At 44.1% G+C, this 213,157-nt stretch overlaps 3 protein-coding genes and 2 non-coding genes across 7 annotated transcripts; 2 read left to right on the top strand and 3 right to left on the bottom strand.

Annotated features, from left to right (window-relative positions):
- Positions 1-24,606: 24,606 nt before the first annotated feature.
- Psma3 (proteasome 20S subunit alpha 3) lies at positions 24,607-45,385 on the bottom strand. Of its 2 annotated transcripts, XM_036205366.1 has the most exons (11): positions 45,259-45,385; positions 42,108-42,190; positions 36,998-37,121; positions 35,291-35,392; positions 35,137-35,210; positions 32,669-32,741; positions 31,533-31,598; positions 29,236-29,282; positions 25,756-25,823; positions 25,384-25,448; positions 24,607-24,771 (listed from the first exon to the last, which is right to left on the bottom strand). In XM_036205366.1, exons 1-11 carry the CDS (start codon positions 45,277-45,279, stop codon positions 24,727-24,729), a joined length of 768 nt encoding a protein of 255 aa, XP_036061259.1. In that variant the 5' UTR covers positions 45,280-45,385; the 3' UTR covers positions 24,607-24,726. The 2 variants fall into 2 exon arrangements, with proteins under 2 accessions (XP_036061259.1, XP_036061260.1); XM_036205367.1 differs by lacking the exon at positions 45,259-45,385 and having other exon boundaries at positions 36,998-37,116; positions 42,108-42,171.
- Positions 45,386-47,636: 2,251 nt separating this feature from the next.
- On the top strand, positions 47,637-47,709 carry Trnaa-agc. Its single transcript has one exon. It is a non-coding gene; the product is annotated as a tRNA-Ala (tRNA).
- Positions 47,710-49,354: 1,645 nt separating this feature from the next.
- On the top strand, positions 49,355-49,427 carry Trnak-cuu. The gene has a single exon. It is a non-coding gene; the product is annotated as a tRNA-Lys (tRNA).
- A 6,354-nt stretch (positions 49,428-55,781) lies between these two features.
- On the bottom strand, positions 55,782-86,759 carry Actr10 (actin related protein 10). Its single transcript, XM_036206495.1, has 13 exons — positions 86,528-86,759; positions 83,051-83,123; positions 81,569-81,651; positions 80,300-80,408; positions 76,313-76,420; positions 74,632-74,699; positions 69,625-69,704; positions 64,949-64,984; positions 62,901-62,980; positions 62,746-62,819; positions 60,459-60,540; positions 57,795-57,996; positions 55,782-56,203 (listed from the first exon to the last, which is right to left on the bottom strand). Exons 1-13 carry the CDS (start codon positions 86,602-86,604, stop codon positions 56,022-56,024), a joined length of 1,254 nt encoding a protein of 417 aa, XP_036062388.1. The 5' UTR covers positions 86,605-86,759; the 3' UTR covers positions 55,782-56,021.
- A 21,379-nt stretch (positions 86,760-108,138) lies between these two features.
- Frmd6 (FERM domain containing 6) lies at positions 108,139-180,629 on the bottom strand. Of its 2 annotated transcripts, none has more exons than XM_036206382.1 (14): positions 180,523-180,629; positions 147,057-147,319; positions 140,239-140,329; positions 135,008-135,111; positions 134,017-134,093; positions 131,183-131,369; positions 127,852-128,007; positions 124,102-124,167; positions 123,303-123,371; positions 120,857-121,031; positions 117,259-117,600; positions 116,373-116,504; positions 113,405-113,496; positions 108,139-111,008 (listed from the first exon to the last, which is right to left on the bottom strand). In XM_036206382.1, exons 2-14 carry the CDS (start codon positions 147,153-147,155, stop codon positions 110,724-110,726), a joined length of 1,875 nt encoding a protein of 624 aa, XP_036062275.1. In that variant the 5' UTR covers positions 147,156-147,319; positions 180,523-180,629; the 3' UTR covers positions 108,139-110,723. The 2 variants fall into 2 exon arrangements, with proteins under 2 accessions (XP_036062275.1, XP_036062277.1); XM_036206384.1 differs by having other exon boundaries at positions 135,032-135,111.
- Between the last annotated feature and the right edge of the window lie 32,528 nt (positions 180,630-213,157).

Here is a 213,157-nt window from a genome sequence, read left to right as displayed (position 1 = left end):
CCTAACCGGTTTCCCGGCGCCATTTTGTCCCGGCAGCAGCGGCCACGGCTCTAGCCCATTTTCTGTGTCTGGGGGCGCGGACGCCGACTCTCTCCGGTAGGTGTATTTCTGTGCGCCACCGGCTTACCATCCGCTCCCAGACAACGCCTGGCAAAGGGTGGAGGAGCCGCGGAGTCGTCGGAAAGGTCTGTGGGAGGCTGCAGGTGTCCGGTGGCCTCGGGGCGGGGGGGGGGGGGGGGCGCAGCTCCGGGAGCACCGGAAGCCAGGGCGGTCACGGGAGCAGCTGTCCGGCGGCGGAGCGGGGATGGGGGGGTGGAAGAAGGGGGCGAGGCCGGGGGGTAGGGACGACGACACACGTGTAGCTTTCTCAGGCGATCCTTTGCGCCCCTTTCCTCCGGGTGGCGACGTTGACTGACATCGCCCCGCGGAACTGCCTCTCCTCCCTCTGAAATGCGTTTCGGAAACTGAGATGCGGACTTTAGACACCGGGGGCCAAGGGCAAGCCGCCTGGGTTCAGACCGGGGAGGTGTGGTTTCTCGAGAGGTAGTGCGGGGGTTGGGGGGAAGGTGTTTCCTCCCACTCTGAAGCTATGAGGAAACGGGCAAGCTCTGGCTTTCGGGATGCTGGGCAATGTTCCTGCCGGGGCAGACGCTGCAGCTACTATGACCTTAGACAAGCGCCTCTTGTCACTGCATGAGGCGTACGCCACAGTCTCTTTTCAAAGAAGGTAGTAGGGATTCTGGAAGGGCCGAAGTTTTCTTAGATGAAAGGATGCTCCCGACCGGACAGACGTGGATTTATCCGTCAGCACCTTGTCTTGTTAAATGAGACAAAGGCTTAACCGTTGGATCACTACTGATAGTTTATACACTAAATTAAGGTGGGAAATACTAACCACAGTAAATTTGCCCAATGGAGGACATCTTAACGAAAGCCAAATCAACTTTTTTTGTTTTTGTTTTTTTGTTTTGTTTTGTTTTTATTTATTTATTATATATACAGCATGTATGACTGCAGGCCAGAAGAGGGCATCAGATCTTATCACAGATGGTTGTGAGCCACCATGTGGTTGCTGGGAATTGAACTCGGGACCTCTGGAAGAGCAGTCAGTGCTCTTAACCTCTGAGCCATCTCTCCAGCCCTCAACTTTTTATTTGTATTGTATTTTTCTCAAAGTTATTAAGATTGTAAAGTGTATTTTGGTAATTTTACTAAGTGCCCTAGTGGTAACTATGTTTCATATCTTACTGCTGCTTTTTTTGGTGATGTTCAAAAACTAGAACGTAGTTGAGGGAGTAACTAATTCATTGAGGTTTTTTGTTTTTCTAGAATGGTGCTGAAGAAAAGACACCTCTGTGACAACTCAGTCACAGGTGAGTGTTAGTGTATATTAAAATCTTGTGGGTTGGGGAAGGGTGTGTGTGTGCTGAGGTTTTCTGTAGACTCCCAACTAAATTCTAGAATGTGAGTGGTTATTGAAAGGTTTTGTTCAAGCTTTCAAATGAGTCGGTTTAATTAGCTTCCTGATGTTAAACCAGAATGAAATCCACAACTAAAGCCACCTGGGGCATTTGAGTTCACTTATTCCTCCTGTTCTCCTTTCTGGAGTTTGGATTTTTGAGACAAAATTTCAGTAGTCCAAGCTGGTCTGGACCTTGCAGTGACCTTGAAATGAAAGAAAAAAAAAATTGAGTTACATTTTACAATTGCTAATTGCTGATTTTGCTTCTGTAAACTTGCTTGCGTTGAGCACTGACCCTTCCCCTCCCGGGAAATAAGTAAAAAGTTTCAGAGACCAGATGCCGGCCCTGGGACAAGGTCTGTAGTTGTAGATAAAGAACGAACGAGTATAAGTTCTGTTTGGAAATTCCCCAAATGGGACCCAAAATAAGGACCATCTGGCGAGTCCAGCAAACTAGATCAAACGTCAACCAATCACAAGCCTGTCACAATGTGAACTCCCCTCCAGGGTAACCGCTCCCCCTAGATTTTCCCAGCCAACCAGTTTACGACGAGTGCTACAAAATTTCCCGCATAGCAAAATGATTGCTGGAGTATATGGTGATTTTTAAATTGGGCCAGTCCTGGAGCACCTGGTGTCTTATGCTAATTCTGTGGGTTTTGCCTTTAAAAATGCTTGTAACCGCTGCTCGGGGTTCTCTGACTGTCGGGGCAGAGTCCGTTTGCACAAACGCTGAATAAATTCCTCTTGCTTGTTGCATCTGCTGGTTTGGAGTCTTGGTTTCTGGGGCGCCCTCCCGCAGACGAAAGTATCCAAGGAGTCTGGGGTCTTTCAGTTGGGGGCTCGTCTGGGATCACGGCACCCCCCCACCCCCCCCCACCCCCGACCCAAATTCTAAGGCCAGTTGGAGGTAAGACAGAGCTCTAACATTTCATGTCTTTAATGTTTGTCTTTTTGTTTTGTTTTGTTTTACGTTTTGGGATCCAAAAGTGCCTGTACAGGACTTGTATCTGAATTTGTATTTGGGCCAGTGGGGAAGGCAGACGTGCCCAGACCCCTGGTCCTGCCCTGGAGTTTGGAGGGAGGAAGAGATCCGAGAACCTCTTTGTTCTAGGGAGTTAAGGCACGGCCGGCCCCTCCCATTTGAAGTTTCCTTCCTCATTTGTACTCACTGGAGCATCGCGCGGCGTTTGTCTAGTCTCGTCTGTTTCTGTTTAGCGTTGAGTGTCTTTGTTGTCTGTCTTGTGGGAGACACAGGAAGAAAAGGAAGAAAGATTGCGTAGGGAGCAGGAGGACAGAGAGGACAAGCGAGACAAGAGGCGTACTAAAGAGCTAAGTAAAATCTTGGCCACCGTAGTGCGACAGCCAGAAGAGAGAGGGGCTAGGTTAGGTAGGGGCCTGGGAGACAAAAAGAGACTTCAACTGAGCCGTGACCAGTGCACGTATTGTAAAGAAAAAGGACACTGGGCCATGGACTGCCCTAAAAATAAGAGGCAGGCAAGAGGACCCCGAAGACTGGCACAAGTATTGTCCCTGCAGGATGATGAAGACTAGGACAGTCAGGGCCAGGACCCCCCCCCCAGCCATGGGTAACACTTCGAGTGGGGGGCCAGCCTGTAACCTTCCTGGTTGACACCGGTGCCCAACATTCAGTCCTAACCCAATCAAGAGGTCCCTTGAGTTCAAAGACATCCTGGGTACAGGGGGCCACGGGAGGAAAACTGTACTGATAGACGACTGAGCAGAAAGTACACCTCGGGACGGGGTTAGTCACTCACTTGTTCCCCCTAATTCCAGACTGCCCCTATTCTTTGTTGGGGAGGGACCTCCTCTCAAAAGTAGGAGCCCAGATTTACTTCTAAGAAAAAGGGGCCTCCGTTAGGGGACCCAAGGACAGTCCCTCCAAGTCCTAACTCTGCGCCTGGAGGATGAATATCGATTACATGTCCTAACTCTGCGCCTGGAGGATGAACATCGATTACATAAAAGCCCTCAGTCAGCCCCGATCTACCCCCAATGGCTATCAGATTTTCCCCAGGATTGGGCGGAGACTGCGGGAATAGGACTGGCTTCGAACCAGCCTCCCATGATCATTGGACTTAAGCCTTCGGCTACCCTGGTGATGATACGTCAGTATCCACTAAGCAGGGAAGCCAAAAATGCAATTAGGCCACATATACAAAGACTGCTACAATTGGGCATCCTAAAACCATGCCAATCCCCATGGAACATCCCCTTATTGCCCTTCAAAAAGCCCGGGATGGCGGGCTACTGTCCAGTGCAGGACTTAAGAGAAGTAAACCGGAGGGCAGAGGATATACATCCTACGGTGCCTAATCCCTACAACTTACTAAGTACGCTGCCCCAGAGCCACACATGGTATACAGTGCTAGATTTAAAAGATGCTTTCTTCTGCATGAGACTAAGTCCTCAGAGTCAGCCAATCTTTGCTTTTCAGTGGAGAGATCCAGAATCAGGTTTTTCAGGACAGCTCACATGGACAAGATTACCACAAGGATTCAAAAACTCCCCGACCCTGTTTGACGAGGCTCTACATCAGGACCTGGCCGATTTCAGAGTCAGCCATCCTCAGTTCGCTCTTCTGCAGTATGTAGACGACATGCTCCTAGCAGCCGAGACTCGAGATGACTGTCTAAAAGGTACCGGGGCCCTTTTAAAAAGGCTAGGGGAATTAGGGTATAGGGCCTCAGCTAAAAAGGCCCAAATTTGTGTCAGACAAGTGACCTACCTGGGCTATAAGCTGGAAGGAGGACAGAGGTGGCTAACAGAGGGTCATAAACAAGTGCACAGGCCCTGAGGGAGTTCTTGGGAAGCGCTGGATTTTGTCGCTTATGGATACCAGGATTTGCTGAGCTGACAGCCCCTCTGTATCCCCTTACCAAGGCCAATGCCCCATTCCAGTGGGAAAAAGAACAACAGGCTTTCAATCAAATTAAAAAGGCCTTATTATCAGCTCTGGCTTTGGGCCTCCCAGATGTGACCAGGCCATTCACTTTATATGTGGATGAACGACAGAGAATTGCAAAAGGAGTTTTGACCCAAAAATTAGGGCCCTGAAAAAGACCGGTGGCCTACTTTTCAAAGAAACTGGACAATGTGGCGGCCGGATGGCCCCCATGTCTCCGTATCATTGCAGCTGTGGCCGTGTTGGTAAAAAGACTCTGATAAGCTAACCTTGGGACAGCCCTTGACGGTGATGGCCCCCCATGCTGTAGAGACAGTTATTCACCAGCCCCCTGACGGATGGCTTTCAAATGCCTGAATCACCCATTACCAGACAATGCTATTAAATCCTGACCAGATTCGGTTCGGGGCCGCGGTCTCTCTCAACCCAGCAACTCTGGACTTGGACTCTCACCTCTCCATCGAACATGATTGTCATCAGATCCTGGCGGAAGTGCACGGGACCCATGAAGACTTAACTGACCAACCTCTGCCAGATGCTGAACACACCTGGTACACGGATGGGAGCAGTTTCCTGCATAACGGTGAGCGAAAGGCGGGGGCAGCAGTAGTAGATGGGACCACAGTCATCTGGGCGTCGGCCTTGGAGCCCGGAACCTCAGCACAGAGGGCCGAACTCATCGCCCTGACTCAGGCATTGACAAAGGCCCAGGGGAAAAAGTCAACATTTACACAGACAGCCAGTATGCTTTTGCTACCGCTCATGTCCATGGAGAGATTTATCAAAGGCGAGGCCTGTTGACCTCCTCGGGAAAAGACATTAAGAACAAAAAGGAAATCCTAGACCTCCTGCAGGCCCTCTTCCTACCTAAGAAGGTGAACATCATCCGTTGTCCGGGTCACCAGGTGGGGAGGGACCCTGTAGCGGTAGGAAACAGGATAGTGGATGAAACTGCTAGGACGATAGCCTTACAAAGCCAAACCCTTGCCTTAACCACATCCCAAGAACAGCAGCCCAGCAAACAGCCTCTTCCAGTATTCAGATCAGGACATAGAGACAGCCAAAAAGTTAAAGGCAACCTTTAATAACTCACCAGAACTTGGGAAAATAAAAATAAAACTATATTGCCCCAAAAAGATTCAAGGAGACTGGTCACTTACCTGCACAGGTGGACTCACTTGGGTTATAAAAAGCTAGAGACTCTTTTACAGAGAGAGGAACAGTTTCATTACATTCCAGATTTATCGGGCATAATTAAACAAGTTGTAGACTCTTATATTCCCTGTGCCAAGGTCAATGCAGGCCGGTTCCAGGCACCCGCTGGAGTCAGGATGAGAGGAGAGAGACCCGGCACCAACTGGGAGATCGATTTCACCGAGATCAGGCCTGGCAAATACGGAGCTAAATATCTCCTAGTCTTTGTAGATACCTTCTCCAGCTGGACAGAAGCCTTCCCCACCAAACAAGAGACAGCACAAGTGGTAGTCAAGAAGGTTTTGGAAGAGATCTTTCCTCGATTTGGGTTCCCTAAGGTAATAGGGTCAGATAATGGCCCTGCTTTCGTCTCCCAGATAAGTCAGATGGTGGCCCAGGTTTTGGGGATAGATTGGAAATTACATTGTGCATATAGACCCCAAAGTTCAGGACAGGTAGAGCGAATGAACAGGACGATTAAAGAGACCCTAACTAAATTAGCCCTAGAAACTGGCACTAAAGACTGGTTCCAACTCCTTCCTATGGCCCTGTTTAGAGCTCGGAACACTGCAGCAAGCCATGGACTGACTCCCTACAAAATCCTATATGGGGGACCCCCTCCTATAGCAGATTTTCTTGACCCTGCCATTGATTCCTTTGCCAATACCCAAAGTTTGCAGGTGCGGCTGTGAGCCCTACAACTCATCCAGAGACTGGTATGGAAGCCCTTGGCCGCCGTCTATACAGCTGGGAGCTCCACAGTCCCACACCCCTTCCAGATCGGCCACAAAGTGTACGTGAGAAGACACCAATCCAGGACCCTCAAGCCTCGTTGGAAGGGCCCATACACTGCTGCTGACCACCCCCACGGCAGTAAAGGTCGATGGCATCGCTGCCTGGATCCATGCCTCCCATCTTAAGCCAGCACCCCAGCCGGGACCCGACTGGAAATTGGAAAAGACTGATAATCCCCTTAAACTTCGCGTCTGCCGCACTGGTATTGTTTCTCGTACTGGTACTTTTACCCTGTAACCTAGGAACTAGCTCAGCAGCTAATCCACACTCCCCCCATCACCTGGTTTGGGAAGTCAGCAGTGCTACTGGGCAGGTTGTCTGGTTAACTGGAAGCGACCACACCCCCCAGAACCTGGTGGCCCACCCTGACACCTGACCTGTGCCAACTATTCATGGGGCTGGACACCTGGGATATCCCAGAACAGGAAAACTCTAACAACTTGCAGTGGAGAGTAAAAGTAGTCCCTCCCCCTTGATATGGGTGCTCAAACCCACAGGCCCGTGCCGAACTCCACGGTCTGGAGTTCTACGTCTGTCCTAGAGATAGGAGAAATAGAAAACAAGTTTTAAAATGTGGAGGGCCTGAGTCCCTATACTGTGCCAAGTGGGGATGTGAGACTACTGGGGTTGTCTACTGTGGACCATCTTCGAGTCATGATTAGATTCAGGTCAAAAAGGGCTCTGCGGCGGTGTAGTTAGAGTTTTCCTGCCTGGCCCAGAGCCAGGACAAATCTCTCTTACCCGCCAGTCCCACAGTCGCTCAGACCCAACCAAGAAAGCACACAGAAACTAACATTGTTTAGAAACTGTATGGCCATGGCAGGCTACTTGTTATCTACTTCTTCTATCTTAAATTAACCCATTTCTATTAATCTATACTTTGCCACATGGCTTGTGGCTTACCGGTGTCTTTACATGTTGCTTTTCATGGCGGCGGCTGGTGATGTCTCTCCCCAGCCTTCTACTTCCCAGAATCCTCTTCTCTCTTGTCCCGCCTATACTTCCTGCCTAGCCACTGGCCAAACAGCATTTTATTTGTACAGAGCAATATCCACAGCACGGCGGACTGCTCAAAGCAGGTTCTCTGCAACCCCTTGTCCATCACCTTTACAGAACCAGGGAAACGGGTTGAAAATCTAGCCCAATGGCAAAAAGGTCGGACTTGGGGGTTACGCCTCTATAAGGAGGGAAATGACGATGGCCTCTGGTTTAAGATCACCCTCCGTCAAAAGCCCCTGTCTCATCCAGTGGTGGTAGTACCGAACCCTGTCCTTCGTCCCTGCTCTCGGGTACCCCAAGCCCCGCTACCCAAGAATATAACCACAACTCACGCCTCCATTCAGAAAAGCACCCCCGCAACTTCAGGGGATCACCCTCCCCCTCCATCAACAACCATGGGGACGCCCCATATGCCCCCCCCCTTATACAACCTGATTAAAGGAGCCTACTCTGCCCTTAACTCCACCAAAAGCGACCTCACTCGGTCCTGTTGGCTCTGCCTTTCTGAGGGGCCCCCTTATTATGAGGGAGCAGCCTACAATGGTACCTACAACAACACTGACTCATGCTCCTGGGGAAGGCAGGGTGCCAGCAAACTAACTTTATCTGAGGTATCAGGACAGGGACTATGTCTTGGTACACCACCCCCTAAAAAGAGTCAGCTCTGTGCCCGCACAGAAAAGGTTACAGCTATTACAGGCAAATCCTTAGCACCCTCAGATGGGGGATTGCTGGAGTATATGGTGATTTTTAAATTGGGCCAGTCCTGGAGCACCTGGTGTCTTATGCTAATTCTGTGGGTTTTGCCTTTTAAAATGCTTGTAACCTCTGCTTGGGGTTCTCTGACTGTCGGGGCAGAGTCCGTTTGCGCAAACGCTGAATAAATTCCTCTTGCTTGTTGCATCTGCTGGTTTGGAGTCTTGGTTTCTGGGGCACCCTCCTGCAGACGAAAGTATCCCAGGAGTCTGGGGTCTTTCAGAAGTAGCCAGGTAGCCAAGGATGACCTTCACCTGATCTCACTGCCTCTGCCTCGATCTGCCACTGTGCTTGGTTTTTATTTCTGGACTTTTAAACACTCGGTGTTTTAAGTCAGAATCTGAATATTTTCATGATTTTGACCTCCCACTCTGATTTCAAAGTCTCTTTAAAATGTCCATGAGTGAGAGTTTAGGAGTGGACGTTTGTTGTTCTCTGCTGTAGTCAGTTTGTTTTTCACAAAAGTGTGCTTCTGATCGTCCCTGGTGGTAATGATCCACACATAATTTCACTATCCAGTTTTAGATACACATAATTCACACCAGTGTGCCTTTGAACATTAGTGAAAAATAAAATAAAAATCTCTCCCTGCTGCGCCGGGCAGAACTGGCATCATCTTCAAGCTACACAGACAGGAAATTGGAAATTTTTTCTTGGACCTTAAGAATAATTCTCAAAAGTTTTTATTTTTTTATTTGAGAGTACATGAGGTATTACTACATTGAAACATTCTGCCACAGAAAATGGCATCTTGGTTATACTAAGAACAGGTTATTTCCTTAGAGTCTTCTTCCTAAAGTTCCCTCGGGGTTTTAGTAGTCTTACAGGACCCTAGCATACTTCTCACCCCATTTTCTTGACAGTCAGTTGGCTGTTTACTAAAGGCAAAGCTATTTTGAATCACTCTTGATCATTTTACACCTAGTACATATGTATATAAACATGAATTGTGTGTATATTTGTATAGAAAATATGTAGAACAGTAAGATAATACACTACAGCTAACAATAATTCTTTTCTAAAAATGTTTTAACATCCTGTCTTGATCTTCAAATTTTTAGTATTACAATTTAACTGATTTGGATTGTTAATAATGATAGGATCGAGGGCTGGGAAAATGGCTTAGTGGGGATCGTAGTTCAGATCCCCAGCATGCACACACAGAGCTGTGTGTTGGGTGTGCCTGTAACTCCATTGCTCAGTGAATAGAGGCAGGAAGATAGATCCCTGAGGCCTGGATGGCCAGCCAGTGGAGCCAGTGGTGAGCTTATAGTTTTAGTAAGGAAACCTGTCCTAGAAAATAGTAGAAAGCGTTACAGGAAGACATCTGAAATCATCAGCCTTTTGGCCTCGGTGCCTCAGGAACTGGGATTCCTCCACTGCACACACAATATGAAGATTGAAAAAACCCATTAAGAATATATCAGCTGGGCCTGGTAATGAAAGCCTGTAGTTCCAGCACTCTGGAGAGTGGGGCCATGAGGCCATTCAGGGCTACCTAATGAGATCTTGTCTCAGAAACAAAAACCAAAAAGAATGTATCAACATACTTACCCCTAGACCTTCTACTGGACCTTTGTGTCAGGGGTAAATGAAAGAAAGAGCGAGCTTTTACAGATTCCAGTGAGAATGTAATTAGGTGTCATGTGTGGTATTTCTTACTGAAATATTACGTCAGGACATTTTAATACTCCCCCCCACACTTTTTATACATTTATTTCAGGGTATGGTGTGCACATGGCACATCTGGGTGGAGGTCAGAGGACAGCTTTGGGAGACTTGGTTCTCTTCATCCCCCCGTGGAGGTTCCAACACTCAGTCTCAAGTGATCGGACTTAGCAGCACTCTCCCTACAGAATCATCTCCTTGGCCCTGGGTATTTATTCATTCATTTGTCCACTTGTGTGTTCCAATTTCTGGACTTTTTTTTAAATTGAGATAGGATTTCACTTTTACCTGAAGCCAGACTCAAATTTCTGGGGCTCAGAGGACTTTCTGCTTCAGCGTCCAGAGTAGTGGGAACTACTTTGTGTGCATACCCCGTGGTTCCTTGCTTCCATTTTTTATGTATTAGTATTTAATATTTTTATCACAGAACACAGAACATTGTGTGTGTGCTTGGCTTGATTCTTTTACTATTCATAAAAGCCTGATGTAGAAAGTTTGTATTGGTAAAGACAGTTCAAAGGCAAAATAATTTTTAAAATAACTGTGTGTTCTGGTTTAAGGTGAAACCTGCTCAAAATGCAATCTTTGTCTTTCAGAATAACACTGGCTCTTTGGGGAGAACCAAGGTGCTCTGGCTCTGGAAGACCTAGGATTTACTACTTGTTTTAAAAGTCCTGGTTCTGGTTTGTAATTTTACTTCATCCTTAAGTGACTTATTGGCCATGTTATATGTGTATGCATGTGTGTACTTGTGTAACGCTTTGGAAAACAGTTTATTTGTAGAAGCATTGGGATATGCTGACAAATAGAATTGATTCAGCGTTGGATATAGCTGCTTCCCCAAAAGATTGAGTTTTAGGGGGACTACATAATTCTAATCAGACTTTTTATTTTGGGCACCAGGGATGTTGGTCTTGCTTGCAAGAGTGTGTTACCTGGCATACACAGGGCTCTAAGCTCAAAAGCCAGAACGGGTGCTATTGTAACTACTTTTTATTTTTTCCTTTTTTGAGCTGAGGATAGAACCCAGGGCCTTGCGGTTGCTAGGCAAGCGCTCTACCACTGAGCTAAATCCCCAACCCTGTTGTTACTATTTTTAAGGCATACTTACGTACATGGATGATCCTCTGCCCTGTTGGACTTGGTTCTTGGTTTTATGACCACATGAACGATGGTTTTCATTCACAAGTAATTAAGCTAGAATGACCGCACATTTCAGCCGAGGGATTCAAGCAGACCTGGGCTACTTAATGACATTCCTCCAAAGACCTTTGCCTAGGGAGTGTAGTGTGAATAAAATAAATAACATGATTAAACGTGCAAAGTTAATCTAAATACTTCAAAAGACTTAAACAATTTGGGCTTTTTGTTTTGTTCTTGTTTTTCAAGACATTGTTTGTCTGTTTAGCGCTAGCTGTCCTGGAACTCCCTCTGTAGACCAGGTTAGCCTCAAACTAAGAGATCTTCCTGCTGCTGCCGCCGCCTTCCGAGCATTGGGATGAAAGGTGGTGCAGCATCATGCCTAGCTGGTTATTTTTAAAGATTTAAATAGTGGTTCCTGGTGAAAGATCAGTGAAGGTTCCATATTGTAGAAACATTCCTTTAAGCAAGCAGAACCCAGGGCTAGTAAATGGAAAGTTGTGAGCAAGAGTTCTTGAGCAAAACTGTTTCAGATAGCAAAACAGTTGGGAAAGGATGCCTGGCAAAGGGCGAGGTCAGGAAAGTTAGGTCTGTGTTGTCAGAGTTGCTAGAATCAGCTACACACCGGAATCCTTGGAGCATTTGCCCTCTACAGATTGTCAGAGCGCTTTGAGATGGGGGTGAACATCAGTTAAAGATGATTTTTATTTTTTGTTTGTTGCCTCTTGAGATAGGGTCAAATCTTGGATGGCCTGAAACTCACTATTGTAGACTAAGCTGGCCTCAAATTCACAGAAATACTCTGGCCTCTGCCTCCTAAATGTTGGGATTAAAGGCATTGGCCATCACACCCACCTTAAGATTTGTTTTTTTCAAGATAGGGTTTCTCTGTGTAGCCTTAGCTTCCCTGGAACTCACTCTGTAGACCAGGCTGGCCTCGAACTCAAGAGATTGCCTACCTCTGCCTCCCGAGTGCTGGGATCAAAGGCGTGTGTGACCACTGCCCAACAAGATATTTTTATTTGTGGTTTGTTTCTTAGTTTTCTAAGCCATACACTTCCTTTCTTTGAACCTTAACTAGTCTGCTTTTGTCTGTTTGGTTTTTTGTTCGTGTGTTTTTGAGACAGGCTCCCATCATATAGCTGTGAACGGCACGTTGCCTTAGTCTTCCTAGGGCCCTAGTGCTGGAGTTACAAGTGTGCGCCACTGTGCCTGGCGTCTTCATTGCTTCTTGTTAATGTTTGTCCTCTTTACCCCCGCTGATCCTCACTTGCACTTTGACGTTCTATTGTCTGTCCCATGTGAAGGTTTTTTCCTCTCCCATACGTTAAGTCTCCTTGGCTTTGCTTACAAGTGTATGGGCACCCTACCCGTGACTGTACACCCCTGAAGAAAACATTTCTCCCTCTATCAAGCAAACTAACTACTTGGGGAGGAGTGAGGCCCCACAAGACCCTCTCCCTTCCTAACGAGATGTTAGCAGGCCCAGTCCTGTTCGGATCTGAGTGGAGGTATTCAGAGCTACCATGAGTTCAAGGGTGCAACAGTCAGGTCAGGGTTGCATATCTGTTGGCTTCCTCTGGCTCGTACATTCTTTCTGCCTCTTCTGTGATGTCCCCTGAGCCTTGAAGTGGGTTATATAAATGTCCTGTTTAGAGCTGAGCACTCAGCAGTCACTTACTCTCAGCACTTGGTAGCAGATCTTCCCGTAGACCTTGGAGGAAGAACAAGGAGACCACCATGTGCTCCAGGCTCTGCCAGAATGCATATGTGTGACCTTGTACATTACCCACGCAGCCTTGCTTCCTCTGTACTCTAGCACTTCCAGAATCCCTCCACCCTGTGGTTTTAAAATAGCCAGTGAACATTCTGTGTTGCCATGTGTGGGAGGCAAAGAAACAAAAATTGTATCAAAGGCTGTAAACAGTTCAGTCTCGTCTGTGCTACCACAAATAAAAACTGTTTTCCTCAAGAAGCCTTGGTGTCCCGTCTCTTTGTTCAGAATCCCCCATTTCTTGATGGTTCTGTCTTGGATTTGGCCTCACTTTTCACCAGGGTGTGAGTCATGGTGCCCATCCTGCTGTGCCAGGGCAGAGACCCCTGAAGCATATCAGAACCTGCTAAGTCCTGGGAGCCAGAAGAGGGGCCTGACTTCTCCTGGAACCCCAGGACTTGCCCAGGTAGTTGATATAGGTTGGACTTGTACAGCGGCTCAAGGGAGCATGGTGAGCTGGACATGTATGAGGAGTCCACACAGGCCAAAGCAGTAGTTGAGTCGGCCCTGGTTCCTGGTGATCCTCAACCCAAGTGGCTTTACTGGGGTCCCGATGCTGAGATTTCTAGCTCTTTCCCACTAAGACTAAAGAACATGAAATATCCCCAAGGAGGTGTGGCTAGTAATAGAGCAGAAGTTCATCCTCTTTCCCTCCCTGCCCTTGTGTGTTGAGAGTTGTTACAGGGATTCAGTACCCATCCCCTGTCTGCTAGATGTATGTAGTTCTTTCCTGCACACAGTGGCTGCAAGCCTGATTAGAGGAAAATTGTAAAAAGCATGCTAGCCGAGATTTTTACAACAGCTCAAAATGTGGACCAGAACCTGAGAAGCCCGTTGGGGAGGATTGTGCCCCTTGTCAGTGCACCGCCAGCATCTGTGCCATCCACTGCAGCTCCATCTCCATCTGAGGCTGTATAGCCCCCTGAGGCCACCAGAGTCTAACTGGAAACCACCCCGGAGCTGCCTCTCTTAACTCTATATACTCAGGTTTGAAAGCACCTGGAGTCCAACCAATACTACTCTGCAAAGACCTTCCAGGTACTTAGCCTGTTGGGGAAAATCTCAGCCAGGAGCCTTTAAAGAGATCTAACAGGCCCTTACTAAATAGAGTGCCCAGCTTGGACTCCCAGACAGTGTAGCCTTTCATTCTGTATGTGCACGAACACACCAGTGCCACAGTAGCCTTCGTGACTTAGATGTTGGGGTCCTGCCAGCTAGACTTGTTCTTCAGGGCTGCCTACCATACCTTCAAGCAGTCACAGCAATTATACTGCTAGTGGCAGAGGCTGACAACCTGACCGTGCCCCAGGATTTAACCTGGGTGCTCAGGAAGGAATGACTTCAGTGGATATAAGGATCGGTATTGGCTCACCAATGCCAGGATGATCATCAGATACCGGGGAAGGCTTTCACTTGGAGGTGTTAGAAAACTTAAACCCCTCAAGTTTGCTGCCTGTTGGGCCAGGTCAACCAGATCATAACTGTTGAGGTCATGGGTGAGGTGTTTGCCAGCTAGCCAGTCTTAATAGACCAGCCTTGTTTTGTTTTGTTAAAGATTGACTTATTTGTTTTACATATATAAGTGCTCTATCTGCATGCATGTCTTTAAGCCAGAAGAGGGCATCAGATCCTACTAGAGATGGTTGTCAACCACCTGTGTGGGTGCTGGGAATTGAACTCAGGACCTCTGGAAGAACTTAAGTGCTCTTAACTACTGAGCCATCTCTCCAGCCCAGACAGCCTTTTTTAAAAGAGACCAATGTAGACATTCATTGATGGCAGAAACTTTGTCAAGGAAGGTGAACCCTTTGCTGGGTCTTCTATAGTGACACTTAATTCTACCACTGTGGCTAAACCTGCCCAAGGTGACTTGAGCATAGAGGGCAGTCCTTAGCCCTCTCGCTGGCTACTGGGATAGGCATCAACATACATACAGGCTCTATGCCTTCTTCTAACTCTGTACACAGGGCCCTATATAATGAAAGGGGCCTGGTAGTTGTGGAGGAAAAAAAAAATGTGCCAGGGAAATCATAGAACTTTCAGAGGCTGTACCAGTCCTGGAAAGATTGGCCATTCTGCACTATTAGGAATACCCAAAGGTACTGCAGTTTCCCAGGAAATTATAAAGTGGTCCAGGAGGCAAAGTTGGTAGCTTCCCAAGGAATAAAAGTCACTAGCTCTAACTGCTGTACATAAGTCTCATCTTGGGCAGGCGTAGGACTGTATAGCTAACAATGAAATGGCAAGCTCCCGTGGACTAGCTCGGACACCTGAGAGTACAGCTTATGGAGTGCTTCACCCAAACTGGTTGGGGTTTTGTGTGCTGGGTTCCTTTCAACCAGGTCATTCTGCTGCCCCTTGCTAGAGAGGTGAACAGTAAGGAATACAGGCACACGAGGACTGGAACAACAAGCTTTACAGATTAGGACTTGAAAGGATAATTAGTGGGCCCCAGAACATGTCATTCAGTATTACGGCCCGGCCTCAAGGATGGACGGAAGGGATTTTGAGACTATCATACTCCCATTACATGTGAAATAACATCAGATTATCAGGAAGTTTTTGAGATTATAACCAATGAAATTGCAAGGGTTCTTGTTCTAGCCAGACAGCAAACAAAAATGCAGTGCCATTTACCAAAATTTTAATTGGCTTTAGACTATTTACTTGCCTCTGAAGAAGTTGTTCATGGAAAATTCAACCTAAGATGCTATTGCTTAGAAATAGAGGATGAAGGACAAGTCATTGAAGAGATGGTAGATGGAATGAGGAAAGTTGCTTGTATCCCACACAGATTTGCATGTACTTGAAATCCTTCACTGGAGAAATGGGAAGAGGTGCTGAGGTTCAGTAGCCAGCCATTCTAGCAGAATTGGTGAGCTCCAGGCCAATCAATGCAAAGCCTTGTCTGAAAGGAAGTGGCTGATGTTCCTAAGGGTAACACTTGAGTTTCAAACCTCTGACCTCCACGTGCACTCCCACGTGATGCTACACACCCCACCTATGCATTTAAAACAAAAACTACATTGGTAAACCACCTAAAAATGAAACTGCTTGAAGGATGAAGTCATACTCAAGAACATTCAGGGATAGAACACTCAAGACTGTCCACATGAGTTTTAGACTTTCTTGGTTTTTGGAAGTAACTGTACTATGTTGAGCTCTCAAAGGGATTTTTTGATGATAGCTGATATTTTGCATACCTTTATTAGTGCTAGTAGTAAATTTTGAGAAAAATTCGGTGAAGACTTAAGGGTTTTTTGTGAGTACTTTATGTGTCTGGATAAATTACTGAGCTCAGAGTTTCTCTGTGTATGTGTACTGGTTTTTATTGTCAGCTGGACACAACCTAGAGTCACCTACAACCTAGAATAAAACTAGAGTCACCTCGGAAGAATGCAACAACTCCAGAAGAATTGCCTCCGTCAGGATGGCCTGTGGGCACGCCTGTGAGACATTGATTGCTAATTGCTGTAGATGGGCCCAGTCCACTGGAGCATTACCATCTCTGGGCAGTATTTTTTAAAGCCATCTAATTATAAACCAGAGAGCAAGCCAGCATTCCTCCCTGGGTTCTGCTTCATTTCCTGTTTGAATCCCGCCTCACTTTCCTTAGTGATGGGCCGTGTCTTGGAAGTAGAAACTGAAATAACTGCTTTTGCATGGTGTTCATCACAGAAACAGAAAGTAAACTAGGACACCACCTAAGTTGTTTTGTTTGTTTTATCTTAGTGCCACAATGCTTCTATGCGTGAAACTAGGAACTGATGGGACTTTGTATGACGAGGCTGTTTGCTTGTCCCTGGGTGCTGTGAAACTGGCCAGCGTTTGGAAAACAGACTGCCAGGAATGGAGCAGTAAGTGAAAATGTCAGGTTTATAGTTGGAATTCATAGATCAAAGAGGCAAGTTATAATCTTAGCTGAGAAACCCCCAGAATTGGGGCCAGTGAGATGGCTCAGCAGGTTGACATTTGATCTTAGTCTGGCCCACATGGTGGGAAGAGGGAACAGACTTCTGTTGGTTACCCTCTCACCTGACATGTGCACACACGATACACACACAAATAATTAAATATGTTAATATTGAATTCCCAGAATTTTCACAATGATTTCCACAAGACAGTGTCTTGAATATGTATCCTAATACAGAAAGCTTGGACTTGAAAAACACGTTACATGTTTTAGATATAAGCTTGTACTCATTGGCTGTGACCTCAGATACATCACAGAATTAAATTTTACTTCGAGAGAGTTTCATAGGCTTAGTATTTACAGCTATTTTAGGGTTCTAGTCCAGCACTGTATTTTTCAGATAGGAATTTATAAGTATGCTTATGTCCATCCATCCCTAAAAAATTTAAGAACCCTTGAGAATCAGAATTCTAGACTCTGACAGAGTAATTTTAGCAGTTGTGAAGTTGCTGGTGGTGTTTATTTACTACAGAGGAACATTCTCAGGTGTTTTATGTCACACCTACCTTGGTTTTATCAAGGGAGTGAGGGGGATTGGCACTGTCGGGGGTTGACCCTTTACCACTTATGCATAGGAAAGTGTCTGATTCAGATGTTCTGATTGTTCTTATTAGGTAGCTTTAGAGACGTCCAAGCGAGAGTAAAACAAGAGTGTATTGGAAGGCAGAAGTGGGCAGATCTCTGTGAGTTTGAGGCCAGCCAGCCTGGTCTACAGAGTGAGTTCCAGGTAGTCCAGGGCTCTGTAGAGAGATGCTGCCTCAAAAGACAAACCCAAGAAATTACTTCCTCCATACATTCCAGTCGGCTTCTTTATTTGTGTTTATTTTTATTGAATGCTCACCAGGGATCGTATTGCTATGCCAATAAGTGTTTTGTTTTGTTAGTGTTTTGGTTTTGGTTTTTCAAGATAGGTTTCTCTGTGTTGTCCTGGCTGTCCTGGAGCTTCCTCTGTAGAGCAGGCTGACCTCTGCCTCCCAAGTGCTGGGATTAAAGGTGTACACTACCATCATGCAGTTATGCTGTTTCAAGTTTATAGCTTAGAAATTGAAATACTAATCAATTGCACCTAGAAAGGCCTTTGTTTATACAGCAGTAGGAAAAGAAGTCAGGAGAGTTAGTCTCTTTGTTTGTAGTATGTTTGACGATATGTTACTGAATCAGCAGTGCTAACAGATACTTAGGATTTATAGTTATCTCCATAATCACCAAGAAAAAAAAAATCTCCAAATTCCCTCAAACCAAATATAGTTAACTGTTTTTTTAAAAAACTTTACCTTTATGACATTATAAGGTACTTCCAGTGTCTGTATACTTTTGATAGCTCTGAGATTGGATTGGTCAGAGGGTGGAGGGAGAGGATTTTATGTAATGAAGCCATCTTCCTGTTTTTTACTTCTTCATGTGTCATGATACTGAAACCAACTTTGCTGGTTTTCTCCCAAGTTTGAAGTTCTGCATTTTATCACAGTCAGAAAGAACTAGGCTTTTGCCAGTGAATACTTCAGCCACAAATTTTGCTTCTCTTTGCCACTGTGTACTTCCTGTTTGGTCAATTTCCATTTAGGGAAAAGAATGGATTTCAGGGTAAGCTAGCTTGAGCTTCACATTTAAAACTTGTCAAGTTCCCTTGGAAGCCATCCAGATATCTGGGGGATGGAGGAGAACAGCACTTTATTTCTACAACATCAAGTTGTTTCAGAAGTTCATTTAGCTTTGTCAGGAGACCACCAGTAGGGAATATAAACTTTTGTTGTCTTTGTCCTCAGTTTCCAGTGTGCAGCTCGCCAGCCCTTCAGGCTTTCCATGTTAAACATATTTGAGTTTGTGAATGAATTACTGTTTCTTGTGAAGGATCTATGTTGTTTCTAGACTTCCATAAACTTGTAAGAACTGCATTCAGCTGCGTTTGCTCCACTCACAGCAGGCAAATGGCTACATTTTCAGTCTGGGATACCTTTTGGATGTGAGTCACCGGCAAGCAGCCATTGTGAGTTCATTTGCAACTGACATGACATAGTGAGTTGCAAACGAGTTATATAAACCAGTCACTCTGTAACCCTAAGGTCGCCTAGCAAGCTATTTGTTAATAGACTGTAGCAGAGCCTATTTTTGCTGCGAACCAAACCCTACTTACCTTGCTGTTCGAGACTTGGAAGGCCATTCTTCTACAGTGGTGGACCCAAGCTCCTTAAAAAATTTTCTTAGATCAAATTAAACTGGTCTGCCTTGAGTCAAAACTTTTCCTCCTTGGCCTATCAATAAAAAAAGCACTTTAATCCCTACCCATTAATGAACAGTAATGTAATTGCCTCCTTATTGTTCTCTGGCCTCCTGCACACCTTCATGTTGAAATTTTTCCTAGCACCCTTGGAGGCCTAGGTTGAATCAAAGTAGTTGAACTATTTTGCTATTAATTTACTAGATCCTTCTCCCTTTCTTCTATTTATTTATATACTCTTGTGAAATATATTTCTCATAAAATTACATAAGTGGTTTTCCTGCATATCCACCATCCCCTTCTGTTTTAGCATGTTTTGCTTTTTCTGGTAACTTTCCTGTGGCCCTTTTCTGATGAGGTTCTGGGCTCCTCTGTAATGTAGTCATCCCACTACTAAGAGGCGGAAGCAGGAGTATCCCTACTTCCGGAATACTGCTTCCGAACAGCAGCAATGAAAGGGCCAATTACACATGCTGATGACTTAATGAGGCTCTGGAGGTTGTTATCTGAGTTCTTTTCTCTCATCCTAGTACTCAAGCCTGTACTAAAATAGTTAATTTCTATTAAACCCAAACCCATCAGAGAGACAGAGAGATCAGTGATTCTCAAATATTAGTGTTTGTGTTCAAAAGAATTGTATCAAGTATTTATTCAAAATAAAGATTACCAAGGCCTCTAACTGGTGAATTCAGGTCTATAGCAAATTCTGAAGTTGGTGGACTCAGAACCAGTTTGGATTGGAAAGCATACATTCCTATCATCTGTTTTGTGTTTGTGTGTGTGTGTGTGTGTGTGTGTGTGTGTGTGTGTGTGTGTGTGTGCGCGCGCGCGCGCTAACACCTTAGGAGCCTGTCAACATTGGGAGAGTGCCTCCTCCCATTTAGCCTCCTTTGTTTCAGTATCATCTCAGAAGGTTTTTGCCAGTCATTATTCGAATGCTCTGTGCTTACTCTGAATTCATTCACTGGAACCTCATCCAACAAGTGTCCAGGAAACTCCTAGATTCTTTTGAGTTTGTTAGAATTTATGTCCTCCAGTTCTCAAAGTACACATTTGTCACTGACTATATACAGTTTAAGTATACATAGTAATACACATCTTTGTGATAGTCCTCAGTAGTGGTTATCTATGTTACCTGCTGTTTTCACTGAGCAAAGACAGTGAAAATTTTAAAATTTAGTTGACAGTGATGTATACACTGTAGGACATCCAAATATTCTCTTAAAATTTTTACTGCTTTTAAAAAGTATTTTACTATTGATGGTCAAAAATGTGATGCCTACTAAGGATATAACATTATTATCCTAAACATTTAGTGATTTGTTATTCTATGAGAGTGTTTTGCCTGCATGTGTGCCTCTGCATGCCTGGTACCCAAGAAAGCCAGAAGAGGGCATTGGCTCCTTCGGAGCTGGGTTGTACAGGTGTTTGTGAACTAACCGAGGTAGGTGGTTGGGAACTGAACTCTATCTAGACCTCTGCAGAAGTAGCGCACTCTGAACTGCTAAGCCTCCTCTAGTTCCCATATCTACTCTTCAAGGGAGCAAGATAGCAACTAGTGCTTTCATCAGTACAAGGCTTCTCAGAATATTTTATAAAGGGTAAAAATTAAGTTTATTTTTCTGTCTTTTAAGCTTTTCACTTCTTAGTCAAGTGAAGCTGAATTAGAGGCAGATTTTTTTTTTTTTTTTTTAAATCTAGCCACATGTGGTGGTATACCACATGTCTTTTTTTTGAGACAGGGTTTCTCTGTGTAACTGCTGTGGCTATCCTCGAACTCACTTTGTAGACCAGGCTGGCCTCAAACTCAGAGGTCCACCTACCTCTGCCTCCCGAGTACTGGGATTAAAGGCCTGTGCCACCACTGACCAGCTACAGCACACTTTTAATCCTGGCACTCTACTCCAAAGGCAAAGGCAAGCATCTCTCTGGTAAGTTCAAGGCTAGCAGGGAAGCATAGTGAGAACTTCTCTCAAAAAAAGAAAGCAATATCCTGTCTACCTTTGCATAAAGTATAAACAAGGTTTATAATTTAAAGAACAGATTATCCACTGTACCTAGGATTACAATAAAATGGATCCCAGGTGAAACACAGGCTAGTGCTGCTCAGGTACCTAGTTGATTTGAAAGAATACCTTTCATTTTCTTAATTCCTAGCTTATTGTAGTGTGGTAAAATACAGCAAAACCTTGATGAACTCCCCAGACTCATCCTTTGACTAAAGAATGAAGATACAGGGTATTTCCAACACTGTAAAAGTGACTTTGCTTGCTTTTGTCATTCCATCCCTAGCATCACTGATTTGTAATTCTAGTTTTGCTTTCTGTGAAATCATGAGATCACATTGCAGTGGTGTATATGAATCATGCCGCTTGAGAGCCTGCACATGCATGAACCTGGAGGTCAGAGGACAGCTGGCAGGAATCTGCTGTCCCTTCCACCAAGGGTTTCAGGGATCAAAATCAGACTGTCAGGTTTGCACAGCAAACCTTTACCATCTTGCTGGCCCTACATTCAATTTGTAGGAGCACTGAGTTATGTGCTCAGTTACACTGTAAGAAAACTGCCAAAGTATCCCTTTAATGTTCCTGTTAACCTGGCATCGTCGCCAATACTTGCTATGCTCAGTTATATTGAATTTCTTTTTCTGAAGTGGTATCATCAGAACACGTGCTCCACCTGACTAGTTACAAAAGGTAAAGACATTTAATTCATGTTAAAGGTGTAAAGAAAGACACACTTGAAGGGCGTTTAGTGGAGAGAAATTTTGGTGTTCTTGAGATCTGAGATCTTCCTCTTCAGGAAATGGCCTGAGTATAGGGAACACAATATGGATACAGTGGGGTTTTACCAGAATGGAAAATGCAGGTCAGCTCTGGATTGCATTTCAAAAGATAAGTACAAACATATTACACATTAGGGCATTTCTTCTGATATCTTACCAGAATTGTGGTATGTGTTTTATTTTATACAATGTTTTTTTTTTTTTAAATTAATTTTGCCACTTATCTTACAAAGAAAACTGATTCAGAGATGTTGATAGCCTAAACTTCATTTTGTTTTTTAGGTCCTTTTAAGAACAACAGAAACAGGGCCAGGCATGGTGGAGACGGAAGCAGGTGGATCTCTGAGAGTTTGAGGTCAAGCCTGGTCTACACTGTTCATGTAGAATAGTGAGTTCAAGGATGACCAGAGATTGAATCTGTCTACAAAAAAAAAAAAAAAAAAAAACCAACAACAAAAAACAAAACAAGCAACAGTTGCTTCTGCTGCCTGTGGATCAAGATGTAGAATCTCAATTCCTTCTCCAGCACCACGTCTGCCTGCATGCTGCCATGTCCCGCCATGATGATGATGGACTAAACTGTAAGCCATCCCCAATTAAACGTTCCCCTTCTAAGGGAAAAAAAACAACAACCAAGAAGCAAACCAAATGAAATCTTTAACAGATAGGTAGTATAAATATATTTTATTATATGTTAATATTTAAGCCCAAATTAGCTACTTTTTTGTTATTTCAGGTGCCAATATTAAGATGGTTTCTGGCTTATTTATCTGAAAATAAATGCTGTTTGTATTCACGTGAAATTAGAATGTGCCACCTTTCCCACAAAAGGCTGGTTAATCCTCAGTAGCAGTTACAGAATGTCCCTACATTAAATCTAGACTTTCTGTATTATACTGGGAAAGTTATAATTTGCTTTCATAACAGCTATAGTAGATACATCTGCTGATCTTAAAATTGATCTGATATGGTATTTATAGTAGCTTATAATTAGCTAAGATAAAGGTTTGTTTAGAACCATTTAAAATGGTTATTAGTTGTACTTAGTGAATTTAAGAAGTTACAGCAACAACACAGCAAAACTCATGTGCCATTAGTGTGGTGTCGTACACCTTTAACCCCAGCACTCAGGAGGCAGAGGCAGGCGGATCTCTGTGAGTTCAAGGCCAGCCTGGTCTGCAGAGTGAGTTCCAGGACAGCCAGGGCTACACAGAGAAACCCTGTCTCAAAAAAAAACAAAAAAGAACATATAATCAGTTTCTCTATCTGAAAAAAGATCCAAAGCCAACCAACACTTCTTTCAATTTGGGCTAAATTCATTGATTATAAACTGTAGCACATATTAGTCAAGATGAGCCGGGCAGTGGTGGCGCACGCCTTTAATCCCAGCACTCGGGAGGCAGAGGCAGGTGGATCTCTGTGAGTTCGAGGCCAGCCTGGGCTACAGAGCGAGATCCAGGAAAGGCTCCAAGGCTGCACAGAGAAGAAAGCCTGTCTCGAAAGGAAAAAAAAAGGTTATGATAATGAAATGCTTTTAAAACTGTTTTGAGTTGATTGCATAGTAGTTAAGATAGTCAGGTAAAATGATGTGATATTTAACCCACGTATGTGTTCTAAGTCCAGCAATACCACATATTTCAACTCATTGAACAGATTAGTTTCTTTGAAAAGCCCAGGAGTTGATCTGGGCACTATTAGCATAAATTGGTATCCTTGGCCTGAATTCACATTCTTTCTAGTTAATGACACTTGCTTTCTTCATCACAGTATTATACAGTGCACTGCTAGGTAGGAATCAGCCCCACTGCTACGTGCATGCTAGAGCTAAGTAGGTCTTACTAACAGTATGGAGGGATTGGGTTTGGGCTCAAGCAACTATTGGGATGATTGACTAGAAACTGTTAATCCATAAAGTCCACTCTGTCACTATGAAGGAAAAAGCAGAAATGTTACTGTAATTGTAAACATAGCTTTCATCTACTAAACTGGATTTTTTTTTTCCTTTTGGTTTTTCAAGACAGGGTTTCTCTGTGTAGCTTTGGTGCCTTTTCCTGGATCTCACTCTGTAGCCCAGGTTGACCTCGAACTCACAGAGATCCACCTGCCCCTGCTTCCTGAGTGCTGGGATTAAAGGCGGTGGCCACCACCACCACCACCTGGCTAAACTGGATTTTTTAAATACAAAAACCACAGTAGAATATGACCATTCTAGTTAAAGAGGGCTAAAGAGATAGCTCAGTGGTTAAGAGAACAGATGACTAGATTTAGTTCCTAGCACCTATGATAAAGTGGTTCACAGCCATCCATTACTCCAGTTCAGGAAATTTAGAGCCCTATTCTGACCTCCATTGGCACCAGGCACAGACATAGTACATGTACATACACATATACAAAAACAATTCAAAATCAATCTAAAACTAAATTCTAGATAAAACAGAATGTATCTTTTTAATTGTTTTGAGACATGGTTTCTCAATATAGCCACGGCTATCTTACGACTTGATTTGTAGACCCATCTGCCCCCATGCACTTACACACACACACACACACACACACACACACACACACACACACACACTTGATTTGTAGACCCATCTGCCCCCATGCACTTACACACACACACACACACACACACACACACACACACACACACACACACAAATGTATATTTTTATGTCTATTGGTGCTTTGCCTGTGTGTGTATGTATGTCTGTGTGATGTGTCAGAAACCCTGGAACTGGAGTTACAGACAGTTGTGAGCTGTCATGTGTGTGTGCTGGGAATTGAACCCGGGTTCTCTAGAAGAGCAGCCAGTTCTCTAACCTCTGAGCCATCTCTCAAGCCCCACCACTAACAATTTTAAATCAAATATGAATCTATATTTTAATAGAAAGCAGATATCCTCAATTACCCAACAATGTTTATAAGACAAAAATTTAATGAAAATTGGTCAGTGGGTATATATGATCCATGGTGCTTGCTAGTCATATGAAACTGTCACAGAAATGTCAAACAGAAGAGATAGTGAAGAAAATGTTACATATTGTCATCATCTGATTCATCTTCTTCCTTCAAAGATTCCTGTTAAAAGAAAAAAATTATTTTAAGTTTTTCATCTTGTTAGATCCTATGGATCCCACATTTTAAACTTTTGTAACTACAAACTGTTACTTATACTTTAAAAATACTACCTTAAGGAGCTGGAGAGATGGCTCGGTGGTTAAGAGCACTGGCTGCTCTTCCAGAGGACCTGGGTTCAATTCCCAGCAACCACATGGCAGCTCACAACTGTTAGTAACTCCAATTCCAGGGAATCTGACACCCTCACACAAACATACTGCATGCAGACCAAATACCACATGCATATAAAATAAAATTAAAAAAAAAAAAAACCTTAAAGATAACCCAGTGATAAGTCTATTGTACTGTGATAATTCAATATAAAAGCATTAAACATTTGGGGGTGGGGGGGAAGCTTAGAATTTTGTTTTGTTTTGTTTTTGTTTTTAGAGACAGGGTTTCTCTACGTAGCCCTGCCTGACCTGGAACTTGATTTGATTTTTTAAATTAGGACAACTCTATCCCCGCTAAAGGTAACCTAAAAAACTGTTACCCTTAGTTCACACGTCAACCAAGTTACCTTATGACTCAGTCCATGGGACTGTTTACAACAGTGTTTTTGCTGTTGCTTACCTTGGCATATTTCTCTGCTTCCTCTCTTATATCTTTTGGAACAATTTCATGTCTTCCTTTAGTTACTGTAAAGTCAAGCAATATATTAAAAATGAGGATTGTGATTTGCAATACTATTCATTCTGCCTAATCTACAAGGAGGTAGAGTTCCTTTTTTGTTGTTTTCTCCCCCAAGACTCAATGTTCCCAAGTTGAGCTTACTTGAAAATAACAATAAGTTTGACTTATAAATCTTGACAAGGACATAAAACGTCACATAGATGTTTCAATGAGAACTATTCACAACATCAGTTATTGCATAGAACTGTTTCATTAACTTGTCTTATAGTACAAATGAATTCTAGAATACATAAATGTCCAGATGTAACTTACATTCACCAACCCAGCTGAGCTCTAGTTCAAAAGCTTTATCCTTAACTTCATCATGTACTATATAAATTCTACAAGAGAAAAGAAATAACCATCAACACAAGTTCTGAGAACAGAGCGCAATCTAGACATTTCATGCCTGGTGTTATTTATAAAATGATATACTCTCCAGTCTAGTTTGAAAATGAGAAAAGACAAATTAGGGGCTGGCAAGACAGCTCAGTGCTAAGAGCACTTGGGTTTGGCTGTCAGCACCCACATGATGTAGATAGACTTACAACTATCTATAACTCTTTCCAGGGTATCCAACACTCTCTGGCCTCTTGGGTACTACATACATATACAAATGGTACATGCAAGCAAAATACACATAGAAAATAAAAATATTCTTTTCTTAAAATGGCAAATCTCTACAGATATTGACATACTTCTATTACTCAAATTCAGTTTATTTTGATAGTGTTTTAAAGTTTCAAAAAAAAAAAAAAGACATCTCAGAAAGAAAACAGGCTCAAGTTGGAAAGACCATCATGAACTGTGTGCTTTTTTCAAGATACCCATTTTTTTTCTATTAAATACTTCAAAAACTAACCAATAATTTAAGCTCCCTCCCCAAATCGCGTGTCACTAAAACTTGTTCGTACGTTGTAAACACATTACAAACTTACAGTAAGGCACACAACCAGTTGTGACAGTAGTATAAACAAGTGAGTATCAACTGACAGCAATGGCTCATGACTATAGTCCCAGGAGGCTAAGGCAGGAGGATCCTGAATGATGCTGACTTCAAATTAATAACCCTTGCCCCAACACACAGAAACACAAAAAGTATGCAAAACAAAGCTTTCCTTTTCCTTAAACTTACTTTTGGAGGCTCTGGAAAGCCTCGCTATATAATAGGAGAGGACCTTAGTTACACTATGAAAGGATGACTTCCTGAGAGGGAACAATTACTACCTACCAATTACACAAAAATATGGAAGGTACCAAAGGGCTGACTTCCAACAGGAACTTCAAAGACTGCTGCAGTTAAAGGAACTGGATTGTGTCCTATTCACACTATGGTGAGAGATGACTTCCACTTTCTGACGTACGACAGTTCTTAACTGATGGAAGAGAAGGCCTTGCAGATAACCATGTATGGACTAGAGGGCACACTGGGTCAGTCACCGTGACACTGCACTCTCAGAACAATTTCCCCCCTTTTAAGTTGTACTTTGTGGGGGAGGTCGCAAGGACAGGATGGATATGAAGGGACGGGGAGATGAATGGGATCGGGATTCATGATGTGAATTCCACAAAGAATCGATAAAAAGTTTAAAAAAAAAAAAGATGCCTGCCTGCTTCACAGTACAAAGTGAATGGGGGGGGGGGGTCTTGGCAAGAACAGGAATAGCAGCAAACAAAATCCCTTTTTAAGAGATTATAAGCACCATCTTTTTTTTAATGCTAGAACCCAGTTTTCCTTCTATTATAAAATACAAAAACTGAAAAATTATTGCACAAAGAACCAACTCAGTACATTTGTTCATACAGCTTGCCTGAAAAGTTATCTACAAGATGTTTTAATAGAAAAGCCCGCGTTCTTTAATCTAAATTTTTTTGAAAGAGAAGGCTTTTTGAGACAAGGTTTTTCTGTGTAGCCTGGCTATCTTAGAACGCTCACTATAGACAGGCTGGCCTCACTCAGAGTTCCACCTGCCCCACCCCCCAGTGAGTAGGTACCACCACGCCCTGCAAATCAATTCATCTTTTTGAATTACTTACCCACTTTATTGCTTAGTATTTCACAACTTGTTAAACTGAACTCGCTCTATACCTGTAATGTAAATCCTGTTTTCTTACAAAAGTTTGTTTTATAGAACTTATATGATAAATATAATAAACCTGGAAAGAATCAAACAGCAGCTGGTATTAACAAGCCAGCTTCTTAAATCACTTGCAGAGGTAGCTACGAACCTACAAAAGAACGTGAGTGAAGCCAAGGGTGTGGCTCAATGTCAGAACAAAAGTTCAGAATGTGAGACCCATGTTCTAGTCTAGCAACACAGAAACCAGCGTTTACGCACTGTTTTATTAAAAAATGTAGACTTCTTTACTTTATGTGTATGAATGGCGTGCGCAGGCTTTGTTAACTGTGGAGGTCAGAAGTGGGCCAATCCCAGGCAGGCCTCTTCTAACTGGGGTTATATATGGTCACCATGTGCAGGGACTCAAACCCAAGTCCCTGCAAGAACAAGTGTTCTTAACTGCCAAGCCATTTCTCCAGCCCTGTAAGCATTCAAAAGTAGAATTTCTAAATGTCTACTATGTCCTCTTCCTATCTTTGAATCCTACTGCATATATAAAGGTTTACTTTGTCACCAACTATATCTCTCAATCCCACTTATTACTTTTTAAAATATACCAAAACATTTAATTAAAATGCCTTTAAAAAATATGATCTCCAAGGGCTAGAGAGATGACTCAGCAGCACTGGCTGCTCTTCTAGAGGACCATCTCACACTTTTGAACTTTGAATTTCAAAGTTCAAACTTCAAAGCTCCACCCCTGACGCTTACTCACACCATGATCCCAGAAACACAGCTGCCGAAATAAATCAAGGCCTTGAGACTCTGTCCCCAACTCAACTTTCAGAGCCAGCAAGCAGAGTGTACAGGCTACCACTCTGCCTCCACTCCTCAGGAGGAGTGCCCAGGATGGCAGGGTCTCCTGCGCCCCTTAAATTAGCCAAGTTCTCCCTCCCAGAACACATTGGCTGGGGATGTATTAAAGATGCACGGAACTAGAATGGGGTCTGTGGACTGCACAGTCATCTTCAACTCCTATACACCCCAAGAGCCTGGAGGAGGTGGCTGGTTGAAAGAAGTAACTCAACAACAAAACAAGAGCTCTGACAGGGCAAGGGGGCCTCCAGGGTTGTTACACCCTAAGAGGCCCTGGCACACCTAAGTTGGGCAGCAGTGGCCCAGCTGTTGGCACTGTCTGTGCAGACATGCCTAGACAGACACTGTGAGACTAGAGGGTTGGAGGTGGGCATCATAAGGGTGGTCCACCTCAGACACATTTGGTCAGGAAGGCTGCCTCCCAGATGGAACAGCAGGGTCTCTGGTTTGTCACAAACTTTATTTCTCGACCCGATTCATTACTTAAAGATGTGACTTTCCAGGCATAGTGACACATGCTTTTAATCCCAGGAGAGGTCGAAGCAGGTAGATTCTCTTGATTTCTAGGGCACCCAGGGCTATGTTGTGAAACTTTTGTTTCTAAAGAAAACTAAAGATGTAACTTGAATATATTCAGGCTAGGGGTTTATCTCAGTAGTACAGCACATTCTTAGCATATATAGAGGCCTGAGTTCAGTTCCCAGTACATTTTCAAACATAATAGCTACTTAAGAATTAATGTATACAGAGATGAGGTCAAGTAAGGTTTGTTTTGTTTTTGTTTGGTGGGTGGCAGATGAAGTTTCAAACAACTTACATTTTTGCAACTTCTTTAACTACATCGCGGCAAGTCATTTCTTTCATCTACAAGAAAAGCATACTAATTAATTTTGTGTTATGTATAAAGGCAGGAATGGTGATGCACACCTTTATTTGCAGAACTTGGGAGACAGAGACAGACAGATCTCTGAGAATTCGAGGCCAGCCTGATCATATAGCAAGCTCCAGGACAGCCAGGGGTACATATAGACCCTGTCTCCAAAAACCAAGAGAGACAGGAAATGTGTAAACTATTTGCTTAATGATTTTCATGACACAGTATTAATTACCAGTGCTCTTTCTTTGGAGTTGGACAGTAGCTTAGTTCAATTGATTATATAGGTTATGCACTGACAGGTGGCTGTTGAGAACTGGTCCTCTGCAAGAGCAGTAAGTGCCCTTGACCACTGAGCCTTCTCTCCAGCTCCAGGGACAAGTCCTAGGATACCATAATTGAGCAGGTGGTGGTGGTGGTGCACACCTTTAACCTCAGCACTCAAGAGACAGAGGTAGGAAGATCTCTGAGTTCAAGCCAACCTGGTCTACAAAGTGAGCTCCATGACAGCCAGGGCTGTAACACAGAGAAACCCTGGCCTGAAAAACAAAACAAGATTTAATTAAGCAGGTTATTAAAGGAATTTTATTTTATGTATAACATAAATATACTAAAAGGACTTTATTTCCTTTGATTTCAGGAAGACAAAAGTCAAGGAAAAGCAGGAAGAAGGGAAAAGGTAAAGTGAGATCTCAGCCAAAGGCGGGTGAGATGGCCCAATGGTAATGGCGTATACCACCAACCCCGGTGCTTGCAGCACCACACCATGGGACCTGTGCTCCAAGTTAAACAATGTAGCTAACAAATGAAGACGTGAGAACAAAAGCTGCTGTGCCACCCAGGGCTACATGGTGAGAATTAACTCAAGAAGACAAAGTTGCTTACAGTGGAAATCACTCATTGTTCTTCAGTGAACAACTGGAAATCCAGAGAAAAAGCTGGGTATCCAGCTGAGGAGTCCAATACTGTAGGCATTAGAACTGGCTATGGCTAGTGTGATGGCATCCACCTGTGACCGCAGCACTAGGGAGGCTGAGGTACAAGGGTAGAGAGTTGGTCTGTAATAACGGGTTTACGAAAGTGCCTGAGCAACCCAGTTTTCATTTTTCGGATACTAAGGTGATGAAAGATTCTAATATAGTGGTTGGAGCTGTGATACAAGATTTAACTATGTTATCTTTCAACACCCGTATCAGGCAGCTAACCACCACCACCTGCAATTCCAGCTCCAGGGAGGCAATACTTCCTTCTGCCTCAGTAGGCAACTGTATTCACAAGTGTCCATTCCCATACATATAGTTAAAAGTAAAATTTTTGAAGCTTCACATAACAAAAGCAGACAACAGCCAGAGTATTTGGGAAAAATCAGGTTAAAAGAAACACTCTATACTAACAGCTGAACATAGTTCACAGTTAGCAACAAGTGGGTAGTTTTCATCTGAGACAAGATCTCACTGTAGGCCCAGCCTGGGCTCTGAATATGCAGCACTCTGCAAGCGTCTTGAACCCCAGGATTTCAGGGGTGTGCCACTAAGCCACATTTTAAGGGGTAGTTCTAAACTTCATTCTTTCATTAGGTGCAAAGTAGAAAAAAGCACTTGAGCAGACACTAATATATTTTAAGATAAAAGCTGTGTCCAAAGACAAGATGTAGGAGGAAAACACAAAACAAAAAATTTTTTTCTTATTGCAATTGACCTAAGAATGGATTTTAATGATTTTTATAGCAATATATATAAAGTAGTTTTGGGGGCTGGAAAGATGATTCAAAGGTTAAGAGCACTTGATGCTCTTACAGAGGGACCCAGGTTCAGTTCCAAACATCTACATGGTGGCTTACAACCATCACTAACCCAAGTTCCGGGGAGCCTGATGCCTTCCTCAGGCCTCCTTGGGTATAGACACACACGCACTACACAGACATGCACACAGGCAAAACCCTCATACACAAGAAATAAATCTTGAAAAAGTTGTAATTTTTTCCTTCTTGAGTCTTTATAGAAGCAGTCAAAATCATGCAGGGATACACGATACAAGTCATAGATAATGTGTTTCCAGGTTTTCTATTTAACCAGTTAACTTCAGAGTCTCTAAAATCAAGTGGCGTGACATTGTTGGACTGAGGTTTGTAGGGGTTGGGGATTTAGCTCAGTGGTAGAGCGCTTGCCTAGCAAGCTCAAAAAAACAAAGAGGTCTGTAAATCCCACTTCTAGTAAAGCCCAGCATTCCATATACTTTACCTGAAGCTTTTCTATTTCTGTCTTTGCAGCTTGCCTGGCTTTGCCAATGGCACAGCCCCAATAACCCTACGTAAAAGGAGGGAAAGAAGAAAAAAAGTCAATTAGGATGCATTATTTGGTATCATGAATAGTTACTACTTAGTGGTGGTGCACACCTTTAATTCCAGCACTTGGGTCAGAGTAAGGTAGATTTTTTTTTTGATTTGGAGACCAGCCAAGACTACATGGTGAGACCCTTGTCTCCAAAGAACAGAACAAGTAAAAGAAATATCCAAATACATCACATGAATGTCAAGGAGCTTGAACTATCAAACCTAATTCTAGAAGAATCTAGGTTGGGGCTGGAGAGATGCTCAGTGTTTTAGAGGACTTGCTGCTCTTGCAGAGGACCACGTTCAATCTCAGCACCCATGATTGTTTACAAACATCCTTAACATCATCAGTCCCAGAGGGATTCACTGACCTTTGCAGGTACCAAGCACACACAAGATACATATACATGCCAGCAAAGCAGGCAAAAAATAAAATGAATAAATCTAATTTAAAAATTTGGGTTGGTACCCGCCCAGTGCCAGATTTCCCACCCAAAGCCTTGAAAATGCAGGTAACTATTCTACCCCGAGCAGTTATCCTGCCCTACAGTCAGTTTTAAGACATAATACAATGATGAGACAAGCACATACAAATTCAAAATACTATTTTTCACTAGGTAGTTCTCATAAAGAGCATCTTGAAAGCCAATTGTAAACTCTACTTCATAGCCATATGTTCATTAATATAAAAAAAGCACTTTCCTTAAATGAGTTTTGGGTATTTATTCTTAAAATGCTGTGGACTGAAGCCAAGACCTTACATGTGGTAGACAAGCATTCAACTATTACACTATACCCAGGTGTTTCTTTACTCTGACACTTTGAATCTTTGGTAAGCTGTCAAGATCCTTTTGAGAAGGCCCACGCTGGCCTTGAATTTGGAATTCTCCTTCTTCACCTCCATGTATCTGGGACACTGGTCTCCACCACTATGCCCAGCGCTAACTGAGTTTGAACAATATTTTATAAAATGCACATGAGATAAATGATAATGCAATGCCATTTAACTACAAGAGATTTTGAAATCACTTAGAGTGTACTCACATATGAAACACCAGATGGATCAATCATATAGAGCTGTGCACCATCATTCACACTGTAAGACCCTAACATGAAACTGCATAAGAACAAATAGTTTACAACATGCTTCTTAATACCATTATAATGATGAAACTGTAAATAGATTTTCTTTGATAAAGTGCTAAAAAACAGGTAACTTATAGGTAAATTCTTTGGTAAGACAGCTTCAATAAAAACTAGTATTAAACTACAGTTTTTAAAACCCATGTGATTTGTTTAGTCAACCTTTTTTATGGAGCTTTTTATTCTGCAATATCAGACTGTAGTAAAAGGAGTCAGGACAGGTACAGGCAAAACAACTCCAGGGCCAGAGCAAAGCTCCTGCACCTTCTCAGGCTAAGGGGACAGTGTGTGGGGAAAAGCACCCTTCATTTTTTCCCAGCAGTCCGCTAGTCATTTCTCTGCAATGGTCAGAAATGGCTCAATATTTTTATATGCTCAACAAATTAAAATTAGGTTGTTAAGTGATCATGAATTACCAATTTTCTGAAACTATTTCCTTTAGAGAAATCAGCCTTATGTTGGCCTATCTATCACATCATGTGTTAACATCCTAAGACCCAACCATCCCTATCTGTGCCCAGCTTTTCCCCATCCAAAGTGATGCAATTCCTCTTTCAGAATAGAAATCTCATCATCAAAAGCTCTTCAACACGTCCTCTCCTGAAACCCTTTATTTTGGAGCTGTTATACACTGGCCTCACTGCACATCCGTAGTATCATTTCTACATACCTTTTCACTACCTCCGCACTCCCCAAAATGCCCATGTTTCACATCAGCACATCAGACAGTCTTCACCCATTCTCCCCAAATATTTCATGTATGTTTCCTTGTTGCCTCTCTGGAACAGACTACTCCTTAACTGCTGCTCCACTGTATTCAGTACCAATGCCGAGATCCTGTCATTTCATCTCTAAGGGCTGTTTCATCAATGTGACATTTGTGTCCCCACATTAATGACTAATTCATGGTATATGCTCAAGAAACCACTATTCCTAGAAAGGAGCTGACGAACATGGAACTCAGTTACAATGGAAGGCATTCTATAGTCAAAAGAGAGGTTTCATAAGTAATTTGAATGAAACCCATAACAAATGCTCTCCTGGGGGCTAACATAGCTAATGAATAAACTCAGGTTTTCAATAGCTCTCTCATTTCTGAATTGAAATATGGCAGACAGGCAACTTAAAGGCAAGATTAACATAATAAGATACTGGCTTGTGATAAAGCATAGACAGCTAGGTTCTCTTCTCTAAGACAGTCTCTTGTGTCCCAGGCTGGTCTTAACTATGTAGCTAACAATACATTCTGACCTTCCCCCCTTAGCTGCGAAGCACGAGAAGACAGACTACACTACCATGACTAGCTTGTGAGGTGTCGGAAATCAGACATAAGGCTTTGCAGGTAATACACAAGCACTCTGAGTTACACCTCCAACCAATAAATCAAATGTCTTCATTTCAAATACGGTTATAACAGTTCTCCCAATACCCCTATTACAAATGTTAACACCTAATCCATTTCTTGCTACAACTATTGAATCCTCTCTTTCTCCAGCAAACACTTCATCTTAATAACAGAAACTATGGCTATTCTAAATTATGAAATGTAATTTTGTATGGAATCACTGCTGACTGCTGTGAAAAACAACAAAAACCACACAGCCGGGTGGTGGCACATGCCTTTTAATCCCATTACTGGGGGGCGGAGGGGGGGAATCTCTGTGAGTTGGAGGCCAGGCTAGTCTACAGGGGGGAGTTCCAAGACAGCCAGGGCTGTTATACAGAGAAACCCTGTCTTGACAAACCAAAAAATTAAAAAAACAAAAAAACGCCATTTAGAACCATTATATTTATTTAAGTATTTAAACTGCTGTACCCCACGTCAAGATAGAATATACTGAGTATCAGGGACTTCATGGCAGAGAATTTACTATGGTTAGATTAAAGTCATAATGACAAGTTTTCTTATCACCTCAGGCCTGACTCCTTTCACTATTCCAACCATTTTTAGGATTTTTTAGAGACAGGCTCTCTAGATAGCAAGCTTTGAACTCACTATGTAGCCTAAGCTAATCCTGAACTTGAAAGTCTTGCCTCAGACTCTGAGGACTGGGATCACAAACATGAACAGTCACATCCAGCTTATAAGTATACTTTTAACGGTTGCCTACTACTTTATGGTGAGAATTTGTACTTCAGAGTGTCTACGGGGCTAGTCTGGGGGACTAGGAAGGTGTCTCAGTGAGCAGAGTACTTGCTGCACAAGCATGATGATGACCTAAGTTTGATCCCCAGCATCCACAGAGAAGTGTGGTGGTGCATGTCTATAACCCCAGCACACTGGTGGAACAGATATCAATAAAAGGCTAATTTGTGGAGAAAAATAACTACTGTATAAATACGACTTAAGGTCTCACAAAATTCCATACCTGCAGCCAAAAGGTCTAACAGCACTGTAGAGTGTATAAGCGTGTACGTACATGGCCACTCTGTCTGCAAGATGCTGTAATTATGGGGGGAAAAGACCTTATTAATAAATTTCCATTACTGTTCAAAAGGTTCCTTGACATATCATCAACTTACTTTGAGAGGAATGTTGTAGCCAAAGTTAGATCTAAAGTTGGACGCTTCTTCTCTTGCAATGTCTGCTAAGGAACGCGCATCAGCCAGCAGACCTGCAACTGCCTGGAGGAAAAATACCAATTTAATAGACATTCTTGGAGCAAACCAAAAGCCAAATCACCTACTATTGGCTTATCTAGTAGTTTTTTTTTTTAATGAGCATCATTTAAATACTATCTTTGATTAAATGTCTTCAAAGGACATTCTGATGTTTTAATGTAAGAGCATAGCTAATTTACAACTCAAATGTCCAATGTTCAGAAGAAACATTTCTATCAGAGTTCACTTTCCCAAATCACCACTTCATTATAAAGAATAAAAAACAAAAACATTGATCTTGGTCAAGGTTGATTTTTATTTTATTTGTATTTTTTTTTCCCCTCTTTCTTTTTCCAGAGCTGAGGACTGAACCCAGGGCCTTACACTTGCGCAGCGCTCTACCACTGAGCTAAATCTCCAACCCGGTTTTTATTTATTTATTCATGTTTTTTTTTTAAGATTTATTAATTTATTATGTATACAGAAGTGGGGACCAGATCTCATTACAGATGGTTGTGAGCCACCATGTGGTTGTAGGAATTGAACTCAGGACCTCTGGAAGAGCAGCCAGTGCTCTTAACCTCTGAGCCATCTCTCCAGCCTGCTGGTTTTTATTTTAAAGCTGTACATTCAAAGTTATTAAAGCTTTTGTCTAAAAGCCCCAAAGGCTAATAACCAAAATTTTGCAGCCAACTGGCTAGCAAACTGCAAGGAGAAACTAAACTACAACATACCATTATCTTACAAGGTCGATGGCTTAAAACTACAGGCACAGAAGAATCTCTAAGTTTGAGGCCAGCCTGATCTATAGATGGAGTTCCAAGCTGGCCAAGGCTACAGAGAGAAACCCTGACTTGAAAAACCAAATAAATAAATAAGTACAAATAAACAATCCAAAAAAAACGATAGTTCCTGCCAATTCGTTATGACATGTTGAGGCATTGAAGTCAATACCTAAGTAGCAGTGCAAAAAATTTAAAATTTGAAGAGAGACATAGTTAAATGTCACAGTAGAGTATCTTATTCAAATAAGCCTGCTCAAACAAAACACAAGCCTTCTCTGCTTTCGTGGAAGTTTTTTGTGCCGTCTAATAATTGTCAAGTCACTATGAAGATGGCAATTGCAGAGAGGAAATTCAGCCTTAACTTTCTCTACCTCTTTCAGTACCTAGCAGTTTGCAGGTTTCTGTGTAGCTTAGGCAGGCTTTGAACTTGGGATGCTCATGCCTCAACCTCTTCAGTAACTGGAATTACAGGCCTGACCTACCAGGCCCAACCAAATTTCTAAGTCTGAAGAATGCCAACAGCTTGGTGACTTCATGTTTGCAGCACTAAAGGGCCTATTGAAATGAGAATTACTTAAGCACCTTCCACTAGCTTTCTTTTAAACCCGACAGCTTTCCCCAGAACAAGTTTTCTTGTCACCAGTAAGGTTATGAAATTGTTTCCTTTGTTTGAGATATTGAATGACCAAACCTAATAATAAATTCATTATTGTTGTGGCTGTTCAATCATATACAACTGCCTTAATATTAAATGAGTAAGTTCTTAAAAACAGAATTTAATGTACTTTGATTACATAAAAGAAATTAGAGAAAACAGGATGAACATTTTAAAGTGTGATCTTACCATTCCAACATGTCGATCAACATTAAAAAGTCGTTTATTGGAGCCTTCTTCATAAAGTTTAGAAAGGACTAATTTTTCTACCCCAAACACAACACCGTCTTTACATCTGATCCCAATAGCTGTACTGAAACAAAAAGAATTTTTTCTTAGCTGAAATAGAAGAAATTGATATATAAAAAATAAATAAAAAGAAAATCAGCCAGGCGGTGGTGGTGCACATCTTTAATCCCACCACTCGGGAGGCAGAAGCAGACGGATCTTCATGAGTTTGAGGCCAGCCTGGCCTACAGAGCAAGTTCCAGGACAGCCTGGACTATTACACAGAAAAATCTATCTCGAAAAAGGGAAAAAAAAAAAAAAAACACCACCAAAACAAACAACTCCCCGCCTTGCCCCCCAAAAAGCTAGAGGTCAGGTGTAGTAGCACCCTCTCTCAAACAACAACAAAAAGACAGTCCTACTGTGTAGCTCTTGGCTGGTCTGGAACTCACCATAACCTGCCTCTGCCTCTCAAGTGCTGGGATTAAAGATATGTGCCATGCCACACCAGGCCCAGTTAGCCCTGTCTTAAAAAAAAAAAAAAAAAAAAAAAAAAAAAAAAAAAAAGGTGCATAACATACACAAAAAGACACACTACATACAAACTAAAAGCAACAACTAAACTTTTTTTCCTTTCTTCCAATTATTCTGCAATAAGTATGTACTGCTTCTAGTAAATATGTAAGTCAATAAAATATATGTTCTGTTACAACTCATATCCTCTTTTTGGTTTTTTTGAAACAGGGTTCTTTGTGTAGCCCTGGCTGTCCTTGAATTCAGAGATCCTTCTGCCTCTGCCTCCAAGTGCTAGGACTAAAGGCGTGCACCACCACCTCCTGGCACAACTCAGATCTTAACCTCAAATAAAATATGGATAAACTGTATGATATTCTTTCTAGATTAAAATATGTTACTTACTTTATTTCCCTCTTTTTTTTTTTTTTTTTTTGAGCTGAGGATCGAACCCAGGGCCTTGTGCTTGCTAGGCAAGCGCTCTACCACTGAGCTAAATCCCCACCCCCATCTTTCTGTTTTTCATTAACATTGTTATTAATGCTAGTATGTATTACAACTCATTCTTGGAGTGCTAGGCACCACACTCTCCTCACACACACTAAGCATGCAGCACCAAGGCAAATCTCCAGCCCTGTAGGGATCTGTTCTGCTTGTCTTTGTTTAGTGTGTGGTGCCAGGGGTCAAACCCAGGGCCTAGTGCACGCTAGGCAAGCACATTACCAGTACGCTACACTCTGGTCCCTTTCTAAGTTTGGGGGTATTAGGGATTAGGGTGGGGTAGGGGGATGTGTTTTCTTTTTATCTGTTTTATGAGAATGTGTTCTCTGTGTACCCCTGGCTGTTTTGTGACTCCCTCTGTAGCCCAGGCTGGCTCAAACTCAGAGATCCACCTGCCTCTGCTTCCTGAGTGCTGGGATTAAGAGTGTGCACCACCACCGCCCAGCTCTCTTGAGTACTTTTTAAATTTAGCTGGTTGAACCTGAATGTACAGAACTTATATGTAAAGTGAGCTAACCATATTTACAACTATAAGCCATTTTAGGAAATATTAAATATTATTATTAATAGTAAATAGGTCAGCAGTTTATCATTAGGAATTTGTTGTTACATCCAATAAATTCTCCTGTCAATTTGTGCTTTTTTCTTTGTGTGGTGCTGAGGGTGGAACCCAAGAACCATACATGGCAGGGAGTACTCTACCACTGAACTGCATTACCAACCAGTAGGCCCCATATACTGGCTAATTTATTCAAGAACTTTGAAAAACAGTATTATCATCCCTATTTTACAAATGAAGAAGCTGAGGCAAAAAGACAGTATGCCCATCATTAGCAAGTAATGCACCAATGGTCAAACTCAGGTCTTAAGACCTCTCTTCTGTGGGTCACTGCCCTTGGGTTTCTGCCAGCTCCTGTATGCCTAAGTGTCTGGTTAGGAACACTCCCTCAAAGACCTACAGGGACCCAGGGCTAGGAACAGGCAGAAAACTATTACCTTAACAGAAGCATGTAGACATCTCTATTATTTAAGTAAACTAATATTTAAATATTCAGTTTTCTTCTATTATGTGAAGTACTGTTATAATCTACAGCCCGCACAAATAAATGCTTTTTGAGATTCCCCCAATAATTGTTTTCAATATAAAGTATACAAAAGCGTGGCACGTCTATAATCCCAGCATTCAGAAGACTGGGGCCAGAAAGCACACACAGAAGAGCACGAGTTTTAAGGGCTGGACAACACAGCAAGTCCTCTCTCAGTTTTGGCTATATACTGAATATGTAAAATAAAAGGGGCTGGAAAGGTGGCTCAGAGGTTAAGAACACCGACTGCTCTTCCAGAGGTCCTGAGTTCAACTCCCAGAACCCACATGGTGGCTCACAACCGTCTGTAATGAGATCTGGCGCCCTCTTCTGTGTACATAATAAATAAATAAATCTTTAAAATAAAATAAAATAAAGGTATAAAAACTCGTGGGGCTATTAAGATTGCTGAGTGGATAAGCATGATGACCCAATAGATAACACTTTTTCAGCTGGGTAGTGGTGGCACATGCCTTTAACCCCAGCATTCAGAAGGCAGAGACATGCACATCTCTTGAGTTTGAGGCCAGTCTGGTCTACAGAGCACATGCCAGGACAGCCAGGGCTACATAAAAACAAAACCAAAACAAAAAAACCCTGTCTCAAATCCAAAAGCAAAAACTGCAAACTTTTTCAGTTGGGTGTGGTGATGTACTCCTTTAAAAGTACTCAGGAGGGGGTTGGGGATTTAGCTGGGTTGGGGATTTAGCTCAGTGGTAGAGCGCTTGCCTAGCAAGCGCAAGGCCCTGGGTTCGATCCTCAGCTCAAAAATAAATAAATAAATAAATAAATAAAAGTACTCAGGAGGTAGAGGCAGGTCAATCTTTCTGAGTCTGAGGCCTAACAAGCAAGTCCTTATAAGGACTTGCACATCAAGGCTCTTCAATGAGACTAAAAAGAGATGAAAACATCATCTTTGTTTTTTCATATAATCACCTAAGAACATACTATCTATTATTTTTTTAAAATTATGCCTATGCACTTGTGAGTGTATGTGCAAGCACATGCAGGAACCTGTGAGACCAGAGGTCTCAGATCCCCGAGTTGTGTCACAGGTGGTTGTGAGCTGCCATGTAAGTGCTGGGAACTTGTCCCCTGCAGGAACAGTACAGTCTTAACTGCTAAGCCTTCTCTCCAGCCCCTGAGAGAACACTTTCATGAAACAGTTACAATCACAGCATCTATATTTCTGGAATAGTGGCTTTAGGCACGTAATTGCATGCCTCTAATTAGTTATTTTGGTATCTCCTGAACAGGCACTCGCAGTGGCAGAGCACTTTCCTATCACACACCCCAACACAAGACAAAAACCAATCACTCTGTTACAGAACACAAACTAGTTTAAATGTTATCTACCAGCTTAAACACCCCACTCAGTTCATGGGGTGCTGGGGTTCAAAGCTGGGGTTTAATGCTTACTACACAATCTACACCTGAACTACAGTCTCAGCTTTTTTTCTTTTTCCTAAATATTTCTTTCTTTTTTTTTTTTTTTTGGTTTTTCAAGACAGGGTTTCCTCTGTGTACTTTTGGTGCCTGTCCTGGATCTCGCTCTATAGACCAGGCTGGCCTCGAACTCACAGAGATCCACCTTGGCTCTCCCTCCTAAGTGCTAGGACTAAAGGCGTGCGCCGCCGCCGCCGCCACCACCACCTGGCTCCTAAACATTTCTTTAAAAGATTTTTATATGTGTGCACATCTGTTAGTGTTTGTGCATATGTGTGTTTAGGGTAAATGTACAGAAGGCAAGAGGGGGCACTGGAAGCCTCAGATCTGAATTACAGGCTCATCAGTAGCACTGGGATCTACACCAGTCCTCATGATTGTGCAGAGCCATCTCTACAGTCCCAGTTATTTCTTTATATAGGAAAAACAAAACAACAAAAGAAAACAAAACTTTGTCAGGCATGATGGTGTACTCATTTTCTTTCTTTCTTTTTCTTTTATTCTTTTATTGCAGGCAGCAAAGAGGTCACCAGCAGCAAGGTGTACACCTTTAAACCCAGCAGTTGGGAGGCAGATGCAGATTAATAAATCTCCTTAGGTCACCCTGGCCAGGGTTCCAGACCAGCCAGCACTATATGGTGAGACTGTTTTTTAAAAAATAAAGGGGCTGGAGAGCTGGCTCAGTGGTTACAAACACTGGCTTCTCTTTCAGAGAACCCAGGTTCAATTCCCAGCACCCACATGGCAGCTCACCACTGTCTTTAACTCCAGTTCCGGGGGATCCAAAATCCAAAATCCAAAATCCTCAACACAGACACACACACAGGCAAAACACCAATGCACATGCAATAAAATGAAAGCAAAAATAAATAAATAAATAAATAAAAATCCCAAAAAGATAAAAAAGCAGGTGGGAGGAGGGAGGACAGGGGACTCCGTGGTTGATATGTAAAACGAATAGAAAAATCTTTTTTTTTTTCCTTTTTTTTGAGCTGAGGATCGAACCCAGGGCCTTGCGCTTGCTAGGCAAGCTCTCTACCACTGAGCTAAATCCCCAACCAGAAATCTCTTAATAAAAAGATAAAAAAGCTAACAAGATGGCTCAGTGGATAAGTGTGCCATGCAAGCCTGACTGCCCGTTTGAACCCTGGAACCTAAGAAAAGGAAGAAGATCTGTACAAGAAAGAACTCTGGAGAGGACTAAGAAGTTAAGATTACGCTGAGTGTGGTGCCCATGCCTTTAATCTCAGCACTCAGGAGGCAGAGACAGGCAAGGCGGATCTCTGTGCATGAGGCCAGTGTGGTCTGCAAATTGAGTTCTAGGACAGCTAGAGCTATTACAAAGAGAAACCCTGTCTCAAAAAACAAAAATAAATTAATCAAAATAAAATAAAGAAGTTGAGATTACTTCAAGGTATGATATTTGTTTGTGCTAAAGCAATATACAAAGCCTCATTATCAAAACAAACAAGATAAAGGATAATTCCTGGTTAAAACATGGACTTCAGTAGAAGAGTGCTTCTTACCTGCTGTTTTCCACCGCCTTCATAGCGTACTCAACTTGAAAGACTCTTCCATCGGGAGAGAACGTGGAGGCTGACAGGTCATACTAACAACAAAGGAAGAGCAACAGTAAGTTCACAGCGCACGTCTCTGCCAGCAACAGTCCGACAACTGTTCTTTCTCCACACAGCCATGTGTCCTATCCTAACGGGAATGCTTTGAAAAGAAAGACGCGTTCCGCTGTTGCTCAGGGAAAACTAAACACCTTAGACTGATTTCCACTGAAAAGTCATGGGTCCAAGGAACAAGAGAGATGGCTCAGTTGCTAAGGGCACCTGTTGCTGTTGCAGAGGACACGGGTTGGGTTCCCAGAACTCACATGATGTTTGAGAACCATCTGTAACTCCAGTTCCAGGGGATCCAAAGCCCTCCTCTGACCTCCACTGGGCATGTGCAGGGCGCCCATATATACATGCAGACAAAACACTCACACACACAAAAATACTCAGTGACAAGGCAAAAGTCATCTATGATATGAGGGAGAATTTCCCTGGCACGTGACTTCAAGCCTTAAAGTAGGGAAAAGCCTAGCCTAAGTCAAGGAACGTGTCCTGTAAGGGGGAGGAAGGAGCAGCAATGAGAAATCCAGAACCTGCAGGAGAGCCAAACTAAGTTGGGGAAGTAGTTTCCACTTTATCCTTGATGAATGAGGTGTTGACGTGAGGAGGTGGGATGACCTAATCCACACTGTTGGTTTGTTTTACATTTATCTGCAGTGCACATGCCGTGGGGACAACTTTCCAGGGTCAGTTTTCTATTCCTACCATCTGGGATCTGGGAATAGAGCTCAGCATTTCAGGGACTGAACTCAGGTGTTTAGTCTTGGTAGCAAGCACCTTTACCCAGTGAGGCATTTCAAAGGCCCAAATTCAAGCATTTAAGCTGGAGACACCCAGCAGTTAAGAACACTTGCTGCTCTCCCAAAGGGCTTGGGTTCAATTCTCAGCACACACACAATGGCTCACAACCATCTGCAGCTTCAGTTCCAGAAGACCTGACACCCTCGCTGCCTTCGGACAGACAACAGGCACACATGTGGTGCAACATACATACACATAAAACTAAAACTACAACACTCTGGCTTTGGGCTGAAACAAATTTAGAGCCAAGAAGCATTGAGTGTGGAGCTCAGACATCCCAAACAATAGTGGCTTTGACTGTACAAAAAAGAAGGAAATCTTTTGAGGACACAATTAAACATAAACAAACAATAAACAAGCACTTGGTAGAGCTAAGAATGGAGCTCACCTAGCATGCACAAAGTCTGGGTTTAGTTCCTTGGCACATATGGGAACACGAGAGAACACACACACACACACACACACACACACACACACACGGTGGGGAGGCACATCTTAACAGATAGTTCTCAGTGTAAAATAAAAAAGCAATCAATCAAATTTGATGAGAATTGGACCATTCACTGCACTGACAGCTACAGCTGACTGTCCAACTCAAGAATTCACAATTCTACCTTAATAATCATTTCTTGCTTCGGGTCTAAATAATAAGGATGGATCACCAGCACTCAAGGCTGACAGAGGAAGCTGCAGAGTTCTAGGTTAGCAGAGGCTTCATAGTATGGCCCTGCCTCAAATGGCTTAAAACAACAACAACAACAACAACAACAAAAACCGGGTACGGTTAGGATTTGGAAGTCAGTGGCTTGCCTCTTGAGGCCTTGGGTTGGCCTTTCCATCTACCCAGCGATTCAAGTTTAAAAAAAAAAAAAAAAAAAAAAAAATGGGGGCTGGAGAGATGGCTCAGAGGTTAAAAGCACCAACTGCTCTTCTAGAGGTCCTGAGTTCAATTCCCAGCAACCACATGGTGGCTCACAACCATCTGTAATGAGATCTGGTGCTCTCTTCTATATAACAAATAAATAAATAAATAAATAAAATAAATCTTAAAAAAAAAAAAAAAAGGATAGAAATGACCAACAAATACTGGTATTTACAACTCTTGGGAGAAGTACGGCCAGGAAACAACAAGTCCTCAACAGTGAAACTTCCTAAGGCTCAGGGTTATTATTAGTTTCATACTAAAATATTCCACATGGTTCTATCAGTTGACTACTGATGGGAAATAACACAACTGCACAGCAAATTTGCTGTGAGATATATTACTGAGCACTAATTCCAAAAAAAAAAAAAAAAAAAGTATTACATTAGTGCCTCGTAGCCAATTAAATAATTCCAAACATCAGCAAGTGGATTTAATTCTGAGCACCACAACCTTTGTTTTGTTTTGTTTTTGTTTTTGAGACAGGATCTCTTTATGTTGTCCTGGAACTCATTATGTAGACCAGGTTGGCCTCGAACTCACAGAGATCCTCCTGTCTGTGCCTCCCAAGCGCTGGGATTATAAAGGTGTGCATCACCCCACCAGGCGAGCATCAAAATCTTGGAGGAAACCAAGGACAACCAAGAAACATACTATCCATTACCTTTCCTGCATCCAATCAATAGATATTGGTTAAGTGGTTTATATATGGAGACAAAGGAAAGGTGGAGTAAATCTCTGCACACGGGGTGTATCTGGCCGCCAACAAATTAAGTCCAACTTGCAAATCCTCAAGACTCTTTACAAAAATCGGAGGCACTGAGGTTTGTTGGGGGAAAAAGCAGAACAGAGGAGAAAGGCAAAGAACTCATGAGCTCGAGCCTTCTTCGGGGCTCCGTCACGCCAGGTGTCCAGGGACTGTCCAGGGGCGGGGCGGTGACGGGGAGCCAGAGGAGGCCTGTGAGTCAGCAGCAGCACCGCAGCACCTGCCCCGGCGGCCCACGAGGCTCAACCCGGGGCACCGCAAGCAGCGAGGGCCCGCAGGGGCCTCACGAGGGTCCCACCCGGGCCCGAATGGCCACACGCGGGCAGGCCACACGAGATTTCACTTTCGGTTTCCTCAAGCAGCGGAACAAAGTGACTCAGCAAGCCGGGTTGTGGCTGCGCCGAGGCGGCCGCAGCGGACCCGGACACGCCGCCGGAGCCGGGCTCACGCAGACCAGGGCCTGGGCCGCGGGTGCCCAGGACTCAGGCAGCGCCCGGGGTCCAGCGGCCCGGCGCCCCGCACTCCCGTCGGCGCCGACCTGGAGAGGACGGCGCGGAGAGACTCACCCCGGTTCCGATGGAGCTCATGGTGCCGACCCCGGAGGCCGCCGAGCGCTTCCAGGCCCCAAGTGCCGCTCCTACGCCGCTCGCTGGGCTGCCGAGTAACAGGCTCGCCCATTGGCCGCGCGCTCCACCAATAGCCTGTCCTCTTGCGGGCGTTCCCGGGGCGGCGGAGGGGAGTGTAGGAAAAGGGGCGGGGGAAAGCAGGAGGCGCGCGTGCGCAGAAAGCCATGGAGGCGGTTCTTTGGGGAAGCTGGAGGAACTGTTTACTTTTTGTTACCAGACGCGCTAAGGTCAGAGCCTGGTCCCTAGTAGTCCGGACCAGCTCGGCTTGGGTTCCCCTCTCAGGAGTTCAGAGACAGAGCACTCAAAAGCCGGGAAGGAGATGTATTCAAATGTGGCCGCTTGAGAAACAAAAAGCCCCCAGTGACCCCACCACTACCACCACCGTCCGGAGTGTTTCTTTAGAATGTCTTCATTCCTGCCAGGAGGATTACAAAACTACATTCGAAAAGGCTAAAGAGCCGCGCGGTGGTGGCGCACGCTTTTAATCCCAGCACTGGGAGGCAGAGCCAGGCGGATCTCTCTGAGTTCGAGGCCAGCCTGGTCTACAGAGCGAGATCCAGGAAAGGCGCAAAGCTGCACAGAGAAACCCTGTCTCGGGAAAAGAAAAAGGGCTAGAGAGCCTTGGGAACTCCAACTGCCAGGCTCCTTCTAGGAACTGTCAGCTCTATCTTCAGAATTAAGGGGTGGAGGGGCAGCAGATAAACCAGAGCTGCGGGCGCGGGGCCTGACCTTGTAGTGGTTGGATTTTTAAATCCGTTTGTAAATAAAATGGCAGAAACATGTTTTAAAGTCCTGGAGACTTTTATTTTATATAGCCAGAAAACATTTTCCAGCATGGTGATTGATGCAGGTCTATAATTCTGATACACAGGCTGCTACAAGAGGATCTGCAGTCCATGGCCAGCTTGGAATGCAAGTGCCCCTGTCTAACGAAAAATCACCACCACTACTACCACCACCAACAACAACATCAACAACAACAAAAACGCATTTTTTAAAAAGAAAAGAATGCACCACCAGTCCGCTTTTGTTGTTGTTTTGTTGAAGTAGTCTCCGGTAGCTGAGGCTGGCTGAAGATGACCTTGAACTCCTGATCCGTTCTGCCACTACCCAAAGCTGGAATCCCAGCCCTGTCCATCACTCTAAGCCTCCTCGGTAGGTAGTGCTTTTCATAGGGAAAAGAAGACAGCCCAACAGTACACACTGCCTTCAGCCGGGCTTCAGCCTCCTGAAGTGTGGACAGTGTTGCTGAGTTATTAAGTTTCCGTGGCATTAATGTCTTTTTGTTTTGGTTTGGTTGGTTGGTTTGTTTTTCGAGAGAGGGTTTCTCTGTGTAGCTACCACTGCCTGAGTTTTTTTGTTTGTTTGTTTGTTTTGTTTTCCGAGACAGGGTTTCTCTGCGTAGCCCTGGCTGTCCTGGAACTCACTCTGTAGACCAGGCTGGCCTCGAACTCACAGATATCCACCTGCCTCTGCCTCCCAAGTGCTGGGATTAAAAGTGTGCACCTCCACCGCCCAGCTTTTTGGGGATTTATTTATTTATTTATCTATCTATTTTATTTTCGTGTGTGTGTGTGTGTGTGTGTGTGTGTGTGTGTGTGTGTGTTGTTTTGCATTAACGTCTGTTTTTAAAGTATTTGTTTTTATTATTTATTTTTTAATTTTTGGAGCTGAGGATCGAACCCAGGGCCTTGTGCTTGCTAGACAAGCGCTCTACCACTGAGCTAAATCCCCAACCCCTGTTTTATTAATTTTAATTACATGTATGGGGGGTTGGGGGGTGTGCACAGGAGTGCAGGTGCTTGTGGAGAGCGGAAAAGGGCTTTGGAGTTACAGGTGATTGTGAGCCACTCGACTTGGGTGCTGGGAACAAAACTCGGATCCTTTGGTTTAACTTTTTAACTTATCTCCTTTCTGTGTGAGAGATACATGGAAGGCTAAAGGCAGGCACAACTGGAAAGCTATTGTAGCTTCCTGGACAATTAGCACTGAAGAATCATTTGCACTAGAGCAGTAGCAAGAGCCCAGAAATACGTGGAAAGACTTGAGGTATGTATGTAGGGTGTGCTGCGTGACGACGCAGAAAGCAAAGGGTGCCGAGGAAATTCGGTTGTTCTTCTGGCTAACAAAACGTACGTAGTTAATAGCGGCTCCGCTTTGTTCTAATTCTGATTAACGCGTTCTAATTGCAGTTTGGTGTGGTGGCATGGGTCTATAATCTCAGAATTTGGGAGGCTGAGGCACGAAGCTCTCTTGAGTTTCAGGCCAGTCTAGACTATATAACAAAATTTTGTCAAAAAAAAAAAGCATTCTAGGGGTTGGGGATTTAGCTCAGTGGTAGAGCGCTTGCCTAGCAAGCACGAGGCCCTGGGTTCAATCCTCAGCTCCAAAAAAAAAAAAAAAAGCATTTTAGTTCCAATTCTTTCATGAAGGATCCTAATTTAGAACACATTGGGTCAATAAGGTGTTTAAGAAAAGCGAAACGGGCCAACCTAGTCTATGTAGCCAGAACTCAGGCCTTGGTAGAGCACACACCCTTAAACCCTTAATCCCAGCACTGGGGAGGCAGAGGCAGGCGGATCTGTGAGTTGGAGGCCAGCCTGGTCTATAGAGCGAGATCCAGGACAGCCAGGCTGTTACACAGAGAAAGTCTGAAAAAGGCTCTGTTTCACAGGAGGGTTCCCCTTGAAGATAAACTGTAAGTAAGTATTACAGATTTCAAATATGGGGCTAGACTTTCCCATTACTTACTACCTGTGTGCAATACATGGTATTTGAGTGCCTAATGCATTGGTGACTGAGAATTTGGGGCCTCTTCTGCTGACTAACCCGCCTGGAAGCCTGATTGTTGATTAACCTTGTATCTTAGAGAAGGCAGTGACCTGAAAGCTTAGTGTTTGCCTGATTCCTCACAAGAATTAAATGGGTTTGTTATTAAAAGTTATTTGAAATTACTTCCAGAAGTACTACATATGGAATTGGGAAGCATTTATACTTTTTTGTTATAGGGTGATGAACTTTCGAGGCTGAGTACCTGACAGTACTTTGTAAATAGTAGATATTTAATATGACTTTAACAAATCACAATAATGTTGGTTTTTATAATAATCACTAACATTTATCAAAATAGTTAATGTTATATGTCATATAAACTTATCATTAAAGTAGTAATTTTTCTTTCAAAACAGGGTCTCAATGTGCAACCCTGGCTGGCCTGAAATTTACATTTAGACCAAGCTGGTTTTTAACCATCAGTAAACTGAAGATTTATGCGTTCTGGAGCCCTCTCCTGGTGCGCAGATGTAAATGCAGACAAAATACATATATATATATATATATATATATATATATATATATATATATATATATATATATATATATATATATAAAATACATCTTTGGGAAAACTCTAAATCTTTTAAGGCACATCTTATTTTTTAAATGAACTCAGGAACCTTGTCCTATATGTTATTTATGTGTTTTATGGATAGAGTAATAGGGATTGTTGTTCCATGTTTATGATATCTTTTATAAAAAGACAATTGGGCACTCCTTAATTTAAGTTTACACACTTTTATTTTTGTTACTCAATTAGTCTTTAACTAGCAATTCCAAGAAATATGATTAGCCACCAGCCCCATACAGACGCAGTCATCACAGAAATGTGCACATTCCTTCCGTAGAGAAATTCACCCGTAGCTCAGAATGTGTATGCGTTCATAGACTAGTTCATCATCTTGGCTTGTCATAATGAGATTAGGAACGTCTTCTCATTTACTCAGAATTTACCAGCTTCTCTTCTCCTCTCTTCTATTCCGGTTTTTCTTTGTTTGTTTTGCTGTTTGGGTTTTTTTTTTTAATTTTATCCTTTTTCTCCTCTGCGAGAATTTGTACTCTTACTTTTAAGAGTATGATCCTTTCATATTAATTTATCATCAATCTATTGTTATATTTTATTTTTAGAAACAAAATAGTGAAAAAGCAAATGTAGCTGAACACTTCTCAAAGGGCAGAAAAACAAGGCCAATTTCCATGTGCCCGGCTAGCTCAGTCGGTAGAGCATGGGACTCTTAATCCCAGGGTCGTGGGTTCGAGCCCCACGTTGGGCGAAAGTCTCTTTTTCTCTGAGCGAGTGTTACTCTCAAATACTGACGAGTCATTAGAGAACACTTTTAACTAGGTGGGATTCCTAAACAGGGCTAATTAAAATGCTCTCAATAGTCATGGTCTCTGCGGCAATACGGTCCTCAAACGGCGCTTGCGCACTCCAAAGCCCAGGTTCACGCCCACGGCTCGGGTTTAAGCCAGAAGCAGAAACTTAAGACATTTGTAAGACTTCTTTTTCCGTGTTAGCTTTCATAGCTGCTGGCAGCAGGAAATCTTTTTAACTGTTAAAACTGAGCCCCGATTTTGTCTGTTTTTTTCCGAAACACAAGAGATCTGGTGTCGAAACAGACGTAAGTGCCGCCCGCAGGGCACGGAAAGAACTAACTTCCTGATTTGCAGCGGGTCCCCAGTCACTCGGGCTTTCCTCCCGTCCGTGCAGGGCTTCTTCGGGGGGTGCGGGAGGGAGATCCCCCTTCCCCCCAGCGCTGTCTTCCCCGCGGTCCGAGGTGCACCGGCAGCGCGCAGCAGTCCTGCGGAGGCGTGGAACCCTCGGCGCTGCCCTAAGCCGCTCGGATTTCTTCTCGGCCCTTCCCTTCAGCGCGCCAAGACTCTGCTCTTTATCTCCCAGCAGACCGACCACAGCCCTCGCCTCCCCACCGTCCCTCCGAGACCGGGCTCGGTGCGGCTCCGGAGCTCCACGTAGACCCGGCGGCCTCGCACTTACAGAAGCGCCCCCGTGTCCGCACGCGTCGCCACGCCCGGCTCTCGGGTCCCTAAAGCCGTCCACCCCGGCGCCGGGAGTGGTGGCACAACCCTGCAATCCTAGCACAAGAGAGGCTGGGAGAGGCGGAATCGCTCCCAGCTGGAAGTCAGCCTGGGACTCCAAAAAAAGACAGTGGGTGGGGTAATTTGTGACGCTGACCTTATTTCAACGACGGGCGGCTGAAAGGCGGGACAAAACTACAAGTGAAGATAAACAGGCAATTTGGCAAGAAAGGAGTATTTGGTGTTTGGGGTTGGACAGTGACCAGCTTGCTCTGTGAGAAAGGGGCAAAAGCAATTCAGACCGTTAATGCTCTGGGGCCTGGGGCCGGGTCTATGGTTTCCTCTTCCTAGCCAACTCTAGCTAGCCAGGCTTTCACGTCCTTCTCATCAAACTGCTCGTTAAAATGCCATCATCTGCACTTTACCAAACCTAATAGTTAATTGCCATGCCTAATCCATTGGCCTATCAGAAACATGACAAACTCGATCACTTCATCCTGGCTCTACCTCCCGCCAACTTCCAGCACTCCGGACTCCTCCTTAGTCCTTCTTTTCTATCCCATCTCCTAACTTGGGATTGCCCCGGGGATGAGTCAGTTTCTTGCTAAATTTGCACAGCCCCACCTCTGTAAATTCTAATACTTCCCGGGCCCCTCCCAGCATGCAGGTGGGGTCTGCGGAAGAGACTCTTCTTAGAGCCTTGTTGGGCTGCTGTGTACAGTCTTAGTTATAAACTGGACACTATTTCTCACCAGTTTTTAACCAAACAGCAAATGCCCAGCCAACCGGCCTTCTCCCCAAACTCCCTTGGTGGGCTCAAGCTTATCGCTTTTTTTCCCTGGAACTTGCTTTGGAGCTGGGGCTGGACTTGAACTCACAGAGATCCACCTGCCTCTGCTTCCTGAGTGCTGGGATTAAAGGCCTGAGACACCACCGCCCGCCTTTGCTTATAGCTTTTTGCTTAAATTCCTCACTTGATATTGATAGGCCAGTTCTCCTTCTTAAATATGGGGGGGGGGGGAATCAGACAGGGTCTCACGGTGTCACCCTGGAATTCGGTGTGTAGATCAGTCCCTGAACTCACAGAGACCCTCCCGTCTCTGCCTCCTGAGCTGCTGGGATAGAGGTGTGCTAAGCCACGCCTGGCAGGAAATTATTTTTGAGTTAGGGTTGCTCTGGATAGCTCAGGCTTGGCTTGTGGCAATCCTCATGCCTCAGTCTCCCAGCTGCCTGAATTACAAGTCCGAATGTGAAACCTGAATAGCCATTTTGGGTATCTGGTTAGCCTCAGACTCACTATGTAGCCCAGGCTGGCCTCAAACTCATGGTCCTCCTGCCACAGCTTCCCTATTGCTGGAGTTATACACGTACTATTTTGTCCAGCTTAAACTTGTCTTAAGACTTGTTTCTCTGGCACTTTTCCCATTCTTTGTGGTAATTCTATTCTTCTAGTTATGTGGGCCCACAACCTTGGCGCCATCATTGATCAGCTTTTCTCTCCAACTCCATAGTGAAAGAGCCCTTCAGTGAATCAGGCAGGCCCTTCTACACTACCTCCCCAAACCCCATCCCTGATTGAGGCCATGGCCACGTGGAAGGGGAGATCCCGCAGAGCATTCATTGCAGCTGCCTTGATTCTGGAGTGTCAGCACCTGTGCCTTTGATGGTCCCTTTGTGAAGTGTTACTTTTTGTGTTCCCTACCTTCTGTTTAAAGCATGTACATCTTATCTGAATGCTTCCTTGAAGGTTCAAAGCCTATGCAAAACTTGGTTGTAATCCCAGCACTCGGGAGGCAGAGCCAGGAGGATCTCTTTGAGTTCGAGGCCAACCTGGTCTACAGAGTGAGTTCCAGGGCAAGGACCAAAGCTACACAGAAAAACCCTGTCTCGGGGGAAGAAAAAACAAAACAAATCCTGGGTTGTGGGAGGACTCAGAAAACTGTCCTGTGGCTGGGAATTGCTTTGGCATTTGTCTCTTTGGGGAGCTTCAGGTAAGAGGTTTTGTTATGTGGAAATTGACTTGCTAAGTTGTAAATTGTATAACAATAAAAAGCCCTTTGCAAAGTTATAGTCAGTTCATCAGAAGCTGACTCCTCTGTGGTACAAAGGCTAAAAATTATTCAAGAGTGACCCTGTCCCTTCCACGGACCTGTGTGAAACTGAGCACTACAGCCATGTGACTATCTTGGCTAATAACACATTGGAAAGCATGATACATTACCAGTGAGTACTTACACTGTGGAGCCTGGGAAGACACAAAGTAAGTAAGTAGTCTGAGTTCTCTAAGCCTACCACACACCCCCTGGGGAAGCTATGTGAGTCAGACCATGTGGAAGAGAAAGAAGTCATGAAGGCCAGTGGGCATCCACATTTCCACTTCCAGAACATCAATTAAACACTTAGTGACTATTTCCAGCTAGATATAGGTAAATAGAACTTCTAAGTTTGTCTGAATTTCTAACTCACAGAACCACAAGCAAATAAAATTCTCACTTTAGGGGCTGGAGAGATGGCTCAGAGGTTAAGAGCACTGGACCTGAGTTCAATTCCCAGCAACCACATGGTGGCTCACAACCATCTGTAATGAGATCTGGTGCCCTCTTCTGGCCTGCAGGCATATATACTGTATACATAATAAATAAATAAATGAATGAATAAATAAATAAATCTTAAAAAAAAATTCTCATTTTAAACCATGAGGTTTGGACCAAGAGATGGTAGAGCACACCTTTAATCCCAGCACTCAGGAGGCACTAAATGTTAAGACTTCAACTTGTCTTTTGGGGGACACAATTCAGTCTAAGAGTAGTCAATTCTTAACCTGTCACTCGGAATTTGCTACTTTATTGTAGTTATATAAAGCTCTAGCACAATTAAATTTTGTTGTAGTGGATAGCCGTTCCAGCTTTGATCTGGAAGTACCACCTCCAATGAAGCTTTGGTAACTGTCACGCCTACAAGACAGAGCTGAGAGAGGACCCCCCTCCCCCAAGACCAGAGATCTGGATGGGCTGGCACTCTTGGTTCCTGGACCCTGGACCCTGGAGGTAGACCGAGCAGAGTTCTCCAGAGAACACCGCTGGACTGTGCTACACCTTTCCCAGACCCTGGTACTTGTCCCTTCACTTGTAAGTTACCCCACAAAACAAACCTCTCTTTTAACTACATGGAGTTGCCTTAATATTTTAACCAATATTTTGTTTTATATATTAAATGATGGAAATTTTGATTCTTTTAAAAATTAATAATCCAGCTGGACTGCAGTGAAGCATGCCTTTAATCCCAGCACTGGCCAGCCTGGTCTACAAAGCGAGATCCAGGACAGGCATCAAAACCACGCAGAGAAACCCTGTCTCAAAAAACAACAACAACAACAACAACAAAAATCCAAATCCAACAAGGCAAAGTCAGTACCAAAGCAGAATGAAGGGGTTTTGGGTATGGAGGCAGTGCTAGAACCTCACTATACAACCCAAGTTGGTCTTGACCTCCTCGGCTCAGGTGATACTGCCAGCATGTACAACTGAGGTTTTAAAAAATATTTCCTGCAAAAAGTGATGTTAGTGAAATAGTGAATTCATGTAATTGGGTATTAATAGTATATCCACTTCTGACAATCCTTAGAATGCTTGAAGCTAAAGACATGGGAGCCTTGTCCTTATGGCACTTACATTCCAGATGACAGATGACAAGGTCACAGTGCCTGTTATAGATAATGTGCTCAGGGACAGACATTACCTTTAGGACAAAGCAGATTAGGAAACTGTGGTCAAGCTGAGGCTCCAGTTTCATTACAAGCTGAACATGAAATACAGATTAACTACTCCTTAAATTGTAATTATGGAGGTCTTATCTTAATGTCACCCTGGGCTTCAGCCTTGTGTGTTTAGTACAGAAGCCAAGCTCACATGGCTTTTTATTTTTAATTTATAAATGCTCGGCCAGTAGCTCAGGCTTATTAACTAGCTCTCACACTTAAATAAACCCAATAATTTTTATCTATGCTTTGTCACGTAGTGTGTGGCTTGTTACCTCATTTTCTTCATGTTTTGCTTCCTCAGTGGCTGGCTGGCATCTGACATGGCCTGTTCTTTAGGCCTACATGGTTTTCCTCTAGGATCAAAAATTAATTCCAGCACTTGGAAAGCAGAGGCAGGTAGAACTGAATTTGAGGCCAGCCTGGTCTACACAGCAAGTTCCAGGATAGGCAGGGCTGTTACACAGAGAAATCCTGTTTTGAAAAAAAACAACAACAACAACAACAAAAAGTTAAAATAATGAATGAATCTATTAGTTGGAAAAAAAAAAAAGAAAACCAACAACCCTGTGCTAAAATATAAAGCACAAAAGCAAAGATAAATATCATTATGGCTATGTGAAGCATTCACCTATATTGTTCTATTATTAATAAAAACTCGGGAGTCAGATATTGGGGTAAAAACCGGATAGATCTGTGGGGCATTTACCCACCAACCCCACAGTTCCCCAGAGTTTTCTTGAGTGTGAGCAGCAGGAAATATTAGATAGAAGGATTTAGACTGTGGAGATAAACAGAAAATAAAGGATAACCTGAGAGGGCCTGGAACCTATTCCAACAGGCCGATTGTCTTGGCCCCAGGGTATTTATAGACACCAAGGGGTGGAGCAAAAGACCTCCCCCCAGCACAGCCAAGTGCAGACCATCTCAGACACCTGCACTCAGGCCTGTGGTCCTAATCATCCTCTCTATGTGGATTTGCTGGGTAAAGCCACGAGGAACCTGAAAACGGGCTCCCACATAGACCCAAAGAGGAAGAGGAATGATCAGCTGACCCTAACTCTCCATGCTTCCCAGATCAAAAAAGGCCTCAAAGCTCTCTAAGCTCCTCCCTCTATCTTCCTGGGGCCCCCTATCTGGGTCCTCCAAAATCTCTATGGCTAATTCCAGTCAGCCAATCACTGACTCCACCCTCATTCAAGGTAAACTTTATTAGCAGTTTCAGAGTGTCAGTTCGAATAAATATTCTGCAACAAATGTTTATTAAGCAATTATGAAGTGCAAACTACATTTCTTAGAAATGTAGCGATTACATGTTCTTGAACTTGGGAAGTGCACATTTCCATACCCTGCTTCATGAAAGTGTGGCCCTGTTCTCAAAACGGTCTGAAGGGTCAGACAGCACAGGAACGCCCACCTCTCTCAGGGCATACCGTGAAACAAAGGGTTTTAGGCGACAGACCATGCTGGTACCTGAAACTGTGGCTGGAGAGATGGCTCGGTGGCTCAGAGCACATGCTCTTCCAGAGGACCTGAGTTCGGTTCCCAGCACTTCTATCAAGACTTAATGTGACCCCAGCTGCAGGGGACTTGATGCCTCTGGTCTCCACAGGCACTTGCATTCATATGCACAAACAAACCTACACATAATTAAAAAAAAAAAAAAAAAAGAAAGAAAGCAAAGTTAAAAAGGAATCTGAAATGACTGGCAGTGGCTAATATTCATGGGCTGGATCAATCACTAAAAATGGTAAAATTAGAAATATTTCTAACACTCAAGACAGATTATGTGAGCTGTGGAGGAAACTGAACTACACAATAAACTTCCAGAACGAACAGCTTAACTATATTTTATTGATATAAATACAACATATCTCACAGGCATCCACTATTTTACTATACTACACAAGAGACAAAGTGAGAGCAAGTAAATATTAATGCAAAAAGAAAACATAGAAATGCTTTGTTACATAAAAGTCACCTATACATAGTAAAGCACTCTACATACTTTGTATAATTTATTTCTAGTTGATTAAGTATTTGAAATAAAGCAAGGCTCAATTTATTCAAACTTTTATTTCTCGGTGGAAAATGCTCTTTTCATTAGTGGTGGCTGCGTCTTCCCAACATCAAACATCATTTCCAAAGGTGGGTTGTTGAGAGAACACCAGTCAGGTATACGGCCGGTCTGATTATAATATTCCTTTGAAATGGAGCGGCTCCCAAGTATATCTTGTAATGCTCCAAAAACTGCACCTGTGTGGCGAGAATACTTTTATAGCTAAGATGATATATCAGAAAACTGTAAGCTGCATACATCCATTCTATGAAAAGAGAGACCGGTAAATCCAGCAGTGCAGACCACATTCTCCATTTCAGTTCCCTGGGATTTTGAATACCAGGATCAACCATAACACCTATGTTGAAGGTAACTAAGTGACCTTTTCAGATTACAGTGAATACGGAATTACAAAATCTATAAGGAAGTGAAACAGAATGAGATGGAAGGATTTTCAACTTTAGGAAAGACCCAAGTTTTCTTTGTCACAACTCGGCTACACATGATTTACTTAAGTAAAATAAAACTGCAAAAACCCAATAGGTATCATTTAAAAGTCTTAAAGATTTTTTTCATATTTTTATATAATTTATTTAACTTTTTATTTTATGTGCAATGGTGTGAAGGTATCAGATCCACTAGAACTGGAGTTACAGATAGTTGTTAGCTGCCATGTGGGTGCTGAGAATTGAACCTGGGTCCTCTGGAAGGGCAGCCAGTGCTTTCAACCACTGAGCCATCTCTCCAGCCCCAAAAGTCTTAAGATTTTATACTGAAAAATCTTAAAAGATGCACAAAGCAATCTTTACAAACAAAAATTCAGCTTCTAAATGTAGTCCTAGATGAAAAATCAAGATTAACCAAATTCTATGCAAGAAATTGTATTGCATTCATTTAAAAATCCTAACATTTGCTTTTTCTCTCTAAATGTATGATCTTGACACTGACTGTATCCTAAAATACACAGTGTACAATGTACACATGCGACTGTTTTTCTCTAGGTAATTATTAGACTACCTGCTTTTTCAGCGGTAATACCATCTAGAGCATTCCATGAGGTCCATCACAGAGCAAGGATGAAGCAAAGAACCCATTTCTCCCATTAAAACAAAAGTTCTAAGTAACAGCAAGCATCACTCTAGAATACGGTTACCACTTTCACTATTCTGAGGGATGACTTCAGATGGATGAAGTTTACTTTACTTAGTATTTGAGACAGGGTTTCCCTGGCTGGCCTGGAGCTCACTATGTAGACCATGTTGTCCTCAAACTCACAAGAGATCCGCCTGCTTCTACCTCCAGAGTGTTGGTATTAAAAGCGTGCACCACCACATCACGACCCATCCCTAAGGATGAAATTTACTTAAAAATTTACTTCACAGTGCAAAGGCCAACAGAAACAAGCATATAATTCTAAAAATTCAAATAATTTAGAGAAAAGTCACATTTTATGAAAATTATTTGTTCATTTGAAGGTCTAACTTTGTAGCTTAGACTGGCTTGGAATTCATTATGTAGCCCAGGCTTGCCTCAAACTCTTGATCCTCCTGCCTCAACCTCCTAATTAATTGAACTGTGGGGTTTATTTCTCAGTGGAAAATATATCTTCAATATCATCTGTGGCTAAGTGTTCCCAACATCAAACATTATTTCTAAAGGTGGACTGTGAGGGGACACTAGTCAGGTACATGACCCAGCTAACAGTTCTACCTACAAGGTGGGTAGTTTTCAATAGTGAATCATTTACTTTGATGCATTTATTAACAATACCCAGGACTAAGTTCTTACCTCCTAGCCAGGCCACACAATTAGCCTTTGCAGGTGGAGTATGAATTCGGAAGGTCTTGGTGCCAAGAGTCTTTTTGTATTTTGGTTTTTCTACCAAATACCGTATTTCTGCAAGCAATCTGTGGAGAAATCCTGGCAACATAGATGTGCCACCTATAACTACCAAATTCTCTGCCAGTTGCTTCCTGGTGTCTATTGGGCACTGGTATTGAAAAAGAAAAGAATTATTATTATTTTTTATAAACAAGTCCTTTTTAAAAAAAAAGTTTATTATGTATACAGTGTTCTGCCTGCATGTATGACTGCAGGCCACAAGAGGGCATCAGATCTCATTACTGATGGTTGTGAGCCACCATGTGGTTGCTGGGAATCGAACTCAGGACCTCTGGAAGAGCAGCCGGTGCTCTTAACCTCTGAGCCATCTCTCCAGCCTGAAAAGAATTATTTTTAATTGGATAAATCCTGTTTAACTAGACTTACTACACAGAAATGGACACTGTATACAGCAGCAGCAGCAGCTGTAATACAAGAGACTGTAATGTTTCTTTGTTCAAGTGCTGGGATTAAAGGTATGCCCTACCATACTCAGCCTCTGTATTATCCTCTACAGCAGTCTCTAAATTCTCCGTGTGTGTGAGCATGCACACCCGTGCATACCTACAAGCATACAGGTGCCAGTGCATGTGCAGAGATTCGAGGACAATTGCAGGAGTGGGCTGGCTCTATTCTACTATGTAGGTCCTATGTAGGTCTAGGGATTGACCTCAGGTTGTCATGCTTGGTAGCAAGTGCCTTTACTCACTAAGACATCTAGTGACCCATAGTTTTAGACTTGAAAATAGTGTAAATTCCAAGTCACAGAGGCAGTAGTATGAGTGTACTCATTTCAAGACAGAATAACTAAGTTAGGCAAAGGGTATGAAACAACAACTATCTTTTTTCATATAAGTAAGGAAAGCATGTAACATTTGACCACCAATCCCCTACCTGTTAATTTGTTTGTTTTTTGAGACAGATAGCCAAATACAGCCAGGAACTCACCATATATCCCGGGTTGGCCTTGAATTTGCAATCCTCCTTTCTCTACCTTTAGAGTGCTAGGATAACAGGTGTGTGCCACTGTACCTGGCTTAAAACTTCAATTTTCAAGGTGTTATGTTCATACTACCATACCTAAGGCCAGTTGCTGGGTGAGAAGCTCATACCCTCGGAGCTTGTTTGGAGGTTCTCACGGGAGAGCACAGCTGTTCATGCACCCTTGACTGGAGGACCCTCTCCTCTACTGAAAAGGCCGTACTCTCGGCACAGCTTCCAGAGGCTGTGTTTCAAGAGGAGAAAAGAAGTGAACTCTACTGGCCAATCAGACCATCCTGTCCACCCACGGGGTGCCAGGTCATCCTCACTGAGAACCTCTGAAAACTGTGCTTCCTCATCAGTTCCGAGACTTAGCAATGATCCAGTTCTCCAAGAAGTGGTACCTGAGAGGCAGACAGTACCTTTCCACAGTGATGGTGCTTCAGATGGAGTTCCACAGTGGCAGTCACTCAGCAAAGACACATATGCCTCAAGCACTTGAAAATGCACTCCCATACAGCACAGGATCTGGAGGAGCTAAAAGCTACCCAAGGTCCCAGTCTGGTGTCTGCTCTGAAAAAACTGCTCTGTTCAAACTCACTACCTGGTTTGGGATACCATATCTCACTCAGTGCCGAAGTCAAGCTCATTAACTAGAAATGTGCTTTTCACATTCATGTATTTTATGTGTGTGTGTGTGTGTGTGTGTGTGTGTGTGTGTGTGTGTGTGTGTTGGTGTGGGCATGCTACAGCACGCATGTGGAAATCAGAGGACAACCTGCAGGTGGGTTCTACCATGTGTGTCTTGGGGTTGAACGTAAGCCATCAGATTTGGTGGCAAGTGCCCTTATTGGCTGAGCCATCTTGCTGACCCTATGAATATTTTTAAAATACTAAGGAAAAGATTTTTGATACAGGCTCTTGCTATGAGATCCATGCTAGCATGAATTCCCAATCTAAACCAGGCTGGCCTGGAGTTCTTCACCCAGCTGCCTTGGCCACTCAACGGCACTATGCCTAGCAGCACTGACGATGGAGTTCCACAGAAAAGTTAAAGCAGGAAGATGTAAGCCAGGTGTGGAGGAGCATGCCTGTAAACCGAGCACTTGAGACAGAGGCAGAAGAATCTGAAGAATTGCCCAAATCCAGCGACATATTAAGTTATAGGTCAAAACCAAATCAAACCAAAACAAAAAAATGCAAGTAGGGCTGGAGAGATGGCTCAGAGGTTAAGAGCACTGGCTGCTCTTCCAGAGGTCCTGAGTTCAATTCCCAGCAACCACATGGTGGCTCACAGCCATCTGTAATGAGATCTGGCGCCCTCTTCCCGCCTGCAGACATACACACAGGCAGAACACTGTATACATAATAAATAAATAAATCTTTTTTTTTTACATAATAAATAAATCAATCTTTTTTAAAAAGCAAGTAAAATATTTTAAAAAGACAACAGTATTCTATAAAAATTATAATAAAGAGACTAGAAAGTTACTTTATTTCTATAAATAACATATGATAAGGAAAACTGCAGAAGACATCACTTAATTTTTTCTTGGAAGGCCCATTACAACAGAGGGAAACTATCAATACCTGCAGAAGGGAATCCAGTATTAAAGTGGCCACAGATTTCTCCTCATTGTCTTGTTCAAAGAGAATCTCCACAACTGAATCTCTAACGAGTGAAAAGAGAGCACTTTACTGGCATCATACAACACGACACAAATACAGCATTCGTTATACTGACATAGTGTTTTTAGGTGGCAGTATCACCTTCATGAATTAATCAAATGCAAAGCTTTTCTCATTGTAAATGGGGAAAGTAGTAGTGTCCACCTCCAGGGGTTAAGAGCAGGATGCAACACTTGTCAAACAAGGTTTGGCACACAGGAAGCGTTCCTCAGTGTTAGCTACTGGGGAAGTAAGATTTGCATGTTTTGGATTTCATTACCCCTCCTCAAACATAACAACAGAAAAGAGGTTGCACTCTGTAAAAGCTAACACAATTTTTGTTTTTTAAGGTTTTCTGAAGCACGTTTCCACATAGCTGAAGCTGACTTCAAACTCCTTATCTTCTTGTCTCTACCTCTCACGTGCTGGAATTCAGGTGTGGGCCACTACACAGGGCAGCCCACACTTTTTTTTTAATCTTAAAAATCTACAATAAAAGCTGGGTTCGGTGACCCACACCTGTAACCCCAGCACACAAGAAAGGTAAGCAGAAGGACTGCTAGACTGAGCCAGCCTGGGCTACACAGCAACGCCTGTTTTAAAAAGCAGGAAGCAGCAAGGACATGACAGAGACTTAAGAGAAGTCTACTTCGGCAAACACGAGGAAGGTCTTTGGGATGAAGAGTGTTTTCATTGTACATATCTAGACACACAGCATAATGTTTTCACATACGCACACACAGTGAAATGGTGACCTATCACCTTCCGCAGGGAGCTTCCTGGTGGTAAGAGGGGCTACAGTTATTCTCCCAGACTTCTCAGTAGACAACACACACTGTCAGTCACAGTGCTCATTTTGTATGGTGCAAGTTTATGCCCTCTGATCCACTTCTCTTCACCCCTAGTAGCCACTGTTGTAATCTGTTCCTAGTAAAAGATTAAGCAGTATTTTCTTCTTCTATGTGGCACAGTTCGTTTTTAATCAAGCTTGTAAGATTTCATGTTTATTTGTAGTTTTCAAACATATGCACATTAAAAGATAGGAGATTTTCTCATCATGATCTTGATCCCCTCTTTCTCTCTTTTTCTTTTTAATTATTGAAGGAAGGAGGAGGTCTTCAATACAGGCTTACAGCACAATGGGAGAACCCCGGAGGGCAGAAGTTCGCTTCTGATTTTTTTTTTTTTTTTTGAGCTGAGGATCAAAACCCACAGAGACAGCTGACCGGTCCTAGTTGGAGCTCACTGACTCTGGACTGACAGCTCGGGAACCTGCATGGGACTGAACTAGGCCCGCTGAATGTGGGTGACAGTTGTGTGGCTTGATCTGTTAGTGGGGTCCCTGGCAGCAGGACCAGGACTTATCCCAGGTGCATGAACTGGCTTTTTGGAGCCCATTCCCTGTGGTGGGATACCTTGCTCAGCCTTGATACAATGGGGAGGTGCTAGGCTCTCCTTCAACTTGGTGTGCCAGACTTTGTTGACTACCATGGGAGGCCTCACCCACTCTGAGGAGTGGATGGGGGCAGAGTGTTGGGGCTGGAAATTGAACTCAGGACTTTTGGAAGAGCTCTTAACTGCTGATGTTCTTAACTGCTGATCGATGCCTGTCTCTGGGTTCCAAAACAAAGGTCGAGAACACAAATGAGCAAATGACTAATTATAAATAAAATCTCACCACTCCCTCATGAAGTTTCTTTGGAACACGGGCATATTATACGGTTAGTTTTGCACTCCATCTGTACAGCTGAGTAGGTGAAAAGACTGTATTATATGGACATCAAAGTCTAAGACAGTTACTACTTGGTTCTTAAAAGAGATTCTGACCCTTTTTAAAATGTATTTCCTGTTGCTTTTCAAAACACTGTTAGTTTCATTAAAATAATTCTGAATTATTCTGATGAACAGGAAAGAATATTTTTTAAGTATTTTTAAAATTTTAAAAAAGCTGAATAGGGGTTAGGGATTTAGCTCAGTGGTAGAGCGCTTGCTTAGCAAGCGCAAGGCCCTGGGTTCGATCCTCAGCTCCAAAAATAAAAACAAAAAAACCCAACCAAACAAACAAAAAGCTGAATAAAGTCACAAAAAATGAAGCATCATGAGAAACATTTTACTGTGAACCTGGAAACACTCACCTAAAGGCTTATATAAATATTTTTCAGAGCCAAAATTTAACACATTGTTTTGCTTGTAATAATTATTGTCTAACCTGATTGATCCAAGCACATGTAAAATCTTCTCTCCATCCAATGGATAGTCAACATTTGGGGGTGGGGAGGGACGCTGAAACATCAGAAAAAGAAAGTATAATCATAAGCAAACACATTAAGTATCTTTCAAAACAGATATAACGTCCAAGCCTACCTCATTGTTGCCATCAATATTAAATTTTGCTGCTTGGATTTGTAGTCCACGCTTCAGATCACATACAAAGCACGTACGCACTTAAGAAAGGAGGAAACGGAGCCTTTGTTACTGCTTGTTGTTAAAGGAATGGGGAGCTTATACCTTAGAATCATTCTGTTCACGTGAACATACAATTTCAATATTCGTCTTCTGTAAAGTCATAATTTATTTCACTGCTTTTTTATGAAGCACAGTTGAGGTTTGTTTTTTTTAAGATTTATTTATGTATTTTATGTATATGAGTGCTCTGTCGGTATGTATGCCTACGTGTCAGAAGAGGGCACTGGACCCTATTGTAGATGGTTGTGAGCCACAATGTGGTTGCTGGGAACAGAATTCAGGACCTCTGGAAGAGCAGCTGTGAAGCTTGAGAGAAGAACAAGAGGGGCCAGGGAGACAAAGGGAGAGGATGGGGAGGCAGAGAGGTTAGAGAGGGACCAGGGAGACAAAGGGAGAGGATGGGGAGGCAGAGAGGTTAGAGAGGAGCCCAGGGGAATAAAGGGAGAGGATGGGGAGGCAGAGAGGTTAGAGAGGAGCCCAGGGGAATAAAGGGAGAGGATGGGGAGGCAGAGAGGTTAGAGAGGGACCAGGGAGACAAAGGGAGAGGATGGGGAGGCAGAGAGGTTAGAGAGGAGCCCAGGAAGAAAGGCGCGTCAAGAACAGGGTGCAGGGTTTTCTCCAAGGGAGTGTTGCCTACAAAACCACATCCTAAAAATACCCTTGCAGAAACTACTCTGCCATTGGATGGCCTTTGTAGACGTGTGACAATACAAATAAACTGCAGCACCATGAAGACAGCTCTTCCAATTAAATTGCAAGTGTTTTCAGGTTTTCTGTGATCACTTTTCTCTTCTTTTGTTCCCTTAACTAAAGATCTTAGTGAAGACACAAACTCCACTTGGTCCTTAGCTTGAGTTTCTGCAGTGGTCGCTTCCTGCTTGGACACCCAGCAATACCTCCTGCCCGCTACTCTAGCCTTTTAATGTTTGTTTTTTTTTTCCTTCAAGACAGGGTTTCTCTGTGTAGCTTTGGAGCCTGTCCTGGATCTCGCTCTGTAGCCCAGGCTGGCCTCGAACTCACAGAGATCCGCCTGGCTCTGCTTCCCAAGTGCTGGATTAAAGGCGTGCACCACCACCACCTGGCTAGCCTTTTAATTTTTGCATTTAACATTTAAGACTTTTTTTCTGCAAATACCCTTAATAAAGCCTTTAGACAAAGGAGCAAGTAAAAATTTAAAATCTGAGGAAAAGTGGTGCTGAATGCAAGAACTCTAATGACTTTAGCCAGATTATTTGTAAATTACAGACACACTTACAACTATGTAATGTGTTTATTATTCAGTTGAGGACAAATTCTGCTGGGGGCTGGAGAGATGACTAACAGTTAATAACACTGTTCTTTGAAGACCAGGATCAGTTCCGAGCACTTATAGGGTGGTTCACTACTATCCTAACTCCACTTTCAGGGAGTCTGATGCCTTCTGACCTCCACAGGCACCAAGCACTCATGTGGTACACATGCATACATGTAGGTAAAACATTCATACAAATAAAATAAATAATCTTTAAAAAAAATTTCTGTTGTTGAACATAGTATTCAGCAACCTGGATGCTTTGTTTGCTTTGTTTTCTTCCCAGACATTGGATGGCTCTAGCTGGCCTGGAACTTGCTATATATGTTTGTATGTATGTACATATGTATGTGTGTGTTTATGTAATATATATGAATGAAGTGTGTGTGTATGTATGTATGCATGTATTTGCCCCAAGCGCTGAGATTATAGGCACATGCCATCACACCTGGTTCCGTTTTGTATATATTTTTTATCTGTACTTTTAGAAACTCATGCTCTTCAGACTAGCACTAAAGCACTAAAGAATGAAAAGGACAAAGAGAACTTTAGGGCCAGAGAGATGGATGGCTCAGAAGTTAGGGCACCTGCTGTCAATCCTACAACCTGAGCTCGTCCCAAGGATCCACACAGTGACAGAGAAAACTTGGCTTACCTTTAATATCCTCTAAGATACCTTCTGGAACTGAACCTGAAAAGGAATTTTATTAAGAATTAAGGAACTTTAATAATAATTTTTAAAAATCCTATTAAATTCTATCCATTTCCCCATTTTTTTCATTTAAGCACAATTAAAAAATATTTAAGTACTACAATCATTTTAAAGGCCTAACAAAAAGCAACTTAGCTTTTAGGGAAGAAATCTCATTAATCCAAGTGAAGAGCGAGCAGAGGGCCTGACCCCAGGAGGCGTGAGCTTGACGGTTACAACGGAGGCCAGCACGGGCTCAGCAGCACAGTGCACGCACAGGATGGGTCATAAGTTCTGGTTTTGCATCTTTCATATGACAACAGCCGCCAGTAATATCAGAAACCAGCACACATTCGGGGAAGACGGCATGTGCCATGGCACACACGAGGCAGTCAGAGGACAACTTGTAAGAGCCATTTTTTCCCTTTACCATGTGGGTTCTCAAAAGTAAATCCAGGGCAGCAAGTGCTTTTATCCTGAGCCATCTTGCTGTTAACTGACCCCAGCAGATACTTTTAAAAAGAAGTGCGTACAATCTTTTACTCTTTCACTTCAAAGTCAAGGGTACATTTCATTTTTCTCAGCACACACGAGCTGTACAAAGCAATGGGATCATAATGAACTCCATCTCTATGTATGTTACATGAATGTAACAGTTTAATCACACTGCTCCTCAGCACCTTTGTTGTCCCCTCTGCTAGTTCCCAACCCTATCTAAAGATGGCATTTAAAAGGAACAGTAAAAGGCTAGGCAAGGTGGCTTGGACAGCTAAGGCAGGAGGACTGTCCCAAGTTCAAAGCCAGCCTGAGCTACATATTAAGACTATATAACAAGACTTAGTCTCAAAAACAAGCAAGTAAAACACACACACACACACACACACACACACACACACACACACACACACGAGTAAAAAGTGACCTTTTGGATATGCTACCGATTATTTGTCAATTTTCTGGGGTAGAAACAGAAACACAACTTTCTTTTCTTTTTTTTTGGTTTTTCGAGACAGGGTTTCTCTCTGTAGCTTTGGAGTCTGTCCTGGACTCACTCTATAGCCCAGGCTGGCCTGAACTCACAGAGATCCACCTGCCTCTGCCTCCCGAGTGCAGGGATTACAGGCATGCGCCACCACTGCCTGGCGGAATATGGTTTTTTGTTTTTTTTTTTTTGAGCTGAGGATTGAACCCAGGGCCTTGCACTTGCTAGGCAAGCGCTCTACCACTGAGCTAAATTCCCCAACCTCAACTTTCTAACCTTAATATAAAGTCTTCTAAACTAGCCACACCTTTAATCCTAGCACTTAGGAGACATGGGCAGTTAGATCAATTTTAAGTGGGAGGGCAGCCTGGTCTACATGTTGAGTTCCAGGCTAGTCAAGACCCTATCTCAAAACAACATATAAAAAATAGCATCTAAACCAATTTTCAAAAAACCATTTTGATTGGTATATAGAAACAAAGAAGCTTTTGGTAAAGAAATGGGTCATGATCAATGGGCAAGCAGCACTAAAATTCCCACCTGCATCTTTACATCTTCTCTGGAAGTAAACTATGTATAATCAACTTACTCTAAAACCACAACCTCAAAGTATCAACCTGTAATTTGAAAAGTGGCATATTTAATCACATTGTGCTTGAAAAGGGTAAAACACGTGGGCTGGTGTGAGAGGGCTCAGCTGCTAAAGGCTACAGCCCACAACTAAAACTTCAAGTATGGCTAAGGAGGCCAAAGTATAACTTGGTGACAGAGCCCATGCTTAGCACAGACAAAGCTTTGGGTTGAACTCCCTGCACCCCACACCAACCCACCAAAAAGCAGCGTTCGGTTTAGAATTACTTCTATTACTTTTGTTCTTTTCAATTTCTTACTTTATGGTTCATAACATGGCAATTATAGTACACACGTTTATAAACATATATTAAGGTACATGGTTCAAAGTGCTTCTGTTGTGTGAACAAAACAGTTGACAAGTCCTATTCTTAGACTTTAAATTTATCCAGGTGTGGCGGCACATCTGTACCCCAGCACTCAGGCATTAGTGGCTGGAGGAGGGGAGTCAAGAACAACTTCAGCCATATTGTGTGTTTAGAACTTGGACTACATGAGGCCTCACCTCAAAGAAAAGGACAGGCCAAAAACCTGTTCAAATTTACTTCTCAGGATGGTTAAGAGATTCCAAGATTTATCCTGGCTACAAACAAGTGAGAGAGATGAAACTGTACTGAACGATCAACAACCCAAGCCGGGTGGTGGTGGTACACGAGGTGGTGGCACCCTTAATCCCAGCATTCGGGAGGCAGAAGCAGGTGGATCTCTGTGAGTTCCAGGCCAGCCTGGTCTACAGAGTGAGTTCCAGGACAGACACCAAAACTACACAGAGAAACCCTGTCTCGAAAAACCAAAAAAAAAAAAAAAAAGAATGGACATGACAGCCATTCACTGGCTTCGTAAAATTCCACTTAATTTCAGTCATTTTAGTGGAACAAAAAGCATCATGTTTGATATATAATTTATATTATACACTTTCCAAATCAGGCTACTTAGATTCTCATTTCTGGAGACAGGTCTTGCTTGCTATGTGACCCAGGCTAGGCCTGAACTCATAATCTATCTGGGGTTCCAGAATGTTGGGATTATTCATTCTTTTTTAAAAAGTAGTTTCTAAATGAAATGAAAGAGGCTAATTCAAAATCCATTTGAGGCTTTCCAGCATACAAAGATTTCATCTAGGATGGGGATTTAACTCAGTGGTAGAGAGAGCGCTTGCCTAGCAAGTACAAGGCCCTGGGTTCGGTCCTCAGCTCTGGCAAATAAATAAATAAATAAAGATTTCATCTAAGTTTTGCTATGGACTTCAGGGAGAACACTTTAAATTCGTTTACTTCGCTGGTCGTCCTGAGGGTGATTCAGGAAACAACGGTAGTTCTGACTTCTCAACGTCAGAAGTGTAATAATGGTTAGGATTCTGAGGGTACGGTCAGGAAAGGTTAGAATAAGTCAAAGAAGGTTCACTAGGGGGAGTGATCCCAGAGTGTTGAGTTCCTAACATTGTAGTTAGAGCCTCCACCCACAGCCCAGTTAGGGCCTCCACATGTTGCCTGGGCTAGCTCTAACGCAAGTGGATGCTACCATGCATGGCTTACGGTCGGTTTAAAGTAATAGCTTTAAAAAACATTCTGCAATAATAACTTACTATCTTTGGAGATTTTTCATAATGTAACTGTCATCAATTATATACTAAGATAGTAACAAAATTTATTTGCTAAAGAAAAAGTAATTAGAGTTCTATAATCAAATGAAAATTACTATCATTTTAACTATCAAGAAAGAATTGTAAGAAAAGATGAAAAGCAAGGCTAACTGCCCCTAAAAACGCATATTTTTCTTTCCAACATACTTTTGGTACTAGATGCTCTCAAAGTCTATGTTGGAAACAGTTAAGCAAATAGGAACATGTCCTATGAGGTTTACGGGAGGAACAACCTACTCTGCTTAGGGGAAACAAGAAAAACCTACAGGAGTCGACACTCCAGCTAGGTCATATACTGGGAATAAAATCCTAAATAGTGTGTGTAGGGGCTGGGGGACAGCTCTTAGGTCAAAAACTAAGATAAAGACAGGGTTGTGCAAATAAGTCCTCCGGGGGATCGGACATTTCTAGCTGCAATGAGGAGTAAAGAGGTGGAGCTAAGGCTAAGAGGGAGACTAGAATGAGATTATGGAAAATGTGAGGCAGATATGGAAAGGGGGTTAATCTATAGGACCCAAAACCTTCTTACCGGTTCAGGGAAGAGTTCTCCCTCAACGGGAGGAAATACACCAAATCTGTAAAGCACAGGCCCACAAGAAAACCAGCGAGAGACAGCGGAGGCTGAGTGACAGTGGCTCTGCCCCCCAAGAGCAGAGCGAGGAAGGCGGACAGACAACAGCAGGTGAGATTAGGAAGACTTTCTGAGGAAGAACTGGAAAGATCTGCTAACTCCCTGTTATCTAAAAGGAGAAACAGATGATGTTATTACCTTTTTTGATTGTGTCTGAGTAAGGGTTCCTCTGTGTACCCTTGGCTGTTCTTGAAGATGTTATTGCATTTTTTAAAAATTAAAATATAATTATATCATTTTCTCTCTTCTCTTCCCTAAGATGTTATTACCTATCTAATAATGATTGAAAAATTATAAGAGAAGAGAAGCTGTGTTCACTTCTGGGAGTACTGGTTTTGAGGCTTTAAGATGTGCATAGTTTATAACTAACAATCCTTTGGAAACATACATGAGTGTCAAGTTCAGAAAGATGAGACCCAGGCTCCATCTGAGACTCAACGGCATGCAGAGGTGACTGCAGTCAGAGGAAGAAATGACGTCCACTTAAAAGTCAGTAGAAAACAAACCACACAAAAACCAAATCTCCCATGGAACCACTAGTAGAGAAAGTAAGAGGAGAAGAAAGCAAGGAAAAACACCCAGAAATAAAGGGAGGAGAGCTCAGGGGGTAAAGATGATACCAGGAGTTCTAGAACAGACAGCTACACAGTGGGATTAACAACAACGATGACTTGTAATGGGAGCCGGTCTGGAGCGACTCGGGGAGATGGGCAGAGATGAGAACACAGGTTAAAGGTGTACTAAAGGCGCATTACCCATCACCGAGGGAAGGCTCTGTCCTTTAGCAGCACCAGTGTCAACAGTACATTGTTCCAACAGCTGAGTTTCCAACTCCCTGAAATTTGAAAAAGTTATTGAAATTAAAACACCACAACTGATAATCTTTTCTTATTTAATAACTTCACCTAATAAATCATTATGTCTCATATAAAAGTGTTTGTTTTGAGGCAGTCTCTTGTAGCCCAGGCTGATCTTGAACTTCCCATGCTGCTGAGGGTGACCTTGAACTTCTGGTTCTCTTGCCTCTGCCTCTGAGGTGCTGGTGCTGAGATTACAGGTGTTCATCACCATGCCTGGTGTCATGTGGTACTGGGAATTGAACCCAGGGCTTTGTGCATGCTAGGCAAGCACTCTGCCAATGAAGCTACATCTCCAGACCCATAAAAATGGCTTTTTCTAAGAGAGGAATACATTCAATCACCCCACTCCATACCCAGACTTCCCACGTCCTCCTCCAGGGTCTAGCCTGGCCTCTTCCTTGCTGCCTCCACCATCCCACTCCACAACCAGACTTCCCAAGTCTTTCTTGAGGGCTCAGCCTGAACTGGTGCTGGGAATCCACATTCCCAGACTCCATTCAAAGTATACCAACAATGTGAAAGATCAGGCTAGTAACCCACTTCAAACCCACCAGCTTTGTAGAATGCTTGCCACTGACAATTACCTAGATGAACTCCGGACCCAGAACTCAAAAGATCAATTACAAACTTCATCAAAGAATTCAAGGAGTTTAAAGAAGACACAAAGAAGCAGCCCAATGAAATTGGGAGAATAAACACCTGAGTGATGCCCAAGAAAAACAGGCATAAATAAGGCTGAGGGAAATGGGGAAGACCATCCCAGATTGAGAACAGAATTCTGTCCTGTCAGGAGACAGAAACACTGAAGAGGACTCAAGCTGAAATGAAGACAGAATTGGAAAACAGCCCAACTACAAAACTCAAAGGAAGGCCTTACAAGTGGAATGAATCGAGCAGAAGACAGAATATCTGGACTTGAAGGTAAGTCTGAAGATCTTCACCTGAGAAGCAAGGAACATGGAAAATTAAAAGAAAAAGAGAACACACACATAGAGGAAAAGAATGCACAGGAAATGTGGGCACCATGTCCAGGACCAGATGGATTCCCAGAAGAATTCTACAAGACAGTCAGACAGTCTACAGTGAGTCCTTCCTAAAACTAAGAGAGGGAAGGAGAGAGGGAGGGAGGAAGGGAGGGAAGAGGGAGAGAGGGAAGAGGGAAGGAGGGGGAGGGAGGGAGGAAGAGAGGGAGGGGGGAGGGACTATGAAGCTGGCATCATTCTAACACCCAAACCAGAAAGATATAAAAAGACATAAAACCAGTAACAACAACAAAAAGAAACCTACAGGCCAATATCCCTAATGAACGTAGACTAAAAAATACTCAAAAAAATATTTGCAAACAGAATACTGACATACACTGAAAAGATTATACATCATGACCAAGTTGGCTTATACCTGAAATGTGGGGTGGTTCAACACATGCTAGTTAATAAATGTAATAAACCACATAAATGGACTTAAAGACAAAGATCACATGATCATATCAACAGGTGCAGAAAAAGCCTGTGACAAAACCCAGCATACCTCCATGATAAAAGTCCTAGAGAATGTAGGGATAGAGGAGACATACCTTAACATAACAGAGGCATATACGAGAAACCTACAACCAACATCATCCTAAATAAAGCAAAGCTTGGAGCAACCCAGTTGAAGTCAGGAAGGAGACAGTGCTGTCCACTGTCTCGACTCCTTTTCAACACTGGTCCTGAAGTACTAGTTGGAGTAAGAAAGCAAGAGAAATGAAAGGGATACAAATAAGGAAGAAGCCAAACTATTCCTATCTGCAGATGATATGATACTACACATTAGAGATCCCAAAAATGCTACCAGAAAACTTCTAGAAATGGTAAGCGTAACTTATTTTTCTATACAACAAACATACAGACAGGAGATCACAGACACACTCCCATTCATAACAGCCTCAAAGAAAATAAAATATCAAGGAATAAACCCAACCAAAGTGAAGGACCTCTAGAACAAAAACTTTAAACTTCTGAAGAGAGAGACAAGAAAATACACTAGAAAATGGGAACAAAAATCCATGCTCGTGGACTGGCAGTGTCCACACCGTGTGAGAGTGACTGTCCTGACAAGAGTTTTTACTGATTCAATGCAATCCCAATAGAAATCTCTACCTCACTCTTCACAGACATAGGAAAAAAACTATCCTAAAATTCATATGGAACCACAGTAGAGCGAGGATAGCTAAAACAATCCTGAGCAAAAAGAACAATGCTGGAGGGTAGGGATACAATTCCAGATCTTTTGCGTATGTGTGTGGTTTTTGAAACAGGGTCTCACTATGTAGCTCTAGCTGTCCTGGAACTCACTCTGTAGACCAGGCTGGCCTCGAACTCAGAGATCCACCTGCCTCTGTCTTCCAAGCGCTGGGATTAAAGGCCTGTACCACCACGCCAGGCTACAATTCCATATCTTAAGACAGATCACAGAGCCACTGTATTAAAAACAACAGGGCATTGACACAAAAACAGACATCTAGACCAATGGAGCTAAACTGAAGTCCAACATGAGCACACATAACTTCAGCCACTTCACACTTAACAAAGATGCCAAGAACATACACTGGAGGGGAAAAGCATCTTCAACAAACGGTGCTGGGAAAACTGGATGTCCACATGCAGAAGAATGAAATTAGAGTCACTGCTATCACCTGGCAAAAAACAAACTGCCTCCAGATGGATCAAAGACCTAACTGTGAAACCTCAAACCCTAACTGCTGTAAGAAAATGCAGGCAGTGCCCTAGAGGATAGAGGTGTAGGAGAGGTGTCCTGAATAGGGCTCTGTTTGCCTAAGAATCAAGGCCAACAGATGATAAGTAGGACTGTATTTAAAAAGAAATCTTCTGCATAGCCAAAAAGTCAACCAGGTGAAGAGGTAGCACAGAGAATCTTTGCCACCTATACATACATCTTACAGGGGAGCAACATCCAGAACACACAAAAAACTATTGAGGCATTTGAATGGCTCATTCAAATAATGGGCCTGGGACCTGACCAGTGAGTTCTCAAAAGAAGGAAAATAATCACTGAGAAGTATCTCAAAAACAGTTCCTCACCCCTAGCAATCAGGAAATGCAAACCAAACAACTCTGAGATTGTGTGACTCCAGACACAAGGGCAAACGTCAATCAAAGAACTACCATGGAATGTGGGTAGGGATGCAGAGAAGGGAGCCCTCTTTCACTGTTGCTGAGACTGCAAAGTGGAGAATCAGTGTGCAGAACTCTCAAAAAGCTAAAAATAAATCTACCATATGACCCAGCTATACCACTTCCTGGCCCGCAGATACTTGCTCAGCCATGTTCACTGTGGCTCTATTCACAACAGCCAGGAAATGGAAATAAACCAGGCGTGGTGGCACACTTAGGAGGCAGAAGCAGGTGGATCTCTGTGAGTTTGAGGCCAGCCTGATCTACTGAGTGAGTTCCAGGACAGACAGGACTGTTACACAGAGAAACCCTGTCTCAGGGTGGGGGTGGGAATGGAGAGAATGGAAAAAAGGGAAATATACTTTAACCAACAAATGGATAATGAAAATGTGGTAATGTATACTAGATAAAGTGTAAACGTAAAGAAAAAGAAAATACACTGATGCTGTGGGATGGTCTATATGTTAAATGTGTTGCTCTGATTGGTTAAAATAAATAAAGTGCTGATTGGCCAGTAGCCAGGCAGGAAGGATAGGGTAGGCGGGACAAGGAGGAGGAGAACTGGAGAAAGGGAAGGCTGGAGAGAGCCGCTGTCAGCCACCGCCATGACAAGATGTAAGGTAATGGTAAGCCACGAGCCACATGGCAAAGTATAGATTAACAGAAATGGGTTAATTTAAGACAGAAGTAAATAACAAGAAGCCTGCCCTGGCCATACAGTTTGTAAACAATGTAAGTTTCTGTGTGTTTACTTGGTTGGGTCTGAGCGTCTATGGGCCTGGTGGGTGAGAGAGATTTGACCTGACTGTGGGCCAGGCAGGAAAACTCTAACTCCACACTGAATTCAGCTGTAATGAAAAATGAAAACATAAACTTTGCAGGTAAATGGATGGAACTAGAAAAGATCATATTGAGTGAGGTAACCCAGAACCAGAAAAACAATGTAACATTCTCTCTCATAGGAGGCTCCTTACTCCAAATCTTCAGATAGAATTGTAGTCCTCACCCCTCATCAAGGAAACTTCTCTTTGCAAGAGACAGAGACCACTACAGAAAACTACAACCAATCAGAATATAGAGTTGTGGCGTCTAGTCCCAGTGGACACACCTACAAAACACTCTTGTGCCTGAGGCTCAGGGAACAGTGCAGAAGAGGGACAGGGAGATTGTAAAGACAAAGAGGATCAGGGAGTTGCTGGGAGATTGTGTCTCAGTAGTATCAGAAGCCACACCCCTAGTCTGAACAAAAGGACTGCCCAAATGTGAGCTGAATAAAGAGTATCACTGGGCATGCCAAAGTGGACAAGGTCGCAACCCTACACAAAGAACTACAGGCAACTGAGGAAAGCTGGGAGCTGGAGAGGTGGTCTTCCCCAGAGAAGAGCATACCAGTTGTTGTCCAGTGCCAAATGGTCAGCCCTAAAAACATATATACAGGTAACAGTATAAGGACTCAACAGGTTATATTTAGGAATATATATGTGTACACACACACACACACACACACACACACACACACACGCGTGCGTAATAACAATAGTGAAAAAATAGGCCATGAATCTGAAGGAGGGGAAAGTAGATGGGAGGGGTTGGAGGGAGAAAAGGGAAGGGTGAAATGTTATAATTACTGATGATGCATTCAAATCTAAAAGAGAACAGAATACATTAAAAATCAGATTCTAAACACTGGCTTTTGGGGCACTGGTGAGAAAGCATCCAAGAAACTTACTTGTGAAGAGCTCTTCCTCCTAAGGGGAGTGCTCCCCAGCAGTTCAGGACTGGGATGCCTTCATAGATCTAGCGCACAGTCAAGGCCATCACCATCTTAGGAGACACAATGTTTCCTTGGTATTTACACCACCTCCTACCATACTGTTCTAACAAACCTTGGTGGTAAGTTATTACTTCTTATTTTCAAAGTTACAGAAAAGTTAGGAGCAAGTCTTTTACATAGTGTTCACCAAAGAAAACAGACTTCAGTGTGCACACACAAGCACATATCACAATTCACTAATTAGGGCAGAGGCATCCAACAAGGAAGCCACTAGAAATATAGGCCTATTGAGTGCTTAAAATTCAGCTGCTCAGAACTTTGACATCTTTGAGAGTCCAAGTTACAAGACAAATTTACAAAAGTTTAATAAAGGAAAAAAAAATATTTGGATTATATATTAATTTTTATATTGATTACACAGAGAAGTAATATGATTTAATATACTGGGCTAAATTCCTTAGATATTTTTAAATTCCACATATGGCCCACCCTGGCCCACACTTCTACTGGCTGAGCTAAAAGGAGAGCGCACAAGACCATACTAGGCATCTGTTGCCTCACTGAATACACTGCTTTGGTTAGCACTCGGGAAGTACAATACTTAGAAAGGGAAAAAGAATACTGGTCAGAGTGTCAGTTCTGGACACAAACATAGGTGTATAGCCTAGCCGAACGCTTATAGAAACTCACCCTAACTTTCAATTTTCTTACGTATATGAAAAGAACAGTACTTATGTGGCACGATTGTTTTGAGAAATAAACACAAAGTACTTCATATTTGAAAAGCTACTGCCTAACTTAGTTCTTATTTCCCTCCTGTAAATAAACATTTCTTCTCATATAAAGCTAGGTCTCCAAACTGCTAGCCTTATGTTCTTGTACTTTAACTACATTTTCAACAATACGACATTCACTGTGACAATACTATAAAGTGTCTATCTATATTTTAAGTGTTTATATTGAAAGGAATATACCTACTTATAAAATCAGTAGTAATACTTTTGTGACAGCCCGAATTATTAGCTGTCTCTTATTGGATTACATAAACTACATGTCAGGTCCTACATTAAAAGACACACAGCATTTCCACGAGATGGGATATCATCACTATTTTATAGATATGGAAACTGAGGCCAAGAGTGTAAGCTACTTGAGTGGTGCCCTGTAAGGAAGAAGCATAGCCTAGATTTGTCCTTTCCTGCCCTAGATCATTAACCCAATGTCCACAGATAGGGGGAAAAAATGCATTTTTTCTATAATGAAGGTCAATTTCATTCTACCATTTAAAAATTTTTTTCTTAGTTTAACTTTCTCATTTTAGTTTGGCCAATTATTCTTTGTATGACTTCCTTTCTTAGAATTTAATTATCCTCATTAGCTGATAATGCATCTTAAAAACTGAACATAATATTGACTAGTTCTGCTCCTGGAGCATAAACTAAGACTGAATCATAATGATAACTTCCACAAAAAGTTGAAGTTTTACAAGTCTATGAACTTTATCACATGATAACTTGTATTGCACATAGTAATCCAAAATATTTCAATAACAAAAATCATTCTTACAGCCCAATTACTTCAGTTAGACTGAGTGGAAGAAACAAGCCCACAGCACGGGCCGACTGACAAAAGATACAGGCAGCACCAGGCTTTCTCTATATCCACAGTCCAGGACCATGGCGGAGTTAATCCCCAGCGTCAGGAGAGCCATTAGATGACCTGGAGCAAGTAAGACAGATGGAACCTGGAAAACAAAGCAGCAGAGACCAGGGCTGAGTTCAGTGTTTAAAGACATCTGATTTGTTGAAATATACTGGAAAAATCCATAGGTACAATGCATTGATTTAGATGAATTTACTCAATAATCAAAGTATATCGCAATCAACAGAAGTAATTTAACTAGGCTGTTTCATTTCAAATGACAATTCTGAAGCATTTTTATCAACACTACCTTTTTTGAAGTTGAATATTGAAAGAGATAAAAGCCCAGAAAAATGTAGTCAGAGGAAGATGATACTAAAAGAATTGGTGCCTCTGCCATCCAGATGAAAATACTGGAAAAAATTCCCCACCTCTCTCTACCTCCCCCGCTCCCTTCTTCCTTCCCTTTGGGGAGCAGGGGAGACAGCCAGGCTGAGGGTGAACTGCAGTGACTTCCTGCTCACTCCCAAGGGCTGGGGTCACAGGCATACACTCTTATGCCCAACTTTAGGAAACAATTCTAATTTATTTAAGACAAGAGTCTCATGTAGCTCAGGCTGTCTTTTTTCCCCCCCTTTTAAAATTGAGAGAGAGGCGAGCATGCGCACACGCATGCGTGTAGCAAACATGTGGAGGTCAGAGGATAACTTGTGGAAATTAGTTCTCTCCGTCTACCACATAGGTCCTGGGGACTGCATAAACTCCTCAGGTTGTCAGGCTGAAGGGCAAGCACCTTTACCCACTGCAATGCATCAACAGTCCTCACAGGGTCTTGAACCTGCTATGTGGTTGAGGATAATCTTAACTGCTGATCCTATATCAACCTCCCATGTGTTGAGATTATAGGATTATTCTACCATGCCTGCTAGGCAAATAATGATTATCATTATTTGCCAGGTTTGCACTATGAACTGTTTTCTTTCCTTTTTTTTTTTTTCCAAGACAGGGTTTTTCTGTAGCTTTGGAGGCCGTTCCTGGAACTCGCTCTGTAGCCCAGGTTGGCCTCGAACTCACAGAGATCCGCCTGCCTCTGCCTCCCGAGTGCTGGGATTACAGGTGTGCGCCACCACCGCCCGGCCCAATGAACTGTATTTTTAAAACACCAGGGGCTGGCAAGATGGTTCAGCAGGTACAATCACTTGGAGCACAAGGCCAGAGACCTGGGCTTGACCCTGGGAACCCACAAAAAAGTAGAACTGACTGCAAAATTGTCCTCTACACTGAAACTGTGGCACAGCCATTCATCATCACGTGCACACACACAAAATAACAATAAAAACTTAGAAGAAATTTAAAACCAGCCCAGTTGTGGTGTCATATGCCTTGAATTCCAGCACTTGAGAGGCAGAGGCAGGCAGATCTCAGTGAGTTTGAGGCCAGCCTGGTCTACAGGGCAAGTTCCAGGACAGCCAAGGCCACAGAGAAACCCTGTCTCAAAAAAACTTAAAATCCCATCATCCCATCATAACATAGCAGTATAAATTAAAAAGCAAAACTATAAACTACAATCCTTAACACTTTTTTTTCAGTGAGAATTTTCTAAATTTGGTGATAGCACAGATATTTGATCAAAATATGAAAATCTTTTATAGTCAAATGACAGATAAAAAAGTTGTTAAAAAAACAAAAAAACATAGTTGTATTATTTTTTTCATTTAAAAAAATTATGTGCATTGGTGTTTTACCTGCATGTATGTCTGTGTGAGGGTGCCAGATCTTTGAACTGGAGTTATACACAATTTGAGCTGCCATGTGGGTGCTAGGAATTGAACCTGGGTCCTTTGGAAGAGCAGTCAGTGCTCTTAACCATTGAGCCATCTCTCCAATCCCCAGATTATCACTACTTATATAGAGAAGGCATTCTAGTCATATAAGATAAGGATACCAAAGTAAAGCACTGAAATCCTTCAGTACACACGCAGCCGTTTTCCCTCAGCTAAGGGCTGGCCTGCCTTCCTACTCTGCCATCTTCCACTGCAGAGAATTCAAGTCGTGGCATTGGGAAGCCAGTGCTATAGGACTTGTTTCTTCAGACTTGTCTTACAAAATGACTGACAACCAATCACCCTTGCCAGGGTGTTTTTAGTATTAAGTATATTTTGACTTTGGTAAAACATTTGGTAAAGATGTTTACATGTAATTACTTTTTTTTTTTCTCAGACAGGGTCTCAAGTAGCCTAGGCTGGCCTCCAATTCACTATGTACAGAGATGCCCTTTACTCTTCCGCCTCCACCTCCCAAATCCTGGGATTTCAGGCAAGCATCACTGGTTCCTGTTCTTATAAAATGAAGATTACAAGTAATGTTACTAAAAGTAAGAGGTAATCCCCATTCCTGGGACCTCCCATTTTATGAGATAAAATTTGGACTTGGTTTAAACATTTCCTTAAAATGTAATATGTAAGATTTATTTTATGAACAGTGTACATGCCAGGCAAATGCCCTAACACTGAGCTATCCTTCAGCCTTCTTTCTACTTAAAAACAATTTATAAATTTCATTTAAAAATAGGTATCTCAGCCAGGCAGTGGTGGTGCATGCCTTTAATCCCAGCACTCGGGAGGCAGAGACAGGTGGATCTCCGTGAGTTCGAGGCCAGGCTGGTCTACAGAGTGAGATCTTGGACAGGCACCAAAACTACAAAGAGAAAAACCCTGTCTCAAAAAAACCCAATAAGGGGCTGGAGAGATGGCTCAGAGGTTAAGAGCACTGACTGCTCTTCCAAAGGTCCTGAGTTCAATTCCCAGCACCCATATGGTGGCTCACAACCATCTGTAAAGAGATCTGAAGCCCTCTTCTGTATACATAATAAATCAATCAACCTTAAAAAAAACAAAACAAACAAACAAAAAAAACCCCAATAAATAAATAAATAACTCAAGGAGTTGGGAGGTGTCTCCTCAGGAAAGTGCTTGAACTCAGATCACCCCAGGAGCCATATAAATAAGGCTGGGTGCAGTGGCACACTCCTGTAATGCCAGTTAGAGGAGACAGCAGGGACCTCATGGCCAGTCAGGCTAACTGAATCCACAAGAGATCTTGTTTTGAAAACTAAGGATAGAGAGGCTAGGGATGTGACTCAGCTGGCAGGAGTATTTAGTTAGTGTGCATGAAGCCATGGGTTCAATCTCCAGCACCGCACAAAAACAGATGTCAGGTCCATGTGTAATCCTAGCACTTGGCGGTGAAGGCATGTGCTGGCTAATTTCATGTCAAGTTGACACAGGCTAGAGTTATCTGGGAAAGGGAACCCCACTGGGAAAATGCCTCTATAAGATTAGGCTGTAGGCAAGCTTGTAGAACATTTTTTAACTTAATGATTGATGGGGGGGGGGGGGGGGGGGGGTGTACGGTGGTGCAAACATGGATAGATTCAGCCCACTGTGGACTATAAGTCCTGGGTTCTATAAGTAGGCTGAGTAAGTCATGAGAGCAAGCTGGTAAGCAGCATCCTTCCATGGCTTCTGAATAAGCTCCCGCCTCCAGGTTCCTGCTCTGACTTCCCTCAGTGAGGAACTGTAACCTAGAAGTGTAAACAAAAACCACACTAAGACAGAATCTGGCAGCAGACTTGTAGGGTATTGCTATGAAGAACTGGAAGGACTTTGGAACTTGGAGCTAGAAAAACCACCGAGTGTTGAGAACTCAAATGGGTTGTTCTGTAGGCTCTTAGAAGATGTTGAAAGCAATGCAGATGATGGAGGCGTGGTCAAGGCAGGAGGACCACAAGTTCAAGGTCATCCTCAGCTATACAGCAAGTCTGAGGTCAATTTGGCCTTCATACGACCTTAAAACTATCAAAACTAAATGAAAAAATAAGATGGATAAATGATTAAGGAAAACACTGGACCTCTGGCCTCTACAGATACACACATACACAGACATGTACACATACATACACATCAAAAATAAAAGTAGGTACCTCAAAGTATTTGAAAAGAACACGGGTAAGTGTCTCTCTGAAGTGGGAAGGACATAATACCGACTCAATAACCACAACCCGGCGGTCTCTGGGGTTCACCAACAGATGCCTGAAAAAATGATACTTTTGTTTGTAAAAGGAAATAGAGATCTGCACTTTTTTTGATAAGTAATGCAATTTAAGAATAAACTGTACTACCGTATCTTAAGATGCTTTATGACAAAAAGACATCTTCATTTTATTACTCCAAGAAGATGATGTTCTGAGTTCTTAGAGTAGGCCAAGCAGTGTAGCAGAAACTGCAGCCATTATCATTACCACCATTAGCCAATAGACAGGTATTTTCTTGTTAGATTTGCAAAAGTGTATAGGTCCACAAAACTCCAGTTGCTATAGACATTAACTTGAAAACCGCAAGAGTCTTAATAAATTTATCGTCCAGAAAGCACAAGAAATGATTTGTACTATTTTCTCATTCTTATAGAGGAGTATGAACATTTAAGCAGAAATACACAATCCATAGCTGTTCTTTGAAGTGGTTTTTTTCACTTCTCAATATACCTTACTTTCCTGAATCACTCCATGCAGATACAGAACACTCCCCACCCCACCCCCACTGGTGCTCAGGACAGAATGTATAACTTTGAGCATGCTAATAAGGAAGTGCTCTACCACTGAGCAAAGAGTCTCAGCCCTAATAATGACTGCATGTTTCACCATATGGACATCCAGTATTTACCTAATAATTCCTTTTATTATTAATGGACACTTGATTTGCCTTCAATGTTTTCTTACGGTTTTTAATTTTCTTTTTTTTTTTTTTTTGAGCTGATGATCGAATCCAGGGCCTTGCAAGCACTCTACCGCTGAGCTAAATCCCCAACCCGGTTTTTAATTTTCTAATCATCAAGTATGTTTTTCCAAAAGCTGAAGAAAGGGATGGCAAGATGGCACAGTGGGAGAAGGCACTTGTTGACAAGCCCGGGTTTGACCCACGGGACCCACGTGGAAGGAGAAAACTGACTCCATACATATGCCTTGACAATCAAGTGCCTAGAGACATGCACATGTACACACATAAACTTTTAAAAACAATTTAAAAATTTTCAAAAGGTTGAGATAAACAAAATTGGCAATGGAATGCAACTTTCTTTTTCGCATCAGATGTACTATAACCAAACATCCCTTCAACTGGCATTAGAGGAAAAAAACAATCTACCTAACTGCTGAAGTTAGGAAAAACAACCCTGAAATAAAGTTTCAACTTACCTGAAATATAGTATGTGGATGAATTCCTTTAAGTAGGAATATAATTCTTCTGTATTGATATTATACTGGACAACTTTGATTGGCTGTAAAAAAATTAAAATGATTTTTATTAATTTTATTAATAAACAATCTATTAGTGCTTTTTAAAACTAATATATTTCCTCATAACAAATGGATTTATATTAATGATATAGATATCAAGAACAATTAACCTTGGGCTACACTTGTAGCTCAGTTAGCAGACCTACATAGCATATATAGAGCCCAAACATGGTATAAATACATAAAACTTGCTGTGGTGGCACATGCCTATAAACCAGCACAAGGATCCCAATTTAAGGTCATCAGAGTTTAAAGCCAACCTAAGATACATAAAACTTTATCTCAAAAACAAAAAACCCAAAACAAAACAAATCTCCCCCAAAAAAGTGTTAGGAATTCCAGATAACTGGCAATGGCTAAAAAAATGGCAATTTGAATCGTAAGAAATAGAAACATCCATCTATAAGTAAATACACAGTGCTGTGTTGATAAGCTTTGTTTAAAAAAACATCTGGGCATGACTGATGATAAAAACTCAGAACTGCTTAAGAAGCATGAAAAGACTGGAGAGAGGCCTGAGCAGTTAGGAGTGCTGGCTGCTCCTGCAGGACTCGGGTTTGGTTCCTACCTAGCAAGTACATAAGTAGCTCACAACTGTAATGGCAGTTCCAGGGGATCTGACGCCCTCTCTGCTCTAGGAGCACTGTATGTATGAAGTGGACTTGAATGCGTGCAGGCAAAACACACATACACATAAATAAAAATAATAAATCTTAAAAACAAAAAAAAAAATCTTTAAAAACAAAAGGCAGCAAAGGCCTCCTCAAATATTCTAGACCTGGTTCATTCCCTGGATTATATGGCTGCTGCACATCATGATTAAATTCATGTCATATAAAATTAGATAGACCTCAATAAAGTTGATTTAAAAAACCAAAAACAAAACACTTAATCACTAGTGATGGTGATGATTTTTTAATCCCAGGACTCAGGAGGCAGAGGCAGGTGGATCTCTGAGTTCGAGGCCAGCCTGGTCTACAGAGTTAGTTCCAGGACAGCCAGGGCTACACAGAGAAACCCTGTCTCAAAAAACAAAAAGACAAACCAAACAAACAAACAAAAACATACACACAAAAAACTCACAAAAAATTCTCTTAAGGTTATATTTATTTTACTTAATTTTACTAATTCGCACATCTTACAATATTCACGTTGGGGTGGGTTGCGCATGCGTGCAGGGCATGCATGCGTGATGTATGAGTATGAGTGTCACAGCACTTGTGTGGAGGTCAAATGACAACTTTGTAGAACTGGTTCTCTTTCCACCTTTACATGGGTTCTGGGGTTGACCTCAACTGCCAGGCTTGCTCTACAAGCCCCTTTATCCACTGAGCCATCTTGCCACCCCATAGTTTTCTAATTTGTTTAAGAAAAAAATACCTTAGACATGCCAGCTCTTTTTATCACACTAGGAATTATACATCGTGGACCAGTTTCTCCCGCAAATCCACACCTGCAAAGAAATGGAAAATTAAACACTCGACTTAGATATCTGCCAGAGAAATAATGGCCACAAAACATCTGGAGATACTTCTGCTGCACTTAAAAAAAAAAAAAAAATCACAGGAAAAAAATCTAAAAAGATATTAACATCTATTGATAATGTTGTAACACGTTAAAGGAAGAAGCAAAGTATATCAAATTTGTTACACCAAAATAAACCAGTGTCTCATTTATTTTTACAATCCTGCATATACACTATGTGACTTCCTTCAAATGTGATAGGATATGAGAAGTGCATTGGTAGGTGATTTTGTTACTCTGTAGCATTATAAGAGTGTACTTACATAAACCTAAAAGCACAGCTGTGTGTGACTGTTGTTAGACTACACACTTTTATAACATGTTATTATACTAAATACTGCAGGCAACTCTAACTCAGTGGTGTTTTTTCTATATAAAAACACAGAAAAGAGTAAGTATTCGTACAGTTAAATGCATAGAAACATGGAATAACAGGAACTACAATCACTCAGAATGAAGAAACTCTGGTCAATGACAACCCACATGTTAATGAAAAACCATGACATCATATATGTGGTCTTTCACTGACTGAAATGTCATTCACTATATGACACATGACTGATTCACATACATACTATCAATAATTTTATAATTCTACTGTTATTACCTTTAACATTGATAAGTAATAAAGTACTATTGCTAAAAAAGTAACTACTAGCATGCTACTTCTCAAGACTGTTCTTTTTTAAAAAAATATATATATATATATATATAAAATATTTATTTTATTTTATGTGTATGAGTATTTTGCCTGTGTGTATGTGTGTGCACTATATGCATACCTGGTGCCCACAGAGGTCAGAAAGGTCATTAGCTTTCCTGGAACTAGAGTTAAGGATGGTTGTGAGCCACACTGTGGGTGCTGGGACCTGAACCCAGGTCTTCTGTAGGAGTAGCAAATGCTCTCACCACTGAGCTAGTCCTCCAGCTCCAAGGCTATTTTCTTAAACTATGTGAGTCTGACAGTTACAATAAATTCATATACTGTGAAATCAAACATGCTTACATTCACAATAGTATTGCTGTTATTTATTTATCTATTTATTTATTTGTTTATTTATTTATTTGTTTATTTATTTATTTATTATTTATTTATTTATGGTTTTTTCAAGACAGGGTTTCTCTGTGTAGCTTTGTACCTTTCCTGGAACTCACTTGGTAGTCCAGGCCGAACTCACAAAGATCTGCCTGGCTCTGCCTCCTGAGTGCTGGGATTAAAGGTGTGCGCCACCACCACCCAGTGAGCATTGCTGCTATGTTTATTGTTTATTTATTGTGTGTATGTGTGTGGCCGTGATACAGTGGACATAGGGGGTGAGAAGACAGCTTGTGGGAGTTGATTCTCTCCGTCCACTCTGGGTCCTGAGACTGAACTCAGGTTTTCAGATTGGCAGCAAGAACCTTTACTGGGTGAGTCATCTCATTGGCCCAGGTATTGTTATTTATTTTTATTTTATATTCATTGGTGTTTTGCCTGCATGTATGTCTGTGTGAGGTGTCAGGTCCTTAGAACTAGAGCTACAGACAACTGTAAGCTGCCATGTGATTGCTGGGAATTGAACCCAGGTCCTCTAGGAGAGCATCCAGTGCTCTTAACTGCTGAGCTATCTCTCCAGCCCTGGCCCAGGTGTTATATTTTAAAACTATATATCCTATCCTTTTAAAAATTAGTATTTCAGCCAAGTATACTGGGCATACTTGGAATAACAGCACTCAGGAGGGCAGAGAAAGTAGGATCATGAGTTTGGGGCCAACCTGGGCTATATCAGACATGTTTCCAAAAAAGAAAAAGAAAAATCAGTAGCCAGTGCCAGATCTCTTTTGTGTTAGTAAAACAAATTTTGTTTAAAAAATTGTAAAAATGATTATAATGCAAATTTACCCCTAAATCACACCTTTTGTTCTCCAGGGTACTTTTTTATACCGTTCTCCTGTGCCCAGGTATCTCTCTGTATGTCTGTCTCTCTCTCCATTCCTTTTTTTTTTTTTTTTCTTAAACCCCTGGCTGTCCTGGAACTCACTCTGTAGCCCAGGCTAGCCTCGAACTCGGAGATCCTCCTGCCTCTAAAGGCATGCACCACAACCGCCCAGCTTCTCTTTCCATTCTTATCTCCACGTTATTTACACTCAGTGCTCCTCAAAGTCCTCAAGACACATGTACTGGGGTAGTTTAAGCTCTCCTTGACATCATTCCTAAATGATGTGTTTAATTATATTCCTACCCAATAATTTTTTCAATGTACAGCCAAAATAAGTATTTTCAGGTAGTAATCTCTAAGTACTTACCACATTGTTTTTAAAAAATAAAATCTGAATATGAGACGGCCTAGTAGAGAATGAGAGAATAATCAAGAACGATGTATAATCCGGTTCTGTAACTCCTAAGGGACAATTTTTGAGTATGTTCCTGTGGCTATTTACTCAGTAGTTACTTAATATTTACTGCAGGCAAGACAGTGCTTACAGATGTGTAAAGAAACACTTCAAGCATCTCTTTCATGAATAACTTCACCTCATATGTACATAAATGTGTGTGCACAGGATGTAATTATGTCAGTTTTCTCTTGAGCCGAATATGTATGTCAAATATAACATCACCTTGTATATGCATACATGTGATATAATTCTGTTTTCTCTTGAGTCCAATACAAGGCCTCCTAAATGGACGGTCCAAAGACCTGAAAAGTTTCCATCAATCCCGACACTGTCCAAAAGTTCTAAGGTTTGTGTATCTGTGTCTTTCATCTCTGCCCTTGAAAGAGATCTCCGCATCTCTGAGGACCACGACTCCAGTGTGTACAAAATGTTTTTTTTGTTTTTGTTTTTTTCTAAAGTGCAAACTGTGGTCTAAGAGTTCAGGATAACCAACACGATTTCCAGTCTTATCCACACGGTTTCACGTCTTCATGTGCCTGGTCTTCCTCGCTGGGTTTCCTACACTCTTGGGGAACAACCCATTTCCAGAACCAACAGGGCTCCACTGCATACATGTTTTATGATGGAAAGAGTCAGCAAGCGTTACAACTCGACCGCTGCTTTCCTAGCTGACCCAGCCAGAGGTAAGCACACTCGGGGCCATCGCTGTCAAAGCCTGCAGTGATGGCCCCTGACCATCGTAGGCGGGGGGCGAGGGCAGTTCCCACCGGATCCGCCCGAGAGTCCTCCTAGACAACAACCCGTCACTGAGGACCGAGCTTTGCCCCAGGCAAGGAGGGCGGCGGTCTGCGGGAACGCCGGGGGAAGGCGCCGGCTGCTCAGCGGGCCTACCGACAGCTGCCGGGCCGCGACCCCCCGCCCTTCCCTGGGGCCCGCTGCCACCCCACGGCCACTCACTTGGTGAAGGCTTCTCCCAGGTCGATCACGACCGCCGTCTTTTCGCCGCCGCTCCCGAGGCCCTCGTAGAGCGGCATCGCGGAGACCGCGGAGACGTCAGGCAGTCAGCTGGGCGAGAGTGAGCCTCGGCGCGGGGGCGGGGCGGGGTCCTCGCATGGCTGAGGACCCGAGCTGGCCAAGGAGAAGCCTGACGCCGTAGCCTTCCTCGCAGACGCTCTCATTTGGGGAGTCCGGGGAGGGCGCAGAGGCCCAGGCGGTCAGGCGCGCCGGACACCTCAGGGGGCGGAGCCTTTCGGGTCCTTCCGCCCAGCGGCCTGGGGCGCCTGCGCAGCCGGCTCTTTCCCACCCTGCGGGTGGAGGCGGGAACTCAGAAACCCTGGCTCATTCCTCAGTTCTGTGTTAGACGTCCGTCCTGACATTTAATCGCCGCAATAGACACGCAAGATAGAGTCTGCACAGGAGAGACTGACTTTCACTGTCCCCGCAGCGGTCCTAGAAACGGATCCTAAGATCTGAATTCAAAACCTGCCTTGGGGAGGTGGAGACAGGCGGATCCCCAAAGGTCACTGGCAGGCTAGCCTTGGTGCATGGGGAGCTCCAGGCTGAGTGACAGATCCTATCTCAAAAATAAGCCATTGAAAACGACGCTTAGGTCCAACTCTGGCCTCCACACTCACAGACACGGGTGTGCACTCGCGCCCGGACAGAAATCTTCTATAAGTACAAGCGATGTTTTGTTTGGTACTGAGTCGTCTAAAAATTTTAGTTCCAGATAAAGCACAGTTAAAGTAGCATCTGAATCAATGGAGCCTCCGTCTGGATTAGTGGAAACAGTGCTGAACCAGAGGGTACTTTTTTCTCCAAAATTTTGTGTAAGCTGAGGAGAGATGCAAAAATCTTTTTGTGGTAAATACAATTGGCACTCTGACAGAGGACTGTTTACATGCTTCACAGCTTACTATGAAAATATTTTCTTTAGAATTATAGCTTAACTTGATGTAGTAGTGAAGAGATCAGGGCCTTGGCCGAAGTAATGAAGTTCAAATGAAATTATGGTTAAGATGAAGCCTAGTCTACCAACTACTAACTAATGTTGGTATGCTAAATTGGGTGTTATCTCTATGACTGTAGGGAAAGGAATGTCCTGATAATCCCCAGAACATCTTTCATAACCTGCTGTACATACCTATGTCTCTCAACTGAGCAGGGACAAGGTCTTTTCTGTTCAATCTGCACAATGCTCAACTTTGGAAATTGTACTGCTAGTAAAGTTTTGGAAGTAATTGCATGAAATAGGAATTTGTGATGGGGAAGGGAATTTCAGGATGAGTGGAAAAGCCTGGTGTGGTGGCGCATGCCTTTAATCCCAGCACTCGGGAGGCAGAGGCAGGCACACCCTTGACTCTTTGGAAAGCCTTTTCCTACTTTGAGCAAACTACATGCTCCAGGTGCTTTCGTGATGCCCCGGGGTGTGTTAGGATTTCTGCAGAATGGAGAGAACTAAGAGTTGCTGGAGCTGCTCTCATGAGCTGGGCACATATTCAGTCTTCCTTGTTCTTCCTCTGCTGGTCTGGCCTTCTTTCCTCCCAGGTCTGCAACTGTTCCAACTATATAATTAAGTCATTTCTAAGAGAGTTGGGACAACTAGGCCAGCACATACATTCTGGTGATCATAGGCTACCGGGATGACATGGACATTAATTTTTGGAGTGGTTCCCAGCATGAGACTGTCCATCTTCACTACAGCCAGCAACTGGGGCCACAAGCTATTCCAAGTCCTCCACTATCAAGTGGAGACGGGCCAGAGCCAGAGGAAGTCTGGTCCTCACACTATGTCAGGGAGTGCAATCACTTGATGAAGCTGAAACCAAACACTGAAAATGTGACTGTTCACCCTACCTGCCTAAACTGGTTGGCAAGAACCATCCCACCACCCCTCTGTGCGGCTTCCTGCCACTAGGTCTTAATTCCTTCCAGGACATTACATGAAGATTCCCTGTGATACAAAAGGCCACTTTCTGGAGTGTGTAAATTGAAATCTGTTGTTTACATTAACTTATCAAGTTAATTCTGCTGGTAAAATAAATTTTAATTAAAGGGCTGTTTGGAAATAAAGGAGAGTGATTGCACCAGCTACATTCACTATCCTGAATGATCTCATATCTATTTTTTTTTAATTGTGTGGAAGGCATTCAATTAACTCCCCCAACAGGTTCATTTCCCAGAAAACTAATAAAGTCAAGCTAAGTGTATGTAGCTGTAAGCATTGCTGCTTAGAGCCACTCAGTGTCTCTAGCTCTGTCTGGAGTCCCCTATCTCTTGGGATTTATCAGGAGCAGACATTCTTTTGATCCCAAAAGGTTGTAGCCTTGTCTTAGAAAACGACTCAGTTCAGAGTTATAACATGCCATCCATCTCCCTCAGATGAGTACATTTGCCAGGAGAACAGGGTTTCTTTTCCTCATTTTTTTTTAACAACAACAAAATAACAAAAGTGATAGACTTGATCTGTGAGAGTCAAATTGAGAATTTTCCTGTTGGTCTGCCTAACCTAGTCTTATCACGCTTGGGGATGGGAAATTCACCTCTGTTGAAGGCAGTGATGGTGATATTTTTTAAAGATTTCCTTTTAATGATTTTATTTTATGTACATTGGGTTTTTTTTGCCTGCATGTGTGTCTGTGTGAGAGTGTTAGGCCCCCCTGGAACCAGAGCTGCAGATAGGTGTAAGCTGCCATGTGGGTACTGGGAATTGAACCCAGGTCCATCTGGAAGAACAGCCAGTACTCTTAACCACTAAGCCATCTCTCCAGCCCCAGTGGTAATAATTTTAAAACTGAGGTTGGACCATGTTGCACTCACATCAGACTTCTAATGGGAAGAAGCTGAGGTTTGGGGCTCTGAGGCCTTACATACTAGTAGGCCATTTAGTCAAATCAGGGCACCAGGAACTAGATTTAAAATTTCCTGCCTTGGGGCTGGAGAGATGGCTCAGTGCTTAAGAATGCTTGCTGAACAAACACAGGGACCTGAGTTGGGATCCCTGCACCCACTCTTTTAAAAAAGTTGGTTTGGCTGTACATCCACCTGTAATCAGCACTGGGGCTATGGGTGTGTGTGGGATGCAGAGACTTGAGGCTTGGTGTGGTTTGCTGACCACCAGCCTAGCTCCAGGTTCAGTGAGGAAACCTGTCTCAAAGAAATAAGGTAAATAAGACAGAGCAGGGCATTGTTAACCTGATAACCTGTTCTGGCGCTTGTGCACGCCCCCCCCCCCAACGGTGTGTGTGTGTGTGTGTGTGTGTGTGTGTGTGTGTGTGTGTGTGTGAGAGAGAGAGAGAGAGAGAGAGAGAGAGAGAGAGAGAACAGTCAACTAAGGAAACGCTCTTGAGTCTTAAAATGAGAGTAACATTTGAGTAGGCATCATTAAAGAAAATCTGAGTAGACACCATTAAAGAAATTGCATGGAGCTGGGTGGTGGTGGTGCACCCCTTTAATCCCAGCACTGGGGAGGCAGACGCAGGCGGATCTCTGTGAGTTCGAGGCCAGCCTGGTCTACAGAGCAAGTTCCAGGAAATATGCAAAGCTACACAGAGAAACCCTGTCTTGATAAACCAAAAAAAAAAAAAAAAAAGAAAAAAAAAGAAAAGAAAAGAAAAAGAAAAAGAAAAAAAAATTACACGGAGGCTGGAGAGATGGCTCAGTGGCTAAGAGTCCTGGCTGCTCTTCCTCAGCACCTACACAGAGGATCACAGCCTCTGTAACTCAAGTCCCAGGAGATCTGACATCCTCTTCTGTCCTCTAGGGGTACTGAACACACAAGATGCACAGATACACATGTGGACAAAACACCTATACACACAAAATAATTATATATATAAATATATTTTTTAGATTTTTTAATTTATTTTATGTATGAGTGCTCTATCTACATGTATGCCTTTATGCTAGAAGAGGGCATCAGATCCCACATGGCTGTGAGCCACCATGTGGGTGCTGGGAATTGAACTCAGGACCTCTGGAAGAACAGCCAGCGCTGCCATCTCTCCAGTCCCCAGTAATTTTTTTAAAAGACATATAATCAGCCAGTGGTGGCACACACCTTTAATCCCAGCACTCAGGAGGCGGAGGCAGGTGGATCTCTTGAGTTCGAAGCCTGCTTGGTCTACAGAGTGAGTTCCAGGACAGCCAGGGATACACAGAGAAACCCTGTATAAAAAAAATACAAAAACAAACAAGCAAACAAACAAAACACCAAAAGAGGGGCTGGAAAGATGGCTCAGCGGTTAAGGGCACTGACTGCTTTCTGAAATGACCCCAGTTCAAATCCCAGCACCCACATGGCAGCTAACAACTGTCTGTAACTCCAAGATCTGACACTCTCACACAGATTTACGTGCAGACAAAACAATGCACGTAAAATAAAAGTAAATACATTTTGAAAAACAAAAAGAAAAAAAGAGCAAGCTTTTACCACAAAGAAGCAACGCTTAGATCCATCACAGAGACTTTTACATCAATGTTCTTAGAAGTGTCATTCATAAGAGCTCCCAAATAAAAATACAGCTCTCCTTTGGCATCCTCAAGGGATTGGCTCCAGGGCTCCAAGATCTCCTGCAGACACCAAAATCTGTGGATGCTCAAGTCCCCTGTTCAAAGCAGCCCAGAACTATCATAGAGTCAATGTGCATCCAGCTGTGTGGTTTAAAGCATCACTCAACCTAACACAATGGGAATGCTGGGTAGATAGCTGTTAAGCTGTGTTGCCAATGGAGAAGCACAGGGAAATACCTGCACATGGTTAGTGTATACACAGCCACCAAAAGGATGACTGTATTTCCTCTCTATTGAATTTGAGATCACAGGGGGTGGAGGGCTCACTGAAACCCAAATGTCCATCGTCAAGAAATAGTTGCTGTATGCATAGAAAGAAATGTTCCTTGATAATGAAGAGGATGGTATTCACACACACACTGTAATGTCAATATTAAAATAATTAGAACGAACGAAGCCAGTCAGAACTGAGAATCTGCTGCATGCTCCTATACACATATCTGTGTATAAAATGAAAACAGTGCTGAAAACAGATCAGTGGGTGGCCGGGAAGAGCAGTATGGAGATCTCAAAGGAGCATTGGGAAATGGACAGGAGGATGGATGTGTTCATCATCTTGATTGTGGTGATGGTTTCGGACGGAGGTTTATACAATCAAAACTCATTCAGCTTTATACTTGAAATATGTGCAGTCTGTTGCATGTCAAGGACGCTTCCATGGCATTGCTTAAGTGAAAGGCTTGTGTTAGAGGTGTATCTATGTGACCAGCAGCAACATTCTTGAGCTCTTTATGTGGGCGCTCCCTTGGGGGTTAAAAGAGGGCAAGAAAACATGCACCTCACAAGGTGCTTTAAGCCCTGAGCACAGCGCTGTCTGCATCCATGGTGAACACAGCGTCTTGTCTCTTCTGTAACAGATTTAGTTTTCCTCTTATTTCCTCAGCAAAATGCTTGTGTTCTCTCTGTGTGTGTGTTCAACCTTTATCTTTAGAAATCAAAGGGTATATATATTTTTGAAAAACTTACATGGAAACAAGGGAGAACTCACAGAATGAGCAGGCAGCCAGGTGAGTACCTGCTCTTTGCTGAACACTCCTGGGGTCTGGGCTCGCCTACCACCAAGGGATGCAAACATTTAAGCCATGCGGCTCATGTGTGGATCCCCACCCGCCCCCTATTCACCATGATAAAAAATTATAAAAATAAATAAGTTTTGAAAAATAAAGACCACATACTTTAGAGTCAGGCCAAGGGTCAGGTCCTGGCTCATCACTTGCTACCGGGGGCAGCCTCCTTTAATTTTGCCACGTGTGATGGCTAATCTTGGTTGTCGATTCGACTACACCTGTGATCAACTAAAGCTGAAGGGTGCTGGGTACTCTTGTGAGGGATGCCCTTAATCTGATTATCTGACGCAGGAAGATCTATCTACCTTAAGTCTAGGCCCCACCTTCTGGTGGCATTCTAGATAGAAAGACAAAGAAGGAGGAGGCTTTGTTTTCCACCTGCTGGCCTCCGTTCTTGCTGGCAAGTGTCCATCCTGCTTCTGTGGCTGGTATTGAATCCAGCTTCATTCACCAGGATTCCACTGTTGACTGAAGAACCGCAACTCTTCAGGAATCTTCCAGACTCCAGCCTCAGATAAGGACTGCTGAGACACGGGATTCTTGGCTTTTCTGACGTGAGACATCCATTGTTGGACTACCTGGACCACATCCTGTAAGCCAGTCTAGTAGATCCCATTTTAATATTTACATTACATAATATGCAGGGAAGATACTGGAAAAATACTTAGCAAAGTATTTCTTTCTTTTCTTTTTTCTTTTTTTTCGAGACAGGGTTTCTCTGTGTAGCTTTGCGCCTTTCCTGGATCTCACTCTGTAGGCCAGGCTGGCCTCGAACTCATAGAGATCCACCTGGCTCTACCTCCCAAGTGCTGGGATTAAAGGTGTGCACCACCACCGCCCGGCAGCAAAGGGTTTCTTAGCCTATGGTCATACTTGCACTTACCCCTGGACCCAGATGGAGACTCCTGTCTGTCACCTTCTGATGTTAGCCCACCTATGTTCCACATGGCAGAGGGGCAGTTAAATACCAGGTGTCTTGGTTTCCAGTCTGGTGTTCCTGCCACGGGGCAAGGACGTTATTTTTATTAGACTACTTCAAATTGGAATCCATATCTACTGATGAAACCACACCAGTTAAGTGACCAAAAAAAAAAAAAAAAAAAAACTCCTTTGGACCACCTCAATGCTGTTAACATTAATGACCGTTTTAGCCCCCAGTGAGACTCTGGTGCACTTTCTACTGGACCAGATTTCTTCCAGATTTCTGTGCTGGGTAGCCCTGGGGCTGGTGGAGGTTGTTAATAGCCATTGAAGTGGAGGCTATCAACCACAAGATGGCGCTCGGTTCTCGTCTTTCAGAAGTGCAAAGTTGGTCAAACTGGAAGCTAAAACAGCATTTTTCAACTCAGATGATAAAGTACTTATTTCTCAAAAATTGCCTCCCTCACTCCTGAAATTGTAAGGATATGCCAGAGAACACCAAGAAAGCTCTGCTTAGGATGATACCTGAAGGGTAGAGGAAGATGGAGTGCTCAGGCCTTGTAGAGTGTCTTCAAAGAGGCACAGCCTGCCTGCTTGGTGTCTACCTTGAGGTCTTCGTTCCCACACAGGCAAATCTCCTAACTCCAACAGGGGCCATAGGAAGGCTCTCTTCTCTTGATCAGGGAACATCCGAGCCCTGAGGAGGCTTTAAAATTCCAAAATTCCTTGCCAGATGTGATGGCTCACATCTGTAATTCCAGCACACAGAGGATCACTGTGGTTTTGAGGTCACTACACAGTAAGACTCCATCTCAACAAAACAAAACAAAAACAAAACCAAGCAAAACAAAACAAAGCAAACCCCTTCCTTGTCTATCATAAAGATTAGAATATATTCCTTATTCCTTCCCCTGCATCAAAAGCATATGTTTACATTTCTCTCCGTGTTCTTTGCTTTAACATGTCCACACACATACACCACCTATCACCTGTGGCCTTTCCAGTCTTGGGGATAGGAATGGACTTTAATCTACATTTTTTTCTCAGACACATCTAGGCCAAGGCAGAAGTGACTCTGCCAGGCCTCAGAGCCAAGGCTCCCTGTTGCCTTCTGCTGATGGGGTGTTCATTTTTTTTTCCAAGTCCTCCTTTCTCACTTCGGAAGGTGGATTAGGAAACTCAGAGCATCCACAGTGGGTGGCTGATAATCTCATTCTGCAAGCAAGAGAGTATTTGGGCGGCGTGAGGTAATCAGAAACCTAGAGCTTAAGTTAGGTGACATCATCTTTCCTGAGAAACTGCAAAATGTGGTACAGATACATGCATACGTGGCTGGAGAGAATACACCCGGAAATGGGTGGTTAGAAATGATTCCTCACAAAGGAATGGGTTGAGGAGTGGGGCTAGGGTGAGAAAAAAATATTTGTAGAGGGACACACTGACTGGAAGCAGGAAACTGCAAGGCACCTGCAAGGACCACAGCAGCGTCTGGGCTGTGGGAGAGGACCACAGAGTGTGACGGAGAGACACTCATTCCAGAAATAGTTGCAAGATCACACAGTACCTTGTATGCCCCACCAAAGCGCTGGAGCCCCTGGAGATTTCAGGGAAAGCAGTTAAAATGTTCATAGAACCCTCTAGGGTGGGGAGACAGACTTAGAAGGGTATTTCTGGACTCAGGATGACACGACAGTAATTTAGGAACAAGACAATGGTTCTTGTTCCAGAACCAGGATGATGGTAAAATATGTACCTAGGAGCATCTGGGAGACCCACAGAAGAAGGTCTACTAAATGGCAACTGTCAAGTACCAAGTATGATGTCTGGGCAAGGGACAAAGCTCAGAGGGAGAGCAGTAGTGGCCCCGCACGACGGCATGTGACTCTGTCCTCAATCCCTAACATTGAGAAAAAAAAAGTGTTATTTCCTAGTTTCTGACATACAGAGAAAAAGGAACAGTGGCCTCCCCAGCTGATAGGGAGCCCCCCAGGAGGATGGGTTAGAAGTGAATGTTGTGATGCTGCTCTGGAGTGCCCTGAATACATCAGGTGGAGGTGACTAGCGGGGCAAGGCTGGGGGCTGGGGGCGGTGACTAGGTTCCATTTGTTTTGTGGGACAGAACCAGGTAGGTGCAGTTCAAACCAGCAATGTGGGTGAGATGGGCCTGGGTGGATGAAGCAGAGTTGAGACAGTCGGGTGGATACCCTCTGGGTCTATATGATAAGGGAAGACGGGCAGAGGGATGGGACGGGACAGAGGGCAGAAGAGCCTTTTATATTTTTGTGTTTCACGTGTGTGCTGGTTTAGAAAAGGAAAGCTTTTGTCATATTCCTGCACTGAGAGGAGGGAGCAGAGGGGTGAGTCGAAAGGATATGGTCCTAACCGGGAGGTGGTGGTGAAGGCATTTAATCCCAGTGCCCCGGAGGCAGAGGCAGGCAGATCTCTGAGTTTGAGGCCAGTCTGGTCTACAGAGTGAGTTCCAGGACAGCCAGGGGTACATAGAGAAAAAAGAAAGAAAGAAAGAAAGAAAGAAAGAAAGAAAGAAAGAAAGAAAGAGAAAGAAGGAGGGAGGGAGGGAGGCAGGGAGGGAGGGAGGGAGGAAAGAAGGAAGGAAAAGAAAAGAAAAGAAAAGAAAAGGGATATGGTCCTAAGAGGTAGGAGAGAAGGGTAGCAATGAGTGAATTTTGATTGGCAGGTGTGTATGCAATATGGCCTGAGAGCAGAGGCAAGAGTGTCAGGCTGAGTGGCTAGAGGTAACTTTTTTTTTTTTGTATGTGGAGCTGAGGATCGAACCCAGGGCCTTGCGCTTGCTAGGCAAGCGCTCTACCACTGAGCTAAATCCCCAACCCTGTAGAGGTAACTTCTAAGGTGAGGGAGTGAGGGCCGGAGAGATGATTGTGTGGTGAAGAGCACTGGCTGCTCTTGCACAGGACCCTGGTTCGTTTCCCAGGTGGTGGTTCACAGCGATCTCTAACTTCAGCTCCAGCGGATGTGACACACTCTTTGGCTTCCATGGGCACTGCACAAATGCGGTAGATCTGCATAGATCCTAGTAAACCCCATGCATAAAGTAAGAACAAGTAAGTCTTAGTGAGAGCGTGGAAAGTTGACTCAAAGCAACAAAGTCGTGGGAAAAAGATTGGAGACGAAGTGCCCAGACTGTCACCTGGCGGACAACAATCTGAGCAGTGAAGAAAGGCTGACCTGGACTCTGGTGCCGGGGGACCTATTTGGCAAACATCTGATCTTCCTTGAGACTCAGTTTCTCTTTTGTAAAATGAGGATAATGAAAGACCTCCAACCCCTGGCTGGGCAGTGGTGGCACACGCCTTCAATCCCAGCACTCAGGAGGCAGAGGCAGGTGGATCTCTGTGAGTTCTAGGCCAGCCTGGTCTACAGAGTGAGTTCTAGGACATTACACAGAGAAACCCTGTCTTGAAAAAAAAAAAAAATCCCCTCATAGAAGTGTTTCAAGGGTCAAGTCATTTCTACTCTATGAATGAGACTGGTTGGGGCGGGGGATCCATCAGGAGATCAAAGCCTTAAACCTTCTAGAGAAGGCCATGGGTGGCAGCTCTTGGGTTCAGTCTTCCCTCTGTTTCTCACAGGACCAGAGATGACTAGAGTAGCGGTCATCCACATACCATAGTTTGCTTTGTACTAGCATCCAGCCTGTGTGCCAGGTGACCAGCTAAATGAGTTGCACACGACCACCATCTAGCCCTCCAGACTCACGGCTCACAACTGCTCACCACAAGGGTACCGCTCTTACCTTCTCTGACTTCACAGCCCAGTAGTCACCGGATAGAACAATGGTCACTTCTCGAGATGGATTCTCGAGATGGAATATAAAGGCTCTGTGTGCTTCAGCACGAGGTACAACTGATCCAGGTGTGTCACTTAGGAAACCCTGAAGAGCCTTCTCATCCCGTGAGTGACCACAAGTTAGGAAGTTGAGCATGGTCTGGATGGTGAGTGAGCCGTATGGGGACCCAGTGGAACGGAGAAGGGGCCAGCCCTATAGCGGGGCCAATTCTGTTGTTCCTCAGAAGTGGCTTTGGGTGTTCCAGCTAGGTAAGTACCTGTGGTGGGAAACTGAAAAGAAAAGAAGCCACTGGGTGGTGGTGGTGTATGCCTTTAATCCCAGCACTTGGGAGGCAGAGCCAGGCGGATCTCTGTGAGTTCAAGGCCAGCCTGAGCTACCAAGTGAGTTCCAGGAAAGGCAGAAAGCTACACAGAGAAACCCTGTCTCGAAAGAAGAAGAAGAAGAAGAAGAAGAAGAAGAAGAAGAAGAAGAAGAAGAAGAAGAAGAAGAAGAAGAAGCAGAAGAAGAAGCAGCAGCCGTGGTATGAATAAAGCTACCAACGCACACCTTCCACACCAGCTGGAGGCGAACAGGGAACCAAGGAATCCATAAACTGACACAGCCTCCTCAGCTCATACCAGGGTTGGCAAGAGCCTCTATGAAGTTCAGGTGGAGTTTCCAAGCCTATCACTTATTTTCCCCGGGAGTTGCTCTTGTGAACCACTCTCTTTGACCACCAAAGGTCAGGGTGCAGTCAGGAACAGGCAAGATCCAGGAAAGCCCAGCTCCAACTGAAGCTGCTCCCCTGACCCCCACCCGCTGTTCATCTAGATTCACCCAGGTTTGCTGAACACCCAGTAGTGACGGCAGGATTCCTTTCCTGTTTGGAGCTGACATGAGCAGACACAACAGAAGCTGCCTGCCATCAGATAAAGGCTCCCGAAAACCTTTCCCACATGCTATGCTTGGGAGCCACTCCTCTGCCAATCAAGGAGGTGAGGGAGGTGTTCTATAAGCCAATCCCTTGCCTTGCTCACTGTTCTGAAACAGGCTGGAACCAGAAATCTATGCTGTGCCATCTCTGCCTGTGGTTTTGTCCATCATTCCTGAACAGCTAGTTCTGTGGGCTCACCCACCCAGGGCTGTCTCCAAGCTGAGCCTTTGACCAGGGCCATGCCAAAGAAGGAATCACTGTCCCCTCAGGCCTGCAAGCCACAGAATGTGAGGTTACTGGAACATCTGAAGATGCACAATTGCATTTGGTCACAATAATGCCCTGGCTGGGGTGAAGAGAAGTTTCACTGTCCTGTGCAGAGTGAAGATGTGGGAGCTGGTCCTCCCTCCCTGGGTGCATGTAATGTTTTGCTCCTTCTGGTCTCTTCTGAGAGCTGGTTTCTTTATTTCATCCTGTTTGATGTGCTTTCATCTTCTCCAGTGCTGAGCAAAAGCATCTTGCATTGTGATGCCGCTAAGCTGTCTGTTGAGGATAATCTTGCTTGTTGTCCTTAGGCGATAAAATGTAATCCACAACACCCTGGTACACCAGCAGCTTCCGAGGATGGAGCTGGAGGAACATTAACATCAAGTAGACAAAATCCATCCTAAGATTAGTCCCACTCTGTAAAAAAAGCAAAATGTAACTTAGGATGAAAACAAGGTTTCTTCTATAATTGAATGGTACTATATTCACCTACCCAAATCCATCACATGCCTGCTGTTCTACATACCTGATCCAGAAGCTGGATGGGGTATGTGTGCACTTGGTACAGCCGGTTTCCAAGAGGGGTCAGAAGGATGGATGGGTGTGTCACCGCTCTGGGCTGCACCTTTGGGAGTTAGGATTAGTACTTCCATTAGCAAGCCTTCTCAGGGCCTTCGCTGTGACATACAAAGAGGAGACCATCAAAGAATAACAAATAAATGGGTTAGTGAGCCGGGATTGGAGTTTAGGCCAGGTCCTATTGGAAAGCCTCTACGAGGTAGGGACACAATAGACACTAAGGTTAGAACTGGTGGGCAGAAGAGAATGGTCAGAGCAGAGTCACGAGCTAAGACCAGGAGAGATGGATCAGAGGAAGTGTCCCAAGGGCTGACATCTTTATCATCTACTCTACTCACCTGGCTCCCTGACACGTGGCTCTGGAACTTCCACTTGTTGCTAAACTCAGTATTAATTGGGTCCCTTCCTATGCCAGGCCCACTACTAACTAGGTCTTTAGGGTGTCACCACAAATGGGGTGGTGGTGGTGGTGGTGGTGGTGTGTGTGTGTGGGGGGTTGTTCCTGTGTCTATGTGTACAACTTAACTGCAATTTTTAGATAAAGAAAGCTCTGTTCATCTCCACCATCTAATCAACTCACCACTTCACCTTCTCTGGTGATTTCCATCCCTCCCTTTTCACACCACTGCTCTCTGGAGGTGACTGGGATGAAAGATAGCAACTACCTACAGGAGAAGCCCGCCCCTGGGCATCTGTGCCTCGCGCCACACCAATTGATCCCAGGCGGAGGCTGTTGGGCGGGATTTTACCATTCATCCCAGACCCTGTGCGCAGAAAGTTCCCTTTGTGTCTGATCTTAGGGACAGAGGGAGAAAAGAGAGAACTCAGGTAGAGAGGATTGTCTGGAGCCGTAGCCAGCTTGTGTGCATCTGGCAGGCTTCCGAGAGGGGTCAAAGGATGGATGGGCGTATCACGGTCCTTGGCAGCACCTCCTGGAGGTTCTGATTGGCATTTACAAAAGCTGGTGTAGCTTCAGAGCCTCTTTGGTTTATGAGCCTTTGACGTGAGATGGACTGGCTGACCAACTTGCGGCCAGCATCCCTTCCCTCAACTCCAGGCACCCCCACCCTCTGTGTCTCCAGCTCCTCCCTCCGAACACAGGGTCTCAGGTTCCACTTTTTGTCCTTAGCCCCCCAGAGACTTGAGGCTGAAACTGGAGGCAAAGCCAGCCCCAGTGCCAGGTGGGACAGTCAACTTGGGTCCTTCCAACAGGGGCGTCGGGTTACCAGACACCCATCTGCTGGAAGAAACCGGAGCCAGATGGTTCTCAGGGGCATCAGCGCCACGCTTTCTTGCCTGCCCAGAAAAGGGGAGCCGCCTCACCTTCTGGCACCTTCCTACCAACAACTCCCATGTGGCCCCCAAAGGCCTTTTCATTAATATCCCAACACCTCGCAGAAGAGCCAGGAAGAGTCGACCTCCAGAGGAGCGGCAGCCTGCTGGGCTGAGCACCCACTTATCTTTTCTACATAAACACAGCAACACTTCCCAGACAGAACCATGTCACCACCTCATAGCTGCCTGCCATCGCCTCTTTGTGGCCTTCGCTAAGAGCAGTTCAGTGGTTAGTGACGGAAAGAATTGTGCTCTCTCTCTCTCTAAAAAGAAACAATTAGCCGGGCAGTGGTGGCACACGCCTTTTATCTCAGCACTTGGGAAGCAGAGGCGGTGGATCTCTGAATTTAAGGCCAGCCTGGTCTACGGAGTGAGTTCCAGGACAGCCAGGGCTACTCAAAGAAACCCTGTTTCAATGAACAAACAAGGAAAAATAAAATATTGTATCCAAATGGTACATTAGTATAATTTAAAAGTCAAAGACTCTACTAGGCAGCATCTTCACACACCAATGCTTTCAACTCACAAGGCGGTTTTAGAAGAAAAGGATTTAATCCATATTTTTAAAATAACATGTTTATAATATCTGCCTTCTCCTTTTTCATGCTTTTTGATTCCCGTTGGGCTATTAGCAGCTTTCTAACAGGAGAGGTGAGACTCTCCCATACCCTGTGCACAGGGTCTCCCTCAGGCACAACCCCCTCCTCCAGGACGAACACTGCTTCTGTTAGTAGTGTTGGCTTTGGGAGCAGGCAGTATTTTCTGTGAGCCTTGCAGTCCCGGATGGACGATGTCCTCAGTTACGGCTCCTTTGTTTACCCGTCTGAATTAGTATCACCCACAGAACTACAGACCTCCCATATCATTCTTTAAGAACCAAACACACTATGAGACTTGCCAGGGATTTTGGAAATTGCCTGGTGAACTGGTCTTCATTACTTGTTATCTGGGTGTTCCTTCCTGGTTTTTGTTTATTTGTTTATTTGTTTGTTTGTTTTGTTTTGTTTTTCTAGTTTGTACAAGCCTATCTTCATTCGGAGTCATTTCTTGTATGCCTTCTCTCTCCTCCATATTGCTGCTGTGCACCAGCTGGGTCCTGGATGTCTGCAGGTCCTGGATGTCTGTTGGAACCCTTATTTTTTTTTTTTCCCTCTTGCCCTCTTGACTTTCTGCTACTGCTTTGTGGGGGACTCTCTTTCTCTCCCAACTCTTCACTCCAAACATCCATTTAGCTCTGTTCTGTGGAACTCTCTCACTTCACTGTGTGGCAACTCTCTCTACTATTCTGAATGCAATACACTTTGCCTCCAACAATATTCTCTAAAATGTATTTACTCCCTGATTAATCTACTTTTAATTTTTAAAACTTACATTTATTTAATGAAGGTGTGTGTGTGTGTGTGTGTGTGTGTGTGTGTGTGTGTGTGTGTGTGTTGTGTACATGTGAAGGGCAGAGGACCGCATGTGGGAGTCAGTTTCTCCTACCATGCAGGTTCTGGGGTTCAAACCGGGGTCACCAGGCTTAGCAGTAAGCAACATTGCCTGTTGAATTACCCCTCTAGCCTAGGCTCTGTTGTTCTAAAATACTAATTTCCTGAGAAGAACATGTAGTTTAGAAGAACCCAGCAGAGGTCTTCTTTTCAGGTCTTTAGCTTGCCTCTTCAGAGTTACTCATATCTTTGTGTGTCCTTCATAATCATTTGTCATGCATTAACATGCAAACACACACATAACCACGTGCCTTTCCCCATACCATGCTAGTATATAGAGTTTGTTTTCAGTCACTCAGAGGTGTTGAGGAGGCAGGAAAGCTGCTCACATTACAGCAGCCAGGATGCACATGAAGAAGGCATGTCTTCACTTGCGCCTTCAGCCCATGGGATGGTGCACCCCACATCCAATCCAATTCTTTGCCCACTAGTTGATCTTCTCCGAAATGTCCTCACAGATACACCTCACAGTTACCTGGGCATTTTTTCAATTCATTCAGGCTGACAATCAAGATTGTCCATCATAGACAGCCTGGGAGCCAAAACCAACCTGCTACCTGTAGTTTTGTTTTGTTTTGTTTTGTTTTGTTTTGTTTTGGGGTGTGTGTGTGTGTGTGTGTGTGTGTGTGTGTGTGTGTGTGTAACTATCTCTTTATTTGAACAGACCCCATGATCTTGGGCTGTGCTGACACTGGAATTGCAGAGGTATGAAGTTCTAACATACTTCACATGATTGACAAAACCTAAAATGTTCATTTCTTGGCCTTTTATGGAAAACAATTTCTAGTTCTTTTGATAGCATGTTTTCCTGGTCTTTGTGCTATTATGGCCAGACACCTTCTTTCCATACATGCTTATAAACTTCGTAATATTGCTTTTGTTTTTGCTTCAAATAGCCAATTTTTTGGTAAAGGGTTTCAAACAGATTATTCAATGTTGAAACTGTTTAAAAACAACATTATTTATCAGTCTTCATTCTTTGTATGGATCCAGTTTTTCACAAATAAAACTTGATCATATGTGCCTATAACCTTATTACATTTTTTTTCCTAGAGCTTTTCACAAACACTGCTGACACAGGTCTGTTGGTGTTGAATTCTTTTAGCATTTAACGCCATGAAAATATTTTCCGTTCATCTTTGCTGGGTATAAAATTCTAAGTTGCCACGCCCCTCTCTCCATACTTAGCAAGGCTTGATTTAGAATGGTTAGGCAAGACCACCCAGCAGCCTTCAGTCTTGAGTTCCCTCTCAGTGTTATTACTCATCTCTCTGGGCTTTTTCATCCCAGCTGGCAGGGATGCCGACTGCTCCTGGCCCTGTCTAAGCAAGATTTTTGTTCATTCTTCTTTTTGTGGATTCTTTTGTAGTCCTAAGTGTGTTCCTCGTCAGTGTGTACTGCGTTTTCAGTTCTGTCTTCCCCCTCAGGACTCAGCCCTGTCAGCTCTGGCCACTGCAGTCTACCCATCTCCTCACCTTTCCTTTCTCCTTCAAGAGGACACTGGGCCCCACTGGGTACCCTTCAACCTTGTTGTGGCACGGAAGCTCTCCAGGCAGTGTGATCTGGGTAATGAAAATGATGCCCATTTCCCGTCTCTGTGACTGTTTACTGCCAGTTGTCAAAAATCCAAAACATAGTTCACACACACACACACACACACACACACACACACACACACACACACACACACGCACATACACACATATACACACACACATTTTATTTAAGGTTAGATGGGAAAGCCAGTCTGCATTACTCCATCTTACTCCATCATGGCTGAACTGATTCATTTTGGTTGGAGCTGATGGAAATAACACACGTTATTGCAGCTTTCCGTTTTAGGAACACAGTGCATCAACGCCTTTCGGCCCTCTAGTATATCCTCCCTGTGAACTTATCTTACCTATTGTGTTCATGTCTTTCCTTACTGCTCTGATGAAATGTGACACGGACAGCTTAGGAGAGGTTTATTTGGGCTCACAACTCTGGGGGATACAATCCATCCTGATCCAAATGACAGTGGGACCAGGTGCTGCTTGCAGCAGCTGAGGACAGCTTGTTTACTTTTGGCAGATGAAGAAGTCTTAAGATATGTATTTGGAGTCAATGGATGAGTGTGAGTGCTGAAAAGTTCCCTGGGTCTGCAGAATGGTGTCACCTGCATTCAAGGTATGTCTTTCCCTTCAGCTAACCGTCTCTGGAAAAGTCTTCAGGGGCACATCAAAAGGTGTGGCTCACTAATGCCTGGGGTTTTTTAATTCATCCAATTAAGTTGAAAAATTAATCACTACACCCATTCATATTGATGTTACATTTGAAAGCTTTCACATAAGTTTAATTTTTCTGGAGCGCTTCCCCCACCCTGAGACAATTCAGGGATAGAATCTTAAGGCCCTGGGCAGCTCCTAACCCTTCCTTTCACCTCTGTGGGTCAAATGATTTTCTAGGCCATTCTTCCACAATGCCAGAAGATCTTCAAGTGCTGCCCTGGACTTGGGGCGGGTGCTGGAAACAGTGAGTATTCTTCAACTCCAAGATGGACAGGGTTTGAAGAGCTTCGTCCGGCCTGGCTTACCTGATGCCATGTGTTATAGTTGAGTGTGGAGGAACTGTGAGAAGTGAAACTTGTGATTTCACTCTTGCCCTGCAGGGTCTGCTGGCATCCTGGCATCTGCTCGTGGGGTTGCTCCACCTGCCCTCTTTGACAGATGGTTACTAATGCAAAGGAAAATCTCTAGTAACATCCCTGGACGAAACAGGCAGTTGCAGGCTAGAAAGGGAAGTGGGGAATGTGTGTTCTAAATGTCAATCAATTTAGAAGCAAACTTGGAACACAGTTCCTTTCCCAGTTGAGAGCTGTCTGTTCCAACAAAATCAACCTCTTGCAGTAATGACAGCAGTGCATGGAGGAGACCTGGGCTGATTACAGTTGACATCAGATGGGGTAACACCCACCCTATGTAATGAGTTGATTAATTATAGCTCTGCCGTGTGTGTATAGCATTCGATTAATCTCATGAGAGTATTTTAACTTTGTCACCTACAATGGCTCAAGGCATCTGAGCAGGACTTTTCAGAAGTCACGCTCCTCTGTTGACTCTACATGCTTGTCTTAAGTATCAAAGGACTAGGTGGAGCAGCTCACTTCCATTATCCACTGCTTGGGGATCAACCTACATAAAGCATCTGAGCAATGATGAAGCAAATAAAACAGCAGCAGGGCATCTAAGAACATCTGACAGCACTCCCTGGTCCCCACCCTTACACTCAGTTAACAGCATGTGACACTCTCCCCCAGTGAGGGTGGATGTAGTCAGATGTCCTGACACAGTGAGCCCATTGCCTCATCTGAACTTTGGTCCCTCTGGCAGTTGTATTGACAAAGGAATGTCATGCTCACAAAATGCAATCTACTTGGACGCCCTGGAGACAGCCCATCCCAAGCAAGACTCGTGGTAGTTTAGGGACAGTAGCCTGGCTGGTCCATTTTGCTCAGGTTCAGCTATCTGACAACAAGCTCAACTCCTATTTATTATTAGTTTTACCTGCAGAATCACCCTTTATGGACTGGCCAGATGCCCCAAGCCAGCCCTGGGTCATGGCTGGTTTATGCTCTACAGGTCTTTGTAACAAGCAGCTGAAGTTGGAGAGAGTCTATTTTTAACAAGCAAAGTATTCACGCAGCATACATGTCACTAACAATACAGAGTAGTAGATAGCATGTCATCTTCCCAGGGCCTTTGCCAAGTGCACAATTGCCTGCTGTCTCATATTTAGTGGGAGACGAGAGTCTTAACAGCTCTTTGATTCTGCTACCTCATTGCCACATCCTGTTCAGATTCTCACCATCCTGTGTAGTCTTGCTAGTGATGGGAACCTTAACCATTTGCAAGCACCACCTTGCTGTTTACCTCAAACCAATACACATTTTCTTCCTTCTGTACTACCCTTCAGTGATTCCTTCCATCGAGAAAACAAAACAAAAAACCCAGCGTCTTCTCTCTGCACTCAAGACCTTCCATGGCTAGGTAGAAGAGTAATTTCTCAAGCCAACAGGTCCCTGGAGGGTGGTCCTCACAGGGACCCAGAGGACCACCGCGGTGTGACTTTTAAGCCTTTATTTGGCTAGCCCCACCCTCCCAGCAAGCCCCTATTCAAGCATAGTCCTTCCCCAAAAAGCCTCTGCTCCCCCACTCCTCATGCCCAAGCCTTCACTGCCTTTGTGCCAAGACAATACCCGTATAAGCCTGGTTGGTATAAACCTGGCATACTGGGTACTAAAAACCAATCGATTGGCAAATATCACTTTCACTTCCAGAATGTTTCTTCTTTATTAGTGTCTGTTTTCTCCAAGGCCATTAGTTAGTTTGGCGTGTACAATAGGAAAGGTTTTGATTTGGGTTTAAAACTCTGATTCATGGGGCTGGACAGATGGCTCAGCAGTTCAGAGTGTTTGCTGCTCTTGGAGTTCAGTTCCTGGCACCCACGTGGCAATACTGCTCATCTGTAACACCAGCTCCAGGGGACTGACATCTTCCTCTGGCCTCTGCTGGCTTTAGGCATGCACATGGTACTCATACATGCAGACAGAATTACTCAAACATTTAAAATTTAAAAAATTTAAAATGCCACTGTACCATTCACTAGCTTCAGGATCTTGGGCAAGACTGACTGTTTTCTCAGTGGTGAAATAAGGGTGACTAATTACTAGACTGGTTTAAGGAGTAGACAAGATGGATATAGCATTGGATAAATAACAAGTGGCCTGATTTTTTTCCCCCATCCAGCTCAATTTATGTAGGAAGTTTTCCTGTCCTGACTGCCTGCCTGCTCCCAAATAACTGATAGAGCCTTAATAGTAATTATAAATGCTCGGCCAATAGCTCAGGCTTGTTGCTAACTAGCTCTTACAACTTAACCCATTTCTATTAATCTGTGTGCAGCACCGAGGCTTGTGGCTTTTACCTCTATCCAATTTTGTGAGTCCAACTCCAACTCCGTCGGCTGGCGACCCTGACTCCTCCCCACCCTTCCTCATCCCATATTCTGAGTTCGGCTTTCCCGCCTAACTTTACAGTCAGCTTGTTTATTAAACCAATCATAGCGACATATATTCACACAACACACAGAAGGATTATTTGACAGAAAACTTACTTCAGTTTACCAGGGACTCTGCAACATTCATGAGTAACACCCCACTAGAATGTTCTGGTTTTAACTAGGCCTGATGATACAGGCCCATAACTTGTTCAATAGGCTGGGACAAGAGGATCATGAGTTTAAGGCCAGCCTGAGCAACTTTGTGAGATCCTACCCAGAAAGAATGAAAAATGAAAATAAAAAGACTAGGGAGATGGCTCAGTGGATAAAGCACTTGCTTTGCAGACAGAGGGCTGGAGTTTGGATTCCCAGAAGCCACATAAATGCTGGGCAGGCATAGTGGTCACCTGTAATTCCAGCACTTGGGAGGCAGAGGCAGGGACTAGGCAGTCTGGCTAGCTGGACTGGCTGAGGTTAGTGAACTCCAGGTTCAGCATGAGACCTGCCTCAATAAAGTGGAGAGAGATTAAGGAAGATACCAACATTAATTTTGGGCCTACACATGCATTTGTGCACACAGGCAGACACATCACATGTAAGCAAAAATAACTTGGTTTGCAGCTCAGTGGTACGGTGCTTGCTAGCATGCTTGGGGCCCTAACTTCAAATCTTAGTGTTACACACATACACACCCCCCCACCCTCCACCTCTTGTTTTGAATTCTAGGCTTCTAAATGGCTCTATTCTGTAAGCGTTAAATGCCTGTTTGAAGTTCTGAAAATTTGCATCTCACCCTACTCACCAGGGTATCTTATTACCTTATTTAATTTCTCAAACAGTCCTTTGAATTATTATTGTCACTTTGTATCCAAGAAAACTGGAGCAGAGGGGTATGGTCTTGTCTTTGATGGTGAGCTAGGCTTTGCAGAGATCATCTCTAGATGCAACTCCTGGCTCCTTCCCTTTATGCCTGGGGCCTTTACCACTCAGCCTTGTGAATGCAACCACTTAAAAACATCTAATAATTTTAAATGTTCATGCTAAAGTTACTACTTTAAATAATTTTTTTTTTTTTAAAGTAGCCTTTTTGGAGCCAGGGAGACAGCTTGGTGGATAAAGGTACTTACTGTTGAGTTCCAAGAACTCACATGATGGAAGAATCAATTCCTGCGAGTTGTCACCTGACCTCAACACAGGCACTGTGGCACGTGCCCACATGTGCACACAATATATAGTATATAACCTAGTCCTTCTAGTCTCTGATGAAACAGCAGTGTGTGACTTTGCCATAACTATCTGAAAAAGTCCTCGAAACCTTGGTTCATCCAAGCTGGCAGTAATCACTGCCTCCTGGACATGAGGATTACCATGAGCAGTTCTAATCTGGGTGACACAGGTCTGGCACACGGCAGAACTTGGCGGGCGACATCTCTGACCACCATCAGCACAAGGTTGCCTTAAATATCCTCTACTACGGGACAAGAGACCACCAAGGAAGTACACAAGCACTTCTTCCCAGTTCTTGCTTAACTGAGAAGTCTAATAAGAAAAGACACCTCAAAGGCCAAAAGTTAACTTTATTGACTGCTGATCTTACCATGAAACACCTATAAGAAATAATTACAAAATAATGCAAGTTTTTTTGTTTTAAACATACTTTCAATATCAACCCATCATGACGATCCTTTCACAGAAAGGATTATTTACAACTTACTTAGATATAAAGCTCACTGTTGCAAACACAAATGCAGATGTTGTGGGAAGGTGACAAACACCAAACTGGTGTATTTACCAGCAACGGACATGTTAACAAATGCAGCATAGTAACGGCTGTACACTTTTCTTTTCCTTTATTCTTAAAAACAATTTCCCCAATACAAAAATGTCAGTTATTCAAAGTGGATTTTCACAAACCTATCTGTGTATGATTCTACCATGGATCAGAAAGTGAAAAATGTCCCCTAGCAGGTTTCATCTTTGAAAAAATCCATAAGGCTATTCCCAAATCCAACCAAAGGTGAGTGAATGAAAAGTAACTCCACAGGCAAAACCCTGGAGACTGGATTCTGGAGCAGAGAGGAGGAAGGGTATAGAGCATGACCTGTTCAATGAAGCGACCTTGTTATCTTTGTTTCTGCAAGCGACTCTGAGGGCCGTGGGAACACACAGCATGGCAATCAGGGCTCTCCAGAGTACAAACCTCACCAGGGTCTGGCCCCTAAGGGTCTATAAAAAAAGGGCAAGATTATGTAATGATTCATAAGCAAAAGAAGTCATTAGGTCATCCCTTCAGCGTTCATCCTTCCGCAAGGAGGCTGAGATACATTCTGGTATCAGAAACTTTGGTTCTAGAAGCATTCGACAAAAGCAGAACAATGTCGTGATTACAGATCTTTTTTTTTTCTTCTCTTGAAAGGGTCAGGTGAGAGTTAGTGGGTGAGATTCTGTTGGAGCTGTGCCTGCACAGGAGGGCAGCGTGGGGGATGGTGGAGGACTGTGGCCCCCACTGGGTCTGTAACACTGACTCCCATCCACAGGGAACATTGCTCATGTTCTGCTATACCCTAAATCTATTTCTTTGTTACTTGAAAACATAATTTTGTACAAAAATATGAGTTTCTTTAGAAAATAATACATAGTTTTTTTTTTTTTTAATAAAACCTGGCAGATAGCAAAAATGGAGTATCAAAATATGGTAAACAAATGCTGTAAAATACTAAATCATTAAAAATATCCCCTAGAAAGACATTGTGCTATGAGGTTCTCTCCTGATGTGTGAGCAACATCTTCACTGCCTATCAAGTTGATAAACTCGTTCTCCTGGCTTGGTTTCATTATACATCGTAACAGCAGCAGGGCAGTATCTTGTCTTAAGAATAGCCCATCCACCATCACTAATAGCCTCTGTATACTTTCATTTGAAAATTAAGAAAAAGACACTCTTGGATCAGTGGGCTCTAATCCTACTGTGCATTATTTCTACCTGGTAAGCTTTACAAGAAAGGACAATTTCACCTGGGCCCCACCCCCAAGAGACTGATTTAAATTGGCCTGGGGTAGGACCCAGGCTCACTTTAAAAGCTCCCCAGGTAAGTCTAAGTATGCAATCGGGGTTGAGGATCTTGGCCAAAGGCACACAAGGAGAGTCGCTCTGAACTCTACGTTTATCAACTGATTGTCTGCGGCTATTCTTTCAACGTGTCCTCAACATTAAACAAGGAATGCGATGTGTGCAAGACATACATGGAAGTCCAGATGAAGAGTGAGTCATTAAGCTTTAAACACATATAAACACACACAGTCCCATGTATCTATATATGTATAACATATACATACAGTTAGGGTATCTTTATAAAGCAGAAATTAGCACTACCATCTGTTTGCCAGCATTAAAAACAACAAAGAAAATACCAGCAAACAAACTTTTTCTAAGATATTTCCATTGTTTTTAACATATACCAACTTGTAAACTCCTCAAAACGCACCATGTCGTGAACACAAGTGAATCCCAGAGCTTCCTGGAGGAACAGAATAGTGGATGGGCATTGTCCGGGTGTGGAAGAGTCCTGGCACGCGTCTCCTGGATTCTGCGTAGCGTTTCCGTCACGTACTCATCTTTGGCTAGAACCACAGACTCCCATCACCTCAGCAGTGTTCATTTTGGGCCAACCTCTAGGAGGCAGCAATGGCTATGATCTGAGAATGGTTCTCCATAAAAGAAGAGAGAGCTTCCCTCCGGCCTCCCTCAAACCCTAAGCGCTCCATGCGGGCGTGGCTTAAAAAAGAAAAAAAAAAAAAAAACCCAACTCACAAGCAAACAGATAAGCCGAACATCTTTCACGTGATAGACATGATTTGAACTAGAAAACAAGAGATGAACACACACACCACAACCTTAACAGTCTGGAAGCTGGGTAAGCTTGAAAGCATACTTCCTTCCAAAGGGTCAATAGACATCGGGCAGTTGTCTCCTGATCTTCTACCTCTGCATAATACTTAAAGTGCATTGTCCCAAGGCTTTTGTTTCCATCACGGATATTATAAAGAAAGAGCTAAGTTTGGGGGTGAGAAAATATGGCACAGACAGTGTGTAGAGGACCTCGGACTCCACAGCCCCCTGCAGATGGCAGCCTACAGATGGGCTTCATACTACGAACTCCGGGACCTCGTCGTGAGTGAGGTCCAGAGAAAAGTATTTGCTGGTTCTTTTGACTGGAAAAGCGTCTTGGATGTTGCCGCACTGCTGAGCCAAGCAGCTGTTGCAGTATAGGCCATCCTCATCCAGTTCATGGCCACACCCAAAAGTATAGCTCTGAGCAGTGTCCTGACACAGACCTGCGATGCGCAGGAAGTCTTTCTGGTACAGTCTGATGTCGTCAAGGCTCAGGCTGTGTCGGTCGGTGGAAGTCTTTGGTTTTCGACATACAGTCTGCAAGATGAGGGAAGGGTGAGAAAACACAGTAAGACGGACTACCTGGGAAGGTAATGTCTTTGGCCAGCAGAGCCGGGCTGCTGCAAAAATCATAAAATGCTAAGTAGTCCTTACATGGTACAAAGTGCTTTCCCACCCATGGCTTCTGAAGGAAGTAGCTTTCACTGAGTATTTCAATGTGCCTGCTCTGCCTAAACACTCAGCTGGTACATGCTATGTAGTTTCCCTGCCCAGTATTTATAGCCAACACAAAGACAGGCGGGCAGCTACTCCTGGCCTTTGAGAAATCCAGCAATTACTGCAAAAGAAGGCTATAAAGATAAAAACACTGCTTTTCTTTCTTTCTTTTTTCCATCAGGACAGTTCAACTTGCTAACACCCTTCCAGCTTGGGTCTATTAATATTTTAATAAGAAATGGAAAAGTAATTATCACTCAAGAAACACAGCTTGAAGAAGCAAGTTTTAAAGAGTCCAGAATATAAAGTGTTCTTGCTGCCGAAGGCTGGGAGGAAACTGGGCTGCAGAGATGGCTTAGCCTTTACGAGCACTGGCTGATCTCCCAGAAAACCCGGGTTCGGTTCCCAGGGCCCACAACAGTGGCTCACAATCACTTGTAAACCCCAGTCCCTGGGGATCAAACACTCTCTTATGGCCTCCACAGGTAACTGCATGCATGTGCACATACACGCACACAAACCAAAAATAATTTTTGAAATGCAGAATGAAAAGTCCTGGCCACTCAGAGAGGCTCTGTCCTTCCAAGTGCTACCAGTAGGTGGCAGGCTTTTTGAATAATTTTTTAATTATCCCAAGTGGTACAGGTGGAAAATAGAGACATTGAAGATAAATAACATGGCAGGCGGTGGTGGCACACACCTTTAATCCCAGCACTCGGGAGGCAGAGCCAGGTGGATCTCTGTGAGTTCGAGGCCAGCCTGGTCTACCAAGTGAGTTCCAGGACAGGCGCAAAGCTACAGAGAAACCCTGTCTCGGAAAACAAAAACAAAAACAAACAACAAAAAAAGATAAATAACACAAATGGGAGATGCTTACTGGGTGATGTAAAGAAACTAGATAGTCTAAATTTGCTGTTTGGCACCACAAGGAACATCTTGTTGGAAAAAGATACCACTTTGCTAGACACAAACCTTCTAGGAGCACGTTTCGCTGAAAAGTAGAATAGTCCCTTAAACCTGATATGGCCTTCGCAGGTCTCAAAAGGACCTCAGACACAGAATTGTTTGATTATTACCACAAACTCTCAAGGCACACAAATGTCCCAGAGCTGTGGTTTGGCATTTGCTGCTCAGCTGTGACACCTGTGGTGTCCAGGGACATCTGTGTACAGTGTACACAGCATATATGCGGTGACAGAGCTTAGGCTCCAACTTTGCTACACATACTGTTTAATACTGGAACTTTTAGAAAAATGTTTAATAAATGTCATTTTCGTAGTATGGCTTCTTTTACGGAAGTACAAAAAATGGGTTACCCCTCACAAAAAATGTGAGGGTAAAAAGTAGAGTCCAAAGTGAGCCACAATGCCAGAGAAAGAAAGAAAAGGAGGGGGTGGGGTGTCGTGGGGTGTCTAAGTTTCTAAGTCTATATCCACTTTTAAAGAGTTTCACTAGTGGTTACAGCCAGCACACAGTGTAACTCACTTTGGAAATTCAGTGAAACTGCCCTGCCATTTACCACACTCAACAACGATCTTCCCACCTGCTGAGGTGGCCAGTCAAGCGACGCGCACACACATACACACATACACCCTCTTAGGTGCACACGGTTAACTAGAAGCCTGATGACCTGAGGCCCCCACTACAACAAAGTACACAATTATCCAAATAAAACCCAAATATAAGTGGAACTAGCAAGTGAGATGAAAATACTCAGAAAACAGTGAGGATGTATGTAACTGGTCATTTCCTTCTAGTTGTTCTTTGCTCACTTGTATGAAGTGTAGTCCTATATAAGCATGTGTGGTGGTCTGAAAAGGAATGGCCCCCACAGACTCATGTACTTGATGCTTGGCCCATAGGAAGTGGCACCATTGGGAGGTGTGGCTTTTTTGGAGGAAGTGTGTCACTGTGGGGGTGGGGCTTGAGGTCTTATACGCTCAAGCTATGCCCAGTGTGTCTCATAGCTCACTTCCTGTTGCCTGCAGACCAAGGTGAACTCTCAGCTACCTCTCCAGCACCATGTCTGCCTGCACACCACCATGCTTCCTGCCACGATGATAATGGACTAAACCTCTGGACTAGAAGCCAGCCCCAGTTAAATGTTTTATAAGAGTTGCTGTGGTCATGGTGTCTCTTTGCGGCACTAGAAACCCTAACTAGGAGAGCAGGTTTGTAACTCCAGTTGCTAACACAAAGGTTTCAGTGCCCCGTACCTGCGGAAGAGAGTCAGTGCTCTGGCCACGCAGCTTGACAACCGTTTCTGAAGAGCTGGAGGTGGAAGAACTGACTTCTTTTACAATTAGCCCTGAGGTAAGACAGAAAAAAAAACAATGAGCCTCCTCCACATTTTCTGACAAGGCCAACTGTGATCATTACTGAGGACTTCTGTGGTGACTCCTCAGTGGCTCACAGCTGGTGGCACCCACTCCTTGGTAGGAAGTAGAGGGCAGAGAGTCAGGGTCGGCTAGGGTAGGGAGGTCCAGGAGTAAGCTGTTCATAACATTAGATGGAGGCCTTAGGTGTATAGAGGCCTCTACCTTGTCTCCCTTATCATCTTCTCCATATATCATAGTGTGGAGCACCAATATAACCTCCTAGCTTTGGCTCTATGTGGACATCAGGTGTGAGGGTGTTGGCCTCTGCAATCAGATGGGCTGGGGCTGGAACCTGCCCACATAATTAACTGGCTGTGTATCCTGGCCAGTTCTCAAGCCTCCCACATCTCCTGAGCTTCCTTTTATAGACAAGGCTGCTTCTCAACCAGCATTTGGTGATGGTTAAACAGTCACGGACAAAAAGGGTCAGGAGCTCCCACTGGCCAACGGGTCACTGGGACCACAGCCCCAACGGCAGATGCTAGCGGAAAGAGATCAAGATGGAGACGGCAATTGAGAGGTCAGCACTGGGTCTCAGAGATCAGGACAGCTCTTAACCACCTCTGTGCCTCGAGGAAACCTCAATTTTCAGAACCAGAAATCTAAGGATGAGATTCTCCTTTCTGACTTTAACACGTGAGTGATACGCTCTCCAGAACTGTTTCAGAGGCTAAAATTAACAACCCGCGCTGGGTATTGGACCAAACACCACCGAAGAAACAAGTGAGGACCAGCGGCAGGGACAGGAAGACACCCCCGCCACGCCAGAGATGTTTACTCAGCCACTGCTAGCAGCCTGCAGAGCCTAGTGTGCACCTTGTAAAGACAGAGGATTCAGTAAGCAGCTAAATTGAAACGTGCACTGTGAAGCTATTCCTGGCTTATACACGGGTGCTTTAGATCTCTCGGTTGATGCTCATGCTTGGGTTGGTAGTGTGACCCCTTGAATAGGCCCCATAAGACTGTTGGGCATGTGGTATGATTCTGTGTGGGCCCTCTGGTAATGTCCTCGGCTCCTAGGCCTGTGAACACTCTCCTCCAGGCTCATATCCACCACTGAAGAAGTCAGAGCCGGGCACGGCTGTCCTCATCTGTACTCAATCTGATGTCAAGAGTCCAAAAGCAACGTTCATGTGGCAGAGAAACTGGAAAACTGGGGGGATGCAAGGCAGAAACAGAAAGCACCCATGGCCCCATCGAAGTCACATTTTTAGGTGTTCTATATAAACAGTTTCAGTTAGATCATTTTTTAGTTGTATTTTTCCTGCCTGGCTTTTGCATTCTGTATAGTATCCTTTAAAAAGTCTCATAAAGGCTGCCTAACGTTCCAGTGTCTAGTGACTGGACAATTCAACTCTTCACTATTTCTTTTTCACTATTAAAAACATATAAAAAGGTATATTAAATAGTAAGTCATCCTATTTAAATTTTATTTCTATTCAAAATTACAAAATGAGTAATCTCATGAAAATTGAATGCAGAAACATGCATATACAAAGCACTTGCCAGTGGCTCATGTTTTTTACTTTCACGGACATTTTGGTGTATGCCACTTCAAATCATTTTCTTTTTACAAACAGAAATGTGTATGCACTGATCGTATGCACAGAGTTGAGGATTTACCTTTAATATATAAAGAGAAAGTTCAATATAATAAAGAGAATATTCTTGATTCTATATACATCAAGGCTGGTCTAGCACCATGCATCTCCACTGCTGGTGGGTCTGCCATGGTTTAGGCTCACCACGTGCGGTTGGGCTGGGCGAGCATATGGAATCTGCCATGGACTGTTCTTGTGCTCTTGTAGGGGGAGGATGGCAGCGATGGTACGTCTGTCTAGTTCCCCTCGGACAGCTGGTGCCAGCCACTCAGGAGAGGTGGAAAAACCTCTCACTTGGTCAAAGCTGAAAGTGGTTGGAGAATAAGCATCCAGGCCCATCCACAGTGCTGGCTCCCTAAGTCATAAGCCTAGGAGCAGAGGAGACTGATCCATGGACACGTGATAGAGGCACATAGAGGTTTAAAACCACCTCATACTGCTGACTTCGAGGGTGGGAATGTGCATCACAGAAGAGGATATAACCCCAGTGTCGAAGTTACAGTGAAGGCATGTTTTCTAAATTCATGCAAGTATGCAATTTAAGAATGTCTACCTCTGTGAGTTCAAGGCCAGCCTGGTCTACAAAGCTAGTTCCAGGACAGCCAGGACTACACAGAGAAACTCTGTCTCAAACACAACAAAACAAAAAACCCAAGCCAAACCAAACTAAACCAAACCAAACAAACAAACAAACAAAAAAAAAAAAAGAAAAGAAAAGAAATAAAGAAAGAAAGAAAGAAAGAAAGTCAATCTAAAAACCAGATTCTTCTATCCATATAATATAGAGTGGGGAACACAAACCAGACCTGGTGACCTGACTTCTCTTTCTAGCCATGAGCACTTGTCTCTTTAATCTCTCTATTTTTTTCTAATGTACAAAAGGGAAAAGACCAGACTGAAGGGTCTCCGAGGCTCCTTCCAAGGCCATGGGGTTCTCTAATTCTCAGCAAGGGAGTGAGGTGGGAGGAAGAAGGAAAAGCCAGCCAGCCAGCCTGCAGCACAGCGTGGTCCACAGCCTGGGTAAAAGATGTCCTTCCTGGTGCACCTGCCCCCTTCCGCTCTTATACAGAAGGCACTTGGCCCTGTGACCAAGCGACCAGAAGTGGCTTTTCTCCCTGGTTGACCAGGCATCCCCAAGGCCCCCCTGTTCTCAGAGGCACGTGCTTGTGGGCGTCTGGAGGAAACAGCTTGCTGCAAGAGCTCACCTGAGTGCCCGTTCAGCTTCCTCGACAGGAGCATGTCCTCTGTGATGTAGATGCACACATCAGGGCTGACCTCCAGCGACTCTTCTGTCATTGGCTCCAGGTCTCTGGGGTCATCGACCAGCATCTCTATTTCTGACACAGAAGTCGGGAAGAAGACATTTAATGACCCCAAGGAAAAAGAAGCCACACTTTACTGTGAGGGCAGCCAGGTAAATACGCGCGTTTGAGAATAAATGCAATTCTGCCGTAGCAAAGTCTAGGGACACTCTCAGGATGATGTGCCCCTTTTGAAGGATTGCTGTTACTGCCAAAACTCTGGTGCCGTGATTTGCTGTCAATCACTCCACTCTTCAAGGAAGAGGAGAAGCCGCAATACCTGGGGCTAACCGATGCTGATGGGTCATTAGCACCCATCAATAGTCTTGGTTTTTGTTTTTTTCCCATCAAACTCCCGATGCTACAGATCTTGTGTGAAATAGCAAAACTCAAAAGCAGCACCCACATGCTAAATCTGGCTGACACAGACTGGGATCTGAGGCTTTCTCTCAACAGAGTCATTTCCTAGCGGCCAGGTTCTGTGTTTCTTTTATACTCCTGGAGCCCCGGGGGCCACTCAAGGAAACACTGTGGAGTTCATGGTATGTACTGGATACATTTATTGTTTTAGAGGAAGAGGAACACAAGAGACCAGGGCCACAGGACTTCTGTGCCCTCTGCTTCTTATCAGCTGCCAACCCCGAGGCTGCAAAGGTCTTTGACAGACACAGGTGACTCAATCAGGCCACTGGGGGAGGGAGATTCAAGACTTCTCTATCACCATTATTAGCCACTAACCAGATGCCAATTCTACGGGACCAGCATGGAAAAGCTGCCCAACGGAACTTACCATCATCCTGCGAATCCTCTTCCAGGCGCTCTTTGCCGCCGCCGCCGCTCTCCACCCCCGAGGTGTGGGAGCTGCCGTGGCTGGTCATGGAGCTGCAGGTCTTCAGCTTGCGGTGCATGGCGCTGCCTGAAGAGCTGTCTTCCGGGCCTGGGTCCCTGGGCTTGGTGTCTGCTTCGATGCCCGAGGTGTGGGAGCTGCTGTGGCTGGCAGTGGAGTGGCGGGACAAGCGCTTATGCTTCACGCTGCCCGCGCTGCTCCCGCTGGCGCGTGATCGCTTTTCCAGCGGGTCCATGTCAAGGTCCAGGTTGTCACTGATGTACGATTCCCGGTACTGCTTTTTCTCTGTGTGGGAGAACACAGGTCAGCAGCACACTCACCCAAGGCAGAGGAGCAGGAGAGTGTCAGGCTGAGATCCACAGCAGTCTCTCTCAATCTAGCGACTGAGGAATTCTGGGAACTAGAGCTTGCCGTGGGAACACTACACAAGCATTACACATCGGTGTAGCAATCCCTCGGGAGGACTTTAAAATGGCCAGTTATGAAGCTCCAATCACTACAGAAGTGGGCTCTTTGGAGTGTCATGGCATGCCACTCGCTTACTTCCTGTCTGCAAACTGCTACCATTTCCCAGTGAAATAAGTTCAGTGACTGAGACCACCTGACACCTGGCAGAGCAGTGTGACGCTCCCACGACAGCCACTGTGGGATTTTGCAAAGCTGGCAGATGACAGCGTGTTAAATATCAAAATCTGGCCCTCCAGAAGTGATTCTAGAAACATTCAATGAATAGTTACTCAACATGCTAACTGCTGTTCATTTTGTGTGTCCATTTGTTCAGTGCGGGTCTCCTGTTACCTTCCGTTATCAACAGGACAAAAATATTCAGACCATTTCCTTCAAAGATTCTAAAACTTAGCTTCTCAAGTAATTCAAGACTGGCTTTCTCCAGCTCGGCCAAAAAGTGAGGCGTTATCGACCACGGTCATCACTAATGGTTTGGTGCCACACCCAGGCGGTCTCTAATCAGTAAAAGTCCTCCGATTGGACAGACTGGTGTTGTGGGTTGATGCGGTCAAAGACAGACACTGGGAAGTCAGACTTTAGGCAGTTCTCTTAGTAAACACTAACACAGAGTTACAAAGCCACTGCTGAATTAAGGGGTGATGCTCACAGCAGAATTCTTCTGTTTCAGGTGAGAAAAATCTTCTTAGCTAAGTGGAAACACTTGCAGCCCTTCTGTCTGCACAAAGCCCTGACCTGCACCCCTACCAGCTCTCCCGAGGAAATGGATGGCAAGAGAAAGAAAGGAGGCCTGGGGATGCAGCTCATGACCCCTTGCCTCCTCCTGATCACGAGAGCCCACAGCCAGATCATCAGAAACCAAGACTTCTACAGAGTAAGCCTGGAGAACAGAAGTTTTTGGACTATATTTTGAAGAAATGGAATGTCTGCCTGGGCCGCAGGACACAGTGGAGATGGTTTTTTTGTTTGTTTGTGTTTTCAAAGCAAGGTTTCTCTGTGTAGCAGCTCTGGCTGTCTTGGAACTCACTCGGTAGACTAGGCTGGCCTCTGCCTCCCGAGTGCTGGGATTACAGGCGTGCACCATCACCGCCCGGCTTGATGGTGCTTTTAATGACACAAGGCAAACTTTCCTCCTCTCCACCTCATGGAAGTATTCTTGTGAGCATTTCTACAAAAATGGTAAAGCAGCAGCATCTTCAAAGGTATGAAGAAATGAAATTGAAGAATACCCCTTCTTTCATGCTCAACTAAATGCCAAAAGGGGCTTTTCTGGTTAAAATGATGGAGCCCTTACATGTGGACTGGTGAACCTGCATCAGAGTTAGCTCACAGAAACTCAGTGTGAGGATTTCTTCAAGTCTGAAGGACCTCCAAGTAGGAAAAACAAACAAAAGGGCATCTTTTTTGTAAGAATAATACCCCCACCATTTACTTAAACTCAACCAAATAAAAGATGCAACACACACCTTTATCACTTCTCCATCCCCCATTATGCGCTGAATGTCTCCTCTCAGACTCAGGTTGAAATCTCCTTAGTGTTGTGACAATCTAAGATGTGGGGCTGTTCTGAGGTGAGTAGGCCCCTCGAGAGCTCTGTCCTTATTCATGGACAAATGTTACTGTGGGAGTCTCCTCTGGTCCCTGTGCCTGCTCCTTGCTCTTCCAGATGATGCATCAGAAGTCCCTGCTAGATGCCCAGCCTTGTTTTGGACTTTCCAGACATTTTCTATGCATCACCAGCCTGGGGTGCTCTGTTCCAGCAGCAGAGTGGATTGAGACATTTGCTCACTTAAACTCCAACACATCAAGGGGATGGTGCCCTGGCCTCCAAAAGCTCAGCATCCTTTGCAACTTTCCCTTATCTCTGCAGAGAAGAGGCACTAACTCTATCGGCCTCTCAAGGGTTCCCTGAAGGTCTTCTGCATTTCTACAATGCTTTGGGCTGAGAGTTGAGGCCATAAATGAAGCTCTCTTAAGTGCCACAGTGGCTGCTTAGGAGTGCGGCAGATTCGGGAAATCACAGGCTCCACACCTAGTTGACCCTCCTGCTCTCACAGGCTCCTCCTTGGTGCTTTTGTCCCTAAGATCCCTAAGTCTCTAAGAGTGGGTCCCTAAGATTCATGCCAGCCCAGGTGACATATTTGTTAGGCTGATGGGAAATGGGCAGCCTGCACCAGCAGCCAGTACACCGCATGGTGCCACAGGAGAGTCACAGTGGCAGATGGTAGGGAGTGATTCATGGTCTCACTGCTGTAGACGTTAAGGAATTTCCACACACGTCTGGTCACATCTGGCTTTAGAGAAGGTGGTCAGATGGACATCTTCTTTAAGGCTGCTTTGTGAGAGGGAGGACAGGTCCTTGTCCCTTTCCACAGGAGAACTGGGGTCAGCATTTGTTTCATATACAGACCTACAGCATGAACCACTGTGTCCTGAGGCCCAGGCAGACATTCCGTTTCTAATCTGATTGCTGTGACAATGACCAACCACAGCAGGGATGAGAAGCTGGTATTTACTAAGCAGAGCCCCAGGGTCCGTAACTGAAGACAAAGACAGAAGCTGTAACTGAGGTCTGCCACCAGAGGCCCCGACACTGCCTCCTTCCTCACACAGCTCGCCCTCTCCTTAGGGACAGTGCTAGGACCTCAACACACCGTTCAGGTCCACTGCATCTCCACAAAGCCACCACAGGGCTGTGGGCAGAGCCCGTGGGCAGAAAAGGCCTTCTCCGTTTTTACTATTATAGTGTCATCCTGAGGGCCTCCCTGCTGTCAATCAGAGAAGCTGTGACCTAGCTTCACTGTCACTTGGGCCTAAGGAAAGCATCACGCGAGCTGGCCTGGCGCACTCTGCACTCGGAGGCAGAAGGGTTCCACCCTAGGCCTTCGCAAGCTTTCCAAGTGAGGGCGAAACAGACGAGGCTGGGGCTCCTGGATTGAGTCATGAGCGGAACTGAGCTCGGAATTTCGAGTCTCTGTCTCTAAAGATCCCACTCCGGAGGTGTTTAAAAATCCCCATTCCTGGCAGGGAGGGGAAGAGGCCAGTGGGGACCCATGACATCCCCGCCCCATCCCACCTTCGTTCTCCTCCACCTTCCGGAGGTGACGCAGGACAGGCTGCAGGTTCATGTACAGGCGGTGGCTGTTGCTCAACAGCTGCAGGAGATGCCGGGAGCGTGTGGGGCACCCGGTGTAATAGACCAGCTTCCTGGCCGAGGGGAGGCCATCTGGCAAAATCTCAAACTTCTTGCCCTGTGGAGGAAAAGTGCCAACTGAATTGTGGCAGAAAAAAACCGTATCTCCAAACTGCCAGAGTCCCTTTCACGTTTAAACTAAGATTCGCAGAGATGTGCGAAGCTGAACTGACACCAAACTCAGGGAGGGCTGTGTTCATGTTCTTTGGCCCAGCACAAGAGACCTCTTCAGACGCGACCCCAACACTTTAATGTAGCAAATGCAACAGATGGAGCTGGAGCAAAGCATCAGGGGACTGTGTGGTAGAATTTTTTTTTAAGGCGTGTTACTTTTGTTCATGTTGCATTTGTTTAACTCTGTGAAGCTGTGTTTGCCTGTCTAAAACACCTGATGGCCTAATAAAGAGCTGAATGGCCAACAGCAAGGCAGAAAAGGATAGGCAGGGCTGGCACGCAGAGAGAATTAATAGGAGGAAAAGTTTGGGAGAAGAAGGAGCAAGAGAACAGGGAGAGGAGGACATCAGGGTCTAGCCACCCAGCTACACAGCCAGGCACGGAGTAAGAGTGAAAGTAAGATACCAAAGTAAGAAAAGGAAAAAAACCAGAGGCAAAAGATAGATGGGGCAATTTAAGTTAAAGAAAGCTGCTAGAAACAAGCCAAGCTAAGGCCAGGCATTCATAATTAAGAATACGCTCTGTGTGTGACTTATGTGGGAGCCAAATATGTCTATTTGGCGGGCCACCAAAGAGACAAAGAGTAAGAAAACAACCACCAACAGGACTCAACTCACATAGAGACTGTGTTATGATTTTAAACCACTGGCTCTTGAATGACCCCAATGCTGGGACAGCAATCACTGACACCCAGTGAGCACCACACATGCAACAATTCATGGAACCCTCACAAGATGTCTGTAGTGAAGGGCACAGGCCACTCCCATCTGAGAAGGAAGCCAAGGCAGAGGGAAACTGAGTGTCACTTGCTCAAGATCTCACTGGCAGGCAGGCCTGGGAAACTTGTGAAATGGATTCCTTATGTCCATGTCGAATCAAAAAATCTCTTGGGGAAGGGTGGGGTGGTGAGAGTTTCAGGAGTCTAAAGTACCCTAAAGGGTCTTCATTTCATAAATGCATTTTATGACTGCTTATTCTGGCCATGAAGGAGGCAAATGGGGTAATGATTTTCAAACAGTTCTGGAAAAGGGCCAGACCACGAGAGCACCAGGGAGGGGTGGGCAGAGCAAGCTCCATTAACTTGAGTGAGGCCAGGGCAGACAGCGCTCAAGGAATTAAGGCAATGCAGAATCAGACTGGCAGGGCTGTGGGGCTCCAAAGGCAAGATAGCCCTCTATTGTCTAGGCCTTCTGGTCTACCCAACTTTAGCTACAGACTTTTCTCAATTGCTTCACAACTCAGTAGAATCATGGATTTTAGTGACCTCCATATAGACACACACAATAGTAACTGTAGTCCTTGGAAGGCTGCCACACAGTGAACATGGCTGGCAGAGCAGAGACATGGTGAAGAGTCAAGAATTTGTTCTCACAGAACTTATATGGTCCTCAGAGCTTCCTCCATTGCTTATGGTGGACTACCGAAAACGAGGAGCTGAACTGTGAAATGGTCTGGCGTTAATGGAGACACCTTTTTACATTTCACTTTGTATTCTTCACTGGAACTAGGTAACTTCCTAAGCCAACAGTCATCCTACATGCCGAGTCACTTACTCCGTGTGCCAACAACGCCTCTGCTGTGGATTTGTAAACGAAATCCTATTTGGTGGATTCACCTTGTGTTTTTCCCTTCACTTTCCCCTGCAATCCAAGGTACTTACAGCAGTGGCAGACACTGGACACACAGATTAAGTTCTTTGATTTTAATCTGCTTCTGACATAAATAACTCTGGTTATGAGAACACCCAAGAAAGCAAATTGTTGTCAGCTTTTTAACTTTTTAAAAAACTTTTAAGCATGTTTTTGTGTATGCTGTGAGGGGTACGAGCCACTGTGTGTGTCGGGGGCGGGGGAGAGGACAGCCTGTATGATCTGGTTCTCTCCTTCCACCTTGTGGGTCCCAGGGACTCAACTCAGGTTGTTAAACTTGGCTACAGCCCTCTGTGCTGAGGCCTTTAACCCAGCCCTAGATCCCCCCCCCAAAAAAAAACCAAAACAACAACAACAAAAAACCCAAAAAACAATAAACAACAAGATTCCTTTTGTTTTTAGTCACAGTATTTTTTCAAAAGGAAACCCCTCAAATTCTCAAAAACAACCTGTGAGGCTTCTTTTGCTCCTCCTCACCCCTCTTTTCTTAGTTACTTTTCACTTACCACGAACACCAGCTTTCCAACATTTGTCCAGGGGAAATCAAACAGCAAGTGTTTCTCCTCTTCTAGATTCTGTGGAAAGAATTTCAGCACAGAAGGAGTTAAGAGGAAACACAACAGATATCCTTAAACTGTCTTCTGATCTCATAGTAAACTATGGTTCAGTAATTAAAAATATGAAAGAGTCCTCAGCCCTTTCTGGAGGAGGGTCGGCAGTAATTAAGATATCAATAAAACCCTGCAGCTCCATGGATTGCCTGCTCTCCAAAGGCATCGTTCCCTCTGGTTTAACCCTGCATTTAAACAGGAAGTCTAAAAGACTCGCAGACACTCGGCAATCAAGGGACTGAGAGTTCCATAGTTGGATATTTTGCCTGGATCAAAGATAAGACATCTTTCTATCTTCTTCGAAGGGAGCTACTTCTTCCCAGTCCCCGATGTAAGCCTAAAGTTAACACTGTTCCACCTGTGGAAGGAAGACAGTCCCCACCCACTTATAGGACATCATGTGTCAGAAACTGTAATGGACAGGAAGCACTGGGTAGGACAGAAGAACACTGGCAGTCCATGAGGAGCCGAGTTTGGATAGTGAGGCTGAGACTGGGCTGATCTTCCGCCCTGCATTTTCTGTTAAGGGGGACTGACCACTGTCAAGCCACTCCATCCATGACTTACATCACCCACCTCTGTGCCGACAGACAGGAAATGAGGCAGAGCCTGCGGCAGGGTCACACAAGCATTCTTTGTAATAAGACCTGCTCAGCACCATTTGATAACCCGCACCCCCCTCCCATTTACAAACCTGGAAAATCTGTATTCCCCGCATGGTCAGTCCCAGGGTCAGCGAAGCTTCAACTTCCCTTTTATCCTGAAGGAATACAATTCTATGAAAAACCATTTTTCCTTGGATTATAAACAACTGAGCCATAAAGAAACAAAAGACACATTTCAGAATTAGGTTTCTTCTTTTTGTTTTCTTAACTTAAAATAACTGATCAAATCTTTCCACATCCTTGGTTTCCTGCAAGGCTTCAGAATATTGTGAGCATTTATTAAACCAATTATTCTCTTTATTTCTGACTCCGTAGGTTTCCAGGTTTTAGTGTTCAGTGCTGTACATACAACTTCCACTGCTGAGATTATTCTAGATGCTCATGGCACTAAGAACTCCAGCAGCAAGGCATTTCTTACTGCCTCCCACCTTTTGACCATTTCCCCTTCTCTTTGTGCTTACGTACTGGATGTTGGCCTCTGAATCCAATAGTCTAGTTATATCTAAGACATATTGACAGGTTGGCAGGCTTCAAATCAGGGAATCCCTGGCTCCCGACCTCTCTGATGCCAAAGGGAGAGACAAGTGACCAAACACTTGTCCCGAAGAAGCTTTATATTGTTAATTTGCAAATACTTGCTGACAGGATACACCTTCTACTATTATGTGTGTACATATCTAAACTGTAAAACTTAAGCCATTTTAACTATAAGGAAAAGAATGCTACAATTAAAAATGTGCTCAGATTGGGCAAATCTTTTTGTTTGTTTGTTTTTGTTTTTCGAGACAGGGTTTCTCTATGTAGCCTTTCCTGGATCTTGCTATGTAGACCAGGCTGGCCTCGAACTCACAAAGATCTGCCTGCCTCTGCCTCCCTAGTGCTGGGATTAAAGGCGTGCGCCACCACCGCCTGGCTTAGATTGGGCAAATCTTTAAGGACTTATGTGTGATGAGTAGGCACTTTAAAATTTTACTATTAAACATTTTCTTTATAAGATATCTCAAAACAATAAGTGAGTATTATCAAAGCTTTGTTAAGTTTGAAAGCATTTTTAGATTTACTTCATGTGCATGGTTATTTTGCCTGGGTATATGTATGTGCACCACATGTGCACCCAGGGCTGGCAGAGCTAAAAGAGGCTGTTGGATGCCCTGGACCTCAAGGTATGGACGGTTGGAACCACTATGTGGGTGGTCGGCATCAAATGCAGGTCCTCTCAAAGAGCAACGAGTGCTCTAAACCACTGAGCCATCTCTCCAGCCCCCTAGATCTTTACTAAGTTTAAGGCCAGTTGTCTCAGAACACAGGGAGAAGTATTAGAAAACACGCTCTTTCCTGGAATAGAGAAGAAACTGGCCTGTTACTAGCTTGGATTATTTCTTCCCAGCTAATCCGTTTTCACGTGTCAGGTTCACATGCCTGCCCCATCAGCACACAACCTCAGGTCAGTTCCCTTCCCCAGGCTGGGTCCAAAACAGCGCTGCTGCTGTGCGTGCAGAGTGTATTGAGAAAACAGGCACACAGCTGTTTCCTTCAGAAAGTTCTCTGGTCTGCCTTTCCCCTTTTTATAAGCTGCCCTACTGAAGTAGACTTCATGGATGCCACGTGAATTCTCCAAACAGGAGGTATCCATCAGGTAGCGGGATCTCCTCCACCCACTTCAGTGACAGCTCTCTATTAAATGTCTTTTTAAAACAGACAAGCAGGGTGGTGGTGGCCCACGCCTGTAATCCCAGCACTCGGGAGGCAGAGGCAGGCGGATCTCTGTGAGTTCGAGGCCAACCTGAGCTACAGAGCTAGTCCAGGACAGGTTCCAAAGCTACAGAGAAACCCTGTCTCAAAAAAACCAAAAAAAAAAAATAATAATAATAATAATAAAAATAAAATAGACAAGGCATTTTCTATGCAATGTAGAACCATATCCACAAGGTTGATAGACTAATTCCTTATCAGGCTTCTTTAAACTGGCAAGCTTCCCCAGCAAATAAGACAAAAAGCAATGGTCACTTTCTGAACACTTGCTAATGTCATAGGTGTCCTGCTATTTCAGGCCTGTTACTGCATGGACCCCTCTGGCCTTCACAGGACATAGCGTCATTCTAACTCAACAGATGGCCCGTGACCAGTACAGCTGCCCAGGATCCCCAGGGCCTCTAACTGAGATCTCATTCCAAGGCCACAGTCTGTCCAAAATATCATTTATATTTCTAATGCACTTCAAAGTATGAACGGATTGTCTCAAATGCCACTTCCTGGAATTTTCTCATGTAAAGTGAGGTGTCACAAGATAACTCTTAGGAAAAGCAAGTGAACCCTTTAGGAATTTAGACAGATCATAGGGAACTCCACATGCCTTCCTAGGCTGATGAGGTCTTAACTGTGAGATCTAGAGCAAGGGAGGCAGAGTGTGCTGAGTTCTGTAGTATGTCAAGTTCTGCAATCTGCTGGGAAGACTACCCAGCAATATGTCCAAACACACTCCTACACACACACACACACACACACACACACACACACACACACACACACACACAGTTATACTAATCTTATCACAAAGGGTGTAGTAGGGTCAGCAAACATATCAACGAAATAGCTTGCTGAACATTATACTTGACACGTGACAGGCACTGTTTCAAGCATGGTTCACTCATCAATTCCTTTACACTGCAGTCTATGGGGTAGGTAGGTTCTAGCATCCTTTAAGCTATGGACATCTGAGGCACAGAGATGTCAAATGCTTACCTAGGGTCACACAGTAAAGAGCCAAACTGGAATTCAATCTCACAGTTAAGGCCTACTGACCACATTTTAACAACTTCATCCCACTAGGTTTGTAAAAACACCTTGAGTACTTAGGAAAACCCAATTCTGGTCAAGCAACAGCACTTTTTTTTTTTTAAAAGATTTATTTATTTATTATGTATACAGTATTCCGCCTACATATGTCTCAGCAGGCCAGAAGAGGGCTCTAGACCTCATTACAGGTGGTTGCTGGGAATTGAACTCGGGACCTCTGGAAGATCAGTCAGTGCTCTTAACCACTGAGCCATCTCTCCAGCCCACAATAGCACTTTTAAGGACAGGGAAGATGTGGGGGGTGGAGCAGGAAAAGAGAAGGCAAGAAGATGCTGAAGAACAGCGTGAGTGTGTGCAGAGTACCCCCTCCCCAGTGTTCTGTGAATATGTATGGCCCATTTCAGGACTGAAAAATAGGGCTGGGGATACACAGACTGTAAGAGAGACTGACACACACACACCACACACCACACACACACACACACACATACTCACACTCTTTGTCATCGAGAAGACTGGGCTGGATTTCTGTCACTTGGTTTTGCAACCCTGATGAATTATTTAACTTCCGCAAGTTTCCTTCCTGGCCTATAAAATAAGCGTTTCCTACAGAGTGGTGGGGGTCTGAAGAAGAAACCAGGAATACGGCGCTCTGTCTGCACTGGGTCCTGTGGGGACATTCCTGTAGCTCAGGGGACAGAAGGAGGGCGAATGAGGATGGAGCTTCACCTGGAGGACTACTAACATAGTATCCACCAAACGGGTGGCAAGGGCTACTCTCCAAAGCCGAAAAAGAACTACAGCACTAAGTACCAAGAGCCAGAGCTGCGATCTGTAGCCATTTGTTACAAACACTTAAGGGATCCTCCACCCTACTTCAGGCTAGATCATGATGGCCTCCAGGCCTGACCCTGGAAACCAAGGGGAGCTGAAATCTCCTCAGGAAGGAGCACAGCCAGGAGCTGGGCCGAGGACTTTCCTACCTTGTACAGTCTGTAGTAGTGGATGGCCACGTCATCCAGTCGGACGGCCTCTTTGATGTACTTGAGATGCGCCTCGGAGGCCGTCAGTGCGAACTGGTCTTTGTGCATGTTTGGAATGTGCTTCAGGATGTATTCCTTCCCCCTCTTGGAAACAACCTGTTGGAACACCACCCCCAGAGGACAAGAGGGTGAGAGGCTAAAATAGGCCACATCAACTGGCTCATTTCCATTAGAAATTCTAATTTTATTCTATTTTTCAACTCTCTTGTTGTGCTACTGGGTGGAACGGGCTAAGATTATAAGCTACAAGTCCATTTGGTGGAAGAAAAATCCCAATGGGAAAAACAGATTCTCTTGGCTTTAAAAATCACCAAAGTGGGGGAAAACCTTGCAGAAACTGGTGTAACTTAACACAGTTCGTGGACTATACTCCCCAAATGATGGGCACCATAAAAAACACTGTGTCGGAACACCGCAGCCTCTGGCTCCCACTTGCTCCTCAGTCACACACATAGAACACGAGACTATAAACGTTCGTCTGGGGAAGGTAAAGGATCAGGCAGGATTCTTTGGAACACTTGTGTTTTCACACGAGAGGCCAGGAACTCTCCTTGAAAATGTCAAGGACACCGTTTCAACTCAATGTTCACTGTGACTTGTTGAGGCTTACGTTCAGATGGTGTCCACCCAAGCTTTAAGGTGACCAAGACACACAGTCCCCAGCAGCTGCAGGCTAAGAGGTGCGGGAGAATGCCCTCCTTGGTTTCACAAGGAGTTGAAACCATGAAAAGATGGCGGTGACTTGAACAAAGGGAAGGTTTCAAACAGTGAGAGTGAAAACCTCAGTGAGGCTTCAGCTCTGACGTGGCTTCTCAGACACGGCATTTGTTTCTTACTGTGAAGAGTCCAGAAAGAATTTATGAAATCCCAGCACTCGAGAGGCAGAGGCGGGTGGATCTGAGGCCAGCCTGGTCTACATAGAGCTGCAAGACAGCCAGGACTACACAGAGAAACCATCTCCAAACAAAACAGAAAGAAAATTATGCATGGGAAATGATAGTGGCATTGTCAAGTTTTGCTGGAGTTATAGCCTCTGCTCTTTGGCTGACTTATGGAGATCATCTCCGACAGCACACCAAGCTTGTCTTTGCCAGGCCCCGAACACATGGAGACACTATGTGTAAAGACGTTCAAGTGGATGATCTGGATGACCTTGAGGAAAGGAAAACTGGTACCCTGGCTACTGAGGCTATGACATACTGTGGAAGTATCTCTGACTGAAATGACCACGCTTGGGTATCTGATGACAGCCGGAGAATGCAAGCCTGCTACCAACAGCAAGAGGTGCCATATCTCACACTTTTCCTTCGAACACTGAATGTCAATCAAAACCAGAAATGGCTACAGCCATCCTTGTCCCTTCAAATATACGAAGATATACTACAGTAGTCAGGGCAAGCAGTAAAGAGATTATCTGGGAACAGATGACTAGTATTTATGTACAAGACCTTCTGTCCAGAGCAGAGACAGCAGGCACACTGCTGGATACCCCAGCAGGAATACCCACCCAGCCCCAGGAGCACATCTCTAGAGGATCAGGAGTCAGCCAGCTGAAACAAGGAGAGAGGCTCCACGTGACTATAAGAGAGGCCCCTGCTGGGTGTGGTGCTGCACGTGCATGCCTTTAATGCCAGCACTCAGGAGGATGAGGCAGGAGAGTTTCTGCAAGTACCAAACCAGCCTGGTCTCCACGGAGAGTTTCAGGAAAGCCAGGCTACATAGTGAAAGCCTGTCGCAAAACACAAAACCACCAGCTACCCAAGCAAGCAAGCAAGCAAGCAAGCAAGCAAGCAAGCAAGCAAACAGAGGCCAGACGTGAGAAAGCACAGTTGCTATGCAGACACACTGGTAAGTCACTAGGCTGGATGTTGCCGGAAGACAAGGCTGAAGGTGTAGGACAAGCAGCTAAGGAAAGCTGGAGGGAGCTGGAACCAGATCCTGGCGTTTCATACTCGGAAGCTGGGACTTCACAGCACAGGCAACCGCCGAGTTGCTGCAGGTTTGTTTGAGATAGAGGCGCAGTCCTCTCAGATGCAGGCTGGGGAACACTGAAGCAAGGCCAGCGCCATGACAGTGTGCTGAGATCCGGGACTCAAACGGAGGGACCGCTGAGCGGAGGGGATGCAGTGGACACGGAAGGAAACCAAGTCACAAGATTCGGGACTAAGCAGGGCGACAGGTAATGGAGTGGCCATGCTGCTGTGGCTGGTTGGGACATGGAGGAGGCAGAGTACCAAGCAGAGTCCATGGGACACCAGCCAGGTTCTGGGCAACTGGGCTGATGGCAATGTCCAGCACTCTGATACCAGGAATACGGAGGTGGGGCTACTTCTGTGGAGGTGGGGGGAAAAGGAGTGTGATGTGGGGTGCTGAGTCTGCGGGACTTAGGACTGCACAGCTATCTCACTATACCCGTAAACATATTTAGGGGTCACCTGCGTATTGTGAAGGTGGTCACGAAAGGCAGTGACTGGGATGAAATCTCCCTGGGGTAAATGGCCAAGTGTGGTAGAAAAACTCAGCAGAGCGAGAGAAAGGTGCCTACTAAACAGGCAATGGAAAGGCCAGCATGCGCATGGCCGAGGGGACGCAGGCAGGCGGAGGCGGACTGAGGAATGCACACAGGAAGGAAGAGGCTGGAAAAGTCAAACACACTTGGCCTATCTTCGGCTGCTTCAAGCTCCCCTGAGACGGGAAGCAAGCCAGGTGGCCGTGCTTTGCGGAGGCAGGTGACCCACTGTTCTGTGAAGATCTGCCTACTGCAGAGTGTGAGCCTGAGCGAGTGGAGGGCACGGAAGGGAGAGACAGAGTCGCCTGCAGGGAGAATGGCAACCCAACAGGCTGGGGAGCCCGCTGACCTACATCTGTCTCCTCACCGACAGAAGGGGGTGGCTCCTCACCTGGCAGGGAAGGTCACAGAGGTCAGAGCCAAAGGGGGGTTCAGATTTGTTTTCTCAGCCCATGAAATCTGTGAATGACCTCATCTCTTGACAAGTGATCATTTTTTTCCTCGGGGGGGGGGGGGGTTCATTTCACCAGGGGGATTATGAATGTCACCACCATGCACACCCCAACAGGAGGCTGCGGACAGTGAGCCTCCTCAGCCGTGAGTAGACTGGTAAAGATGCAGTACGACAGACAGGCTCCTGTCCTTTCTCAGACCCGTTCTTGGGCATCGTGAGTGGTTTCACTGTCCCCAGCACATGCAGGTTCATCTCTTGCAGAAGCTCGTGCTTGAGTGGGCAGGATGGAGGGTGCAGACAGTACCTACCCATGCAGGGAAGTAAGCCTCCGGCTCAAAGTACTTTCCGCGGTGTTTATTCCTTTTGAAGTTCCCGAGGTCAGCCTGCAGCGCAAAGGCGGCCAGCAGGAAGTAGGCCTCTTCTCTGAGCACGCACTGAGAGTGCAGGACTTGCTTCCTCAGGTGCCAGTAATAGTAATACCTCGCAACTCGGTCACTGGGAGAACACAGGCAGACAGCAGTCGTGTTAGGGTGGAACGGTACACACACGTCAACAGAACCCATGTAGCCCTCTGCATCTGGTGGCAGGGGCCCTCGGCTTCGGCTCCCTGTGCCCACTTCACCAAGGTGGAAGGCCCAAGCTGGGACTAGATACCTCAGGAGGCTGCTGGGGGGGTCGGAAGGCTCACACAGCCTTTGACGTATTCCAAGAAAGGGAGGCCTGAGGACTTGCACTCCCATAAGGCAAGTCTGTCACAGAACACAGAATGGACACGACAGAAGCTGGGCATTAGCAGTCTGTTTCATTTCCTTTTTCCTATGCACATCACTGCAGTGCATACCACTCACGGGGAACAGGCCTGTTTGATGGTCCTGTCCCTCTCTGCAGTAAATCACAACGCCCTACAGCACCTTAAGATGCTCGTAGAATACCACACACTAGCGGCTTGTTTTCCTGCTGCTCAGAGGACCAATGAACCAAGGCTTTCCTTCAACCTGCCTTGTCTTACAGGAAGAAGGTGCTGTTTCATGGAGCGTTTTTTCCCAGGCACATGAAACGACAACCATGACACTCCCCAAACAGGAAATACTAATAGTGCACACTCTGAAACCCACTCCAGGCAGAAAGCGACTCGCCGTCCACTGAGGAGATGAGCAGCAGGACCCAGGACATCTAGTCAGCTCTGAAGAAATGTCCACGGGGCAAACAGGGTCGTTTTAAACGAAGGAAGACAATCGCAGACATGCACACGTTCGGCGAGGTCACTGGCCTCACTACTTTAGACCGTTTACCGTCACGGCTCATCAGGAGATCACAGAGACATGGTCTATTTTAACCAAGACCAAGGCTAAGAACGAAGAGCTCAAAAATAAAGCACCTATGTGATTCCTTTCCCATGACAGGGCACTTTTTAGTGTTGCCTTTTATCATACTGACTACATACTGTTGGGTGGTTTATGGCGTGGTGGTGAAAAACCAACCTGCCTCCATCTTATAGTAAGGACAAAGTAGGTTTATTCCTGTTTATGAGTAAACTTCTATTTCTCAGAGATTGGAAGGGCTCTGCCCCACCTGTAACCTTAACTGCAAACGGCTCTACATTGTCGTGTCTTCGTCTCAAAAAGTTGTTTATAACCATCTTGCAACCCTCCCTTTGCTTCAGAAGGTTGTATGACCACCTATGACTACCTGTTATGACTACCTGCTGTTATGTCTACCTTGTTATGCTCACCTTGCAACCCTGTCTGTTTCAGGAAGTCGTTATGACTAACCTGGTATGCTTATGGTCTGCTCCTGTAACCCTGCCTATTTTGTCCACCAAATCCACCATTTGGAAACCCCCTAGCCCTGAGTTATAAAAGCCTTGTCTTCCTCACATCCAATGCTGACCTCTCAAATCCTGACTTAGGGGGAGGCAGCCTGTGTGCATGAATAAAAAAAGCTTGCTTTAATTAATTTGGCCATGATGATTTGGGCTGGTCATCTTTCTCCTCCCATCTTTGGGGTTAACAGTGGGGGGGGGGTGCACAGGAGTAGAGGGTTAACATTCATGAACCCTAATGGGGTTTATTAGTGGCCAAGTACTCTATTTTCCTTTCTTACAGGGCATTCCATCCTACCAGGAAAAGCAGGTGAGCACTTCACACAAACTGAAGTGTTTAGCCTCTAGAAGCAGTCTCTGGATACCAGTGCTTCTTACTCTTACTGTGCATTTGGTTGTAGTAGAAACTATCAAGTCCTAATTTTTCACATCACGTTGGTCTAGCATCTTTTTTCCTTTCATATCAAGTTTCTCAAAGTTTCAAAGTAAAGGGAAACAGGTTCATATTTCTTACAGTTTCTGTCAGCCAAAATGTGATCTCTTGCTGTTCTCTAGCACCGAATCCCACACCAAAGGAAGAGATTCACACCATGGTGCTCATCACACTTCCATCTCCACGAAGAAACCTGTTCCCTGCCCCTCAGAGTGTACCCTCGATTCCCATAGGAAGCTCCTTGAGGCTTACTCTTAGTTTTGAAACTACTAAGAGTACAAACAAGACCTCAAGTGAAAACCAAGCTGACATAAAAACTGGTGGCTTCACAGTTTGTGGCTCCATCCTGACTGGAAAAGAATATAACTGCCGGGTGGTGGTGGCAGCACACGCCTTTGATCCCAGCACTTGAGAGGCAGAGGCAGGCAGATCTCCGAGTTCGAGATCAGCCTGGTCTACAGGGTGAGTTCCAGGACAGCCAGGACTACAGAACAAAACCCTGTATTGAAAAACAAACAAACAAACAAAAAACAGACCAAACAAAAAGAATATAATCATACCTAATGAATCTCTTTTTACAACAGTGATAGCTCCTTCTTGGCGACTGTGAGTGACAATGTGAGCCAGGGACACTAACATTTTCACCGTTAGTCTATGATTTATTCAGTCAACAAGTACTCAATAACAAATATGCCTCTGTGTTTTAGGGACTAAGAATACATGAATGCGCAAAAACAGTCAAACAAACAAACTAACAAACAAGAGAACTGCTGCTGGTGCAGAGGTTACATTGCAGCAGGCGGAAGAACGCAATGGACACTGGCGCCCTGGCGCACGTCAGAAAAGTGCTGTGGAGGACAGCAAACAGAGGCTCAGGGGTTTCCTACCTGATCAACCTGCCATTCTCCACATAGTACTGCACCCGGAAGTGGATGATCATGGGAGGCCCGAACTGGTCGATGCCCTAAGACAGAGACACGTGCAGTGAGCTGTGTTTAGTTACCTCCAACACAGGCTCCACAGGCAGTCACACTGCCATCACCTGCAAAGCACAGAGAGGCTGGACCTGCTTGTAACGTGGGGCTTGCAGTGGGCACAGGTGTCCCATGTGGACACCAGGTCCACATCAAACCAGAAAGTTACAAAGCAAAGCAGGGCCCCCTCCCTCTCTGGATTCCCATTCGCAGTGATGCCAATGGGAACATAAGGGAAGATAAAAATAAACGCCATGGAAATTTCTAGCTGAGCTCCGGCTTCTGGCCCAGCTCTGTCCCCTGTGGTGACCATTTGCTCCCTACTACAAATGCTCTCTTGTTTTCTCAACATTCCACACACCACAGTCTACTATGCTGCTTGTTGACTTATACGCTGGAGTGCTTCACTCCGTGGTAGGCTTTGAAGTCGACTTCCAGTGTAGAGCCCCAGAATCCTGCGCTGGCTGCCGCGGGAGAAGCTGGGATGAGATGTGTGATTCCATTCCTGACTCACCAGGGCGGTGGGGGGAACCACACAACCCCCCTGGGCCTGCTCCCCCTTCCCCCCCAAACGGAACTGATGTTTACTACATAAAGATGCCAGCACAATAAAACAACAAAGGCTTGAATGGCAGACTGTAAAAAACCAATTTAAATTGACAAAAATAAATCCTACAAGCTTTGACAACACTGGAGCATTACCCCACATTACTGAAACACTATTACCTGTCAGTTTATGCTGTCTGCCTTTCACACCCTAGCACAACACATCCAGCGCTTTTAATTCATTCCCTTTTTTCATTCTCCACTGGAGAAATGATTGCTTATGACTTTTTTTTCTAACATGACAGCTAAAATAAACATTTTTAAATAAAAAGAATTGTGTGCATAAATGTAATCTCACCCAAGTGACTTCGTATTGTCGTACCTTGCTGGCCTCTTTTTTCCATTCTTTTGGACAATACTTATAAAGCTTTTGTGACAACTCCATATATACGTGTTCATTATCTGCATATAAAAAAAAAAGACAAGATGCTGAAGAGAAAAGATCTGTTTCAAAGTAAAAAATATTCAAAGCCACAATTCAAAAAACACAGCCTCATGACCTGTGATTGTATTGTGAGTCAGGAAAACTCAAGAAATGAAAAAAATCCAAGGTGTATTAGCTAGACTTTAATGAGGTTATGAATTCTCTTGCTTCTGCAACACAGAACTTGAGATTCTAAAACATACAATGCTTAGAAGAACTGTGGCTTCTAACTCCCACACGTGCTTAGCTCCCAGGATCTTTAGACACTATCGAGCACTCAATGCCGTGGACATGCATCTTGGAAAATGTAACATTTTGGTTTATTGTACAGAAGACATTTCTCATAGCAGCAGCAGCATTCCAATACTCTGGGAGACACTGAACGTGGATGGATTTCCAAGCGTGGATGTGACACCTGCTTTGCAGAGAGCTGGCTTTAAAAACATCCCTTCTGTGTTCCCACGCCAGGGCACAGTTGCTAGAATGACAAACCATTACTGGCTCTGCCTTTGGGATCTATCCTGTCACAGAAAATAGGTCCCCTGGAACTTACGAGAAAAGAGTGGAGCGTAAGAAAACAAGCTGGCCCCAACACAAATGTTCCCATTTTCCCTCGAGAGATTGTTTCACAAAGATCTATCTCGTCAGAGAAGTCCGTAACATTCCTATCTCGTACAAAGTTTTAATCACCTCCACCCCCAGCTGTTTTTCTCCTCCATCATCAAAGACAACCTCTCCTGGGTGTTCCATAACAACTTTCACAGTGAAGGGACACGTACTCTTTCCAGGAAGACCTGAGCTGACTCTACCGGGAAGCCCCGGATGAACCCTGGGTTTGACTGGAAGATGCCATTGGTAAAGAATTACTAGCCGGGCGGTGGTGGCACATGCCTGTAATCCCAGCACTCGGGAGGCAGAGGCAGGCGGATCTCTGTGAGTTCAAGGCCAGCCTGGTCTACAGATCGAGCTCCAGGACAGCCTCCAAAGCTACAGAGAAACCCTGTCTTGAAAAAACCAAAAAAAAAAAAAAAAGCTACTCTGGCTATAAACAGGTTCTTCAGTCCTCTTAACATGAAAGAAGGGATAAGATGACCTCCCGAAGAGGAAAGACAGGGAGGTCCACTTAACCCAATTAGCAGGCCGGTGAACACGGTCGCCTCGCCTCTCATTTTTACTGACTGAACATGACTGATGGGTGAGTGGCTGGAATTCCTGTCAGAAGCAGCAGAATGAGACCCAAGTGAGACCGCTCAGAGTAACACATGCACATTCTCATTTTACTTCTTATTGAAAATAATTTTGTCATACAACGTATTCAGATCAGTTTCCTCTCTCCCAGTTCCTTCTCATCCTCCCCACCTCCCCTCCCATCCAACTCCACGCCTTCTCTCTCTCTTTAGAGAGCAAGCATGCAAATAAAACAGACCAAAATATTAAAAAGAAAAAAAAACCACCAGAAACACAGACACACACACACACTAAAAAAAAAAACCCAATAAAAACACAAAATCAGAATCCATAATATACAAGCAAAGACCAGTTAATATATATATATAAAAGCCCAAACAAAGCCTTATGAGACAAAATGTGTTCAAAAATACCACCGAGTTTGTTCTGTGTTGGCCATTTACTGCTGGGCATGGGGCCTGCCCTTAAGTGTGGTTTGTATTCCTAGTGAGAGACTCCACAGGAGAAAACGAATTTCTCCTTTGTGAGAGGTTGTTAATTAGAGGTAGATGCTTGGTTAGGGATGGGAACTTTCCCCTATTTCCTCTTCTCGGGGCTGGGACTCCACCTGGCTTAGACCTGTGTAGGCCCCGTGGATGCTGCCACAGTGTCTGTGTGAGTTCACGAGCACAGGCATATTTTTAAATTACCTTTATGTGTCTCGCACTCGACAGTGTGACCAGAGCTGTCTAGCTTAAGAACTCTGGGGATATGAACACGTGGAAACTGGTAGGCTGGATGAGAGCAGATCTGTGTCCCCTTCCGTACCTTGTCCTGGAATCTGTGCCTCTGAAACACCCTTTATAACACACTCCTAAATGCCTGAGCCAAGAAGCCAGGTCTCTCACTGGGAAGAAGTTGTTGAGAATAATGGAAAGAGAAGCAGAACAAATCTCATGGACCTAGACTGTAACTAGGAGAGTTGATATGAGCTCATGAACATCAAGGAGCGTATGTGGAGGAACTTTTGCCAAAAGCTAACATCACCACAGTCATAAAGAACTATTGTACATCTCATGATACTGTATCCTGAGAAGGTCTCATTATCATCTAGCTGATATCCCCACCCAAGTCATGCATAACCTGAATTAATCACGAGGAAACATAAACCAAATCCAAACGAAAAGACATTACACAAAGTAACTTGACTCTTCTCTTGAATAAAAAAAAAAAGAAAATCACAGGGCGGGGTAACAGAATGGTTGAAGAACAGACCTGAGCCAGGCTACCTCTGACTATGATGGCTATGCCGGGCTCCTTGGCAGAGCTAAGAACTACTTAGCATTAGAGTGCCAACTTCCTGATAACGAAGTTCCCACCATAGTTACGTAAGAGATATTGCTTGTCTCTAAGAAATTTCCCTCAAGTTTGGAGGGAAACAGGCCGGTAGATCACAGATGGAAGAAGATATGTGCTCTGACATTAACAACTGAGGAGATCCTTATTGTCGTCTTCTTTTTTGGGGGTGGGGTGGGGTTCGAGACAGGTTTCTCTGTGTAGCTTTGGAGCCTGTCCTGGAACTGACTTTGTAGACCAGGCTGGCCTCGAACTCACAGAGCCTGTCTCTGCCTCTTGAGTGCTGGGATTAAAGGCGTGTGCCACCACCGCCCAGCCTTATTGTCCTCGTATTCTGCTGGAAGTTCGAAATTATTTCAAAACAAAAGCTGCAGAATTGGGATGGCACTGAGATTCCTGGTGTTTAGGTGGTTTCTGAGAGAGTGTTAAATGCCAGTGTTTGAAGTGCTCGAGAATTACATTCTTTCCAACTATTCAGCTGACAAGGGCAATTTCTAAAATGGTGGAGTGGCCATTCTGCACACTCTGATGGTGGATACATGCCATACACCTGTCCAGAGCCGTGGGGTACAATCACCAGGAGTGAACCCAAGTGCAAATGACGGATTCTGGGGGATAAAGGATCCATGTAGGCTCACTGATTACCACACATGCTCCACCAGTGTTGGGGCTGACACTGGGGAAGCCGTGCCTGCATGTGCATGGCTTTCTGGAACTCTCTATACTTCCTGCTCAACTGTACTGGGAATCCAAAACCACCCCAACAAAACAAAGCCCGTGAGACCGATTCTCAAGCACACATCCATCCTGCAAAGCTGGTGTGGACAGCAGTTTCGATCTGCCGTGAGACGTCCTGACAATGAGGAAAGTCTAGTGGCATGTCTGAAGGTTCACTGCTATCCAGCAGTAGAACTGGAATTAGAACCAGGCCACTGCTGTTCCAACGTTCTTTCACCACACTGTCCACTCTCTTTGACAGAGCATCTCAAAAGCTCCACTTGAGGGTTGGGGATTTAGCTCAGTAGTAGAGCACTTGCCTAGCAAGTGCAAGGCCCTGGGTTTGAAACTCAGCTCCAAAAAAGAAAAAAGAAAAAAAAAAAAGCTCCACTTGAAAACTGAAGGAAGCTAGGAACTGGTTTTCTTGGATTGACTTGTTGAACTGTCACAGAGATCAACAGTCTGGCTGCAGATGCAAAAGGAAGAATTAGCTTCGAGGAGACCGCAGCAAGAGCCACTTGGGAGTCTGTAAGGCACCTTACAGCTTCTAGACCAGTGGTTCTCAACTCATGGGCTGCGACCCCTTTGGGGGTCTAATGACCCTTTCACAGGGGTCACCTAAGACCACTGGATATTTACATTACAATTCATAGAAGCAGCAAAATTACAGGTATGAAGTAGTAACCAAATCATGTTCTGGTTGAGGGTCAACACAGCATGAGGACCTGTATTAAAGGGTCACAGCATCAGGAAGGTTGAGAACCGCTGTTTAGACAGAGGCCCACACAAATGCAATGATGGAGCCTTCCTGATGTCGCTGCGTTGACTACTGCAGAAACAGAGCAGAGAGCAAATGGCTGGTTTGCAGACCTCTCATTCTCCATCCCATGTTCCCAGACAACTGAACACAGCTCCCACTTTGGAGGAGAGGGAGCTGGCTTTATCTGTTGACCATAATACATTTTCTTACTTGGCAGATGCAAATATTCACAACACAGACCAGATTCTCAAGCTATCATAATCTTTTAGGTTTAAACTGATTCAAGTAAAAGATTATCCACATAAACATAGAAAGTATAATTAAATACAAGTTAATCTCCTTGAAAAAGGTGAGCAGAGATGCTAAAAGATTCTGGGATTTAGAAAACTAAGGCAGAGAAATTTCCAGCTACAAATCGACATAAGACAGCTTTTATTAAATGGATGCAGGTAGTCCCAGGAGTCTAGTGCTAAGTAAGGGACATGAGAAGGCCACATTTCCGCCTATGAAATCCTTCCTTGCAAATTTCTCATATAATGGAGGAAGAAAATGACTGCATTTCAAAGTCACACAGCCTGACTAGAAAAAAGAAGAGCACGAAGAAAAAGAGAAAATCAAATTTAATTAATCCATCACTGTTACACTGCTAACCACAGGAGAACTAAACAGAAGAGAGGCAGCTTTACTGTGTTGAAGATTTTTGTAATGTCACAAGCCATTATCACTTACAGTATTATAGATTGGAATGATAAATGACAAAAACATCTGCTTAACTCCCAGCTACAGCTGGTCTCTGTGTATAAGAAAACAAAACAAAAATCAAACTTGGTTCATTAAAATAAAACAAAAACGGGGAACAGATGCATAAATATCTAGATTCCTAAAAAGGAATCAATATTAAGAAATTAATAAGATAATAAAAAGTCTAAATCATGTAAAAAAATACATCATGCTGATATTGGAAAATAAACACTAGACTAAGAATGATGATTAACTGATGGGTATGTAAACAATCAGTTTACATAGCATGATGGCTCTAGGCTTTAAAATGTCCTTTTCTCAGGGACAGTTGACTAAACATACCAGAGAATAGACTGAGACTTACTTTGTATAACACTGAGACCAAAGAGGTGACATTCCTTTAACCTGAGCAGGTCACACACCTGGACCAGCAACTGGTGACACAGAATTTTAACCTGCAGGAGGGAAAAAAGGACACGTAAGACAATTAAATTCAGCTTACACAGTGAACCACAACCAGCCACTTTAAAACTCTGTAAATACGCACCATCTCAGGACATTCAGATATCAGTAAAACCACCACTGGCTTATCAATGCAACCTGTGGCTGTGTTTCAATGATTATCACAATATAATCATGATTTACAGCATGCTAACAGAGTACCAATCCAATCTTGCACAAGACTCGTAAATCTTACGACCCACAGTCAGATCCTGCATGAAAAATGGGCTCCTCAGAAGGTCCTGTAGAAGAGCTTACTCCACTAAAGGTATTTATTTGGCCAGGTATGTTCTTTCTTTTAACATTTTTTCCTACTTTAATGATACGTTTTTACATAGTATTCAATGCTTTGGTATATGTATGCCCTACAGAACGGATTAACCAATGCATTGCCTCACATACATATTATTTTTGTGTGTGGTAAGAACACTTAAAATCTACTCTCAGCCAACGATACGTTCAGGTATCAGCACAGGACTAGTTATGGTTGCCATTCATAGGTTTCCTGAATTTATTCATCCTGTAGCTGAAACTTTGGATCCTTTGGCCAACATCTCCCTGCCCTTCCTTTTTCAGGACCCACTAACTACAGTAACTTCCTTGTACTCTGCTTTTATGAGGTAGCCTTTTTTGGATTCCACACAAGTGAGACCATGCAGCTGGTACCTCACTTATGTTGTTTAGTATAATGCTCTCCAGATTTACCCATATTGTTGCAAATGTCAAGTTCTTCCTCCTGGTGTGGCTTATTACTCCAGCATATGTGGACGCACCACACCTTGTCTTCAGTCATCAGTGGGCACAGCTGACTGCTGTGAACAAGGCTGCTGGGAATGTGAGAGTGCAGGGGACATCCACTACAGGGACTTCACTGCCTCTGGCTACCCACGAGTGGACAAATACCAATGCTGTATTTATTAAAATTTTATGTGCACTGGTGTTTTGCCTGCATGTATATGTGTGTGAGGGTGTTGGATCCCCTGGAACTGGAGTTACAGACAGGTGTGAGCTGCCATGTGGGTGCTGGGAATGGAACTCAGGTCCTCCGGAAGAGCAGCCTTAACCGCTGAGCCATCTCTCCAGCCCTCATACTATATTTAATGTTTGGAGGAAGCACATGCTGTTTGTCACAAGGGCCCACACTGCTTTACATTCTGATCACAGATGACAAGGGTTGCTCTTCTCCACGTCCTCAGGACTCTTGTCAACTCTCATTTGGTGACAGACATTTTAACAGCTGTAAGGCGGCACTTTAGATTTAGGTTTTCTTGATGCTTCCTGAGGCTGAGCATCTGTGTGGACACCCGTCCGCCATTTGTGTATCTTCCCATGGGACACATCTCCTTAGGGTCTTTGTTCAAGGAAAGTTTTCTTCTTAAAGGTCTCAGCAAAATATTCAGCTACTGCCCAATGACAGACTGCCTAGATTTCATGTATTTTAATCAATCACTGTTGTTACTTATTTTTCCCTTTGAACCTCAGTATAATTCAATAATCATACAAACATTCTGGAGATGAGCTATTATTGAGAAGACATCACTTGTTCCTTTGCATCTGTGCCCATTCATCTGTATTTGTGAAGTGTGCATGTAGGGGAGGGGACAACCCTGGGTCAGTCCCCCCCTTCCACCTTGGTTGAGGGATCTCTTCGGTGCTGGGTCTTTGCATACACCTCTCCACCTCCCATTTCCCTGCAGACACACTGTAACATGCTTCTGCTGCTGTGTTAGGCTTTTAACTGGGTTCTGGGGACTCTTAGCCTCTGAGCCAAATGCCCAGCCCCCCAGATACCGTTTTGAAGCTTTCTCAGTTATGAATGAGATGCCAGGTGGGAGGAGAGTGGGTCTGCAGAGTCGGTCTGCAGAGTCAGCCTCGCTGAAACCAGAATCACCTGAGAGACCGCCCAGCTCCATCTCTTCCATTCACAGAAGGAAAACAAAACTGCTCAGTCATATACGAGCAGGAACAAAGGCAGACCCTCCAAACTCACACGTAGTAACAGTTACATACAGGTCAAAACATGTGCAACACAACCTTTGTGACTTTGATCTACATACGGTCAATGACGGCCACCAACTGTAATTTTAGTGATTATAATTTACACAACTCTGAGTTAATGATTTTTATCATATTTTAATACAACACTAAAATTAAGAAAATGAAAACAAGCAGAATCCCACTGGAAAGAGCAGAAGACACTCAAGGCCAGCGGGACCTGTTTAGTTCTTCCAAGCACCAGCAATTAAGAAAGCTGTGGTGGCTATTAGTCACTTCTTGCTGCTATGATAAACTACTTGACAGGAAGCAGGTAAGGAGCTCATTCCGGCCTATAGTACAAGGATATATATATATATATATATATATATATATATATATATATATATATATATATATATATATATATATACAGTCCACTGTTGTGGGAAGGCAGAGGGCGGGGTAGTAGGGCGGTGGGGGTGGGTAGGGGGGGGGGGTGCAGGAGCTTCAGGCAGGGTCCCATGGCCTCCACAGTCAGCAGAGAAATGAATGCTGCTGTTCACTTTGTCAACTGTATTCGGTCTGGGATCCCAGTCCATGGGGTGGTCACCCACACTTAGGATGTGTCTTCCTGTGTCAATGAACCTAATCCAGACAATCCCTCATGGGGATGTTGCGAAGTTGCTTGGGTGATTCTAGACCCGGTCACAGTGATGAACTGTCTCGGGCAGCGTCAGTTTATATTCAGGACCCAATTCCCAGGGAGCTCCTGAGCACCTGTGCTGTGCTCCTCCAGAGACGGCTCCCGCCATGGACACTCTTGCTTATCAGTGTGCCATCCAGCAACACCGTAACCACTAATTTTATGTGAATGGGTGTTCGGCCTGAATGTATGTCTGTGCATCACATGCATGCCGTGCCCTCAGAGGCCAGAGAAGAGCATCGGGTCCCCTGGAACTGATGAGCTCTCAGGTGGGTGCTGAGAGCTGAATGTAGGTCCTCTGGAAGCGTAGCCAGCTCTCCAGCCCTGCCATTTAGTAATTTCATAACCACGTATCCATGCAAGCTTACCTCACCACTGGAGAGACCCACGGGCTGCTGGGAAATCATTACCTACCCCGGTCCCCTTGTGCTGGTTTGATCCCACAGCTTGGGGTACTTGATTTGTATCCTAGAGAAGTTCTATTTATTTCCAGCATTCACTGTAAACACTGGGTTTGTATTTCATGTCATGGCTATACTGTTGCGTGTTGGGGATTTAGCTCAGTGGTAGAACGCAAGGCCCTGGGTTCCATCCCCAGCTTAAAAAAAAAGCTATACTGTTGTAAACAGGCTTAAACAGAGAGAAGAGGAGAAAGGTTCATATTTACAGACGACTCTTACACTAGCTAAGCTTCACAAACTTGAGACTTCCTTAAACCGTCACACTGCTCTGGGGCACTTTTAACCCTTGGCTAGACTGTGTTTAAACTTTAGTTGGCCTGGTTGGATATGGAGCAGCCAGGATGAGATGAAACAAGCAGCTGGATCCTAAATGACAAACCAAACGTTTGTAAAATAAAATCTGTGGTGACTCTTGACTAAATAAGGCCGGGCCTCTCTTCCAGGCATCCCATCTAATTATTACTGTTCCGCTACTTAAATCAAGTATCTGGAACCTTCTGCTAAACTCTGTAACAATCATCAAGTAAGTATAGTGTTCTTGTTTAAAAACTATAATTAAATAAGGATGTGGCTTCAAAGTGTTACCTGCTGTGAAAACAAGCAGCCGCATGGGGTGTTTGCAGAGTAGAGTCTTTACAGCCGCATGGCCGATTGTTAAATGTCTTAGCCTCTCTCATCTTCAGGGGCAATGGGAACTTCACAAAGTACTTCATTCTCAACAGCGTGGGCTTTATCTAAAAATACCCTCTGTGTGGAACTCTGAAGTGGAAGGGGGTTTGATCCGTGCTGTGCCAATGGCTTGTTACCACGCAAGGATGTTTGAAATATTCTCTGCAGGGAAAGAACTGTTCACTTTGCCACAGGGGGGAGGTGCAAGCTCCTGGCGCTGCCATTTCTGCCGCTCAAAAACGTTCTGCCTCTTACAGTCACCATAATTTCATTTTTAAGTTTCCGTATTTTATATTTGATGATTAAGATTAACTGAAAATAGCCCCTATTAAAACAATTCATGGCAATTCAAAATGACTAAAACGTTAAACTGATTCCACACATAGTGCAGAAAGTCACTATGAAATCACCTATACCTGTCAGGGGAAAAACTCCCCTAAAAAAAAAAAAAAAAAAAAGTGTGTATGAACCACACTCCCCACTGCTGGGGGGCACTGACAAACATTTTTGTTACAATTAACTTGTTACTGGCAACTCCGCAAACATAAAAAAAAATCACCTTTCTCAATTGAAGGGACAAGGGTTCTGGGCAGCTCTGGATTGTTTTTCGAGCAGTGGGCAAGCCTCCAGGCTACTTAACCCCTTCCTTCCTGAGGTCCCAGGGCTTGCTGGAGAGGAGCCTCAGCATGGCAGAGGACCTGTGTTCCTTGGGATAAGAAGTCTTCTGGGGCAGCATGGCGCCGAGGGCGCCGAGACACTCTATTCTGCTTTCAGTGGCAGAGCACCATTTCAGCTCAAGGAACTAGTCAAGTGGAGCAACACTCCACAATGACTGACTGAGTAACTCCCAGAACAGACACCACAAAGGGCTTGACACACTGAGTGTCTTTACATCCATACCGTGTTCCCACACGAGGCGTACATAGAATGGCCCCTCCTCATAAGAGGAAAACAACCAAATAATGAACAACAGACTGAAGAAGCATGCCCAAAGCTGCAAAGAAAGTTAACGGAGTGGACAGTTCAGACCAGGTCCCCTGATGGCAACAGCCTCAATCACCAACATAGGCCCCAAAGACCAGTAAGTGAGTGGGGCTCTCCAGAGTGGGGCTGGGCCACAGGCTTTCCTGTCTGCCTCAGGAGTTCATCCATCTCTGGTCCCTGATGACATATCCTATGTCCTGCCCTAGACCTACACCAGCCTCTCCATGGGTGAAGCCCAAAGGGCGGAGCATTTGTTCACCAAGCCCCTCCCGGAATAATTTTAGTAGACTTGAAAGCCACGGATTTACATAGCAGCGTGTATGTGGGAAAACTAGCCCACAGCACCACATTAAGGCAGTTTTTGCTCAATTCTATCAGACTGAAATTAGGTGAAAGGAAATGTATGAAGGCTGACAGTAGGAAGAGCATTTTAAAAATGCTAGGTATGATATAAACATAAAAACATGCCATGAACCCGCCTGGAGGCTTTTGGTCTGCTCTCCAAAATTATTTCCCTCAGTTGAGACTCCAGTACCAATGGATTCCTTTAGAGATGGTAGCTACCTCCTAGAGTTTCTCACGATGACAGATCTGTTATGAGTTTCCCCATCCTGTCCAGGCCACACACTCAGCAACATGCATGCACACTTTCCTGGGTAAATGACAGAAAAGGGCCGAAGAGTTTCCTCAGTGCTTAAGCTCTATGTCCTGGATTGCATGCGCTTAAAACATGTAAAGGACATGTGCGTTACATACTGCCAAGGGTACTCACTGGGGTGGTCTATGATTCACATATCTACTCTGATTAATGTGTATGTTTATAGGTCTACCCCCCCAAAAGTGTCACAAAGGGTCTTTCAGAGGAGATGGGAACCAGTATCTTCAGCTGGGCAGTGGCTACATGGACATATATACCAACAGTATATTCATTCACTGGGCTGCACGCTTAGAGACTTCTATGCTCTGCAATGTGTAAATTATAATTTACCTGTTAGTAGGAAAAGGCTGCAAACAGGATCCCAGCCCTCAATGTCCTGGTTAACTAAATATCTGATTCTGACTTAAGAGCCAGAGGTTAACAGCTTAGCTTACCCACAGCCCTTCAGCTCACTGTGACTGATGAAACCAGTCAAGATGTGGATGAGAAACTCAACCACGGTTACCATTTTACCTACACGGGTGACAACTCTGAGCATTGCAATGGGCACAAATGGACAGACTTAAACAGAAATTTTATTCAGGGAGCCAAGCAATTTTAGAGGCAGAAATCCAGGCTCAAAAAATGTTCAGATTTGTTTTTCTTACTCCATCTAGAGTCTCCGATTCCCCTCTTGTTATGTTAATTTTTAGCTGAGAGAGAGAGAGGCTTCCATACAGTAGAAATAGCAAAAATGAATCCTTTCTAATGCAGAAACTAAGGGCAGAAGAATCCAAAAAAGTGACTGAGTCCCATGGTGGGATCTGAGGGGGTAATGTTGCTGAGCCCCGAGAATTAGAAACCTTCCCTGGACCTGAGTGGAAATGTGGAAGCTATTCCAAATGCTCCCAAATGTACACAAGGCTGAACACACAGAAAGATAAGAAAACAGAGATAACAGAGATATCCAATAAATTAATTCAACTGAAAAATTATTCAATAAAGTTTAAAAACGGAAACTTTTTTTTAGTGTAGTACCCAAACTCCTCATTTTAGGGCAAGTAAGACACCGTCGAAGGTGGCTGTGGAGAAGCCATAATGCTGTTTACAGCTGTGTGGATGTCTGAGTGTAATAAGTCTGCCACATAGCTCTGGTTCATTCTCTAATGATTTCACCCTGAACTACCTAACGTGGGTGTGGTCTGGCAGGGGGACTACACATTGACATACTCCCAGAGTGGAATACTCACGTTTATGATGATGTTCAGGGACTCATCATTGGGAAGGAAAATGCACACACTTCGGCGGTCCTGCATGACTCTGTTGTTATGGAAGGTCAGTTTGTTCATTGTGTTGTGGGCTCTCCAGGGGGCAGGCTGGGGGCACCGAGTGCTCAGCAGTTGTTCCCAGCACTCCAAAGCCAAGTTCTCCTCATTCTCCTAGGGCCAACAGGAGAAGCATCGTGGCGGCCCACTATGTAGGTTTCATAGCTGTAGAGAGTCCCTGGGGAGACCTGTGAAGAAAGGGGAGAAAGTCTGGTCAGAGCCGCGACAGGCCAGTGGCACACACCTATGGTGGTATGCATCAGGCACAGGGAAGGTGCATTTCAAGCGAAGACTGCTGTTCTTGGTATACGAGAAGGCACAGGTTCTGCCCCTTAACAACCACCTGCACACTCCATTCTCGGACCCGAGTTAACAGACATGGTGAGAGCCTGGACATTCACTGACGACCAAGCACCACAGGCTCCAGGCGATGGGTCCTGACTGAGGAGTTCCCAGCCTCTCAAGGGAGACCACAGGGTTCTGGAATGAACTACAAGAACGGCATCAACAAAAGCCTCGCTTCTGGGACTACGGAACACAGATGAGTGTTCTATCACATTCCTGACCAATCACTCGTGACCTTCATTTCACCAGCTAGCTTTACAAAGGAAGCCACAGCTGCTGGACCACCCACGGGAGCCACTGGAATGGATTTCTCCACAGCATTCCCCACGGTTATTAAGTCTTCCTTAGTTTTTATGTCCTGCTTTCTCCTGGTTCTCTAAGTAGCTGATGAAAATTTAATTCATTAGTTCACTGATCAAATAACATATAGCAAGAGGAATGCTGTATTACCAAACCATGTACACATATAAAAGAACTATAAGTCTTAGAAACCTCTCGTATTTTGTCAGTTAACTAGACATTAAGTTGTCCATCCCTGCCCAGAGATTTGGAGTGTGTAACTTTGCTTGCAAGTACTGAAACTTTTATCTCTGGACTTCAGTGATTCCACCCTTGCTTTCTGGTTTCTGCCTCCTGGCGTTGGTGAGACCCTGCAGAATCATTTTAAAGCAGTGGTTAAGTTTTCCTACTCTAGAGGAGGGCTCCGTAGGCTGCTGCCAGCATCATTCAACTGCAGTGTTAGGATTAGCTGTCTCTCCTGTCCTGTCATCGGTATTTACATTATTCCTCGGCAGCTGTATTCGTGGGATGCGAGAAAGCAAGTCCAGGAATACGAAACTAATTCCAAGACAGAATCTTGAACCCATCTGCTCCTTGTAGCTCATTTAGGAGAGCTATATTCATAACTGGTAGGTAACAGGAGTAAATATGATTTAGTGATTTTTTTTAAACATAAACAAAATACAATCTTCAATAGCATTATTTGAAACTAAAATTAGGTGGCTAATCTTGTATGTGGTATTTCCATCGCTCAGACATTCTGTCTTCCTTAAAGGAAAAGGGTGATTGCCTCCCCTTGGTTTCCAGTACACCTCTGAGGCCATGGCCTCTTTACAGTGGGTGCTCAGTCCCTGAGTTCCAGGAACCACTCCCCCAAATGGCAGTCACTCATCTAGAAAGTGTTCCATCAACGGTGCCCAAGCACCAGCTCGAAGGATGATGTTGGCTGCATGTGGGTCACACCTGGGGGTGGAGACAAATGCAGTGTCCAGGCCACAGTGACATTTCTACTCGGGACAACATCCTGCTGTGGAGCACATGTGGAGACCACCACTTCATTAAGGGAAGGAACCTAGCATAGTGCTTAGCTAACATAGTTGGGACTCCACCCAACTCTCGGGGCACGCTGGGAAAACATCCTAGGAACTGATTCACACCAGACAATGACCCCTCATCGCTACTGCTAGAAATGTTCTCAGCATTTTCAAAGGTATACATCCCTAAAGCAAGCCAGGTACATGCTGGGAGTCTCATCACTAAAGCACGAGAATTTCAAGTTCAAGGCCATCCTGGGCTACTGTACATTCCCATGCAGTGCAATAGAGAGCAAGTCCCCATCTCATGGAGCCAAACATAAGCCAGGTGTGGTGGTGCACACTGGCAATCTTGGCCTGCAGAAGCCGGAGATGATGGCTGCCACTGAGGCCAGTCCAGCCAGGGCCACACAAGGGAGACTGTCGTAAAAACACCGAAACTACGAAACCTCCTAAAAGACGGGTCAACTGTGGGGACTGAGAGCCTCCCACTAGACCCTCTCTTAAAACTTCAGAAAGTATTAAAGGCTCTGAGAAGTGAGAACACTTCACACGCTCACTGCGCACAGAACACTCCTCTCCCTAAAGACTGCTACTGAGGTCCCAGAGAACACCATCCTTAGGCATACCATATAAACTGAGAAAGGCCCTTCTGGAGTGACGCCTCTTCATCATACTACTAAATTCCACGGCCAGTTTCCCTTATCTATTGGAATATTCCTGTAGGCCTCTCTTCACTACATAAATTAGAAGCTGTGATTAAATATATCTTACTTAGATCAAACCCTTAAGTGGCATGAATCCCACTATAATTCCTCATATTTAAATCTGCACTCGTACTGAGATAGTCCTCTGCGTTTCCATTTTTAATTAAATCAATTAAAGCAGGATGTTTCTACTGACCTACTTTTTGGAATTTAGAAGTTAAACTGGGGGAGGGGGGAGGTGTTCCGAGGTTTAGGATGGATCCAGCCTCATTAAAATTTTCTTTTGCGTACAATTCTTATTTTACGGTTCGGACACAGTACAACAGTCTGGACAAAGATGACAGCGGCAGATTTGTTGATAGCCACAGTTAGAAGTGTCACTGTGTCACTTAACACAAGGATGACAAACCCAAACCCCCTGAACAGAGACGGGATTAAACTAGGCCTTCACTATACCAAGACAGCACAGAAGCCGATTTAAAAGTTCCATGAAAAAGGTAAACACAAATCAAACCAAAACCTATCGCAAACACATACCAGTATAAAATTTAACCTTAAACTGGACTGTCCTGGGAAACAGTCAATAGATAAAATTTATACCAATTTGGATTGCAGAAATCAGGTAGAAATCACCAGCTACTTGTTCTGTGGTCTATGCTGAGCCCCAGCTCCATCCCATGAGGACATTGCTACCCCAGAGCAATGTCTTTTTATCACAGTTTATGGACAAACCAGAAGACTGTGTTGACAGTGATCAGACCCTTTTCCCAAAGAGACTTACAAAAAAGATACATTCCACAATCTCCAGCCTTAATTTTTACCCACATAATGTAGTTTCAGCTTGGATGGAGGGCAAAAGGATTCTCTTTCTGGATCTACCTCCTTAGAATATAAGAAGATGATCCTTGTCTTTCATCCTTTTTTTTTTTTTTTTCTTAGAGCTGAGGATCGAACCCAGGTCCTTGTCCTTGCTAGGCAAGCGCTCTACCACTGAGCTAAATTCCCAACCCCTTGTCTTAAAGGCAAACATGATTAAGAAAGACCCTAGCAGCAGCCAGTGTGGTCACTGTATTATCCAATGAAAACAGAGGATGCTATTTTGGAAAGTGGACTATGGGAACCCTACTTCCCTTCAACTTAACTGGTTCCCATTCGTAAGGCTAAAGTCACCCACAGACTATGTGCTCAGAAAGAGCAGGGGCAGCTGGTCCCTTCTGACATGGTCAGGGACACTGTCAAGAAGCCTTAACGTTGTTCTCATTCCCAAGAGCACATACCTGGGTGGCAATGGCATGCCAGCTCAAGGAAGATGCAGTTGAGTGACAGCTTCAAGTACAGAAATACAGCCTACACATGAGCTTTCCTATGTGATTAAAAAGTCATTCTAAAGCAGTGGTCCTCAACCCATGGGCTGCGACCCATCTGGGGGTTGAATGACCCTTCACAGGGGTTGTATATCAGATAGTTACATTTTGATTCAGAACAGTAGCAAAATTACAGTTACGAAGTAGCAAGGATATAATTTCACAGCCGGGGATCACTAGAACACGAGGAACTACATTAAAGGTCACAGCATTAGGAGTTAAGAACAAGCCACACTGTCCTAAAATGCTATCACGGGTTTCATAAAACAAGTTCCACACTGTTTTGCTCATTTATTTCATTAATACAAAATACACTTACTAAGTGACAGGCAGTGAGCACGTACTGTAGGCCAGAGTGGGTAACAGTGCCGGGTGCTGTGGCCATGACGTGTGGACGCATGTTAAATCAGGCAATGGGACCCCTTGCTGATGGGCTGATATTCGAACAAATACCCGGATAAAGAGCAGGATGCCACGTCCTCCTCTGACCCACCCACCCACCCACCCCTCTGTCTCAGGGAAGAACTCCCAGAGGGAAGGTAAATACCAGGGCTCGCTTAAAATGCTGGGCCCAGGTAAAATAACAGTACCGATGATGGCTAACGTTTGCTACACACTTCTGCGTGCTGGGCACTGGTGCTGAGCACCTAGGGAACAGGGAAGAAAACAGCCACCTCTCTGTCATGTTCCCAGTAAGGAACAGGTTGTCCTTTTCCCTGGGACTATGGTGGGCTGTCTGAACAAGCCACACTAGGATGCTTTGTACCCTGAAAACCAACTTTTGCAGACATGTGTTTCCTTTTCTTCTTTTTGTTTTTTCTAGACAGGGTTCTAGTCCAGGGGGCTGGAGAGATGGCTCAGTGGCTAAGTAGCATGGGCTACTCTACCAGAGGATCTGGGTTCAATTCCCAGCACCCACATGGCAGCTCACATCTATCTGTAACTCCAATTCCAAGGGATCTGATACCCTCACACAGACATACATGTAGACAAAACACCAATGCACATAAAGAAAAATAATTAATTAAAAAAAAAAGACAGGGTTTTGTTTTGTAGCCCTGGCTGTCCTGGAACTAGTTCTGTAGACCAGGCTAGCCTCTAATTCACAGAGATCCGCCTGTCTCTGCCTCCCGAGCGCTGGGATTAAAGATGTGCGCCACCACAAGCTGGCCTGATAACTGTTTCTTGTATCAAAACATCACCTCTACATGCACACTTAGCTGAGCCACTTCAAATTCTGCCTTTTTTGGTCTTCTCTTTGCAGATCTGAGAGTGGGGCCAGACTCATGGAATAACACTCTTCATCCAACATCCCTGAGCAGTGAGGCTCCCACTGAAGACTGCTCAGCCTTGGCACTTGTCATGATCTGAATGTGCAATGGATCCTACCGGTGGCGCCGTGTGGGGACATTGTGGAACTTTTGCAATGTGAGGCACAGCTGGACGGGTACCAAGGAATGGCCTGTGGAGGCCAACCCATGCCTGGTTGTTTCAGTTTCTCTCTGTGGCACCACCACAGAGGACACTGCTGTGTACCCGACACCACAGAGCCTTGCTACCCACTGCATCCCCTGCAGGATGGCCTGCACCTTCTAGATCTGTGAACGAGAATAAAGCATCCCTCCTTCAGGTGCTCCCATCAGGCACTCCGTCACAAGGAGAAAATCAACTAACCCAGTACTACTGTTATTTGGGGGCGGGGGGCAAATGGTCTCTGTGTTTAGCTACATCTTGCCTCTGCCCATTAACTGCCAGAAGTCCCTCTATCTGCTGTGACAACCCAAAATGTTAATGGACATTACCAAAATTTACCCTGGGGCAAAATTATCCATGTAAGTTTCCATATAGAATTATTATGGGCTGCTTTTTTTTTTTTTAACCACCCAGCTATTTTTTAAAGTAATAAGCTTTTACTAAATCCATGTTAATATCTATTTTTAACTGTGTGCATGTGTGCATATGTGTGTGTAAGCAGAGCCCTCTAAGACCAGAAGAGGGAGTTGGATTGATTCCCTGGAGCGGGAGTTATAGGCAGTTGTGAGCCTCCTGACGTGTGTTGGGAATTAAACACAGGTCCTCTGAAGGAGTTCTTAACCCCTAGGCCATCTCCCCAGGTTCAAATGTGTATTTTTAGAATTAAATTAATTTAAAACTAAATATTTTAAATTAAATTTAAATTTAAATTAAAAATCAGGAAAAAATATCTGGCCTGAAGTCTTAAAAATCAGTTTCTTGAACAAACATGGCCTGAAGTTATAGAATAGCTTTGAAATTCAGTCTGTGGCTGTGCATTATCAGGCTGCTCATACACATACTCCAAGGAGCTCTCTACTTTGAAGACCAACCTGGAAATATGACATTTGACCTGTGATCTGCCTGGATATTTTACCTTACAGAGGTTTTTAAGAAAGGGCCATTTGCTTCTAAGAGATACTAGAGAACAATAAAACTTACTTTTGTCATTTAGCTAGAGGAATAAGTGGGATAGTTTCTGTTTATGGACAGTTTTCATGTGTATAAGTGCTTACCTGCATGCGCGCACACACACACACACACCATGCATGCCTAGTGCTCATGGAGGCCAGAACAAGTCCCCGGGAATTGGAATTACAGAGGTTAGTAAGCTGCCATGTAGGTGTTACGAACGGAACCTGGGTCTTCTAAAGGAGCAGTAAGTGCTCTTAACTCCGGAACCATCTCTCCAGCCCTATGGCTAGTTTTGTGGTGACTAGTGCGTGTAAGAAGCGAGTGCCTGGTGGCTGTTAACCACCTGCAGCCAAACGCTCTGGAAGAACATCCGTTTCCTGCTTGCTCATCTGCACTTTCCAACCTTGCTCCAGTAGAGAAATAAGCACTGGGGGAAGGGTGCGGGCCCATCTCCACAGAGCGGGCCCCCAGGGGTTTTACGGCATGCACAGAACAGAGCAGGACAGACCCGACCTCATCAACCAGGCAAACCTAGAGCTTGATCCAGATTCCACACAATACCAGCTGTGTGACCACGTGCACATTTCCTAATCCGAGGCCAGTTTTTCACTTGTAAAATCCATAATATTGGCCTCCTCAAATACTGGGTAGATTAAATGGCATAACGAATATAAAATATTCAGTGTCAAGGGTTTTTTGGACGTTTGTTAGCAGCTATGAATTTCCAGGTAGGGAGAAGCAGTAACTACAACCGAGCCCTGCAATAAAAATCATCCCGAGAGTTCTTCATTTCAAAAATCTTCATAGCCAGCTAAATTACAGGAAGTTTATCCTGGGAAAGGGGAAGTGTATTGCTGGTTGTACACGGTATAGTGACATTGTATTAGGCCATTACCCCTTGGAAATTCTGGAAAAAGAGCAAGGGATTGTGGGCGTGTGTGTTCAAATGTGTGCTGGCTAACCAATGGATGCACAGAGGTAGATTAGTTTTTGACTTAAGAATATTTGAAGGACCAAACATGTCATATCATGACATAATAAATGACATAATCTCCTACATTACGGTTGGCATGGCCAGTGAATACAACCTATATGGCTCCATCTACGACAGTCATAAAAATGTTTATATCACTGAATTTAACAATTCCACGTCTGGAGCAATAATCTGACCAAAGCATAATACACTTCTGAACCAAAGCATTCAGCAAACTATAACCAGGGAAGTGAGGATGGAAGAAATGGGAAGTCTACCCACAGCAAGGTGCTTGTAAACTGTAGTGCAACCGAACACTGTCAATAAGAGCCATTTGCTACACATCCCTTCAAATCACAAACACCCGCAACCATCCACAGCCACTGCATATCTTTAGAGCAACTACTCGAATAATATAGGGACCCAAACCAACAAATAAGCCAATGCCTAGTGGTGAAATTATTAAGGCCACTCCACGTAGTGAAAAGGGAGGTTTATTTTGTGGGGTAGCTTACAAATGAAGGGATAGGTTGCAGGGTCTGGCAAAGGTATGGCGCAGTCTGGTGGTGTTCTCTGGAGAACTCTGCTCAGTCTACCTCCAGCATCCAGAGTCCCAGAACCAAGCGAGGCCTCTCCTCTCGATCCTGGGTCTTCAGCGTCCTCCCTCAGCCCCGCCTTGTAGGCATGACCATTACCGAAGCCTCAATGGGGGTTGGAACTTCCAGGCCAAGGCTAGAATGGCTACCCACTACATCTCCCCCTTCTGTCTAAATAAGAAGGTTCTAGCCAATGCCAGCCAGCACCTGTGTACCCCAGTACTTGGTAACATATTGCTAGTTGCACATTCTGTATTTGAATTTCTTAGAACCAGAGTGTTTCTGTATTTGAAATTCTTGGGACCAGAGTGTTTCAGATTCTAGAAGTTTTACATTTTTGGACACCTGCATAGACTTACCAGCAAATGTTCCTAATGTGAAACTCTGAAACTTTAAAACCTCTGGAGTATTATGTTGACAGCTGTTCATAAAGCTTCCCACCCCCGCATTCTGGTTTATGACTTCATGTTAGAGATGACATGTGAGAACCTGTGTGTACACTTGTCATCCCTCAAACCCCTGCTAAATTCTGCCCATCAGAGCTGAAAATGTGTGAGGAGTCAAAGTTAACACAGTATAAAGAACAGAAATACTATGATATTCTAGTTAAATGCTAAGTGATGCTATACAATGAGACAGCACACTCATCAGGATGATGTCCACCAACTAATCTAATCGCCTGCTCTAGCTACCCTGATGTTTCTGCACCCAACTGTTGCTATTTCGATTTCTGCTCCCAAGCTCTGCCCTCTACTATTGTTATTTTCTGTAATGTTCACACTCAAGTGAGAAGGTTAAGCAAAGGGCAAGATAGCTGTGGTACTTGGGGAAGTGACATGACTTTTCTTACCCTAAAGACTAACAGCACAGTCCTTCAAAGCATGATTTGGATGCCTGTTCTCTAGAGTGAGAAGGAACAAGCATCATACTATTAATCAACGACTGGAAAGGCTTTGTTCCTGAAGTCCATAAGAGGAGCCAGGGTGACCTGCTGCTTTTCTAAATCCCTGATGGAAATGTCATATTCACCCTGGTCATACCCCAGAGAAAATGAAGTATCAAGTTAATTAGCACTCTTACCATCTAAATACTTATTGGGAGAACACAGTTTTCCACATGCCACAGTGATAAAATGAAAACAAACGACCTAATTTGTTTTGATAATCTTTCCAAACACAAAGACTGAGGGAAGGGGGTAAATAACAAAGTGATCTTCAAACTTTGAAAGATCTGATTGCTATATATAAACAATGAAAAATAATCTCAGAAAGGAAAAATACTCCTCTCCTCTGTCATTCACCCTTTTGATGAGCTGCTCCCCGATTATCTGCTGTTCTCACCCAGATTCTGGAGTTCTTGGACTGTATTATTCCTTAACCACACCCTCCCATGCTGCTGTGTTAATAAACACACCCCTGTTCACAGCTAACACACCCATTCATATTCTTTAATGGCTCAGCACGTCTCTGGAACACATGACTGTCAAGGGACTGTGATCCTTGTCACACACATTTTGGGTCACCGCAACTCATTTCACGGGTTTTCTCTTGTTTCTGCCCATGCTGCTCCCTCTGCCCAGGATATCCCCCCTCACATCCTGTCCCATCTGTCAACTTCTTCAGGAGAACAAACACCGTCCTTCCTGCTCCTTAGAAAAGGCAGGTGCTGGCCTAGAAAGCCTGTCTCCTCATCCCTGGGTGGTGAGCAGCTGCTGCTTCCGCTCGGGTCGGGGAATACGATTTGTCTCCAGGACAGGTCTGTATTAGCCTGGAGTAGCTAGCTCTATGTCTATCCTGGGGACCCAGTGAGACTTACCTGCCAAAGAAGCAAAGAAATTCCTTAGTAAGTCACAGAGTGAGGCCCTGTCTCAAACACCAACCAATAAGCAAGCAAGCAAAAAAAAAAAAAAAAAAAGAAAAGAATCCTTTCTTTCCTCAGTGGTATGCAGTATTGACCACAGCCTTTTGAACATCTTCCACAAGGGTTATAGACAAAATGGGCACATCTTTTCTTTTCCTCTAAATGTAGTGGGCAAACAGTGAGCATACTATTCCCCAACACTATCAAGAGAATAGTTTTTGTTTGTTTGCTTTTTTTTTTTAAGTCTCCACAACTTCTGGCAATGTCAACTTGGATTCCTTAAATTGCAAGTGCAAAAAAAAAAAAATAATAATAATAATAGTCAACTGAAACCTGCAGGGTGGAGTCAACTGCTGGATTCTTTGTTCCCTGTTTCCTAACTCACCAGCTGTATGACTGTGGGTGAATGCTATCACCTTCCAGAACAGTCCATGTGCTGAAGGGTACTGCAAGGCATACGGCAAGTTCAATATAAAACTTACTACTGTTAAGAAACATGACTCATTAAATAATTTAAGGAGATTTATAAAGCCGATGCCTTATGTGGGTTTGATGGAGGGGCACACAGTATCATCTAGGACCTAGTTTCTTCCTGATATCCTGAAATCAGTTCTATCTGAACCGGCATCTCTTAGAGGGGCTACATCAGCCAGCATGTGGTAGGTGGCAAGCAAGAATACTTAACTAATGTCATGGGTCACAACGCCCCATCAAAAGGCAGAAACAAGTCCGACTCTAGATCTGGAGGTAGAATCAACTTCCCCGCAAGCAAATGGACTTTTAAAACCAAAATTGAGTACCGTGGGGAAGCTGAGATGGGGAGGCAGATAGGCCACCGGGAGGGAGGACAAAAGGAATGCTGAAATTCATGAATTTTAAACCACAGAAACGTTATTTCCACAGCCATCTGCATTCAAAAGTCATACCAGGTTTAGCAACGAGGCACAAAAATTCCTTTCAACCAAGATGACCTAGCCCGACACTGCCAACAGAAAGCACTGCTCTCAGGGAAAATACTGGGCCGAGACGCGTCTGCTTCCAATTTCCACAATGAAATCTTTGATTCCTTCATTCATGGGACTTGCACTCAATTCCATCTGCCACAGGAATTATGGCTTTGTACATGATGATTTTGTTGTGAAATTCTCATTATTTGATATATATACATGAGAATATATATGGAATTTTAACATTAACTTTTTGGATGTTTCTCCTCAAATACTTTTGTCCAGAGAGAACATAATTGTAACTCCTTTAGGAAAGACTGAATGAAACATTTGAGAAGTTGCTAACTTTCTTGGAATACTGCATATTTTCCATATCATTAAGTAGCTCCTCATAACAATACACATACAAGTTGGAAACAGAGACATCCATTACCAAGAGTAACATATTCAGCATTAAAACCGCTCATAGGAAAAATGAATGAACGAAAAAATCAAGTTAATAGAAAGCTGTATGATTCTATCTCTAGGATTAGCAAGTTCAAAAATAGGCAAAATTAACAAGTGATTCATTTAGGAAGACAGGATGCACATGGCCGAATGACCAAGGGAAGCAAAGGAATGAGTCATCTCAAAATTGTATGAAAATTACATATCAACACTTTATTCTAGGAGTGACTTTCCAATTGTGGAAAATAAGACCAATCCGCGGGTAATGATGAGAAAAATAACCACATATCAGAGATAGAGTATTTAAAAAGATATACGAGGGCGGGAATATATGATTCTGTTATGACTGCCTGCCACACTTCACAAGGCGACCCACTGAGGACTGTATGCAGTTTATCACATTTTAACTTACTATAAAATAGTTCACCTGGCACATAATGGTTATCATGGCTTTGAAACTGAAAAACAACCTCAAGGGCACTTGGTGCTAATCAACACTTAAGACAATTTCGTGACAAATGGAAACATTGTAATAAAGTGCAATCAGTGAAATCTTCACCACACTGCCTCTTAGAAACCAGTTGAACTTGGGAACGTGACAGGTAAAATAACTTGCACTTGACCAAATGACCCTGTTGCATGTGGGATGGGCTTCTCCTTGCAAGATTTTCCTTCCCTAGTTTAAAATAGTAATGGATGGGGCTGGAGAGATGGCTCAGAGGTTAAGAGCACTGGCTGTTCTTCGAGAGGTCCTGAGTTCAATTCCCAGCAACCACATGGTGGCTCCCAACCATCTACAATGAGAGATCTGGTGCCCTCTTCTGGTCTGCAGGCTGAACACTCACTGTATACATAATAAATAAATAAATCTTAAAAAAATTAGTAATGGACATGGGATCATGTAAATCTCTTCAGAAGGTACAATATCTACATATTTAATAGAAAGTTAAGAAACATTTGGAAGTATTTAACTACCTCAAACATACTCATGTGCTAATACAATGTCTTTTCAACCTTGACTGCCACAGAATTGCATGGGGAAACTTATGAAGCTAGAGAAAGACTCTGAGATGTCAGAAATTCAATATCCATATATGTATGAGACTGGGGTTTACTGTTACACAGACACACCCAAACATGTGGCAGTCCCACAAGATACCATCATGTACATGCACACATATACACGTGGCCTGTACACATGTAGTCTGGGGACAGACACCCTTTTCAGTAAAAGATCAAAAGCATAATCTACAGGCTTCAAAGGAAAATTTTCTAACAAAGCTTTATACTGCTATGAAGTCTTGTTTTACACCCCCTTGGGGATTTTGCTTTGAATACAGGAGTTGGAGACAAAATGTCATATACAGACAGAACTGTGATTTATGACTTAAAAAGCACTTAAGAAAAACGACAGAAGTGTGTGCTCTGTGCACGACCTATTTTTACAGCTTCACAAAATAATCACTGTAGCTACTTGCACACAGGGACTCTATCAGACACACTAAAAACATGTCTGCCCCAGCCCAGCTTTAGAGTGTCACTAAAGCTCGTCTGCTCTGAGGAAATCGAGGTGGTTTGTGTCACTGTTCGAGCAGCTGATGGGAGGCGGTGGGAAGCCACAGCAACGGCCCTTATATTGTCCCTGGGGCATCTTCAGCCTGTAGCTCTCTCTTTTACCCAATAGCCAGTACTGAATCCCTTCAGCTTACTCACTTCTGGGAGGCAACTGCCATAAAAATGCCAAGCCCACCAGCTGGAATGTCATTTTTGAAGGTGCTTACCTGGGGGGTAGTGTTCTGCTTCCCCCATGCCAATTCACAAGTCTTATTTCTTTGGCTCTTTTCACTGGGGTTTTGAAACAAGACAAAAATCAAGGGCAACTCAATGATTATCCCTTTCTTCTGAGGCGGATGGAAAGAGAGCCACAGCCTGACCCTCTGTGCCCTGCGGGATGTGAGGCTGTCAAGGTGCAGAAGTGAGTCACGGACAGCCTAGTCAAGTTCCCTCGGTCTGACCCACCTGCTCACTGAGTTCTGGTTGTGTGATGTGCGTCTCCCTCTACACTGCACATTCCTTCTTACAGTCATCACCCACTGAGCTGTGAGAGACTTAGCCTGGCTTTTAAAGGGTGTGGAGGAAGGAAATCAGAATCACACCTTACCCTACACTAACATGGTTAATCTTCCATGAAAAAAATGGAACCATCCCTCAACCTTGAAGGTTACAGTTTTAAAAAGTCCCAAGCCAAACAAAACCAGAAACTACCCCACCTCTGCTCAGTACTTTTTTCATAAGACTGTGATCACACCGGAAAGACAACTATTCCTGAGATGAGCCAGGGACTTTCAGCTCAGGCAAACTGGATGTGCAGCTTATCTGTGACCAGCTGTCACTCACGGCAGGACCAATGCCTCACACCAGTGGCACAGTGCCACCCCAGGAACTCCCTCAATCCTAACCAGGACATGCCCATCTACTGCTAGTGGTCTCAACCATTTCATAAAGCACTCATCTTGCCAGAATAGTGTGGCAAGTGCTGGCTTTGACCCCAGCACTTGGGAGGCAAAGGCAGGCAGATCTTTGTGAGTTTGAAGCCAACCTGGTCTACACAATGAGTTCCAGGACAGCCAGATCTACATAGTGAAGCCCTGCCTCAAAATAAAATAAAAATAAAACTGTACTCTTGAGCCAGTGAGATGGCTTATGTACACTCCTGACGACCACTGAGTTCAAACCCGGTGCAAGGACAGAGGCTACTCCTGAAACCCACCCGGTTCTTACCACCATACAAGCACCATGGACATCCCCCCCCTCCCAAATAATTAAAAATACTTGAGTGTCTAGACCGGGGATACAGCTCACAGGCAGAACTCCTAGCTAGGGTTATGTTGGGTCCTGGGTTCAAACTCCAGCACCTAGGGATGGGGAATGAGTTAAGAAAGCATGTCATCCCCAATGTTGAGCTTCCTACTATGGAGAGCTGGGTGAGGACTCTTTCTCACGTATAAGATCTGCAAAATGTTATCTGCTGTCGATACAGGTCACAATAATCAGAAGATCCTAAAATTTTCCCTGACAAGGCTTTCTTTCAAAAGCCATCTTCCAATTGAACGCAATCTACTTAGAGTATGGAAATGATTCCTCTGAGGGTAAAGGACGGCAGTTTCCCAAGCTGCCACGCATGGTAACCAGAGGATACCTACACTCCAGGTTATCAACATTAGCGATAAGACCATCGGCAGTGAGACCTTCATTTCAGTCTTACCTTGGCAACACTCTGGATGAGCCATAAACAAATTTCCTTAGCAGATGTGTGCTCGCTGGAACCAGGCTTCAAAATCAGCACAAGCCCAGACATTATGCATGAAACACCCCAGAGTGTTTTGCTCTCCATATTTTCACAAGTATTTCTTCTAGTTTGAGGAGTTTTAAAGATTTAAAAACAAGACAAAACCACCGTATCTAGGAATTTCTAGTTCTTGCCGATTTCCATCTCACTGAGACGTGGTGATTGAGATCAGAGCTGGAGCGGGAGAGGCAGCTGGGACCTGGGCAGCAGAAAAGCCAAAGAGGATGTCGAGGTGCAAAATGAGGGTCAAAGATCTATAGGGTGGGGGGACCATGCCGGAAGTCACCAGCCAAGTACTGACTGGTGCCTGTGTGGGAAAAAGTCCCACAAAGCCCAACACAGAATCCTCAGAGAGCAATGGGCCAATAATCCCCAGAGTTCACTCCCAGGGTCTGGGAATGGCTCTCGGTCCCATTGGGCAGGGAGAACAACCCCCTAGCAGGTGTGGTAACAGATGGCTTACTCCGAAGGCCCTCCCCATTGCAAGCCTCTGACACAGCTAGAGTGTGAAAGCAACTCTCCAAATACCTTATAAGCTTCAAATCTTGAGGACCAAATGGGAGCAGGCATGCTAGAATAGGGTCCAAACTCAAAACCCGGCAGCTGGTACAGATGTTTAAGTTGATAGACCCAATAATCTAGATGGAATCTTCAGATGTTTCAAAAGACACCATCGACCGAAGCTCATTGGAGAAATAGCTACCTGAATATACCACTATCTGTCACACAGATCAAAGTTCTAGGAAAATCTGACAAAGGAAATGCCAAGTGCAGATGCTATCCCTCCAACTACTATCATGTTTAAAGAAGAAAAAAAAAAAAGCCAATTCTATACAAATTTTCTAGGAAACTAAAGAGAATTATTTCCCAATTATTTTTATGAGGCCAGCATTTCCAAAACCTAATCATTACAAGAAAAACAAACAAAATGACCAACATCTCTCACGGACACACTTAACAAAGCTTGGTGTACTGATTCCCGCAAAATATAAAGGACAAAGATGAAGCTGGACATGGAGATGTACACTTTTAATCCCAGTAATTTGGAAACAGAGGCAGGTAGATCTCTGAGTTTGAGATTAGCCTGGTCAACAGAGCAAGTTCCAGGACACTTGGGCTATTCAGAGAAACTCTACCTCCCAAAACCAAAACCAAAACAAAACAAAAAACTCCAACCAGGAGGAAATACAGTAAGTCTAAGTCTATAGCATAGATAATAGTATATGCCAATGTCAAGTTCCTTTTTGAAAACATATATATAGTTATGAGATTTTTCCAAGCAGAAGGGTCATCAATGGGTACAATGAACTACTATTTTTGGACTTGGTTGTGGCTCTCAAATTATTTCAAAGTAAAGTGTGCTTTTTTTTTTCTCTACAAAAATAAACAAGCAGATACAAAATTGGCTAAAATGATTTTGAAGACAACAAAGTTTTACGATCTCATTCACAGACTTCTTAGCTAGAGCAAGCAAGGCAGTGTAATACGTGCCTAAGGACAGGGGCCTAAGGACAGGGGCCTAAGGACAGGTGCAGGTCAATGGAACCAAACAAAAGCAGAACTCTTCACCAGGATAGAATAAAGAGTTCAGGAAGGAAGCCTACATAAAGTTATCTAGCTTTTGATAAAAAGCTATCAAATGATTCAATGAGGAATACATTTTTATCAAGGTATTACAACTATTAGGCCTAACTACACAGGGGGAAAAAATTACCATAGACCTTAAGCAAAAAAATCTTCCACAGAACTCTGCCCCTAGAAAGTCACCTTAAAGATGAAGAAATCTTCAAACTGAAAAAAAGTAAACATCGGCTTCAAAACAAGCCCAGAAAACATAAATAACACAAATAGCTCTTATAACTAGACAAAACTGACAACTTTTTAAAAATATGACAATAAATCTGAATGGTCGTTTCAGCGAAGTCTAATTGGGAAGGACAAATAAGCACTTGAAATGACGCTCAACATTAGTCATTAGGACACACAAATAAAAGCCACAGTAAGTTACCTACATTCTCATAAACCCGACAACAGCAAGACTCAGCAAGAACTCGAAGCAGGAACTTTTGGTCACTGCTCATGGGACCTTGAGATGGCACAAGGCGCTTTAGAAAAACAACTCTATGAAGGTTACATATTTAGATACTATGCAACTAAGGCAGAAAATAAACGTGGGTCTTCATAGTAACTTTATCACGGCTCTAAAACGGAACTACCCAAATATCCTTCATCAGTAGGGCAACGAATGAGCCAACCGACAACTGAATGCTACCCAAGAAGGCAAAAGGAGCTACTGGTATGGGCAACCAATGGCGAATTCAAAGCAATAGGAACTTTTCATTTTCTTTTCCATCCCCTTTGGTTTTTCAAGACAGGGTTTCTCTGTGTTGCCCCAACTGGCTGGGAATTGGCTCTGCAGACCAGGCTAGCCTTAAATTCAGAGATCCTTGTGCTTCTGCCTCTCGAGTGCTGGGACTAAAGGTGTGCACCACCACCCCTGGCTTCTTTAAAAAAGATCACTCATGAACATGTTCACCAAAATCCCTAACAAGAGTTTCCATTCCCCAAACACACACACTAAATGACAGAAGAAACCATGTACAAAAGGAGGGTGAAAAGAAGGTATGGGGTGTAACTAAAAAGGGGCCACAGGAGACACCTGGTCCCGATAAAATAGTCTGTATCGTAGTTCTTTTGTTGGTTAGGTGAGTAAATACATTTGCCAGAACTCAATTACCTACTTATAATTTGTGAACTTTATTTCTCATGCATGTTATTTGTCATAGGGAGGTAAAATGTTTAAAAATGAACCTACATACCCACTAGTGCTTATATGTTAAGTAGCAGTTATTACCTCAGACCTCTTGTTACATGTGAAATGAACACAATGTAAAATCGGCTCAACTGGCTTGATCTTAAACCCTGAGGTTAAACTCGATCTTAAAACTGAAATGTAGGAAGTCATGGTGATTTGGTAAAATAAAAAGAAGAATTCTGAACATCAAAAGATAACTTCTTGTCAAACAAAACCAGGAAGGCAGTTGTATGAAGCATTCCCTTTGCTATACTGTGTTAAGTGTACTTTCAAAGACAAAGGTCTTTCTGGTCAACCTGTGTTAGGTAGGCTCTCGCCCTGCTCATCTCTGGCACACAAACCAGTGTTGAGACAAGTCATCCATGTTTTCATTTTCAAAGTGACCTGTGAGCAAATGTCCCACTATAGAAGGTATGTGGGAGAAACACTTCCACAAAACACTAGTTAAACTATTTTATGAGCTTCAGAGCCTTCTGCATATCCCAGTTTTTAAACTATAAAGTTGTAAAGAGTAGATGAAGTTCCTGAACTTAATGTGTAATCTTTAAATACTTAATGTGTAATCATTTCAAAATGCTTTTCATTTTAGATTCCTTTTTAGCCAGTTTGATAAAGTAACAAGATAACAGCTGCATTCAACAAAGGATCCACAGTGTAAAATTTTACACACATCTTTGCTTTTTGTGGTTAAAGGTCAATGATTTGGAATTCTGTGTCAAGTTGAAAATGTTTGAAAAGATAGACTTTAGCCGGAAATAAAACTTCTCTCTGTCAAAATAAACATGAGCTAAAGAAAATAAGTTGCTAGTATTTGGCAGAAACTAAAATTGGCTTTTTAAGGTATCAAGAGTACTTAGCAGATTGAGGCAGGATTGTGGCAAGTTAGAGGCTAGCCTCATCTAAGTAGAGTGGTGGTTTCAGGCTAGCCCAGGCTATGTGGTAAGAATCTATCTCAATAAATAAATACATATATAAATTTTAAAGGGGTTAAAAAGGGGGGGGGGACACAAAAAATGTGCTACATATTTCAAAACTGTAGAAGTCTTCAGACTCAGTTCCCAGATTCTTTAGTGTCACCCATGCTGAGATGGACTTTGGTGATGCATTTGAGTCATTTCTGCTCTTGTAAGTAACCCCTCACTCATAAGCCTGTTAAGTAACCCCATAAAACTCATTGGTTTACCAAGCTGTACCTGGTGGTATCATTACTTTGATCTGTCATGGGCTCCGAATCTGGGGTGAACAGATGTGTGTGTAGCATCTCCCCAGAAAGTTTTGTCACACAATATTCCCAAACTCGGGCATTTCAAAAGATAGATCTCACATTGAGAAATCACAGATAATTTCTACTGTTATTCTCTATCAGTAGTCACAAAAACTCAGTTTCTACTTAGGGCCTTTTGAGTATTTAAGGAACAAAATTTGTATTTTTCCAATGCAAATATTAAGAGCCGAATATGTATCACTGTTACAGGACGACAGATTTCATTCATATGCCAGACTTCAGACAGAATACACTCCTTATAGTTGTTTTTGAACTTCTGGGTCAGCAGGTCACAAGTGATCTGCTAAAGGTGTAAGCCCAAATGCCAGTTGAAGGACCTCACACTGCTCAGAAGGAATACAGCAGCGATACTGCCAGACACAGGTCAAAAAGCAGCAGTGCTCCGGGTGGCAGGGCAGGAGTGCTGGGGGGCAGGGAAGGAGTCAAGATGGGAGCAGGGGCCTGTCTGCTGTCAAGCTGCTTGCTGCCCACCTGTTAAGCCACACAGACCTCCCAATGGTACAGTATCCCTGTGCCAGATGAGACACACGAGTCACCATCCAAAGTCTCACCAGGACACGAGTGCTCCAAAAGGCAGTTTGGCTGACCCCAAGGCAGCTCCATCCCTCAAAGCCCTCAAACTAAATTTCACAGCCTTTCCAATCTCGTAGGCAATTTAAAATACTACTTCAAAGTCTATTCAACAGAAAACAGATTCTAGAACATGATGTCTTCGTTTAGATCTGTCTCTACCATTCTGATTCCCATGCTCCTGACAATGTTCATCACAGGAAGCTGGCCCACTTACTGGGCAGCAAGGCTGTTAGTAAGGGGGATTTTATGCTCTATCTTGGGTCACTTCCATTAGCTTTCTGGACTAGGTTTGACTCTGTGATTTCAGGAAAATTTCTGTTTTAATGTTTCTCTGGGCACCTGTAAAAGCAAATAATTTAGTGAGTTACAAATCAACCAAATGTCCGTTTTCAGCTATTTAAAATGACTGTAGGCTCAGAAAGTAAACTCTGCAGAGTAGAAAGGCTGTATTTTAAATGGACTTAATTAGAATTTACTGCAAATTCGAGACACTTGACATTTCTGGACAAAACTGTTCCTTAATTTGATTTAAAAAAAAAAACAACATTTTTTAATGTTACATTTGAAAATCTCAGGTTTACTTGAAGTAACACTCCCTAAAATCCGTCCGTTTTAAAAAATCTCCTTCTATAAGTGACTTGAATTCCTTAACAAATATTTCAAACTAACACCCTGAGCTGACTTTACTATGGGAAAAAAAATGAACACTGCATTTGGATAGGTTTGGTTAAGCACAGAATTTTCTTTTCTCTGGAGAAACCAGGAGCCATTTCTGGCAGTGGTGATGGGATCCCCACAAACACAGAGACTGCTGTGCACCCACCTTCTGTACGCTGCACACCACTGGCTTTACAGCTGAGCCCTTTACCACGATACTCATTATTTCCCGAAGAAATCAGATGGGAAGAGAGGGGTATTTTTCAGTTATGAGCTTGGAACCATTAAATAAAAGGTGCTCCTACCTCTCATGGGGGAGGGTGCTCATTTAATTTTATTCTTTTTCCTTCTGAGAGCAATGAGAAAAGACCTTACTGTTAATATCTTTGAAATAGTTAATAGTTTCATAAAATAACAATAAAATAAAAAATAAAATATTTTCCAAATTAGCTATGTCTTCCACTTTAAGCCTGATGTTCCCTTTGTCTTTTATTTGCTTTTGAGAACAGATTCAACCACCAATTTCTAGAGTCATAAAGTATTATTTTCTTTAGCATCATCACAATGACAAGAGCCAAAGAAAATTCCTTGGAAAACTCTCTTTCCTTTTCTGAACATTCTTGTCCTCTACCCCTAATTTGTAGTTATATCTTCATTACTTTCCCCCCAAAGCTGTACTTTTATATTCCAGTTATTTTAAAATCTTCTGTGAGAGAACAGAAGGGAAGGCGAAGGAATTCAGAGCCTGGCTACTATCATATCGCCTAACTTTTCCCTCCCAGGCACTAAAGCTCCCTACTAAGATCTTGTTGTATACTTTTTTTTTGGGGGGGGTGCAGGTTTGAGACAGGATTTCTCTGGGTAGCCCTGGCTGTCCTGGAACTTGCTCCATAGACCAGGTTGGCCTTGACTCACAGAGATCCTCCGCCTGCCTCTGCCTCCCAAGTATTAAAGGCATGTGCACCACCACCACCACCCCCCGGGTTTGTTTATATACTTATTGCAATAATTCTCATTATGTATTCTAGTATTTAAAATCTACCTTTCATGACCAGTTATGGTGGTGCACATCTTTAGTCCCAGTACTTAGGGAGGCAGATGCAGGTAGATGATTTGTGAGTTCAAAGTTAGCCTGGCCTACACAGTAAGCTCCAGGTCAGCCAGGGATACATAAGATCCTGTCTTTAAACACAAAAACAAACTTGGGAGGCAGAGGCAGGAGGATCTCTGTTTGAGGCCAGCCTGGTCTACAGAGCGAGTTCCAAGACAGCCAGGCCTACACAGAGAAACCTTGTCTTGAAAAGCCAAAAAAAAAAAAAAAAAAGTAATCTGGCTTCTAGTTAGAATATAAGATGTTTTAGGAGTGGATACCATAATGTACACATTATTTGTCAAATGAATGAAAAGATTTGGACTTTTGAAAGTGTTTATCATTACGACGAAGCATACACCTCCCCCAAACTGGTAAGCAGTAAGAACTCATTAATCTGGAAACGCTACGCAATACGACAAAGCGTCGAAGGTAACCGAAGTATCAGTGAATGAATACTCAAGCAGATTATGTGAATGGTATGACAAAGGCTGGGATTAACATATCTAAAAGTACAATTTGAGGGAGGGAGATTTTACCTAAGACTGCTATTTTCTAGTTCTATCCCACCGCTGTAATTATAGAGTGCTACGCACTAGCAACTAACCTGAAATAACTAATCCAGTAAGTCTAAAATAAACTTTCTCGGTGTTAGTGAATTATATGGGCTTTGCTTTCAAGAAACGAATGAACGGGGCTGAGCTAGGTAACGCACGCAAAGATGACTGTGCCAGGTGCCAGGTTTCAGCCATGAGGAGCAACAGCACAGAGCCTAGCTTCTGGAAGGAGATTCCCGAAGAGGAAGCATGGTGTTGATGTGTCATACAGGCTGATGGGAAAGGCCATTTAACTAGACCTAAGACGCTGTGAAGTGACACTGGGAAAAATATCCAGCTCCAGCACACACCCAGCAAACGCACAGCCTACTGGAAGAGGCAGGCTCCCGTGAGACAAAGCAGTCCAACTGCAGGGACTTGGCGGCTCTCCCTGGGCTCTGTAGGGCTGCAGAGTACATGCCAACACAAAGAAGGTCGCCACCAGGGGTTCTGACTCTTCAAGGGAAAGTATAAAATACAATTTTTTAAAATGTCAAATTTCTCAAGTTTTAAATGTTGGCAAATAAACGTGTTAAAAGCTAAATTACGTCTGCCGCCAATCTTGCTGGTGGGCCTCGGGCGCACAACTTTGGTTTGGCATGAAAAATGCCATGCTAAGAAATCTGGATAGCATCCTACAGTCCCTGACAGAAGAGACTTAACGTTGATTTCAAAATCTGTTTAAAGTTCGGCATACCGCAGCATTCACCGTGGAAAATACCGCACTACAGAATCATTTCACACTGGCCTGGTGTGTTTTTCTACAACACGTCAATTATAACCATTTAACCAACTGTAGAGTGAGTTGCAAGCTTCAGCTGAAAAAACATGCAAAAAGATAATAAAAAAGTGTTGACAGAGCAGTACTTACGAATGTTGACATTAGATGCCTAAACCACAGTCCACTGTAAACAGGTTATAATCAGTGGTGCGCCACTATTCAAAAAACGTGTTGCCATAACCCACGGCCAATGAAGTCTTTGCCTTTTCCAGCATTTCCGCATAATCAGAGACTTTCTAAAGAATCTTTTATTAACAACAATAGTCAAATACGTGTAACAAAGTCTTAATTCTTCCAATCACTTATAAGCTTTTACTGCTCTAAGACAATCCTTGCGCATTCAAAGCTTAAGTGTTCAGGTTTTAATGCGCTTAGCGAAAGAGAATTAGTATCAGAGAATTGTTTATTCATTCTGATAACAGTATTACATAAAATTAGCATTATAATCCAAAGGTAATTCCAGGGAGGGAAAATTCTTGGTGCCCAGTTACAATATAAAACACAGAATTACAACAATTGCTTAATCACAAGCTTAGATATAATTAATGATCATGATGAAAACCATTAACAAAGGATAGAACAAACACTAAAGAGAATTTTATTATTTGTCTTGACTCTTGAGGACCCCTAATCTTAATCCACTCTGTGAATGAGGATTTCCAGAGTAGTCCCTATGCATAGTCTGGACACCCCAAACCTACAGCTACTTCAGAAAACGCCACCTCAAAGCACACGTCTCTTTTCCTATAAAAGAACTCATATATTGAATTCAAGAACAGACCATTGGATGGATAAGATAAAGACTCGCGTAAAGTGCTTTCAGGATACAGATTTTAGCCAAAGACATTCAACTGGCAACTTCAAAGCTGCATCAGAATAGTTTTCTTACTTCAAAATAAGTAGACTACACACAGTCTGAATACCAGAGTCTTAGCAACAATAACTGGGGGACAGGGGGCTTAAAGGTACCCAACTCCAGTCAGAGCTCACTGAAGCCCTCATGGCTCCTCACAATCCCATTTCTGAATTACTGTTCCATATTAAAATATACACACAACCAATATGTTTATTGTGTATGTTTGTAGGTGTCAGAACCTACACAATTATCTTTCATAAACTTTGCATTCTCCTGTGATCCTCTCCAACCGGGTTTTTGTTCCTACCCTGCTATCACCACAGCCTTTGCCTTGGTCTAGAGTGATTTCAGGAGTCCAAAGAATGACTCTCCAACCTTACCCCGCTTGACCTCCGAGCAACATGTGACACCACTCACTCTCTCCTCTTGGAGACATTTACTTGACTTCAGGGACATGCCCTGCTATCCTTCTGGTAGCTCATTCTAAATTCAAGTCTGTTGATAAAGCATCCCGGAATTAAGCTTGCACATCACCACAGTCAGCAAAAACAACTCTGCCCATGGTGTGGTCAACGGTGTCAGTAACAATATCAAATACTCAAGGAAGGGTCCACTCCGTTGGAAATGTGTAAGTTCCTTGGCTTGAGATCCTCCCTTGGATTGTGGGTTTCTTCTCTATCAACTATAAAAACTTATCTGCCCCCATGGCTTTGTTCAGTGGCCTTTCTCTGTCTGCACAAGTTATCTCATGCACATTCTGTTGGCACCTTCCAAACTCTGGACCCTTTCCCTGGACTCCAGATTCCACAGCCAACCTCCCTCCTCCTCAGCTTTTCCACTTGGAAGTCAGTCAAAACAGCTCCTGGGAACCCTGCCCATCTCAGTCACCATCACTGGTACAATGAAGCAAAATGCTTTGGTGTTACCCTGGTAGCCTGGTCTTCGGGCTCAGATGGTCAGAAGATGCTGTTTCTTATAGACTTCTTCCCACTTCCTCTCTGGCACCTGTCAGGCAGGATTACTGACAACGGCTGCTAACCGGCATCTCCATTTCCACCTTTGACCACTCCTGCATTTTCCCCACAACAGCCAGTAATTCCATCAAGACACATGTGCTCCCCACCCCACCCCCAAAACCCTCATGGAGCCCCACTTCACTCAGTAAAAACCAAAGTGCTCTGATTTCCAAATCTCTCCTTGCTCACTAGCCTCGGACACATTCCACTGAGCCTTCACCAGCCCTCTGCTGGAATGCTCTTTTCAGAACATCTACACGGCTCCTTCAAGTTACCTTCTCAATGCGGCCTATCTAAATTGTACTGCAGATAATCTGACTTTTTTTAAAAACTGTGATGTAAAATTGATATACAGGAAGTTAAACCATGTTTCAAGCTTTGACTTTTGATACTTCCCAGGCTGGCCACATGCAGAACAACTTTCTCTCCTGATGCTGGAGCAGTGCAGTTGATCACGAGACACAACTCACACTCCCCAGCACTGTGCAGCTAAGCTCTGCTGTTCAGTAAGTGAGGTACGTTTAAGCACACTTTCAACTCCCAGCATCCTCAGCTTACCATGAATATATTTGACATAAGCCCAATAGCAGTCTGTACCCCAAGCTCCCTGAACTAGCATTTCTTTAGACTTCCTTTTGTTTCATACTTGTGACCTTCTGAACATAAAATGTATTTACTTCTTGTTTGTCTCTTAATCGATTACAAGAACCATGGAGACTATGTTCACTTACATGCTTCTGGGGCCGACAACACAACCTGGCCTATGCCAGCTGTATATTATGTTAAATGAACGATGGAATTGCAACGTAAGAGTCATTTCAATTTCTTAGTTTTCTTCTAATACTTGAGGCTTTTTCCAGAACCCAGGAAAGTTCCTACCTAGCACAGGCTCGGCACCCAAAGCTGGGGCTAGATATGGTACACTTGGCCACCATCACTTGTTTCCTAATAACTGAGGCTCAACTTAACACCTACCTACAAATCCTTTTCCCTGTACACGTATTTCATTGGCCAGGCAGACATGAGATCCTTCGGCAGGAACTGCAGAAACTACTTAGCACAGCTCTGAACACTTCATAAAGACACTGAACCTATTTCCTGCTGGGCCTAGTGTACACTTTTAAAGTGTTCGGTTCACTCCAGTCTGAGATTTTCAGAGTGCAGAGGCAGGAACAGGTCATGTGAGGTAGCATCCCCTCTTCCGGGAACAGATCAGAGTGATACAGCTCAACTCATCCGGGCCTATAGCTGAGCTAGTAATTACGCTGTTTAGATGTAAATGTATCTTCCCAATGTGCTTCAGCTAAGTTCCTTTTTGTTTAAATGCTCCCTCTGAAACTTTCAGACTATTAATTTCCTCTGAATGAATGGTTTTAAATCTTAAACTCTGGGCCCAATAACAGAAAGTCATTAAGGGTTTGACTCACGGTATATAAACTGGGCTGATGGGGAGGGACTGAGGGATAAACAACTGCCTCATACCAGTTAACAGGGGCTTTCTTTGAAAGGGCTCATGGGAAATTCTGCAGGGCCTATGAGCAGAAAGCAGGGTCCTCTACCACTCTTAAGTTTGAAAGTACGTTACCCAATATGTTAATGACATATAGAATATGTTTAATATGCAGATTTACTTTTTGGTATCTGTAAAAAGAGAGAAAACAAAAAACAATTAGAAGAGAACTTGGAAAACTTCCTCCCATGAATGATCAATCAGTAGGAAAGGCCAGCTGTTCTTCCTGTAGCAACAGACTGCCCAATATTTGAACAGCAATCAGTTTTGTTACCTCAGAAGAAAATCCAATGAACTAGTTGTAAACAAAGGCGACCTCGGAGAAGTCCATTAATCTTTCTACACATAGTTTCTTCTCAGCGCCAATGGCTGAAACCACCTGACTGCTCGCTGTATGTCAGACATCAGGCCAGCTGTTTTGCATGTCCCCTTCCATCTCGCGAGCACAGGAACTCCATGGGGGCAATTAATACCATCACCCATCCGTTTACAGGAGGGAAGGGCATGCAAAGCCCAAGTCACTGCTCCAGGTACCCAAGGAGAAGAGCAGAGTCTGAGTGCCACGGAGTGACTTCAAAGCTACCCGGTGGAATCTGGGTCAGCATACTGGAGACACTGCTCGTGATGACAGCCATGCTGTGGCATTCGCCTAAGTGCCTATCAGCAGATGAATGGATGGAGAAAAATTGGATGTGTGTGTGTGTGTGTGTGTGTGTGTGTGTGTGTCTGTGTGTGTGTATGGGTTTTATCCAATCATAAAGTATATCATTTGCAGGAAAATGGAAGGAATTTGGACATCACCAAATTAAGTGACATAAACCAAACTCAGACATACATGTTTTCTCTAATATGTGGTTCCTAGATCTCATACACATATGTGAAATCATACATACATTCCTGTGCGAATGTATGTGTGTGTGACATGAAAACAGAGGCAAGAATAGCTGGATAAAGGAAGGGCGTGAAGGGGGAGGGGTAAATACAGCCAGATCACACGGTACACTTGAATGAAAACATCTTCTGAAACCTATCACTGTGCACAGTGAATATATGGCAACTTAAAAAGACAAACAGAGCCCTCATCTTACCACCTCACGCCCCCTTCTCCTCTGTACACCCCTCGAACTACAATGGTCTTTCCTCTTGTCATTTTTCACCGAGCAACATGTCAGGGTTGAAGATCTTCGGTCAGCACCTCTGAACCGTTTTCCAAGATTATACATGACAACACTTTTTCTGTTGAAGGTAGTGCCTCATCCCAATAGGGCTGACGATGACATGCTCTGACTTAAAATTTCTGTAATTCTACCATCCACTACCACTTCTTTGATGAGCCTAAACGGAAATGGTAAGCCTCGTCTGGAACCTTATTCTTCAGGGAGACATGAGAGAGAGAAAGCATCTGCATCCTTTGCAAGCTCTTGGTGTTATCCATGGGGTCTTTCAGTGAGATCACAATCCTAGGCTTCTTTGTAAGTGCTTTCCAGGGTGGGCCACAGCACTCAGCGCCAGAGCGTCACTGCTGTTACTGGTGAAGACTGGCTGTTTGTGAGGATGTTTACTTGCTGGGGGGAGAAGATTCGGGGAGAGAGGGGACTGCGGAGAGGGAGAAAGCAGAAATGGAGGGATCCAAACAGTGAACCTTCTTTAGAGACAGGATCTTCTGAAGTTAAAGTCCATCTTAGATCACTTGGGACCAATAAGACAACATATCAACAGGGTCCAGGATACCCACTCAGCAGCTTGCAGCCCAATCTTCCACTGGCCAGTCTAGACAGGAGGAAGGAGATGGGGAAGGGGAAAGAGAGATCCCAATAGCTCAGTGTGCAGGGTGTGTGTGTGTGTGTGTGCACGTGCGTGTGTTTGTGTGTGTGTGTGTGTGTGTGTGTGTGTGTGTGTGTGTATACGGACATAGATGGACGGAAAGAGATCCCGCTTTACTACAGATCCATTCCGACAGGTTGGCTGTCTGAGCAGAGCCACACAGCACCGTGGGGGTGGGGGGAATCAGAAAATGACATCCACTCTCTAAAACATGAGCCTCCAGGCAGACTAGCATGAGAAGTACTGGGTTCCAGCTCTGTGTTCTCCCCTGCAGGGCAAAATCTGCACTGCTTTAGACAGCAGCTCCATCTGTCTTGGCTGCTAGCTGGACGACACTGGGTCCCGAGACGCTCCCACCGTGGCATGGTCATTAGGTGAGACATGGTGCGGGTCATTCTATCTCTAAAAGTGATGGGTTAGTCAATGTCACCTAAGACACCTTTCACTACTTCAGGGCTTAGCTGAAGTCGGGCACTGTTTAGCTGATACACTTCAAACGTGTCCCAGAAAGCTCGAGTTCCCTGTTGAATCTTCAGTGTTTCTGTTGATACTGCTGTTAGAAATCATTTCATATCCTATTTCTGAAGTTATTTTTGTTGCTTTTAATCTTAAGATTATACTCTCAATTCTGAAGTACTCATTTTTTTTTTGAGTCATTAAACTACTGTCTGTTAACAGAATGAAGATATTGGATGTATTAATTAGTGGAAATAAGAGAAAAAGACTCACCACTATCTTCATCAATTTCTATATATTACATGACATTGTTGAGCTAGCCACCCAACCCCCAAAAGGAAAATACCCAAGAAAACCAAGCAACTTACATTTAATTGCATTTAGATGAACTCTAAGAACAGATTAAACTAGCCTATTATATAAGAAGTCAGAATAATGGTCCTCCTTAGACCGGATTGCTTTGTGCTAGATGATTCTGAGTTGTGCATTTCTCTGGCTATATAGAATAAGTGAGCAACAGAGTCAAAGAGATAAAGCAACAAGGACTAAAAGGTGTGAAAGAAAGCCAGCCAGCTGCTCAAATGGTACAGCACATGCTATTTCCTGTGGGGCGAATATTAATTACATTTCATAAATGTGACTGGAGAGCCAGCTCCTGAGTTAGCTTCACTAGGAGAAGACTTTCTCTCTCACATGAGACTGTGGCTGTATGCGAATATAAAACACCGTTTTATATAAAGCATAAAAACATTGGAAAACATCTGGAGGTACTCCAGGGTAATCTACTCAGGATACTCCGTATCATAATGGATGCTTTTGATCAGAATCTCGTCCTATGCGCACAGTAATACAATCTCCCGGGTAGTCTGCATCTCTCCCTAGTTTCTTACTGTTTCAACTCTGCCTCCATGGCCATACAGGTGGGAAAAGAAAAGTGAGGAAATGCCAAGCTAGAGACAATGGCAGGGGAGCCCCGCGTAAACACTGCCTCCTCCTTAGGACTACACTTGGCTCATCTGTGAATGTTTCAACACATTTTTTTCTTTTCCTGGAGCAACACAGCCAGCTGTTGGATCAGTTATTTTCTGCCCCCTTCTCAGTGTTCTGCAATCTCTTTGATCAATACGATATATTGCAGGATGGCGCCACTTGATGCATATAAAGAGTGACCATATACAAACTTGCACTACGAAGTAATTACACCATTAAATCATGAAAGACAGTGAGGTGTACAGAGTGCCTGCCTCTACCCCAAACTTTCTAATAATGTCGGCCATTACCGCTAAGAACCCTTTGGTCCCACAGTTTCTAATTAAGCATGTACTAATAACTTTCCCAAATGGTAGATATTTCCCAATTAATTATCTGTATAATGATTAGCATTCACACACAAAAATTTTCCACTCTTTAAAACCGGAAGTGACTTGGTAGGGGTGAGCAATAATGGCATTTGGTTCCTACGCATTACTTAACAGCAAACTTTAAGGGAGGCAAGGTTTCCAAGACAACAATCAACGGGCAGCCGGTCCCATCCCCGGCTGTATACAGACCCTAGGCATGGCAATTCCAAATCTGTCCTTTGGGCAGCTAAGAGAGACATTACTTTTTTCATTTCTGCTTTCAAATCGGAAGTTCTCCCTACTTCAATGTTGATTTTCAGGACTTAACCTTGTAAGTTTTAATTCTCCGTACAACCCAGTGATCAGTACTCCGCTGCCTCGTTCCTCTCAAATTATCCCTTTAACTTGTTCCTGCTTATTTACATAGGTCGGCCAGGTCTCTTCCCCGACACTGTGCGATTTTAAAAGCCCTCTCAACTATCCCTTCCCCAGGGAAATTTAGCCACGAAGGCTGTACTTCCACCCCTCACGCTTAGCTTTGGAGAAGGTACAGTTCCATTAAAATTTCACCACTCATAAAACTCCTTCACAGAGCTGCACAGTGGTGGCACATGCCCTTAATCCCAGCACACAGGAGGCAGAGGCAGGCGGATCTCTGAGTTCGATGAGGTCAGCCTGGTCTACAGAGGGAGTTCCTGGATAGCCAGGGCTACACAGAGAAACCCTGTCTAGAAAAACACCCACAACAAAACCCACGCATAAAAAACAAAAACGAAACTCCATCACAGATATCTCCTGTTTTGCACATAACCAGAACATAGCAAAGTTACAAAATGGGTAATTACACATACAAAATAGTCATAGAAAAGCCCAGTGTGGTAGAGCACGCCTTTAATTCCAGCATCCCAGGACTAGGAAGCAGAGACAGGTGGATCTCTGTGAATTTGAGGCCAGCCTGCTCTATATAGGACAGCCAGAGCTACCTAGTATGACCCTGTCAAAACAAAACAAAACCAACAACAAAAAAACCTGTCTCAGGTTTTATTTAAAAAACAAAAACAACAACAAAAAACTAAAACTAAAAACAAAGACCCCATACCCCATAATCATACAAAGACTTCTAAAACCCAAGGTTGGAAATGTGCATCAGAGTCCTTTTAACACAGGTTAGGAGTCTGGGCAGGTGATGGTGATGCACACCTTTTATCCCAGCACTCAGGAGGCAGAGACAGGCGGGTCTCTGTGAGTTCCAGGACAGCCAGAGTTGTTACACAGAGAAACTCTGCCTGGAAAAACAAACAGATCAATCTTCTTTTCTAAACTACTTGTTCAGACTAAGAAGGGGACAGAGGGTTGAGGCTAGTCAAACAAGAGCCAAACACACATGAAACCACAAACTCTTACAGCTGGATTCCATTGAAGACTGGAAACACCTGAAACATTTTTTTTTTCCTCTTAAAGAAAAGCTGGATCGGATAACTAATGAGAAACTTTTGAAGGCTAGTCATCTAAATGCTCTCCACCTCCTGTTTGACACTAAGGAACAGACTGCATGTACTGCGTTGGGACACTGGGAGGCTGCTATGCGAATAACAAGCTCTCTCTCTGCAGACGTGCAGAGCTTTCTATTTGAGATTTAAAATAACATAAAAGTGACTCTGGAGAAAGCCCATGAAATTCGGTCCTCAATTCAGAAACGGGCCTATGGGGTAATTTGTGGATGCCATCTGGGAGCCAGGCCGTCTCATCAACAAAAGGGAAACTTGTTGAGATCATCCAAATCTAAAATTCACATACATTTTTACATCTGGACTGAATTAATCTTTTCTTGGTACTGGCTTTCATGTAATAAAATAATTGTTTGCAGGTTTCATTAAAAAAAAAAAACACACACACACACACACACACAGCTTTAGAAATCAAAATGTTTAACATCCAAGCTGAAAACTACAAAGAATTCCTTTATCAGGGAGTTCGCTGTGAGACAGGAGTCATTTACACACATCTCCTAAACCTGACAGCTCAGTCAAAAACAATTCTATTTGAAACCTGCATTCCAAGCAACTGCCACAAAAGACTACACAGCCCATTATGTCATAAGTTCTGAAAGCCAAAAGCTCTATAAGCACAGTTAAATGTGGAATGGCCTACAACAGCCCCCAAGTCAGCCAGCAAGCCCAGCTAAATGACAGATTTTTAAAAACCTATAGCACACTGGCATGTTGCCTCTAAAAGCAAGGCCTCATGCCTGCCCAGGTTGCTTTCAGGCATTTTCCTGTAAAGCCAGGGGCACCTTAAATCTACAGCTCAAATTGTGTACTTGGAGCTGGTGTCTTAACCCTGTTAGCCCCAAAAAGGAAGGGATGAAGACAAAAGATTTTCCTGTGTCAAAATGTTTTGAGCCCTGCCAGAACTGCCCGCTACTGTGGCCCATCAGTGTCCATTAGCAGGTATTCTGCAAGCAACTCCAAACTGGTAGGGGAATGAATTCTTATGCCAGTCCACTTTCTGGAGAAGATACCCTGCAGATAACTTGATATGGGCTATGCCCGGGGATCCTCCATCTAATAATCCTACCAAAAGTCTACTTTACTAAGAAATACGAACTCAGTATGTTTACAAACATATCCTCCCCCCCATTAAAAAAACCACCCCACATTTCAATGTCAACTGCCTTCAATTGTGGAGTATTCTCATTTTTAAGGTAAAAATGTAATGTCTCAAAACCACACCCAAGGAAAATGATGAGGTGCTAAAAGTATTTACTACAAAGGACCGGAGCAAAAGGCATCTGTTTTCCTGGCCCTTTCTGCTCTTTCCCCTCCCCCACTCTCCATCCTGCAAGCCGTTTGTAGGTCTTGCTTGTTAAAACTTTCTACAGCAGTCTCAATACTCTAGATTCGGGATAATGAAAACCAAAAAAACCCTTCTTGTCCCTTTAACAATGCTGGGCCTAAATTTACGCACTGTTCTTAAGAAGAAAACCCAAAAGTCACCAGCCCTATAAATGACAGATGTTATTACGGAAAAATTTCCCCACCGAGTTTTGATGCTGTGAAATATCAACTCCCTGAAACCACAGAAAGGAAATGACTTACATTCCTGGAAAATGAAGCCACTAGCAGCTCTCTCCAAAAGCATTCTCTAATCCCCAAACTACACCCTGTGGCAACAGGGGGTGTATTTCGTGCAAAAACTAAACCTAAATAGATGCTTAGTAAACCAGTAAACAAACATCACCAGGTCCAAAGAAAGGAGGGAATCGTGCGTGGAAAATCCGGCAAGGTACACTTTCCCTCCACATTTAGAAGTGCCCAGAACCCTTGCGCAAGTTATCTTTGCCCGCTGTGGGCACTACACAGCTCCCGAGGGCAATGCTAGCCAAACAGACTGGCTGCTTAAATAAATAAATAAACACCACCCCCCCCAAAAAAAAGTGTTAAGGGGGCCAATGAGGTAATATTTCTCCCGACACTAGCCACACAACTGCACGGTCTGAAAATTGTGCCAGCCTTTATTTCAACTTCAAATGTGCTTGTTTTGACAGCTTCCCATCTACCCCTGTCTTTAAGAAAGCGCCCCACCATTAGGCTAAGCCATCCTGGAACTCCCAAGTGTTTTTTTAATCCTGTAAACCTCACATGGGTGGCCCCCAGCTGTCCACATCCCCGCCTTCCCCGGAGAGGAGGCTAGTGGTCTTCTCTGCCTGGCCATGTTAAGTTCCTCCAGAAACCCAAATTCTGCAGGCCGCACCCCCTACTTGTGTATCCATCCCTGAGGCCCCCTTCAGGGGCTTCCCACACTAGGCAATTGCGGGGACACCGGACGGCCACGCTGGGGTGCCTTCCCGAAGCCGGCTGCCCGGCCTGCGCGCACAACAGGCACTACGGCACAGCGCTCTGGGGTACACCCGGCTCACGACTGGTCCCAGCTACTCAGACGGGGCGCTACAAGCAGGCGCCCCACGAACCGGGGTCCCGGAGACTGGGGTGCAGGGAACGCAGCTCCCGGCACCCCCAGCTCCGCGCCTCCCTCGCGGCCGCGGCTGCCCCGGGGCCCCGGCCTGGGCGAGCTCCGACTCGCGCGGAGAGGCGACCTGCCCGCCCGGTGCCCGACGCCCAGGGAGCCCGGTGAGAAAGAAAGACGCCGAGAGCGGCACTGCCGGGAATCACACTTCAGTCCAGCAGGGGGCACAGCGGCGGCCGGGGTGCACCGTTCCAGAAAGGGGGCCAGCCAGCAGGCCGGCGCCCGCTCCCGCGCATACCTCCAAAGTCGCCAGCGCCAGGCGTCCGACTCCGAACCGGCGTCTGCTCCAGCGGCGCCGAGCCTTCTCGCTGCTCCCAAGCCCTCTGCCGCCGCCAGACCAACGCGCGGCGGCGGCCCCGCCTCCCGCCCCCGCCTTCCGCTCCGCCCCCTCGAGCCCACGCCCACGCCCCTCCTAGGACACGCCCTCCCTCCCGAGGCCCCGCCCCTTCCCGAGCTAGAAGCGGAGGCCGAGCGGCGGAAGAAGCCGAGAGCTGGGGATCGCCGCCGCACGTGGAGCGCTGCCCTCCCTGCCCTGCCCCGCCCCGCCTCGCCTCGGACCTAACCAATAGTCCCGAGGAGGGATGAGACGACCTGCGGGCGAGGGATTGCGGGGGAGATCCGTCCCTCCTCGGAGCCCCGGATAACCGAGCCCGGCTCCAATGGAATAAATAGCGTGGACTCTGGCTTTGCATTCCTTTTCCCCGCGCGACGGAGGCCAGGGCACGAGGGTAAATGTCAGCTTCCCCCCTCCATTCAGACATGGTCCACTTCTCCGCTCCGCCCCCGTACCCCCAGCCCCCTTGACGCACCCTCGTGGGCCTAGACGGGTTACCTATGGGTGGCTCTTTGACCTGAGCTCCCGTTTGATAATTCGGAACAAACAGGGGCGGCCACTCCGAGAGGAGGCGGTCTCCAAGTGGAGGAGGCTTTCGTGACTCCTCGGTCCCCTCGCCCTCCCAGCTTTATCCTGCATGCAGAATGTGGGCGCGGCCCAAGCCCATCCGCCCCCGCTCAGTCTGTCTCTCCAGGTTGACACAGGCTTCTCTGCCCGTGGCCCTCAAAATGAGGTTTGCCCTAGGTGAAGGTGACCCGCTCGGCGGCGAGTGATGCAGACAGAAGGCGGCAAGAAAGGATTTCATTAGGCCTAAAGACCTCAGCAGAGCATGGAGGTTTCCTTGCTCCCTTTAGTAGTCAGGTGGAGAAGTCAAGTCCACTTCTCTGTCCTGCACCCATCTGTCCCTGCAGCGGTGCCTGGCAGGGTTTAGGGAGAGCGACCCCAACTGGCCACGCGGCTTGCCACCCACCGAACTACACGCTGGGTTCTGTGTTCGGTGAGCGTTGCTCTCAAATGAGGGGGCAGTCCGTGTGTCTGGATTTGCCGGGTAGGCGCAGGGACCCGAGAAAGAACACTTGATGCCGGTAGAAGCCAACTTTGAAATAGTCCTCTTTTTCGATCCATACGTAACTACATAAAGCTATCTGTTACTGATTGAATAGACGTGCCTTATCTGTGTGGCTTGTTTGCATAGCCAAAGATGGTCAATTTGGGGTTCCTTACAGATGCTTGAAACAGCTTCTGTCTTAGTTAGGGTTTCTATTTCTGTGATTAAACACCATGACCAAAAGCAAAGGATTTATTTCAGCTTACAATTCTCAGGCCACACTCCATCACAGAAGGACGTCAGGGCAGGAACTCGGTTCAGGAACCGAGTGTCAGGAGCTGATGTAAAGGCCAAGGATGAGTGTTGCTTACTGGTTTGGTTCAGCTTGCTTCCTTATAGTATCCAGGACCACCAACCCAGGGGTTGCACCCCACCCCCAATACATACACACATGTGAGCTGGGCCCTCTGATATCAATCATCAATTAAGAAAATGCATCAAAGGCCAATGTAGGGGTGGTGGGGGAAGCATTTTCTCAATTGAGGTTCCGTCTAACCAAATCATTCTAGCTTAGGTCAAGTTGACATAAAAACTAAAGAGCACACCCCCAAAAGCATTTCCTGTTCGGAGAGTGTGAGTATTAAGGATTGTGATCGGTTACCTTTCCTTAGTTAGGCAGTTCCTAGGAAAATCACACGTAGATCTTAAAGTGATGGCTCGTTTATGGAAAACAGAACAAAAAGTGTTTCAATAAGCTTTTTACTTACTGTGTGTACTAATATAAAATAGTAGTTAATCATGATGTCTTGTATTGCATTTAAAGTAGATAATGGGGCCAGCGAGGTGGCTTATCAGTTAAAGGCACTGGTAACCATGCCTGACTACAGGACCCACCTGTTGGTAGGAGAAAATCAACTCCCAAAAGTGATCTGACTTCCCCACAAGCATGTGAACAAAAGACTTTTTCTCTCACTTTTTATACTTTCTCGGGATGGGTACATATTGGGTATTAGTTGGTTATAATTTAATTGGTGTTTAATGAGATAAACCAGCATTTATTGTATATGATAAATGAGAAACATTTTGGAAACTGTTTTGGAAAAGAGTTCCTAAATCTGATTTGTTTTCAGGTTTCATGTATCAAAGTCTAGCAGAGAAAAAAAAGAAAACAACATATTGTTAGATTGTGAAACATAACTGCAATTATTAAAACAATTAGGCAATCCAAAGAGCAAAATATTTTAAGTAGCTTTAAAAATATTTAGGATTGGACTTATTGTCCAGGATTAGATTGTGGTAAAATTTACTATGTGAATTTTTTTCTGAATTGTAATGGCCATATTAACAGTGAACCCTACAGCAATCACACTCTTATGTGGTACATTTTGTAAACTACTTCAAACTTTGTAAATAAGTTTTATAAACCCCTGCAACATAAAATGCCCAAAGAGTTGACTTGGAAGCAACACAACCCACTAAATATAGAAAGGGGATTGAGAAAGGATGCATTTCTTATCACATGATATGGTTTTAATGTGCTCATTATGATGAGGAATGCAGTTCTGTGTGTAGTCTGGTTTCTCCTTTGATGTTGGGATCTAGTTTATTTTCACTGGTACAATGAGATGTTTCTCTAATGTGGAATACTTTACCAGTGACACATCTTAAATTACTACTTTTTCTAAAGCATTTAAATATCAACATGATACAATTTTAGTTTTGTTTTTCTTTGGATCTATTCCCCTTCGAGTATATTAAGTATTCCCAACACTGGGGCATAGGGTTACCCGTGGGATTCAAAGATAAAAATTCACTCCTGAATCTTAGAGCAGATTGGGAGAACAGGCAGAAATTTAAACAGTTGCAGCATCCTCAGTGCTGTGTGGTAGTTACTCTGGAGGAATACTCCAGGCAAAGGCCTGGAGCCTTCAGGGAGAACCCGAGAGGGGAAGAAGAAGGAGCAGACGTTTGCCTGGGAACCAGTTTAAGGTGGTCCTTCTCAAGCCTGTCAACATATTGGGATCATCTGGACTTTGAAAAACTAGCAGTGACTGTGCATAGGTCTGGACTACAAACTCGACTTTGGAACATTTAAAAAAAACCCCACATTAAGTGAAGAAATACTTGGGGTCAGGAGCTACGGGATCTTAGGTAGGGGAACATAATGAGGAAGAATCCAGAAGCATGCCTTGCTTTTAAAGCATAATAACCATAGAGCTTACCCTTGAAAGTCAAGAGGTCTATATTTGGGTGTTTGTTGCTTGTTTGTTTTACAAGATCTTGCTGTATATTCCTGACTGGCTTCAACTTGTAATAATCTCCTCCTTTCTCTGACTACTGAGAGAGCAATCAAGGAATCAAGAGCTGGAACCCCACTCTGAGTCTTTTAAGATCCATTCTATGAACGCCAATGTCAAACACTATGGATTTCAGGCTGGAGGAATCAGTCCCCACTCCTGCTGTGTATTTTTCTGTACTGATGCAAAGCCTCACTCATGAGACAGCAGTCCTAGCTTCGCAAGGACTCAGCTGTGCTCCAGTCGGCAGGGGCACCCCTTCAGCTAGCCCTGCTGCTGCCACTGAGCCTTGCAACAACCAGAACTCAGAGCCATCCTCCATCCTGGGTCACACCTTTGCAAGACAGAAGGGCTGGGCGGGGCCTCCTGGCCTTATCTATGGAGCCTTTTCTTCTCACTCTAGTTTTCCAGGACTGAGATTGTGATGTTTGTAGGGAAACAAACCATACAGACTGTGTGTCCTTTATCCTGTACATGCTGTATAAAATCAATCTTTGTCTCTCAATAATCAAGGTATCCTATTGCTAAAGATTTCCTCAAATATTAATGAGCAAAGCCCAGCACGGTGTTGCATGCCTGTAATTCCAGCACTTTGAGGACTGAGGCAGGAGGACAACTGAGTTCAGGGCCTACTCAGCCTATACATACATCCTGCCTTATACCAAATTTGATGAGCAAATGAGAATTTAATGAAATTGTTTTTCAGTTTTGTGCTGCTGAACTGCATAGAAGTAAGTCTTTTGAAGTCGATTGCTCAATAGCATTAATCCTTTTAATTAATCATTGAATAGTACACACTACAGATTATATTCTATTTACTCTGTGATCATATGACTGGGGTGTGTCTCTGTGTGTGTGTGTGTGTGTGTGTGTGTGTGTGTGTATTGCAGCTTTCTGGACTCTAGTATGACAAGAAAGTAAGTCATTATCATGAGCCCAAGGGAAAAATCAAAGCTCAAAATCTAATGGCATGTGGGTTTTACTGAACACAGACAAGTCACTTTTACAACATAAAGTAAAAAGGTCCCAAATCACATGAATTGGGACCACCCATATTTAAATTTCTGGGTAGGTGCCCCTAGGAGAATAATTAGATAGGTTTAAATACTTGAAATCCATTTTCTTGACCTGATCACTAAAATCTCCTTCAGTGTTTGTTTTGCAGAACACAGTGAGGAAGCAGTAAAAAGGGCATTTTAAATGTTAGGGTAAGAGGGCCAGCAGGGCAGGGCCGTGCTATTCAAGTGTCTGCGTGCTGTAATGTGTTTTTATCAGCTACAAAGACATTTAAAACCTTAGATAGGACTTAAGTAATCTCATTCAGAAAGTCTTTTAGTTTGCTTTAAAAGCGCATCTCGATAATTACCAAAATGGGAAGTGAACTTAATCTGCATGACCTTCAGCCAGTATGATAAATTGTCTTTGATTTTGGGAAAGTTTTCTTTAAAAGCCAGCATGCCAAATTACTGACTTTTCTTTTAGACCAGAACCAAAGTTTCAGTATTAAAATAAACTATGAATCCCTCAAAACCTTGGAGTACATCATAGATGAAAAACTAAAGTTTCTCTTCACTATATGGAATTGATCTTAACTGTTCACATATTACTCTGGTGTCTAGAAAGCACATGTACAGGAATGCTTACTATAGCAGATGCAATTTGGAAACTGCTCACACAGTTAATTTTTATCACAGTTTAATTCTAAACAATAAAATAATCTTAAAAATATTTTTAAGACTTATTTGTAGTATTTTGTTGTTTTGGTTTTCTATACACATGTATTCCTTACTTCAAAATGTGAAAAGCTCAAGGCAGCTGGGATGGCCTCCCTGCACTCAGTAGGCAGAGGAAGAAGGAGAATTACCACAAGTTGAGGCCAGTCAGGAATGCATAGCAAGACTTTGTCAAAACCAACAAATAGCGAAGTTTGGTTTTAATAGCGAAGTTTGGTTTTATACAGCCAGGTACAGGATATAGGAGATGGTCTGTATGGTTGGCTGTATACATCATGTATAGATTGTAGGAGACAGTATGTATGGTTGGTTGTATACAACATGGATAGGATGTAGGAAACAGTCTGTATGGTTGGTTTTTTTAATATAGCATGTATAGGATGTAGGAGACAGTAGTATGGTTGGATTTTTTTTATACAACATGAACAGGATGGATATAGGACACACAGTCTGTATGGTTTGCTTCTCCACAAACATCACAATCTCAAGTAGTATGGTTGGGTTTTTTTTTATACAACATGTACAGGATGGATATAGGACACACAGTCTGTATGGTTTGTTTCCCCACAAACATCACAATCTCAGTCGTGGAAAACTAGAATATTCAACAAAGAATGAGAAGAAAAGGCTCCGTAGATAAGGCCAGGAGGGCCCCGCCCAGCCCTTCTGTCTTGCAAAGGTGTGACCCAGGATGGAGGATGGCTCTGAGTTCTGGTTGTTGCAAGGCTCAGTGGCAGCAGCAGGGCTAGCTGAAGGGGTGCCCCTGCTGACTGGAGCACAGCTGAGTCCTTGTGAAGCTAGGACTGCTGTCTCATGAGTGAGGCTTTGCATCAGTACAGAAAAATACACAGCAGGAGTGGGGACTGATTCCTCCAGCCTGAAATCCATAGTGTTTGACATTGGTGTTCATAGAATGGATCTTAAAAGACCCAGAGTGGAGTTCCAGCTCTTGATTCCGTGATTGTTCTCTGAAAAGCTGAAAGAAAACACACCCTACTTCTAGGTAACAGCCCCACCTAAAGTTAGATTAGATGAGAGATGGAAGGGAGCCTGTGGGTGGCCAGCACACTGATTCCACAGCCTTATTTATACTTCAGGCTTGTCCTATCTTCGGTCTGCTATCTGAGATAGTAATCCCAGGAGGAGTCGCTTTGAGACACAGTGATAACATATAGATGTCTGGGGCTACTGAGGTTTTATTCACTGTTTTATGACATAGTATCACTTTGTGCTTGCAACCGCCGTAAGAACAGTAGGAAACGGGAACACTGATCTTCCAGAACTTGAGAGTCCTGCTTAGTGAATACTTGGCTTTCTAGAGAACACCAGCAACAGTGTGGTTTGTTGAGAGGCCTTCACAAAAGCCCCCTCCCCCATCCGTGAGTAGGTTGTGAGCATAACAAGCCCACCATTAAACTGGGCTTTCAGTGCTTAAAAGAGACTGGTGAATAAGTACAAGTGAGATAGTGGAGCTCAGGGAGTCCTTTCACTGAAGTCAAGTGTGGCCTGGCTCCTGGGGTTTAAAACATGGCCCTGCTGGGACATCTTCATTAAATCCCTACCTTCCTTTATGTGTAAGTTGGAAAAAAAATCAATACTCACCCTTACTCAGTTTGGGTATGGAGTTAAATGCCAAATAAAGTCTTCTACAAGCAAGGTAATGCTTACACTCTTGTTTTTAAAATGGTGGCCTGATAAAGCACCCTGGAGTGAGTGCCACTACGTTAGTTCTTGAGGGAAGAACTCTAGTAATAATACCGCAGATCTTGAATTAGAAATCATGGGTGGGGAAATTAGTCTCAAAAACCTCAGATCATGGTGTTGACTTTTGATAGGTACAAAGACAGGATAATATTGGGCAGTCCTAGTTTTAACTAACTGAAGGTAAGGTGGGGGATGCATTTGTGAGACATACTCTTTTAAAAAGTGACTATGTATTTGTCCACTTGGTTTCTTGTTTTGTCTTTTTTGAGATATCAGACGTCTCTTGTAGCTGGGGATAGCCTGTGCTTCATGCCTCTCTCTCCCAAGTGATGTGATCACAGGTGGCACCATGCCCAGCTTCCCTGTGGCTTCTTGAGCTGGAAAAACAGAAAGCGATTCTTCTCTTCTGTCATTAATCTATATTGGATTGTAATTTTTGTCCTTGTCTGAAAGGATAATGGGCACATGTATATAGCCTATGATAATTTCATATAACATAGATTTATTAAAAATCAACATAAGGTATTCATGATCATGTACATTCATCTTTTTCATAACACTTCTCCCTCTGAAATGATTTATGAATGTGTTTGTCTCTTGGAGTTTAAGCTTTGCATGAGCACACAGCTTATCTCTAACTGCTGTGGCCCTAGTCTCTAGAACATGCCTGGCATATATTTACTGAATGAATGACTTATGTCATTACTTATGTGGAGGGAGGAAGAATGTGTATGAGCCATGCATTTGTGTTTGTGTGTTGAGGGTGGGGTGGCGAGCAGAGCGGCATGCCCAGATGAGAATGTGGAAGGAAAAACAGCATTTGAGATGCTTTGGGGGCAGAATATCCCAGAGGCTGATAAGAAGAAGGAATTTTGATGGGCATGAATAGGGTGCCTTAAGTCAACCATAATATTTAGTTTTTCAAGTATAGATATGGGATAATGACTAAAAGCCTGAATCCGTTGATGACGTCCCTTATTATAGATTGTGTTTCTATCCTAACACTTCCTCCTGCTTTACCTAATCATCTTACAGCCTTTTTACACACTAAGATGCTTGCTGGAACAATTTTTCTAAGTAGTTATAAACTGCTAAATTCTTTACCAACAAAGCATGCCCAGGGGATGGCCTTGGAGACAGAATGGCTTGAATTCAGCTGGGGGTGGGGGGTGGGGGGTGGGGGGGGGGGGAGGGGCTTGCTTCCCCTGGCCCAACACCCCCTCCTCCAGGTGAAGTTAGCGGCTGTGGCTCCACATCCAAGCCCTTGCTGGAAATCACTGGGTCTGCTACACCCTTCTCTCTCCCCAGACCAGGCAGCTCCCTAGCCTACCCTTCCCCCCCTCCCCGACAGGAGTCTCTGCTCAGTGCCTGTTTTTTGGCTTCGTTTCTTTTCTTTTCAGTTTAATCCCTGGGATAGTCTTGAGTCCCGGGCCTCTCGACCTTCTAATCCAGCTTTTCTAACAAAATGAAGGTCAACTCGGCCATTGCTTTTTTTTTTTTTTTTTTTTTTTTTTTTTTGCTTTTTTGCTTTAAAGTTATCGAGGAAGTCCAGGCAAATCAAATAGACCAGCTGATTAATCAGCCATGTCACCAAGACAACAGTCCCATCAGTGTTGCCACAGATGCGCGGTCAACTTTGTATTCCTCTCTGCTTGGCTCGCTTTCCTAGCACAACGACTACTTAGATGTTTCTAGATAGCGTTTGCTCTCTGTCCCCCCTCCCCTCCTCCTCCTCTTCTTCCTCTTCTCCCCACCTTCCCTGTTTCCTCTCTGCCCCACCCCCCACCATACTAAACACCTGCTGCTCAGGGGAGTTGCGCTGATAGCTCTCTTCAGTCCCTCTGCCCGCCACTCTCAACCCAGCCTTCCTCTTTGCTTGCCCGTCATAGAAGAGGTTTATAAAGGTAACCCTGAGGAACCCTCGTAGTAGTTCTTTGAAGGAATTACCATCATTATCCTCATTTACAGATGCCCAGAGTTTTACAGAAAACCGGTAGGAAATCGGAACGGAACCTGGCATTCTTTGTCCTTCGGTCCCTTCTTTGTCCCTCGGGTCCCGTTGGTGGCCTCCACTGCAGAGCTGGTCAGGCTATCTCTCAGGTGTGGTCATTTTCTCCACCTCAAGACTCATCTGTATTTTCCCTTAGGCCACTCTTTCCTGATGCTTCTCAGTCTCCCGACCGAAGCTCTTCCAGGCCCTTCTCCATCATGTACTTTTGTCTCATTAGCAGATTTTTGTTAGGTACTGTCATGTCAGGTATTAAGGACTCAAGTACATCAAAACCCAGCATGCAAAAAAAGCACCCCTTGTCAATCAACCTGGAACTTTTCATTTGGGCAATTTGTCTTAAGCATCCACTATGGCCCCATGTCCCAGATCCTTCCTCAGTCGGCAAAGCTGCGGCCATTAATCCTACAAAGCACAGGGCGTGCATATGCTTGATAGGTGGACGAGATAATTCTAGGTCCAGTGAGCCATGCTTGAAAGTGTCATCTTCCTTTCTGCTTGTTAATAAAAAGCTGCATATGTCAGCATTCAAACCTCTGTAGCGCCTGCTCTCCTCACTTCAGACCCAAGAACATTCTGAGAAGCAACCCTTTGCCATTATGGAGGGATTTGCCGCCTTGAAGGCATTTCAACACCTGAAATGTGGGACACAAAGAAATCTTCACATCCATATTTTGCCATTTCTGGTGGTCCTTATGCAGAGGGTAATTTTGTCCTCTGAGAACATTTGGTCAGGTCTAGAGAGGTGCTGCTCTTAGCCCTCAGGGAGGAGAGGAGAAGGGCAGTGGTCAGGCTAGCAGTTAGAGGCTAGAGACACGGATAAACACCCTATACAGTGCAGAGGACCCCACCTGCAATGAAGAATTTTCATTGCCTGTTGATAATCACTGATCTAGAAGGTAAATGTCAGTAAAATAGTATGCCTATGTTCTAGGGTGGGGATGGGATCCATCTGGGGACCCTGAGTGAGCCTTTAGGAAGCTTGGAACAGAGCCACTAAAGGTGAAGCCCATGTTTTTGGGACCCACAAAATGGTAGAGATGTATTTAATAGATTAAACAGTCTGTATGTTAAAGTAGTAGCCCCTACTAAATACATAAACATTAACCTTTGTTTTTATTTGTTTCTAGGGATTGAACGCAGGACCTTGTATATGGCAAGCAGGCACTCTACCACTGAGCCAGATCCCCAGTCATTTAAAATTAAACTCTGAAATGATTGAGAGCTGTCAAAAGTTGATTATGTAAGTTATACTGATCACATTATTGACTAATACTCTCCCTCAGCTCTAAATTTCTACTGTGAATCATCTCTCTGTCGTTTATGAGAAAGACTATAAACATTATATACTTAAGTATACTGAAGATCCCATGAAGGCAAAACCCAAGAACAGCTATAAAAAGGGGAACAAACCGTCCTGGAAACATATTGTCTGACCCCCACTTAGATGTATTAGCTGATTTCTTTTGGACAGTGGTTCCCGAAATCTGGCAGTGGATCTGAACCACGTAAGAACTGGCGACAAGGCTGCGGATCTTGATCTAAAATAGCAGCAACTGACTCCAAGTGACTGTGACAGCCAGGCGTGACCACGAAGCAAGTTTGACACAAAGTCAAGACTTTGAAGTGTTCAATTTGAAGCTTGAAAACGCCGCAAGCCCGCAGCTTTCCCACCCCCTTCCAGGGAATAAACCCTTCAGGCGAAGGGGGAACGAGTTAAGACGTGGTCAGTAATCTTTTTTACCACGATAAGGGCATTGACGTCATCGTCGCCAAGTCAGGTTGAGAAAGGGTTGTCTATTTTTAATTTCCTGTGATGTGAATAGAATAATCAAAATTGATTATTAATTTGGGCAGTAAGAAGCTGTTCAACTAAAGATAATGAAGCGGAAACTACCAGCGTCTTGGTGAATAGCATAATTGCATTTGGTCCCTAGAAACTGCCACATCAATCTAATTATGTAGAAATGAACAGAGCCTTAATTAACGTTTTGATAAATACGCTGAAGCTGAGAATATATAGACTGAGCAGGATATATGGGCATCCCACTGTTTCCCACTCCAAAGTCTTCTCTTTTGGCAGAGGCCGTTGGACGTGTATATCTTTTACACCTGTGTACCTGTGTAAATGACTATATTTCGTTCCTATTGTTCTTCCCATTATGGACTTAGGAAGGAGACAGTTCATAGATAAATAGTCACAAGGGGGCATGGCTAGAAAGTGGTTTGTTGAGTGAATGACAAGGGTAAGGATTTCTAGGAATGTGTTGCGTTTATAAGTAACAGCTGATTGTTTATGGTCATTCACTGTGTCTTAAAGCCTGTGCCAAGTTTAAGTGTATGGTCTTCTTCAGTCATAACAGCAATAGTATGAGATAGGCACCATCATATATTTTGTTTTAGAAATAAGGAAACAAGACATTAGCAAATCACCCAAAGTTGAATAACTCATTAGTAATTGAATTCCCGGGTAATTTGAAGAGAGGACACTTCTCTCTGTACAAATGGAAACACCTGTTTTTAATTGAGATCATAGGTGACACTGAGCGTCCACCTTCTTGGCAGAGGGTAGGGATTTCAGACAGCAATCCGTGTATCAGAATACAGGGAAACTACCCAAGGTGTGTGCCCACTCACTGATTTAAACCCACGTATGTATGTGGGACAGGAAGGGCTGGGGACAGACTCTCAGCCCATTTCCAGTGGGTGGACCTCTTTAACAATAATTACAAAGAGTCTCTGGAGGCCATTTGGCAAGAAGGAGTCACTAAGCAGAGCTGGACGACACCCCCTTCCTCTGTGACAGCTCAGGCTTGCCTGGGTCTTGAAGGGAAGGGATTAAAGAGAGGACCAGACTGAAGCTCTCAAGTTGCCACGCCCCATGGCATTCTATTTGGAACTCAGCTTTTGTGTTCTCTAACCTCCAGTTACTACATGTAAGACACACACACACACACACACACACACACACACACACACACCCCGCAAGAGAGTTTGAATGTTCAAGTTACAGATGGAAAACTGTCCTTCAGTCAGCGCCGTCAGTCCTTCTGGTTTTGTGTGGCATTGCTGGACCCACGTGGTAAACTCTCACATGTGACAAGAACCTCTGATACCAGCTGTGGCTCCCAGAGAAGTGGCCCAGCAATGAGAGTCTCCAGCAAGAATGTGAGCAATGCAGAACCACCCTCTTCTACAGGCTCACAGGCCAGGCCGAGCGAAGAAGAGCATCCGTTCTTCCCCTGGCCTTGACTGCCAGGTCATCCCGGCCCCTCCAATTATTAAGCCTGGAGGGAACTTGGCCAGTTTTCTACTTTTTACAGACAACCTTGCTGCTCTTAGTTTCTTGGAGAATTCATAAATGTCCTCAAATCTCAAGAAGAAGAGACAACTATTGAAATCTTCTGAGAGATTTGAGTGGGGAGGGTTGGATTTGAACGGCTGTGAAAAAAATTTGGCCGGATGTACGGATTACAATTATGAACTTGAGAAGATATCAACATCTGAATGTAGTCTTTAGTTTTACTACTTGCTCCAACTTCAGAAGACATCCCTCTAGTGTTGTGACTGGTCCTGCTTGTTGATGGGCGGGGGGGGGGGGGGGGGGGGGGGGACAAACTTTTCTTGTTCTGTACTTTTATTTCCTAGGATACACTGCCCTGGAAGTCTGTGGTGGCAAACAGTTGTGAATTTTTCTGCCCTCTGCTGATGGCATGCCATTTGCGTTAGCTCAGACACTATTTCTGGGCAGTGTTATCACTCTTGTTACGCTTCAAAAATACGTTTATATTTATAGCAAAGCTATGTTCCTAAAATAAAGGAATGGCATATGACATATTTGACATCATTTACATGTTAAGCCAGAGCACATCAATTAATTAGTCAACTCAGGTTTTAAAGGATTTTGATGTAATAGCTTTTACTTAAAATGTTTATTCTTGACCTTAAATTGGAAGCATAGTCATACAAGAAGAATTTCTGGACAATTATTTCATTGAACAAGTGAAGTTTTATTTTTACATGTGAAATGTATCTACTATTATGGTGTTTATGAGTGTGGGAAATTGGTTCCAAATGAATGTGGACTTTTCTTCCCTACAATTGACTTCATCTTACTGTTGTTCCTCAGCTCTCTCGGGAATGAACTCTCTGCTGCCTCCTTCTCAGAGTGCATGGGGGACACAGAACTCCAGCACACAATAAATGAGCATGTGACCTTGTCACACTGAGAGTTTTCAGGTATCACTTCCCACATTTTAACCTTGAGGGCTTCAAACCGGACCTTACTGTACTAAGTTATATTTTGTGCTACATCTCTTGTAGCTTGCTGAAACACAAAGATATCGGCCAATAGAAGGGCTTTCTGAGCCATCCTCAACACAAATCAGCATTTCATGCAGTAACTTCTCTGATGGAAATATAATGGGTATAATGGGCCATGGTACAAAGCCAGACAGAACAGGTAGCTAGGTAGCAGATGAGTTGACCCATACCAAAGATCGCTTCATGGCAGAAGGCTCTGGTCCTCCAAAGAGGGGTGGGGAGAGCTGTCAGTCAGTGACCTATCGTTGCCCTCCACACTTCCCACAAAAGGCCTACAAACTGGACAACATGAAAAGCTTCATCAACCCAAAAGGAGTGGGTTTGGGTTTGGTGTTTTTGTTTTTTGTTTTGTTTTGAGACAGGGTCTCAAGTAGCCCATGCTGGCTTCAAGCTCTATTACCTAGTGGTAGTAGAGGAGGATGTTAACTCCTGCTTCTCCTGTGTCTACCTAGAAAGTGTTGGGATTACAGGTGTGTCCCACCACACTCAGCCCAAAGTAATAGAACTTACGGCAGTTTAGCAGAAAAAAAATACTGTTTTTCTAGATAAAGGGGCTATGGAAAGGTTCAATTATGGGGCCTTATCAATTGATCACTGTGTATCAGGTACTAAAGTATTTTCCTTTACTTCTTTTCTTAAGTCCCCTAACAAACTCATGAGAGAGTACTTTCTAATTTAGTAATAATATTGAAAAGGTAAAGTTACCTATGGCATAAAGAAGTCCTCTACCTAAAACTAAAGCCAAATTCAAACCCAAATGGTCAATGGAAGAGATTATTGTCTCTACAGCTAAAATATGCTGCCCTACAGCAAAAAGAAAAAAAAAGAAAGAAAGAAAGAAAGTAAGAACATTTGAATTTTTTCCCCAGATGTACTTTACACAAAACCTCACCAGGAAAGTAAGGATTTTGTGTGCCAGTGGCTAGGTTTTCGTCATTTCTGATGTCATTGGGTCCAAGAGCAGGACGTACGCAGACTTCCTACGAGACAGTGCTGGCAAAGGCGCTAAGCTTAACGCTAAGCACAGGTTAGCCCTTGCTCGAAGGACAGTGGGAAACTGACTATTTGCAGACCTGAAGGAAATTTGCAAATCTAAGCTAACATTTTCATCTTGTACATGAAAAACAATTAGGAGAGTTGACTGGGTTAGGGACAACCAGTGTGCCAACGCCTGTCTCTAGTTTTCCTCACTGCGTTCTTCCAGCTACACTAAGTTACAAGGTACCTCCAGATTCAGGAGAGAGGATTTCCCACCTTTTTTCTCTAGGGTTTTTCATTTTGTTTTGATAAAAGCTAATGAATTAATCTTTTAATTTTCCTTTGTTTTTAAGAAAAGGAAAAAAAGGTAAATGAAACGTGTTCAGATTTCTCAAGAGCATTTACATTTCATGAGTTTTGCATTTCCTATAAAAGGGGCCAAGCCCAGCAATTTAATTTTCCTAGGCTAAGAGCTTTGATTAAAGTCTTCACCTTGACAAATAATTGGTTTGGGGACTAGGGGAATAGAGATAATTCGGAGATATGATAAACAGTCATTCATTTATTCAAGCAGATACTCGTTGCATGCCAAACATGGTTGAGACACCATGCTAGGTACGGGTCAGGTCAGACAAACACCATTACAGCATAGTCCTTTCCCTTGAGGGGAGAGGGTCCCCCAATCTCCCCTCTTAGCAAAGGAGCTGTGTATTTATTCTTGCTTCCCTTAAGTTAAACTGGTGTCGCCCAAGGTGCAATATGAAGGCTAAGTGTGGTATTCCATAAGACTTTAGGTGGCAAGAGACAAACATTTTAAAGAAATAGTTATGTATTATTTCACTGTATGAAAATGCACTTGTGTATTCAGTGTAGTTATGTATTCATTTCAATGCCGAAAACAGCCCACATACATATATTGACTAATACTAAGCATCTACAGCATAGGCCGCAGGTCATACAAGCTGTTATGCTTAGGCATGCTCTCTTTGTTTTGTTTTTGTTTTGCTTTCTTCTTGTAGCCATGGGGGCTGAACCAGGGTCCCAGGCCACCTAGTCGCTAAGTCTTTTGCTCTGACGTTTCGTAATATGGCAACACAGATTTTTAAGAATACAGACGACTGAACTCATAGCACAGACTGCATTTACTAAATTTCTCTGTCCACCCCTACATCCATTTAAAGATATATAGAAATAAAACAGGGCGGGGAGGGGGAAATCCCACAAAATTTAGGAAGGTGTGTCAGAATGCCACAACCTTCTTTGTTTCTGAAGGTTGACAATAGTTCTGTGAGTGGAATGTGAAAGCACTCTACTATTAATTCTAAGCAGTTCAGTTCCCTCTCCAGAGCATGTTTTTAGGTACATGTATGAAAACTGATTAGAATTATTTTGCATACCGTTTGATTTAACATGCTTTACTTGTAAAAACACACCATTGCTTTTTATTATAATTCTATAGTTACCTTCTAATTAAGGCAAATAATTACTCACTTTCTCGTTTTTTAATTCAAAGATGCGCAGCTGTGTTTGTATTACAAACAGCAAACACATCGGAACTAATCAGTAGTAACAAGCCATGTTAAATTTCCCTGTTTAGTGAGATGGTTGATCTGTGAGCTAGCATCTGCAACCTCACTCTGAGCCTCTGGATAACAGATAACCTTTTTGTTGTGTCCCGGCTAGCTCACCCACTGACATCACTGCTTTGCGGGCCCTTGATGTGGGCCCAGACTGATGACTGGATATATATGAAACCTGTCTGAAGGCAACCTCTACCTCAGCGTGCCCAACCAGAAGACCCTGGAAGTATGGAGAAAGAGAGGGAGAGGAGGAAAAGACAGAGAGAATAAGATAATAACAGACTCCCTCCCAGCCCAAGCTCCCGTGAATTTGATTTCTTAGATTTGGGGCTAACAAATCAGCTTTTGAACTTTATCATGGGGTCTGGAGAGATGGTTCAATGACCAAGAATGTGTATACTTTGGTACTCAACAAAGACATTCACTCAGTGTTGTGTTCCTCAAATTTACAATGGAGTTGGGGTCATCCAGCCTGTACAGAGATCATCTCTTGGAACACAGTTTGGGAACAGGTTGATCTATGCCACATCGCTGCCTTTATTAACTCCACAGTTGGTTCGGAGGAACTTGAAGTTTCTCTCCAGTCCTTCCTCTTACCCTTAGGCCCCAGGTGTTAACTAGTAGTTTTATATCCATTCGATGCTAAGTGTTAGCAAGTACCTGAGATGAGCCAAGTAGCAGGATTCCGCTGGAGTTGGGATTTAAATAAAAAGCCCTAAAATGAAAAGACTTAATTGCTAATATACAAATAACCATTACTGAAATTTGTGTAGGCTGTAATAACGAGAAAAAGTCACTTCCTAATATATGATTCATAGACTTGTCTTCTGGCCCTGTCTCACAATCCCAAACTAAGCATGAACAGCTCCTGACTTGATTTTGTAAGGAATAGGGGAGCCTATGGAACCAGACAGCCTACAGATAATGGATGCCTTCTCCGAGAGGGCCCCATAGCTCCTTCTGTGCCAAACATCCCTTCTGCACCCTCTTCTGGGGCCACCACGCAGAGATGGCAGGTGGTCGTGGGTGGCAGTGACATCAGTAAAAATTCCTCTTACCCGAGGGAAGCAGAACTATTACTCAAAAAATGTACCAGTTTAATTCTGGAGCCTCCCGGTTTCTCACCTTGGGTGGTAAAAATGACTCTGTGGAATTTCTCTGTGCTAACCAGGCAAGTACTCCGAATGAACAATCTTTTCTTAGCCAGGAGAAAAATGAAAATGTCTTTTCAGCACTCAGGAATCCCGCTCCTCCACGTTCCTCCTGGAGCTGCCAGCTCGACCCTCAGGCCCCAGGGCTTGAACTCTGCATTGTGCATTGCACCGGAGTGTGCAAGCGAGAAGCCCTGCGCCACAAGATAATTGCTGAACACAGGGGAGATCATGATTGGCAGTTGAAAAGCTTGGAGTCAGAGTTCCCGTTAGTTGACATTTATGTGTGCTTTCCATTAAAATCCTGCCTTGTTTCTTTGTTCTTGGCCTAGTGAAATCCAGCTTGGAACTAAATGATGGAGGCTTGGCTCTTAGCTTCACCCGCTGTGTGACCCTTTGTGATTTACCTAACCTCTCTGGGCCTGTGTTTCTTCACTTGTGAGATGACGATTATAACTTAAGGATGATGAGTCTTGTGATGTAAAATATGGAAATGTTCATCTCAGACCTGGCACGTGAGCAACCCCCCCCCACCCCCCCCCCCAAGTGGCACGTAAAACTTTGATCCAATCCCGCGATTTTGAGAAGAAAATCAAGAACACACTATTTCTTTGATTCTGTTTCTTTACTTTGAAATAACAACACAGGCTATGAGAGGCTGATCCTAGAAGGCCCTGCTTTGTGGGAACAAAGCAGGTCTTCCATAGGGAAGCAACTGCCCAGTTAGTTGGCTGGGGGGAAGGAGACTTGCCGCCAGCACCTGATTCCAGCATCTGCCACAAGCTCTAGTCTCTTTCCCCGCTTTGTTCCGAGCGTCTGACTAAACCTTTTCTACCTATGCGGCTCCAAGCCGATGCATGGCTGTGTGTCCCTGTGCGGTGCTTATGACCCCACCGTGCGACTGTCATTAAGAAGCAGACGCTATGAAACAACTGGGATCCTCACACAAGGCTGGTGGGAAGGGGGGATTCTTTTCACTCCGGAGTGAAGCTTGGCACTTTCTTAACAAGTTAAATTTGTGATATCGCCCAGCCGTTCAGTTCCTGGGAAGGAAGAGAAGCGAAAACATACCCACTCTAAGGCCTGTACATGTATTCTTTTTCTTTGTTTTCCAAGACAGGGTTTCTCTGTGTAGCTTTGCACCTTTCCTGGAACTCGCTCTGTAGCCCAGGCTGGCCTCGAACTCACAGAGATCCGCCTGCCTCTGCCTTCCCAGTGCTGGGATTAACGGCATGCGCCACCACTGCCCTGCGTGTGTGAGTATTCTTAGCAGTATCAACAATGTCGATTGGAAATGCCTTGATGCAGGGAAAGTGAAATCTGTTCAGAATAAAAGGAACGAAGGCTGACACGTCATGGATGAACTTTAAAGCCATGGTACTCAGTGAAGGGAGGAGATATAAAAGACAGACTGTATGATCCCATTAAGTGGGAAACCAATGGAAACAAAGTATTTAGAGGCTTCCTGTGGCTTGGGATAAGAGACAGGACTGACTGGGAAACTGTCATGGGACTTGTCTGGGGAATGTTGGAATTATTCCCAAACTGGATTGTGGTGATGATTATACAACTCTTAAAAAAGTTCCTAGAACATTTCCATATTTAAAATTTATGACCTTACAACTGTACTTCAAGTTGTTTGGAAAGTCTTACTACTATATAATTCATAACGTTCTCTTATCAAATGAAGCAGTCACGGTAGTGCGAATTCTCGTGATCCTGTATTCCTGGAAATGGACGGTCTCCGCCTTGCAGTCATTCTGTAGCTGTGTAACGGGGCCGGAGGTGCAGCTTTTAGACTGGGTGAGCACAGATCAATGAGCAAAGCAGAGAAACAAGCTGACTGGCCACAAAGCCGAAAAGAGAGAGGACACAGCCGGGCGGTGGTGGCACACGCCTTTAATGCCAGCACTCAGGCGGATCTCTGTGAGTTCGAGGTCAGCCTGGGCTACCAAGTGAGTTCCAGGAAAGGCGCAAAGCTACATAGAGAAACCCTGTCTCGAAAAACCGAGAGAGAGAGAGAGAGAGAGAGAGAGAGAGAGAGAGAGAGAGAGAACACGGGGAAGCAGGGAGCAGCAGGCCAGAAGCCACTTCTGGTCATTAACATCAGCCACGGAGACAGCAGGGCAGGTGGCCACATGGTCTGCACCCGGCACCCAACTCGCCCATCTGCCACTTCCTGTCTTGACTCCACAGCCTCTGTCTGTCCTCTCCTACTTTTGATTTGGCTTGATTTATAATGATCTCCAATGGTCCATTCTTTTTCCTCTGCTGCTCCTCAGCTACGTGTGCCCCGGAGTGTCTCCTCTGGAGAGACCTTTCTGACAAGGTTTGGTTCCTGTGTGCCACATTTGAAGCTTGTGAAATGTCTTTCTAAGTCATACAGACATACGCCTAAGCTGGGAGCTGGGACTATTCTTTTGTGATTGATGTTACAGCAGGAAATAAATGTGGTTGAGGGTCTCAAAGAACAGCGAATGCATTCTAGCTCAGGACTGGATTGTTTAATGTCTTCTTTCAGCTTCATCCAGTCTCTGTTTTTTGGTTTTTTGAGGCAGGGTCTCACTGTGTAGCCCTGGATGCCCTGGAACTCGCAGAAGAGACCTTCCTGCCTCTGCCTCCTGAATGCCAGGATTAAAGGTGTTCGCCACCAGTCTTGGCCCATTCTCTGTCCTTCCAAGTCTGACTGAGCTCCAGACCGTGCAGATAGATACACACAGCACTGATGGGTTCAGGGTTTTGTTTGTTTGCTTGCTTGCTATGCTGTGGATTGAAGCCAGGGCCTTGTCCATGTGTGGCAAGAGCTCTATCACTGAGCTACATTCCTGGCCCACATGGGTGCAGTTCCAAAGACATGTAAAGGAGACTCAGAGACTGTGTGAGTCATCTAAGTATTAGCCCATTTGGCATACAAATGAAGCCTACTTAAAACTTACTTAAAGTTGAAAAGGTCCCGCAAGCCTACCTGGCAGCTAAATAATTGGGATTTTGAACTATGTGAGTCTCTTACTATAAGGAGCTTATAGTACTTTGGAAATTATAGTTGACAATTATCAAGCAGTCATTATGGCCCCAGCACCTTGCTTAATCTTCACAATGTCTCTTTGCAACAATTATTCCCATTTTACAGCTGAGAGAAACGAGACCTATGGAGGTTCTCTGCTCAAGGGGATAGCTGACAGATTGAATCAGGATTCAAGCCCAGGCCTTCCTGACCCTACAGCCATTGCCCATTGTCACTACCCAATGCATCTATCCAAACCTCAGGATGATAACTGTCTTACGAAACAGTCACCCTCGTTGTAGATGGGAGGCCATGAGAGGACAAAGAAATGGGACCCTTAGAGATGCGTCGGCAGCAAGGTGCCTCTTTGTAGATCGCTGTTCTTGAGCGTATCCTCCTCCCAGGTCCACTGCATCTTAGCACTGCACCAATTCCTCACCAGTTCATCAGGCTGTCCTAACCAGTGCACTTACCCATGGGCCAGCTGTAGGTTCTCAAGTCAGCCCGAACACTGCTCTCCCTTTGGTGGAAATCACCGGTACAACTGAAAAGAAAAAGGCCGTTTGTATTCAGGGCACCAGGTAATTAGAACCAGTGAAGAAGCAGCTTTGTTTGGCTTACATGCAGTTCAAAGGTTTTGGCATTTGCCTCACTGCAGAAAGACAAAGGACTGGAGATGAAGACCATTATCCCACAGTGCATCTCTGCATAGATTTTAAGTAACCCAAACTGGTCATTTGACTCAAGGTAAACGCTTATGCGGCAGATTCCTGTAAGATCTCCCTTTGATGTGTCTTAGAGGTCGTTGTCTTAATTTGACATCAGACTGGAGTAGCTTGGGGGAGAATGATAAATCCTGACAGTGAGTGAATGATTGGCAGGATGAGGTCTCTGGAAACCTTTCCTTCATGAAGATATGACCTGTGCTGCATTCCCCCTAGTCCTGATCCTAATGATGAAGAGAAAGAGTCACACAGGCAAGGCTGTGACGCACTGCAGGCTCTCCTGTGTTCCTTCCCCTGATTCTTTCCTCCTGAGTGCAAATAATGTTACTCAATAATTTTTATTTCCCTGAATAAGAAATACCTCAAGACCACATTAATCTATTTGGCAAACCTGTGCACAAGAGGATAATTATCTTCCAGAACTTGGTGCACAAACAACTGCCAATTGGTCCAGAACCTCTTTATAAAAGGCACAGTACCTGCTGCTTATTTGAGAATCCCCTGCCTCTACCATGGCAACAAGAAAGAAAATGGGGGCCATGGAGGTTAAAAAGTCCTGTTGGATGCAGAATGCCTGCTTTCTCTTTCCACTGTGCTATCTCTCTCCTCATCAGACCTTGGAGTACCACCAAGCATTGGACACACAAATATTTATCTTGCATATTTAATGCCAAGTGAAAACCTAGGACAGGACAATTCTAAAGAATAAGACATGGGCCCTGTTCTTTGGGCTTTCATAATTCAGTCGAGATGGAAGGAGAAGAGAATACTATTACATTCTGTAAAGACTGATTCAGAAAGTAAGTGCTAGAGAATTAGAGGAGGACGCAGTTGACACTGCAGATTGGGGGTGGCTTCCCTAGGGAATGGGAACCTAAAGAAGGCAAGAGCTGGCTAAGCTAAAGGAAAGGAAGAATATTTTACCAAGACCTGGAATAAGGGATGGACATTGTATATAACCTCCTGGCTGAAGTGATGAGGTTTCTGTGAGGCGCTAAAAGATTTGAAGGCTGTAGCAATATATATATAATATGTAATACAATATATATATATATATAATATATATATATATGTATTCAATGAAACTATATGTATGCTTATTTAATAATAGCTCTATGCGACACTGAATGAATTCAGTTCCAAAGTTTAGGCAAGAGTTGTTCAGGCACTGCTTTCTACCCTCTCTAGAATATGCCTATTTTCATGCCATCATGTTAAAAAAATAAAAAGAAAGAAAGAAAAGGGGAATTCCAAATGGGCCATGGGACAAATATAGGCTTACCAATATTAGAAATACTAGGTCCTGTTTTCAGTTTTTGTTTCATTGATTCTCTAAAAATGCAAACAATAGAAATTCTTCAACCTCTTCTGAGCTCATTTGTAACGAAGAAGGATATAGCATCCTCTTAGTTCTGCCGCTAACACACGGGTTCTCACTACCAATCTTGCTGGTGAAGTTTTCCATCCAAGCTCGCATTGTGCCTGAGACAGAGCAGGCAGTCAATGACGGTGCTGTCAAATCACGGTAATGTTGGCTCTTTCAGCAATCAGGAGAGCTGATGGTAACTGTCTCTCTGGGTTTCAAGCTGTACCATGTAACTTTTATTATCATAATTTTTTTCTTCTACCTGGATCATTTAAAAGCTTCCTAATGGGTTTAATTACACAGCTTTAAATTTGTACACGACTGGGCTGAATCATCATTTAAGATTGGTATTAAACAGGCAAGTTAGCATCCCAGACAAAATTTCCAACCTCCCTTAGCTCCAATTTGGATTTTTAAAAATTCATTTTACTAACTCACCGAGCGTTAAAGATTTGATGCTGATGTCTAGCTATCTCAGCATTGAAGTTTGTAAGAGCAGAAGTTTATAGGGCAAGTGAAAAACACTCCTGTGGATTCCTGGGGCGGCATTCCCAGGGCTCTGATCCACCAGCTACATAGAGCCTGGCACAGCTCATGTCATGAAAGACATAGAAACAGATCACACACACACACACACACACACACACACACACACACACACACACACTATAATAGAATGAGACACTCACAGGTACTTACACATGCACTATAATAGAATGATACACTCACGTGTACACACACACACACACTCTATAATAGAATGATACACTCACGTGTACACACACACACACACACTATAATAGAATGAGACACTCACAGGTACTTACACATGCACTATAATAGAATGATACACTCACGTGTACACACACACACACACACACACACACACACACACACACACACACACTATAACGGAATGACACTTCCCTTACCAGCCATCTCACTATTAGGAAGGCAACATATTAAAAACTAGGAATAAAGAGGCGACAGTTGCGAAACTGACAAGTCCAATTTACCATTTATATGTTCTCCCACACTCGATTTTTTTTCTATACTCCAGTGTTTGACTGGTACACAAGGTGTTCCTGGGAAGAAACGAAGAACTGAGTCGATGGGAACATTTCTGACTCTTTTCAGCGAACCACAGTTCCTGCCTTATGCGAGCTGTGCATTGCCATCTCGCTTCCGTTCACTTGTTTCTTTATCTGGCATCACCTGTACTCTCTATGCTTAGATTACTCAGAGTGTAGTCAAAGAGCCTGGGGAGTCAGTCCGTCTGCCTCCTCAGCGAAGCACCCAGCAGCTGTGCTGTGATTGGGGACCAAGTGCTCGTGGTGACCAGAAGTCAAAACGGGCAGAACGTATAGCAGTACCTGGGGAAGGAGAAGGATGATGCCGAGTCACCCAAACTGAAGAGACATGTTGAAGCTTTGTCAGCAGAGGAAACAGAGGACGTGCGTTTGACTGGGCAAAAGTCATTGACAGAGCCGGGAGGGCCTGAGTGGTTTATGAAATGCCAGCATTCAGAGTGACCAATCGGGGTCTGGTTTTCATGATCTACTGTCTCTGGGTGTTTGGGCATGTAGAATTTCAGGGTCCCTGTCAAGGCCATTTCCTGGGTTGACTATGAGGGAGCATGAGGGCCGACTGGTCCCCTGAGACAAAGATTCTGCAGTATGAAAAATCTCATTTCACTTCCTAAAACATGAGCAGAACCTCCACCAGGATTATCTGTGTTTTCTTTAATACCTTCCACACGCCAAAGCGTACCCTTCGCTTGTCTATTGAAGTCAATCACTTTAGGTCTTCCTCTGGCTTAGTGGCGCCCCATAGCCTAGCACTGGGAATTCAAGGCTAGCCTAGGCTATGTTATGTGGGTTCCTTCTTTCTTTGTGGTCTATTGGTCACCAGGCCATGAGGGCAAAGGGAGCAGAAGTGGGAATCAGGGCCTTGTCCAACCTGTGGCACATCGGAAATAACCTTCTGGGAGACCGCTTCAGTGTTACAGCTCAGCTTTATTCCAGTGTGAGGGGAGATATAAAGGCTGGAGACAATGGCTGGGCATCCTCTAGTTTGCATTAAACACCACCCTCCTACCATAAGGCTCTGTATGTGGCATCAGGGGCCTATAGCAAAGCTCCTACTATGATGTCTGATAACCATATGGGCAGCAGGGGCAAAGTTCTTGCAGGGAACTGTGTTAAGGGTCACACTAGAAGTAAGCTAGGCATCTGGGCCTAGCGACATTCTCCAAAAGAGGTCAGGTAGAGAACAGGAAGCTTCCACTGGTGGGGAGGGAGTCCTCCATGGTGCGCCAAGCTCCCAGAAAGCTGCCAGGCATGGTAGACTATAACCTCTGACCAGCAGTACCTCCCAACAATATTATTGCAAGACTTTGTTTAAATAAACACATACGTATTTTGATCTCACCCCCCCCCCTTTTTTTGAGGAGCAGGTATTATTTATTCTCACTGTATAGTCAAGATTTTAATGTTAACTAACAAAGCCACAAAATGAGTTTGCGTTGAGAAAGAACTAGATTGAAGGACTCTCCAAGTGGGCTGAATTTTGGGGGTTCTGCAAACAAGATCTAATTACCGGAAGCTAAATTGAGTGTGCCACGTGTGTGAGTCCGAGTCTGACTAGGGAGTGATGTCAAGTGCAGCTGCAGGGTAGGAAGTATCACAAGCATCGGATAACAGGAGAGGACAGACCAGTGGCCATTTTCCTCACATAACCAAGGACGACTGCTGTGTTTGTGTCTCCATCTGTGAGCCTCAGCTGGAGCTGAGAGGTTTGCATTTCTAGAGCTTTCTTGAGTAACCATCTCCTTCTGCTCCCACCATTATAAACACGGCACCGTGAGAAGTTGCCTGACTTGCCCCGTCTTGGGATGATGCTGATCGCTCTTCTCTCTCCAGACCATCCCTCCTAAGCAGGTGTCCTTGCACAGGTGCGGAGCCTGAAGCTTATGTCATTTGGGTGGTAAGTAGGAGGGATGTGTGTGGAGGGTTGACTTTTTTTTTTTTTTTTAAGATTTGTTTTCATTTGTGTCTGTCTCTGTGTGTGTGTGTGTGTGTGTGTCCATGTGAGTGTGAATCTATACTATGTATGTGTGGGTTCCACGGAGGCCAGAAGAGAGCATCAGACCCCTTGGAGCTGAAGTTTCAGGGGACTGTGAGCCATTTGACATGGGAGCTGGGAGCTAAACTCAGGTCCTCTGGAAGAGCAGCAAGTGCTCTTAACCACTGAGCCATCCCACCAACCACAAACTGATTTCTAGGAAGAAGAGTAAAAACAGGCATGCACAGTGAACCACCGAATGAATAATTACTTAGGACAGTGAATGAAATCCCAAGGGTTTATCGAAGGTAAGGGCCTGGAATGCTTCTGTAACAATGCTTCCCAACTGCAATCTTTCTATCCGCTCCCTACTCCAGTTATGACCAGCACAGCACTCACAGAGTCTCACAACGGAACGGTCTGAACCATTCAGTCCACTGACCTCACGAATCACCCGGATGTGCTCCCATGGGCAAAGGTTACAGGAGAAGTGCTGATCGTTGGCTGGCAGACAAACTGTACTGTTCAGTTGTGGCCAACGATTCCTGGTGTGTTCTAAAAAAACAGCCCTGGTTTGCATGATGCTTGGTATGGTCCCCTCCTTGTATTGGTCACCACATGAGCTTGACCCAAATGGGGAGCCTTTTCAGTTCTAACTTTAGCACCTCTGCTGGCACTCTGCCCTAGCTGTGTCTAGCAGAATCTGTTTCCCAACCTTAAAGTGGGGGTAATCATATTGACCTACTTACAGTGGGTTGGTTGCAAGAAGGATTCTGTTAGACATTTTTCTATGGTCTTAAAAGTTACTGTTTCCAAATTCCATACATTTAAACCAGTGGTTTGAAACCAGTCACTGCCAGATGGCTTCTTTCATTTAGAGATCACAGACACAGCAAGGGACAGCAGCTAACCCGGATCGAGTTAGCCCCGCGTGTCCTCATGAGGCTCCGCCCATCTTCCTGAACTGCCACAGGGCGAAGCAACCAGACATTCTGGTCTCTTCAGAAGCTCCTTTGGATGAAATAGGTCATCTGGATGTGCCGTGGCACTAAAGAAGTTGATCTCAGAGGTCACTTGGCCTTGGTGGGTGGGTGGCACAGGGGTAGCTCAGAACCAAGAAGGGGTAGCCTTGGCTGTTCGTCTCAAGCTCTCACAGCCTGGAGCCCCATGCAAAGCTGGACCAGTGAGGATGCCAGGGCAGTTCTCTAGTGGAGGCCACACATCCAACTCCACACTTAGAGCCTTTGAGTCACCCCACTGAGCACAAATAACCAGGCTGCCGAAGTCACACGTGGTGTCGAGAAACTTCAAAAAGTTAAGGCTTGAGAGGCAGTTTCCTGTGAGTGCTGATTTGGATCCATAAACAGTGGCGTGGTTAAATGCCACTCTGTGTTTAAAGTAAATTATACTGCAGCCCTGGAATGTGGTGATATGAAAGCCCCGTGGCAGCAAATCGAGTCGATTCCATCAGCAAACTGGTAAGTCAGCTGGCTTGGGTGCTGTGTGTTCCTCAAGTTCCTATTTCCAACTCGGAGGTCATCTCCAGAAGTATTGGAACTTGACAAGTGTGATTGCACTGCTGATCTCTAGAAAGCTTCCTATGCCAGCATCCTGAGTCTGCAGCACGGCTTGAGGACCTGGGACGATAGTACTCTTCATCCGTGAGGCCCCAAAAGACAGCTCAGGTCTGTTGTGGCAGCAGACATATGAGTCTGGACATTATTCTATCTTAGCAGATCCTGAAGGGAGAGGACTGTAACTATTCAGCAAGGGGGCAAAATATTCAACAAGAAAAGGCTCATGGAGAGGGGAGGTTCCCAGGCAGAGCATCCCTAGATTGGTTGTGGGCTCAGGTTGTAGGAGTCCATGTTGAGGGCCCAGTGTGACTGGGATAGAAAGTTACAGGGGAATCAGACCTTTCTTATTTGGGACACGCTTGGGAATCATACTTCCTCAGAGAAAGAGACACAGTCATCATTCCCAGCCCCCACACGTGTGTCAACTCTGTGGAACCTTTTTTGAGGTCTGGGGAGAATCGTTTCCCTGTACCCTCACAGAGCTCTCTTGGTAAGGCACTGCCGGCGCACGTATGCCTGCTAATTAGCGGCCCTTGATGGATTTATTTCATCCAGTTGTAACTTTCAGAGACGTTCCCAGGCCAATTTAAAAGTGGAGTGCACGAACCAAACTGAGTGGAAATCAGGTTTGGATGACCTCCGCAGAGCGGTCAGGCCAGTTCCCATGGGGTTTGAACTCTTCGTTCCCAGAGAGCTACTAAAGTTGCAGAGAGATACTTCAGGAAGAAATCTCACAGAGACCATTTCATTCGGTTGTTTCATTTTGCAGAAGAGAGGCCTGGGGGCTCATAAAGGTGAATGGCTTATCAGGCAGAGCTGGGCATGCTGAAAGTGAGAAGAACATGGAGGGAACTAACGACCGTAGGGGAAATGCGTCTGTTACTGGGACAGCGTGGACGGCCACCAGGAGGAACAGCCTTGGCTATTAGAGTCTTAAGTTCATTTTTTTTTTCACTTTCCAACTTGTTTGTTTGACTTTTTTTAAAGATTTATGTATTTAGTACACAGAAGAGGGCGCCAGATCTCATGACAGATGGTTGTGGTTGCTGGGAATTGAACTCAGGACCTCTGGAAGAGCAGTCGGTGCTCTTAACCTCTGAGCCATCTCTCCAGCCCCCCAACTTGTTTTTCAAGTGGAGTAATATTAACCCCCCCAAGAAAACACATGAAATCCAGCTTTTGAGCTACTTCAGATATCCCAGGAAAATAGACCAAGTAGCAGATGTAGTTTTGGTAGGGTCAGCTGCTAGGAAGCACCAAGCTTCCCAAACATCTGGATGGTTGTGTGTCTTAAGTTCTAACCATGCCCTGTCCACTTGCTATAAACCGTGGTGCTCTGAGTCCGGGGTGGTCTCTGAGCCCACTCTCTATCCAGCACTTTTGAAGTAGTAGGGGGTAGTTCTATGAGGTCACGGTGGCAGAGAACTTGCTTTATGGGGCACTGAGAAGAGATCTTTCATGTCATATTTACAGTGTTTCCCAACGGCACTCTTTCCTTTTTATACTGGCCACAGATTGGTTAGAGGGGAGGAAATCCAGCATATTCTTCCCCTCTCCTGTCCTTTCCTCCCATCTCATTTTCCTCTACACCTCAAATTCCAGTTCAGATACTCAGAGAACATCCATCTGCAATAAATGCTTATGTAAGGGACACAGTTACACGTTTAACTCTGGCCTCCTATGATTTATTAAAAGTCAGTGTTTCTTCATATTGCTCAATTTCCCCACAGGTTTAAATTCCTGTTTTAATATATACACAGGAAGACTCTTTGTTTTTAATCAAATCAAGAACAGTTAGTGTGAAACTCATGCCATGAGAAATATCTGTTGTGGACAGAACAGCAGGTTCAAATGGAGCTGAACTAACAGCCAAGGCAATTCAAAACCACTGGGTGACCCATTGAGATTTTGTCTCATTATTTGAAATTTCTTATGCACAGGGACTCCAAGAATCATCTGGACTTCCTGAATATTATAAATACATATGTATATACACATACAGGTGTGCACATGCATGTATATCTCACAACAGATATAACTGTCAACTGTTGTAAAATACACTTGTAATTGTGCTATAACAATTTACTGAACGTAATGGAATAAAATTGCTTCAGTTGGCTACATGATTCTGAAGGTAGATCTCACGGCATCATCCTCTTCCCCTGCTGAGTCAGTTCCTCCTGTAGACCTCATTATTTCAGTCAGTGGTAGCACCATCTATCTAGCTCAGACTAGGTAGCTGGGTGCCATTATTTCTGTTGGTTTTTGCAGTGCGAAGGTCAGAATCCACACCCTTGCATGTGCTAGACAAGTGTCTAACTCTGAGCTGTGACTCCCTAGGGGAGCCCTAGGAGGCCTTCTTAACACCCTTCAACATTCATCTTCTTACTCAACCCGGCATGGAGACCTACCAATTTCACTTCCAAAATGTGTTTTGACTCTGCCTAGTTTTCTGCCCACCTCCATTCTTCCTAAGCCACCATCGAGTTGGTGGGCCACTCACCCACAGCCTTCCAATAGGCTTCCACACTTGCCTCTTTCCAGTCTGTGTTACTCGCAATGACTGGAGCCGGTGTTTGAAGAAGGAGACATGAGCAAGAGGACCGCTGCTTCTAGATTCCTGAATGCAGATCTAAATCTCTTTCCACTTCTTCATGGGCTCCCTAAATCCCAGCTGCCTTGGCCTTCTCTAATATCTAAAACATTTCCTTTGCTTCCTTTTCAGCCTGCATCAGACCTAACTTTGTACAATACAGGTTTCTTTCTATCTTCCGGTCTTAACAGAAAGTAAATCTCCAGAGAAATCTTGCACCCACACTTATGTGATCGATGTAATGAAACCCAGAGAATGTAATTATTACTCTCAAACACAATACTTGGCCCTGTCTTAAAAACTTACAGATGTAAGCTGGAGAAATGGTATGGCAGTTAAGAATCTTAATTGCTTTGCAAAGGACCTAGGTTCAATTCCCATGGCAGCTCACAACTCCAGTTCCATGGCATCCAACTCCCTCTTCTGACCTCTGTGGAGGCACTGCACACATGTGGTACACATACACATATGTAGGCAAAACACTCATACACATAAAATAAAACTAAATAAACCTTAAAACAACAATAGCAAAAACCTCTTGCAATGGCCAGGCATGGTGACACAGTCCTTTAATGCCAGCACTTGGGAGGCAGAGGCAGGTAGATCTTTGTGAATTCGATCCCAGCCTGTCCTACATAGTGAGTTCTGGGACAGCCAGGACTACACAGAGAAGCCCTGTCTCAAAAACCTCTTGCAAATGTGAATATTATATTTTAATGTATTATATCACACTAATATATTTTATTGTTGTCTTTATATTATATATGATTTTATTCATGGTCTCCAGATACTGTATATGTTTCAACTCAATGTAGGCATATAATAAATGTCCAACCAGTTTGTGTGAACAAATGGATCATTAATGTCATGCATTTGAAACTTGCATGTGTTAGTGTAACAAGCATGACTGTCCTGATACCACTAAATTCACCAGATGATTTTTGCTCTTTACTAGATAATAAGACAAATCTTTTTTAAATTTATTATATTTGTATTTTAATTTTACACATCAGCCATGGGTTCCCCCATCCTCCCCCATCTCGCCCCCGCCCCTACCTTCCCCCATCCCCTCCCCTCCATTCCCATCTCCTCTAGGGCCAAGACTCCCCTGGGGATTCAATTCAACCTGGTGGATTCAGTACAGGCAGGTCCAGTCCCTTCCTTCCAGGCTGAGCATGTGTCCCTGTGTAAGCCCAAGGTTCCAAACAGCCAGCTCATGCACTAAGGACAGGTCCGGGTCCCATTGCCAGGGTGCCTCCCAAACAGTTCAAGCTATTCAGTTGTCTCACTTATCCAGAGGGCCTGATCCAGCTGGGGGTTCCACAGCTTTTGGTTCATAATTCATGTGTTTCCATTAGTTTGGCTATTTGTCCCTGTGCTTTTCCAATCTTGGTCTCAACAATTCACACTCTTACAGTCCCTCCTCTTAACAAGTATAAGAAGTGAGAAAAGGTGATTTAAGTTTCTCCAATTCAGCACACAGGAATAACAGTAACAATGGCTTCTATTGCTCTCTTATTTTGCTAATATATTTTAACTGACACAGGAATTGTAATAATTACAGGGTCTAGTATAGCAGTTCAACATTAAGAATATAATATATAATGATCACATCAGCATTGCCTACTTTGCAGAGTTGCTGGAAGGTAGGCAATGGTATATTTACCCATGTTGATGTTTGCTTGATTATTTGGTTTTGAGACATAGCCCTGGCTTTCCTGGAACTCACTATGTAGACCAGGCTGGCCTCGAAGTCACAGAGATCCACTGCTGGGATTAAAGATGTAACTTCAGCTGAGCGGTGGTGGCACACACCTTTAATCCCAGCACTCAGGAGGCAGAACCAGGCAGATCTCTGTGAGTTTGAGGCCAGCCTTGTCTACAGAGTGAGATCCAGGACAGGCACCAAACCTACACAGAGAAACCCTGTCTCAAAAAAAAAAAAAAAAAAAAAGTGTAACTCTACCATGCTAGGCTGTTTTTTCTTTCTTTTCTTTTCTTTTCTTTTTTACAGATAGGAAAGATAGAGGTATAGAGAAGTTAAAATAACTAACCAAGGTCTCAGGCACACATGCAGTAGTAGGTCTATTTAAATACATTTCACAGTATAATGCATATTCCTGTTGGTTATCTCACTGGAGTGTAGTTGTGACACACTGAGCATTCCGTAGCTAGATTTCCCATATTGAGCAATAGTCCGGGTTATAGAATAACTTCCTGCCAGTCTTTACCAGCGTTCCCTTTTCCTCTCGACAGCTCCCACCTCTGCTCTTCCTGCTCCCTTCCCCTCCCCTTCTCTTCCCTTCCCTCCATCTGTCTGCTGTCCAGTCATGAGATCTCTGATGGAGTCACTTTTCTATCAGGCTATCCTAGAGAAGGTCAGTGTTCCCACATTCCGAAGGTAGGTCAGAATGTGTGTGGAGAGCAGGGACTCCTGCCAGAACAGTGACTCACTGTGTACAATGCAACCAGTTCAATAGGAGGTCACCGCTTTAGTTAAGAGCAGTGTGCCTGTCCCCAGGAATGCAAGAGGGGACAGGTTTGAGTGTGGCTTCTGTGACACTTGGGAAAGTCATACCCATCATAAACAGGTCCTGATGTTTTATTTCATGACCCAAAAGGAGGTGAGGATACTGTGCAGTTCTTGATGTTGCAACATCATACATATTTATAGCAGGTACACACAGCCACCTCTAGGTTGTTCAGCAGCTAATAATATAGGTAGAGGAGTACCTTTGCGTCTCTTTGTGGCTTGTTTGCTTGCTTATCTTTCTGACCCAGAGTCCTGCTTACTGGAATGTCTACTAGCACAAATATGGGATTGTGGTGGGACTGGCCTGGGGAGCTTCCGGTCTCGCTATTTCCGAGCCTGGCCTAGACTGAGTGGAAGTGACGTGAGCCACACTCAAGCCTCTGTACCCTTGAGCACATGTTCGTTTCTACCATTACCTTAGTAACCACCAAAGCCCACTATGGGACTAGCCTCCCTGCTGGATTCATATTGCTACTACGGTGGAAAAATAGCCCTTGCAGATTGGGGCTCTTACAAAGTTTTGAGGTTGACTCCGTTTTCATTGCCTGTTCTCAATTCCCTTTCTCATTATCCACCACCCTGAGCGATGCTACCCAACCTCTGCTGCGTCCCAACCCCTTCAATATCAATCGGTAGTTCTCATTTGTGACTTCTTCATCAAGTCACCCCAAGCCCTTTAAAAAAGTCCTCTCCTAGGTTGTTATCCAAGATAAACTAAATTAACCCACTGCATCAGATCTAAGCACCATTTTTTGTTTGTTTGTTTGAATGACTTTTGTTTGTGTGTGGAGGTCAGGGGACAGCGCGTGGGAGCCAGTTCTCTCCTTTGAATGTGGATCCTGGAGATAAAACTCAG

Source organism: Onychomys torridus, chromosome 14 (assembly GCF_903995425.1).
Source record: "Onychomys torridus chromosome 14, mOncTor1.1, whole genome shotgun sequence".
In the NCBI taxonomy this organism is placed as follows: Eukaryota; Metazoa; Chordata; class Mammalia; order Rodentia; family Cricetidae; genus Onychomys; species Onychomys torridus.
Note: the sequence above shows the minus strand (reverse complement) of the source record. Positions and strands in the feature narration are given on the sequence as shown.

Excerpts from the sequence above, each read along its gene's own strand:
- Actr10 (XM_036206495.1), bottom strand. The coding sequence starts at position 86,604 with ATGCCGCTCTACGAGGGCCTCGGGAGCGGCGGCGAAAAGACGGCGGTC. Across the intron at positions 80,409-81,568 it reads ATCCACATACTATATTTCAG|GCATCTGTTGGTGAACCCCA; the intron begins GTAAGTTGAAAC and ends TCATTTTTTCAG. Across the intron at positions 57,997-60,458 it reads TACTGGATTCCCTTCTGCAG|TGCCCAATAGACACCAGGAA; the intron begins GTATTGATAGTT and ends TTTCAATACCAG.
- Frmd6 (XM_036206382.1), bottom strand. The coding sequence starts at position 147,155 with ATGAACAAACTGACCTTCCATAACAACAGAGTCATGCAGGACCGCCGA. Across the intron at positions 134,094-135,007 it reads GACAATACGAAGTCACTTGG|GGCATCGACCAGTTCGGGCC; the intron begins GTGAGATTACAT and ends TCTCTGTCTTAG. Across the intron at positions 116,505-117,258 it reads AGAGGATTCGCAGGATGATG|AAATAGAGATGCTGGTCGAT; the intron begins GTAAGTTCCGTT and ends CTTCTGTGTCAG.
- Psma3 (XM_036205366.1), bottom strand. The coding sequence starts at position 45,279 with ATGAGCTCCATCGGAACCGGG. Across the intron at positions 42,191-45,258 it reads TGAGCTCCATCGGAACCGGG|TATGACCTGTCAGCCTCCAC; the intron begins GTGAGTCTCTCC and ends CTTTGTTGTTAG. Across the intron at positions 32,742-35,136 it reads GTTAGACCTTTTGGCTGCAG|TTTCATGTTAGGGTCTTACA; the intron begins GTATGGAATTTT and ends GTTCTTATGCAG.